This window comes from Vanellus vanellus, assembly GCF_965231255.1.
Source record: "Vanellus vanellus genome assembly, chromosome: 14".
NCBI classification, from domain to species: Eukaryota; Metazoa; Chordata; class Aves; order Charadriiformes; family Charadriidae; genus Vanellus; species Vanellus vanellus.
Genome location: NC_138919.1, coordinates 14,771,793 through 15,055,196, shown reverse-complemented (window position 1 = coordinate 15,055,196; position 283,404 = coordinate 14,771,793). Strand labels below are relative to the sequence as shown.

At 47.9% G+C, this 283,404-nt stretch overlaps 7 protein-coding genes across 9 annotated transcripts; 3 read left to right on the top strand and 4 right to left on the bottom strand.

Annotated features, from left to right (window-relative positions):
- The first annotated feature begins 10,151 nt into the window (after positions 1-10,151).
- On the top strand, positions 10,152-126,083 carry USP22 (ubiquitin specific peptidase 22). Of its 2 annotated transcripts, XM_082490291.1 has the most exons (14): positions 10,152-10,245; positions 52,781-52,913; positions 67,336-67,449; positions 68,003-68,047; positions 72,965-73,066; positions 97,649-97,818; positions 104,794-104,941; positions 112,180-112,285; positions 113,971-114,129; positions 116,350-116,476; positions 119,292-119,383; positions 120,859-120,921; positions 123,176-123,325; positions 125,182-126,083. In XM_082490291.1, exons 2-14 carry the CDS (start codon positions 52,802-52,804, stop codon positions 125,222-125,224), a joined length of 1,431 nt encoding a protein of 476 aa, XP_082346417.1. In that variant the 5' UTR covers positions 10,152-10,245; positions 52,781-52,801; the 3' UTR covers positions 125,225-126,083. The 2 variants fall into 2 exon arrangements, with proteins under 2 accessions (XP_082346417.1, XP_082346418.1); XM_082490292.1 differs by lacking the exons at positions 10,152-10,245; positions 52,781-52,913 and adding an exon at positions 66,135-66,296.
- A 6,421-nt stretch (positions 126,084-132,504) lies between these two features.
- On the bottom strand, positions 132,505-136,491 carry TNFRSF13B (TNF receptor superfamily member 13B; the record flags this gene model as incomplete). The annotated part of the gene is made up of 4 exons (XM_082490301.1): positions 132,505-132,779; positions 134,233-134,484; positions 135,085-135,201; positions 136,353-136,491. The coding sequence occupies 4 exons, from the start codon at positions 136,489-136,491 to the stop codon at positions 132,505-132,507; spliced, it is 783 nt and encodes a 260-aa protein (XP_082346427.1).
- A 12,524-nt stretch (positions 136,492-149,015) lies between these two features.
- Positions 149,016-231,514, top strand: MPRIP (myosin phosphatase Rho interacting protein; the record flags this gene model as incomplete). The annotated part of the gene is made up of 25 exons (XM_082490290.1): positions 149,016-149,135; positions 160,479-160,556; positions 162,719-162,784; positions 184,821-184,972; positions 188,020-188,104; positions 192,645-192,855; positions 193,882-194,398; positions 200,395-200,536; positions 201,053-201,169; positions 203,749-203,805; positions 205,189-205,257; positions 205,485-205,574; positions 206,008-206,117; positions 210,569-211,154; positions 212,076-212,192; positions 215,192-219,061; positions 222,117-222,264; positions 222,848-222,965; positions 223,704-223,863; positions 224,004-224,123; positions 224,623-224,709; positions 225,372-225,534; positions 225,998-226,083; positions 227,288-227,353; positions 230,109-231,514. 24 exons carry the CDS (start codon positions 149,016-149,018, stop codon positions 227,318-227,320), a joined length of 7,302 nt encoding a protein of 2,433 aa, XP_082346416.1. The 3' UTR covers positions 227,321-227,353; positions 230,109-231,514.
- Positions 231,515-239,613: 8,099 nt separating this feature from the next.
- Positions 239,614-240,411, bottom strand: PLD6 (phospholipase D family member 6; the record flags this gene model as incomplete). Its single annotated transcript, XM_082490784.1, has 2 exons — positions 239,614-239,855; positions 239,976-240,411. The coding sequence occupies 2 exons, from the start codon at positions 240,409-240,411 to the stop codon at positions 239,614-239,616; spliced, it is 678 nt and encodes a 225-aa protein (XP_082346910.1).
- A 1,716-nt stretch (positions 240,412-242,127) lies between these two features.
- Positions 242,128-253,456, bottom strand: FLCN (folliculin). Its single transcript, XM_082490630.1, has 12 exons — positions 253,405-253,456; positions 252,547-252,825; positions 251,660-251,806; positions 250,776-250,997; positions 250,124-250,284; positions 249,301-249,392; positions 248,359-248,549; positions 247,091-247,204; positions 246,585-246,708; positions 246,090-246,221; positions 244,393-244,498; positions 242,128-243,586 (listed from the first exon to the last, which is right to left on the bottom strand). Exons 2-12 carry the CDS (start codon positions 252,793-252,795, stop codon positions 243,385-243,387), a joined length of 1,740 nt encoding a protein of 579 aa, XP_082346756.1. The 5' UTR covers positions 252,796-252,825; positions 253,405-253,456; the 3' UTR covers positions 242,128-243,384.
- A 2,692-nt stretch (positions 253,457-256,148) lies between these two features.
- Positions 256,149-270,149, bottom strand: COPS3 (COP9 signalosome subunit 3). 2 transcript variants are annotated; one of them, XM_082490358.1, is made up of 12 exons: positions 269,998-270,149; positions 267,233-267,362; positions 265,414-265,526; positions 265,253-265,302; positions 264,304-264,396; positions 263,401-263,580; positions 262,023-262,163; positions 260,700-260,873; positions 259,735-259,821; positions 259,284-259,397; positions 258,609-258,689; positions 256,149-258,338 (listed from the first exon to the last, which is right to left on the bottom strand). In XM_082490358.1, exons 1-12 carry the CDS (start codon positions 270,050-270,052, stop codon positions 258,285-258,287), a joined length of 1,272 nt encoding a protein of 423 aa, XP_082346484.1. In that variant the 5' UTR covers positions 270,053-270,149; the 3' UTR covers positions 256,149-258,284. The 2 variants fall into 2 exon arrangements, with proteins under 2 accessions (XP_082346484.1, XP_082346485.1); XM_082490359.1 differs by lacking the exon at positions 263,401-263,580.
- A 1,921-nt stretch (positions 270,150-272,070) lies between these two features.
- On the top strand, positions 272,071-277,823 carry NT5M (5',3'-nucleotidase, mitochondrial; the record flags this gene model as incomplete). Its single annotated transcript, XM_082490687.1, has 5 exons — positions 272,071-272,334; positions 275,712-275,812; positions 276,278-276,338; positions 276,767-276,881; positions 277,088-277,823. 5 exons carry the CDS (start codon positions 272,071-272,073, stop codon positions 277,243-277,245), a joined length of 699 nt encoding a protein of 232 aa, XP_082346813.1. The 3' UTR covers positions 277,246-277,823.
- Positions 277,824-283,404: the final 5,581 nt, after the last annotated feature.

The following is a 283,404-nucleotide window of genomic DNA, read 5'->3' as shown; positions in this document are numbered from 1 at the left end:
ATGGTTGAAGAATCTAAGGAAATCAAGACCCCGGGGCCTTTCCATCTCCCCATTGTCTGAGAAGTCGCATGACTTTGCATTTGTTGAATAGCTGTAGTTAGATCTCAAAAGCTCTGATTTCCTAGTTATTCTGTGTTCCCTATTTGATGTACCACATAGAGAGGTTCAGTGTGGGCTTTTGGTTCTGCCTGTGTGAAAAAGTAGAATTTAGGGCAAGGCAGCAAAACAGTGATGCAGAGAGGGGAAGGGAACAGTCCTAATACTGTTGAGTTGTTCATGTAATATGGCCTAGGATGAAATCTCCCAGGACAGAGCAAAGCAGCCTTTGCAGTCTTTTGTGACATTTTCTCAGTCTCTTCTCCATGCAGTTAGGAAAAATGAAATCACCAGTCCTGTGCCTAGATATAAAAGAAAGAACAGAAGTTTGTTTTGAAGACTTTCTATGCCTGTACCCGCCAAGATGAGGCAAGAAAGAAACTGACTCTTTGCAACCAGTTTCCTATCAACTCATATGCCCAATGAACAGGGAGGACAGGTACGCTCCAGTACCACTGCAGCCTTCCAACCGTGAAAGACGTGGCACTACAGGTCTTTGCCATTCTCTGCTGCTGTAGCTGCAGAACCGGAGCAGAAGCTGCTGCACAGCTACCTAAGATTTAGGCTTCTGTGTGCGTTACGTTTCTGTTACCCTGCTTCAGAAACTGCCTTTGCCTGCTCTGTGATTAAAGCAAACTATCCACCCCTCAGCACGTCCCTGAGCTTTAGCCTTCTTTTGGGTTATATGGAATCTTCACAAACCCAGATAAGACTCAGCAGACACACAAACAAAACCAGCCCTCCCTCTGCATAAACCCACGAAGTGTTGCTAGGGTTTCCCCCGCTGCCTTCCACTTTAACCCTCCAGCATTGCTCTCCCTGTATTCTTGCTCTCCCAGGAGCCCACATCGCTCTGTGTTTAGTGGCAGGCGATGAAATCAAACCGTGCATTAGCAGCTCCATAATAGCTTTGCTCAGTGGAACCCAGCTTCCTTCATTAATCCAGAAAATGAGAGTTGTTTTCGTACATTTGAGAAGCTAATTATTTAAGTGCTGGGAATTAAGGCTCATCAGATACTGGAGACTGATTTTGGGTTTGCTTCCCAGGGGATGGAGCAAGATGGAAGGAAGCCGGTTTTGCACAGGTGTGCAGTACGGTAACTCACCAGTACTCGGAGCAGGGAACAACAGCGTGCAGATCTTTGTCTACCTTAAGCGTAAAAGCCCTTCTCTTTGTACGTCCCTTATCTTCCAGACATTGTCCGATGATTCTTCCCATTCAAATAGATTTTTTAAGTCACCACTGATCAAATAACTCTATAGCTTTATTCTTTTCTGCCATGAAAAGATGTACCCCACTTGGGGCTGACCTAGCCTGAATATTTTGCAATAAAACAATAATGCCTTGTCTCAGCTGGGTTTTTAGAGAAGGAGACCAGCTCACATCAGTCATCCTTCAGCCTTACCTTTGATCACCATACTCGGAGAGGGGTTTCGATAGAACAGCTGCCGTCTAACCTAGCGAGAGACCTTCCAGTGGCTTGGGAAACAGAAGATGAATTGGGTGAAAACCCCCCATGTCTGTGGGAAACCACAGACGAGGGCAGATCCGTTGTTACAAACAAAGTTTTTACAACAGAATGACTTTCAGCAGTAGATGGGTGCTTTTGACATTCTTCCCAGAAAATGACAGAGAATCCATTGATGCTATTGCCAATCACTATATGCTCAAGAACGAGGATTTGGTACCGATAGTGTCACTGGACGGATCCACTCTTTATTACAAGCAGCTTGCCAAGAACAAATTTTTCATTTTTATTGAGATAGCCAATGTCCTGTGTTGTCTTCAGAGACTGAGGGAGGGAACTTTTCTGTGTGTTCAGTTGAAGCCAGATGTTAAAGTATTGTCTGGATGTAATTGACTTGACAAATAGCAGGAGTGACATTTTAGTTCCATTTAAGTCAGTGGCAAAATTCCTGTTGAGTTCAACTGGGGCCAAGATTTCATCCTATGACTGCTGATGGGAGAGCTAACAAACGATCATCAGAAAAATAAGCACAGGCCTTCTGTTTTTCTAGGACTTTTCAACCTATGGGCCATGAATCCTTGGAATTCTGTGCACTACTTTGAAGAGGTCTGCAAAAGACCACAAAGACAAGGGAGCTTATTGTCAGTAAATTAGCTGTGCAAGGGTCCATGATTCCAAGGGAAAACTTCAGGAGTCGATTACAAAGTTCTAAGTCAGCTCGCTCCATTGAAATCCACCTATCTTTGTACTCCGTGGACTAACAAGCATCCTTCTGGCAGGACCCGTGCAGCTGAACTAACCCTTTGTCACTGAATATTGTGGATTCAAGCAGCCGCTCTGTCCCCTGTATGAGGACTGAGCCACGTGGAGACCTCTAATCTGGCACCTATTGGGTGCTCTTACCAATGGATTGGGCTGAAAATAAAACCTTTGTTTTAGAGAAGCTGGTGTAGCTGGGACTATACAACCAATTCAGTTTTGTAGCAAGGTCAGTACTTTGTCCCTTAGATAAATGAGCAGGTACACAGTGTTCTCCCTACAGGCTGAGAGATGTCTGAAGTATCTCAGATGAACTTTATTGGGAACTAAAGGCAATCAGCTTCAGGCAGAATCCTGCAACACATTCTGTCTATGATATCTCCAGAGGTTTAAGCTCTGTGGTCAGACATACAATCTAATGTGCTTTAAAGGCTTTGATTAAGTAACGGTAGTACTACTTGGATGGAAGTTCATAATGCTAAGATGAAAAAAAAATCTTGAGCTGGGGGGAAAAAAAACCCTAAAGATTTAAAAATAGAGTAATTTAAAAATGTTAAAAGTGTTCTGTTTAGGGTTTTAAAAATTTTTCCATGAGGTTTTTTGTAAGCAGAGTTGTTCTGTAAGGTCTTTCCTGTTAAGATTGTGGGAGAATTTGTCTTTTTTAGAGTGCCTGAAAAAATGCAGGAGAGCTACTGAAGAATTCTCATGTATTATGTATTGGGTTTTAGCATGGAGAGTCCTTATGCTTGCAGGAGCGAATAGAGTCTTTGTGACGAGAACAAGATGCCATAACTATGCATAACACATGCACACAGGCTGACTTCTCTCTGTCTCTTACTAGAAGATGAAATGAGGTTCATATCTGGAGACCTGGGTCCAGGGGAACCCAAAAAAGAGTGAGTCCAGCTAAAGTCCAGCATCTACCACAGAATACCCAAGCCGTGCTTCTCTCCTCTTGATATGGAGGAGTGCCTACTTAGGAGTCTGCTTTGATTGCTCTACCAGGAGCAGGATAACACTTAAGGAGTACTACTTTATGGGAAAATGTTCCTGAGTTCCTTTTTCAGTTCTACCAAACATGTGGAGAATTAAGAACTTTGCAAGCTATTCAGTCCTTGAGTTTCAAACCAGAAAGGAATGCAAGCTCCTGAAGAGCCCCCTTCAAAACCATTTTTGGAGCCAGGGTCTTCAGTCTAAGGGCAAGGTTCATCTTTACCTGAGAACTACATTGGACATGTTAACACATACTGTGTGGAAAAGCATTCCCAAGTGATAAAGTAACAGTTGATTCATGGCTATCCAGCAAAGTCTAGAAGTGCCGCCTTGGGATGACATGGATCGAGGACACAGTTACTTTGCTTTTCCATGTGAAGAACTCTGCTTCTTCCCAGCTGAGCTATCACGTAACAGAGATGACTCTCTGGAGGAAGCGTTTGCTGCACATTTGCAGTATGTTTTAGCTACTATCAACATTTATATTCCATTGTCATTTGGGGGTAAGCGCTAATTAGCCTAATCATCAATGCTTTAAAATTAAAAATTCCTCCAAGAGATACAGGAGGGACCGAAACTGTTTCCTGCCCCCAGAGGCAAATCCTTTCCCAAGCTATCTGCTGCACCGGAAGGTTTTATTCTAGAAACATTCCCAAGCTATGCCCAAGAGTAAATTAAACTACAGCAAACTTGTAAACTCTCGGAGGGGGGAAGATGGAGGGGGTGTGCGTGTGCAGCAAGCAGGCCCTGATTTGACAATTACTGCCTGACAAAATGTTGTCACTATTTTCCACTCCTATTTTGTTTTGACTGCTGCTCTGTGCTGCTGTGCCACCTTTACTGTGTGGGCTGGAACAATCACAAGTGTTTGTAGAGTCTGAAGTTTTTATACTTCACGGGAAAGATTCTGGTGTCTTCACAAGATGGAAAGCAAAGGGTTTAATGACAGAGCCCTCTTCTACAGCTCGCCTCAAGCTCCCCAAGTCAGGAGCTGGCCTCAAAAAATCTCAAGCGCCGTTCTTCTCTACACTATTTCAGAGTGGATTTTGACCCCAGTTCTAAAATGATTCATTGTCAAGAAGAACCTCAAATTGGATTTCTGGCTTAAAGTCACTCCTCTTTATAAATGCCAGGAAAACCTTGGGGAAACTTTGAAAGGTAACGTCCATACCTTGGAAATGTCCCCCAAGAGTCCATCTTTAAATTTCTACATTCCTGCCCTCGGGGGGTGGCAGTGGGCCTCAGCTCCTGTTGATAGCACGGGTGGTGAAGGATGGGTGTCCTGCACGTGGGGCCCTTGTGTCTCAACAAATGCTTCTCGCATCCTCGGCAGTGGATGGGCCAAGAAACCTCAGGGCCCTCAAGTGATGGGCCATGAAACATCAGGGAGCAGGAATAGTTAAATGTTGTAATTGTTCTTGAAATGGCCAGAAAGAAAAATTAGTATTTTTCCCAAAGAAGTATTTCTTTGAGAGGGAAACACTAACAAATATAGGTGTTTCTTAAAAGAAAGCAATTACGTTTATAAACTCACAATTCTTGTTTTTACTGGATAAAATAAACACCACCACACCCTGCCTGGAGTAAACATGGGGAGTCTGCAAGGAAGAGTGGCAGAGAAATCTCTGTGAAAATTTCAGAATCTACAGGGCATTGAACATATGTATTGTCTTTCTGGTATCCTATTTTTTCAGAGAGATGGACTGAAATTTAACTGGCAGAAATTCTCTCTTTTATCTTTATCTCCTGTTTTGATGTGGTAGCCATGGAGAAAAGCCCAAGATTAGTAACAGTAGGTTGTTGCAGAATAAGAATAACTCTCTACTTGGTTTTAGACCATAGTAATATTGGGGGGGGGGTGTTTAACTGGAAGATACTCAGAACACATAGAAAATACTAAGTGCTGTTAGGACATTAATCACCCATCTCATTGAGTTCCATCCACCTCAAACTAAATGCTGGTACGCTTTAACTTACATCTGTTCTGAGGGATGTTTAGGTGACTTTCGCAGGCTAGAGGGTGGCTCTCTGTGCCTACTGCTTTTGGAAACAGTGGTTAGTTCTCCTGAAGGTCAATGTGTTTATACTCTTGCCCTGCTACAGACATCAGCACAGCCAGACCCTTGGAACTTGACTCCGTTTGGCTAATAATGAATGAAGCAGGCCACGTTCTGAAGTTGAGATACCTCGAGCGCCACAAGAAAGCCAAATTCAAAAATACTACTTTTAACAGCAATGTCTAGCAATGAGTTTCCAGATTCCCTCTGGAAGACCGTAGTGAGAAACTTTAGGGAAAGGAAGGAGGCGGTGAATCTGTCCTCAGAGAACCTAAGAAGAGACTGACTGTCCTTGGCGGTGACATGGGCTAAGAAAGCGGGATGATGGTAGGAACAAAGACACCACACCTTGCTCTGGTTTGCTACTGGCAAAGCAGGCTATGGGTAGGATAAGTGAATGCTTGACCATAAAGTTTTAATTTCACAAATATAGCTGATATCCGTGCTCTCTGGTATATTACATGATTTGCCTCTCCTCAGGATCTCAGCACGTAGCCTCATGCACGTTTTGCAACTTTTCCTTAGAAAACTATTTTGCATCTTATAGGAACATACGAACCAGAGCTCTTGCAGCATATTTAGGAAGAAAGGAATTTAGACTGCTTTTGCTGGGATGACACTGTAGGATGGGAGAGACACATAGTGACACATAGAGATAACATCACGTATTGTTAAGTTCCACCAGTCAATGTGCTTTTACAACATACATCTTGTTTCCAAATGATCACAGCTAATGTCCTGTTTTGATTCATGGTGTTGGAAACTAGGCGTGGGTGACTAGCTAATTTTAAGGCTACAGAGAAAAGGCAGATTGTCAGAGACCAGGGTCTGCTTGGAGACTGGCTTCTGAGTTAAAACTAATCAGTAGCTTCCTTTGATGGCCCTTTTGTATCTGGATGAGAAAGATACTAAAGAACTCATTTTTATTACTTCTTCATTTTAGCAGAGGATGTCAGAACACAATCATGACTTATGTACGTTTCTTTTGAGAAGATAAAAGAGTTGTTTCATTAGTAAATGTAAAAGATCTATAGTTTCCTGCTGGTATTCCATTGCTAAAGATCTGATAGATGTTAAGATCCAGGTTATTAAAAATGTTTTATGACATTTCTGAGGTGAGACACTCTTGACTATGTCTGCTGTAGATTTGGTGTTAAAATCAGACTGATATTAAAGAGTATGGCTGATCATGGCACATAAGCAGTTTCTTTGTTATTGTCTTTGTGAAGATAGGACAAGCGAGCAGCATTTAAAGCACAACTCTGTTACAACTGAAGTCAATAAGGAATATTAATGTTGACTTAGTGGAAGTAGAAAAGGACCATTGCCAAACCCATGAGGCTGTTTTTTAACATTGGAAGAACCTTTACAGATCTATAAAGGTTTTACTTTAGCTCAGTTATTACCATTTATCATAATACCTAATAGCCCCCACCAATCCTCCCTGGACAAATAAAAAAAAAAATAAATAAAAAAAAAAGTCCCTGCTCCAAACAGCTGAGGAGCTAGGACAAAAAAAGAGGGAGATTTTGAGAGCAGCAGAGTTCGGGGAAACGACCTACTAATCATCAGGTAGACATTGGTACCGATATGTAAGCAGTTCAGTGAGCCCCAGCTTCTTTGTGTGCACTGCAAGCAAAGGGTTCTAATCAGGGGTTGAAAGGAAGGAAAGGGGAAGCTATGTGGGTTTCATCAGGGAGCTTGTCCCAAGCATGGGAGAAAATACAGCTTAATTGGTTCATACTGTTTCTTATGTTTATAAAAGAGCCATTCGGACTGTAGGCAATGACTGTCTTAGCAAGACATCCAGCTGCTCCTTGATGTGGGAAATGCTCAACACGGGGGTCATTAAAATGTACTTGTTAGCATCAGGAAGGTGTCACACAAGTGCAGGGATCTTCTCACACAGAAAGGACGAGGGCGTAGAAGTCCTGTTACGGCTCTGATGCATTAAGGTGAGTCAGTGATGTTGGAGCTGCAATGCTCGAGTGACTGTGGCTGGAGCATTATGCTGCAGAGTCATAGGTAAAGATGCCTGCGAGGGTGATAGGTTAACATGTGGGAAGTACATGCAGCACCAGTTCTTGTTAGCTTTTTAAGAAGTGTAGGTTGCACGCTTGCTATGATGACTTAATAGGTCTAATGATTATGTAGGGCCAAAGAGAGGGTATAAGCTCACTCCAGATTTCACACATAATGTGAGACTGCTCTTCTAGCAGTGCAGCTGGCAACCTCTACCAGTTTGTGTACACAGCGGGATAATCGGGACCTTTCCTGTTGAAGGCAAAGGTCTCTTGGCATCTTTTTTTTTTTTCTCCTGTGGGGCAATTCTAGTTTTATTGTTGGAGCCATGATCCCCAAACTACAGGGAAGAGGGATTTCGGAGGGAGGCTGACAAGCAGTATGAGCCAGGCAGACTGAATGACCCATGTTACCATTACAGGAGGTCACCCACATGGCACACAGCACCGCTGGCAGGACAGTGTGGCCTGCTGCTGCTTCACAGTCTGAGGGTATAAACTCAGGTCTTTTGCGAGCCCCATATTCCCTACTTGCTTTGCCACCAAACCTTATAGGAATACATGAATCATGAAAAAATGTCTCTCATACTACCAGATACCCTGCTTTCTTTTTAAAATGGCAGCATGTCTAAAGAAAACGGAAAGTGATTCTGTGCTCAGGTGATAGTTGCAGTTGTCTTTGAGCTTTGCAAGTTGCAGCAGCAAGCCAAGGAACTGGACAGGGCCTCATGAAAATCTGCCAGGTAAAGACATCAAGGTCCTGAGAAAGAATGTAAATAGCACGTACTGAAAAATGGATTGATAAAATAATGCAGAGGTAGTTAACCACTTTTCTTGTTGCAGTCCTTCCAGGGCTTGCGTAAGCACCTGGTGTCCGCAAAGCCTCCTGCCTCTCTTTTCACAAATCATGGCACAATCCCCGTCCTTTTCCTCCTGCCTCACTCCACCATTACGTGACCCTATAGTGTGCATGGCATACAGGCTAAGAACTATGAACAGATTCAATTTTTTTTCCGTCCTCTCATTTCCTTGTATAGCCATTTATAGGAAAAAGCTGAAATAATACCAGTTCTGGCTATACACGACTTTTGTTTCTTCCCTGTGGAGACACCAGGAGGGAAGGATGGCAGTATAGAGGCACCATATATGGTCCTCGGGGCAAACCGGAGCATGGCACTGATCCTCTTCCCGGACCCCAAAGGATCTCGGTGCTCGGCGAGGCCTGTTACACCCCGACCTGCCCCCACAAAGCCGCACTCGGTTTTTTGAACCTGCGAACGATAAGGAGGGGGAAGGGCCTCCCTCTCCTGTTGATTTTGTCCCGCAATACCAGCTGACCTAACCGGAGCCTGCTGTGGCGCTACCGGAGCCACCGCCGGGCCGGAGCCCTGAGCGGCGCGGAGGCCCAGGCAGGCAGGCAGGGCCTCTGCCAAGCACAGAGAGGCACAGGCAGGGAGGCGGCCCTGCCCCGGGGAGCGGGAGCCCTGCCCCGGGGAGCGGCCCGGCCGCCGCCGCCCCTCTCCCCTCAGGAAATCACTGAGGGAGCAGCGAAACAGCCGGGACCAGCGGATGTGACAGCAGAGCTGCCCCCACGGCGCGAACCGCCCCCTCAGCCATCGCCAATCCCCTCATGCCTTGGGGCGTGACTGACGGCCGTTCTGACCAATCCCGCCGCAATACTCGCCACGCAGGCCACGCCCCTTCTCTCCGTTGGCCGGATGTCCTGTCAATCGGCCGGCCCCTTCCCGCCCCTTTCCGGCAGGGGGAAATGCTAGGTAGGAAGAGTGGAGGGGGGGAGAAGAAAGGGAGAGAAACCAATGAGGCGCTAGAGAAGGACAGCTCAGCGGCGGAGTGACAGGCAGCGGGACCAATTGCCACGTTTCTTCCCCCCTCCGGCTCCCTCCCTCCAGGGTGGCGGGGCAGAGGGGGCGCACCTACCGCCCCTTCCCCGTTGGTCTGTCCCACTCCGGGCCTGGCGGGCTAGGTTGAGTTAGCGGCTCGGACCATTGCACACGGCGGGCGGAGGGGGGTGCGGGCGAGGAGGAGGAGGAGGAAGGAGACGACGAAGGAGGCGGGGGGGGCGGTTTAAAGAGACAAGAGCCGAGCGGGCGGCCGGCTGGGGGAGCAGGAGCGGCGGCGGGCGGAGACTCGCCCCCTTCCCCACACACGCTCGCTCACACCGCGGCCAGGGTCGCCGCCGCCAGCGCCCCCCCTCCTCCCCTTCCCCCTCCGCCCGCCGCTTCCACAGCGGCCTCTATGAGGTAGAAGGGAGCGGCGGCCACTCCGGGGGCGGCAGCGGCCGCTACAGCCGCCGCCTCCTCCTCCTCCTCGCCTCAGAGAGCCCCATCTTTGTGTGTGAGGGAGAAGGGCGGGCAAGAGGGAGTGCGCGCTGCCCGCCCGCCGCCGCCGCGCTTTGTTCGGAGCCGGGGGGCCGTGGCGGCGCGGAGCCCCGGCTCTATGTGCCAGCCGCTCCCCGCGCCCCCACAGCAGCCGGCGGGGGCGGCGGAGGCCGCGCGGCAGGCGGCGGCCTGAGGGGCCGGAGCCCCGGAGGGCGGGCGCCCGGCGGCGGCGGCGGCGGCGGGGGGGGGGCGGCGGCGGCGGCGGGGGGGGCGCGCGGCCGCCCCGGCCCGTGTCGGTGCGGTTGCTGCGGAGGGGGGGAAGGGGCCGGCTCGCTGCCCGCCGGCCCGGCCCGTTTGCGGGCGGATTGATGTGGGGGGGTCTGACATGAGTCCGCCGGCGGCCGGGTGCTGCCATGTGACCGGCTTCAAGGTGGAGAACTGGAAGCAGAACCTGCGGGCGATTTACCAGTGCTTCGTGTGGAGCGGCTCGGCCGAGACCAGGAAGCGCAAGGTACCGGGGGCGGCTCGCATCCACCCCCCTTCCCTTCCCTTCCCTTCCTTCCCTTCCCCTCGCTCCCTCCCTCCCTCCCCCGACCCACCCGCCCGCCCGCCGCTCACACGCACTCCGCCGCCTCGGCCTGCCCGCGGGCGCGGGGAGGGGACGGGTGTCTCCCCCCCGCCACCCCCGGCCTCCCCTCCCTCCTTCCCCGCGGGGCAGGTGGGCCCGAGCCTCCCCCAGCCCCGTCCCCGCCCCGCCGGCCGGGAAGGGGCCCGGGCTCCGGCACGCGGTCGTTATGGGAGGGGGGAGGAGGAAGCGGTCGGTGCCTCCCGGGCGGGGAGGTGGTGGTGCGTGTGGGGGTGTCACCGGGATGGAGGACCTCCCCAGGCCTCCCCTCTCCGCCACCTGCCCCGGCGGCGGGGACGGCTTTCCGCAGCGGGGCTGTTCCGCAGCGCCTCCTCCTCCTCCTCCCGGAGGTGCGGGAGGCAGTGAGGGCTTCCCGGAATACGGCGGTGGCGGCGGGGGAGGGGGGGGCGGGGGGGGAGGAGGAGAAGAAGGGGAGGCCCGGGGCAACGGGCAGGTCCGGCCCGGCCTGCGGCGGAGCTTTGCCCCGCTGGGGCGAGGCGAGGAGCCCCGGGGGGCTGCGGCGGGGCCGGCCGGCCGGAGAACGGCGGCGTGTGCGTGGGGAAGGCGGGCAGGCACAATGGCTGCGGGGGGGGGGGGGGGGATGGTGGTGGTGGTGGTGTGGTACTGCTTAATTTTTATTTTATTTTATTTTTCTCCTTAAAAACAAACAAACAAAAAACCCCCAAATCAAACCCAAGCTGCTCGTTCTAATAATCCGCTTGGAAAAGGGGATTCCTCCTGGGGCGGAGGGGGAAGGGGGGGGGAAGGAAATGATTGAGTGCGGAATACGCGGAAGGGGAGAGGGGAGTTCGGTCTCGGGGTGTGTTGGTGCTCGGGGCATGCCCTGCCCAGGCGAACACCGGGAACAATCCCTGTTAATGAGGCAAAACGCGAGGGGAAGAGCACTTTTTCCCACGTATTTTCCAAAATTACATCCCTGTTATCCACATGCAGATTTCTGGAGAGCTTCTCTCTTAGCTGTGCAACTAATTACTGTTTTCCTCTAGAATCAACTAGTTTTTACTTGGAAGTGACTTGGCAAATTTCGTTCAGTCATCGTGTTCGTGAGTGAGAAGGGGAGTGCAACAGCTACACGTAGCAAAACTTGTTTTTTGGGGGGGACGGCACAGATCGTGTTGAAGCAGCCCATTGAAAACTTCCTGATCCCAGTTGCTTTGCATTAAGCTGCTCAGTTTATTATTCATAATGGAACTCGAGTATGGAAGATGTACTTCAGGGATGAGGTGGCTAACCATTTTGCTGTGTTCAGTGTATGTTCTCAGGACAAGCCAATTTTCCATGTTTTTACCTAAAGCAGAAAAATAGGAATCTGAGAAGAAACATATTTTAAATGTATTAGTTACTTGATAGCCCTGAAAAATGTAGTCAAACTTGTTTTCAGTATTTGTAATCCCCTACAAGTCAATATTCTGAAGTATAGTAGTAAAAATCTGAGTTTATTTAGCCTTTAGTGTGTCAAAATACAAATTGGTATTTCATAGGTGGTACTTATAGCTTAAATGGAGGAAAACACTATATATGTGCTGTGGAAGAAAAAGATGATAAGTGGGGTAGAAAGCTGTCTCAGACAAATAGGAATCAAGTGTTACGTGGAAGAATGAAAATAAAATTTCATTAGCAAAATTAACACTTCACTCCCCCTCCCCTTCACCCCTCCGGACCATCCTTTGTAACCTATGTACCATTTGTATGCTGCAACAGTTTGAGGTTTTTCTTTTGAAATCTAATGGTAGTGATGTATTGTTCATCATTGCTTGAAAAACAGCTGGAAACAAATAATATTCCATTGTAATAAATTTGTTCTCACTTCCTCTTGGCTCAGCCAGGCCCATAAAGCAGAACAGGATTGTTTCAAAATTATTTATCATCTCATGGAAAACATCGGTTTTCCAAATACATGCTAAAAATGTTGGTGTTTTTTTTTTTTTTTTTTATTCCGTCCTTTTTTTTTTTTTTAAGCAGGTTACCAGTCTGAAAATAGTTGGACTCCTGAATTCAGCCAACCTGATCACATTTAGGGAGTACATGATCACATATAGGGAAACATTTTGGCTAGCTGAATTTGGGATTCAATTCCCAGTCTACATTCATAAAGACTGAAGAAAGTATATAGCCAACGGTTACGGTACTTACCTCTCCTGCATATGGACGTGAGACCTTCTTCCATGGAATTTTTCTTTCCTGAAATTCTCTGTCCGTATGTATGCCTTACAGTTTTACATGTAAAATTTGATAAAAGGTATTTTCTGTTTGGAGGCATATTTATAGGCTAATAACTAGAAAACAATCCTTTGTCCTTTAATACTTTATATATACATACATTATATATGCATATAATTTTAGGAGCGTAGGTCAGACTGCTTAAGAGTAGCTATTTATTGGCAAGGATTCTTGCTCTTAATCCTAATCAAAACAATGAGGTCAAATTAAAGGTTTGGTAAAAGGCGATATTCTTTTCAGTTGCAAAATCAAGGACAATCACATAATTCGTTTATCACAGAAAACATTCAACATATGTAGTTGATCGTTAATGGGAAGCGTTGGTCAATTTAACTGTTAGTCAGGTGAACCTAGCTGTTAAAAATGTCTTGGCTGTCTGGTGATAGCCGGATGTAAATTGTTAGGTTTCTAGAATGGTAACATACTACCCCTCCTAAGGCTGTCTTAAAAATCTAGATAGCAATGGAAACTGCAGGGGGCAGAAAGTGTCCATTCCTCCTGCTTTACTTACACTACCTACTGCATTATGCTTTGGAAGACCATTTTAATGCTGCTTGCTGTTTGCTGTTCGTTTTTAATACGTACCTTTTTTGCGAATAAGCTTTTATGAGCTTCAGTACTTGGTTCAGTATGCTTTACAGCCAGTGTTTTGAATAGAATAGCTGTAAAGCACAGTTTATAGTTGGAAAGCTGTTTCCTGAACATGTATTTGAATTCCCAGTCAGAAGCGCGAGGTAGTTATGTATGTATCTCTGTAGATACCGGAATTCTGGTGAAGGTTTTGGGAGTATGTTTTCTTCTGAAGCATTGTCTACACTGGGGTTTGAGCTGTCATCATGGTGCATTATTATATCTACGTGAAGGCTGTATGTAACTTGCCTCACCTCACTGCATCTTGGCCAAAATAGTAAAGCGCAGCAGTCGCAGCACATGCTGCTCTAGGTGAAGGCTTTGCCATGGTGTAAAGGCATTGCTGATGGTAAAACCCATGTGAAGACAAAATCTGGCTGTCACACTCTTTGATGAGTGGAATAGGAAAAGGGGTAGAGGAAGAAATCTGAAGAATGACTCTTGAAATTGTAATAATTGTGACTAAAAGTGGGAACTAGATTTCAGGGCTTAAGTTATATGTAAAGTGGCACAAAATTAGGGTTGACTGTCTTGGCTTTAGGACTTTGACCTGTAACTCTTGATTTTTAATTTGTGATAGTTAGAATCTGTTTAATAAGCTGATGGCAAAGCTCATGTTTCTGTAGGTCGTGGACTTTACCTTGAATATTTTGATGTGGAAATTACCTCACACTTAATTAAGTAGCACTGTATAAGAGGTCCTTAAATTTGACCCCACTACCTCCCATTCAGGAATTATGGAACAGACAGAGGATGCTAAAAAGACTTACTGCCCACCCTTTGTGTCAGCTTTTTCCATTTTTCTGTAGGGTCACACTTCAAATGCTTTGCTTATTCCTTTAGAATTACGGATGAGAAAAATCTGCTTTGCTGTGTTGAATGTAGTTTTTGGTCTCCATCAGTGAATAATTAGACACGTGGGTGCATCTTTGTGTCTAGGAGTTGGTAAGTAATGGTTTCAGTGCCTGGAGGGCAGCTGAATTTACAATTAAATTCTGTCTTACTGTACTATACACCTTAGAGGAAAACTGTCTTTCTTGTTCTGAATGGTTCTTATTATCACTGCTCTGAAACTGTTCTCGATGATAAAAGTAAACTGCTCATCATGACCACAGTCATGATACTCAGAAGGTCCTATCTCTGGAATTTCAGAATGTTTGTTCTGTGCTTCTGCCAATAGATCAAAGAATAATTGCCTGTCAGGGGTTGTACGCTCTCATTGACAGTGGGTGCATTCTAGCATATTTCTTCCTGTTTGAGAGCTTCTATTGTTTTTTTCCATTATTCTGTCTTTATGTGGACCCTCTAGACTGATTGATGCTTTCGGATATGAAGAAACATTTTCTTTTACAGGTGATGGCCTTTCCACAGATACCCTTCTCTCCGTGCACTTGTGACTTCAGTCCTTCGTTCCTTCTAATGTTTGACAGATAATTGATTCATCGGTACTTAAAACTGAAATGACTTTGGTTCATTTCCTGACTTTCAAAGTAGAAAAAGCTTAATAATATCTTAGCAAATACACGCCATGTCATGTTTCTAGTAGCAAGTATTGTGGTTCACAGTCTGAATCAATGTGTTAAGTTCTTGCTAAAATGACCTTGCGGTCTCAGGCTAAGGTAATGGTGGAACTTTTCATCGCGTGCCTGTTGAGGCATGCTTGCTCACTTGTGTTCTCCCTCACAGACTTGCCCCATATACCTGTCCAGGAACAGGGAAGTGTTGCTTAGGTGATTTGCTTTGTACCATAACAGAAGGGCAAGGAACCTTACCAGGCTGTGCCGCCTTCTCAGGCTCCGTGTTTTGATTGCTTAAATTAATAAGGAAGTCTTAGCTTGTTTTTCTTTAACGTTTTTAGCGTATGCACCCAACTTCTGGATTACAAATCCTGTGAAGAATTTGACAGAGGAGTCCAGGCTTCAAGAACCATGTCTCTTTTTCAGCTGCGTACTCCACTTTGGCTGCCTATGTGAACTGTTTGATTCACTCAGGAGGGATGTTCTTCTTTGCCATGTGTTGTGGGGACTACTTTCTCCCTGAAAGCCCATAAGAAGTGTCAAAATCAACTGCAAGCTTCATTGTTCAGGAGGTCTCCAGTTTCATAACTGAACAATCTTCCTTAGATCTTAACTTCTAAGGAGTAGAAAGGTCCTTAGACACGTTGAAGGTAATGTTCTCTTTCCTCTTGGTGTGAAGACACAATCTTTGGTGTGAGAGATCTAGACATGAGATTTTAGCTCCGTACACAGTGCAATCTTGCATATGTGGGAGAAGCCAGATTGAAAGTGCTCCACTGAGCTGATGTCTTTGGTGCCAAAGAAAAATATAATATAAGGCCTTCCTCTTCCTAGTGGTGTTAATCTCTATTTTGTATCCTCTGCCTTGTTTTTTGAAATAAGTGGTTGGTTTCTGGGTCAAAGGTTCGGAATTAGTCTTGTGCCATGAACTCTGTAGCAATGAATAGCCGTTCCTGAGTTGTGGGATCTGAACCATCAGGACTTACCCGAACAATTGCTTATATATCTCTCTCAGGGCAACACTTACAGTCTGATTTAAAGGTTACACAGATCTGTTGTTGAAGCTGACTCATGAGTAGTAGTTGTATTGGAATAATTTTTCTCTATTTTTTTAATATGGATGGAGAAACAAATGAGCACAGTAACTGCAGTTTTCCCCATACTTTTGTTTGTTCCCTGTTGCAGAGAATGGAAATGAATCTGCACAGGCTGACGAAGGAAGAAAATAAGGGATATGCTGGACAAGAAGGCTTCTTTTTTTCCTGTAGTTTTACCAGCAGTCAAGGTTTGCTAATAGCCAGGCTGTTTGTCGGCTGCAGTTGCAGCATGTCTTTAATTTTGTCTGCAGTCAACGATCTTATTTGCTTGACGTGTAAAATGTTGAAAGCTTTCAGACTAGAGTGAGAGCTAGCAGTGTGAAGGTGAGCAGAGTGGAATGGCTTTGTTTGATTTGTTGGACTATCTGTTGAGCTTTATTTTAAGCCATCAAAGCTTTAAACCCCAAACAAAGGTTAGCTGATATCCTCATTTTTGTTTCAGGCCTTAATCTGTAGTGTTAACATGAAACCAGAGCTGCAAATCAGTTCCAAACCTTCTACTCTTCTTCTTTCATTTGAGGATTTTCTGTCTTAGTAACTGGAGTAACAAATGAGGGGGTAAACACTGCTGGCCGATGGTGGAAGTTGCCTCCTTGTGAATTGCTGACTCCCCTTCCCTAACTTACTATTACTTGAGTCTGAGCAAAAAAAAAAGTTTGTTTTCCTTGGGGCAGACTCTGGGGATCCTACTTCATAACAAATGCTGCTGCAACTGTTTGGTTCCCAATGGCAGCTTTGGTGGCTGATTTGTTTTAAACCGGAGAAAGATTAATTTGGTTTAAAAGCTTGTGTTTCTCACATTAAACCTTGCACCCATATTTTTTCCCATTTATGTGCGATTGGCTTGGAACTATGGTTTCTTGATGTCTTTTTCTTGGTAGATGTAGGGCTTTATTGATCGGCTGTACCTTTCCATTTCACTTGGCTGATAGCTACTTGAAAAGGTTGTTTGTTTGTTTGTTTGTTTGTTTTAATTCTTGTGTTCCCATGGTTCTCCAAGTATTTATAATGTGTCTGCAGCATGTAGCAGCATCTAAGGTGAGGAGATATGTATGTACTCTTGTTCATATGTCAATTATAGTGCCATCACAAGAAAGGCAATTTGAAGGTGACCTGTATGCATTTTTCTGGATTTACTAGAACTATATTTTACATAAGTAATCTTTTTTTAAACCATGCAAAGAGCCATTGATATTGGAGCCTTTCTAGACTTGGACAGAAGGAGCTACCTAGAGCAGCTATCTCCAGTCTCTTGTTAACTTATGGGCAATGGACCTAAGTGAGTGAAATGCTATGATGACATTACAGTTCATTATGTTATCCTGGACTGTGTTGTCAGCAAGCAGTGCTGAAGCGTAGGGAGAGCCATATGTTATCCGAGAGGCCTGAATTTGGAACCTTTTCTTAGCAGAAGCAGTTCGAGGAGCTGATAGATCAGTTCTGACTGGATGAAAGCTCTGTCTTGGTAGTTGTATTCTTTTACATATTGATTTGTCAGTCCTTTATGTACACTCTGCTTAATTCAAGATAAGAACTTCGCTGCATTAGCTAGTGATATAATCAATGTTGTAAAGAGTTACTCATTGCAAAATTCACCTGCATTCTGTTTGGTTCAAAACACACTTTTTTCCAAGTGGTGGTACCACATTAGTCCAGCGTGCATAAACTCCAGAACAATCTTTGGTTTACTTTAGTGCCAGGACAGCTTCCGCCACCTTGATCTCATTTAAGGAAACGAATCATTTTATCTATTTTAAGACCTATTTGATGATCAGTAAAGTGAACTGTTACCAGACACCAGTTGACTCAAAGTAACCTGAGATTCACTTTATCAGTTGGTAACTGATTAGCAGTAAGGGTCTGTCTTGTCGCATTCTTTTGTTTCTTTTGTGTGTGAAATACAGCAAACACTTGACTTTTTTTCAGTCCTCTACTTGGAGTGTTACTCAAGTTTTGTTGATGTGTTTTTTTTTTTTTTTAATCTCTCATTTATATATAACACTATTTTAATTTTTTTTTTTCTGCCTTTGCTGGTTTTCCAAGTTGGTAAAGAGAACTTTTTTCCCCAAGTTGGTTAAGATAACTTGCCCCACTTTCTCCTCCTTCCTTTCCTGTGTTTAATGGCGCTTGAAATTAACATGGCTCTTTTGTCTACCTTTTGCATAGTATCACTGGTGAGGTCAGCATATCCCCGGGAAATATTTCTGTGAAGGTCTACAGTGTACTAAATTTATCATTGAATAAAAAAATGGCTGTTAGACAAGGTGAAACTCAAAAAGTGGACTTGGTAACAAAAGTTGTTTTCAACACACTTAAAATGTAGCATAAATATCAGCTCTAGTGCAAGTTCTCATGTCCCGTAACAAATTCAGACATTAAACATGACAAATATATTAAATATCCTCATTAAAAGTAGTAGTGAGAAGCAGCTCCCTAAATGTGCCTTAGTAGTAAGTCTGAAAGGAGAACCCAGGTTTATTGACGCTTACATGGTCTTGTTCTTATACCATGCTGGTTTTGCAGTGTGACAGTTGGTTTGCCCGCACAGCCAAGCTCTTCTGCACATATGTGTAAGATGTAAAAATATAACTATTCATAAATTCAATGAGTTGTATTTATGTAGAATTAAATTGTAGAGATGATTAATCTACATTTCAGTTAGGAGATTATTAGAATCTCTCTTCATTAGCACCTTAATCTGGAGTTCTGTGTTGCAACTTTTGCCCTAGTATATTAAACCAAGTTGTTTTCATCCATCTATATTTATGTTAAGCCAAATTTAAAAAGCAGTATGTATAAATCCAAAGAGTAAAAATTACAAAATTAGTAATAACTTTATTTTTGCCTAAGCATATGAAAGAGCCCCATAGTATGTGAGTATATTTAAGTCACGGGGATGATAGAGCATCAAACACCCATGTGGCACCAATGGCAGTGAGTTCCATTTGTGGTGATTGCCTCGCTTGTCACTCAGAACTTCATGTATCCAAGTAGCCTTTTTAAAACAGGATTTGGCTTTGGATTCATCTTACTGAATTTACTGCCAGGGCTTTTATATGTATGTTTTGCTTCTGTTTTTAAAGGGCTTTTGTTTTAAGTACAGACTTGAATTCTATTACTTCAGTGTGTGTTAGCACAAGGAGAGAAAGCAGCAGCTATAGCCTTTATCTTTGTCTTTTCTCACCCACCCTCCCAATAATTTCTGTTTAAAAAAAGAAAAGAAGATGAATCTTCCTCTCCTTGTGTCTTCAGACTACCTAGTTATTTCACAAAGTTTGTCTAATTGTAATTTGGGCTTCTGTCCTGTGCATTCAGACATGTTATTGCATGCAAGTCAGACTTTAAGGGACATTGTTTAGAATATAGTTGGTAAATAAAGGTAAGATTTATTGCACAACAGATGTATGACGACTTCATAAGTGAAGACAGCTGAGATAGCTGACTGATTTCAGTACCTCATTTATGTTAGGTGACATTTTGTGACCCTGTGCCCTCCAGTGACAAATGCAAAATTTGTCTTAAGGTTTTATGTTTTTCTTTGCTGTGCTTTATTATCTTCATATTACTGCCCAGTTTTGCTCTGAAACTGGATCATTGTCCTGCTTGGCAGCTAGTGACCAGGCTGAAATTCTCATATAATGTGTTTTTTCTGTACATTGCTAACTTCTGTCATGCTACCTTAGCAAGCATCCCCCCCAAAAAAAACCCCTTATTATTGGATATGTTTATCTGAATGATTACCACTTAGTTCTTTGGTCGTTCGTGACTACATTTTGTGGGTTTGGTTGTGGGATGATCTTGAGAGCGATGTGGAGAACAGAATGAGGAAAGCAGTGAAAATAGTTTCAAGAGTGCAGTTATGTGCATAAAGAGGAACAAAGCTCTCTCCTGTCATTATGAGGCTGTCCCCTCATAATTGACCTTACACTTTTTTGTCCGGTATCATTTAATATTGCTACCTTTAGCGATGCGTTTCCTTGTCGCATGGTCATTCTGCTTCTTATCACTTTTCTTGACGTGTAAGTTCTGGAGTTGCCCCAATGAATTCAATTTCCTTTCTTCATTTCTTTGGAATTTTTCTGCATTGATGCAGTTACCAGAATTGAATCAAACTTGCACATGCAGGAGAGTTGCTCTCAACCACTTGTTTTCTAATTGGAGGGGCCTAAATCACAAAGCGCAATTGAGTGGCACCAAAGTTCATAATTGTACGGGGTATATGACTGTGTATCTGTGAAATAGTGCCAAGTGTGAAAATGAAAAATATACATGGAGCAGAAGCTGCTTTATGATGTTACGTAAATCTTTCGTTCATCCATGCGGTTAAGTATTTTACAAGAGGAAACTTGAGGGGCAAGCGGTATGTTTGGGGTCACAGGGACATCTCATAAATGGAATGCAAGTTTTCAGGCCCGTATTGAAAAATTTCAGGCAGTAGGAAGTGGAGGGTTTTTTCTGTCTTAGGCTGTGTACTGCAAAAGTCTGGCTGTAGAAAAACAGAACTCTAGTTTAGCGGTAATCTGAAGAACTACTTTATTAGAGCAGTTCTTTATAAAGCAAGCAATTTAATTCTGTAAGCACATTGTAGCTGTAGGTTGAATCTCTTTTGCAGACAAGTTGTTTTAAACATTGGTAAAAACAACACAAGAAAATGACATTAAGGAGAAGACGGTGAGTTAGCAAATCTGACATTTTAAAAGCTTGAATTAAAGTTAAAATAATAGTTATACATGTGGGTACTAGTGAGACACAAGTATGTGATGGAATTGGCCAATGGTTTGGATACAGGACAGGGGGATATTTGGTTTACCAGAGGAGAGCAAGAAGTGCGAAATTTGGATCTTTCTGTGCATTATCACCGAAGATTAGTGAGCGGGGAACGTGAAATCCAGCTCTTTATCTGTGGGTGTATGTGTTGCATTCCTTAACAGTCCAAGGATTTACCAGCACGTTCTTGCTGTCGTACCATTCACTGCATTGTGTTGGTGCCATTGTGCTGCAAATCAGAAAGAACAGATAAGGATGAAAAATCTTTATTTTCTCCTCTTAATAATATTTCACCTGAATTTGCTATATGTTTTGTGTCAACAAAGGCTTGAACTAACAGCTGTAGCATTGGTAGCTCGAGGGGAGAAGTGCCTGGGTGATGGGAGAAGACCTGAGCGGTGAAGCTCGGAGGCTGCGTATGGCAGTTTGAGTAACAACTGCTGCCAGTGGGCAACGGCTCCTGTCCTCCGGACGTGGCCACTGACAGATTGACTGTGTTTGAGTGTTCTCCACGTACTAATGGTTTCTTATGTGAAGTGGGGCTAATACTAACTTTGTTTGAAATGTTCCGTGAAGTAACTTCTGCTACTGCTACAGGTGTGTGATTGTACCTGCTGTTGTAAGTGCTGCAGGCTCTCACAGATGTACCAGTGTGTGCTGAGCCTGATACGCGAGACTTGTCTTATGTTTGCAGTCATTAGAACTTATTCCTGTATGCAAATAATTTGCTTCCACTCCAGCTTCCTTGTGAAAAATAAATGAACCAGGGAGTGTAGAATGCCTGTAATCTGTGATCAGCTATTACAGAAAATCCACTTTTCATATTACATTTAATTTAATGAAATGAATAGTGTTTTTCTAAGTAATCAAGTTATGAGCCACTTGTTTCCCTCTTTAAACAGGCCTGTCTCTGAGTTAAGATTTCTGTCGTTTATAACCAGACTCTGTTAAGATGTTGTAACTTTTTGTTGTTGGTGGTGGTTTAAAGCATCTGGTCACGGGGCATGTGGATAGATCATGCTCGTGCTGCATATAGTTGAGGATGATGGGATAATGGGATTGTAAATTAGCTCTTTATGGTACTGGTTTTCCTCTGCCCTACTCCCTTGTGTAGTCTAGAGCAGCCCCAAGGCTGTTCTGCGCTGTGCCAGCTGGCTGGGGCCCGGCGGGACTGGTGTGCCAGATGGAGACAGCAGGAGAATAACAGCAGTCCAGTAAAACCCTAAAATGCTTCCTAGGGTCGAGGAGAGGTGCTAGCTCTGCAACCCTGTCAGGGCATCCCTGGGCATGTGGTTGAGCTGGTATTCAGTTACTTTTGTACTGGTGCAGCCATGGAAAGGACTGGACTATGGGGTATGTGGGGTCTTTTTTTTGTGAGGAGATACAGGATTCAGTTTTTGAAACCGTTTGAGTCTGTTAGCATGTCCTTTTTCCTAGTTTTACGCTTCCATACTGTGTCTGTGAAATGTTAAATTCCGTAGCTTGTACAGATAATCAGGTAAAAAAAATCTATCTTAATATTGAGCAAGCGTGGTGTTTTCCTGATATGTTATCTTGTTTTTTTTTTTTTTTCCTAACTACTGAAAAATGATGTTATCTGTAAGATATCCTGACAAGAAAAAGCTTGTAAATGCTGATTTTTTTTTTTTTTTTTTTTTTTAATTAAAACAAAGCAAAACCCCAAATCCTTCATTTTACTGCCTGAGAATGACCACTTTAAACATGCTCAAAATGAAAGGTGAGCTGACTTTATAGTTTTTACTGAAAGAAATTTATTTCTTAGAGTACCGGTGAAATCTGCTCTTGGTATTACTGCACTATGTTGAGGTAGGTCTGCTGGTCCACCTCAATGCTGTGTATTCAAGAACAAGCTCAGGGACAGAGTAGTCTTCCAGCAGTGCCAGAATAGCCTCATGGGCAGAAGGTGTTCCCTGAAAAACGTGCTTGAAAATATCCATCTTGTGGCCACAAGGGCAGTAAATGTGTGAAACTCCTTGAAAATTTGTATTAACGGATGGTTACTCAAACAGTAGACATCTTCTAGAGGAGCTGAGGTACACCAGTTTACCTGGTGTTTCATCACTCTCTTGCCACAGAAGACTTTGTTCTCGTTGCCCCATTAATGCAGCTAACGCTTCTAATCCAGAGGCCCAAAATAGCTGTCAAGCCTGGATTTTACTCTGGTGGCATTTGCTGCACAGATAGTTGATAGAACCCAACATGCTGGAATGCAGCTGGAAAAAAACCAAACCCAACTGAGGCGAATAGGCCTGTTTTGGTCAGATATTTCAAGTGTCTGATTTCAATAAGCTAATAAACTCAACATGATAGTATGTAAAAAGGCCCTTCTCAGAAGAATAATTTACTTTCTTTGAGACAAAATAAACCCCTGTCAAACTCCAGAACTCTATAGATACTGGTGGGAATACATTAGCAAGGAAGGATGTGCTCAGTAGCTTCCTTGCTCCAATGATTATCTGTGATGGAGGAGGGAACTAGAAGGAGAATGGACCACAGAAAGCGGTGGCTATCATGTTCCAACCTAAATGGTATCTATTTCTGCTCTTGAAGACAGAATGCTGGTATTTTTGTGATCCTGTAGCACATTACGTAGTTTTGGGAGTTACCATTTTGTCTTTGTTAGCAAAGATGAACAGTTACGGCTGTGTCTATCGTGAAAGATATACTAGCTTGAAGTAATGAAGTACTGGGAGGAGAAGGTGAGAAATAATTGACAAGTTGCTCTGGGGGAATTAAAACCAGAACTTTGTGCTTTAGCCCCTTTGTAATTTTGTGGGAGTTGGGGGATAATGTGTTTTTGTTAGGATTGACTTGTTTTGGTTTTTTGTTCTCCTGTCAGTCATAGATGGCAGCAGTAGTGTGATGTCTATGAATAGTATGAGTTAATTAGTCTTTCAGAGCAGCTGAGTGGAGCTTAAGTGGTGGGGCTTTGCCCCAGGAGACTGGAGTCTGGTCTACGGACACTTCACACTAAAGTCTGCCCCTTGGATGAAGGTTGGTCTTCCCAGCCAGTACAGCATTCGATTCATCGTTACAAGCCAGTATTAAAAAGCTTTAGATGCACCTCCCTGATTTCTTTCCAAAGTAGATTCTTCCACATTGACTTCAGTTGCAGGATCTGCATCCGCTCAGTGTTTGCTCCTCTTTGCTAGACAACGTTTGCCACCCTTTTACTTACAGAGAAGCTTCTGATCTCAGGGAACTGGAGCTAATTCCCTAGCAGGATAGTAGATGAATTGTAATCACTTCCTTACAAAATTCTCAACACATACTGTTCTTTTAATTCTCTCTCATGGTGTCATATTTGAGAGCTTGGAGCTATGTTGTATCTACTTACAGGTATGCATTTGAAATAAAGCTTTTCAAGGAAACTGTAACATTTTCCTTCTGTCATGCAGAAAGCTGTATTCTATGTAAACCCATGTGAATCGTGATGCACGTTAGACTGTTCCTGTCACTTTAAGCATACTTTTATATCCAGCTACTACTGATAGTTTGTGAATTAGATTTTTTTTTTTTTTTTTTTAAGAGATGAAATCCTTTTGTCCTGGTTTTCCTCAGTGCTGAATCTCTTAACCTCACCTATTCATATGCTTCAAGTCACACTGCTTAACTTGTTAAAGTATTTCCTTCAAGTTAAGATCTTGGAAGTAGAACACATAATCTGTGAAATCAATTCTATCAGCATTAATATTATACATTTCTTCTGGTTCATGAAGCAAAGTAAAGTGGCATTAGAGGTGATGCTGATGATTGGTGGAATCTCCTTACTGCCTTTATAGAAAAATTTCTAGCAAACCAGATAAGAGAGTAGAAGTTGTGCTTTATAGTCCTGTCAATTCTGCAAAGCAGAAGGTGGTTTAAGTATGGTGGGTGTTCAAGCAGGAAGGAGATTCTACCGTGTTTTCTTCAGCTTCATGGCTTTCTTCACTTCCCTCTGTAATTTTTGCGTTAAGAAGCTTGTGGTAAGGAGCTTTGTTTTGAGGTTTCTTCTCTTTGTGATTGGATAGCTGGAAAAGTGGAATGGAAGACCAATCTGCCAAACCAGGACTCCTTAGTAGAGTTGGTTCTGATGTCATCTCTGACCTTCCAGTGACACCAAAGCTGGTTTTGAATCTGTACTTAACTGACAGGTGATGGCATGTAGTGTTGGAAAACAAAAGATTTGACAAACACTGTAACTTGGTTTGAGTAATGTCCTAAGTGGGACTCGGTGATTGCTTTTTTTCTACCTTTTGCCCATAGTTTTCAGAGTGGCTTCTTTTATGTAAGGTTGATTTGACTGGATACTTTAATGTTTTTGTATTAAGCAGGAGAAATCTGATGGGCTGTTTTCTAATTTTTGTTCTGTTCTATAACTTTTCTGGAGCACATCCTCCGTCATGGGCAGTACCTTGTTTTCAATGGCGGCTTTTTCTTTTTTCTTCCATACCTTGAGTTTCCCTTGGTGTTCCTACTTCTTTGGCTGTACACTGCCTTTTCCCGCAGAAATTATCTGTTTGTTTACAATTTAGGCAAATGTCTGCATTTTTATGCTCTTAATTTCTTAATGTGAGCCCACCCTTTCAAGTCTGATCGTGGAGCACTACTCCTGATGCGCTGTCTGAGCAGACTGCTCTTCATGCCAAGGTTGTAAGTGTTAATCTTGCTGCAGACTGGGGTGATAATTCATTGCTGTCACAGCAACACATGCTTAAAGTTCCTTCTTGCCAGATTTGTTGGCTATATGCTACACTAGAGAAAATTATTTCAAGAGTCTTATTGCATAGCCAGATGCTGTAGGACTAGTGCAATCAACCTCCCCTCCCCCTTTTTTACGACTGTTCTGACTTCAGGGAGGAAAAACTATTATATAGTGAAACACAATCCTGCGGAGCACTAGTAAAGAGGTGGGTGAACTTCAGATCGTGGCTGATTTTTCTGGTTTTACTTCTAGGGAAGTTCTACTTTGCATTCAGGTTAAAAAGGAAGGAGGGTTTTTAGGGGTAGGGTGAGGGTAATTAAAAAAGGAATTAAAGTGTCCCCCTTGCTGTTTTAGTTATGTTCTCTGCAATAGTTGGGTGTTGCAGAAGTTTTATGTTTTCTTTAAGATCATGTGCTAATGACTAGATTGGCTTGATTCTGAAGAACTGTAACTTCTGCCATCTGTGTCCTTAACGATCTTTCAAAAGAAAGAGAACCTTTGTGAACTGTTGTTTGATAATGGCTGGCATATCTAGGCACTGACCTGTAAGATGCTGTTTGGTTTAGTTGCAACTACTTTAGCTACGTTAGGTGGTTCTCATTTTACCTCGCTTGAAACTTTTATTCTATGCTGCTCTAAATGCCCAACAATACGTACTCTGTTCTGGGAATTTATGACTGTAATTTACAGACTCCTTGTTATTTGGGCTCACTGGAAGATGGTTCTGTAAGCCAGATCACAGAGTTCGGGGTCACCACTGTTGCTTGGTCACATCCCTCCCTTTGAAGGCTTCTGCAAGCCCCTACATCAGCAGCTGTTCTGTCTGTGAGATGTCAAGCTCTGAAGAGGAAATTTGGTGGCTGCTTGGTACAGGATCTGAGGTCCCCCATAGCAACTTCACATTTGCTGTCATATCCATGCTGTAGAAAAATGCAAGTTATTTAATGGATAGCTTTTGAAAAAACAAACAAACAAACAAACAACCAAAAACTACATTGTATATGGTGGTGTTTGATTACCAGGGAATTGAGATTTACTGGTTGTTTAGTCAGACATAAACTTGCTAATACACTTTTCCCAGTGTATTTCCAGCATAAATCTCGTAATATCCAGTGGCTAGGCGTTGTGTCACCGATAACTGTATCCCCTCTTATATTAAGAGGAGTTGCCATAGAAGTTACATTATTCTGAATGTGTTCCCATAGGTCAAGATCCAGGCAAAAATATAGCATAGGATAGTTTGCTTGAGTATCACCCACATTACGTGTGTCACGCAGCCTTCCCTACTTTGCATTCTTTGTGCCATAATTATTTGCACTACTAGATTACAGGGAATGCTATCTTCAAAATCAGGACTAGGAAGGATTTCTTTTAGACTTGAGTAAACCACCTATTTGCTTGGCAGGCATAGCTTTTAAGCAACTTGAGGTACTCTCAAAAAGGCCTGAGGCAGTACTCTCAAATTCTTCTTTAATCCTGCTGTAAAGTGTGAAGACCATGTATTTGTCCACAAATACATAGCCATAGAAACAAAACAAGAGATCAGAACTAAAAATCTGTGTGGGATCTCATGCAATACTTTTGCTCTACTCCCTGTGAGATTATCGGTGATTTGCAATTGTAATACTTTCCTCAAGAATCCCCTGGTTTTGCTTCAAGCTCTTAACTGGTTTTTCAAGTGAAGTATGCCAAGGCAGTGCTGATTTTTTGCTCAGGTAGAAGACTTAGTTAATTCACTTTCTCCCTCGCTCCCATGATTTCCCTTGTCACCCCCATCCCAGTGCTGTGGTTTGTGCATGTGTATTAGCCTTTTATTTTTCCATATACAGGGGCTTTAAGAGCCCAACTGTGGACAACTTTATCCAGCTGCTGGGGGAGCCTGCGCAGCTCTTCGGAGGTGATGAGAGAAGGGTTGAGTTCTCTGTTGTATTTCTGGCCTCCACTGACATGTCCGAGTGAATGATAAATTGAGGCTGAATCTCTCTTGCTATGCGTGTTATAGATGTTAAATTTATTACTGGTACCGTTTCTGTGAGTGCAGAACAGGGATTTGTTTAGAACAAATTGCCAGATGAGTTCTCTGTTCTTACCAAAATTCAGATTGCGCTATGGTTATTTTTAATAGCAAATACAATTTCTTTGTTTTAGCAGTGCCAAGCATGCACAAACTTGTGCTATTGTGTTAACTTTGGTAAGGGGTCTGGATCTTTAACGAGCTGTTAGCATACCAGCTGATGCCCTAACCAGCAAAAAGCATTGGTAAGTCTGTCTTAGTTTTGGAAACAGGCATGAGCTAGGTCAATGGAAGAGCATACTAAAAAGTATGCCTCATCTGCCAAAGAATATTTTTTAGTATTCTGGGAGCAATAAATAATTAAGAGTTTCTGAAAACTGTTTATGTTCCTGTAGTATGGGGAAGAACAAGGAAAGCAAATGATGATAAATACCCGAGTTCTCTCTTTCCCAGTGAGACTGCAGTTTCAGGGTTTCAAGTCCAAAGCAGCTGTTCCCCCATCCCAAATTCCATTGTTCAGCTGGGAGACAAGAAGCATTAAGCTTATCTGTTTGCTTGAACTGATTGATTTCAGACCTCAGTCACTTGCAGCTTTGGGGCAGAGCTTGTGGAGTCCTACCTTTTGATGATGTTTCCATGTTGGAATGCAATGTCATAACTTCTGAGATTGCATCAGATGGTTTCCCTACTTAAGGGGAAGCTGTGGATACCAGCAGACCAACCATGTTGGTTTGGGGAGAGAACTGAAATTCAGAAGGGAAGGCAGGACATGCAGAACCTGTGTCCTCTGTCCTTTGGCTTGTTCAGGCTTAGCTGCAATGCAGTCTTCCTCTTATATCCACTTGATACGAGTTGTTACCATCTGGAACAACAAAAAAAACTTTTCAGTTTCTGTATGGAAAGTAAGTAAACTGAAAATAATGAGAGATGGAAGCCCGTACAACACCTGATACAAAGTGAGGGAAGGTAGTAGAGTTGGAAGCAAAGCTCTTGTTTTGGGTGGGGAGATGATGGGGGAAGAAAGTGTCATAAATGGATGGTTCTGGAAGCAGTGAGGATACACCAGGGAAATAACTCTGGCGAGTCAAGCAGCATAGAACAAGCCAGAGTGCTGTCCAGCTGTAACTATCCCTCTGTATCTCCAAGGTGAAATAATGATTTTTGGCTTGATTCTGTCAGGGTGGTTTGTGGAGGTATAGCTGATTCCGTCCATCCCAGCAATGTGTTCTCTCATACGTGGTTGCTAACGTGAGGCCTTGGCGCAGACACTCTTGGCCAAGTTTCATTTCCCCAAAGGACATTATAATGTCAGCAGAAATTATTGTGTAGACTTAGCCTCCCTGTTTGCATGAGCACAGCTTTTTTCATATGGATGGACCTTCTTGCTTTTTTTTGGTCTTTCTTTTAAATGCTTAAATTCCGTGCAAAGTCAGTGTAGTCGCATGTTAAACATAACTTCCTCCGTTGGTGTGTGCATGTGTTGAAAATAAAATTTAAAACCACTTAACAAAAGAAAGTTTTTCTATCAGTCTGAAAACCAAGAACCTTTCTTTTGTGCTGTAGTAGCACGTAAGATTTCTTGATTCTACTACCATTAACTTGTTTTTAGAGAGAATCTTGAAGTAACATTATATTGGCTGATGGGAAACCAGTTGGAAATGATAACTTTCTTTTAAATTGGAAAACCAAATAAGAGTATACTCTTAAGTCACTGCGAGCAGTGCTTTTGAGGATCTGATGTCTGTTAATTATTTGGTAGGAGAAATTGTGGAAACACTACTCTATGCACTAATTTTCTACAGCTTTTCTAATTACTCCGTTGATTTTTTTGAAGCATAGATTTGTGCCAAGGTACACTGGGGTATATTTGAACAAAATACAGAGCAATAAAACTGTAATTGTAATTCATGTATGATTAACAAACAAAGCATTAATTTTATTAGTTTTGTTAGCAGTCTCTCTCTTTGAAGTGTGTGGTTGGTTCTTTCCTGGGCCTGTACTTCCCTAAACTTTTTGCACCATTCTGTCTCATCCATCAGGCAGTGTCTCACATTGAGTTGGTGTTTTATATGTAGATGTATGTGTATCTGTAGGCAATTAATTTTTAAAAAGTCCGAAAACATATGTAAAGGCTGGTTTAGTAGTTAGTTTTGGTAAAGCTTTCCCCTTCTCAGCAATACTATCTTAACCATAAAAGAAGAAAAATGTCACTTAGGTTGTTCCAGTCAGTCTACATTCAGTTATTAAGTAGTGGTACAGTGAACAGTCACTATTCTATTGTAGTAGTGTTAATCATACAGTGACTTTATCTATCTTGTTTTGCTAAAAATGAAAATAATTATTGTAGTTTTAAAATTAATTTCTCATTTCAATCCCAGTGTCTTGTTGAAGACTTCAGTTGAACTTTAGCTCGTCTCATGAGAGACCAGAACTGTGTGATGAGAAAATGTGTTTTGATATTCAGAAGCCTGTAACAACACTTATTTCTTTTTTTTTGATGTTGCTGTTGGGTAGAGCTCAGGTTGGTTTTGGTTTTGTTTGTGTTTGTTTTTTTTTTTTTTTTCCCAATATAAATGTGTTTCCAAATCTTAACTTTTTAAAGTCTCAGTTTGAATTTTCAGGTTTTAATACTTCATTTCATTGCACAGAATATTATTGCCATGGATTTTTTTACTTTAACTAGAGGGTTTTTTTATGTGTGTGTATATATTAAAAACCCACACATATATAGTCAGTGGTAATTTGCTTAACCTTGGGAAGGAGAGTGGAGAATGGTAATATGAGATATTTCAAGGTGTGGGGTATCCAGTATAGTACAGAATCTGTTTCGTCTCTGCCTTTTTAAGGATCAGGTTCGCTAATTTAACGATCGATTAAAGAGGATTCAAGGTCTGCTGTGTTTTGTCAGAGCAGCATGGCTAGACCACATGCATAACTCCCTGCCCCCCCCCCCCATCTTTTTTTTGGTAATTTCTTTGGATGTGTGTGGCTGTCAGTGTTCCTGTCTGCTCTTGTTTGATAAAAAGAGGAATTTAGTAGTTTAAATTATGTACAATATGGTTACTCTGATTCTTTTTTTCTACCTGTTTTCTATGAGACTACTCGGCAGAAAAAGAGCTGTATAAAACCTTTGGCATAAAGAACTGCTATCCCTTGAAATAGCTGCTGTTTCTGACTTTTTTTTCTCAGTAGAAGCAGAATTTGGCTGCCCAAGAAGAGAGTATCTTCTTTTGCTGTACAGATGAAAATGCTACAAAGAACAGGTGAATGGAGACGGTCGTGTTCTTGTAAATGCATACACCATTTCTCTGTTCCCTCCCAAGAGTCTCGTTGAAGAATGATGGCAGTAGTGGCCACTGTTGAAAGATTGTCACTACTGTAGAGCACTGCTCTTCAGTCTCTTCCAAAAACACATTAGGAAAAAAAACAAAGGAGGTGGGCGATCTTTCCAGGCCTGTTCTTGTAATATTTTAGTCAACTTCAAGTTTGCAAAATCTTCATTATTATGTTGACTGTTAAAGGTGAAGTCTGACCGATATGTACAATAAGTAATTTAGTTTTATTTTAGTTAATTTATGGCTAAAATAATGGAGAGTTTGTTGTAAATTCTCCAAAGCCCTGTTTTATACTGTATGTGTGGTGCAATGGCTGTGAGGATGGACTGTATTTGAATATTTATCAAACATAGCAAATCTGTATTTTAAGGTGTTGTAGCTGACCATCTTGCATTGCTTGCACATCCTGAGTGGTAATAATCCCTTCTCTGAAGAACTGCAGAATGATTTCTTATCTCTGAATGGACTTCTGGTTATTTCAACCCGTTATCTGCTTGCCAAGCAGTCTTAGGTAACTCAAATCCATCTGTATGGGACTGCTTTCTCCCTCTTTACCTAGTGCCCCCGACTCCCTTTCCTGCATAGAAACAGGATTTTGCTTACCTCTTTTGTTTACATATTGACTGGCAAGTTTGAACTTCTGGTGTTCAAAGAGCTACGCCTTAGGGAGATGTGTTGAGCTAGTCCAGGAATAATTTCTGGGTGAACTGTAAAAGCCCTTCTGTTTCAGATGGTGACCTTACATTCTGACCAAATAACAGAGCAACTTGTTTGCACAGTGGATTGTGAGACTTTACAACTACTGCTTTTTTTCCAGTAATGCCTTTTGGGTTTTTCTGAGAATTTAAAAGATCTGTTGATCTAGCTTCGTCTCTGGTTTTCAATTCAGTCTTTTAATAAAATCTCATTCTGCAGGCAGTTTTACATTGGTACACAGAACAGTTACACTGATGTTGGCGTAACTAACTCCACACGTGCTCAAGCCCCATATTTTAGGATTATCAAGATGTCAGTATTTTCTACCATAGACATGGCAGTAATACATTTTTCTAAGTACGTGAATGCGAGAGCCTTCTTTTCCCATCTGTTTTGGAGCATTGTTTCAAATCTGAAGCAGTACTTGGAAGGGTGCTTGGATATTGCTTTCCTGTGCTGTTTTCAGACTCAAGCAGGTATTTCCTTCACAGCTCCGAGTAAGCTCTGCTGTCCTCGAGCAAGTGTCCTGAGGAGCGGTGGGTTCTGCTGCATCATTAGACAGACTATAGGAGTTCAGCTGGCAAAGAGGAGACATCCTTTTCTTGTAGCTTGTTTGAATTGTGGCAGCCATGTTAAAGTGAGATTCCATTAAACAGAATTACGAGGTCACTGACTATGGCGCAGTCTGCCTTTATAGATGCCAGAGACACCCAACCTCTGTTGGGATGATCAAAAAAGATGAGTTGGTTTTGTTACAGTTGCTGTCTGCAAATAGCTCAATCGTGTTTACCGTAGGAGTTAAAAGGCAATTTTTTCTACCAATGTGTGTTCCAATTTTGAGTTGTCTTTTTTCAGTTGGGAGTCCTTAGATCTATCATTTTTGCTTTCTAAATAGATTATTTAAATCACATGATTATTATATTTATACAACTGAAGTTGTCTCTTCTGTGTTCTGCTTTACAGCAAAATGCATGCTGTACCAAGTGCCCTTACACCTTTCTGATAAGATAAACTGTAAATTATATGCGAGTAATTTTTTTTCTGAAAGCAGTCTGCAGCTTTACTGTACAGATGCACTTTTGGTAAACTGAGCACTACTTATCTTAATTATTAGTGTTAATGGACATGCTGCGGGCCCAGTATTTGCTAGCGTCAGGTAGAATCTAAGTTATGTCTTTTTATGTTTGACAAGTGTGACAGTAACTGTAGTTCGGATGATCTTGTCTGAATGAATCAGTGGTGTGTGCATGAGTAGTTGCTGGCAGTCACCTGTGATGCATAAGCAGACTATCTTCTTTTCTTTCAAGCATCTTCTGCAGGCACTGTTATTACTAAAATTCCACATGCTACTGATTTGTCAGGTGCATGTGCTCCAGAACGCGCTCTAACTGATGAATGTCTTGGAGTTTCTCCTTGTGCCTTAATCTCTTTTTTGAGGTCTCTGTGCTCTTACAGAAACTGATAGGCTTCTGTCCAAGTGTGTGATGCTAACGACTGGATGTCCATGGCATTAATGTAAGTAGACATAAATAGAGCAAGGCCTCTACAAAAAAAACATAATCTTTTCCCATCATGCTAACTATACCTCTGTTCCAATACTATTTTTTAATTGAAAATTCGCAGTGGCTTCCTGGAGCTCAGTATGTACTCAATGTTCAGACTACATAAAGTACCTTCTGAAGCCATCTTTATAGGACGTTGAGATTCAAATTCCCTTTTCTTCTAACTGGATTGGTTATACTTCTTTTAACATATACGTGTGTGTATGTGTACATAAGTTGTATTTTCATTTGACAGGGAAGAGTCATATATGGGACAGTTCTTTTCAAAAGCCAAAGTTTCCTAAGAGCCAGTGGAGGAAAAGGGAGACATGGATGAAATGGCCTGAAACAGTTTTAATCTTACTTGCCATATTCCTGTTTTGCAAGATAGAGAGAGGAAAATCATACTTTTTTTTTTCTTGAAACATAAAAAATGAGCTGGTTTACAGAATCTGAAGGGGTATGTACAAATAGCTATCCCTGCTTACTTGTTCAACTATTTCACAAAAACAGACATCCACGATAACGTTTGGAGGACAAGCTGTACATCTTAGAAGATTAATCTTTACATGAATGGTGAAATGAACTTTTAGCTACACTACATGCTTGCATATTTACATGTTCTAGTAGTTGGACACTGCACAGAACAGCATTTATATATTCTTTGTGTTTCTTGTACCAAGTGCTAAAGGAGTTGCTGCAATAGTGATACCTAAGGAGGTGTCACATTCACTAGAGCTCTGTTTTCCCCCTCTCTTCATAGCATTCCTGACCCATCCGCTGTGTGAATTTTTTCTCCCGTCTCTTTTTAGTGTCATCGTTCAACTTTTCTCTAGCAAAACTTTAGTGATGAGTTTGCTGTGGAAACACAGTTCTCCAAAGGGTCATGTGGAGTATTTGATAAATCTTTTCTTCATTTTTCTTAGGAGATAAGTTTTACCTGGGATTGGTGGACTCGGGAGTCCTAATGCAGATCTTGGGCTAAATGCATGTAGCCCCATTTCCCTCATCAGTTACCGCTGCCATCACTTGATTATCAGAAATGGGATGTCAGGAAATCCTGCTCTCATTAAGTCTTTTGGCACTTTAATTCCATGTATTATTTCATTACTGAGAAAGAAATGCCCAGGCACGGATTCACAGCACTGATGAGAAACACTTGAACTTGCCTGCAAACTTTCTGAAAAATTTCGGCTCTTTTAGAGAACCTGTTCTCTGCGTTGTTAATTTCTGTGTGATTAATCAAAGAATAATTGGAGTAATTTATTAACTTTGACAGGCAAATTGTCTTCTACATCAAAGTACTGTTCTTCTAGCTCTCTGGCAGTGGACAAAATTAAATCTTTAATAGAAATCTTAATGTCTTCACCAAAAAAAGAAGTGGAAAATGTTATGCATTATGTAGCATGTTACTTTTTCTTGCTTACGGGGCACAGACATAACAGCTAGTAGAGCAGCTGAAAGGTGAGAGTATTGTGTGTGAATACTTCCACTGATCTGACGTGTAATGGCAGTAGTTAAAACTGCTGAAGGTGAATCCATTTGCATTACTTTTTAAAATCAGGTCTTTTTCTTTTGCTGGGATTTATAAGCATTTTTTGTTTTGGTTATAATTTTAAGATGTTCTTCAGCACCTGTAATTTTTTTTTCTGTCTTGTAACTTAAGTTGTAGTATTTTAATTTAAAGAGCATTCTGTTGTGAGACTGTAAAGCAGTGTGCATATTATGAGTTCTGAAGTACTGTCAAAAAGATGCATTGTGGAATGAAACAATGGCATTGTGTCGAAAGCATTCTGTCTTGACAGTTTCTGTTCTGTAGAACTCTGAATAGTTTCAAGAACTGTGTAGTTTTAGGATTTTTTTTTAAAGTTGTTAACCTCAGCTTTTCAATTATTTAAGTAAATACTGTGCTCCTTTCAAAAGGTCACTACAGTTGTTTGGAGCTGGCTACTAGAAATGGTTCTCAGAACTCCCCAATTGTGTTGTAATACAAATCTTTACCCCATTAAAGTGTTGAGTTGTTATGTTTTTTGGTTTGTTTGGTTCTGTTTGGTTTTTGTACTTTTCACACTCTTCTGAAGGTACTTAAAAGGAGGCTCAGCATTTGCTGTATTTGGTAGCATGAAGTTGGATGGGTTTTTATCTCATGAGGATTGGGTAGCACTTCAACTGAAATGTCCTTTTCCTTTTCCATCTTTCATATTTTAATAAAGGCATTAGAATTTTATGAAACCTAATTAATTCAGAAAGAAACTGGTGTTTGCACAGGCAGACTGTGTAATGCTTACAGTTCTGGGTATGCTTTCGTGCTTGGTATCAAGGAAGGAGGGGATGTTTTAGGTCCTGAAAATAATGTTAACTGCACTTAATTGTATTTTCACCCTTTCTTCTGCAGCCCTTCCAACATCTTCCTTTGAGACAGTAGAGGGTAGGTGAAGCTTTTCTAGAGACAGGCTCCTCTAAAAACTGCGACACGTGGCTAGTAAAATGGCAAAAGTGGAGGTGCCTTGTTTTGGTTTTATTTTGTCAAGCAAGGAAAATAGGAAGAAAGATCTGTTGTTGATATTATGAAATAGGCCTTCACTGTAATTAACAGCCTGGGAATTTTTCTGCTTGCTTTTCTTATCCCGTGTTGCGAAAGCTTGCTGTCCTGCTGGGATTTCTTTTTGGAATGCAGAGGTGTGTTCTAGCTAAAAAGCATGTGCTTTGCCTAATAAGCTTTCCTAGCCATTGAGCCCAGCTGGCTGCTGCAGTCTCTATTTGTTTTGTCTTAACTAATTTTTATATCCATGCTTTAAACTAAACTAACACTTTCTGCATTAAATGACAAACCAAGCACAATGTCCATAAATGAAACCGAACACTATAATCTACTAATTTTTGTTTTCAATGTGCAACATTATGTAATCAAGCAGCCTACTAAAAAGGAAGATGTGGAAATAATACTGGTGGCATTTAAATGGTGCTAAACTAAAGGGATCAGCCTTTGTTGAAGGGAATGTTTATGTTGAGGGTTTAGCACTTCCTCTCTCGGAAATACAGAAGACAGACGAAGAGAGCAAGGGTCTGGCTGGTCAGCACAAAACGTTCTCGTCAGATCTTCCTGTCTCTTGCTGTAGGAGATCATGCATGCCATCAACGTGTGGCACTTCGCTGGAGTCTGCTAATGGGTTAATTTTCAGGGTTGCTGTAGTCTTGAAGTTGGTAGAAGTTCCAAGTACTCGAACTCTCTGAAATTCAGCCACGTGTCTTTCAAGTTTGGTCCAAATTATGAATGAAGAGAGTAAATGTTAGAAGATGAAGCATGTAATAGAAAATCTATTTCCAAATAATCATGAATGAGTATTTACAAGTAAGTGTACAGCAGTGACACTGGAATTGTTGCTGTAAGACTGTGCATGTATTTGTGAAACATTAATTTCTTTTTTTGTTCTTGTGTCTCAATTGTTGGATTAACGGTTGGATGCATGTCCTTAGCTGTGGACAAAGACAGACTTAACTGTGCTTGATACCCATAATAGCTGCATTATTGTAACGTGGGCTTCAGTCTCAAAAGCCATGCAGAGCCTTGGCTACGTGGCTAGCGCTGCATCATCTGCAGAGCTCTTTTAGGTAGTGCTGCTTCTCTACTTCTGCAGTGCTGGCCTTGTGGTTGAGAGCAAGAGTTTGGGTTCTGGCACAGTTCCCTTCACCTCCCCAGCTCCTTTCGCTGTCCATTTGGGATGTGCACCTTTCCTTTTTCTCTCCCCCAGACTGTGCCTGGCCCTGATTTACAGCTGTGGTTGCTACGCTCAGTGCACCCACGAGGATGGGCAAGAGATGTAGGCTTGCCTCTTCTCTGGCTTTATTGCCGAATACGAAAGTTTTCCAAACCAGTCAAATACACAAAGCTCTGCCCCCTTCCCACTCTGCTGTTGGGTGCCAGAGGAGATTTTTTTTTTTTTTTTTAATAAGATGCAGCAGCTGCTTTGGCGGTAAATAAAAAACCACCACAACAACAATAATTAAAAAAAACAAACAACAACAACAAATCTACCTATGTCTTACCCCATTCATATGTTTATTCTCACTGTAGTAAGGACAGACATTTTTCTTCTAATGAATTAATGTATTTTAAAACTGCTATGAGTAGAAGCTTCTCCCTTTGCTGCTGGGGTGAGTGGTATCTGACCTGCGCATAAACATTCTCCTGTTCGCCTATTCATTGTAGGCAAGTACTCTGAGCTGAGCTGGGTTGAGATGAAGATTTGAATGTATTTGAAGGTTTTCCGTGTTGCTGTTCAAAGAATTAGATTGCAGTGAGGCTCTAGAGATATTTTTTTTCTTTACACAAATGTCAGTGGACAGATTTAGGGCCTAGATGTCAGCTCCATTCACTTACAGGTTTGCCTCGTGTTTATTAAACTGTGCCTGATCAGAATCAAAATAAATTTCCTTAAGTCAAAACTACTCATGATGAGACCTCAAAAAGATACAAATAATTGCATTTGTAATTACACGATTAAAAAAGGGCAAACTTTTGCATGTGATTAAATAAAAAAAAAGGCAAAACAACAAAGCCACCTTTTTTCCTAATAGCACTCCTTTTAGTAACGTACAAAATAGACTACTGAAAATATCAGGATGAATTTCTCTGCACTCAATTTAAAAATCTCAATTTAGAAATCTGTCTGTTTAGGTCTTCTGAACAAAGCAATGACACTAATACATGAAATGTAATCTGTTAATGGCTTACAGGCATCTGTGAGAAGGGAATATATGGATTTTTACTTAATGCTATTGTTTGGTACATTTAAAAAACCCAACAAAGTATTGTTGAGTGGTTGGATATTGCTGGAAAAAAATCAGAGTATGAGAAGGAGATCTCTTTAGCTGTAGTCAACTAACTAAGACAAGGAAAGAAATAAGAATTTCTCCTGCGAAGTTGTCATCCTGTACTTCTGAGGGGAGGGTTTCAGCATTATAACTGAAACTTCATTTAAAAAAAAATAATAAAAAGGTAGCATCTTTAACAGTCTTGACATTGGTCATGGAAATTCAGAAAATGCATTGCAACCACTATGACCTTTACAGTATTAAGCCTGTCTAAGGATTGCTATCCCAGCTTCTCAGTAGCACTCTGAAACCATCAAGAAACGGTGTCCTTGCTTGTTGGAATTTGCTGCCAGTGTATATTTGAAGTTCTATAGTATTGGCGGATTAGAGATTTCAATCACAAAATACAAAGATTGTATATTGTACTAGTTGTTCAGTTTAAACACGACTAAGTAAGATTAGAGATACTTTAAATGTAACAAACTTAGAATTCTCTTTCCTGTCTTAATGGAAGTTTGGCTTTGAGATAATTAACAAAGTGCTTGGTGTGTCTTGGAGGTGGGGGGAAAAGCAGACAGCTGAAACTCTATAGTTCCATGTTTCTACAAAAACAGGCAAGTATTTTTATGTTATTTTTTTGTTCCTTACCATGTGTACAGGATGGTCTAAACTCAGCTGCAAAAACTGACTCTGATTAGTGAGGTGCCAATTTGAGAATGTATTGTGATGTGGGTTTTTTTGTGTTAGGTTTTGGGGCTGTTCTTTGTTTCTTGAGGAATGGAGGGCAGGTTGGAGGGGTTTTTTGTTTGCTTCTTGATTCCATTTAGGCAATTACAAATTTCTCTACTTGGAACCCACCCCTTCCCCACCCTCTCCTGATCAACAGCAGCTAGAGTTTCGTGTGCCTTCATCTTAAGGGGAAATAACAATTTAACTTCACCTCTCCTCCCAATTCATTCCTTTGAGAGGCAGGTAAAATGAACTTATTTTGCAAAACAAGTTAATGTTCCAAATGCAGCATAAAGTGTTTAAAATATAATAATTGGCTGTACATCGTATGTAAAAAGACAGAAGCTCTTTGCTAGTTCTCTTCACTAACTCACTCTTCACTCTATCACCCTCTGTCCCATATGTCATGATTATTTTGTGGGATTGCAGCAATTTACAAACTTTAAATTGATAAAGAAATACACTTTTGTCATGAGAATGCTCGTTTCCCAGATTTTTTTTTTTTTTTTCTGAAGATGCTTTCATTCATCTTATCAGTTTTAGTGTGGGAAATCAAAACTCCGTTCTCTTCCAAAAGGTATTTTTATGTTCACATTGCTTTGATAACAGTTTTTCTTAGTTGACTTGCATGTCTATAGAGTTCAGAATATCCATCTTTCTTAATACTAGATCTTCTAACGGGTGAATTACAGTTCTGACCAGCTCTGTCTTATCTCCATAACTTCAGGTTTGTGAATTTGCATCACAGTTTTCCAGTGAATAAAGGACCTCTTATTTTGCTCTAGTAAAGTGAATTATTAATTTGTTTTGTACTGAGGAATGAGGAAATAATACAGTAAGCTTCAGCTTACTGGATATCCATGCACGTTCTGTGCAAGCATGTTGAGAATTTGCTTTCAATCTCTGGATGTTCTAGGCAGTAATATGCTAGTTGGCTTAGAGTGTTCCTGTACATATACAGCAGATGAACATAAATATGTCCTCAGAAGCTGATGTCTTAATATCCTAAGTGGAACTACACAAGCAAAATTCCTAGTTTGTCCACTGTAGTTCATTTTATGCTTCATGCTAATGAAAGCACTGTTGTTTGTGATCCTGGGAATGTTCTGTCTTATCTTCTCTGACAAACTCGCTGTGTAATTTTAGAGGATGCACTTGTTCTGTGAAGGCTATCTAGTGTGTATGGGTTAGCGGTCAGCTCGTTTTTCTGGCATGTTTCTAAGGGAGAATGTAATTCCTGGGAATGGTTTCTGGTGCTTTCGGCAAATTGGTCTTTGGAAGGAGAATCAGCAAATGTTCTGTAAAGCCCTTGCAAAACCAAAAGGGGAGCTTATTTTATTGTTTTGTAGTGGTTTTTCTTGTAGGCACTGTGAGGGGCCTAAACTTGTCTTCAGCTCCTATTAGACAAAGAGGAAGTTTATTCTTATAGCAAGAAGTGAGTTTGGCTTGTACGCTTTACTTTGTTATATGTATCATCATTGAAACCCACAATTGTCAGAAAAGTTGCAGGCAATGGGGTTAATGTCTGTACTACCACTTGGCTTGCTTTGCTACAATAAATATAAAAATGTCATGTATAACTCTTAAAGTCTTGGCGGAATGGTGCATAACTCGTAGGAAGCTTTTAAAAACGGAAATGTTTTCTACCAGACTAATGCTTTTTGGTTAGGCTTAACAATGGATCTACCCTATTTAGTGCAGCATCGGTGTGGTTTTTTTAAAAAAAAAAAAAAAAAAGACAAATAGTTGCTAATAGATGCACTCTGTCACTCTATTGCTGCTCATTTTCTACTAGTCTCCTTTTTTGCTGAGAGTATTTGTCTCATAAATAAGTCATGCCACAGAGAATCTGTGCTGTAGCATCATCTCTTCCATCTTTCCTACTAGCAGAATTGCTTTGACTTTGATGTGGACTAATTAAGTTCACATATTTTTGTGGACATCTTAGAGTAGTTAAAGAAAAGATAGCTGAAAAATCTGTGCTTTTCTAAATGAGGCTGTAGGACTTGTTAGGACTTTTTGATCCAATGTATCCTGAAGTTTCTTTTTTTTTGTTTTTTTTTCTTCCCCCTCCTTTCTGGAAGGATGCTATCTGGACTATTTCCATCATAGTAGTATGGCAAACATCCCAAGAGCATACCTGTTTTCATATGAAGAATCAGATTTCTTAGTTTTATGCAGGGCAAAGTACGATCTCTGCAGCATGGGCAGGGTTTAATAAGACTCTGCACAGCATCAGGCAGGTTTGTTTAGCTTGCTCCTTGAATTGCTTCCCAAGTCACGTGCTCACAGATTAGATCAATACATTACCTAATAGGACGTTTAAAAACATTTCCACGATTTGCTGACATGGGGGAATGGTGAGGTAAAGTAATAGATTTTGTACTAGATCTTAGAATACAGTACTGCGGTATTGGCAAGCCCCTTGTTCTCATGTGAAATTTGCTACTGCAGTGGTGCATTGCAGGAAATAGATAAAAATCAACACACACAACGTATCCACGCATCATATATATTCGGGGGAAGAGACGCGTTTGAACTTAAGTAGCTTATGTGTTTTTACAAGGCAAATACACTTTCCACTTTTAAAAGAATCTTACTATAGAAGGACATGTGATTTAATTTGAACAAGATCCATTATTTAAATGGTTCAAAAACACAATAGGCTCTTAAATGCATCTTTTATAGAGTACTTGAGAAATCATTTAGATTTGTAAACGCTAGTGGTGGGGATGAGTACCTACCAAAGGAGAAGCAAATAAGCAATTTCAGCATAGTCATTTCAATTCAGGAGAATTGCTTTGTTCTTGTTGAAATACAGCTTTTTTTACTTCTGTGACTATATATGGGAAAACCAAAATTACATCTTTAGAGCATGCTCCTGTTTTCTCACCGAGTTTGTGCTGTCTTTTAAATTGTGCAACTTTTTTTTTCCTCCCAAGTTTCATTTCAGCCTTGTACCTGCTGTGGAATTTTGTGTGGAACAAAAATTGGAAAAAAGTTGGTTGTGTGTTGGTAGTTTTAGTATCTGGTTTAATGTCCAGCTCTTGGCATAAATATCATCCAGAGTAAGAACTGCAGGAAAAAAAATCTGTATGTACAGGTTAAATGATAACTAGTCAAATATCTGATTCACCCCCAAACACAATTCTTAATTTCATCAAAGCTCTCTAGTTTGGTTCGACTCTCACTGCTCTCTCCGGAAGAGCCCTTGAACCAAAGCTGAGTTTTTGGAGCTTGGATAGACTTCGGCTACAACATTGTTCTCATTTAAGAATATGTCTTTGTTGCAGAGTTGATTCGGAAAAATGTGTTGTCTCTTTTGTGAGTATTGTCCGTACATATAATCCCTTAACTTTAGTGTGTTGGAGCTTTAACTGTAATTCCCTTCAGGGTATGTGCACTCCAAGCTTATTAAGATAGCACAGATTGTCAATAGAAGTAACTCTCCAGCTGCATAGTCTAATTGTTTTAGAGCAGGAAGGCATGGTTACTGCACAAGCAGCTGCAATTGCTCTAAATATGTGTCACTGCCCCTCATTTGGAGATGGCAGCACCAACAGTTGAGCCAGTGGAACGAATAACGTGAGTGCCTCTCAACCTGTCTTAGTTTGTCTTTAGGTAGGTGCAAATTGTATGAGATAAAGCAGAACAGTTCAAACCAACCCCTTCCAGTAGGAAGGGGACAAATATGATTTGTTTACTGGTGTTTTCCATCCTGCCGTTTGGTGCAGAGCCTCATTTTATTGAGGCCTTTGATTTTATTGACTGAAAGACCACACTAAAAGCAAATAATCATTCTTGTTCTGAATCCTTGGGAAAAAATTACTTGCTTGAAGTAGCTCGCTTAAGAATGGGAAAGGTCGCTTTAGGATGGGGTGATGCTTGTGTATAATGGCATGTAATGTTAGCAACTAGCACATCAAGTTTAGTAGATGGGAACTAACGTATCTGTCATCAAGGGGTCTGGTACCTTCTGGAAGAAGGGCTCCAGGAAGGCTTTTCTGACTCCTATAGATCATAGAATCACAGAATGGTTTAGGTTGGAAAGGACCTTGAAGATCATCGAGTTCCAACCCCCCTGCCATAGGCAGGGACACCTCCCACTAGACCAGGTTGCCCAAGGCCACGTCCAGCCTGGCCTTGAACACCTCCAGGGATGGGCATCGACAACCTCTCTGGGCAACCTGGGCCAGTGCCTCACCACCCTCAAAGTGAAAAACTTCTTCCTAATGTTCAATCTGAACCTGCCCTCTTCCAGTTTAAAGCCATTCCCCCTCATCCTATTGATACATGCCCCAGTAAAAAGTCCCTCCCCAGCTCTCCTGTAGGCCCCCTTTAGGGACTGGAAGGCTGCAATAAGATCTCCCCGGAGCCTTCTCTTCTCCAGGCTGAACAGCCCCAACTCTTTCAGCCTCTCCTCATAGGAGAGGTGCCCCAGCCCTCGGATCATCCTTGTGGCTCTCCTCTGGACACGCTCCAGCAAGTCCATGTCCTTCTTATGCTGGGGACTCCAGAGCTGGATGCAGTACTCCAGGTGAGGTCTCATGAGAGTGGAGTAGAGGGGCAGAATCACCTCCTTTGACCTGCTGGCCACACTTCTCTGATGCAGCCCAGGATACGGTTGGCCTTCTGGGCTGCCATCGCACATTGCTGGCTCATGTTGAGCTTCTCGTCAATCAGCACCCCCGGGTCCTTCTCCTCAGGGCTGCTCTCCAGCCATTCCCCACCAAGCCTGTATTTGTGCTTGGGATTGCCCTGACCCATGTGTAGGACCTTGCACTTGGCCTTGTTGAACTGCATGAGGTTGGCTTGGGCCCACCTCTGCAGCCTGTCCAGGTCCCCCTGGGTGGCATCCCTCCCCTCCAGTGTGTCTACCTCACCAAACAGCTTGGTGTCATTGGCAAACTTGCTGAGGGTGCACTCGACCCCACTGTCCATGTCACTGACAAAGATGTTGAACAGTACAGGTCCCAGTGCCTACCCCTGAGGAACGCCACTTGTCACTGCTCTCCACTTGGACATCGAGCCGTTGACCACAACACTGAGTGCGACCATCCAGCCAGTTCTTTATGCACCGAGTGGTCCATTTGTCGGATCCATGTCTCTTCAATTTAGAGACCAGGATATCGTGTGGGATGGTGTCGAATGCTTTGCTCAAGTCCAAGTAGATGACATCAGTTGGTCTTCCCTTGTCCACTGCCGCTGTAACCCCTTTGTAGAAGGCCACCAAATTTGTCAGGCATGACTTGCCCTTGGTGAAGCCGTGCTGGCTGTCACCAATCACTTGTTTTCTACGTGCCTCAGCAGAGTTTCCAGGAGGATCTGCTCCGTGATGTTGCCAGGCACAGAGGTGAGACTGACTGGCCTGTAGTTCCCTGGGTCTTCCTTGTTTCCCTTTTTGAAAATAGGGGTTATGTTTCCACTTTTCCAGTTGGCAGGAACCTCGCCAGACCGCCACGGCTTCTCAAATATGACGGCTAGTGGCTAATAGATCAATCTTTGTATGTATTAATCCAGAGTTTGTGGATAAGGAAGGTGGGGAAAGGAGGTTGTCTCTTTTGAAATAAGATTCAGTGATTTTTTTTTTTTTTTTTTTTTGTTCCTTTTCTCTCTCTCCCTTGACTGGTCTCAGAGCAGCTGTAGTATATTTGGGCACAGTGGAAAATGGTCTTTAACACTATTCTCTAAAGTAATGCGTTCAAGACTTCAGAAAAGCATGTGGAGTCATAAAAAACCCTACTATATTATCTGGCACTTAGTACGTATAGAAGCATTTTTAAAGCTTTTTGTGTGGAACCTGTTCGCAGTCTCTTTTTTTTTTTTTTTTTTTTTTAATAGACTCAAAAGTTGTTTCAAACTTGCTTCTTTCAGTTCAGATCAATGAGTCTCCTTATTTTATACTGGACCTTTTTCCAACTGCTGCGTAGTGAAGTTACCCATATTTTCCTTAACAGTGATAGAGAATGAACCCCTGCCAATTTAGGACTGGAACAGTACTGCTATGTGAATTGAGTTATTAAGGTAACTAGTCATTTTGCTCTAGAACTGCTCAGTAATCTCCATTCCTATTTTGTGGTACAGTTCGGAGAAGGAAAGTGAACACTGACTATTGATTTGTAAGTCAGTGAATGCTGGGATATTACCTGCTTTGTGAAAGTTTTTCTAGGATAACTTTATCCAGATTTTTCATCCCTAAGCAGAACAGGTACTGTTATTTCAAATGATGTTGGTGGTCCTTTCAGGCTCATTCTGAATGTTGTTGCTTCCAGCTGGCGTGTCTAGAAGATGCTTTTATAGATGGCCTCTTTTCTTTCATGTTACGAAACAGTCCCTCTGTGTTGCTTTTCCCCTGTGAACTTGAAGGGTTTACCTGTGTGTTCCTCCCGTGTCTTCTCTTTGGATCAGTGTTCTTTGTTGCCAACAGTTCACTTTTGTATAGAGCATTTTTCTGGTGTTCGGTTAACTCTTGAAAGTGTGGTACCTCTCTTGTCATCTTCCCACCCTTTGAGCAGAGAATAGACACAGTTTTTTACTACCTCCAAAGGCACAAGACAAAGTACTGTCAGGCTTCCACAGTCACTTTTGTGGTTAATTTTACATGTGAGAAGACCTGTTCAGGACCTGGAAACAATCCTAATTGGTTTCTTTTTTTTTTTTCTTTTTTTTCTTAAACTCAATTCCACCATTATTATTTCTCTGGATGGGGATCCTGGTGCAATCAAAATATTTGGCCAACTGTGCTTTGGTTCCTGGTGAGTTAGCCACACTGCTGTTGTGGCAAGCCGTCACTCCTGCAGAAGGTAGCTCAGGCTCTTCTGATAATTAGGATTAACTCCCATTCTCTCCAGCCTCCAGAGAATTTGTCAGCCTGGCATCAGAGCACCGCAGAACATTTAGCAGAGGCTTGTCATTGCCAGATGAGGAAATTGAGATAATTTGTCAAGACCAAAAAATACAACTGAAAAAGGAATAGGATTACTGTGCTTTTAAAACTTTTAGACCAAAAAGTACTAATTAAGCAGATAATTCAAAATATTCTGATACTGGCCTCAAAAACTGCAATTCTCGTTTCTCTTGTGTAGTTGCTAATGCGTCTTCTATGAAGATTGGGGGGGAACCCTGAAAAAACAAAAGAAGGTGGAAAATTGTGTTCAGAATTTGAATTGCAGAAAACAATTAATCATTCTCTGGCAGTAGGTACTGTGCAATGATCTTTTTTCAAAATCAGGGTTAAATTAAGATAAAATCCTGAGATTGGAACAGGCGAGTTGAATGTACTTTGCTGTATCGAAAGACAGGTAGTTTGTGCCCTTGCTGGGATGCAGCATCTTGAATAAGGTGCAATGGAAAAGTTTTATCAGTTTGGGAGGAAAAAGTTTTCTCAGGTTGCTTTCTAGCAACTTGCATACTCAGTGCTTTAATTTTCCCTCTCTTACATTTTTTTTTCACTTATAGGCAGAAGTAGAATTCACTGGAATTAGCTGTGGGTTAAGCTAATCTACAGAAGGACTGCAAGCTGCTCAGGTGGTCGTAATGGTATATTTTGTTTACGTTCTGTTTGAGAACTGTGACATTATTTAACAACTTAGGCTATTTCATCTTCAATTATAAACTGTGATATTATTGTCTTCAAACTTGTGCTCAGATGGTCAGAGCCAAAGGTCCTGGTCACAGACTAGGGAGGTCGTGTGGGCATTTTCTGTGGCACCCGATGGTGATATGGGAGCCAGCACATACACCAGTGCAAGCAAGCGCCTTTGGTTTAATGTTTGCCATTGAATAAAGCTGAAATACTTAACTCTTTCTTTCTGCTGCTCTCTTCTTAAACTTGGTTATTCTAAATGTTTAAGTTACCTGTACTTGGCTTTTTTTTTTTTTAAGGTGACTTCCTGAACCCTTACCAAACCACAAAAATCTGTAACTAGCACACAGTCTTGCTAGCTAGTGCTAATAAAACCTTTTCTAGTACCCCAACCTTAGTGGGGCTGGAAGCAAAATTCACAGTATTGATGGAATATTATTAAAAAAAAAAAAAAACCAAACAATTGACATTTCTAATCAGACAATATCATAATTAAGGCTTGGTGGCAGGAAGTGAGTGAACAATACTTAAGTTGATTTTTTTTTTTTTTTTTTAAGCTGATGTGTCAGAAATGTGCGCTGACTCAGAGTAACTGAATCATCCTATCAGCATGTGGAGGAGTGATTTATATGCCATACTATGGAGAACTGTGGCATCAATTCCCTCTTTTTTGTTTCTTGTAACCTAAGAACGTGCCTTTGAAGTTTTTTAGTATTTAAATTTATGAAATATCCCAGCCGCTCTGCTAATGGATGATGGGTCTGTGGCATACCTGCCTTAGGAAGGCAGTACAAGTGAATCGTGAAGTAAATGTAGACTAAGAAGTGATAGAAATGTCGTAAGGCAGATTTGACCTAAATTTGTTACTCTTGAGGTGCAGAGAGTACTCGAGAGGAATAAATCTTGTCAGCTGTGGTTTAATATTGGCTTTCTCCTCCCACAAGGCAGAAAAAACGCTGCTGTTAGAATAGCCGTGGGGTCTCCAGCTTCAGCGAAGAAAGAAGCAGTGGTCGGTTATATGACCTTTTGTGGTTGTGTCCTTTATTTCTTTCAAAAAATAGGCTATGGGAAGCATGCTGTTCGTCACTCAACAAGCGCTGCTGTATCTGTATTACACTTGGACAAGAATTGGTTGCAACACAGATGGATAAGAATAAAATAAAAGTCTGTGCCTAGGTTATGGTCTAGATGTGGCATGGTGAATAGGAGAGGCAATAATTGACAAAGAGTCTGTACCTAAAATGTGCATATTAAGACCGGAAACTCTGAATATGTGAGGAAATGTTTAAAAAAACCTTTCCTTTACAGGTCTTGATCTGTGGCCTGGTGAGGGCATTTGCCCTTCATATCTGAAAAGTTTTATTCAAAAGTCTGACTTTTCTGTTTTGAGGGTGTGTTTTTTTTTTTTCTTTCCCCTATTCTGCTGTTAAATTAATGAACACTGGAAACTTTAAATCGGTCTCTTCACTTTTGTTCACGTGTCTGTGAGGGATTAAGGATTCAAGAGAGCAGAGTGTTATTGCGGGAGCTGTCGCAGGTTCCTAAGGCTCTGGGGAAGTGGACACTCATTTACTGCTTCCTCCTGCTCTCCTCTCCCAGCAGCGTGTGGAAGCATCACCGGGAAAAGATGGACGGGACTTGAAAGGATGGATTTGTTTATCTCATAATATCTAGTTCTAACTCAAAGCAAGCTTAAACATAGAAACATAAAATCCTAACGGGAGAGAAAGTATTGAGAATTACAGATACTCTGTTTCCAGGCATCTCGTAGCATTGCTAGATTTTGCCTCTTGGCTTCAGGGCTAGCAGCTCCTCCTGCCTAAATACCTGCTGGGGCGGTTGTGCCAAGGTTAACTTTGGAATAGGTTTCTCAGTTTCTCACAGAAATTCTAATTCAAAATTCAACAGCCACAAATGGGTGGCACTCCTCAGCGTCACCCTGTGCCTGGAGTTCACCTTCTTTCGGGTCCTCTTAAGTACTACCTTGTGAGGAATGGTTTGTCTGAGCTGAAGTAACGCTTCCGGAGCACAAATCCTTCTCCTTGGAAATAAAGCAGTTTATGGTGACAAACTTAAGCATGGAGGGAGAATTTCGCACATACGTCTGTATTCTGTAGGTAGGCATATTTAGAGCTGCACAACCACCACCTTAATTTGTGTAGACTGAGATTAAAGCTCTTTCTGAAGAGTTAGACTTGGTTTTGGGCTGGGAAGTGAAGTGTACTCCTCCAAAGACTTTCAGTAATGATGGTAATGTATTAGAAAATGAAATACTTTCTCCTCTTGCTTCTTAAGTGTCTAAATGTTATGTCTGTTTTACACAAAAACTTACTTTAAAATGTGGGGAAACTGAAGTAGATATGTATTGGGAAATTTTTACTTTCCTAATGCGAAGGATTGGTACAGGGATCCACAGCCAGTCTATTTGCTTTAAGAATACCTTAAGAATCTACTTCTTTGAGTTACTTGTGAACATGTACAGTGTGGCAACAGCTTCTTTATGATCTCTTAACCTCCCAAGCCTCCCACTGTCTTGTTAGTGTTACCTAGTTCATCTTTGCCCGTGAACCTGTGTGGTGAATGTGGTTTGCAGACTGGGGAAGGTAGGAGGTCTTTGGCGTATAAGCTTGTAACTGACAACAGCTCTGTTCTGAAAGTGCTTTGATATATTTAGTGTGAGCATAAGAGGCAAGACTCCTTAAGTACCCTAGTGGAAAAGTTCTCTACAAAGATGTTTTCCTCTCATGTACAGTTAAATAAAAATCGAGTTTCTAAAGCTACTTCTGAAATAGGTGGAAATGCGGAAGGATGGTTTGCGGTAGCGAAGGTCTGTCGTATGCCTCTTGCTTTTTCTGCACAGTTTGCTTTGCAGGGATAGTGTATTGCCACTTGAAATTGCTGTTCATTGATTTGAGGAGCCAATATTATAGGAAGTTGAAACAGGTTTGTAGGTTCTTGGATCAGTGGATGCTACATGTCCAACGTGACTGTCTTGCTTTAGGTGGAGGAAAGGAGAGCAGGAATGCTCTCTGCTGTCGGACAGAGGACTGCTAGGGTAGAACCAACGCCAGCTGGATGCATTAAGTTTCTCCACCGCTGTTTTGATGGTAGGATGGTAAACTAATAATAAGCTATTTTGACAATTTGGGAAGTCTTAAAGTGCCAGCAGTCTAGTTTTTGGTCTACTGATGCCTGCTGCTTTCTTTTTAACTCATTTCATATCATAGCTATTAACAGCATTAAGAGCAGGTAGCCTTTTTGGAGATGGTCTCTATTGACCTGTGTTAGAGGTGATTTCAACCTTTCGTGTGTTGTGGGTCTGGGTGTGCGAGTTACCACTGTCTTAGTAGCAATGGAAGAGATCAGTAGAGGAAAAAATACTGACAAGAGAATTGTGTGCATACACAGTTTATATTGTGCAGAACCATTCCTTCCAGTTTTCTATCTTTTAAAAAACTGATTATAATCTTCCAGAAAGAAAATGCTCAGGACCTCTTCTGGTTTCTGTGTGCAATTTGTTAGATTATCAAAGCAATATTAAGACAGACACAGGTTTGATATGGACTGAAGGAAGACTGGCTGGGGACATAAGGCGAGGGACTGAGTGTGTGGGGAGAGAGAATAGGGTTAAAGATGGAGAGTGGAATACTTGAGAGTGAGGAGAATAAAGGAGAGAAGCAAATAGGGAACAGAATAAAATGATGGGAGGAGCAGAATAATAATGGGAGAGGGTATGGAGGAAGGGGAAGACTCTACATATATATCTTAGGATAGGGAAAGGGTGTTCTTGTATTTGGGAGGACATACCAGAGAAAAAGAGAAGTGACAGGTTGATTCTGCAGCCGAAGTGCTGGCTGACTTCCCTAAAGCGTCTGGACTGTAAGCAAGTTAGGTCTTGCTTTTTAAAAAAGTTGAGTTGTGTTTTAAAGGTAGCGTGTGATTTTATGGATCCGACTGATTTTGATTACTGATTTGCAGCATTCTGTTTTGTCTTAGACTGTAGCCTGTAGAGATGCGAGCAGGGGTGGGAGTATTATGAAACAAATTTGATTATTTGGGGTGGAGTGGAAGGGTGGCAGCTTTGTTTTAACTTAGCAAATTGTTTAAAAGCAGGCAGATGAAAAGGAGACAGCTAATCTAGTTAAGAGTAGCCACTATGTTTCTTGATATTGATTTCTTTACTCTTTGTTTTCTTACAATTTTAGAAAAAACATCTTGATCTATACTGAACAAATAGAGGATATGGATAAAATAGCTTCCTTTAAATGAGTGATTGAACTTCTCTTTTAACTTACCACTGTTTTTTTACATTCTTCGATTTCTCTTAATTTTCATTGAAATAAAAACTCTTAGGGTATGAATTTTCTGCCTTTTAGCCTAAAAGGATTGTTTTTTACATGCTTGTTATGTCATCTGTTTACAATACATTTAATGTTGAAAGATTTATTTTTAGCTGGCTAAGTAAAATAGCTAGTTGCTAGAGTTGTCATAGCAGCAATCTTAACAGATAGGCTGATCCTATTTAGCTTTTGCAGCCAAAGAGCGACCATTAGGCAACAGTTTGACAGTTCTGCAGTATTTTTCTAAAGATGGAAATTGTGCTGGTGGTGGTGAATTTTTTTGGTCCTACTTTAAAATATTTCTTTTTGTAGGTGTGTGGAGTTTGATTCAACCAATCTATTTTCATCTAACAGAAATTAGAACTTTGAATATACAGTATGTGAGATTCAGGATTTAAGTCTTAATTTGTAGAAGCTTGAAAATAAATTACACAGTGCAGCATACTGCAGGCTTCTTCGTTGTTTTTTTTTTTTTTTTTTAACAGCCATAAGTATTCTGAAAGAAAAAATGCCAGACTAGAGAACAGGATCATGCATCAGTTATTCAGCACTAATTTTAAGTTGTGGCAGACTGGGCAAACGTTGCTGAAGAACTTTGGGAGTTATTTTTGATGAAATACATTGCCTGTGTTAGATGATAGCTTAGTATTTCAGTAATGATGATTCTTGGGGTTTTCTAATATGAAGAAAAAAGGTATATCTATATTGACAAGTGAAAGAATAGTATTTTCAGTTTACTCTGCAAAATAAAGGTGTACCTCCGTAAGTGATCTCTGTAGCTCTGAGCTGTTACAGAGGTTCAGTTACTCTTAAGCATGTCTGAATGCAGTTGCTGTTGTCTGAGATGAAAAGTAAATTTACTGTGAGGAATTTGTCCTTTCTGTATCTTCCAGTCAGATGGTATTGGACCCGAACTGGTTTTAGTGTTGTTGAGCAAAGGACTAACCACCTCAAACTCTCTTAAGTCTCTTAGTAGACAGGGTAATTTTTCAAAAGATTTGTTGAACTACCTGAGTTTAATGCTAAAAGAAAGTTTTGGGCTTAAATAGTGCTTCAAATATGATTGAGAGTCAAAAAGTCTACTTAACCTTCTAATTGACTTTTTTTTTCCTCCAGGCCTGCTTGTTAAAATGTATTCTTATTATAGGAATGTAAACCATCGTCAGGCTTACATGCTTATTAATTTCTAATGAATCATGGTAACTTTCGTTACATACCTCCCTGTTCTGGGTCGCTGTGGGTAACAGTCAGCACATCACTTTCCAAACTTGATTCAAAGCCAGTCTGAGAATGGCAAAAGTGACTTATGTAACTCTTTGACTGGTATGGATTTGATGTTGCGCCGCTATTTTGTGGGCTGTTGCAGAGAAATCTAATGAATGAATCTGGCAGAATCTCCCAGCAGAGGAATGAAATGCCGTATACCCACAAACATTTTAATGTTGAAGTTATGTTACAGCTTTTGAGTGGACCAAGGAGCTCAGTGCTGTGAAAAAGCAGAGTTTGTGCTGTGGTCCCACCCCTCAAAAACCTCCTACCTCTTCACCCCTTTCACCTCCCTGCTGGCAATCTGCATTCCCTGAGCTCCGGTGTTCATCCGAGTCTACTCCCATCTCCCCTCATCTCCCTAAACTTACTAACCTGACAAAAGATTAATTTTAGTCTAGCTTCAGTTTCCAGGTTAGCAAGCTGAACCAGCTTAGCAAAGGGGCTGTTGAGCAGCACAGCCCATTACTTCAAGGTAGGGACTGTGGGTGGGAGGTAATTCTGAAGAACCAAGCAAGGACAGACGCATCGAGACCTCTCTCCCCTGGTAATCGGCATCTGCACTGCTGTAGTGTTAAGCCCATGCTATATTAGCCATAACGCCCAAAGGTTTTGCACCAGCAATGGATGTTTGCGTGGCTCATAGTGAGATGGGTGGAGGAATTGATACAGGTTAATCTGGGGGGGTGGCAGGTTCATTTCAAACACATCTGTCTCCCAGCCTGAGCACATGGCTGTGCTGTCATCCTGCTGGTACCTGCTTGGTACGGGAATAGAAATGCACAGGTGGAGGGAGGGAATAGCAGGACTGTGTATTCTGGCAGCAGTCCCTGCTTACCCTGGCTTGAAATGTTCGTTAAACTACAGGCTGAGAGTTGGCTTGATTATCATCTGTCCTTAGACAAGACATGCTCCCTATCAAGACTTGGAAGTGTATTGGACGGATGGAAGAGTTTTCTCTGTTAATATGTCTAATTGGTGGTTTTGTCACATGGGGGCAGACCTGTTTCCCCTGCTGGTCTGCAGCGTTGAAAAGGCACCAAGTAAAAGGGAAAGGTGAAAGGTAGCAGATCTATGCTCATTCAGCTGTACTGGGAGATGTGTTTCTGTCACTCATAGTCTGTGTCTGTTTCTCTATTTCAGGCAAAGTCGTGCATTTGTCATATGTGTGGTGCCCACCTGAACAGACTCCACTCTTGCCTCTACTGTGTCTTCTTTGGCTGTTTTACAAAGAAACATATTCACGAGCACGCAAAGACAAAGCGACACAATTTAGGTAAGATGTCATCATGCTGTACTCACTGGTGCTTTTTAACTCGCTCTATTATCCGTGTCAATTCCAGGCCAGTAAGGTGGTATGTTCTTGTAGCTACCTCATTAGACAGGGAGATCAATTTTATTTGTGTTTTGGGTAGATTAGTGGCATTGTTTGAAACTTGGTGCTTAAGCTTCCACTGCATCACAGATAAGATTTTGTTCATAACTTAAAATTTGAATTATTACTGTTTAGTATCTTAGTATTTATGAATTAATGTCATATATAGGGGAAAAATAATGAAAATGTGTGTAAACAGATTTTTTTCTTTTTTTGCGAAGTATGAAGAATAAACTAGAACATTTATTTCAGTGAACTTTTTTTCAGGAGGTCATGTTTGCTTTTTTGTTCTTGCTAAGGAAAAAAGCATCATTTCTATCACAAAGAAGACTAATCAAGTAACAATCAGAATTATTTAAACTTCTAAAGTTTTACTTTTTTTTTTCCTGTCTTGGCTTCTTGTTTCCAGTGGTGTCAATAACCGAAGTAATAAGAAAACAGTTTAACTGATACAGAATCATAGAATGGTGTAGGTTGGAAGTGACCTTAAAGTTCATCTAGTTCCAACCCCCCTGCCATGGGCAGGGCCACCTCCCGCCAGCCCAGGTTGCTCAAAGCCCCGTCCAGCCTGGCCTTGAACACCTCCAGGGATGGGGCAGCCACACCTTCTCTGGGCAACCCAGGCTAGTGTCTCACCACCCTCAGAGTGAAAAATTTCTTCCTGATATCTAATATAAATCTCTTCCAGTTTAAAGCCATCACCCCTTGTTCTATCACTACATGCCATTTTAAAAGTCCCTCTCCAGCTTTCTCGTAGTCCCCCTTCAGATACTGAAAGACCGCTATAAAGTTTCCCTGGAGCCTTCTCTTCTCCAGGCTGAACAACCCCAACTCTCTCAGCCTGTCTTCATAGCAGAGCTGCTGCAGCCCTCTGATCATCCTCATGGCCTTCTCTGGACCCACTCCAACAAGTCCATGCCCTTCTTGTGCTGAGGACTCCAAAGCTGGATGCAGTACTCTAGGTGGGGTCTCACCTTAGTGGAGTAGAGGGGCAGAATCACTTCCCTCCACCTGCTGGCCACGCATCTTTTGATGCAGCCCGGGATACAGTTGGCCTTCTGGGCTGCAAGTGCACATTGTTGGCTCATGTTGAGCTTTTCATCAACCGACACCCCCAAGCCCTTATCCTCAGGGCTGGTCTCAATCCATTCTCTGCCCAGCCTGTATTTGTGCTTGGGATTGCTCCAGCCCACGTGCAGGACCTTGCATTTGTCCTTTTTGTACTTCATGAGGTTTACACAGGCCCACCTCTCAAGTCTGTCCAGGTCCCTCTGGATAGCATCCCTTCCCTCCAGTGTATTGACAGCTCCACACAGCTTGGTGTCGTTGGCAAACATGTTGAGGGTGAACTTGGTCCCACTGTCCATGTTGCTGACAAAGATGTTAAAGATGTAGATGTGGAGTACATTTCCCTCAACTACCTCAAAAACACTGGCAAAGTACCAACATGTTCTTCTGTCACTTTGGTGCCACATAATGTTCAAAACCAAAAGCATTCAGTTTTGTTTTAAATTACTTATTGCTTGTAGTTTAGAACACTTTAGAGTTATAAAATGATAGGGATTTTGCATTATATTGCATTATATTAAATTCTGGTTGTGTCAAAATGGATGTATATAATTTTGCTTGGTGTACAGAACAATTTTTCTTCAAATGAAAACACATTCTTGGTGGACTGATACAACAAACAGGAAAAAAGGCATTATTTCATGGAATAAATTTTCTCGTGACCAGTGTGGCCACCATTCTCATGTAATTTATCCTAAGTGCTTATGGAACAAACTGTCTTTATTTTCCATGAAGACAAGGATGCTCCAGAAGGCCAACGGTGCTGTATACTCCTGTGCTTAAGAAACTAGTGTGTAAGTTCACTATTTCTGAAAAAAATTATTCAAACCAGCAAATTGTTATAGTTTCTTCCTCCATATGTGTGAAGAAAGAAAAAAATTAGGCCTCTGTAGTGGTATAGCTTAAGTTTGTAAATGCCTTGAAAAACAGAATACTGGAAAACAGTACTGAATGTCCATAATGTTTCTGAAGTTGCTATCATAATTCTTGATGTCAAGGTGGGCAGCAATATTCAGTATAAACTGAAGCACAGATAGCTGTACTTTAAATGATAAGTTCAGGAGAAAAGAATGACATGTACTAGTATGAAAAGACATCTGCAATCGGTAGGCGCTGGTAAGGCCACATCTGGAATCCTGTGTCTAGTTCTGGGCTACCCAGTAAGAGAGAAACTGGAGCTACTGGAGGGAGTCTAGCAAAGGGCCACAAAGATGGTGGAGGTACTGGAACACCTCTTATGAGAAAAGACTGAGAGCACTGCGCCTGTTGAGCTTACAGGAGAGGTGGCTCAGGGGAATCGGTGTGTACAAATACCTGAAAGGATGGTTAAAAACCATGGAGCCAGTGGTGTCCAGTGACTGTACAAGAGGCAGTGAGCACAAAATGAAACACAGGAGGTTCTGTCTGATCACCGGGGAACGCGTTTTTACTGCTAGGGTGACTGAGAACTGGAACAGGTTGCCCTGAGAGATTGTGGAGTGTCTGTCCTTGGAGATATTCAGAAACTGTCTGGACATGGTCCTGGGCAACCTGCTCGAGCAGGAGGGTTGGACAAGGTGAACTCCAGAGGTCCCTGGCAACCTCAACATTTTTTTGAAAATTGAAAAAAAAGAAATCAACCCTGTATGACGTTTTGTGTGTGGTTCTTTCTTTTTTTTTTTTTTTTATTGCTTTTTACAGGGTGTAATCTCAAAGAGCTCTTGAAGTCAATTCATTAGGTGAAATTATTTGGGAATCTTTACCAATGCAGAAGTACAAATTACTCTAAACTCTCTCTAAGGATTTCTGGTAAAGTGTATGTGTGTATAAAAAAAGCTTTTGTGCCAATATAAGTTTATGGCCAGGTTTAAGGTTTTAAAAAGAAAAAATACAGTGCTAAATTGAGATAGTAGACAGTATTTGCCTGTTTATCTGCGGATGCTGTGTAAACACTGTAATATTTTTTACCTAGTGGTAAAACTTAAGGGATTTATGGAGAACCTATTAAAAGAGCTTTGTAATTGTACATGTTGGGAGCTGCTGTTTATGTACGTATTTGGGAACGCCTAAATTATTTAAGTTATTTTTTGTGCAAGGTAGAATTTGCCATTTTCTGCTGTAGTGAAACATCACTTTTTTCTTTTAAAGAAAAAACACAACTAGACAGAGGAGGGAGGTTCTTTGAAGATGCAGTCTTGCTTGAAGACTGTTGCAGTTATTGTCATGGTACTAGACAATTAAGAACATGTCAGATAAGGTACTTCCCAAAAGGAATAGCCTTTAGATAAAAAGGGCAAGAGTTAATTATACAAGCTAAAGTACAGAATACAGTATCATCCCAAAAAGGATTCTTTTGCAGCTAAATATAATGTACTCAGTGCACAAATACACGTAATATGAAGATTGTACAACTGACTACTTGATTTCTAGTTTTGGAAATTCCTTTTCTCTCTTTTCTTTTTTTTAATGTATGTTTTGATGTTTAATTTCCAGCTGCACGTGAACTGAGCTGTAAAAATATTTTTGTGGTTTTGCCTAGTGCTTTTGGTTGCTTTTACTGCTGCAATTTTCATTGGGGAAATAATATCTGATAGGCAAAAACGAGTTAAGTGCTTTGAAATTTCAAAATGAACAGGAATTATTTTAAAACACTTGGTGACTTTTTGCTGAGCCAACATCAGTCTCCATGGAGACTAGCAGGAACTGCACACTTAATCACAGTTCTAAGAAATATCATAGATTTCAGCTGTAACAGCTGTCTGAGCACTGTTTTTGCAGCTAACCGCTATGTTTCAGGAGGCTTCAGCATTGTAGTCCAGAGTGTTCTTAAAATATATCCCTTATCTCTGCTTCCCTGAGCAATATAAATTAGACACTCACACTCTGACCTTAAAATGATACCTGTGCTCTTGCATCTGCTTGCCTATTCAGTGTATATTAATAATACTGTACTTATTTTAATATATTCCTTGAGTTGTGGATGTGGGTGATGGGTAAGTGAAGTAAGATCAGCTATATGAGCTTCTTGATTTTCACTCAGCATCGCACAGTCTCTGTTAGCCGATCACTGTGGTAGGCTGGTATTTCCACTGGGTTGGGAATCGTTAATGCAATGTAAAATTCTTATAAATCTGTGAAAACCTTTAGAAAGAGGTAAGGAATGACCTTTCCAGAACTTTGAAGACTTGGGACAATTCAAACTAGCCTTTTCCTGTTCTGTTTCAGTGCTGGTTTTGCACTGTGAAGGCATCCCTCATACCCCCCAAATACCCATTAGTGTTTATAACTGACCCCATTTTCGTGCATGTCTTAGGACTGCTCGGAGATGGTCTGTGTCAAAATATGTAGTATGTGAAGGAGTTGCGGGAGCCAGTAAGGCAGGGCTGTCTGTCCATACCCTCCTCGAGAATTGTGAGATGCTTAATCAAAGTCACTGTAACAGACATCTGATTCGAGATGCTACAGATCTGAAATCCATCAGCCTAAGTAAAGGGATATCTTAGTCTGTGGATGTTGTTACTTCAGGAAATAGTTTCTGCTGTTGCTATTTTAATAACACAGAATCCTTAATTTTTCATTTTTTTTCATCTTCTCCCAATTTCATAAAACACGTTTTGCTTCTTTGAAGTGGTTGTACGGGCTGAAGCTGTATTATAAATGCCCAGCCTTGTGCCTGGAAGTGGTCAACAGAGGTAGCTTAGAGAACAGGCAACAGTGTAGTTATAGTTATGAAGCATTTTCCCCCCCTTGTTCTACTCTCCTTTTGTCTACTACTCAGCTCTTCAAAAACTTTGCAAACAGCAGACTGCTTCTGGGTGCTTGTGTTCCAGTAGCTGTTCGGTGTTGAAGCCCAGTTCCTTTCTGGCACCCGCAACACGCAGAACCAACGAGTTCCACGGTTTTCTGAGCTGTATGAAAAATGTACGTGTCTTTCTGGTTTGCTTTATAATGGATCTTATAACTTTGCTTTTTATTTCTTTTGTGAGCAATTGAGAAGTGGTGAGTAAAAAAAAATCCATATCGATCTCTTCTGGGGTCCTTGATCTCTTTTATACTGTCAGATGTTTCCTTTTCCCAACCTGTAGGATCCTGAACTACTTTTAGCTTTTTGTATTGTAACTGTTGCATGATTCTCAACATCCTCATCATTTTTTTTTTTTTTTTTTTTTTTTGGTTCTAATGTGTCCATCTGTGGTGACAAGTCTTTGGATTACTACAGTTTACTATACTAATGACTTGTATTCTTAGTTTATATATCCATGACTTCTATTTTGTGTTTCTTAATGTGCTGCTCAACACTGAGCTGATGTTATTTGGGAGTTCTAATCAGTGACTCCAAAACTCTTCTGATTAGTAATTGTTACTTGTCTGCTACCTTATTGGCACTGATCAGAGTTTTCACCATTGGTGGTATTGCCTGTTTGCTCAGTATCATGAAATCCTCCTGGAGCTTTTTGCAAGTTTCAGATTTGGTTATTTTAAATTAATGTGTGCCATCAGCATACATCAGTCATCTTCCTATATAATCTTTCCAAATCAGGTTCCAGCACCTGGGGAATCTACTGGTGGCTTCTGTCCTTGTAAAACCTGATGATCCCTTCCTTATCTCTTTCACAGTTGCTCAATGAAGGAATATACATAGTGGCGTAGTCCCAGAGCAGCAGGAAGGTGTTAGTGAACTGTAGCTCTAGAAGAGAAGAGAGGTTGGTGCTGTACAGAGAGTTCATTTTGAAACTGTAGTAGTGATTCTTTCTTCAGTTTCCTCTGGGACTGAAAATCCTAGGCAGATACCAAATGAAGTTTCAGTATTCTCTAAGTGAATATTTTCTGTTTCTATTATATAATGATTAAAATTTTGTAGGGAGGTTTGTCATATGAGAAAACAAAAATTTTAAGAATGGAATGTTTATGTAACTCTTCTTGGGAGTTTTCTCCCCATGTGCTTTTACATATATATTTATAAATATACGTATACACACGCACACAGAGTGTCTTTACTTAGCTGCAAGAAGAATCATTGTTATGAGGCTTAGGAAATTCTGCTACAGATAACCATTCTGAGTTAGATTAGTTCAATTATGGCATCAAAGCTCTGTGTAGACCTATTTAAACTCCTTGGTAAGGAGCCAACTCATGCATTTCCATGCTATGCATGCTTCTCTCTGTTAGAGATGCACTCTTAACATGAGCTATATCTTTGAAACGGCACATAATACAGTTTGTGGTTGAAGTCTTGGTCTGCTCCAAGGCCCTGTTCTGGAGTTAAAGAGTAGAGGTAGGTGAAATAGCAGGGCTGAGGTTCAGTAGCTAAAAGACCGAACAAGAAACAGATGGAAGGCTGAAGCACCATTCAGTTTCTAAGCAGACTGGCAAACAGTTGATTTCAGAATTAGTCCTGTTAGACAACATTCATTATTTATTATATCACAAAATGTTTGTTGAGGAACTGTTGTTTTTTTTTTTTTAAGTATATGCTCATGTAAGGTTCAGTCAATAAATTCATTTGTGGTGAAAGGAACTGGGTGGGTGAGCATGATAATAATGCTCATAAATTAAGTTGAGGATTTTTTGGTAGAATTTAAAAAGCTTCTACTTCCCCTAGAAAACAAATAACTACATTTTTTCATCTGATTCAGAGAAAACATGGCAAAAAGCTGGTTTCTATGTTTGAAGTTGGTCAAAGGAAAAAATCTGGTTAGTGCTATTAATACATAGCTCTCTGAAATTTAATATGTAGAAACAGAGGACTTATGTAAAGGAATGGCAGTAAAAGTTATTTAAATTTCATTTGAGTTGGAAGGTATTAACTGTAGTGTTAATTCTGTATGATGGCAGTGAAGTAGAGTTCTCATGTAAACAGCTAAGACTTTCGTTATGCCCTATGTGGACGGGGCAATTAAAGCAATTGCCAGCACAGTGTATTGCAGTGTTAGAGTAGCGTTTTTTTCCTTTTTTGTTTAGGCTCAGAGAGGGGTAGAAAAGGTCATCTGGGCATTTTAGCAGCCTCTTAATTTGAATTCTATTCTAATGTTTTGCTTGGTGTGGGTGTTGAGAAAAGTCTGTTAAGGAGATGAAGGCAAATGGAAAACAGGATACAGTGTGTTATAGTTCTGTCAGAGATGGATTGTGTCAGACTAATATGTCTTTTTGATAATATAACTGATTTTCTTAGAAAAAGGAAATACACTGGACCTAATTTGTCTAGATCAAGTGAAGAATTTGACATTTTGTCCCTTGGAAATTATTATTTGTGGTAGAAGTGACAGGGATTAATTTAAGAATTGTGGTGTATTTGAGGCGGGATAAAGGGAGACTGATGATGAATAAACTGAAAGCGGAGCATGTAGGATGCCTGGACTTTATTAGCAGAACCAGTCCTGGTTTACTGCTATTTTCTAGCAACTGAAGAGAAGGAATTCTGTCTGTGTATGAAATTCATGATGGTCACAGCGTTCAGAGGTATTGTTTATACTGAGGAGCGCTAGGTAGGTCTGTGATAAGAATTAAATAGCCTCATTGACTACAGTAATAAAAGTGAGATGAAATTTAATAGTAAAAAGTACAAACTCTTTGTATTCCTGAGATGTCAACCAGAGGGTCATTAATTGGAAGCAGAGGAGGAGGAAAGCATTTTGGATATCAGTGTCAACCATAGGGTATGGCTTTGAACCTCCAATGCTCCTTATAGCCTTTAAAAATACCCGCTCTTCTGGGATACGTTGTGCAAAGTACTGCAGGCAAATTCTCATTTGCTTATGTAGTGCCCATTGCAGCATGGCATTCCTGTAGCTTAGCTCAAACTTTGAGCCAGGCTGAACTGCTAAGAAGGCAGCAGGCATTTGTTCATTCCCACTGTCTTCTGCTTGGAGCTGCTCTGGCAAGTGCAGGTAATTGCGAGCTCCTGCAGGCCATCTCCCAAAAGCTTCTATCAGAAATGAGTCCCGAAGAGTTCTCTGTACACCTGGAATATTCATAGCCCTCAGACAGCCAACCTCCTGAATATTCACCTGCATATTGCCCGCTCTGTGAGTGCGTCTGCTGCTTCAGGCCCAGCTACTAACTTCTATGCATCTACTTATTACTGCTTTTATTAAAAATAGTGCTTTGAGGTAACTGTCCGTTGTTGATCAAATGAGAATATGCAGATGAGTATAAGCAGTTTGCATCATGTCATACGGAACAACACAAAATGTGGTGGCTGTGATTTTTGGAATTCTGCCTCCAAATTTCTGAAGAAAACAGCAAGGTTAAGTAGGGAGTGTTAAACAATTTCTCTCCTTTAAAACCTGAATAATATTTTGTGGGATCAAGAGAAGTTGCTTTAGCCAGGAAGTTTTAACACTTTTCACTCTTCAAAGGTTTGCTACAAACATGGGAACTGTTAAAGTTTGTAGAGTCAGAGAAGGGCAGGGAAAAGACTGACAAAAGGCAAAACATCTTTTATAATAGGAAGCGCGTGGAAACTTAAGCGTAGGCATGCTGCGTACTCCTCTGTAGTGTACTGGGTGCGTGCACACGTATGTAACCAGTGTGGGTGTATGATACGTGTATTTCTTAATGAGGTCAAGGAGCTGCTCATAATAAATTAACGTTAAATGTTTTGACAGATTGGTTCCTCTAAATTAACAGTTAAAAACATTTTTGGTATCTAGATTCCATGGGGATACTAGCATGTTTTTCCTTCGTGTGAACATCTTGTCCTTCCTGGCTTGAATTGGCATGCTGCTGTAGGATGATACTCTAAACTATCCCAGAGGCAAGTGTACAGCATAGAGGTTGGACACCTGGCTCCTAGTTTTGAGTGGTTTGCATAGTATTTGGGTACTGGCCATGTTTGGACTGCAGGCAGATCAGTCCCTTTAAACGTTAAAATTTGAGATCCCTGTGGACCAACTGGCATCTTGGGAGATTTTAGAGCACAGCCCACAAAAACGCTTGCCTATTGGCTGCTGGTTTAAAAGAAAAAAAAAAAAAAAGTACTTAAAACCATTCTATTCTTTATCTCAAGTGTTAGGAGAAGAAAATGCCATTTCTCTTGAACGTGGGAGGGAAGGAAGGGAAGGATAACGCCTAACTGTTTTTAATAGTTTTTAATTTGTGTTAAAAGATTGGCTCTGACACTACAAAAGGAAGTTTGGGGTTACACTCCCTCCCCCCACACACCTCAAGTAAGTACCTGCGATTCTCAGTGACTTCAGCGGAAGCCAGCTTGGACCACCATTTAGCAGGACTAGCTTTTTGTTTTTTTTTTAATTATAGAAATAAATAAAAACTAAGTATACTTGTTTTGTGACTTGTAGAGTTGATAAGGCTATGATAGCCTTGATAGAGACTGGAAGGAAGAGAGAAAGCATGAATATCTCTTAATGTGTCTGCTCACTAGTTTCTGGCAAAAACTCAAATATTTAAGTCAATCGATGCCTCAGATGAGTCTGCTAAGCCTGTTTTGGCATTTTTTAAAATTTATTTTTATTTCCTTATTGAGATTAGTAAGATTTTCTTACTCATATCAGTAAAATCTTATCAGTTCAGAAATTCTGATGTGTGATGCAGTTTCCAGGTGCTAGGAAAACAGGAAGAATGCAATCAAAGTTGTTTTGTGCTACTGTATCAGATAGAAGAACAAGCGGAGAGCTGGCTTGAAGTTTAGAAAATCACTTCTTGTGAACTTGAGACTATTATCTGGAACTGGTTTAATGATTAACACTTGATGCGAGAAATTAGGCAGTATGAATTAGCTTAGGATGTTGACTTAGAATACTGTCTAAAAGAATTACCAATTTAGTCTCCTTTGCTACAGAAGGTGAACATAATGTAGGTGACTTGCATAGAATATGAGTGTGTGTTGATTTTGCGTTGATAACATGCCAAGATCGAGTCACAGAAATTCACAGAGGAATTAATTTCAATAGAGGTAAAAATTGACCTGAATTCTGTGTTGCTGTTTATTTTGTTGCGCTTTAATGTGGCCACTGCTCCAAGGAAGGTGATACCAAAACATGATTCACAAATACGTCATATCTGATAGAAGGCCGTTGTATAATACGGCAAAGTGTCCCATTTTCAGCTGAGCAACGTTAGGTCTGTTCACCTCGGTCTTTTGAAAACTGAACACTCAAGTTTCTTAACTAGATGAGACGTACGGACCCGCGCACTCTGGCTGTGGCCCTCTTCCTTGCTTTTTTACATATTGTTGTTATGTTCCCATCATCTCTGGTCTCTTAACATTTTCACAAGGACGTCAGTGGATATATTTGGCAAAGTAAAGCACTCAGGCTCAAACAAAACACTTTACTTGGCTCCCAGATGGAGAGTTTGAAGATCTCTTGCTGCCTAAATTTAAACTTTCACCCCTGAGCTGTTGTCTTTTGAAACTTACTGTCACTTGCACCAGTAGATAAAGTTGCTCTCATTCCCGCATGATCTTTTGTAATGCCTCATTGTTTGCTGATAGCCTTGTTTTTAAATGAAAAATGAGATAACTTTTGACTTTCTCCCTCTTGTGTTACAGCCGTTTAGAATTTTGAATATGAAGGGGAACGAGATCTGACTTGAAAATAATGGTAGCCTGTTGTCAGCATAGAACGTATAAAAGCAAAGAAAAATGTTACATTCCAAGAGGCCTTTTTATTCTTAAATTACTTTGCCTGTGATCCACAAATAGGTGTTTTGAGTTCCTGAAAGAAACTAGATTGATCAAATTTAATAAAGTGACACGATTTTTTAAAATTTCTTTGCCTATGAAAGAAGAAAGTATATTTCTACTGAATGTATATTTTATTTCTTTCAGTGTAATCGGTTCTGTATGTGTATTAAGAGAAAACTGCCTTAAAATACACTGATTTCACCCTCCACCCCCTGCCAAGGTGGGTAGTGGTAGTGTTAGGAAAACCAGAGACGGGAAGGTAGGAGTAGCAGCCATTCAGCTGAAAGAGCTGTTTGTCGTGAGGAATGTGGAGCATCATGGCAGAGTTGGCAGTGGATTAATCTGAAACACCTAGTTTTCATTTCGAGGTTAGTAGTTCCCAAACTGTTTATGAATTTGAGGCCTGTTTCTGTTAGTTTTGTGACCCCAAATACTAATGCAAATGATGAAATTTGTTGCATGCACATTCTCATACTTTACTCTCATAATGTTTTTGTTTTAAATTTAATTTTCTGGTCAAGTGGCTCAGTTTGGGGTAAAGCTTCACAGCAATTTAGTTTAAAAAAAAAAAAAAAAAAAAAAAGAAAAAAGTTTTAGCTTGTTGCTAACCATGAGGCAAAATTTGTGTTGTTCCTCCCCAAATCCTTTGAGGGAGAAAGTTTTGTGTGGACTTTGTCCTTTTGTTGTGGTGTAACTTCAGTTAGTGCTAACGAATTGCTTGCTTTGGAAGAATTTCTGTCAGTACGACAGTCCCTTCGGGGGTTCCTCCCTTGGGGACCCCAGCCCCACAGAGCAGCTCCGCTGGCGCGGTGGCTCACCAGAGCGACTCGATAGTGGATATTTTGCACTTTGCCCTAAAGAAAACTTTTTCACCTCAAGACGACCAGAATAAGAAGGTTAAAGTACATTTCAAGGGAAAAATTAAAATTATACTAATGTGAAACAATTAACTTAGGAACTTTACTAGTGGGCTCTTTCCCTAGGATCCTGAATCTGAGCAGCCAGCCGTGTTTTGGCTTTCATGAGAAACTCCTGCCCTTCCTTTGTGCTGTAATCAGGCCCGTGTGGCCACCTCGTCACTGGCGCTTGAGGTAATTTGTCCAAAACCTATTGCAGTCTTTTTAATGCCATTAAAAGTGTTGGCATATATACAACTGTATTGTTCAGATAAGTATGCTGGAGAGAGGACGTTTTCTCAAGAGTCCTTAATCAGGCGCTGGACAATTATGGCTCTTACTCCGTCAGTGTTTCTGTTTAACTTTCTGATTCTTTACACCAGAAATTCATTCTGCTCTGAACGAGTGGTTTGTGTAAGGTGGTCTCTTGTTGGTGTGGATCTTGACATCTATACTTCATCACTCATGCATGTAAATCCAGAAAGCTGGGAAAAGTAAGGAATCCTCTGAGCACAACGTATGCCGACCCATTCTGATGGGAGAGTGAAAGTATTAGTGCTCACAGAGGGGCCTCTTGATTTAACATTCTGCCAGCCCTGTTCTAGTATTTGGGGGCAGGGGGAGCCATTTGTGGGATCTTTACGAAAAATATATGGAGAATAATATTTGATTTTGTGTTTTTGAGATCAGTACTTTGGATTTTCAGCCATTCTTTGCCGAAAACTCTGCATGGTGCAGTAGATAGTGGAGTAAATATTATACAACTCTAATACTCTGTAGCTTAATTGTAATCTGCCCCCCATGGCATAGTGTTTTGTTACTGATCTCCACCGCAGCTAAGACTCTTAACCCCTTTTTTTTGTGGTATTTCGCTAAAGGAGTTTATTAATCCTCTGGGCACCAGGGTGAAAATTCTGCTGTTTGGATGTTGCCCAAGGTAACGCAAGCAGCCCTTGCCCTCTTCCGCAAACTGATGGTGGGCCAAATAGACAAAACAAAAGAGTGAAATACTGAAGCATATAAGCAAGATGATGGCCAATAGATGTTATGCAAACTGGTTTAGACTAATTGTTCTCTTTATTACATAATAGGAGAAAAACCAAACAATTCGACATAATCATTGAAAAAGGGGTTTTGAAAGGGAAGGAAGAGGAAAAAAAAGACATACAGGACTAAAGGGGGCCTACAGGAGAGCTGGGGAAGGACTTTTTACTGGGGCATGTAGCGATAGGACGAGGGGGAATGGCTTTAAACTGGAAGAGGGCAGGTTCAGATTGAACATTAGGAAGAAGTTTTTCACTCTGAGGGTGGTGAGGGACTGGCCCAGGTTGCCCAGAGAGGTTGTTGAGGCCCCATCCCTGGAGGTGTTCAAGGCCAGGCTGGACATGTCCTTGGGCAACCTGGTCTAGTGGGAGGTGTCCCTGCCCATGGCAGGGGGGTTGGAACTCGATGATCTTCGAGGTCCTTTCCAACCTAAACCATCCTGTGATTCTGTGACTAAAGGCGAGGGGTAGAGGCTGTGAAGGATGGATGAGATGTGATTGGAATGAAACCTTTCCAAGCTTACCGACCTTACCCAGGCCACCGGCCCGTGGACAGGGCAGAGCACAAAGGCTTCACCTTTGTTTGCCTGATAAGACCAATGGCGGAATTCCTGCTGCATGGCATGCGCTTTGGCCGATTTATGGCTTCAGAGTAATTCAGTTCTGTTTCTTGCAGGCCACCTAACGTGGTAATGGTTTCCTTTGTTTAAAATAAATTTCTACTGTACTGAGATTTCTTTACTAATGCTATTTATCTGGCAATAACAGGAATTTGGAAATAAAATAAATGGAGGATATACACTCTTGAGGGAGGATGGTGATGTGTTTCTCAGCTGTCTGTTAGGTGCAGATTGTATTTTAGTAGGTGGCTAATAATTTGTTAGTGCCCACTGATTTTTTTTTTAATTTTTTTTAAATTTTTTTAACTCTGGATTTTTTTCCATATCTATATACTGAAAAATCAGCAATTTGCTATGATTAGTTTGCACTTACTTCTTCCTTGGTATATGTTAAAGCAAAATGTCATTTCTGCATTTGCTGATTTTTTTCATTTCTTGGCTTGCTTTTGTTTAGGCTTGTGTAAGAAAAATATTTTTAACGTTGTTCATATGTCCATTCTAAAAGGTCATATGAAACAAGAGAAATTGTGAGACATGTAACCTGTGGAATAAACTAGTCCAGAAGACCATTCCCCTGCACAAGTATCTTTGAGCTTTCAGTGCTGTCTTCTGTTTGAGCCTTCATGTGGATAGGTGCTTTCTAGTTATTGTAATGGCTTTGAGAAGAAATTGCTGAAGTCTTAGAAAAAGACAATTCAAATTTACATATCAAATCTTATAGTACAAGTTCTGCACGTATTTTCGTCAGTCACTGTAATTATGCCTTTTGGTTACTTATGTCTTTGAAAGGTATATTGTGAATTACAAACAACTTGAAGGCAGCTAATGCTTTGTTGTCTTGCACAGTTCTCTTGCTGTGCCAGAAGTGATTGAGTAACTCACACTGTAAAGGGAAAAATTTCCCTGTTTTTTTTCTCTTTTTTTATCCTCCAGATTCTAAGGTACAGATTTTACTTTTTGTGGACTTCTGAGAAGAGAGAGTGCCTGACTTGGAAGCCTGCTTTAAAATGTCTTCTAGTTTACGAACTCACGTCTTTTTTCCTCCTCCCCAACTTCCCTTCTGTTTTGCAGCCATAGACCTTTTGTATGGGGGTATATACTGCTTTATGTGTCAAGATTACATATACGACAAAGACATGGAACAAATTGCCAAAGAAGAACAACGAAAAGCTTGGAAATTACAAGGTTTGGTTTTCCTGCCTGAATTTCTTGTTTCTGTTTTTAATCATTCCTGTCCCTCCCATTTGTCAATGGCAAAAAACAGTAAGGGGAAGAAAGAGCTCTCTAGCCATAGTAGTGCAGGCCTTGGGAGAGAGAGATGTCTAGCTATTACTTTCCAGGAGTTAGACTGTTAGTTTAACATGTGCGCCACACTTAATTGTAGCAGAAATATTTTATTTTTAATTGAAAAAAAAAAAAAAGAAATATCTAACATTAATCCTGCAAAACTTGCATAATATCAGAGTCAGATCTGTACGAGGTAGAAAATGTAACAGTCTGCTCCTTTAGGCTAATTTAGGTGATATAGGTGATAAATCTGTTCCCCTCACATGAAATGCCACCCTTGTGTGTGATATTTTTTTATTTTTTTATTTTTTTTAATAGAACGTGCCAGCTTACTTACACACCTGTGCTTTCATGGTACACACGCAGTATCTATGTAGAAATATTTACACACAAATATATGTACACACATTTGTTTTATTCAGTTTGCTTTCCCTAATTTTTTCTTTTTTAGCCTTCACCCCAACAGTGGTTTCTCACTACCAGTGTACAATGACAGGTAAGAGGCGTGGGCTGGCGACGCACTTCACTAACAAGCGTCCCTTTGCTGATTATCCTGCCATTTTAGACATGAATCACAGTTAAGAATGCCAGTTTTATCGTGCAAATTGTTTTCCTCTTGCTTGGATATGTTCCAATGATTGAATAACTACAGCAGACTTGATTTCATATGCCCTTTCCTTGATAGAACTACTCTAAAACGAACCTTTTCTCCTTTTTTTGGAAAGGAAAGGAAGTAGCATTTACCTTTAACTGAGTAGTTTTAAGCATCAGTTATAAAAGCTTGTCATCGTCCATTTCCAGTGGCCTCTAGGGGGTATGTTTTCTTAAAGTGGGAAAGTCTGTATTTGAAGACAGATGACTTCTGTCTAGTAATGTCTCTTACTGAATCCACGGCATCCTGTTTCAATGTGACAGCCTTAGTCAGGGCTGATATGACTTCAAACCATTCTTAACCTCATTTCCAATTTTAAAAATAGCAGCTAACGTCGTATTAACTAGAGCTTTTCTCATGGTGTTTCAAAATTATAGCCGCTTTTACTTAGTTCCTACTACAGAACCCATTCTACTTTCTGCTTATTCCCCATTTGGAGGGAATTGAGTCAGAGGAAAGGAGGATAGTGAGATTGCCAGTGAGTCCTAGAACAAGAAAATACAGCTTAAAACGCTTTAGCTCAAAGCACTGGTTTTCAAAGCAAGGCAAAATGGAAACGTGTTTTTAAACCTCTCATTTAGCCTATGCACCTCTTCTGAAAACTCTTTCAGACCTTTCTAAACTGTGTTGTTTTGGGCACCAAATTAATCAACTTCAACAACATAACCCTTCTTCATGATGCTGTCGAGGAGGAAGGCCCCCCAATTCCTTATCTTTGAACGTGTAAACTCCAAGAGCAACTTCTTAAATATGTTGCTTCTTAAAATGATATTTGTGCCTTCTGGACCAAGATGCAGCCAGTTTTTCCTCCTTGGATGTCCGGCTGCTATAGCTTATATTCTAGGGTAATTACAGCTACGAGATTGTTCATCTTCTTGTCTTGGACCACAAAGTTGTGCAGTGAAGGGAAGAATCACTTGAGAGTAACTGCTGGGCAGGAAAACCCTCTCTGTACTGGTTATCTGACTAATGAGCAACATATTAAATCGTGTAAACATGCATTCGTATATATTTAACATGAACATTGCATCTCCTGTCCCTGGAGAACAAATCTGTAATGACCAATGAAGATATAAAATGAAGGAATAGACAACAATACACTTTAAATTACTGGAGTACACAGTATAGATGTTCTTTTTCTTTAAAGTCATGGCATAGAATCTTTTGTTTTATGGCTTTTCATTGTGAAGCGATGTGTGTTTCCCTGAAAATTTATCTAAGGAATGAGAAAGGGAGATACATGGGAGAAATAATGAAGAATTATGTCGTCTTTTTTCCTTCTTTTTCCATTGCTTCAATCTGCCCCCCCCCCTTCCCATAGTGACTCATGTTATCTGGAAGATTATAAAGTAAAAAGGGGAAGAAACCCGTCTTCCTCCAAACTGAATGTCAAGATTAGTACAAAGCCCAACTCAGTGTCTTGGTTTTGTATTTCTACCAGAGAGTGAGTTTACCTCAGATAGTATGGCCAACTTAAAGAACTTAAGAAGTGAATCCAGATTGCAAAAACTGAGATTGGCTTAAAAATTGAAGTGTCAAAGTTGTATATTTTGAAGCTTCTATCCACAGTACTTTAAGGGTATTAGTATATACTCTACTAGATGCTCACATAACAACATGATGCCTGGAAAAAAAACTTTAAGAAAAACCCCAAATATAATGAGATTCATTTCATACTTTTGTAATATTAACTCTTAGTTCCCATGTTCAGCTGTAGTTCAGGGTTATGTGATATAACTCTGAACAAGTTGCAACTCTACCATATTTTTTTTTTTTTCTATGGTATTGAATATTCTTTAATAACGAAGGAGGTGAGAATACACGGAGCCCTTCATTCTAATTAATGTTTGGATTTTTGGGAGGGGAAAAAGGGGGATTTGCTGAAGTATAGCAAAGTAAACAATCTATATTAATTATTACCTGCAAAATTGTGACTTTTATAAACTAGAGCCTTCATTGCCTTTTCCTTCACTTGTCCGTGTGTCCTTGATAAAGTCTCTGAAAAATGACAATTTGTGTACTTTACATAATAAAATTAATTCTTGGATGGAGTTTTCACATGCTGACTTGAATCTCTGGCTACTTTATTGCATCATTTTTAAAATGATGAATTTTCACTCCTATAACGCTACTTTCCTTTAATTGTAAATGGTAACCTGTGCATGTTTTGCAAATCTTTGTTTAAGGTAGTTTATACTGGAGTTTTTGGCATGTTTGTGGGTGTTATTAAACCTTTTATTAAATCTTTTTCCTTCTTTGTGTGTTTTGTTGTTGTTGGGTTTTGGGTTTTGTTTATAGGGGTTTTTTTTGTTTGTGTGTTTTTTTTTTTTTTTTTTTTTAAACACCAAACTATTCCTAATAAATGGTTCTATCTTTTTTTTTTTCCAAATTTTCAAGAGTAATAAAACCTCGATATTCTTGTTAAATTCTGTAGCTGGAACAGAACACTCTTTAATTTCTGTCCTTCACTTAACTTGTGCTCTTTCTAATGAAAGGCTTCTTTAAGAAAGTTTTCTGTCTGTTTTGCTCTGTGTTTGTTGTGGCATTAACTGTACATGGTTTTCTGTTTGGTTTGATTTCTTTTTAATTAAAGAATATTTGATTCACCCAGAATCCTGCAAAGTAATCCAGCCTGTCATGTTTAACTTTACTTGAAGAGTTACTCTTGTGAAATGCTTTGGTCCGCATCCTCTATGAGCATTTAAGCTATATAATTATATATAGATATATATAAATATATATGAATAGTCCCACTGACATACGTGGCACTATTGCATGCCTAAAGTTGAGCGCACATGTGTTTCCAGGTGTGAATTTTGTTACATCTCATTTAAACCAGGATTTAAACATATCCGAGGTTGGGGCTTTTTTATTTTATTATGAGATTTCATCCCATTGTCAGATTATACGAAGTGTATTTGGCCATGTTTAAACTACAGTGAACTCAAGTGCAAGACTTCAAGTCTACAGCTGGCCAGTGCAATAGCTGGTTCTAACACGGTGTTGAAAATTATTTTGAGCTTTTTCACAAATCAATTTATATAAATTCCTAAGGGAGTATTACAAATATGAGAAGGGTTGCTGAAGACATCCAATATAAAACTTGTTGCAAGCCAATGTTCTGTCATATGTGAACTGTCCATATGTGCGTCTCTAAAGTTGCTTCATTCATTTGCCTATGCATACTGTATAGTGTATTCAAAGCATTGCAGCTGTTTTATCTCATCAATCTGTTACCCAGTAATTAGTTTCCTTTTCTGTTTTCCTGGGTGTGTAGCTTGATGCTGAACCTTGGATAAAGGAAAGGGACTATATGATTCTGGTATTCTTTCTTATGCTTCTTGCATAATCTGTTGAATCAAATAAAGTGAGTGATGGTTGCATCCATGTAAATAAGAATTTTCTAGTCCTCCAAAATCTGAAAATGAGACCTTTTATTACTAGAACCTGGAGGGTCAGTAGTAACTATAAATTGAACATTTTTGGGTGGGTAGCTTCTGACAAGCATAGCTATTTCTGAAAATGAAGATCAAAGAGCTATTAAAATTTAATGTATATTATGCAGAATGTGTAAGCCTGTAGCTATATTTTCTACTCTCCTTTTCATATGTATGATTTATAATTTATTTTCTGTAGCACAGCACTGTTTCTGCTCCATGCATTCTGAAAAATAACTCTTAATTGACTTTAATCCTCAGTTTTAGAATACGTTGCTTGTCATCTTATTATTCTTTAGTTTTAATACCAAGATGCTTTTGTGACTTGCTATAATTGAACTTGCATAGTAATTTCTCTGTGCTGCGTAGAATGCTGCAGCAGTACTTGGCTGATCAGCACACGAGTCTTCACTGTTGTGTTTTTCTTGTATCAGATTTACACGGAACACAACTCTGTACTTACTTCAGCTCTATTCTCTGTGCTGCTTACTTGACTCTTTTCTACTGGGCTTTCCTGTGAACAAAAGAAATGTATTGGAAATAGTGTTGATGTTTAAAGAAATAATGACAGATTTTAGCTGCAGCTCATGAGAAAGGGTAGTTAAGTATTTGCACAGTTTGGGTTGGTTGGTGGGGGGAGGGTTATGTTTAAACCTACTGCTAATTGCATTTTTAGGAAATATTAAATATGTCAGTAAAGTGAATGTTTAGAACTTGCTAATACCCGGTCCTACATCAGTGGTTATAAGGAGAGGTCACTCTGTAATAGTATATCCTAAGACATGTAGTAACTGTGTTTAGTATATGGGATTACTTAATTTTTCTGTTTATCTGTAAAGATTAAGCCTGTATCTGTCCATTAAGTTGGGTCAGTTTTGATTTATTTAATAACTCGTCAAAGTTAGGTGATGAGGTTTCTTGGTTATCCTGTATCTTCTCCTAAAATCATATGGTGGTTCTGTCATTTGAGCGCACCTCCTCTGAGCACAAAGAAATGCATTTCTGAGTAATAGTGGATTTAATCTTGTGCTGGAATTTCTTTTTAACTAAAGGGGGATTATAATTCAATAATGGAAAATTTATTTGGGCTAGATACTCTTTTTAAGTGAAGAAGTTCTTTCTTTAGTTCTTATTTGTTGGAAGATTGGTTGATATTTTTCTAAACAATATTTTGGGGGGGGAAGGGTAAAAAGAAATCAGTCTCTTGTAGTTGTACTTAGACTAAATCTAACTTAATGGACAGTACGATGAAAGTTTTTACTTGAACAAAGTTTTTAATTGTTTTACTAAACAACTTCCTGAAACTTTCTTTTCGTCTGCTTAGGCATTGGAGAGAAGTATTCAACATGGGAGCCAACCAAACGAGAGTTAGAATTGCTACGACACAACCCCAAGCGGAGAAAAATAACCACAAACTGCACCATAGGTAAGTTCTAGAGATCCTTTCCAAAGCTGTTTCTCAGCCACTTGTATGATCAAAATTTTGTGATGGTTTTCCATAAACATTTGCACCCTGAGGTAATTGTAATCAATTTCCTTAACCCTTAGGATAACAAAATAAACTTATTTTGCACTACCTTTTTCTCCCTGTAGAAGGATATCTACTTTGTCCCTTCAGGTACTAATGATGATTCATCTGTGTAACAGCTACAAAACAGAACTTTTTGTTTTGACAATATGCATTTAAAGACTTTAGCAGAAACCAGTGATGTTATCTCAACTCTGTCTTCATCGGAGATCCCATGCAGGTGTTTGAAGGGAAATCCTGTAGTTCAGATGTATCCTTAACTATGGCAGCCTATTGGTAAAGCTGTTTTTAGCAGACAGAATAAGCACAGTGATGTCTTTCTGCTTCATGTTCTAAACTCTAAATAGGGTCTCTTAATTTCATATTGACTCTGAAAAGATGTAATTTATTCTCCAGTGTGTGTCAAATAGCAGTTTTGAAATGCATATCAAATGTTTAATGTTTAGAGTTCAGTAGTCTGGAGCAAAGAACTCTGAAATGTGGGCGTATCTGCTTACGGCTGGAGAGTATTTGGGTAAGGGTGATGAAAATGAACAATGCTTTCCAATTTTTTTCTGCTGTCTTTAGGTTGGCAGAGTAGGGCGTTTATAACCAGCTTCCTGAAAAGCTCTAATGAAGATTATTGGGCATTTTCCTATACTTCTAAATGCACAGTAACACTTTAACGGTGACGGTACAAGATTAGTGATGTAGCTATAGACATTGGAAGTAGGAAACGGTTTAAAAAGTTTTTTCCTAATTTTTAAGCTACTTACTGTTTTATGAGAATGCGTCACACTTTCAGCACATATTTGCTTTTATCAAAATACACTGAACGTAATTGCTAAAACTTTCTAATGTTGTGTTTCTAATCCAAAATACATGTATATTTATTTGAAAGAATGGACTGAGAAGCACAGAGTAAGTTGTAGTAAGTTGAAATGTACCAGGACAAGAACGTAAGGATGTATATAATGGTAATTCTAAAGAAGGGACCTATGCATTTGCAATAGTGGAACAGGAAAGACTGTTGGAAAAACATCTGGACTTTAGAAACTTCAAGCAGCCTAGGAAAAAATAACTAGGCAAAGATTGCTTGCATCATGTTCACACTGGCCTTTTGTGTTTTATGAAATCCAGTATATTTTGTAAAGACTTCCAAATTCCTTCACAGAACTGTGCAGGGGGGAAAAAGTTTGATAGAATTTTGAAGGTGAATGTGACCTTTCTGAAGAATTGAAGCATGTTTCTGTGTTTCCCTTTCCAATTTGAAGGAATGCTATGCCTACTCTTAAAGGATTTTAAATTTTTCAGTCTGTTTAAAAAAGGACATGTCTGGTTGCATGAAATCTCGTACAACGCTGCATGGGCGGGGGAGCGCTCATGAAACACAGGGGATAAGGGAAATGACTGATCTCTTTACTTCTGCAGGCATGCTTTTAATAATTTCTCCTACTGAGCCCTGGAGCTGTCTATGTGCTGAGATTTAGAAAGAGAAAAAAATCAAAGCACCCAGGAGACATAATGCAGTTTTGGGCTACAGTTAAAAGCAGAAGACTAGCTTTCTTTCACAAAAATACATTGGGGGTTTAGCTGAAGGAAGAAAAGACCTGCCATTGTCCTTGAGCCTTTTCTCTCCATCTAACCTGCTGCTAAATATATATCTGCTTCAGAGGCTTTTTCCCTTCACTTTCCTCACATTGACTTGTCTGTTTGCAGTTTCAGATCAGTGAAGAGCCTATATGCAGACTGAAATGCTGCAATTATCTGGACATTCCCATTTCTCTCTTTTTCTAATACTCAATTCTTTTGACATGAAGTTTTTATCAATCCCATAGCAGATATAGTGAATCCAGTTTCTCTTCTGAGGTAGGTAAATGGCTCAGAGAATAGGCGTAATGTCCAGTTTTATTGATTCTGAAAATGGAGATGATGTTGGTAACCATCTACAATAAGCACTGCACATCTGTTGATCAGTTCTGTTTACAAAAGAGTCTGTTAAAGCATAACCAGCTGCCTTTTAGGTATAAAATGCTTTCTGCAAAGCTGTTTTAAGAGGAAGGCACTGGGTGTTCGCTGCTTTCTGTCTTACCTCCAGAGATACACCGATGTCAGTTGGGAGACAGCGTGTTTAACTGCTCTGCAGTGACCTTCTCGAGTGGTTACTGTGCCCGTGCCTGTTTCAGCATTTGTGCGAGACAAGCGTACTAGTATTATAACTAAAGTAGGTGGGACAATACTCTGAAACCTGGACAGGCATGGCCTTGAAATGATAAATTTAATTTGTATGGGAAGGCCTTGCATGTGATTTTGAGCTCTAATAATAAAATACATTAAACTTGATGTTCATATCTAGAACACATTTAAGTGGTAAAATATATTTTGTTGTCGTTTCCTCTTACATCTATATTATTTGCATGACACTCATCTAGGTGAATGTTTTACTCTATGGCAGAACCTTCTTGTACCTAAAGGGATTTTTTTTATTCCAGATTTTTAGCAGTCGCATGATGCTTCTGAAACAGCTGGATGTGTCTGGTACTTTTTGAGCTCTTTGAACTTTTATACAGCTGCAGGATCATTTGTCTTTCATTGACACCATGAATTAAATCTGAAGAATACTCAGTCATGAAATGAATGTGTTATAATGGAGGATTGAACTGGTAGTTTTTAGAAGAAATACTGTGCAAAACTAGCTTCTGATTTAGCGAAGTGAAATGATGTTTTTACTTACATGACAATTTGAAACCCATTGAAGAAGGAACTTCCTGTTCACATCCTTTAAAAAAAAAAAAAAAAAAGCAACACCCCCCACACACACCTCCCCCAAGAAATAATAACCAAATCCCAAAACCCAACAAAACAAAAAAACCTCAACTAAACCCCATAAATTTTGCTTGGCTCTCTTATTAAAAGGTGTGTTTCCATCTCATAGATCCTTTTCCAGCTAGTAAGAAGATAGGTTAGGTAACTTTGCTTGAAGCACTATTTTGCCATTGAGCAAATTGCTCTTCAAGTGAAAAGTTGCATCAGGCACTGCTACAGGGTATAGAACCTGTGCCGATTCCTGCCTTTCTGGGATATAAACAAAGGGCTGTTCCCAATGTTGCACATAAACACCTTCAGAGTGACTTGGAACACACTGTGAACCAGGTGGAAACGTTGAGCTGTCTACGTGCAAGAAGCCATGATGAAAAATCCTCGTGTAGTGTGGCTTTCATGTGGGACATTTCATATTCTGATGTCCTAACAGACTTGAAATGTTGATGGTGTTTCTGTATTTCAAGACATTCAAGAAAAGCGTATGGTCTACTCGGAGCAAAACCATCTGCTCTTTGATAGCAGTATCAGCTCAAAACATTCTCAGACCTCGTGCCCCAGATGCTGCCCTTTTCATTGTGCTGGTACAGCTGTTTTCAGATCTAGATCAGGCTGAAGGGTTGGCGTATTGCGGGAATGCAGAGGGTGAGTGGAAAGTAGACATTTCCTAAGTTATTGTTACGTTGTTCTCAGCAGCAGTACGGAATCATGGCCTAAACTATTCAATTCATAGAATATTTCTGTTGATAGAAGTGCTCGTCTTGATTTTGGGTTGATGCTGGTGTTTCAAGCATTCTATACACACCAAAACTTGTCTATGGAAAATTAGACAAGATTTAGCAATTACTAAAATAGATTCTAACAGCGTAAAAGGAAAATCTAATTTTTTCAGTCTCTTCTGGCCTGTGAGGAGGCGGCCCTCAGCAAGAGGGTGGTGACCAAGCACCAAGTTCACAAGCGGTTTTTTTTATCATGGGGTTGCACTAAAAGTGAAAGTAATACAGTACCTTTGGGGAACTATTTTCCAAACCTCGTCTTGCTCTGCTGTCATTGATACCCCCAGCAGATCAGCTCTCCCGGGAACATGGAGTATTAGCTTGGGATCAGCTGGTCTCTGATTAGCATATGAAGTGACTTTGTGGCTAAAGATTGGTATATTAACAATGGGAGGAATTAGACTCCCAAGGCACAGGGGTAATTAGCGGGAGCCACCTGGGATTCCCATTCGCAGCCTTCAAAAAGGCAGAGGGGGTAGCCTTTATCGGGGAATGAGCAAATCCTTTTCAGAGAGAATGATGAGGTGTGGGGGAGGTGGCAAAAAACAAGAGCTACATGGGAGTAGCAGGTGGTTTTTGCAGCTGTGCGAGGCTAAGCGGTGTGATGTGACGGAGAGCAGCATGAGCGGAATAAATATTGCGGCAGAGCTCCCACGTAAAGGTGGCAAGGGAAGAGGAACGGTGGCCTGGAAATACTTCTGGTTCTCTAGACAAGCTACCAGGGGCACGTCTGCTTCTGGTTAGAAGTAGCAGTAACTTGAAGGTGTTGAAGACTGCATTAGTGCTTGGAAGTTTTTTGGGAATGCCCCAGCTTTCTGGTGTACTTTTTCTAGTTGAATGCTACTTAAGGTAGTGCAAATGGAAAAGCAGAATGAAAAACGTGGTTTGGTACAGCACCACATTTCTAGCTGTAACTTACATTTAAAAGTTATTGATTTGTAAGCAGTAATACTTTTATATTTGAAATCGTGACCACACAAAGTGCACCTAGAATAGAAGTCTTTTTGATTCTTCAATTTTTTTCAGACTTCTGTGTGATGAAGGAAAGGAAAACCACCTTTAAGATTACTCAGGTGACTGTTTCCTCTGTGACTTCATAATTAGAATTCTTCCTCTAACTTCATAATTAGAATTTCTGGTTGGAAATCTGTTTCCTAAAAAGTTGGATTAGTAAAATAAAAAAAACGCTACCCTTCTATCAGAGAGATCCTTCTATTCCTGTTTTACCTTGTCGTGAGCTCTGACCGTTGGACTGAGTTGGGTAATATTTTTCCTAGGTCTAAAATTGATAAACCTGATAGTAAAAATAAATTAAAAAACCCTTTCCTCTCAAAGCTCCCAGGGAATTTCAAGGAAAACTTGAGGGGCCTGAATCTTTTCAGAATTGTAGATTCTTCTGTGATTTACTTGCTGAGGTTTGTAGAGATTTGCTTTCAGAAAGTCTTGCTAGGCTTTCGAAGTTTACCTCTTTAGCAATATAAAATATAAAACTTTCATCTGCAAAAGACATGGCAAAAAGAAATCCCAGATTTGATATTTCAGTAGTCTTTTTGTCTATTGATTGTTGTCTTAAGAGCACGTCACCTAGTTTTCCAAAGCTAATGCCAGAAAGCAGTATACATCACTGCTGTACGTCACTCGGTATGGTTTATCGTCACAGCAGTCATTGAGCTATCTATGATTTAATTGCTCCTGGGTCAGCTTAGGGATGACCACAGTATCACTGAAGTCCCTGCAGTGTTTACTTGCTTGGAGTGAGCAAACTTTTGTTGCAGAACCTTTGTAATAGAAAAGTCAGTCATCTAACCTTCACATTTTGAAGAGTTTACTAATTTACAGTACTTCTTCAGAATGCTTATTTGATCCCAGGCTAGCTTCACTGAGGAATGGGGGGGGTGTCTGCTCTTACTACCTCAATATTTGATTGAATTTTAGGTCCTCTTTCAGAAAGAACATAAGTTGATGTCTTTCAGTATGAGTTGCCCTGTTTGTTTTCACTTCGTGTCATGGTTTTATAGGGTCGTACTCTAATGAGCATTACGAGAACCAAACTCTCTCCTGGGCATTCACCCTTGTGCTGTCAGGCTGGCTGCAGAGTCTGCTCAGTTCATTAACCTGGCACAAAACATCGTCCTTTTTGGTGGGTGGTGGTGGTGGTTTTGCAAGAGCCATGTTCTCCTGTGTCACCACACCCAACAGTTTGGCAAAGGCTCTGACACAGGTACAAAGCTGGCATGAGGAGGGGACGGCACAGGAACGGGGTGCGTGGCTGGGAGAAAAGGGGAACCTCCTTTTGCCGACAGCAAGCCACGCTGCATCTGAGCTGTCATTTCGTTTGTCTACAGTAAAGCCAGCAAAGATTAACTGCTCTTGGGTTGTCTCCTTAGTAAGGCTTGAAATTAGAGTAAGCCAGGAAGTCAATTTTAAACGGAAAACTAACTTTTCAAGCTTTTTAGGTTCTCATGTGAAGAAGACAAATTCTTTAAGAAGCTGGCATCAGTGATAGTGTGGCCTATATTGTTGCATATTTAGCTTAATATTTTTTTAGTAAATACTACATAATTATGTGAATTCCATCTTGTCTTTGAGGATTCTAAAATCATGGAATCACAGAATGGTATAGGTTGGAAGGGATCTTGAAGATCATAGAGTTCCAACCCCCCTGCCATGGGCAGGGACACCTCCCACCAGCCCAGGTTGCTCCAAGCCCTGTCCAACCTGGCCTTGAACACCTCCAGGGATGGGGCCTCAACAACCTCTCTGGGCAACCTGGGCCAGTGCCTTACCACCCTTAAAGTGAAAAATTTCTTCCTAATATTTAACTTAGATCTACCCTCTTCCAGTTTAAAACTGTTACCCCTCATTCTAACACTACATTCCCTTGTAAAATGTCTCTCCCCAGCTCTCCTGTAGGCCCTTTAGGTACTGGAAGGCCGCAATAAGGTGGCCCCAAAGTCTTCTCTTCTCCAGACAGAACAGCCCCAACTCTCTCAGCCTGTCCTCATAGGAGAGGTATCTTATATTTATGTATTTACTTCTTTTTTTGAAATCAATTGGTAGTAAGCCTGAAATCTAAATGACCTTTTTGGCTTATGCCATTTACTGTTCCTGCTGTAGCGCATATGGAGAACCTCAAAGTTCACGGCTCTTCCTTTTCAGCCTTTACACACAGTCCCCCTCCCCAAGAGGAAAAAAAAGCTCTTTGGAAGTAACTGATTCACAATGTTTGCCTGTCTTTTGCTCGATGATTGAGGAATAGTTGAAACTTGCAGGGCATGGTTTTCAGCTTGTAAAGATTGATGAATGAAGGATTCAGATTCCCTTCTCAAAGAACTTTTTTCCCCGAAGGGTTTAGTCCTGCTTTTAAGTCCATGCTGTAACAAGCTGAAGTATAAACCAGTTAACATCTTTTCTCCAGGGAGTATCAGGCAGTAGTAGTGGGATAGCTGGGAAAATCAAATTATATATTCAAGGAAATCCATGGGTAGTTCTGGCCCTTGTTAGGCCTCCTGGTATTTTTGGTTGATCTTCTTGCAGTAATGTATGGATTGTTGAGGAAACCACCAGACCTAACCTTTGTAGATCAGGAGTATTCTTATCAGCTCTTAAAAATATGACACTTTGAGGTTGCTTTTTGCAATATCTGTGTACAGAATAAATCCCATGCCTTTGCTTCATTTCCAGTAAAAATTAACAAAATGTCAAAAACAATTTTGAGAAGTTACCTTGAAGCTTGCGCTTGGTGGTAGGTTGGCATTGGAAACAGCTTTTGCAGTGATGCGCTAAATGTGTTCTGGAGGAGATTCTTCGGTTCAGGGGTCTGCTTGAAGGTTTTAATTTGCATGGCTTTATGTGGGAGCAGTTTAGTTTAAAACAGAATAGCAAGCTGCGTAGAAGATTTGGATATATTTGCTCTGAGCGAGTAGTGGGTTTTCATGCAGGTTTTAGAATTCTTTAAAAAGCTATAAAAATTTTTGAATGGTTTGACTTCTTTTCCTTCCCTGCAAAGCTTGTTTTGAGTGTTTTATTAGTGGGAAAATAAAAGCAGAGAGAGACACCAATGTATAGGCACATGTGTAGCTGCAATAATATAAAACACTGCAGATGAAGAAATGTTGACATAAGCATCAAAGTTCGTGAAGCCTGAATTCTAATCTCCAGGGATCTTTACCTCAAATACAACCCCGGCAGACTGTAGGATGTTACAACCACTTGTATGTGAAATAAGCAGATTGCAGTCGGGGTTGAATACTTCTGTTACCCTGTCTTGGAAAATTGCCATTCATATTACTTGTCTAGAGAAGACTTTAATTTTGTAACTCTAGGTGGCTCCTGGGATTTGAGACAAAGGAAGATACACTGTGTGTGTTCACAATGTGAAATTCCTTGGAAGACAGGGTTCCTAGCCCAGGGCTTGGATCATGTTCCAAACTTCTAACTCAAACCTGATTTTCCTCCTCTGGACTTTTTAAAGTGGATCCATGGTTGTTACTGATCCATACATGTAATTTTGAGTTTACAGACAGTGTTTCAAATTGACTTTTCTAAGATTGCGTTCTGCACTTCTTCAGGTGAAACTTCATCATTTGGATCCAGCTAGGTAGCAGCACAAAAAAGCACCTTTTTTTCCTCTCCTAGATGCTGATTCAGCTTTCAAGTGTAAAATGTTTGCTGACTCAATTATTTGTCCTACCTGTCTCTCTCTAATGGTAGCTAATTTTTTTTTTTCCCTGTGCTGTACATTCTTCACTAAGTCATTATATAACTTCAATATGCAGTCAAAACAGTAGGCTTTCAACATGAAAAATGCAGTAAATGCAGTAAATCATCTGCTTGAACAGGTTTTTGTGGGAATGAGAGGTTTCTTATCAAGAAAAACCCAACAGCAATATACAGCCAGAACTTGATTGTGGCCCTCTGAGCAAGATACCTTTATTTAGAGAAAGTATTTTTCGGTTGGTTGTTTAAAATTGAAGAAAATTTATCAGGGCATTTCTTTAAAGTAGTGTTTAACTGGCTTAAAAAACCAACCAAACAAAACCCGACAGTGGATGCTTACAGAAAAACCGATGTGCTAAAAGCGCTTGGCTTTCTGTGTCAGCACAGGCAGCGGACCTTACCCTTCTTCGACAGCAAACCCTGAGGTCAGCAGGTTTGTCTCTTGGTTTTTTGACCACACTACGTGAAGCTACAGACTGTTGCCCTTTTTGTCAATATTATGCAACGATCCTCTGAAAACCAAAGCCGTTCTTGAAATGGAGGGTGTATTTTTGCCATACGGTGGTGCAGTCAATGCAAAGATACTTTCATAGTCTCTAAATTAAGAGCCAGATAAGGAAGTTCAGAATTAGCCTGTGTAGCTACGCTGATTAGTCTTAACATGTGTCTGTCGTCTTGTCATGGGTAGAGACGCACCCTCAGCATGAAGAAGGTTCTTTTTCTTCCTATTAAGAAAATCCAACCCAAACCAAAGAAACAAAGTTTGATTTGCCACTGTATTTTAACCTGATGAACTCTGTTTCGTTACAGAGAGCGTGGCATTTTCAACAAGGCCAGTAATCTCCGTCTCAGTTTTGTTCTTTTGTGGATCACTTTTGGATTATATTTACTATGACCTTCCATTCTGCTCTTTCATATCTGCTTCTCGAATTGGGCTTTGTGTGGACAGAAGGTAGATACAGTATATACTGAAACTAGGAATATGCATAAACAGCATGTGGCATGGTTTGTGTGTTGTGGATTGTTGGAATAGCTCTGTGCCAATTCATCAACAATAATTTGTGCATATTAATATATTTGGATGCATTTAATTTCACTGGCGGTTAGCCTGCTCCTTAAGTTATTAATTTGTGAAATCTGTTTTGAGGAAGGGTAAAAACTTGTAGGCAGCATATGGTGTGATATTGGGGGGAAAGGACGGCTGCGGGTGTGAATTTTATTTTGTCAGTTTAGTGGGAGTACCTCTTGTTCTCTAAAGATGCCATCTGCACAGGATTCTCACTGTAAGTCGTATGCTTCTGTGCAGATCGTGCAAGATCTCACTGAGCTTTTAAGTTTGGCTGCTTTGGGGGAGGGCAAAGAGAATATTTTATTCTGTGCCACCTTTTGAAGTATTTTATTTTGTATAAAGGCTTTTTTCTTTGCCATCAAGTTGCCATATAAAAATACCTTGAAGGGTCTATAACTTAACTAGCTTTTAAAGGCTAGTTGTCATGATGTTCCGTATCCATCCTGCAGTTGTTTTGACAAACGCGGTTCCTGTTCTTTGCCTACTGCTGTTCTTTTTTGATGTTGGGTGTCTTCTATCTGTTCTCCCTGACCTTCCAGCAATTATCGGATTAATCTTTATTTTCATGCTCAGATTCATAAGAACTTTAATGTCTTGAACTTTGCTTTTTAGGGTATGAGACAGGGCGGCTCTTACTTCAGTTATGTGGTTGCTTTAGGAGTTTCTCCATACCCTTATACAACTTCTTTAAATTCATTCAGCTCTGTATGTCTGAGTGTACAACGAGCACCACAGTTGTAAGGGGTCTGGATTCCCTGTTAAACTAAGGCATTTTGCACAGTACCTATATGTGACGTTTCATGTTGTATTTTCTGCTGTGCAGAAATGGCACCTTTTTGTTTCTCTGGCTCTGGATGTGCCATGTGCTCGGAGTGCATCGCGGTCCATCTTTCTGCTCCGGCCGATTGATCTTCATGCGTTACAGGCATCAGATAATCAAGTCTATTACTGAGTACCAAAGCACTATGTGACTATTTCCAGTGCCGTATATGAAAGATGTTTTCTACTATTGCATGTTCTGAAAATTGGAGGTGCAGACTGTATGTGTGCGTTCCCCAGTGTGTTTGCTCACTGCTGAGAGATCCTGAGAGAGACTGGATTGGGTTGAGGCACAAGAGGCAAAATTTGTTCAGTGGGTCTTGGTATGCCAAGATAGGAATTCAGAGAAGTTTGGTACAAGTTCTGCTGCAGAACTTTATCTTTTTCAGTCTTACTCATTTCAGCTGAGAGAATCGGAGAGCAGTCATTGCCGTGGATGATTACAGGCTGTATGGCTTTCTGGTTTTGAGAACATGATGCATTGGTTTCTTCGTGAGACACCTGAGAGAGAAGCACAGTTTTGCAATGTAGATGGTCAGTAAAAATGCCGAAGATAAGCAAGTATGGATATAAAACCTGACATTTTCCATATTCTTGGAGGGGTGAAGGGGGGAAATAAAAAATCAGAACAACTTCATTTGCAGAGTGCTTATGGGTCCTCTTCCTGCTGTGTGACTTACCGAAAGGTTCAAAACTAATCTTGCATATTGCAGAGTTCCTTGGCTTTAGCTCCCATTTTTCCCCTCCCACCCCATGTTTATTTTAAACTTAAACTCGGCTATGGGAGACCGTAAATTCGTATGGATGCCTATTACATTTATAAATATTTTAAAATCAGTTTTTCAGTGTGGATTTAACTATGTCACCTTAGTTTATGAAAGGTCCTTTCTCTGGCTTTTTTTTTTTTTTTTTTAAATCGGGTTATTCTTTACACTTAATAATACAAGGCAGCCATTGCTTTAACAGGAAGAACAATTCAACTTCACATCCTGGCCAGGATAAATTGCTTCTGGAATACTTTTTTTTTAATCCTACCTAGGGGGAAACCCAGCCCTTGTGGACTTGCCATGTGAAACTTTGTGTGGTCATGTCAGGATTGTTGTCATGCTCGGCAGCTACAATACAGCAAAATATTTAGTCTAAAAGGAAGTGTTTTTACTTGTATTCTGACCTGTTCCTTTTTACAATAACTGTGATTGATCTGGGGACACATTAGCTAGATTTGGCCCGCAGAAGGCTTCTGTCTGGCTGTTATCTTTTCTTCCTTGTGGGGAAGCACATGGGGAAATAAAACGTCTTGGGCCATACTCACTCAGGTGCACAGAAATTTCTAGTGGAGAAGACCAGTGATACCGCAATATCTTGGACAAGTTGTCTTCCACCTCATTTTAGAACCTTTTGTAAAGCTATTGCTATTTGAAGTATTAAAAAAAAATGTTTTAATTCAGAAGCTCTAATACTACCAGCATAGCGTATGTTTATCTTCCATATAAATGTTGTTGCAGTTCTTAAACTCTGCATTAATTTATTTACCGAGATGACACTGGAACACTTCAGAATACAAACGTATCAGAGGATACTGCAGGATCTCATCACTGGAGAGTTTTAAGAACAATTCGGAGAAACATTTGTCAGGAATAATATAGATAGCGTTAATTCTGCTTTGAGGTAGAGGGATGGACTAGGTGACTTCTCAAGATCTTCTACAGCTGTTTCCTGTGATTTTAGTGGTTCAATGCACTTTCCAGTGGTTTGGTCAAAACCACTCACTTTGTTTTGTTTTGGAAGCATGTTTCTTACTATAAATTCACAGGGAAGAAATTCTTGCAGTCCCTGTCTTGCTTGAAACAGCTTCTCTATTTACATGGGGGATATGAAAAATTAACCTTAAGAGGTTTGTTTGTTTGTATTGCCGGATATTTTAGGAATGCTGACTCATTTTACCAGGCTGAGGGTGTGCACACATGAGCCAATTACCATCAAATCAGAAGGATGAGAACTTAAAAAGACGTCAAGTGCTCCTACCTCGTCTGTGTGCTTGGTCTTAACCCAAGCATACAGTTACTGCAAAATAAATGACAGGCTGTAACCTCACACCCTGCCTTACCCTGCCCACACCGTTAGAAGAGATCACTTGCCTTGTTTGAAGTGCTTTAAGCCCGGAGAAACAGAAATAAAAGTAAGAGTAACGGGTCGGTACTGTTCTGGAGGGTCAGGGGCACACGGTGCTTGCACACCACTGAACTCACAAAGTATCTACGGACAGATGAAACGATAGGGAGTGCGCCCCACGGCACAGGATGGGGACTCCTCTGGGCTGTGAAATGGATCCTGTTTTGGCGTCCTTAGTTTGTGAATTGGTTCAAAGATGTACACGTTGTTCGTATAGCACAGAGAGTACTTTGTGTGTGTTGGCACACTGTGTACACTCAGGAATCGTTGTCTGGCTTGGGGGGTTTGTTTCATCTGTGCAATAATATAAAGTGCTATGCTTTTTGTGTTTGATCCTACTCTTGGTAACTCGCTTGATCTGTTTGCTCTAAGGTTGTCACTTGTCCTTAGGTTCTTCCAACAATACATGTCTGAGCAGCATGTGTGGAAAGGCCGATCTGTTGCTCTGAGGAGGAATCCATAGTAAAGCTGCCTTTGGTCGTCATTGCTTAGAGATGTGCGTTTTTCTCCCAAATCTGGCAAAGTTAAGGGTAACCATACTTAAATCTCATTTCCATCTATTGCTGATTTATTTCCATATCATTACTAGAAATTCTTTTTTAAAATAAGTTATAAATATGTATCTCCTATGCTGAGCCTTAAGTGCAATGTTGTTTAAATGTTATGCAGTTGCTTTTAATTGAAGGTACAGCACGATACAGGGATGCTGCAGAGCTCCTCCAGAATTGATTTATAGCACTGCTGATAGCTGCAAACTTAAACTTTTCTTGACACACAGGAGATAAGCTGAAATACCAGATCCAGGTGATCGCTTTGCGTTGTCCTGTGACTCTTTTTTGCTTTACTAAAGTGAATGAATGATGCATTGAGCCACAAACGGAAAAGCTCATATGCAGAATACCTGTGTAGTCTAAAAATGACACTGAGGATAGTTAGCAGCCCTGATTCCAACAGCAGCTATTACCTCTTCTCCATCCCTTCCTGACTGGCAGCAGGGCAGTTAATTTTGGTTTCCAGAACCACGTGGTAGGAACAGGGAGAGCAGCATTAGGGCTATGGCTATTTTGCTCCCCAGCCTGTGGCTTTTAGACAACTGCCTGCACTGGAAGTTTGTTACAGCGGAGGGGGTAGGAGGGCTGGCTCTCTCGGAAAGAGAGCGACAGTTCCTGCATCCCTCCCTCATTCTGGCACTGGCCCTTCTGTCCCGACCTGCAGTGAGCCGTGTGAACCTGCTCACGTGGGTCAAAGACTCATTACTGTTTGCAAGTGATGAGTTCACCCCCTCAAGGTGAGACTGCTTTCTTCTGACAGACGGGCAAGGTGAACCGTTTGGCCGCGGAGTCGAGCAGACGCCTACCCCGTGCGAGAGGAACATCCCTTTTGGCGTCGGTGAGCTGTTAGATGGGCTTAGCTGTTGTGTGAAAACGCCCTCACCTTCCCCCTCCCCGTCAAGGCCGGTTGCTGTGTTTTGTATCGCGCTGTAATATTAATCTGGATCTGTGAGCAGTCATGGGATGAAAAAGCGGAGGGGGCGTTACACACCTCTTCTGAGTCAGGGTCGATGTACTGATGGCTGGCAGAGCTGCTTTTGGAACCGCTCCAACAACTGGGAGTCCCAAACTCCCTTGTTGCAATGTTTTCTAACTGTGAGACAATTATTTTTAATATCTAATTAAGTTTCACTTCTTGTGAGCTCAGTCTTTTTTTTTATTATTATAGCTTTGGTAGGCCACAAGAGTTAATTACAGTCCTCTTTGCAGTGGCCTGTAACATACTTGAAAATTGTCAGCCTGGCTGTTCCTCCATCAGCACTATCTTTTTTAATTAATTAACTCAACCAGTGGGTTCTTCAGTTGTTTCTCCAGTCTCAAATATTAATTTCATGCAAATTTTCACTCATATTCTTGACTTCTCCCCAGTTTGCATAGGTCGCTTTTAAAATGGGTGGTCAGTTCCAGACATCATCCGGCTGAGGTTTTCCTGTCACCAGGGTGGAATAATTAATTACCTCCCAGGCCTTCTCATATTCCTCTTAAGTTTCAAAATCCTGTTTGTCTCAGAACTACAGCACGGTATTAAGTCATTTAGGTTGAGTTGCTGCAGCCATCGCTCCTTGTTTTGTTCGTCCACTTAATTTTTCTTGTGTCTTACTTCGCAATTGTTTTTATTGAGTTTAATTTATTTCAGATAGTTTCCCATTTAACAGGTTGCTTTTGAATTATTGTTCTGTCTTCCAATTACATTGGCATTATCTTGATGTAGTTTGTCCCTTCTGTAAGTGTGTATTAGGTGATGTCACTGCTGCTATTGAATAAAAATAGTGAATGCAATCAATTCCCTGTTAACTGAGAGGGGTGGGGACAAACTAAACGCTGGAAAAACATTATTGGTGTCTGGAGCCACACTGAGTCAATGCAAATTCAGCTGAAGCTCAGAGCAGCATGAATGTGTGCAGTGTCAGCGTGGGTCTGTAAACAGTACGAACATGTTCGCGTGGCGCTGTGCCCGAGGTAATGAGCCTTCCAAGAAGGACTGGGGAATGCAGTGCACAGGCACTAAATCTGGTTGCATAAAGAATGCAACCACAGTTACTTGGTCCGGACTACTTAATCTTGCCTGTACAGAACCAGCACTTTTTTCTTTTTTTTTTTAACGTTGTGGTGTGTGTGGATGAACTATATTGTCCTCATAGACATGCTAGAAAATATGTTTGTCTCTACTGCTGAGCAGATGCTACAAATGTCGTCCTGCATGTATCCTGAGAATTCAGTGTCGGTAGGTTGTTACCTACTGTAACCTTTCGTGGTTTTTTTGCATATTTTAAGGGAGAAAAAGAGTAAAACCAATGAGTTTTGAATGGCAATCCTAACACAACGTAAAAAAGGATAAATCTGGAAAGTCTCTTCTGAACGTTGAGGTCACTGCAGAACTGCACACTTGCACACAAATATGCCAGAAATTACCGAAAAAAAGACTTTGAGTTGTCATGTGAACCCGAATGAAGTACTTGAGCATGCCTTTAAGTCTTGCATTTAAGTCGTAACACTTACCATGAGATTTTTTTTTTCTTACAGCAAAGCTGGGAAATATGAGCTTACGTGGTGTTTTGATTTTTTTTTTTTTTTTTTTTTTTCTTTTAACCACTTGGTAATCTGAAAGGTGGGAAACTGACTCTTTTCTAAAAGCAAAACCACCCTCGGCAAGAAAAATGAGTAAATGGCAGAGCATCTAGTTAAGGTCACAACTTGCATTCAGTGCACGGGATATATTTCCCGGGTTTTTTGATTTGTCAGTTACTCAGGTATAGAGCAAACTGTGTCTGGTTAATTTGTTTAAATGGCCTCACCAACACATCTTACCTCGGGGTAAAGTTGTGTAAGTAGGTAAACAGATCAGTAATGAGGAGGAATTCCACTTACTCTGTACAGCAGTGACATACCAAAACTGAGAACTTTCTGGGTTTGGGCGATTTACCTGTCTAAATAGTCATTGTCTTATGGTCATGGTGATACGTACAAGGACGAATATTTTCTGTTTCTTTCAACAGTTAATGATTTTACTATACATGTACTATTCATGGCATATATTTCTTTTACCCAGTGTACCATCTTTTATAGCTGGACTCCAGGATTTTCAACTGGAAACAAACTCAAGGAGTTTCCTTTTGTACATACAAGCAAACTTTTTTTTTTTAATTGAGCAATCTGTTATTTCAGTAGTAATGGAAAAAATACAGGGATTCAGAATCCTTTTGCCTGAAATTGGAAGGTTAAAGATGAGTTTTCATTTAGAATGCAAATATTTCTTTTTCCTAAGATACGTGGGTTTTTTTGGTGTTTTTTTCCTTCCAGAAGGCCTTTTCTGATGTAATTGCCTTTCTGTTTGCATAGGGGTGGGTAAACTTGTAGTTTATGGCGCAATGCATAATGTAGTGTATCTAAAATAGTCCTATAACTTATTTTCGTTCTATTAACAGTTGTTGTTCTTCATAGTCTTTTACTGACTGATTTTATTTTCAGGTCTTCCGTGTTTTAAATTAGTTTCCTTATGCACCTTGGTTCTTGTGTTAGTTTCCCAGAAGCGATGGTGGTGGGGGGAAACATGCCAACATTTAGGTCAGTATGGGTAAGGAAAAAAACCCACCTCATTCTTGTGTGTTTGGATAGGGTAAGCAGTGCAATAAATACAGATAAATTTACTTTCTGGTCTAATCCCAGTAGTCTACTGAACAGACTTAACTTATGGTTCCCCCAAATGATGTGTGTGCAGGTCAGATATTTAAACTAAAGAATGTGTCTTCCAGCTGCACAGGAATGCATGTGTGTGTCTGTTAGGGCTTCTGGATGGAATGGGCGTTTTATTGGACTTTTGTCAGTGCCAAAGGAAAATATTTTGTTTGTAATTGAAACAGGAAGAAGAGATCCAAATTTGTTTAACAATATCATCTAAATAAAATGTAGTCTGTCATCCTCCCAACCTCCCAGAACTGCAGGATTCAACACACACACGTATATATATGAGATATTTAATAGGCAGTTTTAGATATTGGAATAATATAGAAAAATATTAATATTGAATATAACATATCTAGAAAATTTGAAAACGTGTATCCCAAATCTCTTTTTATAAGAAACACTGCTCTAGAACTCTCTTCTGACTTGAGATTTAAAAGGCTTAGCTTAAGTCCGGTAAAAGCAAAACAGTGATTGAAGTTCTCTGGGTTGTGCCTCTCGGTAATTGAACAGCTTGAGGGGGCAGGGAGGGTGGGGGTGGTGGTGGTATAGCTCCAAGAAAGGTGGTTTGTTTCAGAAGAGATTTACAAGGATTCAAAACGAGCTATGACTAACTTGGCACCCTTGACTTACTGGAGAAAAGGAGCCAAGTCAGAAAAACAAGCACAGGGGAACTTAAGCACATTTTCACCTGGTTCAGCAGTAACCAAAAGAGGAAAGATTATTGCCATGAGTGTTCATCTTAATTTCTTTGATATGTCATGTAATCAATTGCCAACTGTTCCCATGAAAAATACTCTCCTTAAAAAAAGACTTAGTGATTACTGATTAACCAGTCTGAATCAGTGAAGCAGTTTGGAGAGCTCTTATTCAAACAGTTGCTCCAACTTATCTGCTGGGGATCCCTGAATACTGAGGAAGAGGGTAGTAATAAGCAGTCTCGTTTGCAACCTGCTTGTGCAGATCGGCTGCAGGACAGGGTGGGATGCGTCTGGTGAGAGGAGCCCACGAGGACTGGGGAAGGCGGTTTCAGTGGGCATTCGAGGGGATGATGAGCCGGGTGAGAGAGGGTCAGGGCCAAAGGAGGAGATGCAGTGGTGAGAACCCGGGTGCTGCAGCCTTAGTGTCCCTGATGCTGCTGCTCAGCACCGCTCGGAGGGGGTGGTCTCATCACTGTTGTGACGTTGCTGGGTTTGCTCCCGTTATAAGGTCTCCTGGAACACGTTTGTGGTTTGTTCATTATTTTTATGTATCTGGGTCTCGCCACATCTTTTTCATTGATTTAACCGAGTTGTTATAGTCTAGTCTTCCAAAGCCACGTATCCATTTTCCCTTCCTGCTACCTTCTGTTTAGCGAGGGGTCTTTTTGTAGCCTGGTGGTTATATAAAACTGAGAAAGGTTCAGTGTGGGGATGCGCAGTGTTTTCAAGCTTAGCCTCTTGCAAATGTCTCTTGTCTTGCTTGTAGCTCGGCAGTTTATAACTTCTCAGCATCTTGAGTGGTTCGTATTATTTTAGCATTTGCTTTATCGAGTTAGTTCTGCCTCTCGTATCCCCTAAATCTTTACCCTTTTTGGCAATACTTTGGGATTGACAGCATAGTTTTGCCATTGGTCCGGACTTTTTCTTGAACATAAGCTACGTTAACCAGCACTGCAGTAGCTTACTCCTATTGTAGGTATTTCACAGGTCCACTATTAAATGGCTTTGGGGGGTCCAGCAGTCAAAAGTATATCACAGGTCCACTATTAAATGGCTTTGGGGGGTCCAGCAGTCAAAAGTGTATCATAAAAAAACCCAACCTTTAACATCTCACAAAGATGATTATTGACTTATTAAAGGAACTCTGTTCGGTGTCTGTTGAAGAGTCCTCTCACCAGCAGTAAAACTGCAAGTCCACCTATGAGTGCCTAAGAGGCTCGCTGCAAAGCTGAAAGTTCTCCCGCGAGGCTGTTGCTGACTGTATGGTCTCAGACCTGGGGACGTGAGAGACCACCTTCATTCCACTTGAACAGCAAATTGTGTGCAAGTATGTAATTTGCCGTGAAATCATTGCTCTGCGGGTATAGCCTTTAACTTGCTTCTAGGCAGAGCGTATTCCAGGGTTGGTTTTAGTAGCTTTTGACCATACTCTGAATTTTATAGATGTTTCAAAGTTTGTACTTGCAGAACTTTTTTGCTTAAATTCTTTTCTTAAACTTACAACATCTTCCTGAAGTGGTACTGCTGATGTGGCCTGAAAACCAACAGAATATTGTGTGGGCATTATTATTAACTCTTGAAATATATGTGAAAGGGGGTGGGGAAATCCCCAAACATTTCATACACTTCTATTCTGTGTTTGTTCCTCTCACGGGCAGTGGAACCAAAGCCCGTAGCGAAGCCCTCCTGGTTGCTGTGGGCATCCTCCTAGCAAAGCATCACAGCGTAGTCGCTGACTGGTATTGCAGTTCAGCCGCGTACCAGCTCGCATAAATGTTTTCCATCCTTCTGTGGTTTTCATCACAGCTGTTTGGGGTCTACGATATTTTTGAATGTTATTTTTGCAGTGTTTAAAAATCAGCCAAACAAAACCTCCAGTTTCTGTCCCGATACCTTTCTGCAATATAAAGAAGGCGTAATACATAAATATGGTGGCTTATTACTGAAGGAGTAAATTCATGCTTTTGCCTCGTATCTTAGAAGTGGTGGGAAGAGTACAAATATGGTTGGCAGAACTCGGGTGAATTTCAAGATAACTTTTGAGAATTTTATGTCAAAATTTTCCTATTAAAATGCGAACTTAATGTGGTCAAACAGTTTGCTTGTACCTTTTAGGAATAAACAAAGGAAAAGAAATTAATTCTTTACAAATTTTAAAGCAAAGCTCTAAAACTGTTTGAATTTAAAGAATACAACTTGTGCATTTTTGAAAACTCAGATTGTGCTCAACGCTTTCTTTTTTTTCCTCCCCGTTGCCCTGATTATTTTTTCTTTTATGGCAGATTGCATGCTGTGTGTTTGCTGGTGGTAGAGACGTTGAATTGTTAAGTTAGTTTTCAAGATGATGTCGTTGAAATTTTTTCATTTAACTTGGCCGCGGCAAAAATTTATGTAGCTTTTTCTTAAACTGTTGTCAAAATAATTTAATACCCGAGTGTGTTATTGGTAATTTTGTAAAAAATGTTCTGTAAAAACCTCTGAAAAAAACTTTTCTAATACATTCGACTCGGTATTTCTGCTTCTGCGGTTACATGTCGGTTTCATGCCACCACTGAGAAAGAATGCTTCAAGTGAAGCAATGTGGAATAAATTCACTAAAACTGCATGGCTCTTTTTTCTTTTGGTAACTCCCAGCACCACTAGTGTCACAGGACGTCGTGCTTTTTCCTGTGTAGACCTGTCATTTCGTATATCTGCGTGCTGTTGCTTTCAGCAATTAGTATTTTTTCTTTCTTTCAAAAGGGATTATCTTTTGATAAAAATTGCTGCCGCTAACCCCATTGGCAGAACTATGCTGCTTCTGGCGTGCGAGTGGGACAGGAGTGTGTCGGCCTGGCTGGGGCCGGTGTTTGTAACAGCTGCATTATGGAAATGTATGGTATGGTCTGCACCTGAGACTTGAGAGCTGAGAGAATTTGGGTTTAGTTTTAGGTGCTGAGAAGTAGGGCTGTTCTCCCTTGGCATCCATATTCAGAAAGATGGTCTCAAACGATGTTGCAATTCCTGTTGATGAACAGAGGATGAAAACTCAAAATTGTTCTAGAAGTCTTCCTTGCCACGCTACACTGCTTGTTTCCAAGGGTTATGGTGAACTCTCTAAATATTTCAGTGAGCACTTCCTCAGCTTGCACTGACTTCTGATACTGTCTGATGGAGCTTCAGGGGAGCATCAACACCAGATGGGGAACTGGGAGGGCTGGGGCTAGGGGACAAAAAACTGATCTAAGGTGTTGCTGACCTGTGTTTAATGTAAAAAGGATCTGAAGCCGGCTGTGCTTTAGTGCATCTGAATGATATTCTGATTGTCTCACAAAGTTGCATTGTATGGTGACCTGTGTTCTTGCTTCCAGAACCTTCGTTGAAATAAATCGCAGTTTCTGTGTGGTAATATTTGTTCAGACTGGTTTGTCTGCTGTCTTTCCTATCCCAGCGCGAAGCCTAGTTTGAGACAAACAGAACCTCTTCCAGGAGAGCGAGATAGGCACCCGATTGGTTTTCCTGTATTATGTATTCATGTGTGGTCCTCTCGTTTCCCCCCTTCCCCACCTTTAATAGCTGTACAGTTGCATTTCACAGAGAAGTGGAATTTCCTTATCTTCTTTTGGTTTTTTCATCTCGCCTGCGTGGGTGGACTTGCAGAACCAGTGTTCTGGATCTCCCTGCATCACAACAAGCGTTGTTGCCCAGTATTGCAGATCTATTACTTAGAGCGTTTGAAAAAAACAAAGGCTGTTACTGGAAGAAGATGGAAGAACTGAAGCTGACAAAGGTAAGCCAGCTGCTTAGAACCTAGTTTTGAGACCAAATGTAAAAAGAATTTCCCAGATGGGTTTACCTGTGCTCAGACCACTGCAGAAGTAGATTTCTTGCTGCTTTGCTTACGCCCTGCCTGTCCAGCATGTGACAGAAGGCAAGTAGTGGCTGTGGACCATGCGTGATGATTAAAGGGTATTTTCTTTTTTATGATTATACCATATATGACAATTTTGTCATGACAGCAATATTAACTTATTCCAATATTTACATCAGCAAGGTTCAGAAGTAAAACAGTGCTTTTCTGCAATTCAACAGTAAAACAGTGCTTTTTTGCTAACTGCACTTGCCACAAGAGCACGTATCTGTATATAGACCATACTAAGTATCTCGCTGGTTGCTCTTGCTTATTTCAGAAACAGTTCATAAGAAACAGAGGTAAAGATAACACTGTGAAGCAGAGCAGAAGTTTGCAGAGTACCACAGCTTTATGACTAGCGGTTGGATCCTGTTGGCAATCCCTAGACAGTTCGCCCACTCCTCTGGACAAATCGGGTCCACTGATTAGATGCTAGGGGAGACGACTGTTGATGCGAGCAAAAGTGGACTTGCTGCATTTGGGGGTTTTGGCACATTATTTGTCTGTTAATTTATGACCTGTGTGTTGCAATGCTGACTATTCCAGATAAATATTGCCAGGCTTTATTAATGGGGAGGGAATAGGTGTGGCAGACACAAGTCTTTTACATTCTTAATGTTTTATTGACCAGAATGCTGTGTAGGCTTTAATTTTTAGCTACTTTTCTTTCCAACAAAAGTCAGTTTTTTTCCATGTAAGTTAAGCGAAGAGGACATGTTGTTCTGAGTTCATTCGGCTTTTTAGTTTACATACATCAAATTTTGATGTTTTCCGAGGTGCTGCAATTAGTTACGCAGTATCTCAGCTGTAGTGCAGTGCGTCATACCTGTTTCATTTCAAACGTCAGTTCAAGAGACAGCATAGCAGCTGCAGTTACTGCTCCCTCAAGGATAAGGTTGATGTATACTCCTTTACGTTTTTCCCTTTCCAGCCAAGTAAGTTCTCGTGTTTTGCTACATTCACCATTTTCTTATTTTTATTAGGGTTTGGAGTATTCACGTTGCAGCCTTGTCTGTTTTGCAGGTTACTTTGTCTGGGTTCGTTCAAGTGAAGTCATAGCGTATGAAGCACTCCATTTAGACCCGTGAAAAACTGACACCAAAAGACCAAGCGAGTAGAGTAAACCAAGAGAGCCTTCTGAGTTTGACGCCTGTAACTAGTCTTCTGGTGGCAACTTTGAGGAAGATTTGATTCTTGTGGTCACAGGGAAAGAAGGTCCAGCCACAGGCATGTAACAAATGATGCTTAATAAATGATTCCAAAAAGCTGCCTTTATGTGTTTGCTTTTACTCGTGATTGCTCAATTAGATATCGAGAAGAAAAGTGATAGGGTGAGTCTCTAGATGAGATGTACTTCTGGTTTTCCAGTGGTCTTCTGCGCTGCGCAGGCTGACTTTGAATTCTGGCGATAACCAGAGGGGACCGAGTTTTCCAGGGAGAAATAGAGAGACACCATTCTGCTTCTCAAAATAACCCTGGTGCATCTCAGGCACGTTACAGGCTTCTGATTGCACAGTCTGTGGTTTAAATAAAACCAGTAAGTTTTAAATGGAAAATACAGGGGAGAGGTAGGCAAGAGGTACCGACCAAAAATTTCTCCACTTGCACAGCACGAACACATTTCTGTCGTGACATTGTTTGCAGAGACGTGTAGACTGGGGACGGAAATAGGATTGCGTACAAACTTGAAGCATCACACTGTATTTCAAGCTGCTACAAACGAATTAACTATTTAACACTTTGCTAATGTTGTGCGTACACTTGTTGCCTCCCAGCATGAAAATAAAGCAAATAATTGCAGTAAGCTTTCTGCCCAGTAGAAGTTACTGTAATATAATGAGAAACTTTGTCCTGCACTTTGAGTAAACAGAAGCAACAGGAAGCTGTTGGAAGGGGGACGGTGTTGCATTAGATACAGGGGAAAAAAAAATTCAGAGGGCTCTGTATCCATCGCCTACAGCTCAGTATGCAGCTCAAGCTGATGCAGTGCCTTTTCTCTCTGGTAACATAGCAACTGGACCACACCTCCTCCTGCTGAAAGATGCTAAAGAGCCCTTTGAGCACTATCTGGTGTACTGCAAGGGAACTGCACCAGTTTTAATTACCACAGCATTGCCAGCCGATACACTTATTCCCCCCTCCCCCCCCCCGATGGAATGGCAAGGAAATTCTTCATTCTCTGTCAAGTAATCCTGTTGTTTTCATTCACCGTTTGCACAGTAATCCCATTTCTATTGTGGAAGAGGGCTATGTTAATTTTAAATTAATACCAGAATTGTATCTATCAGTGAATTTTATCTTGTTTTGAAGTAAGTTTTTGATTAAAAAAATCAGCATTCTTGCCCACCTGATGCTTTTCTTGTTTAGCACTCCTGTATGGTGGTATTATGTTAACATTTTGGAAGAATACTCGAGGATTTGAGCATGTTTTTCTTCTCGCTTAGACTTTGCAAATGACTGAAAAGCTTTCCCCACTCCTAACCTCTCTTCTGTTGTGCAACAAAAGAGCTTTACTTTAAGCATCTTGGTTTCCAAGCACAAGAAAATCGTCTCTGGGCATTATTGAACGTTTGACTTAAGGTGTGATGAATCTTCTTATGCCACGTTGAATTTTTTTGATGTGTACTGTAGATTGATGTTTAACTTAGTTAAAACAAGTGTGGAACTAGTATTGTTCAGAGTTTCTCTTTAAGGTTGTTTTGTTCAGATCTCGGGTTTTGTACAAAAAAAAGAATATGCAAAGTCTGCATTGGATGTCACAGCCTGACTTTGTTTTGTCGAGGCTGTTTCCTTTGCTGCCTGTCTTAGAAAAATGATGGTTGTGTTATAATAGTACAAAAACCTTATTCTGGCTTCATGACCTGCATGAGGGGAAAGCCTTTTAAACTATCTGAAAACTTACTGATTTATTTCAACGTATTGGTTTGGTTCTATAGTGACTTAACCAGTTGTTGTCATCGCACTTTGGTATCAGCTTGGGGAGGGGGCACATTCTGGTGGTGTACGGTAAAACAGCCGTTGCAAAATAATGCTATTGGTGTTGCTGTACTTCGAGGTATACTTTCTTCGGAGAAAGTTAAAACAAATCCTAGCGTAGTTCAGAAAGCTTGTGTCAGCTTGTGACTTGAGTACATCAAAATCAATAGCCTACCTAAAAAAAATCTAAAACTCTGGACTTGGAGCTGTGCATAGACAGTAAATCTGTGGCGATGTTGTGAAAACTGTATAAAAATACAAATAAATATACCATTTTGTTAACTCGATAATGCTTATGCGTCCCCTCCCCCTTCTGTCTTTATAGGTCTACGAGGGCTAATCAATCTTGGGAACACATGTTTTATGAACTGTATTGTCCAGGCACTTACCCACACTCCACTGCTGCGAGATTTCTTCCTCTCCGACAGGCACAAATGTGAAATGCAAAGCCCCAGCTCATGTCTGGTCTGTGAAATGTCTACGCTTTTTCAGGAGGTGAGTGCTGTTGCCCACAATAGCGTCGCCTTTCCACAGATGCTGGCTGTTTCTTACCCCAAAAGGCATTGTGTACTCTTTGCAAATCTAAAGGGGTTGCAAATTATGTTTCACTTGAAGGTGTTGCAAAACAGAGCAGTGAAGGTTGATTGAGACCCTCCTGTCAAAAATGGGACCCATCCGCCGAAAAGGAAACTACTGGCCTTTTAAGTCCTATTCTTAAGTCACCCTTGTTTAGTCAAAGCTGGTATTGGAAATAATTACAGTGCTGCCTGCTCTTCAGAGACTGATCTGCGAGTCTTTAGTCTTAAAGCTGAATGTGTGCTTTAATTAAAGGTGCAAGTTGTAACTGGAAAATATGTCACAGGCTCTTGGGTGATAATGGGAGTGAGAATAAAGCAATAGTATACAGCCTTGTGGTTTAAGGCATTGGATTATGTAGGTCTGTATAAATATTTTAAAGACCTCATTTTAGGGTTTTCTAACAGGCAGAAACATCTTTGCCATCATCTCTTCTGTGGAAATCCATTAATGGTCAGGAGGATGTAGAACAGTGAAGGCGTTGGCACAGTTTGTACCTTCCGTGTAGGAGCTCCTCCTCTTTCCCTTTCTCGCTCGGGTGGGGGGCTTTGCAGTGTGCCTTTCTCATAGGTCTAATCTGTGCTGTTTGAGACAGGCACGGTCTTTGCCTTAATAAATAGTCAAAGAGCTTTATTAACTAAGTTCCACGTCAGGGACTATGGCTAGGCATGGGCTTCTAGTTTTAAGGTGAGTCTTTAAAAACAAATAAACAAATCCAGTTCTGTGGCTTTCCCTCAGTGATTTCCCAGTCCTTTCTTGGCAAGTTTAAAAAAAAAACAAAACCCCAACCAAACAACAAACAAACAAAACAACTAACCCCCCCCCCCCAAAACCTACAGTATATGCCGTCACGGAGCTTTTGAGATAGCTGGAGATGTGTGCATGCAGAGCATGTCTTGTGTATATGCTGTCATGGAAGTTGGTTCAAACTGAGACCAACCTAAAATAGCTTTACCTTTATCTTGTGATTTTCAATTTGATTTTACTTCTGTGCCTTTCTCACCAGAGATGATTCTTTTTGACTCATTGCAGGTGAGTTAAACATACGTGGAAGGTAAAGTCCCCCTTAGCCATTCAAGTACAAAGTTGTTTTCTGCTCATACTTACGCGATTTAGCAACTTCCCATGCAGCTGATCAGTCACTGGTTGTATGTTATACTTCTTATTTTTTGATTTATTTTTCAATTATTCCTGAATCTATCAGGGAAGGAGGTAAAAAGAAAAGGCAGGCATAGCAATAGGTAGCAGCTGCAGGATTATTGAAACCAGATGTGCAGTTAAATGGGGAAATACCACTCTGCCTAGATGAAAAAAATCAGTCATGGTATAGAAATACCAGTTTCTGTACACTGTTAATATAGAAACCTATTTGTTTATTTTAAAAAAAAGGTACTATTATAATCCTGATAGCCTTTCATCAATTTGTGGCATAAAGTCTCATTCTGATGAATATCACAGCTTTCTGTTTACAAACATGCATTTTTAAAAAAAATCCTTTGGGAAAGGGGAAATGAGTGTTAAATTACAGATTGAGGGGCTGGAAGAAAGATCAGGATTGTCTAGGTAATGGGTCCTATTTCCATTTTTGTATGCGGAGCCCTGTTGTTGGCCTAGGATGCCTTTTGTTAGACTACATATGAGCATGTAACAAAGAACGGGCTGTTGTCCAAAATGGGGCTTAACTGCAGCATTCACATTAGTTTCAATGGTAATCAAGTTTAATTTCACACACAACTTTGGGAATCTCAGCCTTCATTTTCCCCAATCAAAATTCATGCCTACGCTTGCATTAGTTCTAATAATTAATGTTCTGCAACATGGGGGTATATGAGGGAAGAGCCGTATCTGTGAGATCAGACTGTGAAGACAGCGGTACAGTAGTTTCTGTCCTTATTTCACGTTGAAGTATTGCAGCTATGTGCTGTGGGAGGACAACAAAAAGTGACTCAACCATCTTGAAGTAAAACTAGAGCTTAGTCCTCCACAGGCAAAACTGGAGTGTCTGTAACCAACTCAGTATATTTTAACTTGCAGGCAATAAATACCGTGTTGTGTTTATAGCTCTGTCAGCACTCATTATAAAATTCTCTTTCCCAGTGACTTTGAATTTCTCTACATTCGGAATTAAACCCAAAATCTTGCATTTTTGGAGCAGGCTGGTTATCTTTCATGTCCCAACTATGTGCAGTGGTTATGATGAAGATTCCTACGCTGTCTTTGCAGAGATGAGGTCTGAACGAAGGAAAGCTAACTAACCAGTGGAGATTTCAGTGCTATGGTTAAGAATTCCTTTGTAATTGAATTACCGGGGAAACTTTGGTTCAGGTTTTGTCTTGTTTTTACATAGCTTTCCCACCGGGATTAACTGGTGTAGGTATTCCAAGGCATCTTACCCACCGACAAACGATCAGGGCAAGAGTTAACTTCATCTCCCCTCCACCCTCCTTTTCTGAAGGTGTGATCTTAGGCAAATGGAATGCCAGGGGATCTGGTGAATGCGTGCCAGGAAGAACTCTCCAGGCGAAAGAGACTGGTTTGAACATTAAATGAAACTTGCTCTACCTAAATAAGCAAGTTTTGCTGTTTAGCTTCTTAAACAGAAAACACTGGTCCCTTTTTTTTTTGTTGTTGTTGTTTAAGATCATTTAGTTATATAGGTTGTGTGATTTCTCTGTGATAAATAGGAAGCTACAAAGGTCTTCTACCTTGAAGTAGGTTGATGGTGAGTAATGAGTGTCAGATGGTTCTCAGAGTTGAGTTTTTTTTTCCTGGTAGCTTTTCTTGCGAATATGCCAAGCATTGAATCTGTTTGTTTTAAAAATATCTGACTGCATCAATTAACATTCTCATTTGTGCTACTTGAAACCTATTTCTCAATAGAATCATGGCATGAATTACACTGTGTAAGAAAAGGAATGAAAAGGATTTGGGAATAACAGATAGTGGTGAAACTGGATGGAGGGAAGATAAAACACACACAATGCGTTCATTGAGCCTTTAGGCTGAAAGGGTTTGTGCACTACTTTTTACTTACTGGTATTTGTGTTTTGTTGGTGAAGCAAAACTAAAAGTTAATTTCAAGATGGTCCACACCCTGAGGTTTATCTAAATAATTTACAGAGTGACCATTCAGGATGGTAGGATTAGCGCATCCGTATCCTGGTGTACTCTGATTGGAATGGCGAGAATACCTGGGAATATGGCAGAACGCAGTGCATCCTCTCAGAGATGTAAAAAATAAAGCCTTCTTTATTCCCATCATTACTCATCCTCGTGAGCCTATCAAAGTGCACAGCACAACTATGTGGAGAGTTGAGAAGTGAGGACAGAAAGGGAAAAGAACACGATGATTTATGGCTTTGATATCTTAAGATGGTACACTGTTGAAATGGCTTATGTATAAAATAAGTTACAACAAAGGTACAAGGGAGAAAAAGTAGTTAAGCTCTTTACATAGACAGAGGCTTTGCATTTTGTAATGGAAAATACAGTTTTGCCGATTTAGTAGAATCTCTTCTCTGAAATAAGCATAGAACATACAGAGTGCGTGCAAGCGAAATGGTTTTTCTGACTCCTTGAACCACTGCTCTTTGTTGGGAAACCTCCAGTAGGTGTTCTTTTCTTCTGGTTACCCACTCCCTTTGTCCACTGTAAATTTTCAGAACGTTTAAAGTCTTCATTGAGAACCAATTTCTAAGAGGAGGTTTTAGCTTCTCGGATTGGACTGGAGCCTGGTATAGGATTATGCCTATAAATTCTTGATTACAAAGCTCAGAGACTTTTTAGTTGATACATATGCAGGACAGATCAAATGTATGTTCGCTCACGTAATTGGGAAACTTCCATGCATATGTTTTTGGCAGGAGGAATAGAAAAATACAGATGTGTGTGGTGGAGTTTTGTTGGTGTGGGCTTTTTTTTTTTTTTTTTTAACCTGACTGGTATCTGTATATTTTTGGTAACAATAATGCAAAATACAAAGCCTAGAATCCTCCAATTCTCTGTGGATTCTTCCTTTTAGAATCCAAGAGCAAAGGTTTTAAGTGCACAAAAAGCAAGTTAATGTTAGCTGGGTTGTGTGTAAGAATGGAGACTTTGAATCCTGGTTTGGTTTTTTGGTTTTTCCTTTTTTTTTTTTTTTTTTTTTTTTTTTTTCCCCCCCCCGCAACAGCAATTGAACAGCATATTACCAAGCATTTTCAAATTGCTTGAACTAGTTCTCTCCAACATCAACAACTGATACTACTGAATTGAAAAAATATAAACACAAAGTGTTTTAAATTATGTTTGGAAGAATTGTGCTATTGAAGTGTTTTAAAGGTGACTTGCAAATACATCCTTATTCATATTTCCACACTTTAATGGAAAGGTCTGTATAATAGTGATGGAGTAAGAGTTTACATGGACTTTTTTCCTTTTTGTGGATTGGAACAGCTCCGATAAGCTGTTCTTCCCAGCAACAAGGAAATGACAGAGATGGGATGGATGTTTTACACATTCCAGTTAAAGTATTGCTACTGAATGTGCTCATATTCTTTTGTTTCGTTTTTGATTTATTAGAACAGTGAAGCCTCCCCCCCGCCCCCCATGTATATTCAACAGCGTTCTTACTAGGTGTGTTTCTAGTTTCTGTGTGATAATAGCTAATAATTTGATAAAGCTTCTTGTTAGATTCTTCTAATCCTAATGAAGCACTAGAGAATGTAAAATCTGCTGGCAGGTCTAGCGTCTGCAGTGGAGTAATTACGGAGAGTGCTGTTGGTTAAAATGACCAGAGAGCTCTGGGACTAATTGTAAGGAGTGACAGAACAGAGAAGTTTTATTGCTGCAGTTCCCTGAATTATATCGAGCAGCAGCTGCGTCAGCAGATTTCAATTACCATACTACTGCTCCAGTCCCTTGGTGTCATTCTTGTTGGCATCAGAGTTAACTATTGATCTTTTTATTTATAGAAGCATTTTGTGTTGTTTGGCTGCAGAGGTATATCTTCTTGTTTGGAAAAAGCGGAGCTTGCAATAAAGAAATTTCTTTGCAAGGAAATACACTAAAACCATTTAGAAGACCCTACAGATAGGAGCACTAGATGAGATGATGGTCCTACCTTTTGCTTACCTGTGCCTTACAGTACAGTATGTTTTATCTCGGCAGGTTTGTGGCACTATGCCTGTGCTTGCACTGGTATAAAAAGCTCAGAGGGTGTGCAGGGACAAATTATATACTGCTGGCATTTTCAGTCTCTTTTTTTTTTTTTTCTTTTATCTGTACGACTTCTTGTCTTCTGTTTGGGAAGAGTAACTGAAAATAAAGTGCCATCAGTTTGATAGGATCTTGGCAAAACGTAATTGTGGTGTTGCAGTCACCCTTTACTGGCAAATACCTTTTCCAAAGGTTAGGGAAGGCAGAATAACTTAGAAATTTTTCACTTACTAAAAAAAAAAAATGTTACCTCGTTAAATACCACCTGAAGCCCAAGTGCATAAACTCCTCTGGACCTTTTCTGGCTCCCCTCAGGGACGCCACGAGCATCGCTGCTGCACTTTTGGAGCTGGTGTCACGGGGCGGGGGGGCATGAACAGGTACAGAAGGCAGCTTGTGCGAGAGGGGACTGTGAGCTTTAGTCTGAGACTGGATGCCAGAATTGGGAGCAGGAGCGAGGACCCGGGAAGAGGAAAGTAGAAGAGTCGCAGCAGTAGCACTTAGATGGAAATGGAGAGGGTAAAGGAAGGAGCTGAACCTACCCAGGGAAGCACAGACCCTTACTGTGGGGGGGGAGGATGGGCGGTTGGTGTTCTATTTTGTGTTTTGGTTTTGTTTGTGGTTTGGTTTTGTTGTTTTTTTAATGGGACCTGGCTGGTTTTTATTTAAAACAGAAAAAAAAAAAAACAAACCAACCAACAAACCACAAAACAATGTGCATTTCTGTAGGGAGTTATCTGTCCTCCTCTTCTGTGCTGCTTTACCTCCCCAGCTGTGTCACCGCTCCGCAGCGGTGTTTCACATCACGGATTTGCTGACTGAATAATTTGTCTGTGCGCTCTCTAATACGCTTCTGGCAAAATCACCTGGGGCAATTTCAGCCGCTCTGGTAGCCAGCTCATCAGATTTGTGACTGAAGCAGATTAAGAAGCAGATGCGGGAGCTGGTCCAGGACCAGGACTCCGGCAGTGTCACCCTGCAGGAGCGGTAACGGGCAGCTGACGTTGGGGATAGGTGAATGAAGTGGTGTCTTCAGCTCTGCAAACAGCTGTGCTGAATAAAGCTGTTCCTAAAGCCTTGTGCTGCTGTAGCTATACAGTGAAAGGCTCGTGCTGGCACAAGGCTGCTGTATGCCAGTGAATTTTTTGGGAAGATAGGGCTGTGGACAGCCACTGGATGCAGAGAGTTGCTGTGGCTTGGTTCAGGGGCTGGATGGTGGTTGGCATCTGATATCCTCATCTTTACTGTTTGTCCTGATTTTTGGGCGGCACGTAATTTTTGGGGGGCATGTAATTTGTGGATGAAATTGCTGATCTCTTGCAAATGTAGGAATTCACCCCCAACCCCCCCCCCCCCGGTATTGTAATAAAAACCAGTGCTATCGGTAAGGAATTTGAGTGTTGTTTGTGCCCCCCCCCCCCCCCCCCCCCCTTTTAAAATGTATTTTAGAGTAATCCATCACAGAATGAAGGAATTTCAAGGGAGAAAATTGAGGTGCTCTGTTCTGAGATCTCTGTTCTGAGATCACTACTTCAGTAGTCTGTGATAAAAAGCTGTCTCTATTTTATTATTAAGACCATCAGAGTTAAATGGTTTACATTTATTTGACTAATTGCACTCATTCAAGTTTTTAATAATGAAATGCGCTGAGGCTGTGTAACTTGTTAACAGTCATGTCCTTTTCTTTGCTTTGAGCAGTTTTACTCTGGGCACCGATCTCCTCACATTCCATATAGGTTATTGCACCTGGTATGGACTCATGCACGGCATTTAGCAGGGTACGAGCAACAAGATGCACACGAGTTCCTCATTGCTGCGTTAGATGTGCTACACAGACACTGCAAAGGTAAGGCTTGTCCTGAGTCTTCAATCAACAAGGAATATTGGATCAAAAGGAGGTAGAAAAATCTCTTTTTAAATCAAGTGTAGTGTCTTCCAGTACAGCAGTCTTAGTAAATCCCTTTTAAAATGTTTGGTAGACTTAAAGGAAAAGACTTATAAATAAATAAATAAACAAACCATTCCCACAGTCAGAAATTACCTGGAGTTAGAAGCAGACAAGTCTGTACATTGATTTGAATCACCATCGTGTTCTTCTCTTATTGGTTGTGAGTCACGGTCTTTTCTTTTAAATTGCCATTTTAATTCTATTTATACTTGAGGTAGTTAGAACTCTTACTCAGTGTGTCATGGGACTGATGAAAATAACATAGGGGAGGCTATGGCTGTTCTGCTTAAATATTATTCTGCTGTATTTAAGATGCCAAATTGCTTACAGCAATGTGAATAAGAAAAATTAGTATTTGGGTTTGGTATCTTTTATTAGTCTGTGTATAAAAATACATAATTCTACAAAAATACAATTCTATAAAAATATTCAGTGATGTGCTTCTAGAGATGATGTATCTAAGTCCTGAATTGATTTGGTAATATGATACGAAATTATGTATTAGTTAACTGAACTAAATCTGAACTGAGAATTGCCCAATCTCCCAATGTTTGATCTAGCTTGATTCACTTAAGCACAGAAATTTTTCCTGTTCTCGTAAGGGAAAAATAGTAGGGTTAATACTAGCAAAACAAACAAACAAAAATCCTTGGTCACTAAAAATAAGCTTTAAAGCACTCAACTTTCCTCTAGCGCTCTTAGAAAAAGCACTTAGAGGTTAGTTGTTTGGCTTATCAGAGGACTATCAAAGGGAAGGCTGCTTTGAAACATTTTGAAGTCTTGCTTTTATCTTTGAGATAGTCTCACATGGTAGCAGATGTGCTTGTTCAGATTCGTAATAGGTGTCCTCCAAAAGAGCCTTCTCCAAAAGGGGTGCTTCTAAGGAAAGGGGAACAGTTCTTTTGTAATTATTAATCTGTTGTTTGACGATCACTAACTGAAATTCAATAAGCCTAATGAAACTAGTATTGAAGTACTGTAAGGAATAGTCTACCCAAATATCGACATCTCACTTCTTAACACTGAATAAACTTGGCTGCAAACAGAAGTACTTCATGGTTCCTGTAAAGTTTCTGAACCTCTGATCTAACAAATCTTGAAGCTTTTTTCATAATCCATCTTTGATATAAAACGATGTTCGTATTTCTTCTCTACTTCCTGATTAGTTCATGAAGGAGTAGTATTTTCTTCTCAGTATTCTAAAGAAAAAACTTGCACCAGTGAAGGTCCCTGCACTCTTTTCAACCTGATAAAGAATCCGCAAAGATGTTTTTGGTTTGTTTTTGTTAAAGTGCAGTTTGACTTTAAGTGAAGAATCTGTCTTGAGTATTGTCTGGAATTACCAACAAAATGAAGCTTTCTCAACAGTTTCTTTATTCTTGGTTCTGTTTGGCCACTCTGGCCTGAACAAAAATGAAACTGGGATCTGTCCTAAAATTTTGAAAAAATTACATGTTGGACGTTCTTTGGAAAGAGCGTGTGCATACGTGTGGTTTCTCTTACTACCGGTTGGATATCACAGATCTTAAGCACAGACTTATGAATTGGTATCAAGTTTCATAGTGGTTTCAGCCAGCTTGAATGGAATTAAGGTTTTTTGCACTTTTAGTACTGAGCCGTTTTGGGTTATGGCAAAAGTACCATTGACATTCAATACAAGGACTGAAATTCAGGTGTTTAATGGATACCCATAAGTTTGAGCTACTTGCGTGGACATAACTGAGCTGCTGCAGTGCTACTCGTGGGAAGGCATTAGCACCAGATCCTTGACATCTCTCCACCCGGGTTTTTAAATGTCTGTTTCTGAAGAAGTGAACTTTTATTAAGCTACGGTAAATAATCTATTCCACATCAAGGTAATTTAAAAGAACGGGTTGAGCAGTTGTGTGGGAACCAAACCAGTTCATCTAAACCAGAATTTCAAGTATGGTCATGATAAACCGCTTTTGGAATGAACTAGTTTGCTATGTAATGAGGAAGTTTTTCCACTTACATACTTACGTGTGTACACAAGACACATGTGAAATATACATATGTAAAAACATTATTACTACTAGTGAGAAAATGTCCTATAGCTACAGTAAGCAAATAATGCCTCCCCTGCCAATATTAAATACTTATTTTACTGAATCAAAAAGGCATTTAAAGCTTCTAGTCAATAGTAATCAAGTTCTACAATCAACACACAGTGAAGTAAAATAAAGTATGGGGAAAATTTGTCATAAAGCCCTAGCTTTTGGATGTTAGTCATGATCACTAAGGCTTCAGGCACCAAACTAAACAAAAGTGTTCCTTTATGTTAAGAATTGTATAAATATCCAGTGATATTTGTTTGGCTGACATTGGTCATTTATCCCCTTTCCATTCCATTTACTCTGCTTTCTAGGAAGTGTCGTAATGCCAGTCAGAGCAGGCTGTGAATGCTCATTATTGATGACCTGCCTAAATTAGGAAAAGTATATTATTTTGCGTGTTTAAAGATAAGTTTTGTAATACTCCATCCTATGAAAAGGAAAATTAACTACCCTGACATTCGTATATGGGCTGGCCCAGGTAGTTGTTTGGGGTTTTTTTGGTTTGTTTGTTTTTTTTTTTTTTTTTTTTTTTTTAATGCTGGCTGAATATATACTTTGTTTTAGTAGCATCTGTGAAGTTTTGGAAGCCCAGGATACCTGTATGATGACCATGTCTCAGGGGTGACCACGTCTCTCCTTGTGCTGGCACTGTTGTGTTGAGCTGTGGCATCTGTGCAGGGTATATTCTGGATGCTTAACAGGGCTCCTCTGTGCTGCTGGAGTAATATAAAATGCTTCTGAATAAAAAGGAATCTAGCCTGTCATGCCTATGCATCACTGTTTTTCATCCCAACAGCTGGGGAAGGATGGATTAACTGGAAAGCAGCATTTGGGGGGGGGGAAGCTAAGCTATTAATTACTCCTCTTTCTCTACCATTCACCCGAAGTGTGCACAAGGGCACAAGGCTTGTCCTTAAATGCATACTCCAGCAAAAAAGGCAAGAGCTTTCTTGAATCTGAATTCTTTTTCCAACGTTGCCGCTGTAAATGACATTTAAAGCTGTACCTGCATTTAGTGCTATTTTGGTCTCTTGCTGTGGTTTGATACTGCTCAGAGTTCTGCAGTGTCATTCTACATTGGCATTTGTGGTCCTTCTCACCACAGAAGCTTCCAAATGACATTCACGGCTTACTCTACATCAGATATTAGCTTCTGCACCAGAGTAATGCCACCAACAGCCTTGCTGTGTCTGTAATGACCACCTCTTTATTAAAGTCTAACCGTTCACCTGGACTTTGGCATGTATTGCCGTTCATCTTCAAAATGCATGGGTTTTGGTCCGTGAATGCTTTGGATTATAGAAGATGCTGAAATGATCAGACATTGGCTTCTTGCATGTTTTCTTAGGCTCCTCTGTGAAGAGCAAATACAAAGTGTACCCCGCTCTCCTGTGGGATCCTTCAGGAGTTCCAGGGCTCTTCATTTGTAAATAATGGGTATTTCTGCCCAGTCTGTAAAGCATTAGGTCAGCCCTTAGTCAACATGACAGATATATCTTAATTATCAGTGCTCTGGAAGAAATTCAGGGTTCTAATTCTGCAGACTTTCATGTGAGCGAAACACTGTAGTTTACTAACTTTGTTCCAGACATATTCAAACGTGGAGAAACTTAGAGCAGAATCGTTATTTTCTTGGGTGGTGCAAGACTGCAATTCAAAAGTTAATGTTCAGCCCAGGGAAATCACTGGCTGTATTTGTTTTTTTTTTTTTTAATTTTATTTTATTGCAAGAGCAACAACAATCAAGCAGCAGAGAGTGGCAGAGCTGTGTGTCTGTACACAAAGGTTCAAAAAGCAAGATAGAAAAATTGAAGTAATCCTGTATTTTTATCCCAAACTTTATTCAGCCAATGTTATTCAGTTGTCTGACAAAAAAAAGCATAGTACTTGAAAGCTGATTATTCCTCATTGATCTGGTTTTCATGAAGCATTTTGCATTCGTCTTTAACAAGGACGACTACAAAGCAAATTTGAAGCCTGGCGCTAGGTATCATGACAGAAAAAGAATGCTGTGCTGAGATTTGGGAGTGAAACACTATCCTGCTCTGTGAATTCTGCATGATATTCTTAGGAACTGATAAAGCATATGCTTGCGAAACATGTCATCTGCTGTGATCCATAGAAATTAGTGTACACTGCTTTGTCATAAAGAATAACAAGCACGTGTTTGGAACACTGGGGGCCAAAGTAAAGCAGAAAAGTCAACTTTATTGTCTTGTTTTGATAAATGCCCCTTTTAAAATCTGCCAATTTTTAAATTCCTTTTTCTCATTTAAAATACATAATGGTAGTTGAAGGCAAAACTTCTTTATTTCAAAATCAAAAGGGATGTTAAAAAGTAATCTATAGCTGTTCTTACAGTTGTTACTTACAATTTACCTTTAGTAGTGTATTAAATGCGTATGTATTTGAGCACAAGTTAATATGCTTAGTTATTGCACAGATGCCGTAGTATCTTCTGTGCTGTTTTTTTTTTTTTTAAAGAGTTGTATTTAATTTGAATCCAAGCTTCCTGCCACTCTTATAATTGCATTAGCGTATACATTGATGTATTTTCAAGTTTGATTTTAGTCTTGTGCTGACCAATCTCTTACAAGAAGCTGCTGGTTTCCCTTATAGGAATTATGTCCAGCTTTGAAAACAAAATGTATGAAACTAAAACCTGCTTCATAAGACAGAAATGTTGAAGGGAACCTTAACTTGAGCACAACAATCTAGCAGCTTCTAGTTCTCAGCTGCATAATATACCTCCTCTCAGCATCTGTTACATATTGACAAGTGTGAGTAGGTGGTAATCTTACTTTTTTTTTTTTTTCCTCCTCTCCAACCAAATGTCATGGGAAATAATGTTGAGTGGGTAATGCCCTTCTGTTTTGCTGGGAACAAGCTCGCGGGATATTCTTTTGAGGCCCTCTCGTCACTGATCCTAATTGACTTGTATAATTGAAAAGGGAGTATTCGTTCTCTCCCGTAGGTGGAAATGGCTGTCTGTTAAAGGTGTCCAACAGGGATGCTACCTGTGGTCCAGGCAAAATCTCTAGGCACTATTTCTCTGCTTCTGCCCCCTCGAAACGAAAGGGAGGGAGATGATGTTTCAAATGGTGAGATTACAGGGATGTGGCAGTTGCATGTTTTTTCTTTAAAAAGTAAAAGTGAAGTTTTAAAAACACGGATGAAAACCATTAAATTCTTTCTTGAAAATCCACATGTAATCTTTAAATCTGATAAGTGATCTTTTTCCAAAGGTGAAGAATGTCTTGTACAGTCTCTATACTGTATGCTCTATTCGTTAGCTTAGCATAATTGAGACCTTAGAAAGATCTTAAGTTCAGTAAGATTTAGCCAAAATTCCCATCAGGAAATGCCTGAGACTGGGTCTGATAACCCCCAACTCCAACCTCGTACATTTGAAGTCTAATTTTAGAGCGTTTTGTTCAAGAGCCTTTTTAAGGGAACAATATGCTTTTCTTGACAATTGAAACAGGAGTTTCTAAAGTGGGCAGCTGGGGGAGAGCTCTTCTGAGGCATTTAGGATCTAATTAACTGAAGAGGCCTGTTGCAGCTTAGTAGGTATCACCTACTATCATGTCTGCTTTTCCACATTTAGCATCAGATGGAACCTTTGTCAGTTTACATAATATTTTCCAAAAAACTTCTAAAGCTTCACTGGAGAGAGAAAAAAAAAAAAAGTAAAAATCTCCTCCCTTTCTGCTGGAAGACGACTCCAGCTCAAGCACCTTAGACACAAGGAAAGTGGTGGGGTTTTGCCTTGTGCTTTTAATTTCTTTAGTTTTGGGGGTTTTTTTTGACATGCTTGACTAGAAATTAATTATTTTTGAGTAGTAGCTCTGATTTGAGGACTCAGCATCTTGGTATTTAATTTCTGAAACTGAAACACTTCCTAGTAAGTTAAAGATACTAGGAAATCTGGCAAAACTTGATCCTATCCTAGCAGTTTCTGTTGTAGGAGATTGGAAGACATCTTAAGATGTACTTTACAAAATAACTAGCTGGTGCTGTGAAACAGTTTGCGTGTGCATCTCTGTTTACAAAGCAAAACCAATTGCATCTATCCTGCCCAAGGAAAATAAGCAGTGCAGTCTTGGGAATCAAAGAAAAAGTGTATTGCTCCTAATTCACCTATGGGGAATGGAAGGAGTATGCTTTAAAGCTGAGAACCGTGCCAAGAATTTTTTGGTTATTTAATGCTCTGGTTAGTCTAAGAAAGCTGAATTGGCCTAATCTCAGCACTCAAATCATAAAAACGAATTGCTGCGCTCCTGAGACCCACAATGACAGTTTATAGTGCCTAAAAGATGGGTATGCGTTCACTGCGCCCCTAGGGAACTTTGAGGATTGCCGTGTCTCTGAAGAAGCTGGAGGAAGACACAGCACTTATCTTCCCACTTCAGATAAGGACATCTTTAATTTTTTCACTGGTGAAAACTTGAGCGGAAAGTCGGCGTTGATGTTGAAAGGACGGATGCAGACAGCAGGCTGGAGCTTAATGGGTCTTACCAAACCTCCTCCCCTCACTGCTCTGAGAAGTTGACTTGGGATAGAATTAAAAAGTAACGTCTGCTGATGCTTTCTCCTCTGTGTTCATTTAGGAAAGTAATGTGCGATTAAATACTCTGCCTAAGCAGAAATTAGTGCTTCTGTGGTTAAGAGCTGGCCGTTTGTTTAGATACAAACGTGTCATGGTGGCCCTCTAAGTGAAGTTGAAATGGTCTTTTTCATGAATCACCTTGGCAACTGCTTCATCTCAGGAGCTGGTCTTTACACCAAATAGTGCAAAGCAAATCTCTGTAAAGGGAGATAGGGCTATACCCTGAAAAAGGGGTTGCCTGAGAGCTGGTAGGGCTTAAAGCTTCACCTCTACAGGAGGTTTTCTTGTTTTTCTTTAATGTGCAACGTTTTCAGGGTTCCATATTGTCTGTATGAACTTGCAGTATGTTTATAAACTTGTGTTATAAAGAGCTACTGGAGACACAGTCCAAGACAAACCGTTGTTCCCTAGGAGGATTTTTGACTTCTGAGTCTGTGTTTGCATTCCTCCAGGTGATGACAATGGGAAGAAGGCCAACAACCCCAACCACTGTAACTGCATCATAGACCAAATCTTCACAGGCGGACTGCAGTCTGATGTTACCTGTCAAGTCTGCCAGTAAGTAATATTTTTTTTTTTTTAAATTCTGCTACTTTCTGTTAGTTCCTAACTGATTTGAAGCTGTACACCCTCTAGCACAACAGTGAATCTTTTCTTTCTTGAATACCAGTAAAATACCAGCAAAATTCCAGCAAGAGAACTGTTTAACTACATCATCAGCTAAATGCGATCAATTACAAGTTAACTGTCATATCTTAAGATATACCCAAAAAGCTACCTTAAAAACTACCACAGGCTTATGGACATAAAATCCATTACATTTTTTTTAAAGTCCATAGAAATTTTTACTAGTCTGTAAAAGACTGTTCTTTTCCAAGTTCACAAGGAAAAGACTTCCAAGATCTCTTTGGTTTTGAAAGTATGTAATTGTCACTACATTTGAAGAAGATTCTGATATACAATCGTATTTTCCTTCAGTTAGGAGCCTCATGTATCACCAGGAAAGGTTTCAAAGAGGCTGATAATAATATAATCTCAGATACCATCAAGAGAATGTTTTACAAGAGTAAGGAAAAATGTACTTGTTCTACTCTGTGTACTGGAGCAAGTTGACTTCTCTTTCAAGATGTTTGGTGTTGCCATAGTGCAGAAGTCAGAGTTCTTGTTTTTTGTTCTGTCTTGCATTCTTTATAATTACGCACGCAGTCCTGCAGATGGACTGTTGTGCTCTGCTTGTTTGAATCTGCTTTTATTCTCAGTTTCCTGGAGAGATTTGCAGAAGACTTACTGTACGGAAAACATGAAATTTTGTTCTTTGCTTCGTAGAGCCACAGAATCCTTATATGATAATAAAAAGCTTCATGTGTTACAACACAATATTAGCATTGATGAAACTGTAACAAAAGAAGTTTCCTTTTGAAAACTGACAACTCCTGCACAAATGAAGCTGGAGAAAAGGCAGAATATTGTAGGCTTAATGAGATCACAGAGTGAAAGACACTAGTTTTAGAGGAAGAGAGAACTCAAAAATAAGTATAACAAGTACATACAGAAAATGCTTCTAAACCAGGAGCTTTGAGATTTGAGTCAATACAAGTTGAGAAGCTTTTTCCACAGTCTAGCTGTTGGCTTGTCTTCAGCTGTCTTCTAGAGAAATCTGATGGAGAACATACACTACTTCCTTGATGCGGTTATTCTTTGGCCTCTCAAATTTCAAATGCCATAAGAGACGCTAATATGAACAGCAAAGCTTAATTCATTGCACTGCTGTATAGCAAAAGTATTGGGCACTCTCTTTATTGCAGTAGCCTTAAACACCTTCTTCCGTGTTTTGACCAAAGAACCGTGCTTCCGAACTAGTTGGATTGCACGTAGATGTCTTCATTTCTGGTTTATGTTGGTCAGGAGTATAACCACTACCTCTATCTCTGAGTAACCCTGCTTGTTCACTTTGAGTCACAGGGATCCAGTGAGTGGGAGAATATATTAAATGCATATATTTTGCATTTAGTACATCACACACATTTCCTAAAACATATGGCTTTTAAATATTCGGAAAAACAATCATTTGTGGGGAAAACACTGTGGAGCAACTCTATTTTCTGTCATCTTTGAGTGCCCTCTAGGGGTGATGTAGATCCCATAGTTCTTAAAAGTAAGTATCTGGTGTGCACCCTAAAGTGGGAGAGACTGTTGATTTTACTTCCTCTAAACGTGTATTAAACTGCTTTCTTTTTTCTCAGTGGCGTTTCCACAACGATAGACCCATTTTGGGACATCAGTTTGGATTTGCCAGGCTCTTCCACCCCGTTCTGGCCACTGAGTCCAGGGAGTGATGGCAGTGTTGTAAATGGGGAAAGCCATGTATCAGGCACCACCACTCTCACAGACTGCTTGCGAAGGTATGAAATCAGACAAACGCAATTTTGGTGGGGTAAAAAGCATTTGGCTTTGTTCTCTTCTCCAGGTGTCACTGAACAACGGCAGTAAGTGATGCTTTGTCATGGCGTTAGCCCCAAACAGCATTTTTATACACGTTTTAGGTTTTTGCATAAGAGAAAGTGAGAAGGCAAAGAAGGCTCAGAGCAACAGGAGGCCTAACAATAAGCAATCAAAACCAGTTGCCATGCGATGCAGAAAGAAAACAAATTTTACATTGGCTGCTGCCAGGCAATGTGGTTTTAAATGACCAAAACCACTAGTGTCTGTCTCCGTGTTCTTGGTTCTGTCAACTAAGCAAGCGCATAAAAGAGTTCACAATGCATGTAATATTTATCTAAATTGTAACACCAAGCATGAATCTGATTTTGCTCTAAGCAGAGCCGAGGGTCAGCTACTGCCAGCTCGGTTGCGGGGATGGCATTAAGAGTTAAAGGAGTAGAGCTTTCATAAAGAAAAGATAAATCTGTACAGGAAACATAGGCATTGTGGAAACAGGTAACTGGAGAGAATGTCATGCCTTTGTGTACAGTTATCTTGGATCTTTTAGCAGACCTGAAAGTCATTCTCTTGTGGCAAATGAAGATGCTTGACTGAGGAAGAGGTTGCCTGTAGCCTGGGGCAAAGCTAATCCTCCTGAAATAAAAATTTATAGCCTCTGACATCTGATTTCTAACCTTCTTGATACTTTTAAGGTCAATAATTTTAAGAAAACAAGGAAATTGGTACAAATGAGAAATTATTGATGCAGGAATGCATCAAGAGGCAAAACCGGTTGAATTTTGGTGATTTTCTTCAACGTGGGACTTAGTAGAAGTAGAGAGAGAGAGATGATAGGGAAGGAAAAACATCCAGGTTCAAAGATACCCTCAAAGAGTATGGATGTGGGAAGGAAGTTGGACTGTAATGGATAAAGAGGATGGGTCTAGGTTTTTACCCCAAAACTAGCAAGCAGGTTGAATATTAGATTCAAGCAAGGAAGGCATCTAACTTCGTGTCAGCCAGTGTGGCTGTGTAACTTGAAGCTGGCTTGAAGAAGGAAGGATTGAGCAGGAATATGACAAAACCCAGAAAGATGTAGGCATTCCTAACAACAAATTTATAAGCCTTTTTACAGACTTCGGCGGGGGGGGGGTGGGGTGGTGTTAAAATCAAAACAACAAAACCAAAACCAGAGAATGGTAGTACATAGATTAGGTAAAGGGAATCTTAATCAAACAGGAGGGGACACCAGGAGGCTGTGATAATCAATCATTTAATGCTGGAGGCAGCGTTGGCCATAAATAGAGGTAGGCAAGGTAGGGTTAGCGACGAGCTGATACCATGTTGCCCTCACGTGCTTAGTGCGTGCATTAATGTAAAATGTTAAATTACATTTCAAAATATTTCATCTCAAAAATCCTAGTCGTAAAGCAGCCTCTTGGAGATGATTTATTTGCCTTGTAGAAGTCTAAACTTGGAGGAAAAGACTTAGCAGTCCATCCTGCTAGCCTTTTCTGTGCTGACAGTTTCTGAAAAAATGAGAGATATTTTGCTTTAGTGTGTTGTGAGAACATAGAGGTAGTTTATTTTCTCTAAGCAGTTCCCTGTTCTTAATGGTCTCTTCCTATAGCTCCCTTGAGCATTTCTGTCTGAAAATTTTGAAAGACATTTTTCCAGTTGTCAACACTTAAGTTTTCTTGGAAGATATCTATATTTTGAAAGGAACTTTGTGTTTACAGCCCTTTCCATCTCAGAGCTTTGATCCTAGCCCTGGAGGGCTACAAGCTAGAAGTGTCCTGCAGACTAGCGTGCAGCTGAGCGCAGAAGTCATGTCATCTCGCTTCAGAACTTCATATCAATGTTTTTGTTTTTGAAAACAAAAGATCTTTGCTCTCTGTATGAAAATTAGCTGTTCTGTTGCAGGAGATGAACTAACATTTAGCTCCTTTCCCAGGCACTGGTGCGTTTCAGTGCAGTGTTCCCAAGCAGAGCAATGATGAATGTCAGATTTGGATATCTGAACCAGACCACTTTACGTTATTATAGGTGGTGGGGTTTTTTTCAAAATGACACTTAAAAGCCATGAACTCTCTCTTGTAGTGCCAGTGACCCACAAGTAAAGGTAAAATAAGTGTTTTCAGCATGTGTGGAAAATCATCTGATTGTTTTGTGCATCCCTTTGCTTTTTAATATTTTTTCAGGTTTACAAGGCCAGAACATCTAGGAAGCAGTGCCAAAATCAAATGTAGTGGTTGCCATAGCTACCAGGAATCTACCAAACAACTCACTATGAAGAAGTTACCCATTGTGGCCTGTTTTCATCTCAAAGTAAGTTCACAGGGAGCAGACAGCGCAGAGGACGTGTATTCCTCTCCAAGAGGATGAGCTAAATCCCTGGACTTCTGGCTTTTTCTGACTAATGTTTCACGATATAAATTAGTAGAAGGAACAGCTTGCACGCCCAGCTAGATTTTTCTATTAAGGTAGTATTATATTATCTATAATGTAGCTTTGCAGTATATCTGTGGGAACTTAACTACTCAGAATCTAGAAACAAAATGGAAGGCTAGTGCTATACCTGAACCAGCATAGAACCCAATCTCCAATAACATTTACTCATCCCGCGTGGTAAAAAATTTTACCCCACACTTCTACTGGAAGAAAGCCACAGAGGAACTCTGTGTTGAAAGAAAAGCATGAAAAAGTTGTCAGTTGCAATGGAAAAGGCTTCTTGTGTCTTCCCAACTGCGATGTAGTTTTCAACATTTCCAATCCAGGTTATGTCAGATGCAGTGATGGGAGATAATATCATAGTCAGTGCACTCAGACAGCTTAGTCCTGTACAATTTATGTCTTAAATATAAAGAGTGTGGCTGTGGTGCAAAGTAGGCAGCTGTCGCAGAAGGTGGAGGTCATTCTGTGTCAAGAGGCAAAGGGTCCTTGAGAAGTGATGCCCCGGGCCTTTGTAGAAGCAGCCACCATAGTAATTTATCTGCATCTTTGATCTGCTTGAGCTTTTCAGATGCAGAGCTGTAAGGTCTTGAGTGTCTCCTGGGACAGGATGGCAAAGTCCTCTCATTGCTAGGCAGTAACTGTGATCACTGGCCTCAGCCCTTACTATGACCAGTGTTTCAAGAAACTGCTTATCTGACGATGATGATAATGTCACATAAGCTACATAAAGAAAAACAGCATTTTACCTATGACCATGATGACTAGAAACACATTTTAAAACAGCAGCCTATATGCTGTGTACAAGTGAGGGCTTGTATTGCTTTCTCTTTCCGATTGGGGATTGGTGACTTGAAAGAACACACGATCCAGCCTTTTGCTCCAGAGACTTCATTCAGTTGTTCAATTCTTACATGGTTTCTAGGTTCTGAACTTTGGTAAAACGCCTGGGTAACATTAATAGTGTTGGAATTAGACCTTTATCTTGTAGCTGTCATTGCAAAGTGTGTGCTGAACTTTGCTGTAGCATGCAGGCAGTTTTTCTGGTTTACTTTCCAGTAGCGCTCTAAGGTGGGTCAGTACACTCATACGGGAAAATCTAATAATCTGTGTGACTATAGTGTCATGGTCTCACTGAGCAAGTCACGGACTGTATTCAAGAAATTGTTGTAGTTTGGAATTGTTAAATTACATAGCAACTCCGTATCCAGCGTAGCAGCGATTTAAAATTTGTTTTCAAAATCTGGCTTGTACGGAAGCTTGTTAATGAAATGCAGAGTTCTTGACATGAAAACAGAATGCCATAGGAAGGCATGTATTCGTGAGAAAAGATTGATTCTGCTTTCTACTGGAAAAAAGTTGTTACAGGTGGAATGAATTCACTCTTCTGTAATTTACAGACCATTTGGGACAATCATGCCTTCAGATGTTCACCCCCATATACCAGCAGTTCTTCAGTTGCATCTTGAATATTAACCAAGATGACAGGCAATGTTATACGCCAAAGATATTAGCCTGGCTGGAATAGATAGTAGCAAAGTTCCTTTTTAATTCTTTGGCTGTTTGTGGTCTTCCTGAAGACCATTTTTACATGACTGCCTTGAGGTTTCAGGAGTGCTTGGCTGGCTGCTTGGCTTTTGGGGGGAATTTTAGGGGTGTTGGGCTCTTGGTTTTGTTTTATTTTTATTTTTATTAGCAGAGTAGTTGGCAAGATATAGCTAGGTGATTCTGCTCTCAAGGCAGTGTGAATGTGCTCAACCCCTTTTCTAAGCTCAGTTCAGTATTTGTGTTACTCAGAATGACTGAAGATTTTTTTGAAAATAAATTACTTTTCCTAAGTGATTGTGTTGTCCTGTCCATGCAAAATGCAAATTTCATTTCATGTGTTAAAGCAAAAAAGAAACACAAAAGATAAGAATTACAGAAGTACAGAAGTCTCAGCTTTTCACGTCTGGGTCTGTTGCTAGGGAATTGTTGTGGCACCACAATTGGAAAATAATTAACTTGAAGTGTAAATAGAGCAGAATTTCTGAGAAATTGGGAGAGAAGCTGCCTTTAAATAGAAACTCATTCATCTCTTTCTGGTATTTGTTCCTGTTTCCATTTAATGTTCAATTGAGAAGATGAGGAGAGGATGGTGGGTATTGCAGGCTCCATTTGGTGGAGGGACATGTTCCATTTTTTGCCTTAATTTGAATTGGTATTCCTGTGTAGGCTTGACTCCCGTTACTTGAGATGATTGGATGGGTGGATTAAGTGTGTGAATCTGATGGCAAGCCCTCATTGTCCCCAGTTTTGTGTGCTAGTGTAGGCAGCAGGCACATATTTGAATAGTGCGTAGTACAAATGAACACTGGTTTGGGTAAAGGCTGTGTGTGCTCTCTGTTTAATACATTTTTTTTTCTTAATGTCAGTTGGGAATAAGTTTGTATGTATAGATATTAAGGGAAACAATCTAATGCTGTATTTTCTCCCCCCACAAATTGTGGTTTATTGTCCTGGTAGACATGTGTTAGCATTTACACGGGGGTTCCCAGCCCAGACAGTTGGTAGATAAAAATCTGGGTATGTCTCTGGATACTGACTGCTAATATGCTTTCATGTTATTGTTCCTAAGCTTAGGACGTTTATAAAAGACTTAAAACTTAGCCTTTCTCTAAAGAAAAAACCAACTCTTCCACTTTGTCTCCAGCGGTTTGAACACTCAGCCAAACTGAGGCGAAAGATCACTACGTATGTCTCATTTCCGCTGGAGCTGGACATGACACCATTCATGGCTTCCAGGTGTGTACCAAGTTCAAAATCCCCCAAAGACCTGGACAGAACTGTTTACCAGTTCATACATGTGCATCATGAAACATGGAACATCCTTGAATCAAGGTTATAGAACAGTATGTATAATGATACTTCTGCTGTAAGCTTCTCCTTGAAATGTGCATCTTTTTCTGAACTAGTTTTTAGATAAACTATTGAGTTTTGTTGCCGGAAAAGACTTTCTATTTAAACTTTTTTTTATTAATGTGTGTTATGTTTCTGGTTGCATGTTAAATTTATACCCTCGGATCCATCATGCTTTCAAATCTCCGCTTTGGTCCCATCACCTGAGTGCCCACCCACCACTCATCTTGTGTAGTTAGGCAGACTAGACATACCCTAACGCCTAACCTAGTATTTCTGAAGTTATAAAAATCCTTCCTCGTTATTCCTGTACGCATGCAAATCGGGGGGTTTTGTTTTGTGCCTTCAACATCTGTTTGGAGAATGCTGCGAGAAGAAAAAACATAGTCCAGATTAAAATAGGTATTTCTAATTGGTATTTAAACAGAAACAGTAAGACTTCTCCCACCTCCCAGGTTTGCAAAAGACATGACATTTATATAAACATACCTTTATGAAAGCCGTTAACGAGTGTTTGTCAGGTATTCCATTCAAATATACAAGAGGATATTCAGATTTAATTTATATCTGAAGCAATGCAGAAAGCCCCCAAACGTGGTATCTCTTAACACAGGGGCTCTATTTGATGCATAAATTTTACTAGTAATTTCAAGCTTTGCCCAACCCCCTGCCCCCCCCACCCCCCCAAAAAAAGAAAAGTAGATGCTTTTGCCAGCAGAGAAAGGAGAGCCTTAAAGGTCTGTTATAGTGTTATATTAAGAATATATGGTTTATTCCAGTATATTCTGGAGATTTTGAGACTTCCCCATTCCTCTGTGGTGAATTCTCCCTGGATAGAACAGGCTCTGCTGATGAAAGGTATCAAGCATAATGGAATATAGATGGGATAATCAGCAGGCATAACTCGGTAATCTAAATTTCATCGGCTATGAAATCAACAGCATAATCCTATTGCTGCTGTCAAAACACAAAATGAATTTACAAGTCAGAGCCAGGATGATTGACCCATCACAGGATAAAGGATTGAAGTAATTAGATATTTTTCCAGGTTTAAAATACAAATCTTTTCTTAACCCGTTTTTAAGCTTTTTGGTTAGGACATTTGATGTAAACAGATGTGTATTTGCAGCACTGAAGCCTTGACCAGGAGGAGAAATGGTGTTTCTTATGTAGCAGTGCTGTGAGAACAAATAAAGCATCTTTAGCATCCTAATCAGCAGCCCTTCTCCGCTGCTAAGCAGCGTTGTGCTTTTGAATAAGGACCTGGATTCGGCAAACGGGCTGTGTCATGTAAAACCTATTTCCTCGGTTTGGGAAGCCACTGCTGTAAGTGACTGGATTTTTGTGTGTGTGTGTTGCAGTAAAGAGAGCAGAATGAACGGGCAATACCAGCAGCCGACGGATAGTCTAAACAATGATAATAAGTAAGTGGTACATTCCGTGACTCCTATTGTGAAAGGTAGTTGGTTTCTAGAAGGAGATATACTGTCTGCTGTATGTCCTGCAGTGTGAAATGCGTTACCATATTTAACAGCGCTGTAAGTCTGAACTGTTGCAAAATAAGGCTTCTTTCACTACAGTTGCCTACCCTTTCGTGGTTTGGGGGCAGCTGACTTTCAGATCTGAAGGTGGTAACCCCAACAATCGTTCTGTGAGCAAAATTAAAAGCTAAGGTTACAGAATTAAAAGGGATGGGTGTTTCCTTTAAATAATCTGATTTCTCTTGCAATAGGAAAGGGAGTTCCAGAGGACCAAAAGAAAGTTTATAGAACACTGACACCTGAAGTCCCAAGTAGATGACCCCAGTAATTCTGGGGTCTCTTAATCCCAGTATTGATTTCAGCCAAAATAAATGATGGGCTGATATGGGACTTGCTCCGGAATGTAAAGGGGGTTGAGTCCAATATCCATAGCTTTATGGGAATAGAGGTGGTCACACAAACCTTATCTTTTTTTTTTTTTTTTTTTTTTTTTAAAATATGGTTACAACTTTGGATGCTACAGTCACGTGCTGATGTTTATATTTAAATTCTTCAAGGCACTTCATTTGGCACGAAAAGTTTAATGAAGAAACTGGAATCACACAATAGGTAGATTTAAAAACTAGCTAACCAGGTCTTAGTGCAGTTGTCATACAGGCAGATAGCAGGCGGGTGCTATGTGTCGTCCTTCAGTGATTGATTCATAGAATGGTTTAGGGTGGAAGGGACCTTGAAGATCATCTAGTTCCAACCCCTCTGCCATGGACAGGAACACCTCCCACCAGACCACATTGCTCCAAACCCCATCCAACCTGGCCTTGAACACCTCCAGGGATCGGGCAGCCACAGCTTCTCTGGGTAACCCGGGCTAGTGTCTCACCACCCTCAGAGTGAAAAATTTCTTCCTGATATCTAATCTAAATCTCCCCTCTTCCGGTTTGAAGCCATTCCCCCTCATCCTATCATTACATGCCCTTGTAAAAAGTCCCTCCCCCCATTAATTAGATGGATGGTGTTCAACAGTGTTAGCAAAGATCTAAAAGAAAACACAACTGATCACTGTTGAGGTTTGCACATGACTTAAGTTGGAGAAGTTGTTAACAATGAAGAGGATTAGGTAATGAGAGCAGAAGCATCTGAGCTGCTTAATAAACTGGGTGCCGGTAAACAGCTGGGGCAATCCCAGAACCCTCCATCTGGGACTAGAGAGTGGTGCCCATCCCAGTTGGGTTGAAGGACTCCATTAGGAAGAGGGTGACTATATAAATCAGTGGCTCTGTAGACAGTCAACTGAATAGGTGCCTTGTTGCGGCCCCACTGTGCCAAAAGAGCTCTGTGAATTTTGAACGTAAGAAGGGCAATATCAAGTGAGATTAGACAGATTATTTTACCATTGTGCAGCTGTGTTGTGTCCCGGTTTGAGGATACCATTTTAAGAAAGAATTAAAGATTGGAGAACATTTGAAAAAGAGCTGCAAGTATATTTCAGACTAGAAATAAAGTCTTACCTTAGACAAAACAGCCAAGGACTTCAGTCTTCTCCCTTTTTAAGGAGGGGTGGGGCTGGGTTAAGAACAACTTGATTAGTCTATCAGTATCTTTTTTTGGAACAGAGATGTGTTTGCTAGTTCTCAGGCTAGCAGGCAAATGCACAGCAACACCTGAAAGCTGGAAGTTCAGACTGAATATATATTCGGTATTTCAAAATAGGTACAGACTTTCCAGATTAAGGACAATTCATCACTACAGCAATTTATCACTACAAATATTTAAGATTAGCTATATTTAAGATTACCTCCTGCCCCATCCCCATATCTCAAATGCATTTTTCTGGTTCACTAGAGGTAACTATTTCAGGGAAACAGAAGGTCAAACTAGATAACGAGTGGTCCTCTTCAGGAATGCATCAATATTGATCTGTTTGAGAAGAAGAATCTTTGGTAGCCAGTATTGGTAGAGCTGCTGGCTGCAATCAGACTGGAGTGTTGCAGTAATAGCAAGACAGAAAAAGAAAAATGTGGTTCTTTTCCCTGGGCAAGGATGTCCTCCTCCCAGTTAACGTTAAGAGATGCTCAATTGATGGATCAGGTCCTTTACTAGTGCTATATGTGTTTGTGAACACAAGCTTCTGTCTGTCTAAAATGTCATTTTTTTTCCCCTTTTGATCCACATAGTCATTAACTCTTCTCTGTACCAGGTATTCCTTGTTTGCAGTAGTTAATCACCAGGGAACCTTGGAGAGTGGGCACTATACCAGCTTCATCCGGCAGCACAAGGACCAGTGGTTCAAGTGTGATGATGCCATTATCACCAAGGCTAGCATTAAGGATGTGCTAGACAGTGAAGGGTAAGTTGTGAACTGGAAAGGGGAAAGGAAGGGAAACTTTGACCTTTGTTGGGTTTTCCTTACTTTCAGTTGAAAGATCCTTTCATCATAGAGAAAGACTTAATTTCTCTCTTTGAATATTGGATATCTCTCTCTGTATGTATCAGTGCTTCAGAATGTGGCTTTATAATCCTGGATTTGTTGAAGGAAGAGGGGAAGGATGAGGGACATCAGCTGACTCTGCTGTGTCTGTAACTGGTGCTCACGTCCAAACTCTTGCTTGCTAATGGAAGGGACTCTGAAAGCCAAAGTGATACATGATCATCCAGCGTAGGAGCAGTATTTCCCTCCATGGCACAATCCAGTCTTTGCAGAACCTTTGGACTGCTATGACTGTAAAAGATGGGGAAGAAAAGTCGTTAAGAAAATACTGTGAAGCAGAGCAGCAAGGCTGTATGGGAGGCAGGTGTAGAACCTGAGCTGTTTCTTAGCTCATGGCTTTACAGTGTTGTCAGATATTTGCATTAGACGAGCACTGGGGGCGCAGAGCAGTGGTTTGCCAGGGAAGCATCTTGGTGTTGCTCAAATGAGGGAAGCACTGGGGACTGGTATGTGTTTCAAGAATAAGTTCACTTAAAATCTGAAAATCTTGCATGTTCAACTATGGACTTGGTAAGGCAAAGAATAAGCCTTTATTGTCCCTGTTTTAATTATTTGCTGCACATGTTCAGTTTGTAATTTTTTTTAACAAATTTTCCCATTTTTTTCATTTTTTGAACTTCAACCAGGAAGTAAAAAAAAAAAAAAAAAATCTATCCTGTAATATCTGAACTCTAGGGTTAAATGATTTGACAAAGTACCTTCTGCTTTGAGGTCAGCAGCAAAAATGAGTTTGTTCTTCAGTAACAAGTGGCTACCTCCGGCCCTCAGCTGGGGTGTGTCTGTGGGGGAAACTGCCGTAGGCAAGGAGCGGCGGTACGCGACGCAACTGCCCGTCCGCCTCACTAAAGGCTGGGGTGAGCTCTGATCCATTTTCCCTGCTTCAGATAAAGGCTGACACTAAGTAGATCTGCATCCTTTTTTATAAGGGAAGCTCCACGGGGCGTGGGATGGAACAATAATAACTGGATAATAATTGGAAAGTCCCAAAAGTGCTTTGAAGCATTTCAACTTTGAAGCACACTGACAGTGACCCCATCGGTGTGTGGCATGTAAAGAGTATGTAGAGATGAGTCTGCTTCCCTCTGACGTGTAACTGCTGGAGGGCTGGGCTCCGTCACGGAGCAGCACACATAAAGTAATTAAGGACGGGAAGAATTTCATCCTATTGAAACACCAGATTTGAGTACAGATTGAGACATTAGATATTTGAGTTGGATTTGATTGGGACGCGTGAGTTTTCACCCACATGCCTGGTTCTTCCTTTTGCTTCTGTGACAGCAAATGGCAGAGAGTTTGCAATAATCCCGAGTGTCTGATGCTTTGGTAATGTGACTCTGAAGGAACAGTTGCATCTTAAAGCACCTCTGTTGTATTTTTTTGTCATGGTAGTGTTAAATGGATGCTGCCTTGTCTGGGCACCAACCCGGTCCAGTCTTCCGGAGCTTTCAGGTTCTAAGTAGATTGTACAACAAGAAGGTTCGACTGTTTGATGTACAACTGTTCAGTTTCCTGAGTTGCTGGTAAAATTATTTCAGCTGGCTTCCCTCCTCCTCATCCCCAGTTACTGCAGGGAACTGGCATGTCCCTGGAATCGCTTCAAATTGAAAAGAAAAGCAAAATTAGTAGTCCTCATTTTTTACGATCGCATCAATGGAAATACTAATCTGCTGCGACTCATAGCAGAAAGCTGAAACTGTACCTCTGCTTTCTTGCAGATATTTGCTGTTCTATCACAAACAGTTCCTGGAGTATGAATAGCCTTATCCAGCAGCTTGTCAGATATAAACAAGGAAGAAAATAAGCAAGCCTTCTGAATCGACACACAAACCTACCTGAAATGAAAAGACCCATTAAAAAACAACTAGCACTGAGCTGTAACAGGACCTACTTGACACTGACTCAAAGCCTGGCGGAGTAAGAAATGAACAATGTCCAACGCGTATGCGGTCCCGCAAGGACAAAGGGGGAAAAAAACGAGGCTACAGTCAGTCACTTAACAGAGGAAATATAAAATGAAAGGAATGCTCTGGGTGGGGGAAATGGGAGCAGAGGAGTCCGGGCGCTGGTACATCTCCTATGTTCCTCCAACATGTGTGTGGGAAGGCAAGGGTTATACCCTCATCTCCATAAAGCATCTTCTCCATTTGGTGCTTCAGCTCCAACGACCAATCATATAACAGTTAAAATTAAAAATCCAAGCCCATTTTTTTATGCATATGGGTCTGAAAGCAGTAGAGTGGAGGAGGAGGGGATGACACAACTAAAGGACTTTGCAAGTATCTTTTTATTTGTGAATTTTAGTTATTAAATAAATACAGTATGAAACTATTAGGCTCTTTTTTTTCCAACAACCGTAAAAGAAATCCTGGATTGTGGAACTGAAGCTACAGTACTGAGACAGGTTTTCAAGCATGCCTGCTTGCACAGGTAATGTTTAACGCCATCGGACTGCTCATCAAAAGCATCAGCACAGAGTCTTTTCTGTTTGAGCCCTTTTTTGTTTTGTTTTCTATAAATAGCTATTTTCTTAATTTTTTTCCTTTTATTCCCTTTTTTCACGAGAATGAAATTCATAAATGCAACCATCAGTAAAAATGAATGAATTGGCGTGTTTATACTGTAAGAGTGGTCTTGGTTCTTTTTTTAAACCTTGTGAATAAGTTTGAATTTCTCAAAATTGCTTGTTTTGTTGTTGCTGGGTTGGGTTGGGTTTGGTTTTTTTCCCCCTGCTGCCTTCCAAAGGCATATATGTGACACTTGAAAGAACCTCAGTAGTGAAAAATGTACCATCTGTTAGAAACGGTTGCTGCTGGGGGCAGCATCGAGCGATAGATCTGCTGCTATTGAGCACTTCTGCAGTGCACTCGGGTTTTAAGTAAACAACACATTTTCCTGGTATGTGCTAGGCTGGTACTGGGTCCTTGTATCCTCCCACATGTATTAACTCCTCACGTACTCTTCTCCTCCTTGCGGAATCACAGCCTCCGTATCGGTGTCCTTAGCTTGCAGCACTTTGGTGCACCAGCTTGCTCTTGCTTTGTCGCAAACCGCAGGGTGGGTTTTTTTGGTTGTTTTTGGTTGTTTTTTTTTTTTTTTCTTCTCCTTTTCTCCCCCTCCACTGCTGGGGTTTTTAAAGCAGGTCCTGGGCTTGCGGAGATGCCAGCAGTAAGCGCTGGTGTGCTGAGGCTCGCTCTCGGGAGGCTGCGCTGCGGATTGAATTGCAGCCTGGGAGAGAAACCATTCGGAACACGGAGCTGAAACGAGCGAAAATAGCTTTGTTCTCCCTTCCTTATGGAACGTGTGGGGAGCTATGTGTAAGAGTTAGGCACTGTATACACTGCTGTAAGAGCCACACCATTAAACTCTGTCTGTATCCAGACAGCCAGGCTTCGACTTCACCAGTGTGGTTAAAAACATGGCTGAGTCTTACTATTTCAGGTTCTGTGCTCTAGAAATGAGTTACAGGTGTCTAACCTGCCTGAGACAGGTGAAAGCCATCTGATGAACAGAAGAAATAGGAGGAAAATAAGGGAAGTGGGTTGGTTTGTTTTTTAAATGAACGTCTTACACAAGAGCAGCCGAACAAAAGGACGGTGGAATTGCATTTGATTTGTACACAAACTGGAGGAGTATGAGGCAGTTCTGTACATCAAGAGATTCCTGCGACAGCTCGCAAAGGGGGAAGGAAGAAGGAACAACTAACTGGAGCACTTCGAATACCAAACCAGACATAGAAAACGCGCGGTACGGTGCGGGAGGTACCCAGGCAGCCCGCCTTCCGCACAACGGATAGCATACTCCGGTTTCCTAACCTGTCTCTCCCTATCGTCACGCTTGAAATAATTTTCAATTGTAATTGGGTGCTGCAAGACTTAACCTGAGCGTTCTTGTCGCAAATGAGAAATGGCTGGAGAAATGCAGATGAATGGCGCAGGGAAAGGGGGAGGAGGGGGTCCCCCCCTCCCTCCCTCCCTCCCCGGACTGGGCACGGTGTCGTGCAGATGCTCAGCGCGACGCTTTCTGCTACCTTTTAATAATGCAGCAAGCTTGCGGAGGAAGACAAGAAATCAGCCTTTCATTATTCCCAGGGCTGCTGCAGTTGGTCCCCACCTTGTCCCGTTGCTGGAGGAGGAGTGCCACCGCGCGGCGGCTGGGCTGGGAGCGGGGACGCTTTGTGATGCTCAGGGCTGAGCCTTTGGCTGCCGCTTTTTTTCGATGCCGGAACCCAAACAAATGAATTCTGTTTTTTCCACTAGCACGCGCTTGGCCACCGGAGCTAATGCAGTCAGTTTTGTTAATCCTTTAGAAACAAATTGTTTAGGGATGAGGCCAGCCATATAAATCAGCCTTAATGGGTTCCCCCACCCTCTGAGGCTGGTGAAGAGGGCTGTGCTCTGTACCACTGCACCGGCGCAGATGGTTTTCGGTGGGAGATCTCAGTGCTCTCTTTCTGGTTTCAAAAGCAGAATTCCTGGTGTATTAAAAGCTCCTCTTCTTTTCTTCCCCCCTGCCATCCCACCCCCTCCTGTCTCTCCCTCAGTCGTACCAGGCACGTTTCTATTTCCAGCACCAGTAAATCAGCGCAGGCTGCGAGAGGAGAGAGCATTTTCCCCTCTTTCTATAAAAATGGAAGAGCAGCCGCTGTCACGCGAGCAGCGCTGCCCCTCGTGATGCTTTTCCTCAAACACAGCCTTCTCTCACCCGTCAGCTCTTCAGAAACAGCCACGCAGCTCATCCGCTGGGTTTATCCCCCCCCTGCAGAACCGGGAGGTTTCTCTCTGCAGAGCTCTCTCTTAATGTCACCTTTAGGAAAACGCCGACCGCAAAACGCTTTGCTGCGCAGCGAGACGCTAACGACGGGCTGATGAAGTTATGCCTCCCTAATGTGCTGGCGGACCCGCTGCCTCCTCCGGGAGCGGTGATGGCGCAGCCTCGGCTGCTGTGCCCCTCTTCATTTCGGGGAGCAGTTTGGGGTCGAATGGTTAGTTTTGAGGTGCGGTTTTGTGTCAGCACAGTGAGGAAGCATCTGCAGAAAGGACTGGGAACAACGGCCGGGGTGGTGGCGCAGGCTCACGGCGGAGTGTATAGTCTGTGACCTACCAGCAATGAACACTGCTCTACACCGAGCACAAAAATAGCCAGAAAGTGGCTTTCAGTATAATATTTTCTGACTTGACTGGAGATAAAGCTTTACTTGATGCTGGAGCCCAACGAAAACCTGAGCAAAAGTAGAAATGTGAGAATAATGATTAAACCCCCAGGTTGGATGCTCTTGCTCAGAATCAGTGCCCGTAATTCCACCTGGTTTAACTCTTCCCAGCTGTAACCGTGTGTGTCCCATACTTACAGTGTCCCTCTAATATTCCGAGTGATGTCTCCAGGTGTGCTCCATCAGGGCTGTTGCCCAGTGGCTGCAAACATGATACCAAATCCATTGATTCCTCTTGGTTCTCCAGCAGCTAAGGGATGTATCTGGGAGTCTGTGTCTTACTCTCACTGCTGATTTCTTCAGGTTGCTCCATGTTGACTTTTCTATCCTGATAACAGCAGTTACATCCCTGGAGGAGGGTGAGGAATGCTTCCCTCTTGCCTATCGGGGCTGGAGGGAAGGACTTGGCTTCCGATGAGTGTTTTTCCCCGTTCCTGGGGCTGTGTGGTGACGGGAGGGACAGTCCCAGCCTAACGTGGGCTTTACCTGGGTGTGAGAAGGCGAGTGGCCTCCTGGGGCAGCTGGAGCAGGAGCTGCTGCTTGCCAGCGCCATGCAGGGTGAGTCCCTGTGCTAGCGGGCACAGACGCTCTCCTAAAAGCTTTCTTGTTTGAATAATTGATGCCTCTTGATCCTCAAGAGATGCCCTAATTGCAAAACTGGTGGCACATGTTCAGTTATTTCTGTCCTATTTTTAAATAAGGCTCTGAATCTCCTGCCACAAGTAGGGTGGCCAGGGGTTCCCACCCACATGGGCAGCGAGTGGCTGTCCCTGGAGGTGACACTCGAATGTCCGCAGGGCACCGGAGTCGGGGTGAAGCCGCATGTCCTCAGCGGTGCCTGTGGGAGCGCCGTGCTGGGAAGGGGCAGTGTGACAAGGTGCCATGTCTGTTTAGAAAGGTTTTCCTTCTCCTGTAGCCCCCATCCTAGCTGGAAAGTGCTTGGGCAGAGGGGGACAGGGGGCTGGGGGCTCTCCCAGCACTGGTGCCAGGGGGACATGCTGGTGCTGCCCCCGGGTAAGTGCAAGACCCCTTTGCCCTGTAGAGGCGGGGAGGGGGAACCAAGAAGAGGAGGAGAGGCAGCATTTTTGGTGCTGGTGAGGGCAGGAGGTCGAGTGGGAGGTCAAGGTGGTGGGGAGGCCAGGCAGGAGTGGGAGGCCCAGTGAGAGTGGAGGACACTGAGCAGCAGCGGAGGGTGAGGACCAAGAAGCTTTGGGAGGGTGAACACAAATGGGAGCCTGATGGAGAACAGGGGCAGAGCAAAAGGCTGAGGGAGGTGGAAGAGGAGTATGAGGATGAGCAGGATGGGAGGCTGAGCAGGAATGCAAGGGAGACTCAAGGGTGTAGGCAGAGCAAGAGCAGGTGCCAAAAGATGGTGGGAGGGCAAGAAAGAGTAAGGCCAAGCTGGAACAGAAACTGAGAGACCAGGGAAAGCTGTTGTAGAGATTAGTCTACACAAAGAGGCAGGCTGGAGAGAAGTTGAGGCTGAGCAGGGGTGGGAGGCCCAAAGGGGTCGGGAGTCTTAAGGAAGAGTTGAGTCTTTGCAAGGGTGGGGGCCAAAAGTGGGTGGGACTCAGAGGAACAGTTGAGGTTGAGCAAGGGTTGAAGTCAAAAGTGGGTAGGAGTCTTAAGAAAGAGTTGAGGCTGAGCATGCCTGTGGCCCATGGCGGCTTCTGGGGCCGAAAGACTTTTGGATGTTTAGAGGAATTGGTATGCCAATGATGCCATGGTATTCGGGGCCATGGTGTTGGAGACTATGGGAGCTGAGGCCATGGGGGAGGAGGCCACAGGACCGGAGACCCCGGGAACTGACACCAAGAGACCAGGGGTGATTGGAGCAGATTCCACAGGAGGGAAACGACAGGAGCTAAGGCCATAGAAGATGGCCTGTGGAGTTGGAGGTCCCCAGGGGGATGACTATGTGAGAGGACATGCCAAGAGTGTGTAGAAGGCTGAGCTGGGGTGGAGGCCAAGATGGAGTGTGAGGCCAAGAGGGTCTTCAGGTTGAGAGAGTAGGGGGTAGATGAGGTATGGAGGGTGAGAGGGCCAAGGGAGGGTGGGAGGTCCCTAGACTGTGGATGTTAAGAGAAGGTGGGAGGTGACAAGAGTGCAAGAGGCCCAGCGGGTGGAGGCTGCCACTGTCACTGTACCCTGCCAGCAGCTTGCTCGTGGCCTGTGTTTGTGTTCTGTTCTCTGCACACGTAGGTAAGCCCTCGCTCTCTCCATCGCGCGTGGGGTGGTGGACTTCAGGGCTCACCCATCGTGTTTAGGAGACCCATCTGAGTAAAACAAGATTTCAGTTTCACAAAGGGTTATTTTCTCCCTCGGATGTAAATGCAGCACAATACAAAACTCCCTCGTGCTACTGTGCGAGAAGGACTTTGCTAAACTGAGGGAAGAGATGAAAGGCAACACGCAAGGATAACGAGATGGAGAACTGTCAGGTTGGTTCCTGGAACAATGCCTGGAACTTTGCCCCACGTACCAGCTGGTGAACCAACGTGTGGGCTCTTAGTCCTCACCTTAAACCATCTCTTGCACTTTCTAGTTCGGATGGGTTTCGTGTGGTCCTAACGTCTTTCTGCTTTGTGACTGGACATCACTCATGGCACGGGCATTGTTGTGGTCACCACCAGGGTGGTGCCGTCTTTAGTGATAAGAAAACATTGACATTTAAAGACATACATAATATGGAGGGGACATCTGCTCATGCTTTCTTCACCTGTCTACTTTCCCAGCAGCGCTTTGTGCATATATTCACTCATATTCTTCCAAGTTTGAGGCTCCAGTTTGAGAAAGTGGAGGGGATGAGCTCCTACCAGGAGTGATTTCTCACCAAGTAAAACACTCCTGCATTCTCCTTTAGTGAAAATGAGAACTTCAAGTTACATGTGAAACTCATGTTTGTCCATGGTAGCTTGCAGAGCTGGGTCAGGTAAAAATCTTCCCTCAAAGCAGCTGTATCTCTAGCTGGTTCCTCACTTTTACCAGCCATTTTGAGTAACCCAGACCAGATGTACCTAAATCCAGTCTTTTAGAAAGTTCTCAGTCTTGGATGAGTCTTCACATTTAAACCCAATTCCATCAGGGATTTTGGTGCCTGTCCCAGCTCCTCCCGTGCCACATCGTGTCCTGTAAGGAGGTAAAGCATCGCCATCACCCATGACCTGTCCTCCCCTCCCAAGCAGTGTTGAAAGCTGGCAGTGGAGCTTCCCACATTATGTCCTACCAAATTTTCTGTCCTGTAAAGAAACTTAAAAACCACACCACTCTTGAGAGCATGGCAGTGGCGTTCAGTGGACATTATAACTTCCACGAGTAACTTCTTGGACCTGAGTCCATGATGAGGTGCTCACAGCTCTGCTTGTAAATCGCTTGTGTTACACGGTGGAGTTTTCAAGCAGGGGAAGGTGTGCTCTCCATGGGGACCGGTGGACACCGCAGCCTGAGCCCGACTCTCCATCAACACCCTTTGCAGAGACAAAGCGATGCTGCTGGTGGAACCAGGATGAAAAGCCCCAATGAGACATCGCTCCCAATGACTGGGCCGCACGGAGGAGTCTGCAGAGGTCAAGTCAGAGGGGGAAGACGCTGTTGAATGGGAAGCCACTTCTGTCACTGGGAGTGCACGAGAATAATGAGAATTTCGTTTCCTGAGTGGAAGAAAACAGCGCTGTCCATAACCTACAGCCCTTGGGCAAGGACTGTGCCAGGTCCGCCCGTCCTGGTAGGAGCCGTTACAGTCATGGGGAACGGAGGGGGAAGCAGCTGTGTTTTGGGGGTAGAGGGAGCATCCCTCCTTTCAGGTCCTGTGCAGGAACGTTCACTGCGGTCACGCCATGGGCGTCTTCTCTTGTGAAGGGGAACATATGATTTTGAAGTGGCCATCATCAGGGCTGGGAATGGCCCCGGCGCTTCCCGTGCTGCATATCCCGGCGTGGGAGGGAGCAGCTCTCTCCCCGGTGGGACAGGCGGTGCTGTGGCACGATTTGGTCTCTTGTACGGCGGAGCCGTGTCCAGGGAAGCAGAAGCCACAGGTTTCCACCGGCTCTGGGACCCTGCTGCCGGGGGATCCATCACCGACGCTGCCCGCTTCCACCAGGCGATCTGCAAATAAACCACGTGTGTTAGCTTAAGGCTTTTTAGGGGCACCTTCTACTGAAGAAATGCTTTGCGGTGCTGCGGTAGAGTCTGTAAAAGAGCGGGTCCTGGAACTGGAGAGGACATCCACCTCCCACCGCTTTAATAAAGCCCGGGGCGCCGCGTGTTGTGTGCAGTGCATCGCCTGCATGCTCACGCCTCGTCCCGCCACCCCGGGAGGTGACATCCGAGGAGGAAATCGGGAAGTGCCTTCAGCAGGAAATCTGGAGGTTTAGCACTAAAGCAATTGTAATATTTACGACGTTACTTGTAAACTTTCTTTTCATTAAATGCTGCTTTTGTAGCGTATGCAAATGCAACGGTGCAGCACTGCGCGCGGTGCCGGAGCTCCGGCGAGTGCGGCGTGGCCGGTTCAAGGGACCCGCGGCGCGCTGCGGGCTGGTCGCTACCTGTCGAAGGGCTCTGCGCCGTCATCCGAGACCTGATGAGAGCAGGGTTAGGCGAAGGGTGTGAACACGCGCGCGCTAAATCTCGCTGAACCTGGCGGCTTCCCGTAAAAGTTGAACGTTCAATGCCACCGTGTCCTTCGACCAAAGCGGACAGGAGTGGTTTGAGGTACAGTCCTGCCGGAGAGTGACTCTGAGCCACACACCGGCTCGCGGGCTTTGTCTGTGATTTTTGACATCCAGCATGACTGGCTCTGAACTGTACGCGTGTAGACATGTATGTGTATACCTAAATAGGTAAACAGACCTTTATATTTTTAAAATCGGGGGAGGAGAGGAGGAGGGAGAATAAAAACATCTTTTTTTTTCTATGTTGACCCACTGCACATTATCCTTTCCCTATCTTTTCTCCCTAAAGCAAAGGTTTGTGAAGCCCCTCTGCTTCCAGGGCTAAAACTTCAGCATTTGATGCCGCAAGATAATTCGGCGCACCGACTGCATCGTTAGCCTGTTTGAAGGAGCGAGTAGCCTGTGTTACCACGGTTCTTGCCAGGCAGTAGTTTGCCCCAAAGCAGTCCCAGCACAGCCCCAAGTGAAGGAACACAGAGCTGCAGTTGCCACGAAAGCCCGGGGTCCTCCTTGGGCAGGTGGTCCGTTTTTTTGGAAGAGGGTTGGCTTTTTGCAACTCCTCCTTGACCCCACAGCTCAGCCTCTGGCCGGAGACCCGAGAGCTGCGGGTTGAGGGTGCAGCTCCAGCAGTGGGAAGCTGCGCCGGTGACTTTGCAAGAGTGGCCGAGAAGGGGGATACGGTGGAGATTCGGGGCACAGGGCTCCACTCCTGCTGCTCTTCCAGGCTCGGGCTGAACCGTGTTGCGCATCGTTGGCTTTGCTTTTCCCCCCAACCCCTCTTAGGAACCGGCTCCGCGCTCTGTCCCTCCCAGCGGTACCTGGGAGCCCGTCCACCACAAGCTCCCCATCCTCTCCCAGTCCCCCCCAGTGCAGCCAGCACTCACCTTTGGAGGAGTCCTCCCTGCGGTGGCAGGTCCCAGGGCTGGCTTGGCAGGAGACCACCTCGCCTTTTCTCCGCAGGTGGGTCCAGCCCAGGAGCAGGGAGCAGAGGAGGGCGCAGAGGCAGAGCCCCAGCAGCAGGTACACCACCAGCCACGGCTCCTGCTCCACGCACGCCTTCTGCTCCAGCACAGCCGCCGGCGGCAGGGCCGTGGCCAGGGCGGCTGGCGGAGGGGGGGTGGCCACCAGGGCACCCGCTGTGGGGCAGGCAGAGATGGGTGTGCTTAGAGACCCCTGGAGGACACGCTTCACGCTATTGACTTTTTGATAGGGAAAGGGCACTGCTAACAGCACTCGCGCGCTCCGCTTGGAAAGAATTTGAAAGCAGCCACCATGCACCGCCCCCGATACTTGCATTTCTCTCCCATGGAGAGGTAGAGGAGATCCCTTCCCACCCCCTATTCCCACCTTTCCCCCTTCTCCAGTGCTTGTGCCTCAACCCCGGTGTGGGACTTGGAGATCTCAGGGGAAATATCCCATCCCCTCCCCGAGGGCTGGAGGCAGCTCAGCAAGGTGGGAAACGCCACTGTGCCCGCTCTGTCCCTGGCCGGGAGGGGTGAAGGACAGGTCCGTAAAACGCCGATGCGCAAAAGGGAAAAGGCACTGTATGATGGAGAAAACGGGAGACACGTGCCCTGGATTTCTTTTCCCCAGTCCCGGTGAAATGGCAGGATGTACGCAGCCCCCCGGGACCGAGAGAGGGGGTGTTGCTGCCCCTTTCCCAGCTTCGGTCCCGTAACCCACGTCCCCTCCCTGCCCCGCGTCCCCGCGCCCCCTCCCCTCCCGCGCAGCCTTACCTTCGCAGGACGGGGCGCATTGCTTCGGGTGCTGCCCGCACACCGTGGTGCAGTTGATGCATTTTTTCAGGAGCTCGTCGTAGTAGAAGCCGGCTTTCCTGTTGCAGTCCATGGACTCTGCGGGAGAGGAGGGAGACAAACGCGGTGTCCCAAGCATGTCCTCCTCCCCTGCCGTTTGAGCTCGAACCTCCCAAACCGCTGCCCTCCCACCGCCCCCGGCACCTGGGTTCACACGACAACGAGCCCTCGGCCGCCCCGAACAAGCCCACGGCTGACGGGCGCAGGGCGAGACCTGCGTGCTGCCATCAGTGTTGACAGCCTCTCCAGGGCTGGCAGGGTGACAGATCCACGGGATTTGAAGTGGCGTTTGGCCATAGGATGAATACTGGGGAAAGGCATTAGAGCTGGCAGCACCGCGGGGGGGGGAAGGGATGAGATGGGATGGGACGGGAGGGGGTGGGAGGGGACGGGAGGGGACGGGATGCAGCCAGAGGTGCGCAGCCGTACCCACCTGCAGCAGTGGCCACAGGCTCCTGGTTGCTGCTCTTAGAGCTGCTGCCACCCTGGGGCTTACAGGGCTTTTTTGGGACACAGCAAAACGTGCCTGAGCACCGTCTCAGGACCCCGGGGGTGGCATCCCCTGTCCCCATCGGGGAGATGTGACTTGTCGCTGTGTGCAGCCCTGTGCCTGAGGACAGGGCGCAGCAGTCCCCTCGCCGGGGAGGGAAGGGGCCACACACGGGGTTTGGGTGCAAAGTGCATCTGCCTCCCTCTTCCCCACCCGCTGTCACTGCACCTCGGGGCCGGCCCCAGCACAGGGCTCGCGGTACAGCCTTGAGTTTATAATTAGCCACATCAAAAGAACCTGATGTGTCTCCAGGCTCTGCCATCTCCAGGCCCACCGTATCCTCCATCGGTGTCACCGGTGAGGGATAGAAGTATTGACGCAGCCCTGGGAGGGCTGCCTGTGGCCCCAGAAAGGAGAGGTACAGAGATGTGGACCCTGTGACCCCAGAAAGGAGAGGTACAGAGATGTGGACAACTCAATCCTGGTCCATGCCGAGCTGTTGCCAGACGCAGCCCATCGCTGGGGAGCTGCCACGTTCCCCAGCGGTTTTGGCTTGAAGCTCTGTTAAGCTGAGCTGGCTCGGAGCCCACCCCGTGGGTCATCCCAGCGCCCTGATCTTCCCCTCCCGGCTTTGCCCCATGGCATTGTCCCTGCAGGCAACGGCCCCGCGGTGCCCGCGACGGGGCGCCCCGGCACTCACCGCACAGGGCAGCGCACCTCCTCGCTGTGGGCCAGCCGCACACGGCGCTGCAGGGGATGCACTGGTAAACCAGGGTGTCCCAGTACTGCTCATCGGTGCAGTTGTTCATGGCATCCCACCCGGCGTGCGTCCCATCCATGGCTGCGGAACAGGACGTGAGTAGGTATGGGGTGGCCACCGCGGGGCTGCCCTGCGGCCACCTCGTCCCTTTGCTGGGGCTGGGACCCCTGGCAGGGGGACGCACGGCTGTGCCCTCAGCCCTCCCTTGTCCTAGGCTTGGGCAAGAGCGTACAGCAAAATCTGCTTCAGGCTTAGCAAACTCTTCAAATTTTAACCCTACACGAGCACGGTCTGTGCCGGTCCCTGGGGACATGCAGGGCCACCACCCTGGCTTATAGGTGGCCCTGAGCTGTGCCCTGGGGGTCAGGGGATGCACGCAACTGCCTGCGGGAGTAAGAGCGGTGGGAACCGCTCCTGTCTCTATACGTTTTTCTGAAAATAAAAGAAATACGACCAGAATAACCACTGGCAACCTCTTCTGAAACGATTTTTAATTCTGGAAACTTCTGAATTCCTCTGTGGCGTCGGGGCGGTTCGTGCCGTCCTGTGTGTAATTTCTGACATCTCCCTTCGGTGTTCTGGCATCATAATGAAACCCGATTTTGATGTGTAAAACTCCTCTAAGCGGCAGCAGGAGGGAGGTCTCTCTGGGAGAGCTTTAAGCACGGGTTTAAGCGGCGCCAGCTGGGACGCCTGGAGGTGGACGCGCTCTTGTCCCCGCGAGAATCCCTTCGTCCCACGTTCCTCTGCCGCGGTGCGCCCTGTGCCGGCGTGGGCTGGATGTGATGCCAAAGGCACAGGAGCGAGGCACCGGCACCAGCCCACAGCAGCACAAAAATCCAGCCGACAACTCACCTTTTTAAGAATTAGCTCGCTAATGAGCGTTTACTTATTAGCAGCTGAAATATGGCTGCACGTCCCCACCTTTGAGCGCCGCATATCTCTCTCTCTCTGCAGCCTCACCTGTGCCACCGCAGGGTTTTGCCTTGGTGGCAACCCAAGTGATGGTCTCAGTCCCTGGCCGTGCTGTGCCGCACCGCGCCGCACCGCGCCGCACCGCACCGCACCGCACGCGGGGGTCTGCGGCGAGCGCAGCCGAGCAACTGTAGGAAGCTCCAACCCAGCACGAGGGCGGCCGCAGTGGAAATGCGCCGTTTGCTGCCCGAGGGAGCCCGTGGGCAACCGCATCCCGCTGCGGAGCCGTGCCGGGGAGCCGCAGCTGTTTCCTGCCGGTGCTGACAGCACGCGAAAGGTTTCAAACTCCCCGATGCCGTAGCGCAGCGCTGGCCTCCGCGTGCCCGACGGCTGCGCCTTGCCTCGGCCGCAGGCTCTGCGCCCCGGCTGTTTGCAGAGCCAAACTTGGATTCTTATACAGAAAGCCCCATTTTTTTTAAAAAAAACCTTCTTATATAGAAACCCCCCTTTTCATATAGAAACCCTATAGTTTTCTATAGAAACCGTATAGTACTCTCCAGTACTTGGGAGCGTGCAGCTGTTGGGCACTTTGCACGTCTGTCTGTCCTGCCGTCGCCTGCACAGCTCCTTCCCTGGAGAGGGGTTGGGGATGGGCTTCCTCCGCTGCCTGCTGTGGGCTGGCTCCTACCTGGGGCAGCACACGTAAAACCTCCCCTGTTCTCAGGGATAAATCCACTCCGCACGGGGATGCTGCCCTTATAGTCCCAGTTGTTCAATTAACATCGCTATAAAATTAAATAATTACTTTCTGTGGCGCTGACTGAAGACATTCCCCGGGGCAGAGGGAGGCTCAGGCTGCCGCTCTTCTCAGACGCTCCTTGAAGATATTTTGTGCCCCAAAAAGAAGAGAAGACCCCGTGGATGGCGCTGAGCCCTGGGGCTGGTGGAGAGCCTGGCCGTGCCTGAGCTACGGTGGGGTTTCACATGGGACAACCGCATGGGAAACGGAGATTTTGGGCTGAGTCTAAGCCGGGGGGGGGAGGCAGTTCCTTCCCCAGTGTTGCTCTGCTGCGAGGGCAGGTCCAAGCCGGGTATTTGGCCCCATCTAGGACAAATCCTGCCCGGTGGCTCAGTTCCCCTCCCCGGGGAGCCTCAAGGCGCGCGTGGTGCTCCCGGCACGGTGCAGCCGGGCTTTGCCGCCCGGCGTTTTCCAGCAGAGCCGGGTGCGTCTCCCCCTCTGCCTCTGCACCCGCCAGGGCCCAGCACCCCGAACTCCCCTACGGACCCCTTGTCCAAAGCATTAAGTGACCCCTTCACCTCCAGCCCTGTGGCACTGACCGTCTTCAGCAGGGTGGAAGCTCTTTGTGGTGGCTCTGCTTCTCCAGCGGGAGCCTCGGGGAGACCCTCCGCCCTCTGCCAGCGCTCCGGAAACGTTGCCGTGGCCCCGAGCCCCGGCACGGACGAGCCCCTCAACCCCATTGCCCCGCGCAGCCCCTCCGTGGCGTCACTCACGTTTGACAGCATCTAGTCCCCTTCGGCTCCTGCCATTGCACTGCGAGCTCCGGCCCCGAGCCCGCGCGGTGCTCGGGAGGTTTATTATTAGAGATAGATTTGATTAATGCCTGGGCTATGCGTTTCCTGGGGTTTCCCCTTATCCCTTCGATGCAAATCTGCCGCGTGCACCGCGCGTTGCATTGGCTCGCCGGGCGTCCCTGGGCTCGGGGAGGGCTGTCCCGGGCCAGGCGGCCACGTTGCAGGGGAATTGCAGGGGTGGGGGCTCTGCGGCACCGGCCCTCGCATGGCCTGGCCGCAGTGGGAGGTTTTCTTCTGCGGAGAAGGATGTTTTGCTCCATAAAGAGCTATCCTGGGTCAGGAGAACTGGTGGGCGACCCTGTGGGTTACTGGTTTCCCAGGCTTTGCCGAGAAGGAGCAGCTATGTCAGAGCAAGAGGCCATGCGTAGAAAAGGGGATGCTGCAGGTGGAGAGGAGCAAGTCCCCCTCGCCGGGGCTCTGTGTCACAGCCGGCAGAGCCCCGTGGGTAACGTCCTGCTGATGCCACATGGCACTTACCCTGACTCTGGCCAGGACCGCGCATCACTCTGCGCACCCATCCTTTCCGTGTCCACAGGATGGTCAGCCCACCCCACTGGCCTGTCCTCCTGCTCATGGCACATCGAGCATCTCGAGGGCCCCAATAAGATGCTTTACGCACCGCATTTCTCTAGTGCACCCATGCCTCGGAGGCAGGAGGGTTGCCGGAGGGCTGCGCTGTCCTGTGCTGCCCTTCGTGGGCAACGGAGGTCCCGGCTGGGCTCGGAGCCCGGCACTGCCCTCACTGCTGGCAGCGGAGGTGCACGGAGCGTTAATAGCCCGGCTTGGTTTTCACACGAGGGAGAGAGCTACCTCTGCGCTGCTGGCAGCCCCCAAGAGTACAGCTGTACGTTTATTTTTGGATCTCACCTCACCCTGCGAGCAGAGTGGGCTTGATCAGCAAACCCGCCACGGAGCGGCCGGGCGGCCCCCCGGGGTGGGGGGTCCCTCAGAGGTGAGATTGTGACCGCCCCGTGGTGCTGAGAGCGTCTGCCCTCGCTCAGCCGGCGCAGGAGGGAGCGGGCTGCGACCGCCGCCGCGGCTGCCCTGGTGGCCCCGACCAGAAAATTACACCGGGTAGATCCGGCCGGTGGCACGACGCTCCGTAGGGGACGTCTAGTGAAAGCAAAGCCAGACTGCCCGGTTAGTGGTTTCCCCCTTTTCCGCTAGCAGGGCGCTCAGTTCTGGAGGTTTCTGCCCCTTTCCCGCAGAGGTGCTGGGCAGGGCTGTGCCGTGGCCGTGCCGTGGCCGTGCTGCCGGGAAGGGGCGAGGGGCGCTGGGAGCACGGCAGGACGGTGACTCAGCTCAGCCCGGCGGGACCTTTCTGCAGAAGCAGCCGAAGGGGGAAGGAAGAAGCAATACCTGTTACTTCCTATAAACATCAGCGAGGCAGCGTCAAGGTTTTTTCCGTTTGGTTCAAAAACTCCTACTTAGTTGCAGATCACCATGGTGAGCACGGAGAGAGACCAAAAGGCCGCTCGCAGGGTGCAACGCTCCGTGTCCGTCGCAGGGACGTTGGAGGTTGAACCTGCCCACAGGGAACAAAGCCCAAAGCGCAGAGACCCAGCACCTTGTGGCGCTGCTTGGCCCCACAGTGGCTGGATGGGTCCCATCATGTCACAGTGCCTGCAGGAGGGAGGGGACCAGCCACGGGACCAGCCGATGGACCACAGGGCTCGGAGCGAGGATGGGGAGAGGAGGCACACCACGGCCAGAGGGACGCGGCAGCACCAACGCTGGGCTACACGGCATGGCTCTGCACATGCATCTGATGCCAAGGATGGGATCATTGCTGGGCTCGAGTCTCCCGCTGGGAAAACATAGGGAGGGCCCTGGGATGGAGCAGGAAGGCAGAGGCATGGCTGGGGGCGGGGGGTTGCATGGTGCAAGGGTTTGGGGGGGATAAATGCACCTTTGCGCGTAGCTGGTGGCCGTCCATGCACAGACTCGTCCCACCAGCGCTGTGCCCCGGGCAGAGGGCAGAGCCCACGGCCCATTCGCCTGCAGAGCCAAAGCCGACGGCACAGGAAATCATGATTTCGGCACTGCCTGCGCTGCTTGAGCGTGGCAGAGCACGGCCCCGGAGCCATGCCCCAGCCCTGCCCGCCGGCTCTCGGGGTTTTGCAGGGGAAACCTGCCTCTGTAAATAGCAGCGGGAGACTTGCAGTTTCCACCCCGGTGTGCCCTCAAGAGGGAAGTGAGAAGCACTTTGTCCCTCCTCGCTGAGCAGAGATCAGGCAACGTGATTTTGCCTTTTAAAATTCTCGGTGTACGCTGTGACCGGAGCCCCATCTCCTCGGCCGTATGCTCCAACAGCCCGACCCTCTGTTCCCCGAGCGGCGTCACCCCCTCCCACAGCCTCCGAGGACGATGTGTGGCTCTTAAGCGCCTCCAAACATGGTCCCACACAAGCTGCCATCTCCCAGCTGAGGCGCTGGCTGCCGGCCTGCCCTGCCTGCAGTCGTCCCTGTGCTCTGCGACGCAGGCAGGGATCGGGCAGCAGCTGCCAACACCTTGTTCTGGGTTCTGGGGTTAAACCCTTCCTTTGCCGTGTGCCAGTGGTGTGACAGCATCGGTCGGCAGTTCCCCATGCAGCCTCCCAGCACGGTGCGTCCCCCTGCATCCCTCTGCGTGGCTTTGCATCCCCCTGCATCCCTCTGCGTGGCTTTGCGTCCCACCTGCACCCCCCCTCCACATCGTTTCACATCCTTCGGCACCCATCTGCCTATGGCTCCAGAGGTGCCACGGTCTATTTGGGGTGATAGAACCCAATTTGGTCCGGACAATAAAACCTTTTATTTCTTTTGGGCTCTTGCTCCAGTGGCATCGCTGCGAGGAGAGCTGCAGGTAGCAGGCGGGTAGGGTGGATAAAGTTTGGCTCTGAAAATTTCGGGGGGATGCCTCGCCTTCTCTTTGGGCAGCTTTGCTGGGATATTTTCCTCCCGGCCTCTCCTCAGCCCATCTGCCTTTTGCAGCCCCTGTGCTTGGGCAGGGCTGGGCCTCGGCCAAGGCATTTGCTCACACACGTGCTCCCTTTGGGACCCGAAAAAAGAGGCCGTGGGGGTAGGAAGGGGAAGAGGAGTCATTTTGGGTCGAAACTGGCAACTGCGAGGCTGGGCTGAGCACAGATGGCTCTGAGCGCGGCTGCCGAAGACTCATTTCTTTCACCCTAATTCCCCACGGACGCGTGCTCTCGAGTGCGCTGACGTCAGGATGCGCCCATCCCCTGGGCACTGCCCGGCCGCCCTCCGTGACCCACCACCACCACCGATTCCTCGTGGCAAAGCGCAGAGCTGCTCCGTGACCGAAACCACGAGGTTGTCGCTGCACGACAGCCACCGTCGCTGTCTGGTTTTTCGGTGCGGGCAGGTGACCAGTCGGGTCCGTGGCGGCACGCCGGGTGCCTGCACAGGACCTGCACCCTACGCACGGTTGCTGGGGCCACAGCCGTGCCATGGCCATCCCCTTCGTGAAGAACCATCCCCAGCCAAGGGCAGTGAGGATGCTGCACCCCGGGGTGCCGGTCCAGCTCCCCACTCCTGCAGCCCAGGGGGACCCATCCTGCGCCTGGATGCGATGCTGTGCTCCCGGCTGTTTGGGTCTCTCCCCAGGAGATGGCACCCTTGGATAGCCCAGCCCGGCTCCCCGTTGGGTGCTGGGTGCTCTGGATGCCTTTGCATCCTCCAACCGGCCGCTCCGGCCCTGCCTTTGCCCAGCCTCTGTGCCAAGGAGGGTGCTGTCCCAGGGCAGCCGGGCTGGCCTCTGCCCGCTCCGTTTGCACCAGCCCCTCGGGCAAGGTGGGGTTCAGGTGCCCCCCACAGACCCTGTGCTGCTCCGTTCCTCCCTTTGCACCGCCGTCTCATCCCGCTGCCGCCCCACGGGGCTGCAGCAGGGCATCGTCCCAAGGATGCTCAGCACCCACCGGTGTCCGGGCACCGCGGCAGCCCCCGTGCCATGGGGTGTGCCCCCTCGCAACGGCTGTGCCGGGGGGGCTGCGGGCGATCCCCGGGGCGAGCCAGGCTCCAGGGGTGCCCGTGTGCATCATCGGGGGTGATGCTGCAAGGGCCACCTTGCCAAAATGTAGCACAGATGAGGAGAGGGAAGTATTACTGAAAACCAGGCTGTGTTCAGGGCCGGCTCCCCAAACCCAGTAGCCAGCTGGCGAGCAAGGACAGCCGGGTGGGAAAAGACCCAGCTTGGGCGAGGGATGGCACGGAAGCGAGGGTAAAACCCTGTAAATGCATAGCGAAGGGGCAGGGAAAGGAGGCTGCAGCGCCGGGGCTGCGTGCTGAGGTGCAGAGCGTGGGTGGCAGATACGGGAGATGAGTCCAAGAACAATCTTTGGCCAGAGCAGCCGATGGGATAACGCAGCGTTTATAACCCAGCAGGAACGACTCCCCGTCCCCACCTCCGACATCACTGGATTTTCTCAGGACGAGAGGCGTTTCTGGCAGGACCCTCGCGGGAAGGGGCTCACGGGCTGCCGAGGAGCTCTGGTGTTAATTTTTGACACTAAAAACCCTGGGGAAATTCCAGAGGGCTGGAGGGCGGCCAGTGGGAGTCTAGTATTTAAAAGGGATAAAAGGGCTGACCCTGGGAATTACAGACCAGGTAGGCTGATCGCAGTCTCTGGGCAAATTATGGGCTGGGTAATTGGGGATACTCTCAGCCAAAAATTAGAAGCTAAAAATATAATTAAGGTCGTTAGCTTGGTTTCATGGATGGCAGCTCCTGTCAAGTGAGTCGGCTTTGGTTTTTGGCATGACTCTGGGGTGGCTGATAAAGCTAATTGTGGTGCTGCATTATAATGGGTTTCTCCAAAGTATTTAATTTACGGCCATGTGACGTTTGCATTTGTAAAACTTGCATTATATGGAGTCAGCAGAGCAGACATCCGAGGGCTGTGGCTGGCAGCTCAGGGGTGGTGGCCAAGGGGGCTAGTGACGGAGGGAGGTGGGGGGAGCCAGCTTTGGATGGGACAATATTTTTAGCAGGGATGCTGAGGCTCACGGCAAGAGGGGAGGCGGCAGCACAGGCAGCCCTTCCCCTCTCAGGGGGGATCCGCTCTGCCCGGCCAAACAGGCAGAGCCCAGCCAAAAGGCAGGGAAAGGGGGAGCGGGGGGGGGCACGTGTGGGAACAAAAGAGCCGGATTTTCCCTGCTAGAGGAGGTCCAATGGCAGGAAGCGGCCATGGGACCCGGTCACCGATAACCCGACCGGGAGCGTAATTAACCATTGGCCCAATTTTAGGAGGAGGGTATGAACTCGCAGGCGTTTGGCGTCTCTGCACAAGAGGAAATCTCTTCTTGGTGGGACATGATTTAATGCGGCTTCTGGGACCAGCTCAAGCCTCTGTGTGCGTGTGTGTGCGTCCAGCAAAGCAGAGGGCTGCGCTGAACCATCCCCGTGGTCTTTTCCAGCCCCGTGGAAGCTGCATCCTCCTCTCCGGGCTGCGTCAGCTGCAGTCGAGCCCTGTGGATTTCCTCCAGTGGATAATCTGGGTCCTTTTATTTTTCCCACTGGGAAAATTGGGCACAGGTCAGGCAGGGCACAGAGACAGTACCTGGGACAGCCCGGGGGACACCCTCCGTCCGTGAGGGTGGTTTTGTTCCCCATTTCTAACCTGTGGGTTTCACCCCTATTAGATGCAGGGTGGCTTGAGGGGCATCCAAGCCTCCTGCAGGGCGGGAGGAGGGGAGCCCTCGCAGGCGCCACTTGGTCCCAGCCTGGATCCAGTGGGGATCCCAGGGCTTGCCGGCTTTAAACCATGAATCCTGCCCTCTCCCCTGGGCGTCCATCCGTCTGGCTCCACCGTAATGACGGCGAGGTGGCGGCGCAGAGAGATTAAATGACTTGCCCAAGGTCCCGCAGGGAAGAGATGGCCACCCAGGAGGAGCACCCGGCCATCCTGCTCTTGCCCCGGCGGCGCCCGGTCCCGCAGGAAAATGTGCTGCATCGCACCTTCTCCTGCAAAATGACACACGGCCACACATCCCACGTCCCCATCCCAGTGATGTCCTTGTGGACAGAGGCGGTGGATGCTCCTTGGTGGGACCTCCACGCCACGGCGGGGAGCAGGTGCTGCTCTCCTCTTGCCGGTGGGGTTTGGTGCTGCCGAACCCTTTCCCAGAGCAGGAGGGTTTCGCCGATGCCCTTCCCAGGCTGGGGCTGGCGCAGCCAGAGCCGGTGACTAACACCTTCTGGTTTGCAGCTTGTTTACCTGGCGCTGGGGCTTCGGTTTGGATGGCTGACTCACCGCAGCGCCTTCCCCCTCTGCCACTGCAGCTCCCTGACGAATACTTTCCATTTTCCTACTACTTTAATTGCCCTCGTTTGGGAGAAAACTGCTCCAGACTGGCTCTGGGCTGAAGAGACCTGTTACACACGGCTGCCCCAACCGGGCATCCCCGTGGTGGGGGGGGGTGGGGTGGGACACCCGCCTCCACGGCACATGTCGGGGGACCTCCGTGCCACGGCCGTGCCGGGGCCTGGGGCATGCGGGGAGAGTCATCGGGAGCGAGTTTTTGGTGGCCCCACCGGCTGCACACGTCGAACGCGGCACACGGGCAGCCAGCGGTGTGCGGACGCTGGCTCCGGCGCGGCTGAATGCGGCTCGACAGGTTTGCGGAGAGGCCCGTCCCGTTCAGCTGGATTTTTGGAGAGGCTGGAGCCAGCACCGGCACCAGCTGCTTCCCGCGAGGTGCTGCCGGCTCCGGCGGGGCCGTGCGTGGCGCCAGGTCATGGCCCCGAGCCACGGTGCAGCTCGGCCATATCAGCCCGCGGCGTGGGAGACACCAGCCCCGGCCCCCGCTCCGTGCTCTGTGCAATGCTGTGCCCGTTTTTTTTTGGGAGGGGGACACGACAGTGCCCCATAGCGCTGGGGAAAGAGCAGCCGCTTTGCTCCCGGAGGGTCCCCCCAGCCTGTTGGGGTCCCTCGCCCCCTCTCTGTGCTCATCAATGGGGGGACACACGCTGGTCACCCCCATCCTCCTCTCCCCCAGCTCCCCACCCAAAACCCTTTGGAGTCGCCCCCCTCCTCCCGGCTGTACCCGGGGAGCACGGGAGGATGCTCTGTGCAGGGGACCTCATGTTGGCCACGGGTGCTGTGCCTCTGCCGGCTCACATGGAGCCCCGAGGAGGTGGCAAAGAGCTGGGGACCGTGGGGACAACACGTAGAGGTGCCTGGCGAACTGTAGAGCAGCTTTTTGATGGAAAAAAAAAATCTGTGCATCTCTGGGACCTGCGGGATGTAGGGCATGGCAGGTCCTCAGCAAGGGATGTGGCGGGGAATAATCCAACGACATCAGGGATGGAGGGAGGGAGGGAGGGAAGGAGGAAAGGGGGATCGGGGCAGGAGAAGAGCTGGTTGGGAAAATTGTCCGGCCTTCTCTGAAGAGCAGGAGTTGGGCAGTCATGTGCCAGGTGGACCCTGGACCCACGGCGAGGGCGTCGGGGTCTGTAAATCCCGGAGGGGAAAATCCTCCCTCCCCGGAGAAGAGCCACGCTGCTCTTACAACATTAGGGTCAAGGGAAAGGTGAGAAAATCCACCCAAACCAGTGATGGGGTGGTCGGGGCAGAAATGGTGGCCACCCCTCAGCATGCACATCCCTCCTGGGGACATCATGTGGGCTTGGGCCACCCGAGCAGCCGGTGGGGGGCTGGGTGAGGGTGCAGTCCCTTTTTTTAATTCTATTTATTGGGTTTTTGGTTGCGGTGCCACTGGTGCGGGAGCGGGGTCACCCTGCAGCTCCGCTGTCCCGTCCCTAACCCGTGGCACGCCGGCACTGTGGGTGCTGCGGGTGGCGATGGCAGGAGGGAGAGAGATGATTAAAGCAGCCTTTGATGAAGCAAAAAATTAATAAACAAGCAGGCAATTGTGCTGGCCTTTATTTACTCCAGGATGACAGCGCGGAGCCGGCGTGGCGAGGCCGCCGAGGCCGGGCCCCACATCAAACGATGGGGCAGCGCTGGGTGCGAGGGGACCGCGCCGCCGCCTCTTCTCCAACGGGTTTTTCCTGGTCCCAACAAACCCGGGACGGTCCGCGTGGCTGTCCCTAATAGCAGGGCCCCATCCCACGCCGGTGGGGGATATCGGGGTGAGCGGGAAGACACCGTGTGCCACCGCGGCGTCCGAGCGTGGTGGGACGTGCCGCAACTGGGGTGCGTTTTGGAGGTGCCGATCGGCACACTCGCGGTGCCGCCGTGCTCCGGGGCTGGCGTTGCCACATCTCTCCCGCCGCGGTGATGCTCCACAGGCGCTGAGGTCCCTTCTCTGGCTCTTCTCGGGCTGATGTGCGGAATTAGGGCCGGGAGAGTAAAACCAGACGCGGTGTGTGCCCGCAGGTGGGTGCCTCGGCCACCCCCAGGGACAGAGCCAAACCTGCGCCCTCGTGCCAGGTCCTTATCGCCGGGTCGGGCATATTTACCTGCCGGTGCCGCCGGTTTCCACCGGATAAAAACGCACTGGACAAATAGAGGAGTTCCCTGCTGGCCCCGGGGCGGTGGCACCCCCCGTCCCCGCTTCATGCCGGTGGGTCCCCAACACCGCAAGTTGCACAGCTGCGGGAGGGGCACGAGGCTGCATTTCTCCGCCCCCTCCCCCCGCAAAATTTGGGTGTCTAAGTGGGTGATGACCCCCCCCCTGCCATGTGCCAACCCAGAGCATGGTGGGGGCTGTGTCCGAGGTCGGGGTTAATGGGGGGGGCTGTGTCACCCTTGGGGCCATGGCACCGTGCGCTGCCGGGGCAGCAGGGTGGGCTGGCCCTCTGGGGGGGGGATAGAGGGGGGGGGCACCCCTATGCTGGGGGGTGGCTGTGGGGGTGCAAACCCCACATGTTGCACCCTGTGTGACCCTGATGGGTGGTTGGGGGGCTGGGCTGTGCAGGGGGTTGTATGGGGGGCTGTGCATGGTGCAGGGGGTGTGGGGGGGCTCATGCATGGCGGGGGGGGTGGTGCATGGCACAGGGGTCCCCCCACGCTGGGTCAGTGCATGAAGGGGCCCGTGCGAGACAAGGAGTTTGGGGCACAACGTGGGGGGGCCGTGTGTAGGGAGGGGGTCAGTGCAAGGGGCAGGCGTGCATGGGGGAGGGCTGTGCACGGGGGGGGTGGTCTGTGCATGGGGGAGGGGGTCAGTACTCATTGGGGGGGTCAGTACTCGGTGTGAGGGGTCAGTACATGGGGAGGGGGTCAGTAGATGGTGGGGGTGTCTGTGCACGGTGAAGGGGGGTCTGTGCATGGTGGGGGGCGCAGTACGCATTGGGGGTTTCTGTGCATGTTGGGGGGGTCAGTACTCAGTGTAAGGGGGGTCAGTACACGGTGGGAGAGGGTCTGTGCATAGTGGGGGGGGGTCAGTACTCGGTGTGACGGGGGATCAGTACACGGGGGGGCGGTTCTGTCCGTGGTGTGGGGGGGTCAGTACTCGGTGTGAGGGGGGTCCGTACCCGGGCCGGGCCGAGCCGGCCCCGCCCCCAGCTGTCAGCGCGCCGCCCCTCCCCCACGGCCGAAGGGGGCCGAGGCGGCCCCGCCGCGCCCTCCCCTCTCCTTGCATCCCATTGGCCAGGCCGCCCTTTTGTTAGCGGCGCGTGCCCGCTTCTATTGGCAGGCGGGGGCGTCCGTCCGGCGCCGCGGCCCCCCCCCCCTCTCCGCCCCGCCCCCTTTTCCGCCTGGCTCCGCGGGCGCTGGAAACTTTGCGGGCGGCGCAGTCGGCGGCAGCGGTGGCCGCAGCGCCGAGCACCCACCGCCGCACCGGAGCCCCCGCACCGCGCCCACTCCACTCCACTCCACCCCACCTCACTTCGGCCCAGCCCAGCCCCGCAGGGCGAGGACACCGCGGTCCTCCGCGCCGCCCGGCCATGCGCGCCCGCTGAGCCGCAGCGGAGGCGGCCGCCTTCTTGCAGGATTTTTTTTTTTTTTAATTTTTCCTTTTTTATTTTTGGGGTTTTTTTGTTTTTGTTTGTTTGTTTGACGATCTTCCCCCCACCCCCACCCCCCCGCGCTCCGCAGGCGGCAGGCGGAGGCCGCGGGGCGGCGATGGGCGCGGCGGCGGGCGGGCGCTCCGCGGGGCGCTGAGCGGGCGCGCAGCGGGCGCGGGGCGCGCCATGGCCGCCAAGGACAACCCCTGCAGGAAGTTCCAGGCCAACATCTTCAACAAGAGCAAGTGCCAGAACTGCTTCAAGCCCCGCGAGTCCCACCTGCTCAACGACGAGGACCTCAACCAGGTGGGACCTTCCCTCAAAAACCCACTGTTTTCCCCCTAAAATCCGCCCCGGAGCCCCGCCCCCTGCCCGCCCCCACGCGTCCGGCCCCAGGGCGCCCTGGGTCCCCGTGGGGTGTCTGCTGGCCCCGTGGGTAGCCCGGGGTCCCGTGGGTGGTGTGGAGCCCCGTGGGTGCCTGATGGCCCCGTGGGTATCTCGGGGTCCATGGGGTAGCTTAGGGTCCCAGGGGTGGCCCCATGGATTGCTCAGGATCCTATGGATAGTACAGGGTCCCATGGATGTCTTAGGGTCCCACAGACAGCACAAGGTCCCATGGGTGCCTGGTGGCCCCATGGTTAGCACGGGTTCCCATGGGATCTCCAGGAGTCCTGTGGGATGGCTGCTGGTGGTCACATAGATGTCATAGAGCCGTGTGGGTGTGTGCTACTCCGTAGGTAGTGTGGGCTGTCAAGGGTGGTGTGGGGTCCCATAGGGTGCTTGCTGACTCCACAGAGGTCCCAGGTATTCATGAATCCCATGGGGTGTTTAGGAGCTCCATGGGTGCTCTGTGGTACCCAGAAGGTGTCCAGGGGTCCCATGGGTGGTGTGTGGTCCCATGGGGTGCCTGCTGACCCCATGGGTAGCGCAGGGACCCACAGGTATCTGTGAGCCCCATGGGGTGTTCAGGAGCCCCATGGGTGCTCTCTGCTCCCGTAGGTTGTCCAGGGGTCCTTTGGGGTGCCTGCTGACCCCACGGATAACACAGGGACCCACAGGTATCTGTGAATCCTATGGGGTGTTAAGGAGCCCCATGGGTGCTCTCTGGTCCCAGAGAGTGTCCAGCGATCCCATGGCGTGCCTGCTGACCCCACGGATACCCAGGTGTCCCATGGGGCACCCAGCAGCCCCACAGGTGCCCCTGGTCCCTTAGGCCATGCCCTCCTGGGGTCTTAACCCTTTCCTGAGGCCGTCTGGGGACCAGTGCCTGTGCTGGGGGTGACCCCATCCCCTCTTGAGGTGCAGGGCAGCAGGTGGGGGGGTATCCTGTGGGCTCCATAGGAAGATCCTGAAAGTCCTGGGAGGGGGGAAACTTGGCTGCAAACAAAACGTCGTCTCCTGGAGGTGCCAGACATGGGCCCCCTCCTCTACAGCCCCCCTCGCTTTCTTGGGGGGACGGGAAGGCGACCTCTGCCCCTTCCCACTGGGGGGCTGCCATGGCTGGGCCTTCCTCCTCCTCCTCTTCCTCCCAGGCCTGAGGCAGGCCCTGAGGCCTGTGCAAGCCATGGCGGGGGGGTGTTTGGGGTGTTGGGGTGCAGGGAGCAGGGCCGCCCTCCCTCCTCCTCCCACACCTTTCTGGGCCGGAGCTGACATCCCTGTTCCCGATCCTATTATGGCAATGAGATCGGACATATTGCTGCGCTCGCTTGGGGAGGGGAAAGGGGGGGGCCAGGAGAAGAGAAGCTGGGGGGGGGGGGGGGAGCATAATGAAGTCTGAGGGCTAATATGGAAAAAATGTAACTGGAAAAAATGCCGTGGTGTGTGCGGGAAGGGGCGGGCGGCGGGGAGCGTCACGGCCGTGCCCAGACAAAGGAGCCATCCCGGAGGGGGCTCAGGAAGAGCCCCCCGCTCCTGGCCGGCCCTTTCCCCCTGTCCCGACCAGGGTTTCGCCGCCTCCTGGGTGAAAGGCTTTTTTATTTTTATTGGGGGGGAGGGGGTTCAAAGCGTTGCATGTGGCCCCCCACAGTGCCTGCCTGCTCTGCCATGGGGGGGGCCTGCCGCCCTCCCCGGGGACCCAGGGCCCAGAGCCGCGTTTCGGGCAGCCCTTCGCTCGCTTTGTTCCCGTCGGGGTGGCGGGTGGCCTTGGGGGGCTGCCACCGTGGCTGTCTCTCGTGGGGACAGATCCAGGCCCCGCACTGGGGGGCTCCGGTTGGGGAAAACGGCGCGATCCTGCTTCGGCTTCTCCCGTTGCAGCCGGGGTGAAGTAATCCCGCTTCCCAGATAAGATGGTGGCTCTGGTAGCGTGTGATGCAGGCACGCACCCTCCAGCCCCCCCCTCCCCGTGCCGAGGAGACCCGCTTCCCCCCCACCCTGCTCACCTCCCCCCCAAATTCGTCCCCCTTGTTGGAGGAGGCTCTGCGTCGCAGCGAGGAGCCTGGCTGGATGTGGGGGTGTGCGCCTCCGAAGCACACCCAGGAATAACGGTTCATTTAACAGCTCTGAATTTTTTTTTTTTTTTTTGCCTTTTAAACTTTTTTTTTTTTTCTAAGCTTGGTTTGGGTAAGGGGGATCCCAAACAGCGGTGTGGGGGCTCTGTGCTCAGCGTGTCCCTCTTACCCCACGGACAAGGACCATGTTGGTGATTACCTAGAGTCAGGCTAGAAAAGTCTTTTTGAGTCATCTGACCTTTCTACTTGGCTTGCAGGAAAGGTGAAGGTACTTCACACTTACGTACTCGTGTCTTTTTTGGATTTTTATTATATAAAAATACCTGTGTGGGTGTTAGGAGCCACCCCTCCTGCTTCCCGGGGTGCTCCGGGGTGCTGGAGCTGCTCGGGGCAGAGACTGGTGTGTGTTTGCGAAGCGTCACAAATATTTACTGGTTGTACTGGATTCCCTGTTTTACTCGGGGAACCGAATTAGGAACGGGGCTAGGAGGGGGGAATCTGGCCCCAAACATCAGGATTAATGAGCTGGAGCTCTCTAATAATAATCAGACTTAGCGCTTCCAACTTCAAAGGGCTGCGCGGACGCTAAGTCCCTAATCCCGGGAGCGCTGCGTTCACGAGTTGTTTTTGTGCGTGGCTGTGCTGCCGGCTGGGGGTCGGTGTGACTTGGGGTGGGTGACGTGTGGACCCACCACCCGTTGGAGCCTTGAGCACCCCCTCAGGGCTGCAGGTGGGAGGTGATGTGCCCTTGACTCCCTCCCAGCCTGTGTTTGACCTTCTGGGGTGCCTGCATGGCATGGGAAAAACTGGGTCAGTCCCTTCGTCTGCTCCCCCCTAGGGAAAAATCTGTTGCTGTGGGTCTGCCCCAATGACCACGAGCCTTGGTGTGGGTGCTCAGAGCCCTGCGATCCTCTGCGGCGGCAGGATCAGGCTTATGGTCCTTGGCAGACACGGTGCTGTTGGTGGCTCTGTCCTGGCTGCTCCACCCACCCCTTGCCACCTTCCCTGGTGCTGCCCTGTTCCTGGCAAGGGAGAAATTCCCTTTTTGTGGGAATTCCCTCTTTCCTGGCAAGGCGTGCCTGCACCGGCACCGTATGGTCCCCTTCTAACCTCCTGCATACCTCGTGTGGAGGTCAGCTTCCCAGAGCCTGCCCCGGGCGGGTGGACGGTTCCCAGGGACCCTCTTCCATCTCCAGGAGACAGCCGGCCTGGCCAGCGGGACCCTCTACCCGAGGAAGCCACCCAGGGCTCTGCAGGGCCGTGGGGGTGTCCCCGTGGGGTCCCTGCTCTCCACGCCGGCTGGCCTGGACTGAGCCATGCCTGCCTGCATGCACACGCCTCTGGTTGGTAAGAGAGATGAAGCCCCCACGATAAGGAATGGGCTGGGAATTAACCTCAAAATCATGCTTGGCCTGAATTGGAAGAAGAGCGGAGTGTAAAGCAGTTGCTTTTAATTTTCTCCATGAGTGTGCTCTCTCGGGGCATGGGGACTGGCACAGATAGAGGAATTTCAGGACATCTTTCCAGCTACCAGTGTGTCTTTTTCTTTTTTTCCTTTTTTCTTTTTTTGAGGCTGTGGCATGAATGCCCAGAGGACCACCCAGTTAGAAAATGGAGCTTGCAAACTTTTCCCACTGCCTCCTCCTGGACAGCCTGTGACACCCCTGCCCAGCAGCAGGGCGGGGGGTGGTGGTGGTGGTTATTTCCATCTCTCCTCCTTTGGACTTTATCACTTTCTAGCTGTTCTGGATGCCAAACAGCCGGCTACCAGCAGCCCTGAGGCCAGAGAGTTTCAGCGTTGGGTCGCAGGCTTGATTTTGCTCAGGGGCATTACATTGATGGGGCTGCCATGCCCTGGACTGGGGTCTTGTCCTGGCTCTGTGCATTGTCCGAAGGGCGGCAGGGTGAGGGATCATGTCCCGGGCACGCTTTCGCCTCCGCCTCCTGCTCCTCGGGGAAGGAAAAGCCCCCTCTTTCCTGGAAAGCAGCCCCTGCACTTGCATTCCCTGCTCCCGGCTGCTTGTATCATGCTGCAAAAATCTGCCTGTACTTGACTAATTATTAGGACTGAACAGAGCGGGGAGATTCTCTGCAAATGTCAAAGCCGCCTCCATCAGCGGCTGGAGCGGGCAGGGACTTGGGGGCCATGGCCAGAGGAGCTGGGACAGGCAGGGTCACGGTGGCCATCGCATCCCACGGGCTGCATCCACCCCTGGAAAGTGGCATGAGGGCAGTTGGTGCTCAGGAGAGATGTGAGGTTGTGTGCCGGGGTCGGCTTTGGGTTCACTTGACCCTCTATGTGGCCCAAGGGAAGGGGCATGGCGGGTGCTGGAGAACTGTCCCCTTGGCACACTTATTTGCTGTGGGTTTTGCCTTTTTTTTTTTTTTTTTTTTTGTATGGCGCCACACCTTATCTGCTCTGGCACCCGAGGAAGTGATAAATCCCCTCTCCACCACTCTGGAGAGTTGTTGTGGCTTCTCCCGGGTGCTGAGGAAGCCCCGATGTGGGAGGTGGTTAGATACGCCTGCTCGCCGTGGGGCACGCCGGCCTTTGGGGCTGCTCAAGGAGGGGGAGCAGAGATCATGAAGCTCGTTTCTTCCCAATTCCATTTTGCTGCTGCTTGACAAATTGCCCGTGCAAACTGCAGCTGGCCTCTTCCAGCTCTTACTCCGACTGCCGGAGCCGGTGGCAGCTGATGGACCTGAGCGCAGCCCTGGGGCCGGGGACAGGGTATTTGCAGAAGGAGACGGGCTGTTTGCGCGAAGGGTGAATTCAACCTTTCCCCTTCCTGTTCCTCCGGTTGGTCGGTCACTCTCGCTGCCCACGCAGCAAACTGCCTGGGCAGCTCCTTTCTTGGAGGTTTGCCGGTGGCTGGGTCAGGGCTGCCGGCGTGCCGGGAGGGCTGTGCCGCACCGCCGCCGCCTGTGGTGCCCGCCAGCCGCCCCACGGCAGAGCCACCTCATGTTCCTCGCACCCCAGGTCTGGTCTGTCCGGTCTGGTTTGGCCTCTACCTGCAAGGGGAGAGTGTTGGTGGTGAAAACCTGGCCTGGGCGATTTGTAGCTTCGGCAGCAGCCGGCTCACGGCCACACCTGTGCCGTGCAAATGTGTTTTTGCGGGAGAGTGGGGTGTCCCCGTGCGTCCAGGGCTGCCCCCAGGAGCTGCCCAGGTCTCCGGCTGGAGAAAGCTGAGCTTGGGCTGAACCCGGGGGCAGCGAGCGAGCGGCCGGCCTGGATGCAGAGCTGGGGGATGGAGAGCGATTTCATGCCGGGAGTGGTTGCGGGCGCCCACTGGCAGCACAGCAGCCTCCCGCGCTGGGGTTTGGCCCCGCTCCGCTGCCCATCGCCAAGTGACATACAGCAGAGGGGAAATACTGTACGGGCAGGGAAGCCGAGATGTAAGCAGCTTAACCACCGAGGCTGGGCTATATCCCCGGCCCTTGGGGTTGCCGCCAGAGTGCGGGTTTGCACAGTGGTGTTTGCAGAGCCTCCCGCTGGCTTGGGGTCGTGGGTCTGCAGCCGTCCGTGTGGCATCCCGCTGGGAGCATGCAAAATGTTAAGCGATGCCTGTCTCTCAAGTTCCGAGAAGCCACGCTGTGGGCAGGAAAGCCTGCTTGGGTATCACATCCCATTCCTGCCCCAAACACCATGTCACCTTCCCCGTTCCTGCCAGGTGACAGCCGCTCCGACTCACCCATCCGCAGTGTTCTCTCAGACTCCAAGGTGTGCAAAACCGAGAGCAGAGCGGGGCTGAAACCGCCCAGGTTTCCTCTTTTGAGGTTGCAACTACAGCGTTTGTGCTGATTTTCCCCTTGAGCTATGCCAAAAACTGGTCCTTCCCTCCAGGGAGCCCTGAGGGAGTCGGTGCACAGGGGATGGTGACCTTGCTGCCTCTGCTCTGGAGCCATGGTCTCTGGTGGGTCTCGATGAGAGCTGTAACCCTGTTACTAAGTACCCAGAGATGCATGCATGCATGTAGTGGCAGGCGCTGCTTTTGGAGAAGCCCCTTTGGTGAATACTGGGACTAAGACCATAAAGGTGGTGGGATGGAAGTTACCGTGGGTTCACCCACAGCCCGGGTCAGGCTAGGGCTGTTGTTTTCTAGCAGGGCTGCTGGAGGCTCGGACACAGCTTCCCCACTGCACAGGGCTCTCTGCATTCAGCGGTAGAGGCAGAGGCTAAAGCTCTGCTGCAATGGTCCATTTTTCCCCCCCCCGCCCCCCCTTCCCTCTCAGCTGCCAAGCCTGAACAAAACAAGCCCTGCCTCCACCCGAGACAGGCTGATGACGTCTGCCGGCAGCCTAAACAGATTATCCCTCCCGCCATGCGCTCAGAGCCAGGAGTGTCTCCCAGCAATGGATTCGGACTTCCCTCGGAGCACGTTGGGGTGGATGGGGAGCAGCTGCAGGGGCATCCTCAGCCCGCCTGGGTGTCCCGGCACCCCAGCGGGGATGTGGGTGCTCTGCCACGGGGCAGAGTCCCGACCCTAAGAGGAGATGTGGATGTCGGCAAAGCACTCTTGTTCTGCCTCGTGCAATGAGCTCCTGCGGGGCACCGCATGGCCGGCACGGTGCGGCTCTGCTTGGTGCTGCCGACCAGCCTGCTCCACTGGCTCGTTTGCATGGGGAAGGGAAGAGGTGAAAGTACCACCAACAAACTCTGCAGGCATGAAAGCCTATCCAACAGGCATGCTGGTTGGTGTCACAGCGCACCTCCATCCCTGTGACCTGATGCTCCGTGGGCTGTCGGGTTCCTGTGACCTGTCCTGCCTGCTGGAAGCAGGAGGCTGTGCCCTCTTCTGCCCTTCATCCCTGGGGATGTGCAGGGGTTCCTGCATCGCCCACTGCTTTGGAAAGTGCTGAGTGGCTCTGCATGTCCTTCAATCTCTGTCTCCTGGCTGCTGGGAGTCACGTTCCCAGTGTTGGTGGAGCTGCTTGGGGTGGGGTGGTTTGTCCGTGCCTGGGCAGCATCAGCGCGGTAGCTTGACAGCTTCATGTAAACCGAGCTGGGGCCGCTTCCTTCTCCGCTTCCTCCCACCCGCTGTGCTGCCAGTGCCGGCCCTGGGCTGGAGGCAGCGTCTTCCCCCTGGACGCAATGCAGGGCCGCTGGCCAAGGGGATGGATGCAGTGGCCCGGGCAGTGGCCCGAGCGGCAGGTGAGGGGCTGCGGAGGACCCGCAGCACAGCTCCAGTGGTGGGCCCTGAAGCTAAGCAGGGCCAGGCGGGATCGGAGGCGGGTTGGGATACTTGGGCGTTCCCAGAGGTGCGACAGGAAGCGGAGTGGTGACGTTTCTGTCTGAGTCAGCCTCCACCGGTCCCACGGGACGGGACCGGGCACTGTGGGGCTCCAACCCGGCCGCACCCCACTCACGGTGGTGCCCCTGAAAGGCACTGTGGCTATATCGCTTTTTTTTTGGGCGGCGAGGCTACAGCTTCTGCACCTCCCTGCCGAGGTCGTGGCGGGTGGTTGGCTTCGTCATTGCGAACCGTGCCGGAGGAACCGGCTCTTCTCTTCCTGCCCACCCTGGGAGCGTCGCCTTACCCCACCCCGGACGTGGATGCATCGCACTGCCAGCAGCTGCCCTCTGCTCTGCTCTCCATGTCGTTTTGTGGCTCACCTTTTGGCCAGGTACTGTCTGGATAAAAGCAAAGCCGCTCAGCGCCCGAGCATCCTTTGTGGCTGCTGCCTGCATGTAAACTGCCTGGAGCTGCCTTTCGGACATCACTGGAGTCCATGGGAGGTGGTCTGGGCTCTGTGTGATCAAGGCATCTTGGGAACCCTGGCATTGCTCTAACGCCATCCCTTAATGTGGGGTTGGACAGATCTGCTTGGACAGGGGATGTTTTTGCTCTGAACTCTTGCTCAGTGCTGGGTATTGCGTTTTCCTCCTCTTGCTGAGCTCTCTGGAGGAAGCCGAGCTGGTGCAAAGCAACGCACGGTTCCAGCTCCATCCCGGTGTGGTGACGCTCCCCTGGACCTGCCTCCCGCAGCTGCATCGAGCGGGTTTATTTTAAACCTCGCGTCAGCAGGGCCATTCCAATGCAGGTGTGATGGGTTTATTTCAGACACTTTGTGCGCTAATTCATATCCTTTTTATTTAGGCTTGTACCTCTCTGGGCATTTGCTTGGTTTTAGCAGTAGCTTGTTTTGGTTTGGCTTTAAAAAGCACTCTGAGCGTTCATCTGTTGGCGGGTGGAACCAGGCTGCCCACGCTGGCTGGCTCTAACTCATACCTTTCAGCTATTTTGGTTTCAATGTCTGAAATTGGACGCTTCTGCCAAAATAAGTATAGCCCACTGGTGTTTTTTTCTGATGCCGGTAAAGAAATGACCATGCTCTGTGTTAAGGGCATATATTTCAGGTGCTCAGTGCTTTATATATGGTCAGTTGAGCCAAAATTGGAGTGGCTGAGGGCAAAATAATGTCTGCTGAGGGGTGTGAACCAGGCTGAGGTGGGGCAGGGCTTCACGCCTGTAATACCGGGTTAAGGCTGTGCGCTGCTGACCCTGGTGATGGTGTCCCCTGTTTGGGTTTCATGGTTACTTCATCCCCGGTATGGCACTCGGACTTGCCCGCTGTGCGTCGCACCGGGGGCTGTGTGAGGCTGGATGCTGCTGGGGTGCAGTGGGATGCTCAGGGCGGCATGGGACGGTCCAGCCGGGAGGGCTGCAGTGCTGTGGGAGAGATTTTGCTCATAGGGCTTCACTGAGTTGAGCGCTTGGCCGTGGCCAGGGCCGTGCTGGGGCACAGAGGGGAAATTTGGGGGATGGAGGAGGGTTGAGCCCAGCAAGCGGCTTGGCTGCCTGTGGCATCACCACCGAGGGCTCCTCAGGGTGCTGCCTTGGCATGGTGGTGCCAAGCACTGGGGATGCCACGTCCTGCCTTCACTGTCATCCTCTTCCTCCTTCCCGGGTGGTGAAGGCCACTTACAGTATGTTCTCAAGCACCGGAGGTGGTTGCTCAGGGCTTGCCGTGAATGCCTCTCATGGAAGTTTGTGGACCCCCCTTCCCTGCTGCAGTGACACATTGACGGCGCTTCCTGGCTCTCTGCTGGGTCATCTTTAGTTATTTATTTGCAATTTCGCTTTTCCCCCTGCAAAACAGCAGAGAAATTTGGGGAAAATCCATTGGAAGCCACCCTGCCCGGGGCACATGGGTGGCCGTGGCCACCTCCCGGCGCGATGGGAGCCCCCGCTCCAAAGTCCTCCCCTCGCGTGGGCACGGATGCGTCACGGGCGCCTTTGGGTGGGGGCGCGGGGCGGGCTGGCGGCGGGGTGCGCCGGGGGAGTGGCGGAGCACGGCTCACCCCGCAGCGTGGGCGGCACGGGGCCGGGCGCAGAGCGGGTGCCGCCGGGGCTGGGGGGCAGCATGGGGGCCACGGGCGAGCAGGGCGCCAGCACCCAGGTGAGAGTGGGCCGGTGGGGGTGAGGGGCTCCTGGCCAAACCCAGGGAGGGCTGGGGGCTGCGGTGCCAGCGGGGTGCTCTTCGGTGCCAGCAGGCCCCCCCCACCCCACCCTGGTGTGGGTGAGGCTGGTCCTGGTTGTGGGAACAGGAGGGTACAGGGGTGTCCCGGGCCCCCAGGAGGGAGGGAAGCAGCTCCCCAAAATTGGATCGCGCTCCCAGCATTGCATTTTCATTGTTTTTAATCCCCTTTAAGGAGAGGGGGAAGCAAGGAAAGAAGGTCTTCTCAAATCATGTTTTCCCAGTTGCTGGGAGAGCAACACCTAGAACTGATACGTCACGTTGTTGGGGGGGGATAAGATATTTTGTTATTTCTTTTTGCTTTATAAACAGTAAAAGGGCTCCTCCGGCTTGTTTCCAGTTTGCTTACTCAGTGTTTCATGCATTTGACAGTTTTTGGTGCATAGGCAGTTTCTTCTATTGTTTGCAGGGATTTTTCCAGAGGGGAAACTTTTTTTTTTTTTTAACATTACAAAACCACAGAAACTGGCAGGAGGAATCCAGGGGAGGTACCGAATTGGAAACAGTTTTAAGCTTTAAAGGAAAAAAAAAAAAAAAAGAGAGAGGGAAAAAAAGAAAAGAAAGTTACAAGATTAACCAACTAATTTCAAGAGGAGCTGGGAATGTGTGTCCTTGTCACTGTGTGGCCAGGCTGGGGCTGGGCGTGCATGGATATTTCATGGTGGAAAGCGGCGTCCCTGGACTCGAGGGCTCCGGAAGCTGGATCTGCCCTGGGTTTCCTCCCTCCTGGCCTGTCCTGGTATCTCCATGCAGCCGCCTCACCGGTGTGGCAATGCCTCACCACTCTTGCACCAGGATTTGGCCCCAGCCCTTGCCAGGAATGGGGTTGGCTAATAGTTTGCAGCTTGACAGGCAGCAGGAGCGGTGCCCGCAGGACTTTGCGGGGGAAGGACATGCCCGGTGCCCATCCCCATCCCACCGCTCGCCGTGGGGTGGGTCTGCTTCGCGCCGGCCAGTTTTGCGCCCAAACCATCGGTGGAAAGAGCCGGGATATTTTTTTTTTTTTTCCACTGATAAAAGGCAGTGCTGTAAGGCATTTCTTTCCGGGTATTCTTTCCCTTTCTCTTCCCGGCTGGCTGAATGAGCTGTTTTCCCTCTGCCTGGCTCTGACCTTCCTGTGTGCACGGCCGTGGGCTGCTGGAAGCCGCTGGCGGGGAGGAGCGGGCTGGCAGGGGCCGGCCCTGCGGGGAGACGGGTGCTGGATGTGCACGGCACGGGAAGTGGCTGCGAGCTGGAGAACTGCCAGCACTGGGTAGTTTTTCCTCTCTTAATTAACAAAAGGAAAACATCGAGCTCTCCTTTGGAGTATGGGTTTTTTTTTTTTTTTTTTTTGCTTTGGAGTAGAGGCACGCTGCCGGTGGCGAGGGGAAGAGCTGTCAGTGAGGACGGGCTCTGCAGCCGGGCAGTACCCGGGAGGTTGATGCTCTCGGCACGATGCCATGCAGAAGCGGCTGAGTTAGGTGTTTGTGGCTGGGGTTTTACCTCCTCCCGAGTCCTCATCTCAGTTCCGTTTGCCCACAGTGTATGTAATGCTACAGGCTGCCATCGAGCATCGTGTTCCCCGCACTGGCAGGGCTGAGTTTGCCTGTGTACAGGAGCCTGAACTGGTGCAGGGGGCTGGGGCAGTTTCCCATAGTCCCCTACCATTGATTCCCTGCAGTGCTGGTCCATGATGAGGTGGTTTCTTCTCCACCTGATGTGTTTCTCTGCTGTTTCTTTGCAGGCCAAACCCATTTATGGTGGCTGGCTGCTGCTGGCCCCGGAAGGAACAGATTTTGACAACCCTGTCCATCGCTCCCGGGTAAGCAAAGCTGAGATGCCTTCTCCGTCTGCCGTGGGTGGGGGTGGCAGGAGGAGCAGCGAGGGCCTGTCCCTGCCCATGGGGATGGCTGCAGCCCTGGGAGTGCCGTAGGCACCTCCGTGCACTCATCCCCTTGTGCAAACCAGGAAGCCAGGAGATGTTTCCTGCAGCAGGGCTCGAATGCCTTCTCCGGGATGTGAGGGCTCCCATGCTGGGCAGCAGCCTGGGGTACTGCAGGTGCTGCTCAGGCTCAGTCCATGCAGTTTTATTGCCTGTTGCTTTTTGATGCCTCGATGCTGATCTGGTTGGGATCTGGTTGGCCTGACACATGCCATGCTGATAGGAAGGCTCTCAGGCCAGTAGGGTGTGGGCTGTGCAGCTCTGGTCCATGCTGAGACCATCAGCAAGGCTCCCAGTTTCCCTTTGGTGCTTGGAAACAACTATTTTATTTTCTGCAGCTCATCTTGGGCATGCCTTAAGCCTTGGAGGGAGGCTGCATTCCATCCCCTAACGTGGATACCTTTGTGTCACGCAGGTCCTGTGGCATGAAAGGGGCTGCGGGGTGATTCCCATTTGCTGTAACCCTGCGGAGCTCTGAAACCAGCAGCAGAGACCCGCAGACAGAGCGGGGCACACTCAGCTCCTGCCCAAAGGGGTTTGTTTGTGCCTTGCATAAACAGCAGCATCGTGAGGGGTTGGAGCATCACCCGCTTTCCTGCCCTGGGGGGTCTAAGGTCCAGAAGGACGTGGCTGGGCTGACATCCTTTCACCGTGAAGACTCCCAGCCTGTCCCCAGGCTGTTCTTCCAGGGAACTTGCTGCTGAGGCCGCCAGGACAGGGCTGTCTTGTGCGTGGGAGGGATGGCAGTGGTCCGTGAACCCTCTGTCACGCAGCCAAAATGCTCACAGAGCTGCTAGGAATAAAAAAAAATAAAAATCTCTTCCTGAGTGAACAAGAATTGGGTTCTGAGTTCAGCCTGGGGTATGTGGGTCATTATTTGGAGTCGCAGCTAGTTGCAGGCTTGCTGGCCCAATGCTGTGGGGACATGGGACTCATGTCCCCCCTGGAGTGGAGGCTGCCCGCTAAGCTGGGGCATGTGGAGGTCCATGGGGTCCTCAGTAGTTCTGCTTGTCCCTGAGCACCTTGGACTTTGCCCGAAGGGCTGAGAAAAGTGAGATAAGAATTGCTGCACTGGGGCTATGAATCTAGGACCTTTTTTATTTCAGCCTGCTCAACCAGTTTTTGCTCTTGGCTGAAAACAACCTGGCACACACAAAAAAAGGCAGTTTTCCAGCCAGATCAGTTCTCCAATCTGGTTTGCTGTGCAGCTGCAGAAGCAGCGGTGCCAGCACGGTGCCGGGGGGAGGCAGGACCGCCTAGGCAGTGCCACCCCTGGAGATGCAGCCATCATCCCAGTCCAGCGGATGCACTGCTGGGGGGCATCTAGCATGACACCCTGTCACCCTGCAGCACCAGGTGCTGGCATAGACCACACAGGATGAAGCTGAGGGCTGGGAGCACTTGGCTGGGGGATCCTTCTGGTGTCCTGCAGGACTTGGGTCTCTTGGAAAGCAGTGATGAGGCTTGTGGGCATCCTGCTGGTGGGGAGGAGGAAAGTCCTGCTTCCAGCCTATAGCTGGAGTCTTTTTGTTGTCTGATTATTTTTGTCACCTATATGGTTAAATCAGGCCAGTTTGGGGTCTGTCTGAATGCAGAGAGGAGTGGGGTGGGGAAGCAACCCCAGAAGATCCTCATATTGGGTGCTAACAGAGCCAGGCAGTAAATCAGCGTGGAGCGATGTGGGCTGGTGCAAGCAGACCCCTGGCAGAGCTCTGCCAGACAGCCTGGCAGGACCTTGCTTTGCAAAGCCCACGGCACCCTGAACGGCTGGGTTTGGGGCGTGAGGGGCTGAGCAGAAGTACTTCTGCAACATTCATCAACCTCTAGGAACGGTCCCTGCAGTGTCAGGCAGGTCCCCCTGCTTTTTTGGCAGCTGTGGTCCAATGCTCGATGAGACCCGGGCATGTGCTCTGTTGTCACGAGTCCCCTGCCACGAAGGGGTTTCAGTGCCTTTTCTCTGCCCCAGCTTTGTGGGTTCTGGTGCCCCAAGCGGGGGGCCGGTGGGCGCTGCTGTGACCCTGCTTTGCTGTCTTCTCTTGCAGAAATGGCAGCGTCGGTTCTTCATCCTCTACGAGCACGGGCTGCTGCGCTACGCCCTCGACGAGATGGTAAGTGCTGCCCGATGGAGGCGTGTGGCCGGGTTCAGGCTGTGAGGGTCAGCCAGGGCCACCTCTGCTGCCCTTGGAGGAGCCTCTGGTGATGCTCCGGGTATGGTGTGAGGAGGTCTCTGCTGAACTGGTGAAGAGTTTTGCTCGCTGGGTTTGACTTACTGCCAGGCTGGGTTTGCGTGGGAGCTTGGTGGATGGTCAATGGAGGATGGCGGGTGTTCAGGAGGGTCCCACCTGCTTTGGGGTTGATCAGTTGCTGACAGACCCCATGCTGGTGGGGTTCCCAGGGTCCCCCTACTCCTTTCTGCCCTGCCCTGTGCCGGCTGGGGTTTGGTGGTGATGAATCGCACGGTGAATTGCCTCGACAGTGCCGGGGAAGGAGGCCCTCCCTAGTGATGCTGTGGAAAGTAGGTCAGCTGGAACGCCTTCCCACGGCTTCCACGCTGCCGGCGCTGCTCCCCTCGGTGAAACAGAGCCAAGAGAGGAAAGGAAGGGAAACCCTCTCATCCTCTGCGAGCTGCGAAGTGGGGCTGATGAGCCCAACCGGGTCAGCCCTGCCCGTGACCGCCTGGGGCTGCTGATTTATCCCCCCGGCTACAGCAAACCCATGGGAGGGTGCCCAAGGTGGAGCATGCCAGCACGGCAGGGCGGGTGCCCGTCCGCTGGGATCTGCCTTCGTGGGCAGAAGCCTGGCGCAGCAGGATGCAGAGCATCGTGTGTGCACACACGTGGAGCCGGGACATGCGGGGACCTGCGTCTGGCAGGGAGGCTCCCTGCGAGGGCGGCATGCCTCTGTCCTCCTGCGAGGGCACTGCGGGATGGGGAGGCGCAGCAGCACAGAGAGCGTTGCTCGAGTTTCATGCCTTGTTTGTTTGTGTTTTTTTTTTTTTTCTTGGGATTGATCCAAGTGCCCTAAATAATTTAAATGTCTTGGGTAGGAGCGGTGGAGGCTTTCAGTACGTTTCTAGTGTCTCTGCAACCTGGCTCCGCACTGGGCTGGTGTTTCACGTCCTACAGCGACAGGAGAGTAGTGTGTGGCTGGCTGGGGTGGGGAGATGCCCTGATCTGAGGAGAGGTGGAAGGATCTTGCAAAACTCAATTTTTAGTGGTTTTCTTGCTGTTTTGCATCCCTGGGAGGGTTGACCAGCCCCAGGTGCTGCTGCATCTGGGCAGGAGTCAACGGGCAGTGCCCCAGCCTGGTGGCCTGCCCTCAGGACCTCATGGCACCACAGGTCACCATTGCTGGAGAGTGTGCAGAGGATGGGGGAGCATCCTGCAGTTCTCTAGGTACTTCTTGGGCTTTTTCCCCCTTAAGAAAGGGGAAAGAGTGTGTGTGGGGAGGGGAACAAACCAAAGGGAGTGTGCAGATGTGCAGCGTGGGTTGGTGTCGTGGGTGGTGGATGTACCATTGTGCTGGCACCTCTCTGTGCTGAACCACCCTTCTCAGCTGCTGCTGGGTTCCTGCACCCCTCCAGCCCTGCGTGCCTGGTGGGACAGCTCTGACCCAGCAGAGCACCGCCGGGACAAGGCACTGGGACTTTCTGCCCCCATGACCATTTGTGGTACTATGGGTCCCACTGGAGGAGGGCTCAGTCCGACCTCACCATGGCCATAGATTGAGGAGATGGTTTTGACTCCCTTCTCCTTGTCGGGGTCTGACACATGGTATAAAAATACCCTCCTGACCTTTCTGCAGAGCACATCGCTGTGTGGGATCCACACTGCTGTTTGCACTGGCTCTGCTAAAGGTGTCACCTGGCCATAGTTGGGCACAGCCTCCCCTGGCTCCTTACAGCCTGCGGCACCGGAGCATCCCCTGCTGCTATGGGGCAGGAGGACCCCCCCCCCCCCCCCAGGCAGGAGGAAACAGTTTTTTTTGTTGTTGCTCAGCCCGTGCAGGAGCAGGGCCAGGGGCTGAGGAAGGACAGGCAGGGACCATCTTCTTCCACACGTGGGAATGTGTCCTGTGGCATGTCCTCCACGTGACCTTGGGGGAAGTTGTTTCTCTGCCAAACCGCCAGTTCCTGACCCCTCTGCTGGCCGGACCAGGGCCCCCCTCCATCAGCCCACCATGCCCCCACATGGTCCTGCCCTCGCCCTGTTCCCTGCAGCAGGGACAGGTTCACCCCCTGCGTGCCAGGAGGCTGCGTTCATGGGGGGTCGGGTAACTTCAGCACAGGTTTGCTGGTGGTCCCCGGGGGTAACCCGTGCCCATTGCAGTGTGGGTTTCTGCTCCAGCAAGACGCTGATCCCAGTACCCCCAAGCTCACAGCTCCCTATGTCAGAGTCAAGTGCCAGCGTGGGTGTTAGCCCTTGGCTGGTCCGCACGAGGAGGGGGGGACCCATGGGGAGCAGCCGGGTGCAGTGTGTTGAGCACATCGGGGCTCAGCTGCGGTGCAGCTTTCCCACCCGGGCAGGGCTAGAGCATGGCTCAGAGGGTTTGGGACCCCCCTGCCACCATCCCACGGTGTCAGGCTGTGGTGGCTGGATGTTGGGGGTCACTGGAGGGGACTGGGTGGCACTCGGGTCAAGCTGTCAGCAGGCAGGTCCCTGTGGGGGATGTGAGGACCCAGCCCCATGCCCACCACACCTTGGGCACTGCTGGCTGGGGTTGCTGGGGGACACTGGTTTCTCCCCAGAGGTGCTTGCCTGTTCCCTGCCTGTGGCTCCCCACCCCTCCGGCTGTGCCGGCTCCTTGCTGTGTCCCCACCGCCACCACGGGCCAGGGAGGAGTAACGGGGCCAGGGCCTTGTCCAGGAGGTGCCTCTCCCACATGCAGCGGGGACACTGTTTTTTGCATGGAGCATCCACTTTGCAGCCCATACAGGGATGATCTACCCCCAGTGTGCCCCAGTTGCTCCCCTCCCAAGGGAGCTGGGCAGGGGTCCCGTGGGGGCCGTGGCGCAGGGGCAGCCTCTGCAGCGTGCCGGGAGCCGGGCGGCAGCTGGCTGGAGACCTCCCAGGCTGCTGCGAGTGGGGATTGAATTGCTCTGCCTTGAACCTGTTATACATTAATTTTGTGGGTTTGGCAATTTATGCTCTTATTAAAAGTGGGAGGGAGGGGTGGGTTCAGGAGGGGAGCCCTGGGCTGGCGATGGCAGCAGAGACGCTGCTGTGCCTGGCCAGGGGGACTCCGCTCCTCGCTCCCGGTGGGCTGGAGTGCGGAGGGCTGGCTCGAAGCCCGGCTATGAGCTGGGGAGACCTCAGGGGGTCCCCAAAGACGTTGGTGCCGTGGTACCCAGAGCCCGTGGGACACGGCAGCCTCGAGTGCAGGAGACTTCTGCCATGGGACGGGTCAAGTTTGGTGTTGGATCAGAGCATTTGGGGCATGGAAAGCCCTTAGAAGAAGGTGGGACAAGTAGGCACCAGCCACCCTGATGGCATCAGACCCCTCCTGAGACCTGCCCATGGGTGTCCTGGAGCTGATCCCAAGTCTGCTTCTGGTCGGCTGCCTTCTTTCTGTATGTCCATCCTTCCATCTCTCCATCCTTTCTCTGCCATATTTTCGCTCTGAAAACCCAAACCAGTTCTGTGTGTTGTCTGCAGTGGGGAGGACAAGCGTGGGTGATGGACCTCCGTCCCCTCAAACCCAGGCTGAGCTGCCAGACTCGCTCCCTGGGGTCTCCCTCTTTCACGCTGTATGCCGTTCCTGCCAGCACCCACAGCCCGCCTGGCTTCTAGCAACACCAAGCGGAGCACATCCCCTTCCCCTCTGCAGGGAGTGTGCCAGCGGCTGTTCCCGGCTCTGCCGAGCCCCGGCTAAGCCCAACCTGCTCAGACGTGCAGGAATTCCTCCCTCCCAGCCGCGGGTGGATGCGGAAGATGTGTGATCACTCGGGGTTGCCTTCCCATGCTGAACCACCGATTACGCCTCGGTGCTGGCTCGCTCCTGCTGTTTGATAAACCTCCGTACTGGGCCAGATGATGTACAGGGGCTGATGTTTCTCAGCAGCAGCTGGGGATGGTGAAAACGCTCTTGAGTTGAAGGAAGGCAGGAAAGAGTGTGACAGGGAGCCGGGGACGGACCTGGGGACAAGCTGCTGCGTTGTGGGTGTCCGAGGATGCTTGCCCCCATGTGCTCCCCAGTCTTATGGTACTTCCTTGGTTTTCCCAAGAGATAACATTCCCTGATTCCCTATGGCATGAAGTGTGAGTCTAAAGCTTGTCAAAGGACCTAAGCCAAGGCAAATGCATCCAAAGACTTGTTTTGGAGGTGGAAGAGTCACCCAAGCAGCTTAGACCTTTGGTACTTAAGGATATTTGAAACTAGAGAGGATAAAGTCCTCGGCCCGTGGGGAAACAGCCCTGCCTGGGCTGGGAGGGATTGTGATCAGTCACTCGAGGGGACAAGGGGGCACCTGTGCCAGGACGATGAGTGACACCTCCCCTAACTGCTGCCTGCCCGGCGGCTGCATCCTGGCACGCTTTGCCTGGGGGGTGATACCCAAACTGGTGCTGGCAGCTGCATCCTCTGATGTTGCCTCACGCTGTGCGAGGTCTCAGTCCTCCTGGTAAAACACCCTGCGGTCCCCAGCGAAACCACTGCTGCTGCTGCAGCAGGACAGCATCCCAGCACCACGGTACTAGGGTGGTTTGGGAGATTTCGGTTGAGGTATGGGAGCTGCCACAAAAATTGTGCCGGGGTAAGGGGATCAAGCTGGAGAGTGGCAAGTGCAGAGCATTTGCCTCCTTTTGTTTTGATTGCTATGATCTATAATTAGTGGCCAAGGCTTCTATAAATAGAACCTTGCTGTGTGGGAACATAGTGGAGAGGCAGTGGGTGCTCAAGAAGGGGTTTTGCAGGGATGGAGAGTGCTGTCCCATCCCTCCCCAGACCTGCAGGCCTCAGCACCGCCTGGGAAAGATCCAGCCCTGTGGCTGGAGCAGGTCAGAGAAGAGGGCCTGGATCTCCAGCCTGGCTTCTTAATTGCTCATTATGTGTCCATGGGCCAGGCCTAGTCTCTGTGCCTCAGTTTACCCCTCTGCCACTTCCCTTGGGCTGGGGTTTATACTAGGTTGGCATTTGTGCCAGTGCTTTGCCCCCAGCAAGAGCTGCATCCTCCCTGGAGGTGTTCTCCCATCGCACCAGGCCTCCTTTTGGTGGCTGCCTGAGACTATTCATTTTGCTTTATTTTTTTTTGTGGATACACTGGTTTGAAAGCAGGACAAGATTCAGGCTCACCTGGGAGCATCTCAAACTTGGTGGTGTTGTGGATAACTCCATCTTCTGGATGGGCTTTCCCAGCTTCCCTGTGGGCGGCCGTTCCTGGGCATGATGTGTCCTTCTCCCAGCAAACTGGCCTCGCATCATGTCTGGCACCTTCCAGTGTGGCGGGGCAAAGTGTGAGGATGGGGTGGGAGCCCTGCCTCTACCCTACCCCTTATTTGCTGGAGTCAAGTTGCTCTCTAAAACTGGGGAGGGGGCATTAAGACCACTGTTTGGGTAGGGTCTAAAAGAATGCTTAAACCAGTAGTCAGCTGCCTCCGTGCCAGGGTTTGCTTGTACGTATGGGGTTGAGTGGTTGCATCCTCTGTGACGGTATCGCAGACCTTTCCCGGGCTCGCAGCATGATAGTCCTGCTCCGAAGTCAGGAACTCGGGTGGATCGTAATAGCTTTAACCTCAGTACGGTGGAGTGGACATCTCTGCTCCAGTCCGCGATGGCTGGGAGGGAGGTCAGGAGGGATCCGGGAACTGATGGGGTCGGGGCAGGATGAAGAGCAAGGCCAGACCGTCATCTGGCAATGGTTAGGGGAGCACGGAGACCCCTGGACCGGGTGTATAAATAGGAGAAGAGAGGCCAGCTCAGAGGTGGGAGGTCTGGCACCGCGCAGGGGGCTGCTGGGTCACATCTGGAGCCCTGCACGGCCCCCGGCCCCGCTCCCGGCTGTGGAAGCCTAAGGAATGGATAAATGGGTAAAAAAGGAGAACGGTGTAAGCATCGGTGGCTGCTGGGGGGGGATCGGAGCAAGGGAGCGATGCATACCTGCCGATGCTGTGATGCGTAGATGCATGTAATTGTTATTTCCTAATCAATCCTCCCCCCAAATTCTCTTTATTTGAAAGAAAGGGGCATTTTAAAACGTCACCGTCAGCAAAGCTGCGCCGTGCTAATTTTCATCGTAGTTCCCTCCTTTGTCATTTATATTGTTTTAAGAAGCCAAGAATCTGTGCATGTGTTTTTTTCCTCCTTTTCAGATCAAAGCAGTTTACTTCAGTCTTGGCACAGAATGGAAATTCATTGGCAGGGATTAAAAACAAACCTTAAACATCCTGGCCTCTCTGTCCTTACTTTTTCCACACGTTTCACCATTTAAGCATTTCCAAGCTCTCCCTGCGTCCTCCTCCACAGGAGCACCAGGCTTTACAAACTCCTGTTCCCCTCGTCCCCGGCGTTTTCCCCCCACGGACACAATTTTGCCGGTGCCTCTGTGTGCCAGATCTTCAAGACTTTCAGTTTCTGTTTACCATAAAAAGCTTTTGGCTTGAATCAAAGTGTGTTTCAAATTTAAAATAAGCTGAAACAGAAAGGGCTGGAGGGGAGCGGCTGTGTGAGGCTGGGATGGTGGCAGGGACCCTGTCCCCACCCCAGATTTTTTCCAGGGCATTGGTCTGACTTGGGTCTTGCAGTGGGAGGAATTTCTTCCTGGTTCCTCTGGTTTTTTTGTTTGACCCTAATGGAGGGGAAAAGCAACCCCTTGCACGGCCACATCCTGCGATGGTCTGGAGGTGGTGTGTCACCTTGGTGAATGCTGGTGATAGTGCCCTGCCAGTCTCACCAGTTTATGCAATGGAGATGGGGAAACAGCTCCATCCAGGAGCTCCTGGATTCCTGGTCATGGTGCGGATGGGAAATCATGCAGGATGTGAGCCAGCTAGGGTGGGAGTGATGGGCAGTGGTGGGCAGCAGACCCAGGGAAATAACTGGTTTGGTGGAAAGTGGGGTGGAAGACAATCTGTGGGGAGCTTTCACCTGGGATGTTTAGTGCATATCTCAAAGATGATGCAGTAGAAATAAGGAAATCTTGGGAATAATTGGGGAGCAGCAATCCTTTCTCCTCCAGGAGAGGGACACCTGAAGTCAGGATGCAAGGGAGAGGGGACAAAGCATATCCTTGTGATGCCTCTACAGGAGATGTAGAGACGGCACAAGCGCTGGTGGTTCTGGACAGAGGTTGGAGATCTTTGATGGATTTGTTGTGTTTAATTTTCAGTACTGCTTTTGGGGAAAAATAATCCATGAACGTGCAGGGAGCCCTGGGAACTTGTTCCCCAGGACACTGCTGAAGCTGGGACCAAGCAGCCTTGAAGGGGTTGGGAAGATACGCAAATCTTCATTCGTGGTCCTTCTAATAATGATGGCTTGCTTAATGCCGATCCAGTGTCATTTTGTTTACTGGGATTGGGTGTGAGGATCCTATAACAGTGGCTTCAGGGGGGTTCATGTCTTCCCTTGTCTGTCTGCTTGAAGTGTCTGGTCCCAGTTGCTGCTGGAGGTGGGTCATGCTGTCAAGGCACCTGTGGGCACATCCATGAATGGTTCTCTACCCTACCCTCTTCTATTTTACCTCTTTTAGTTTGGTTTAGTGTAGTGTTTCGGAAAGTAAAACTGCTGATCTGCAGAAGGGTGGTTTGCGGGGGCTGAGAGAACAGGGAAGGAATCCTCCGGGGATGGCTCCAACACCGGTCCTGGCACCTGGGTCCATGGCCAGGGACCATGGCTGGGGCCTCAAAAGTGCCTGGGTTTACTGTGGGCTTAGGTGGATCAAGTTGGCTGTTTCTGTTCATGTCTTGTCAAGCATGGGTGGAGGATGCTGATGTCTGTGTCCAGGCGCCCTGAGAAGGGCATTCAGTGCCTGCAGGACCTGCTCGGGAGAGGCCCTGGTGTGAAGCAATCCGTGGTGGGAGGTTTGGGAGTTAACAAGAAGGCAAGAGGATGAAAGCAGAGTTGGGAGAGCTCTATACAGCCAGTGACCTCCTAATGAACAAGCAGCTTTGATGACCTGGCCCAGGTGCTTCCTTCCTGGAAACAACACAGCCCCTATTGTCTTCTGCTGGGCGAGCTGCAAAGCTGGAATTGCTCTTACGCTGAGCAACAAGAACAGGTTCAAGTGGCTCTGTCCTTTCTGCTTTTTCCGTACTCCTCCATCTCTTGAGACCTAGAGAAGATGTTTGCGTAGAAGACGTGTGCAAGAGCAGCGAGGGAAATGAGCTGGTTTGTAAATTGCATTTGTCTAGTTTATGGGAGGCAGAGTGATACAGGCACTTGGCAGCAGCTGGAGTTTCTTCTTCGTGACTTCTGGAAATCTGGGCTCCGTACCCATGGCCTCCAGCCTGGCTGCAAGCTCTCGGTGAAAGAAAAATCGTGATCCGCTGTAAAACGTTAATGCAGAAATCAAACCTGCCTCTAACAGCATTTAGCAGTGAAGATGTAGTGAAACGACACAGCTAATTGCCGAGCGCACAATTACCTTCACGTGAGCCCTTTGGGCCCCGGCTGGCATTCCCACCCTCTGCCTCGGACTTGCCTTTCCTCTGCATCCCACCACGCCGTAAACATCTAACAAAACACAGCACTCCAGCAACGGCCCTGAATACCGCAGTGGCGAGTGACAGATGGTACCACTGGTATTTACTACGGGCAGTTGCTCCAGTTGCTTTTTCCTTTTTTACCGTTTGTTTTTTTTTTTTTTTCTCCCCATTTTTCTTTCTGGTAGAGCAGTTGAAATGTCGGCAGTGGGAGCTCTGCTGTAGTCCCCACAGGCAGCTGAGGAAGGGGCTGCAGCGGTGGGTGCCTTCGGTGGGTGCCCGATTCCAGCTCTCTGCAAGCTGAGACAGTGCTGGGCTCCCGTGTATTCCCCGGTAGGGATGAGGTTGGTTTTAATTCTTTCCAGCCCTCTCACGGGCCACCAGCTGAGGTCGGTGAGGTCCACCAGTGGGCTGCGGGTTGGGTAAGGTTGGGCAATAGCACCGCTTTTCCTGTTGCGTAAAGGAATCCCTGCAAGAAATGGCATCCCGGTGGCTGGCACATCCCTGCTCCCACCAAGGGTCCCATCTCTGCTGGGTGGTGTGGGGTATCCTGGCCTCGCCTGGTGGGATTCGGTGCTGCAAAACCCTCGGTGGCAGCTCGGAGAGGAGGACGAGGACACAAATCGAACAAGGCAACAAAGCTGCTCCAAAAATCAAAGCGCGTTCCTCCTTTTTTTCCCCCGGCAGAGATCCTGTATTCATTGATTGTTGACATGACATATGTGGGTTGGAGAAAGGCAGCGGCGGCTTCTGGCAGGGAAGGAAGGGGCTGGGGGGGCCGGAGGGAGGGGGGGGCTCTGCAAGCCGAGATGCTGATTACCGGGGGCAGCAAAATAGCTTGCAGCTGCCTCCGCTCAACACGCTCTTTGTGGTGCTTGCAGCCACTCTTTGGATGCAGCTATTTTTAATTTCCCCAAGCGCGCGCACAAAGCAAAGGGGGTGGGCAATGCCGCTGGCATCCCCTCTTCCTGCCCCCCTCTCCCAGCCCCTTCCCGGCTGGCCCCGCACTTCCCGGCTCCCTCTGGGGGAATGGGGGAAGATGCACCCCTCCGGGGTAGTTTGTTGGTTTTTTGTTTTTTTTTTTTTTTTTGTGTCTGCCTTGGGGAGTTGGCCTCGGCTTCCCCCCCCTCTGCATCCTGCGCCAGTGTGTGCGGGGAGCTGGGAAAATGCAGAAATAAATAAATACGCAATTAGGCAGGAGTCCAGCCATGGCGGGGGGGGGGTGGGGTGGGTGGTAGTGCTGCAAAAAGAGGCTCTGGCCAAATTTTGGAATGCCTGAGAAAGCGGCCAGAGCGGCGGGCGAGCGCGGGGTTGTGGGCTTCCCACCGCTGCGCTCCTCCCGGCGGAGAAGGGGCGGCTGCGGCCCCCGAGGAGGAGGAGGAGGAAGGAGGGTGGCAGCTCCCAGGCTTGCTCTCAGGGGTTTAGGGGTTTTTCCCCCCGCCAGCATCTCCCAGAGTCCAGGACAAGGCATGTTTGTGCTGGAGGCGCAATGAGAGCGGGGGGTCTCAGCCAGCCCTCGGCATGCTCTTGCCACGGCTCGAGAGCAAACTTTCCACCGGTGTTTTTGGGGCCAAAAGCCGAGGTGTGCACTCTGTTCAAGCAGCAACACGGTTTGGGGTTAATAAATTACTTATTTGCAGTCCTTGTTTCTCTGTTATGGTAAGCATTAGCGAATATTATATTTCTGGTTTATCCTGGACATGCATTATTCATCAGGTTTGGAGCCTGTAAAAGGGACATTGTCAGGTTAAAACTTGCGTGGAGTCAAGCTGAGGTCTTCAGTGAGGTTTTGTAAATGGCTTTTCTCAGGGTTACTGAATGCAGGGGTTTTTCAGAAGCCTTCCACCTTTTGTCTATGCTGTTTTGAGGTATTTCTGGTGAAAAATGAGAATTCCCAGGCAGGTTTTGTTATTGGTGTTGCTCACTGAGTTATTATGGGCTGCAAAATATATAAGGCAGGAAAAAAAAAATGCCAGCACAGGTAACAGCATGGGTATTTTTTAAGACCTTTTTATTTTGCCCTGTCTCTTCAAAGCTGCCGAAGAAACCCTTCCCTGCAGTCGCTGAAGTCTGACTGCGAGCAGGCAACAAGATAAAACAGCCAGTCAGTCTTGCTGAAAGTTAAAGTTACTGTCGGTAAATCACGTGCGCAGCAACTTAAGGTTACCCTTCACCTCCTTCCCGTGGGATGCAGGAGCCGATTTGTCTGTGTATATTAACGTGGTTTGCACCCTGCCACCCGCCGCGGGCAGCACGGCTCCTCTGCCACCTCTTCTGCTTTTAAGGGAGAGCAGATCCCTGGGGGCAGAGGTGCTGCGTGGGGAGGTCGGGGTGCTCTGGGGGCCGGGGGAAGGTGGGGAAGGCTCTCACTTAACCAGGGAGTGTTTTTTCCCCATGTTTTCCCGGCATGCGCCCCAGAGCCATGCCACGACTCCGCTGCTGTTGCACCCCTTGCTGCGGGGCTGCACTCCCGGGGGTCCCCACTCTTGCATGCCCCGTGCCATGGGTGCTGTGGCTCTCCGTGATTTTGTGGCCAAACAGTGCCCTGGGGACCCACAGCGAGGCCGTGGGCTGCTCTCTTGCTGCAGCCCACGGTTGTCACCGCTCTCCTCTCAGTCCCCACACAGGATGCTTGTAGTGTTTCTTTTGCAGTGGGTGACAGGGTCCCCGGGGAGAGGAGGCGGAGAGGACGGGAGCACAGGTTGGTTTTAGACATGCCCCGGCAGCACCCTGCGCTTGCACAGGATTTCCACCCGTTGTGATGCTGCGGCTGGGGAGAAAGGGTGGGTTTTTGGAGCGCTCCCAGCCTTGACCCTTTTCTCCTCGTTTCATCAGTCCTACTGCAACCGCATGGAAAAAGTCACAGCGGATCACCGGGGCGCTGGAGAGCTACTGGGATATAATTAGGGTTTTGGTTCGCTTTTCTGGCTGCTTTCCCATTAGGGGAGAGACAGCGAGGATTATGGACGGAGCAGATGTGCAGAGGAAGGGGATGTTTGGCTTGCATGAGCAGTTAATGCCATGCACAGGCCGATGCTGGGGGGTGAAGTCTGTTGTCCCAGGTATGGGGGATGGAGAAACATCCTCAGGTGCATCAGCCCCAGATTGCTCCTCTCTGCTGGGGCTGAACGGCAGCTCCCGAAGGAGAGGTTGCAGGGAGTCCTCCCAGGAGCAGCTCACGGCCGTGAACTTGCTCCTTTCCCTGAACTCCTCTGTAAGTGCAGGAGCCAGATGGGAGCAGCAGGTTTAGGGAGAAAATGCTGCTCCCCCAGGACACGGGGATGGTTCCGGCAACCTGGTGCATTATTCCCAGCCTTTGTCCCTGGCTGTGGCAGGCGCTCAAAGTGCTTTTCCCACCAGGTGCTGCTTGCCTTTGAACCTGGCAGTGCCTGCCTGGCCAGGACTGCTCTTGGCTGTCTGCATCAGCACCTCCACCGCACCTTGCGTGTGGCCGCAAAGCCCCGCTCAAGTTGTTGCCGGGTGGTCTCCTTGCCCCTCAACAGCCGTGTGTACCTGTTGGGAGCTTTTCTCCTTAGAATTGCCTTTCTTGGCCAAAAAGTCTCCCATTTTGTGCCATTCAGTGGCATGGCCAATGGTCAAAGGTTGAAGAACACTCTCCAGCCACAGCCTTGGCTTTTGGGAAGGTCTTCAGAGTCCAAACTTGTCTGGAAGCTGCTGGGAGTGATGCAGAGCAGAACAGGTACGGGGTTTTTTATAGGGGAGAGGTGTGGGGTGCAGGAGGTAGCTGCTGCTTGGTTGGCCAACCCAACCCATCCTCTTCTGCTTGGGTTGCCCCTCGCACCCCCAGCTGCAGACCCCTGAGCGCCCTGGGAGCCCATCCGTGTGGTATTCCCAGCCCTGCAGGAAGCTCTGGAAAGCTCGTAAGAGTAGTGCTGGGGAGTAATGAGATTTCCAGGCTAATTTGGCCGGATTCAAGAACTTCCACTGAAGCATCTGCGCCTGTGGGAGTTGCCTGAGCCTCCAGCGGATCTGGTGCTGCCGATCCCCAGGGTTGTCCCCACCTCGTTTGCAGTCATTGAGCGCTGGTGCAAGATGCTGTATTGACAGTCCTTGGGGGAGAAAGTGGGGGTTTGGGGGAAACCCCACGTCCACGGCAGCAGCGCTACAGTGCATGGCTCCCACAGGAGATACGTAGTGTGGGACGCAACCGGGGTCTGCTTTGCTGCAGCTGGACCAGAGCCTGCTGTTTCCCCGCAGAAGGGAGACCAGGCGGGCGTGGGGTGGGAAAAGTGTTGACCGCAAATAAATTGCCTTTATGCACTATAAAGCAAAATCTGCTGAGCAACTTTTCAGTTCAGCTGAGCCCAAAAGAAGCCAAAACGGGGAGAAACCACAGCTGTGGCCCTGCGGTACAGCATTGGGTCTGCTGGTCGGATGGAGTTGGCTTGAGTGGGTCTAACCCTATGTCTTGTGAGAGTTTGTAGCAGAGCTTTGCTGAGAGGCTTCTACTGAGTTTGTCCATTGTGAAGTGGTGCTTTCCTTCCTTTATTTTTGTGTTTTAGTGGAAAAAAAAAAGAAAATTCCTAGTTTATATGGAACTGAAAGTTTTTTCTTTTCTTTTTCTTTCTACTGAGACACCAAGAAACATCTGGCCATTTTATTTACTCTTACTGTGCCTTTTTCACCTTGGCATTTTTCACCTTGCTCTGTGTGTGGTTCACTGTGCTTCCTGAGCCGGCGTAATGCAGCACCTTAAATTACCCAGAGCTCAAGACGACGGCTGTCGAAGGCGGCTTCTCATGGCTGTGACGGTATTGATGGCTCAGTCTGTTGCTGTGTATTTGCTCTGATTCCTCTGCTTGGGTGCACTTGCAGGAGATGTTATGGGATGGCTGGAGACCAGGAGACCCATCCCTCCTTCCCCTCTAGGCTGGAGAGGAGATGGATTCGCTTAAGGAGGTACAGGGCTTTGATGGATTTAGTTTGCTGCTTTCCTTGGATGACTCTTACCTTGGTTGTGCCCATCCTTGATGGTTTAGAGAAGACAGAAGCAGCAGCTGCCCCCACAGCCCCTTCTCTCCTCACAGATTTCTAGTCTGGATCATCCTGAGTTTCTCCACACAGTCCTATTTTGGGTGCCACGTGCAGTGGGGTGGCCTCGTACATCTCAGCCAGTGCCCGGTTTCTGTGCACTCTGCAGCACGCCTCCGTGCTGTGAGGGTGGTGGCACCTCGGGTGGCCCTTGGCCGTGGTGGGAGTTGCCCCTAGGTCGGAGCGGTGCTGAACAGAAGACCTTGGGAGTCATTCCAGCAGCATTTGGTGCTGTAAGTAACATTGAAGCCCACATCAACTGCAGTTATTTTCCCACTTTGCAAGAAGACTGGCTCCAAAATCAAGCAGCAAGGGAGTTTTCGCCCGGGTTAATTTCCTCCGTCTTTTCCCAAGGTGCGAAGCCCTTTTCACTTAAATGTCTTTTGCACCTTTTCGTAGCTGCCATAAGGATCCGGAGCAAGGCCATTGTCCTTCTTACCAGTTTTTTTACCAAACTCTAGGCTCAACAGCGAAAGGTCTCTGGAGAGTCAGTGCAGCAGCATCAGCCCTGGTGTGACTGGTTAGGGAACCAGCCTGGGGCACTGGGCAGAGCCTGTCCTGGTTCAGCCTCGGCTCTGCAGCACAGCCGATACCGAGGCAGTGCTGGAGCTGTTTCCCTCACCCCCATGAAGAAGAAATCCCAGTCCAGCTGTGGTTGAACAGGCCTTGGCCAACATGGGTGGAGATCATCCTAAGGGGACTCAAGCTTTCCACCTCCTGAGCTGTCTCCAAAATTGGTATCACCGTATCTATCACCATCTCCACGTGTGAGTGACCTTACGAGTCCTGCTATGGGGACATGGTTTCTGATGTTTCGGTGAAGCCCTTTGCTCCTGGGGTGGGACGTGCAAGCCGGCGTGCGCGGCGGTGGTGGTGAGCGCCTGCCACGTGTGTGCCTGGCAGCGCGCGGTGCGGGGACCACCTGGGACTTGTCTCCTACACTGAGGGGGTGGAGAATAAAGTTGACAAGGCCAATTTGGAACAGTGCAATTTAAAATTAAAATATCAAGATGCAAATGCAGCCCGCCTTTCCTTCCCACCCCCAAACAACTGCATTTCCCTCTCCAGGCAACTCGCCCGCCATGGTCCCTGCACCGAGCTCTGGTCCCTCGCCACGTGTACTGTCCCGCCGCGTGGTCTTGCCAGGCTTTTGCCATCAGGCTGATTACCATGACAACTCGCTTGAACGCTGGAGATATTTGCTTCCCCTTTGGCTGGGTAGCTGTTGTGCCTGTCCGTCGGGGAGCGGGGAGGGTGCCATGCTGGCAGCTGCGAGCAGATGGGGTCGGATCCGTTATCGTGTATTCTTCCCACCCCCCTCTTAGGAGGGGAGGAGGACATTTTGCATTTTAAGTGCATTTAAATCCCAGAGAGCAAGAGGGAAGAATAACTCTGGGGTTTGCAGGGCTGCAAGGTTGTGCCTTCAGCACAGCAGGGCCGGCAAGTGCCCGTACAGTGTTGGGCGTTTGCTTTGGTCCCCAAAGAGCTGGGATATGGGTTGAGCGGCTGCTCCAAGCTCTTTGTGCAATGCAGGCCTTTTGCTTTGGTCCCCAAAGAGCCGGGATGGTGGCTCGGAGTCACCTCTCAACCCCCATCCCGGTGGGACCTGGCTCTTGTTCCCGTCATGGTGCTGATGTTCTTTGCATCTTCTGTCCCTCTTCCATCAGCGTTGGATGTGGAGCGCGTGTGTGCATGGGTGCAAGCTCCCCCAAAGTGCTTTCTGGATTTGGGGATGCTGCCAAGGACCCAGAGGGTCGGACCCCAGCATCGAGGGAGGTTGCACCCACTTGGTGACCACCACCAGGTTTGCTGACCCCCCTTGCCCGGTGCGGGCAGTTGTGTCAGGACAGGATACGGCCATCCCCATAGTGTACGGACCCCTCGGAGGCCGTCCAGCAGGAAAGAGGTTAACAGGAAGGAGGCAGACTAGGCGCTGGCTGCCAGCTCCCGACCCCGCTTTGGGGTGGGGAGCAGCTGGGAGCTGCAAGAGCGGCGCGAAAATCGCCATATAAGGCCAAGACGAGCCGGCTCCATCCTCCCGCACAGCCCCGGCCGAGCTCGCTCCTCTCGAGCGCACGCTCCCCAAATGGGTTCCTGTTGGGACGTGGCTGTGGATGCCATGCGTGGCCCCAAACTTGCTGCCTGGGGACCCCCGGGATGGGTGCTGCCCGTGCCTGGCTGGGGTGGCACTGGGTGGGAGAGGAGCCCGAGGGTGCTCATGGCCAGTTCGCAGGCAGCTCGCGGCCAGTTCGCCAGGCAGCTCATGGCCTCGCTCAGTGTTTAGACTTGCTGTCTGTGGACATAAACACCAGCTCCACTTAAAAGCGGCCCCTGGCTGAACTCTCCTGCCCAACCTCTGCGCTTTGCCCCCTCCCCAAACTGCTCCTGGGGAAGAAAATTCCTTCCCTCTGGCAAAAGTGGAGCTGATGATGGTTTATCTCCTGGTAGAGGCTCGGGAGGGCTCTACAAGGGCCCGGCGTGCAGGGACAGGCGTGCATGGGGCTTGCTAACCCATCCTGCAAGCCCACCTCCCTAAGCTGGTTCCCTGGGGTGGGTGTCCTGGGGCTGCGGGGAGCTCCTACGGCAAAACAAATTTCAGGAGCCGGCTGTCAGTTCCCGTGATGAAGAGGCAGGGGCCGACGGTGGGGAAACGTGTGATGGGTCCGGGGAAGTGTTGTGGCGTTTATCCAACCGAGGGGTTGTTTCTGCATCACTGGCTGCACACCGGAGGCGGGTGTCCTGTCCCCTCCTTGCGCTGGCACAGGGCGGCTGCTGGTGGCACCACAAGCGAGGTTTGCTGCCGGTGCAGAGCCACCCCGCTTGTGCCTCCATCTGTGAAAGGAGGTGATGGCTTCTGGCTGGATGGAGAGTCCAAAGCACAGTGGGATTCGGGGGCATCTTCCCTTGTTTCTTGCACGGGGGCACAAGGTGTGCATGCAGAGGTGCAGGGGGATGCGTGTTGCTTGATATCTCCGTTGCAATTCGTTGCTCATGGTAAAAACCTACTTTTCTATTGCGTGGTGTGCTGCCTGAGCATGGTGGAGGTTTCTCAGTGGCTTCATTGAGCAGTAGCTCCTGATATGGGAAGGCTGCAGGTGGGAAAGGTGTGCTCAGGTGGCCAAGAAAAGATACCTGCCTCCTTCCTGGATGGCACAGGGTGAGCAGAGAGCTGCCATGGGGATGGCGAGGATGGGGAAGCGCTCCTGCTCGCAGGGAGGTGTGTTATGGAGCAGCACAACCTTCTGCCCCCTTTGATGGGTGACTGCTCCAGTCCATCCTTCTGCAGAGCCCGCAGAGGTTGTTTTCAAGGACCTTTGTCTAATTTAATAAATCCAGGATGCTCAGCCTGTTAGACAATCTATAAGTGTAATAAAATCTGCTCGCCGCAGAGCCCCGGTCGCGTTGTGGCTGTATCGATAGCCTCGTGCCTAGTGGCAGGAAACCTAAAATGCTCATTAAAGCCCTGCTGCTGTGCCAGCCCCGCTCACCCGGCGCCTGGGCAGCTCGGGGCACACCGCGGCTGCCCTGCCGGCACCGGCAGGCTGAGCGCCCCAGCAGCAGCACCCAGCCGAGCTCGCCGGCAGAACCAGCCCCAGTGCGTGCACAGTGCATCCCCAGCTGGGATTTAGGGAGGCCGTGCATAGCCCCGCACGGCTGAAAAGGGAGCTCCATGTGACTTTTTAAGGAGTTGGTGTTTTTTTGCCAATGGCCTCGGGATGGGAATGGTGGAGGCGGTGCTGGTGTGGGTTCCCTGTGCCGCCGTGCTGGTGCCGGGAGCTGCCTGTCCAAGCTGCGTTGCTGCCCTTGCCTAAGGCATGGTTGCCTCCACATTGCTCTGATGCGCCCGTGGCAATGGGGCAGCGGAGTCTTCCTCCCTCCCACGCCACAGCCCAGCCAAGATCCCACTTGCATCCCGCTTCGAGCACCGCGACCAGCCGAACCCGGTCACTGGGGATGGGCGAAGCTTTTAGCAAACGCGGCAGCAGCCTTTGCAGAGTACTCAGGAGTGCTGCAGATGAGCAGCGCACTCGTCGGCAGCCACCCTCATGAATATTTTAGCTCAGAGAATTAACATTTGTCAAGAAGCATTTATGGAGGCAGCGTGGATGTGTCTTCCCCAGGCGCCGCAGGCTCGCTGCTGCTATGGGGTGGCGCTGGGAGCCAGGGCAGAGCCAGCTGGAGCCCGAGCCCTTCCCCTGCAGCGTGGCGGTGGAGCGGGACGGCAGAGCCACGATCTCCCCCCCGGGACAGCCGGGCCCCGGTGCCAAGGCAACCAGCCCGCCATGCGAGATAGACAAATGGTTGTGGGTTTTTTTTTTTTTTTTTTCTTCCTCTCCTGGTTCTTGGCAGAAAGTAAAATGTCCCTTTTGTTTGGCTTCCTCCTCCCCCTGCCCCATTGCCTTTCTTTAAAGGTTGTGTTCCAGATTTCATCAACCCACGTTGTGTAATAGCCCCGGAGAACGGCATGGGCATTGGCCGTGTCCCACCGAGGCCATGGCAGAGCTGCTCCTCGGGAGCTTGACTGCGGGGTTACCTGCTCAGGAAACATTTTGTGTGCCGTTGCTGAGCGAAGCTCCATTGTATTTTGGATCGAGCCCCTACGATTCACACGTTAGAAATGATGGGGAATGTACTTGGAGAAAATCAGGGAATTTTTGAGTCTAAATAATGCTGTATTTCTACCTCAGCCCTGCAAAACTGTATGGAAATGAGGGTCTCATGCAGATAAACTGTTGACTTACAGCATCAGTCCCTGCGCCTGGGAGTTCATCGCCCACAGAGCATCCTCCTGCCACAGCACCTGGGTATCCCCAGTAATGCCCCGTGTGGGATTTCTTCCTTTGAACTTGTAAGAGGTCCCCATTCTTTCTTTCCCTCCTTTCCACTGTCCGAGGTGGGGGATGCTGCAGTTGCTGGGCTCTGCATCCTAATAGCATCCATCCGAAGGTCCCTACATCTTGTCCAGAGGCTGCTGGTGGTGTGGATGTGGAGAGCACGGTGTCACTCGTGTCCTGGGCACCCGGGAAGGCAGAGGAGGAGTAGGAGGAGACCGTACTATGGGCTTTGTGTAGTATGGAAGGGGAATGCTGCAAGCATGTGTGTGCGTAAATATGGATCTGTCATACCAGAGGGAAACAGCAATGTGATTGTTTCTTGGCTCCAGTTCCTCTGCTCGTACTGGCAGCGTGGAGAGCTGTAGTTGCTCATATCGTGCGGGTGCTGCCTTCCCCGTGCTGGCGAGCGGCAGGGGGCTGCTCCGCTTGCCGGGCTGGAGACGGCTGGTGGCACCGAGGAGAGCTGCTGCTCGTGGTGGTGCCCATAATGGTGTCTCCTCTGCGGGTGCACCCTCTTGTGCTTCCAACACCCAGGCACCAGATCCCGTCGCGGGGTAGCTGCAGGCTCCATCCCACTGACAGCAGCATGGGAAGTGGCGAAGGCAGGGCCAGCACCTGGGGACGGGGCTGTCCCCGAGGCGGGGACCGGCAGAATCCGGCAGCTGGAGCCAGAGCTGAGCCTGAGCATCTCCTGCCTCACCTGGAGGCAAAGCCTCCCCAGGGTCCGACGCTGAGTTCGACCTTGTATCAAAGCATCTGCTTTTCAAAGGGCTGGTTGAAATCCCAGCCTTGTTATTGTTTTGGTGTCTCTGCTGTATAACATCTCCCTGCTGTTGCATTTATATATTCCCTTCCACTTGCCAGAGCCACGCAGTCCTCACCTGCCCTGGCACCAGCCTGGGGACCAGCTCTGCCCGTCCTTCCCCGGGGATCCCCAGCCCTGAGAACCTCCCCCCAGTGCAGAAGTGGGCGCTCAGAGGTGGTGAAGGGGTCCGTGTGTCCTCATTCCCTCCTACAGAGCTTCTCCCATCTCCCTGCTCCCACACCCCCACAGCTTCGGCACACGAGGGCTGTCCCTGTTCTCCGGGTTCCACGGGGACAGCAGCCCTGTGCCATCGCCAGCTCCTTCACCGGGGACCCCTGGCTGGTTTCGAGGCGCTCCCGGGATGCAGTGCTTCCCGAGTCCCGTCCTTTTCCTCGATGGAGTTTGCGTGTGCGCGCGTGCGTTTCCACTTGGCACCATTTGCATTTCGCTTTGCTTCAAAGTGGCTGCGCTGCCTCCGAGGAAGGAAATAAAGGGTGTAAAGGAATTTACATCCCGAGTGAGCGCGGCTGCTGGTCCGTCGGGTTTCATCTGCTGCCGAGAAGTATGGGGGTGCAGGGGGGCTGCCCTGGGGTGGAGGGTTCATCCCTGGTGCCCATCCTGTCCCTGGCCGCAGGGGTAAGGGGGACAGTCCCAACTTTGCTCGCAGCCCCTTTTCCTGGCGTCCTGGCTTGAAGGCACAATGGTGGATGGAGACCCGTGTGTCGGGCTGTGCGAGATGCCAACGTTCACCCTCGCAAGGAGGGTTGTGTGGCAAAACCACTTCACAGGGCCAGCCTGGTTGGGGGGGGGGCAAACCGGCTCCTCCGCTCCGGGTACGCTTGGGTCGGGGCTGGGTGTGAGCAGCGGGGGAAGCCGCCCTGAACACTGCCGTGGGGTTGAAGAGAGAGGAGAGCGGGCGGGTTTTGCAGGGAGCCGTCTGTCTCCTCCTCTTCTCCTGTGCCAACTCCCTGCCAAATCCCTGCGGGGCCTCCTGGGGAGTCCAGGGGTGCCTGTGACAAGAGGGACTGAGTGGCCAGAGTCCCCGTGAGGGACTGGGGCTCCCTCCTGGAGGTGCCCTCATCCCCTTTTTTCCCCGCGTTCTGGTTGCATTCCCTGGTGCAAAAATGCTCTGAGTGGGGAAGGGGGTCGGTCCCAGACCTTACAGTCCTGGAGACCTTGGCTGTGCTGAAGGCCAGTGAGACAAAAATGTTTCTAAGACTCCACTTGGAGCAGGAGAAAGTTTTTCCGTTGGGTTTTTATAGCTTCCGGAAAACAGGGTTTTATTTTTGTTGTCTAAGACAAAAAATCCTCTTAGGAGCCGACTACCCGCGGCTGTGCAGGGCAGGCGGCTGTGCAAGCGATGTACTGAGGGGTCTGGGATCGGCTTTGCTTTCCCTCCCTCCATCCCGTGGGGTCTGTGGATGCTGATGCTGGTTTCCACAAAGGAAAAGAGGAGGTGTTGGTGTCCCTGATGTACGACCGGTCCCGTTTGTGTGCTCGTGCTGGGCACAGCTGCTGCAGTACCTATGGTGGCTCCGTGCCACCCTTGGGCTGGCACCCAAGGGGACACAGCTGCAGGAAAAGCCCTTTTCCTGGGGAAGGCGGGCTATTTTCCATGGCCCACAGATGGGTAAACTGGAGGCCTCGGGGGGGCTGATCTGAATTTCCTGTGGTCACAGGCTGGGGCCATCAAGCTCTCCCCAGTTGCCCCTTCTTTGCATGGCACAGGCTGCTTTCAGAGGGGTTTTACTGGCAGGGGAGCCAGTTTCCATGGTAAAAACCCTAACAGCATCTGCCAAAAATCCGTCTCCCTGTTGTCCCGGCCATCTGGATGGTGCAGGGAGGCTTTGGCAGGGTGAGGAGGTGGCCGCAGGCTGCTTTGAGTGCTCCTTTGGTGCTGTTGGCATCTTGGAGGGGTCCCTCCACCCAGTCGTTTATGCCCTGGGTGCAGATTCACACTGGGGGTGCATGGGGGACCCCAGTGTCACCAAGCCTGGAGGGGCACAGGCAGGCTGGGGATGGGGGAGACATGGCATCACTGCTTGGCAAGGGAGGGCTGTGGGCGCCGTGCACCGGGAGCGGGTGGCCGTGCTCTAATCGGATGAGCCGGCGCCGCTCCAGATGGACCTGTCAGCTCTCGTCAGTGCTGACACCCCTCTGGGTCCCTCCATGTCCCCTCGGGCCAGGGGAGTCACTGCCTGTCCCACTCCGCTGTGTCTGCTTGGAGCAAGGGGGCCGAGAGGTGACACTGTGTTTGCAAAGCCCATCAGATGAAGAAGGTCCCTTCCATGATGCGGTCCCTCCCTGGCAAACTCCATGTTTTGTTAACTTTAATAGGAGAAATCTGGCATGTGTGTCTGTCTGTCTGTCTATAGTGCTGGAGCCGTCCTGTGCTGAGGTCAGTGGGGCATTTGCCATCCCCTGTCCCCAGGTGCCACCCCACCACCCTAGATGGTTTGCAGCTGTGAACCCGAAGCTGGCCACTGGGTGCCTTGCCTTGGTGTCCCCGTGCTGCAGCGGGGCAGCCGTCCTTCCCTGGGTCTTCGACATAGGAGAAGCGTCTTCCTCGCAGCAGTGGACTGGGGTGGGCTGGACCAGGCTGGCAGGAGTCGTACCTGCTGGTCTGTGTCCCCAGATGTGCAGCACCGGGCTTTGCTGTGTGCCGGCACGGTGCACGGATCTGTCTGGGTACTGGTGGGCAGAGCATCTCGGTGTGTAGGGTCCTGGTGTCCACCAGGTGAGGTTTTAGGGCTCGACTCTGCACTTATCTGCTCTTCTCTCCTAAAACATTACTCTTTTCTCCTTCCCCTCACAGCCGACAACCCTCCCGCAGGGCACCATCAACATGAACCAGTGCACAGATGTGGTGGATGGGGAGAGCCGGACAGGGCAGAAATTCTCCTTGTGCATCCTGACGCCGGAGAAGGAGCACTTCATCCGGGCCGAGAACAAGGAGATCATCAGTGGGTGAGTGCAGGTCTGGGGCTGAGCCACCATGAGGCTCTTCCCTATGCTGGGAGGAAGAGGAAGGTGGGTGGGACCTTGCCCACTGGCCCACTGCCCTTGACTACTTGCCTGCTGCAGGGACAGTCCTGGGGGCCGGGTGTAGCTGCTATCTCACGGTCAACTCCACTCTTTCCACCTTTTTGACAAGGACGGGGTTTCTTTCCCCTTCCCCACTCCCTGGTTGGCGGACCCCTGCCATCGCCTGGTGCTGTGCAGCAGAGTGGGGTCCTCAGCACCCCCCGAGCCACCAGATTTATGGTGTGAGCATGAGCACTGACTTCAGTGGAGAGTGGTGTGGCGGGGGATGATTTAAGTCCTTCCTCTGCATCTAGCGCGTGTGCTCGGCTGTGCCATGCTGGAGCCTGCGGCTTCCCAACATGTCGGCTACCTTCCAGAGCCAGTGCTCAAGGAAGCTCAGCCTCTGCCAGGAGCCTTGGCCAGGCCCTGGAGCTGAGATGCTTCTGAGTCACTCGTTACTTCTGAAGGCCACCGTTTTCAAGTCAGTTTTGTTGTCTGCTGTTGGGCAATATCCTGCTCCCAGCAGCGTTTACCCCCAGGAGCGAGCTGAGCTATGCCGGTGCATTTGTGGGATGCTCAGAGGGCGCATCTGATGCCGAGGTGCTCCTGGGCTGGCCATGGCAGCTTCAGCCCCTGCAGAAAGCAGCTATTTACTGGCCAGGGGAAGAAACTTGGCCGCAGGGTGAACACCAGGATGAGATTGAAGCCGATGGGTGCTGGAGTGACCCCACGGTGCTTTTAGGACAGCATCCGCACAGCCCACTGGGGCAGGTCCTGTCCCCACAGCAGCGGTAGGTCCCATAGTCCCAGGACTGGCGCATCTGACCCTGAGTGCCATACGCCCTCTGGTCCTTGTCCATCCCTGGGCAGACGTGGCCCCCTGGGACTGCCTGCTCTGCATTTACCCTATCCCCATTCAGACTCACCTTCGCAGCACCCACCTTACCCCGCTCGCTCCCTGCGGGCAGCCTGGCAGAGGGTGCGGATGCAGCCCACCCTCCCTGGTCCCAGTGGAGCATCTGACCTCCGAGGATGATTAAAATACCATTGCTTGTAGGAGTGTGTGCCACTGGGTTGCAGTTGCTCAGCAACGCTGAAGATGAGGCCACTAAAGTGAGCAAATCACGGTAGATTTCCCAACTCCAGGTGTTGGATGGTGACCTAGAAACATCCTTGTCTATCGTTCACATGCTGGCTTGGGTTGAAGCTGCCGCTGGTGGGGGTGCGGAGCTGTGCGAGAGCCGAGCCACCGGTGTGCAGCGACGGACTGCCACGGTGCTGTTGCTCACCTGCAAGCATTTCCTGTGTGAGATGTCTGGAGCTTGGTGCCTCGCTCCAAGAATTTGTTGACAATTGAAACTAGAGCAGAAAGTTGAAGGGATGAAGCGCTCGCTCTTTCCCACGCTTCCCGAGGCACAGCGTCTCCTGCTTGCCCAAGCTCTGGCAGCAGCAGAGTCAGTGCTTTTGAGATGGTTTCTGTTTCCGAGCATTTTCTTTGATTGTTACTCCCCCCGTTCTGGTAAATACTGGTTGAAATAGGCATTTTTCTACCAAGAGCTTAGGATTTTGATCAGACACATATTTTCATGCACTGAAACTTCCCTGCTTTACTGAGACACGTCAGCGTGGGTGATTCCCCCTCTGTGCACCACCTTGGGCCAGCAGACCAGTCCTGCGGCAGCACAGCCGCCCTTCTGGCCCCGTTTGCAGTGGTGGGGTTGAAGCGGTGGCGGAGCCGGGGTGTAGAGGCACAGGGGAATCGTGGCATGGGGGAGCCGGCTCCTCTCCTTCAGCCAAGACAGGAGCGATGGCTATGCCCCAAAACATGGCCAGCCCCCATGCCCTGCTCTCTTCTCCCTCTCCCCGGTTCGCAGCTCAGCCTTTTATTGCTGGTCCTGCCCGCCACTCAGGAGAGAGAGGCATTGCAGAGCAAGGTGGGGCTGATTTATTGTTCATTGGCCCGGCACTGGATTTTGAAGCAGTGCATTTGCTCCTGACTGCAGGCATTAATCATCCCAAAACAGTCCCACTCTGGGTCCGAGCCAGGCGGGTTTCATTTGCAGTTGCAGCACGACAGGAAGATTTCCCCAGCCGGGGGAGAATTTGTTTTACGTTCGTTGCATGCTTCTGGCATTTATTGCTTAACCAAACCCTACTTGATGTGGTCATCTCAAAAGGCTTTACAGCAGCAGCGTGTGAAGTGGGGGGAACAGGAGAGGGAAGCAGGGACATCTGAAGCAGGAATGTTGCCCAGCGATCTGTGGAGCCCCGTGGAGATCATGGAGATGCAGGGGCAGGTCGTCAGGCCGCGGTGGGAGGGCACAGGAGGGTCCCCCAAACAAGAGACTCGTGCAGGGGCTGGACTTCTCGATGCCAAGTTCACGCTGCTCTTTCTTGGACAAAAGTGCTTTGTGTGCAGTGTGCGGGTGTTGGCATAGCTGAAGGGGGAAAGTCCTGCCGGAGGCTCTGTCCCTCTCGGCTGTCTTTCAGGATCTTTCAGGATCCTTGAATCCTTGGCCGTGGCCTCGCTCTTGCAGTGAGTGGGCTTCGAGCCAAAGCACCCTGGGGTCATCCCTCCTCCCCTCCTGTGTTCTGCCTCATTTTTCCCCCAGGAGCTGGTTGGGATGATTTCTGGGTACTGTTTACCATGTTGACCCTGACCAGGTTGGAGAAGCTGAGCTCCTCTGTTGTGCCCAGCTCCAGCTCAGGATTGTGCTTACGGCCAAGTGACAAACCCTGGAAGTCTGGGGTTAGGGGTGAAATTCGGATACTCCATCTCTGGAGCTCGCGGGCAGCCTGCCCCGGGTATGGGATGGGGCAGCGTCTCCCTGGGCAGCGTGGTCAGAGCCACCCCGGTGGGGGGAAACAGCTTTGGGGTTCCCAGCCTGTGGGAAGCTGCCTTACAGCCTGTGGTTGAGTGCGAGTGTTGCTCCTGTCCCTGCATGCTGCTCTTCGGCACAGACCTCATCTTTTGCTTTCTCTGCCGGCAGGTGGCTGGAGATGCTGATAGTCTACCCGAGGACAAACAAGCAGAATCAGAAGAAGAAGAGGAAGGTAGAGCCCCCAACTCCCCAGGTAATCCTAGGGGGACACACAATGTTTCTCGGTCCCTTGCCTCCTTCTCAGGGTCATGGCATTGCTCTGCTCCCGGGGAATATCCCTCCAAACCATCCGGAGTGGCAGACTGCCGGCCCTCTGATGCTGCCTGCGCGGAGGGCGAGAGCTGGGGCGAGCCAGAGCAGCGGGACAGTGTGAACTAATTTCCTGGTCATCACTTCCCAGGGTCACACGCTGCTGCTGCTCCTTTCCTGGCTCCTTTGGGGCCACGTTTTGTCCCCCAGGCACTGTCTTGTGGCACCGACCCTGCACGCCCTGTCCCCAGAGCAGCCGCAAAGCCACGTGGTCCCCGAGGGGGACCGGGAAGAGGTGCTGGCCGTTCACGGGCCATTTCGGCAGAAACAGGATGAAATTCCATCGGGCTCCGGTTACCCCCTTTGAGATGACCCCAGAGATAATGGGAATGAAAGGAAAATACTAAAGGCCAGGGCCAGGCTGGGAGCTCCGGGGGCCGGAGCCGGGCTCTCCAGGGACCCAGCGGTGGCTTCGTGCTCACTTTGACTATAAATGGTAAAAAGCGGGGCCGGCCGTGACTCACTCGTTCCTTCTGGGCTCCCACGTGGCCAGAGTGGGGGAGAATCCCACAGATGGGGAACGTGACCCCGAGGCCACCCTTGTCCCTCGCTGGGGCTGAGAACAGCCGTGTCCCTGAGGCAGCCTGACCTCCAGGCGCGCGTCCCACTGCCGCGGGGGATCGGCCGGGAGGGCTCCTCCAGCCGAGCCAGGCTGCGGCACTGGGGGACTGAAAACAACATTGGTGCTCCCCTGAGCCCTGGTTTTCAGGTCCCCTTCAATGAAGTCCACAGGATGATCCTCGTGCAAACTGGGCCATGGGTGGGTTTTGTACGGCATTTGTTTGAATCAAGTTTCCACCACTGCACCGGATAAAGAGCTTCTGGGCAATGGGAAAAAAAATTAGGGGGAAGATGATCCTTTTTTGCACACCAGGCTGGAGGTCTGAGCCACCCCCTTCCAAGGGCTGGGGTCGTCACAGCCCCTCGAGTGCTGGTTCTGGTGATGCTCCAGGGAAGCTGCCTCTTTCCTCCATGGCCAAGAGCTGGCGTGTTATGAATTTCCAGTCCTCAAGCCCCAGGGAGGGGGCTGCCGCATTCGGGGCGCCCCAGCAAGCTGATGCAGCAGGGCAGGGATGCTCACCCCATCCCTGTCGCAACGCTAAATACAGGCTGGGTTCAGGAGGGGGACGGAGCGGAGAGGAGAAGGGGCGCAGAGCCAGGAAAACATCATTCTGGGTTACATTTCATCACCATGGCAACTTCTTGGAAACCGTACAGGATTCGAGCTCCTGAGTACCAAATAAGGGAAGCTGCTGCGGGAAGGATGCTGGCTCCCCACGGGTGGACGGGCTCCCCAGGTGCTTGGGGATGGGGTGAGCACGGAGCCTGGTGGCACTTTTCCCCATCCCATTTGCCACCCTCCTTCCACCCTTGCCACCCTGTCGCTCCTGGTCCCGTGGCACCAGAAAAAGACTCAAATTCACTTTTGCAAAACCATCCTCCATGTGGGACCTGCTGCCGGACGGAGGCTGCACTGTGTCAGGCACTCAGGAGCAACCTGCAAAGGCAGAAGCATCTTTCCTCTGTCTCTCAAGTCGTGCCGATGCCGGTGGCTGGTCTGGGGAGGGAGAGAGGATGCTGGGGAGAAAATCAGCACCAAATCCCCCTCTGTGAAATGGCTTCTCCTAAAGTTGGCTGCCGTTCAGCTTGCTCTCCCTGTGCCGGTGGAGAAAGCCTGATTTCTTTTTAAAGACGGCTGCCCGCTAATCTGGCAGCAGATCATGTCTGAGAGCCGCTCAGGGAGGGCCGGACACCTCTGTGATCTAAAAAAAAAATAAATTTAAAACAATGGATATTTCTGCTTTTTCTCAATCCCACATAGTTTTTCCTTGTCTGTGCTACAGCAGAGCTTGGCTGCAGCCAGGCACTCCTGGGGCATCCGGGCCATTTTCAGCTCCCCGCATCGTTTTGCATCTTCCCCCTGCAAAATCACCGGGGTGGGAGCAATGCAGGCGAAGCTGGGAAGATCACTCCAACTGCAAATTTTTGGACAGGAGTTGTTAGGTGCAGTCCTATTCAACTTTGCTTTGCAAGGAGGTTGCAGTCTTAGGGGAAAAGGGCAGGTTGCTCTTGAAGCTTTTGCCATGCTCTGGCAGTGGGAGAGACCGGGCTCGCTGCCTTTGCCTTCCTGCTGTCCCTGGGAAATTGAGACAGGATTTGAGGCTGAAATCTGGGATTTGAGGCACTGCCCTCTGTTGCAGGACGGGTTTGCACGGGGGTGCGGCAGGCTCGGGTAAGCAGAGCGTGCCCAGACATACTTAACACAACTGGAGGCCGTTTTTGCCGATTTTGGTACACGCTCCTTTTTGGAGCTGTTCATACCGCTGAGCAGCAAAGAGTTAATTTCTCTGCTTGCTTATAGACCGCTTTTTGGCCCTCATAGCTCTGTCTAATTAAATACACATCTACAAATAATTATATGGGGGCGTGTGTAAGGAATATATAAAAATCTATATCCTGAGCTGGCGATTAGCTTTGGGCTTTCGGATCAATGAATGAGGGAGAGGTTGAGGCTGGAAGGGCCCTGGGAGATCGTGTGGTCCGACCGCCTGCTCAAGCAGCATCCCCTTGAGCAGGATGCCTGTGAACTCTGGATCGTTTACCTCCAACACTGCATTCCTTTAGAGTGAAATTTCCAAGGGGATTTTTTTTTTTTTTTTTTAAATTGAGGTCATTTGCTGCTTGTTGTGGCTGTGCACGGAGCCAGGACCTGCTCCCTGGGAGATCCCCTGGCGGCTCCGGCACAGCCCGGCGAATGCCGATTTGGAGGTGCAGGGCTAAAACCCACCGTCAGCTCTGTTGACCCATGACGGGGGATGGAGGGGACGCTCTTCGCAGCCCGTGTCCCCAGCCCGTGGCTGTTGGCTCGGCTGCTCCTGGATTCCCCCTGCTCCAGGGAAAGGGAACAAGCAGCTGGGAAGCTTCCCACAATCCAGAGACTTTGGAGAGGGGTTAATTGTCATTGATTTATTGGTGGCTTTAAGGAAAATAATCTGCTAAGGCAGAAGCTTAATACAACAACAGCGAAGCATCTGCTACGAGCAAAGCCAAACCCTAAACGAGTTGTGAAAGCTGCTGCCTCTTTTGGGGCGTGCGCCGAACCTGGGCAGCCCGGGCTGCGGCCACCAAAATGGCATTCATCATCTGATGGACTCCAGAGCCCCTCGTTAGCTAGAGAAGCATTTAAGGTGATGGGTATGGTTTTAAAATAGCGTAAAGCTCGATGCAATGGTGTATTTCCTTTTTAAAACAAGCAGCCTGTTAGGTAGCCAAAGCACCCGGGAGGAATACAGCACTGGTTGGGTTTTATTCTTTTTATCAGTGGCCCAAAGCAAACCAGCTGTGACAAACAACGCAGCTGCTGGTGGCAAGGAATTAGCTTTCTCCTCCATCCCATGTCATTTATCTTGGTTTCTTTTTTTTTTTTTTTTTTTTTTTTTTTATTGTTAGCTGTAACACTAGGAAAATTCAGTCCTGGCAAGTGGGACCCGGGAGAGAAGCCTGGTGTTGGTCTGTAGTCGTGAAAGGCAGCGGCTGCCCATGAGCCAGCCCACAGAGGGACCGGGGATGTGCAGAAGGACCGGGGCGTGCAGAGGGAAATGGGGGATGCTGTCTTTATGTGCATGAATTACAAAGGATGCGCTGTCACCCCAAACTGGGTTTTGGTGGAGGCGAGGGGAGCGTTTCCAGGTTCCCTGTGAGTCAGGACCCAACAGACCCATTTCTCTGCGGGTCTGCAGCGTTGCACATTAATTCGGGTGCAGAGCCCTACGGGTGCACCAGGTGGCTTTTGGGAGGAGCTGCTGTGCTAGAGCGAAAGCAGAGCCACACAGGACCCTGAACACCGGGAAAAGGCCAGGGCTTTGCTCCGCTCGGGACTGGGCTGTGCGAGCACAAAATGAACTTTTCCCAAGGAGTTATGTGTCAGTGGCCGCAGCGTCCTGTGTGCCACGCCGGGAGGGGCAGTTCCTATCCGAAAACAAAGCCAGCGAGCCCCTCCGCTGCTGCAGCGCCCGGCTGAAGGTCTCCTTCGTTTGTCGGCTCACCAATGCTCTGGATCTTTTCCCAGCTGGATGTGTGGGGAGGTGCGGCCGGTTTCTGGAGCCCTCCCCAGGGAGGGACAGTGAGGGATGTTTCCTCTCTCACTGCAAGAGTGGTGATGGTCCCTTTTGGGTGAGGAAGTCCTGACCCATTCCCACCCCCGTGCTACCCTGGGGCAGGGTTTCCACCTGCGAGCTTGTCCCCTTGGGAATGTGGGGGTGGCGCATGGCTGAGCAGCCCTGTCCCTGTCCCGTCACGGCACGTGTCGTGGCCAGCACCTGAGCCATGTGGGACCCACGCCTCTGGGGACAGCCTGATGGACACCCTGGGTGCGGAGCTGGGACAAACCCCTCTAACCCTTCTCTCTTCCCTGTTCTCTTTAGGAGCCCGGTCCTGCTAAGATGGCTGTGACCAGCAGCAACATCCCCAGCGCGGAGAAGGTTCCTGCCACCAAGTCCACGCTTTGGCAGGAAGAAATGAGGGGCAAAGACCAAGCAGATGGGGGCAGCAGCATCAGCCCAACACAGAGCCCCGTGCAAGGCCAGGCTGGGGCTGCCAGCTCCCTGAAGGATCCTGCGCTGGACAGCAAGGAAGGTGAGGGACGGGGGTGCTAGAGCTGGTGTGATGCTGTGGTGACCCAGTTCAGGCAGCTGAGCCAGCAAAAAAACACCGTACAGGGAAAAGTTTTCTGCAGGTTCAGTTCCCGGAGCATCCCAGCAAGGAGTGGGAGGGCAGACCTGGTCCCTGCTGTGCAGGGACTGGAGTGAGGCATTACTGGCTGAAAGTTCAGGAAGGAAAAAATTTTCATCACATGCTGGAAAATCACAGTGTGGGGCTCAATCCTGCCCCGGCAGGGAGATGAAGCTGCCTGCTCTTGCAAGCGACGTTGCCCTCATGCTGGGGCCAAAATGAGGGGGAAAATGACTTTTCTAGCCCCTCTGCATCCCTGCCTGGGGCACCTAGAGGGCGCGGGGCCACGCTGCGCTCAGCCCGGCTGTCGGGGCTGCCAAACCCTGAGCGCCGCTTCCTTCTCCGGCCCCTGCGTCAGGGCCCTGTTTACATTTGGTCTCCCCGATGCGTCCCTGGAAGGCGCCGGGGCCGCAGCATTGTTCTCCCTGGAACAATAGGGGCTGGGGACTGTTCCTGCCGCGGCCGCAGACAGGTCCCACTCGCTGTGGCCAGTTCCTTTATCTGCCCGCTCGGATGGGGGATGCTTCCCACCTGCTCCCGGCTGCCAGGAGTGAGGTGTCCATCGCCTTGCACCTATGGAGCTGTGGTGGATGCTAAGCTGGGAAGGACAGGGATGAAAACGGGTGCAGAGCAGTGACTGCAGCCATCCATTTCTTGGTTTGAAGGTTTAGGTCTTTCATCCATGCAAGCCTGACCCAAGGGTAGGACCAATATCCCCAGTTCCCTGCAGACTGTCCCACTATCCCCATTGGCCTGAAGGGTGGTCAGGGTGGAAAAGCCAAGGGTGCGAGAGGTGGCACAGCGTGGGGATGGGGCCCAGGACATCTCTGCTCTCGTTTCCTGCCCCTGTCCTGGGTGGAATTAGGGTGTGTTTTGTTAAAAGCAGAACTTGGACTTGAAACCAAACACGGTGACTTCTCTGTCCTTTAGACGAGAGCTCCATGAACGGAGACCGGATAGACTGTGGGCGGAAGACGCGTGTCGAGAGTGGGTACTTTTCCTTGGAGAAGACCAAGCAAGACTCGAAGCTGGAAGAACAGCAGCTGCCGCCCCCGCCGAGCCCGCCCAGCCCCAGCACCCCGAACAACAGGTACAGTTATCCCAAATCGCCCTCGCAGGAGCATGCCCAGCCCTTTCCTTCCCCAGGTACTCGATCAGGCGACCGAATGATTCACAGCTTCTCTCTGAACTCCTTGGACTCGAAGAGCAGTTGCCCCATGCACAAGGACTCCAGCAACAGAGATGTAGGAAGGGGAGCTGAAAAATCGGGGCGTCCCCTTTCTTTTAAAGCCAGCCGGCAGTACACCACCCTGGCCGACGTTCCCAAGGCCATTAGGATCAGTAATCGTGAGGCCTTCCAGGTGGAGAGGAAGCGGCTAGAGCGGAGAACCCGGGCCCGTAGCCCTGGGAGAGAAGAAGTGGCCCGGCTCTTTGGCAATGAGAGAAGGTAAGGGATGAGTGGCTAATCTCCTCCTTGCATGCTTGCAACGGCAGCGAGGCTGGGTCCCTGCCGCAGCCCCGCACGGAGCAGGCGAGACTTGCCGGGTGAAGCCCCTTTGTATTCCAGTGCTCCTAGGTTTAAGAACACCCATCCACACCGCCCAGGCGGTGGGATGTCCTTAGTAGTGCCAGCGGGCAGGTGTCACCCTGCCTGGCTGCTTTGGGAACGGCTAGCCGAGGTGGGTGATGTCCAGTGGCCGCATTGGCAAGCAAGCCCACCCTCCCGGTCCCATCCCCGGCGCGGCACACGCTGGCAGCTGGCACCATTAATTAGGTTAGCTCTCTAAATGGTGTTAGTGCCGGCTGCGTTACGCAACTGCCTAATGAGCTGAGAGAGGTTTCAAAATGTCACGGCGTTAATCTGGGAGAGGAGAGGCGGGTGCAGCGCCGAGGCAGGGCGCAGCGGGCTGCAAAACAGCTTAGCGCGGAGGAGGACGGGGAGGGTGTCTGCACGCACGCCCGCACCGCGCACCGGCGGGCTTGGCGCTCTCCGGGTGAGGCGAAGGATGGGCTCGACCTGCCCTGGGAGAGACGCCTTTGTGGGGTGAGGGCAGCGGAGCAAACGGGGAGACAGGCCCTGGGCGAGAGGGCCGCCTGCCAGTCTGATTTTCTTGCCCTGGTTTTCCTCCGGGCATGTTCTCTCTCGCACGGTTTCAGCAAGCGCTTCTCATCCGTTTCTTCCCAGCCCCTAAAGGACTGTTTTCCAGCCTGGCTTCCGAGAGCTGGGAGCGGGTCTGGGAAGCACGCTGCAACTCTGTGCCTGTGCTGCCGGTTGGCAGGAGGATCCCAAACCCAGCCCAGCTCCGGCAGCGAGTGCTGGACTGGGAATAAAGGTGAAGAGTTTGGCTTTCTCTGCCGTGGGAATGGGGTCTTCCCTGGAATGGAGGAGAGGGATGCCACATGGGTCCCTTGGCCACCCCGGCTGGGGACGGGGCTGAGGAAAGGCAGGTAACTGCTGGTTTGCAGGCTGAGCTGGTGCAGCGTTGTGGGCTCAGGTGTGGTTGAGATCGTGTCCCCAGTGCGAGAGGACAGCGTGTTCCTCCGGTGCCAACAGTCCCTCGCTCCAGCCCCGGGGGTATGGTGCAGCACTGGGATCCTGCACGGAGCTGGGCTGTGCCAGCCGAGGACAGGGAGGAGCAGATTTACAGGCAGATAACAGGGCCCGGGAGAGGACGCTGCTGCCAGAGACTGTCCTTTTTTAATGTCAGCCCCACTCACTGCCTGCTGGCGGGTGCCTTTTCCCAGGGAAAATCTGTTTTTCCCAGCCCAGCTGGGCTTCTGGGGCTGTTAACAGGTTTTTATTGCTTTATCAGTATTGGCAAAAATTTCCCTGTGTCAGCTCGGGGCTTTTGTCAGAGCAGGAGGGGTGTAGGGAGAGGAGCGAGCGCTGCACCAGGCGCCGGGGTTTTGCTGCCCGCAGGGCTGAGCCTGGTCCGGCGTTTGGGAGGGAGATGGTGGCAGAGAGTAGGGAGAGGGGTCCCCATCTGCCGGAAGGTTTGGCTGGGTTTGGTGGGAGATGGTGGCCCGTGGCGCCAGGAGAGTGTGCTGTGAGCAGGGGCAGCTCGACGGCGGGTGTTTTGGGACAGGCATGTTTGATTTCTCCTCCGGTAACCTGGGAATTGGCCCCTGCGGGTGGCGTGGGTGGAGAGGCTGTGCGTCCCGGAGCTTGGGTGGACTTGGGAGGGCACGGAGAGGCAGTCCGGCATCGTACCAGGGAATTAACATTCGCCAGCACCCTGCTCAGCTTGGCTTGGCTGCTTTTTAAATTTGAGTTTACCCAGTCCACATATCCCTCTCATTTTTCTCCTCCAATCTCAGGCTTTGCTGTTTGAGGTTGAGCAAATACAATAACTCACTTCTGTGCTGTGGGGTCAGCTTTTTCCCCCAGGTTTAACACCATTTCTAATAATCCTTCTCGGTAACCCACTAACATGCCCGGGAACGCTTGCCTGAAATCGCTTGCCTACATGCCAACCCCATAGGCGCCAGCCGGGCATCGTTTGGATCAGCCTTTCATCTCTCAGTGCAGCCAGATGAACTTGCTCTGATTCTGTTGGTATTTTCGGCTCTTCCTCCCGTTTTCCGTTTACCCACTGTAAATCAGCGTGAGGGTCGGAGCGATGGATGAAAAAGAATTATTTTAGGTACCCAGTGCTGCATCCTGAGTGACACACCTGTAGGCTTAGCTCCAGATAAAGCTGTTTTTCAGGCTTCTTGTCCTGTTTCCTTATAGTAAGAGATATTACATGACTTATGTCCAGGACCATGCTGGAAATTTTCCGTGTTGACCATTTATACCTGACGCTGACTCCACGCCCCATGCCGATGGCTGAGCTCACAGCTGCTCAGAAACATGAATCAGAAAAAAAAAAAAAAAAAAAAAAAAAAAAAAGAGATAATCTCCATGATTTTGGCAGAGCGGCGGAGTGCGAGTTCCCTCTGCTGGCACGCGGCAGGCCGGGGCTGGCGGCACCGCGCTGCCGTCACCTTGCGGGGGGGCCCGAACGGGCTGGGGCAGAGGGTCTGCGTCCAGAGAGGTCGAGCCGTGCCTCCGGTCTCCCACCTCAGACCCATCCCTAAGGCGAAAGGGCTGGAGCAGCTCTTTGGGAACCCCGTGGATAAATCTCGAAGCCTGTTTTGCACACAAAATCACAGCGGAGAGGGCTGCAGGCACAACCTTGGATGCTGCTCCCCATATCCCAGCGAGGCTCTGCAGCTGCGGGGATAAATCCTGGCACATCTCAGGAAGGTGTCAGCAGCTTTGGGAAGGAGACCACCGTCGGGGTGGGGAGTCCTTGGGGTGCAGAGACTCGGAGCCCCTTCCTCCGGGTATGCGGCTGCAGGCTCACCTGTCTCCTGCACCTCCCTGGGGAGCGCTGGGAATTCTGGTTGGCAAACTTGGCTTTTCTTGCACAATTCCAGGGATGCAGTGTCTAAAACCACGGCTTTCCTGGTTGACCCCACGTTCTGCTCACGCTGGCAAGAGCGCACTGTGGTATCTGCCAGATCTCCTGTAGGAGCATGGTCAGGGGGCTGAGGAATATTTCTGGCCTCAATAAATAGCAGAACTGCCTGAAATCGCTTAAAAGACGTTTCTTTCACAAATTCCTTCTCTGGAGCTTCTTGAGATGTAAGGCTCTGCTCTGAATGCTGCTTCTACCCCTAGAGAGGAGTGCCTGCTCTCCCAAGTATAGGGCTTTTTTTCTTGTATTACTATCCTCTTCATTTTTGCGGACCTTTTGGGGAAATTCCTCTCCCTTTTCCTGACGCTCGCTGTCTTTCTTGCTGCTAAATAATGAATGAATCCAATAAAAACAAGCCCTTTCTTCCAATCAAAAAAATCACTTTACCGATAGCTCGTGCTGGTCTTTATAGCTTTCCTTCCCACCGCACGCACCCCTGCACCTAACAGCCGAGATCTGCAGCTCGGGTTTAGTGGCCTGGAAAAGATTAACAGTCTGCATGGCCGAGGAACTCCTTGGGACGAGCTTTGTAGTTGAGAAAGCACTAAATGGCACCGCAGCTTTTAAAACGCTTCTTCCTACCTGTCTGCAGCCTTGTTTTGTCAACACAGAGCTGCTGTTCAGAGGGAGCAGCTCCTCCGCGCAGTGGGGAGGAGAGGAGAGCCCTTCCCCTCCCCGTCCCCCCAGGATCTCTAGCAGTAACCTCTCTGAAATGTTGAGCTAATGGGAAAAAAAAACACGATTCTTTCCTGTAATCCAGATGATATTAACCCTTGGGGCTGTGATTTGGTTGCAGTGATTTATTTTTCTCCTCCCTTTTTCAATGACGAATTACTGGAATGATTTTGATTTTGTTTTGTATGTAGATGCAGATATATAATTTCCTCTTCTGTTCATTCATTTTCCAGCCTTGTTTTCTTCCAGGTCTTGTTGCTCTCCACCTTCTCCTGCTGTGTTGCTGTGTGACGTGTCCGCCTTTACTTCGCCTGCTTCGCTACCATCTCATCTCAATCTCAAGCCGTAGAACAACCTGGTGGTGCAGCCCCTTTCATGAGAAATCAACCTGCTTTTGATTTTGTTTTATGTTTTTTGGTTGGGTTTTTTTTTTATTTTTCTCCTGATTTGTTTTTCTTCAGGCCTTCACCTAATAGGGCACAGACAATGTTAATTCACAGACCTCTTACTCCCTCCTAAACTGAGACTCAGAGAAGGCCGGGCCAGTGTAAAAAGGGTTAAAAAATTGTGACTCCCAAACAGTTCCCCGTCTGTTGGTGGACAGAGGATGTGGATTTAGGCTCCGCAGGCTGGCTTCTGTGAACGGACATCTCGTGAGCAGAACATCCCAGGGGGATTGGGAGCTCTGCGCGAGCCCGGGATCTGCCCGCTCCCAGTCTGCAAACTGGGAAGGCAGCAGGGGCTGAGCAGATGTCCCGTAAAAACATTGGAGAGATTTGAATTTACAAAGCAAAGTCTTCCCCACCGATTTTGTCCCTTCCAGTTTGGTTTTGGGCTTCAGCACCCGGTCCTGGCAGCCTGGCTCTGAGCAGCAGTGGGGGGGCCCCCAGCCCGCCGGGGAATGCGATGTGCTCAGACTGTTCGTCTCATTTATGGAATTTGGTGCAAATGTTGGTTGAAAATTGAACATCTCATGTGTTTTGAGTCCTTAACCTGCTGTTCCTTTTTGTGGAAAGTGTTAAAAATGGGGGTTTTTTTGGATAACCTGTTTCCCCTCATGTGGTTGCCATTGTGATTTTCATGCACATCAGAGGTTCGCACAGAACAAGCAGCCCCGAGTTTAGATGCGGCACGCGTGGGTCCAAATTTTGTGTCAAGAACCCACCCCGACTGAGCTTTTTGGGGAGGTTCGAAATTGAGCTTTAAACCTCACAGGTTGGAGCTTAGCTGGCGTGTGTGTTGGTAGTGGGTTATTGCTTCACGTTCCCAGGTTGTGATTAAAGACCTGAGGTTGATACTTGGCCGAACCCCCAGGCGTGCAAACTTAGACACCAGCAGGTCCTTTGAAAATTCCAGTATTTCCTCTCCTGTGGGTCAGTGAGGAGCTTTTCATGCTGAAATGGCACTTTTGATTCCACCTGCAAAGGCCTGTTGTTTGCTCGTTCTTAGGAACATCCCATTTGGGTTTGGTCCAGAGTTGGCTCCTGCTCCATCCACATTTCATCATAGTTCTCCTCCGTCCTCGCAGACACGTGTGCCACGGTGTGATGGGCCACCCAGGCGGTGTCTGAGAGCCCAAGTTGTGCTCCCTGCTGTCCATACCAGATTTGCAGACCAGTTTGAGAGGAGGGTGGAGCCCCGGGGTTTCGCTGGGGACGCCCCGCAGTGCCTGCACAGGGTGCTCCTCATCTCCTCATGCCTCTTCAGCTAGAGCACCCTGCGAGCCAGACCCATTGTCTGGAGGCACCTACAGACACTCCAGTACAATCCTGGGGACGTTACCGTGTGGGACTGAGTTTTTATAGGGTATCTGTTGTAGTGAACACGCAGGGTGACCCGTACGTACCCGTTACCTCTGCACCCCGGCGTGGTCTGATGTGCCTCTGCTCTGTGGCCTGGGGGACCACTGATAGCTGCAGTGCAGGAGAGTAAAGCCAAAGCTTAAGCCAAAGCTGCTCAATAATCCCCGCTTCTCAAAGGGCTGTCAAATTTACAAGTAAAAAGTTATTGCTGGTTTTGCGAGGTTTTTCTAGATGTTTAAGAAGATAATATTTGCGGAGATGAGTAGCGTGAGGTTTTTCCCCACTTTGGCTGCAGGTAAAACGGTGCACGTCAGATCGGGGCGTTTTGCCCTGGATTTGTGCACGCTAGAGCTTGCAGAGAAACAGGGACCAAAAGCCAGGTGTGCATGAACACTGGGTCGAGCAATTCTGCAGCCTGAAATTTGTGGGATTGTACAACTCAGCGCAGTTGCTGTTCTTGTGTTTAAACCGGCTCTGGTTTCCCCTTTCTCTCTGTTTTCCAGACGATCCCAGGTAATTGAAAAATTTGAGGCATTAGATATTGAGAACGCGGAGCACATGGAAACGAATGTGTCAGCTGGTGCTGCCCTTTCCAGTGAGACGCGGCAGGGCAGGAGCGAGAAGAGGGTTTTCCCACGGAAACGGGTAAGCTGAGGTTTCGGGATGGGGTTTGGAGGATGGCAGCTGGGATCTGGCAGCCCAGGATAGAGGGTTTAGCTATAGGGTTTCTCCCTGGGTGGAGCAGAGGATCTGGAGTCACTCATGCAGGAGCCAAATGGCTGTGTGTGCTCAGTTCGTGCAGGTTTGCTGCTTGCTGCTCTGCTCCCTTGGCCCAGCTGCAGATCAGAGTAGGAAATGAGGCTGTCTTTTCTCCTGCCTCCCAAATAGAAAGAGGGAAACTTCAGATCTGGCATGGCAGGACGCATCAGGATGGGGTGAAGTTACAAAAGAAACACGCAGTCTTGAGAGTCCCAGATACGCTTAGATATATTGGGAACAGATTAATGCCTGAGAGGACCAAAAAATGTATTGCCAATGAAATGACACTTGTTCGGAGGCTGAGATGCCCCTTAAATATGCGGATTTTTATGCCACGAGCCAAGAGAGTGGGACTTGCTGTCCTAGTTCCTGCGCTGATCTGGGCTAACGTTGTTTACACAGGACTTCACTTGCGAAGGTGCAGCTGTGGGCTCCATCCTGGATGTGTCCGCATCTCCTCTGTCCCCGCATCGCCGGGCAAAGTCGCTGGACAGAAGGTCCACAGAGTCCTCTATGACGGTGAGCGAGCAGGGCCGTGTCCTCTGCCTTGGGGGAGGACGTGAGAGGCCCTTCCCAGGCAGGTCCAGTGAAAACCGGACTGTCTGCTGCTTTCCCCGTAGCCAGCATGTAGGACACAGGATACGCTTGGATTTGGAGCAGGTTTCGGTGACTTGGCTTCACACTTAGCATGTTAAGGAGAGCTAACACGTGGCCTAGTTTTCTAATGCTGCTTCCTTGATGTTTATGCAGTTGCGGGTGGGTGTGAGCGGGATGAAGGCTACGAGGAAGGGCTGAACCTGCCCTCCTGAGCTTTCCTCCCTTTGCATATTTCAAATGCTCACCAGACCTGGAGGCAAACAGTACAGAACAAACACAAAAATGCTCTCTTCTCACTCACCACCCTTCTGTAGGAACAAAATAAATATACTTGCTAATCTCACAAAAAGATTACACGGCCATTGTAAATACGAGCTGCATTTTTCGGGGATAGACAGCTTCTATTCAAGGACTTCTCAGAAAAATGCAGTAGCTTACCGTTTCTGTAGTAGCTTTTCATGTAGACTTGTACAGCCACAAGAGTGATTTTTAAATTCTTGGTGGTAATAAAAAGGTGCGAGAAGTGCACATCAAGTGGCGATGCACATCGTCTAATGAAGGCGAGAAAACCATGCAGCCAGTGGGGAGAAAACCTTTTCCTTGCATTAAATACACCTTTATTGTGCCACTCCTGCCATAAAAGTAGCAACATAAGAACAAACCTGCGTGCCTGCTGTTTTGCAGCCATGGTTGCAAGACTCTCCCCTGCCCATTGGGTTCACTGTGCCAGATCAGATCGGTTATCCGTCAGGATCAAAGCCGAGGAGAGTTCATCCCTTGTTGGGCTGGGTGGGTTACAGCAGAGCTGTGGCTTGCACTGCCTGGGTATCTCTTCCATCAAGTGCTTCACCTGGTTTTGGTTTCTAATACGTACTCCCTTCAGTAGCAGCTGGTCCCAAACTTTTCAAGCTTCAGCAGCTCTGCAGCTTTGGGCAAAGGCTGCGCTCTCCTTCCTGCCTGGGCGCTCGGAGGAAAGCGGAGGGGTTTCCATGGAGGAGCGGGACCTGCAGGAGAAACCTTCCCGCTCTGGGTGCTTCTGTAGTGTCTCGCTGCAGCCCAGTCTGAAACCTGCGTATACTGCTTAGCAGCATCTTTCCTTTCTGGCTGCTTCTACACCTTTGCTTAAATTTTAAGGAAACTAAGAGATACAGTAAAGCAGTATGAATGCTGCTAAAGAGGGTTTTATCTGCTTTTGGAGAAGATTCTTGCCCTGTGCTTTGTCCCAGATGATAAATAATAAGCCCGTGAACAACTGTAACTCTTGCAGTCCTTCTGTTTTCCCTCTCTGCAAAGTTCATGGCTGGGAGCTGGTTATTTTTGATCCAAAATGTAGATTCTTTGCTTTATGTAGTACAAGAGAGGGATTTAATAGTATCCAGACCCCGAGCACACGATCCCACCTGCACTTTGGCAGAGAAGAAGCAGGTGGGTGGTGGTATGGCTGTCTCAGGGTAAATCAGGGCTGGGGTTAGGATGCCCGACTCTCATAGCCTACTTCAGAGATGGATGTAGCCATTGCAAATGCAGTTTGCTGTATAGTTTGTCCATGGCTTATCGCTGTCTTGTCAGCAGGTCCTGGTGGGGCTCGGTGGGTTTATTGCCTGCAGCCACGTCACAGCCAGGGCTGCCCAGGCTGGCATCTGTCCGCACCCTCCTCTGATTCTCTAGGGCTTTGGGAAGGACAAGGTGGCATTTACTTGCCCCTGTGTTTTTGTGGAGTGGGACTGGGTTCCTGCCACCGTGGGAGCACTCAAATGTGGGATGTGCTGCCCCACAGCATAAGTTGGATGGAATAGGCTTCCAGACCCCAATTTTCCGTTGCTCCCCTTGCAATAGCCCATTTCAGATGCTACAGCTGCATTTCACACTCTGCTCTCCTTTCCTTCTCTGCTCTGCAGCACATGGAGCAGCTGGAGGAGCTCAGCCTCGAGGGAGCGAAAGCATTTCCACCACATCCTTCCCCGCACGCGGGCAGGGCTGGGAGGAAGGGCTGGCGGGAGTTATCCCACGCTGTCTTGGTTGCTTTTCTCCGAGCTTCAACACCCTGATGCACCCGCTTTGGAGGAAAGAGCAGGTGTCGTTTGGGTGGCACAGTGCTGGGATTCCCTGTATTTCCAGCCTCGGGAGCTCAGTCTTGTTTTGAACCCTGCAGCCTTGTATCAATAGCACACAGTTTTTCTTTCGTAATATATAATAGAGGGACAAAACTGCCTGCAGTCTTGCTAATTCCTTGCTTCTCCTTCTTCTGAATTGCTGGTGTAGCAGTAGGAAATTACAAGAGAAATGCTAGGAAAGGGACAGCCTGAATAAACCGTAGAGCAGGTCTGTGTTCCTCCTGGGAGCAAACGTTTAGCTCCGCGCAGTATAATGATCCAATTTAACTGTTGCTGGTCTCTTTTATTTCCGCGCTGTGTTTTATCAAGCCACTGCTGTTGCCTCCTCCCTGGCTGGGTGCAGACACTTCCACCCTCCCTTCTGACCGCCTCTCTCCTTTCTTGCAGCCCGACCTGCTGAACTTCAAGAAGGGCTGGTTGACAAAGCAGTACGAGGATGGGCAGGTGAGTCCAGGGGAAGCTCTGCCCTTCGCGTCAGTCTTAGGTGCCGTGGTTGATGCCAGTTTCTGGCAGCCGACGCTCACTCCGACATCCCGGCTGTGCATGGGGCTGCTCTCAGCGGGGAACGAAGCCCCGATGCCCTTGAAGGGTAGATCAGTATTGGGGTGTACTCCAGATGGGAGAAACCAGATGTAGGCACTGGGGCGGAGCAGCGACAGGGAGTTGGTGCAGCTCTGGAGCCAGGCAGCAGCGGTTGTGCGCGAGCCCCGTGCAAACGGTGTTTGTCTTGGAGCGGGAATAGCTGATGGTCTGTCCTGGGGAGGTTTCAAAGCCCCACAGCTGGATATCATGTCGTGGGTTTCTAGGGAGCCGGGGCAGCTTGGATAGCAGCACTGGTTTCGTGTTCCCGTTCTCTATTAGTCTCGTCTCCCTTGTGACCCAGCAACCTCTTTGGCGTCAGTAATGAGCCTCAGATAAAGTCTCCTGAGCGCCGGGGAAATGGCAAGGCCAAAAAATAAATAAGTGCCTCTGAGTTCGCACTGAGGGAAGCAGCCGCTGCCGCTTTCCTCCTGTCCGTTCCCGGAGGGATGCGGGATGTGCTGCTCTATCAGACCCTTAGAGATGAGCTGCTGATGCTCTGTGGGTGCCTGTGGCTGTCTGCAGATGCCCCTTCCCCGGATTTCCTTCCCTCCTGCTCAGCCTGTCGAGGGAGAATGAGGGCGACTCGCCCGTGGCTGTGAGCGCCGTGGCCTGGGCTCTGCTGCGGGGACCCTGGGGCACGGCTGTAGGTAGCCAGTGGGGGAATCAGCTGCTGGAGCGAGTGCTTTGTTAACTGAAAGCTGCCTTGGGTAAGCCTGTGCCTCGCTGGGAGCGTGGAGAAGGCGTATTTGTAGAGAGCAAGGGCCAGGAATAGGCTGCAATTCAATTTCTAGGTACTGCAGATAAAACATGAATGTTTTACTGTTTGTTTTTTTTTTCACTAAAAATTGTCCCTCCAAGGCTTTAAGTGCAGCCGCTAAAAGCATCGTCTTGCCAGTGGAGCTAATGGGAAGGCTCCGACTGCCCCCGTGGCTCTCGCAGTATTTCACCATTGCATGCAGGGTTGGTGCCGCTGAGGGTCTGGCGCACTGGCGGTGCAGCAGCACTGGGGAAATTGGGGTCCTGGCGGTGCAAACCATCACGGTGTCCCTTGCATTGCTGCCTGTTCGGGTCTCTCCTTTCCCCTGGAGGGCCTCTCGGCGAAGCCGGGTGCGGATCTGGGAGGGGAAAGGCTGCGAGCTGCCTCCCTGCGGGGCATCTCTGCCGGGTGACCTGCGACGAGCTGCCCAGGCTCCACTGGAGAGGAAGGAGCAGAATTGTAACTGCCCTGTCTTTGTTGTTTCCTAGTGGAAGAAGCACTGGTTTGTGCTGACCGACCAGAGCCTCAGATACTACCGGGATTCTGTGGCAGAGGAGGTAAGTGTCTTCCCCATCAGCGTTCAACCCATCGCTCTGCAGCCAGGGGAGCCCCAGGTGCTCCCAAACTGAACCCGGGCAGGTTGTCTTCCCAGATGCCAAAGTCCTGGAGCATTGCTCTTCAGGGCTTTATACTTCTCGAGGACCTGCTGCATGCCCACCCTGCGAGCGCACCGCGCTTTGGGATTGCAAAGCATTATGACTTATTTTACTTCTTCCCTCTCCAGGCAGCTGACCTGGATGGAGAAATCGATTTATCCACATGCTATGATGTTACTGAGTACCCAGTTCAGCGAAACTACGGCTTCCAGATCCACGTAAGTAAAACGTGGGGAGGAGGAAGAGTCCGGCTGCCAGCCAACGGGGCTGCTCATCCTTTGCTGCTGCTTGGGGATGCTCGTCCGTGGCAAGGGAGACACCTAAGAGAGGTCACTCTTGCATCCTCTGCCGAGCTCTGGAAACATGTCACCTTGGGTTTGAGAGGCAGTTTTTTGGTTCACAAAAAATCGAGGGGAAGGGGAAGGTTTTGTCGGTCTCAGCTATGGCAACATCAGCCTGATGGCTGAGAACTGTTAATTCCCACCGTGAGCGTGGTGGGGGATGGAGGGGCTGGGTGCGACCTCTGCACGGCCGGCAAGCAGTGCCCCAGCACTGGGTGCTCGGGGCTGGGTGCGGGGTGCTATTGAGGTGGGTGGGAAGGTGCTGGTGGGTACGATCAGCTGCTCTGAGCCGGTCCTTCTCTCTCCCTAGACAAAGGAAGGGGAATTCACCCTCTCCGCCATGACGTCGGGCATTCGCCGCAACTGGATCCAGACCATCATGAAGCACGTTCGCCCCACCACTGCTCCCGACGTAACAAGGTAAAGGGGGGAGTTCAGCAGCCCCTGCAGTTGTCTGGTTTGCTGTGTAGGAGTACCTCTTCCCTTGTCCCCTTTTTTTCCTCCTTCTGAGCCTGTCCGTTCCTGGAAGCTGCAGCTCTTTCTCACATCCCTCTCTCTGGGCTTAATTTGGATACGCTTTGTGGGGATGCTGGTATGCTGAGTTACTCTTACGTGTACAGATTTCAAAGAGGGTTGAAAATGTGGCTTTAATTTGTGCATAGGAGTATGAAATACTGTTGCTATATCAAGGCTCCTCTGGATTCCCACCAGGTATTGTGAAACCACTTGGATTCAGTTGTGCTGGGTTCCCCCTTTCCTCTGGCTACTGTTCAGCATGAGCTGCCCATCCCCTCCGCGGGTCACGGCAGCATGAGCCCAGGGTTCAATTTAGAAGCTGTTTGGCTCTGATATATTTTAAACTCCAGCCAGCAAATCATCTTCCCTCCTCTTTTGATCTTCCAGATAGCTGCCGCAGCTCATTCCCCTTACACGTTAGCAATGCTCGCGTCTCCTTCTGCCATCAGTGCCAGAGGAAGGGACCCCCCCCGGCTTCACAGAGTACCTTCTGTGAGCGCTTGTGGCTGCGGGTAAAGGGTGTTTGACCTCCTCACAGCTAACCGCGCCAGCCACACTCGTACGGGCCACCTCTTACAGGCTTCGTGGACACGGCCGCACCATTAACTCCGTCTCCTGTCCTTACCGTAGCTGCAACAAGCAGGTTTTTGCCAGGTTTGTCCCCGCATTGATGGAATGGCTCTTCTCACCCGGTGCTGTTGACCTGGAGATGCTCCAGCCTCTCCTTCCCCATCCCGCTTGGCACTCGGCCACCATTTCCCAGCCCTGCCCGAGCTCTGGTGGATCTCGCGGGGGTCTCGGGGAAGCCACCTCTCTCCTCACTCCTGTGTATGTTTGATTTCCATGCAATCCCAGGAAAAACTTCTCTTTGAAACTATCCGTGCTGAAGCCCAGGTTGGAAAACTGTGTTCTCTCCTGTATTAACGTTTTGTGGTTTGTATATCTTGTGATTCACTGCATGCTCCTCCTTTTCTGCACCTCGGATGGGAAGTCCTGCGGTTTCCATTTATTTTTCTTTCTTTTCTTTTCTTTTTTTTTCCCTCCCTTTTTTTTGTTTAAATAAAAGCCAGAAAGAAGGGAAGAAGCAACCTGGTCTTGACACGTGGTTTCCCCTCACTGGTATCTTCCGATGTGACTAGATATGAAGATGAAGACCAAGGAAATTTGAGGAGACCTTTCAGCCTTTAAAGAGCCAGATATATTTATAGCCTAACAGGTTACTGCGGTACGGTAGTCCCGTGCTCTGCATCTGCGCTGAGCCCACGCAAAGTGGTTTGACTTGGCTTACCCCAGTGAGAGGGTCCAAGCCCAGGTACCAGTTGGGCAGTAACTTGTTACGCTACATAAATAGACCGGGAATCCCGATATTGAGCTGGAGAAAAGGGAATTATAGGTGCACTTCTGTCGGCTTTCCACCGAGCTGGTTTCGGATGGGGTAGGCTCTGGCGTGGGTTAGTCACGTTGCTGAGAAGTTGTAGCTGTGGGCTGAAAGGCTGTGCCGTGCGTGAAGCGGGGCTGTGTTCACCCAGTGCCTTGCTCGCAAGCCCTTTGCCACCGCACGTGGGTGCCGCGGGCTATCCCAGCCCGTCCCGCCTGGCTTTGGGCACATTGTTAATATCCACACCCAGGGAGCAGCTTGCGGACGGGGCTGCTGGAAAGCCCAAGGACAGACTGCCAAAGGCTCGTGATGGAGAGGTGGCAAATGCCTGCGCAGCGCAGTCGGGGTGCGAGAGGGATGTTAGTCTGGAGGCTCTGCTGTGCCAGGAGGGCAGCGGTGTTCGCCCCGTCCCCAGGGCCAGTCTGACCCCACATGCTCCTGCAGCCGTCCGCTGCGTCTCCTTAACCCGCTGCCAAGTCTCCACTGAGCTAAACACACGTTCTCTGGGTTACTCAAGTCCTAATTGCTGTTTATATTGCCGCGTGTGTCAGCACTCGGGGTGGGGGGCAGGTGCTGCACTGCTCCCTGCCCTCAGCAGTGCCCTGCAGTCTGCAGAGGCACTAATTACACTCTGCTAACGATGGCCATGCAGATATAAAATAACCAGAAGGAAGAAGGTGGCCGCTTCAGCACTGGGTCCTTGTTCAGCTCCCAGCCCTGGTGGGGTTGAGTTCCCCTATGCCCCCCAAATTCCCTGCAGCCCTCGTGTGCTTCTTGCAGCAGCGTGCTCAGCTCGCAGCTTGCACCGCTCCCACAGCCACCCATATTTAAAAAAAAAACTTTTTCTTTTGACCTATAAATACCATTGTGAGGCAAAGACTCCCCCTCCCATGTGATGTGAATTAATTTTGTCTGGGATGGAGGAGATGTGAAATGCTTGAGCAGAATTAATAGCCATGGGGCACTTGCAGGAGATGAAATGAGAAACTTCAGGTCAGTCTTTTGAGTCTCTTAACTCAGTTCCCAGCAGCCGTCCCTCCTCTCCCTGACACACATCTCATGCCCTTTGGAAAGCAGCAGAGGAGAGATGAGCTTGTGAGAGATGTCACCTCTAGAAACGCCGAGATCCTTTCCCGTCGTATTTAGAGCAGCATAATTTCTGTCTCCTAACAATGTCCGAGGGGCCCCAGGACCCCATTTTTCCTACCGCTCTTTTCCATTCTAAGACTCCATCTCATCCCCGCTTTACTTATTTAAAATGCAGCTGTAATCACTAACTGACTCCAGATTGAGCGCCTGGCTTTGGAGTCATGCAGTATCTTCTAATGGTTGAGGAGCGAAGAGGTTTCATCATGATGCCTTTTAGGTTTACTTTATTAGCTGCAAGTGACAGAGCTGAAGAAGGAATTACCTCCGAGCTGGTTTCAGCCTGTAACTGCCAGAGTTTCTTGAAACCCAGCTCTACTGAGCCCGTGGTTTGACCGTGGATGAAAGTGCATCGGAAGATACTAGCCTGGACCCATGCAGAGTCACCTCTTCTGCTCCATTCTTTGTTTTGAGCACATGCACATACATGAGGTTGTTGGCTGTGGGAGCTGGGGGGTGTTACCAAGGTGGGAGGAGAAGCCGCGCTGCTGCTGCTGCTCCCTCCCGGTCCCGGCAGTCTCGGTGCATGTTGTCCCGTGGGTCCCTGTTAGCGGTGATTTGCCTGCAGCGAAGGGCCCGGGGAGCTGCTTTCCAGCTCTTCCCACTGCGCCTTTCTAGAAAGCTTATGGAGGCTGTGCTGGAGGCTGGAGCCTGGGGAGGATGCTGTGGTTGTACTGGAAGGGGGGAGAGGCAGGATTCAGCCCAAGCAGCAGTGCTGCGCCTCAGGAGGCATCTCGGGGGCTTCTGATAGCAGAGAGGGTTCAGCAAATGTCTGCCATTCCCTGGTCACGGGCTTCCTCTGCAAACTTAGCATACTGCTATTTTCTTTTTTAATTTCGATCTGCATGTTACAAGGCTGGCATGTCTACGTTTAATAAGCTAATACGGCCTTATGGATTAGTAGGTTGGAAACGGTATTGCCTTCCCCTGTTAACTTTCCCTGCTTGACGAGTATGTCTCCCCCCTCAACCCACCACCCTCTAACTCAGCACTAAAACTCATTCCTTGCTTGAGAAATGGACATTTTCAGTGACTTCCATGGTATGTTGAATAACTCTTGCTCTCCTTGCTGCACTGACAACCGCGCATACGGCGTGCAGCCCCCGTGCCAGGGCGGCTGCCCATGCTGCCCGCAAGGCTCGTTTCCCCGGGGGAGATCTGTGCCTTCAGTGCAGATAGTGGCACGGAGAAGTTTTCGACCCATTAATACCCCGACTTCGCCAAGCAGGAGGAAAACCTTCCCCCTGTTACCCAAGACCTCTGGGAGCTGCTCTGTGCACTTCTCCTCCCCGCAGCTCTGAAGCCAGACTGACTTTGGTGGGACTGGTGGCATCCTCCCCGCAAGCACGTGACTATGGCCGCGGGGGACCAGCGTGTGTGCATGGAGCCCTGCAGCTGGGGAGGCGGGCAGCGAGCCAGCCTGCGGGCGCCGGAGGAGCTTTTGAAGCCTCTTCCCTGCCCCGGCAGGACGGTTCAGGGTCGCTGCCTTGGCCACGGGCTGCTGCTGGGTCGTGGTCACCGGCCCTTGGGGTGGCTGCCGAGGAGGAGCGAGGTCAGGATCGGCTGCTCTCCAGGGGCTGGGGGTTGCCCAGGAGCAGCCGGGGCTGCTTGCACCAAGGCTTTGCACACCAGCGCGACCCCGGGGAAGGGCAGCGGTGGCTCCTGCGCCCAAGAGGCAACGGGAGACGGAGGGGCAGGGGGGCACCCACATGGCATTTGCTTGGGCTTCCAGCAGCCCCTTTCCACCCAGCTCTTCAAGGCATGCGTGGGAGCGCCTGGCCATCTCGAGCACCCGCTGACACTTTCCTTCACCCTCTCTCTGTCCTCACAGCTCCCTGCCGGAAGAGAAAAGCAAAACAAGCTCTTCCTTCGAGACTGGTCCAAAGCCGAGCGAGAAGCCGGATGCAGAGCAAGCTGAGCTGGACCCGGAGCAGAAGCGGAGCCGTGCCCGGGAGCGCCGGCGAGAAGGACGGTCCAAGACCTTTGACTGGGCTGAATTTCGCCCCATCCAGCAAGCCCTGGCGCAGGAGCGTGCAAACGCTGCAGACTCCTCCAAGAGCAGCTCTGCCGCCTTCCCCAGGGATGCCGGTGCTACCGACACCGACCCGGGAGAGCTGGAGCGGGAGCGGGCCCGGCGGCGGGAGGAGCGTCGCAAGCGCTTTGAGATGATCGATGCTGTGGATGGGGCAGGGTCGGAAGAGGCGCTAAGGATGGAGGTGGATCGGATCCTGCCTGTCCCGGCGGACATCAAACCGCAGAACGTCCACGTGGAGATCGAGCAGCGCTGGCACCAGGTGGAGACCACCCCGCTGCGGGAGGAGAAGCAGATCCCCATCGCACCCCTGCACCTTGCCCATGGCGAGGACCGGGACGAGGGCCTGACGAAGCAGCACTTGACCACGCTGCTGGAGAAGGAGGTAAAGCGGGGTGTGTGGGGTGCAGGCTGCCAGCCGAAATGGCCTTCAGGCCACTGCAGGAACTGTAGGAAGCCTGAGCAAGGCTTAAAAAAGCTGCATTTATTCCAACTTTGTAATAGCAATAAGTGAGGATGCTGTAGGGTCCCCTGGGGAGCTGACAGGGCACAGATCCGTGTCCGTTCCCGTATGGCTCTGCCAGCAGCTTTCACGTTCCCACAGCTGCAGAAAGGGCTGTTCTTGGAAGGGTGGTACTTCGTTACCCTCTCCCAGCCAACACAGCCCACACTTCCGTGGGTCGTTAGCCAGTCTGCCTCTGATGAGATGGGTACAATTGTTCTGTATCAACCAGACTAAATTCAAGCTCATAGTTCTGTGTGCCTCTGCAGCTGTAGAGATCTGTGTCTGCAGTTATGCCTACAAAACTCTAAATTGGCTTGAGTTGTAGCCCACACCACAAAGGTTCCCTTTTTGTGGAGCCTACATAAAACAGTCTTACAATTTTAGGAAAAGAAAGGAGGAAACTCGGCTCACTTGGAAGAGGTCCATGCCTGGGATAACAAAGGTTGTTGTTAGTTGGGATTAAGGTGTCTTAGCAGGAATGAAAGGGGTGCAGGCGTGGAGTAACCAGGAGTATCGCCGATCTGAACCGGGCTGGGATTTGCCTGAGTCATGCCTGGCACGAGCTGGTGCCGTTCATCCTTCGCTGCAGTGAGCTTTACGAATTAAACTAATGCGTAACTTAGTTCTTTCAGGGGGAGGGATTTTGCTTGGCAAAATGAAATCCAGATCCCAGAGCAGAGCAAGGCAGCGGTGCCATCAAAAGCCTGTTCGTTCTGCTCTACGTCCCCTCTGAGCCGCTTGCTCCTTATGGCCAACCCCCTGACCACTCCCTGGACGCTGTCTCTGTTCGTGTCCCTCCAGCTGGAGCAGAAGCAGAAGGAGGCCCTGGAGCTCCTGGAGCAGAACCGGCACCTGCAGGACCAGCTGAAAGTGGCACTGGGGCGGGAGCAGAGCGCCCGGGAGGGCTACGTGTTGCAGGTAGGAGAGCGGGGAGGAGAGAGAAATCCATCTTCCTCTGCGCCCGAGGGGGACCCTGGTGGCCTTCAGTCCAGGGTGTTTGTGGGGGTATCCTGGTTGACGCAGAGGTGTGCACCACCGGGTGGGCTCCAAGAGATTTGACCTTCTTGCAAATACTGCTAATTCTGTAGCCTTACCAGGATCATCTGCTTAACAAAACCTCTGATCTGGGATGCTGTAGACAGAAGATAGTGTTACCTACTGGCATCCCCGAGGGAAAACAAAACACAGCCGTGGTAGACAGATGGGACCTCAGAAAAGTCCACCTCTGATCCATCCCATACTGTGTTTGCCTATGCAACAGCTGTTTCCCCCTTTCTGTGCCCCAGATATTTCCCTCGGGCAGTGGGGTGCACATAAGACTTTCTAAGCATCTTGTAGCCCAGCAGTTGCTCCTGGCCGGGGAGTTTGTGTGGTGGTTACATGGGCAAACACAGCACATGCAGGCTTATCTCCCGCGCCCATTCCCCGCAGCCAGAGAGGGATTTGCACTGGAACAACCTGTTGTCTTGGATCACTTTGGTGGTTTCTTCTGTTATGAGATGCCTTTCCTCGGCAAAGCCTGGATGCGTGTTTTGGAGGTTCTGGCACAAGAGACGGGAGAGTCTCTTGGGAAGCCTTTCCTCCCCTCCTCCAAACAAAGCGGACTTTTCCCAGCCCTTCCTCTGAGAGCCTCCATGCCCAAAGGAGCCGTGACGCCTGCAGGGCAGCTTCTGGCTGCTCTCATGGGTCCATAGTCCTATTTTGTGCCGGGGCAGCATTTTGTCCTGTTCAAATCCACCTGGCCAATCTGGCTCTGGATCGAAGTGGCCTTGTGTGGCCTCACGCTGTGCTCCTGTGGCAGCAAACCCAGTGTTGACACTGAATCTTGTGTACTTATTTCTCTCATGGGAGAAAGTTTCCCTGAAGAAGTTGCACAGGCAGTGGAGCCAGCCCAGGTAGGGGGGCATCTTGCCTTCCTTGCCCGTGATCTCAGTGGAGTTAATAATGCATTTATTTCTGGAGTCCCCGAGCTGACAGTGCTTGCTTGGAGGAGTTCCATTTTCTCTTGGCGGTGTTGGAAGAGTAACTAACTCCCACTTCCCTGGGGCAAAGGCATCTGATCTCCCTTTGCCTGGAGCCCAGAAAAATCAGGGAATGGGGCTAAAAAGTGGATGCTGCATCCATGCCATGTTGAAGTTGGCCATAGCGCCTCGATACAAGGAGAAGGGACAAGAGGGGAAGTCTGCAGAAGGGCTGAGCAAATCATCGCTGCAGCAAGAAGTGACCCAAACTTTGACCTAGAAGTGGGAGAGGGTTTTTTGGAAGGGTTGGAGGCTTTTGCTTACTCCAGTCTGACTGTTCTGGGGATTGCCCTCATGCTTCCCTGGGAGCAGAGGGATTAAAGTCCTGTTGCAGAAGGGAGTAATGCCACCAAACCCTGCTAGGGTGGAGGGAGTGGAATCACTGGGGGAGTTCTGATGGGCAATCATCATGGCATTTTTTTGATGGACCCTTTGAATTTCATGTGCCCCCCACCTTCATCGTGCCTAATTTTTTGAGAGTTTCCCACATTGGCTATGGGGAGGGACGATGGGGCAGCCTGACTGCTGCCAGCCCATCCCTCCTGAGCTGTCCGGGAGGCACCAGCCCCTCCTTGGGAGCATGACCAGCCCCGTGCAGACCCCCAGGCACTGCCCCGACATCAAAGACTCTGAGATACCCACTCTGATGCATGTGCCATGCACCAAAGCCTCTCCGGCCTCGTGTAATCCCTCTCTCGCTCTGAGCTTCCTCGGGACGGGGCATCCCAACTTTGAACCCTACCGGGAGAAACAGCAGGAGCTCCTGCTCCTCACAAACCCACTGGAGATGTCCCCCATCTCCGGTCATGGCGGGCGGGAGGGGTCACGTACTAACCTGTCCCGGGCGGATGTTCTTGCATGTTTTTGGTGTAAAGCATGAAATTTAACTTAACATAACTGAGTGTCACATCTGTGGGCTTTCCTTATCAGCAACCAAAGTACAGCAAGGCAGGCCAAATTCCTAGGCTTAACGCTGTGCTTCTCTCGCCTCTTCCTGTCTGTGTATTTTTTTAAAGATACATAATATCTGTCGCCTTTTGCATGACTCTCTCTGTGAGTTTTCTCTTTGCATGCTACATTGCTTTGGTTTGAATCTCACAAAGGTTGGTTTCTTTTGTTTTACATTCTCATCACACCTTTTCCCTCCCTTCACTTGTCGGGCTTTTTATTTTGTCCTGTGTTGGTTTTTTGGGTTTTTATTTTTTTTTTTTGCAGGTAGAGAAATTAGATCCTCCCTAGTCTTAAACTTTACCATAACAACATCTCTTTAATGCGATGAGCAACCACTAAGTCCTGTTTGGCAGTCACAGAAATGACATCGCCACGCCGGCTGTGCTGTCTCCCTGCATTTGGGTGGGATGTGATGTCATTTGCTGTCACCTCACTTTCTGTTGTTGCTTTTGGTCGGTAGGACTGTGTTACGTGAACTGTGCACTTTTTGTTTCACAAAAGAAAAAAAAGAACAGACACGCTAAAAAAGCAGTTGTTTTCTTCTCAACCTGTTCTCATCCCCTCCTCCTTCTCACCCTTCCCGTTTTTCTCTGGTCTGTCCGTCTCTGTTTTACTGCTGGTGTTTCTTTTTCATTGTGTTTTGGTTCTATTTGATTTTGGTTATTTTTTTTCCTTTTAGCCTGTTACTGTACAGCTGTTTTGATGTTGTGGTCCGTGTTTTCTGTTACTGGAAGGCAGTTGTCGCTCATTAAAAAAAAAAAAAAAAAAGTTGGTTAAAACAAACCAAAAAAATTGTGCCAAGAACAAATCATCCCAATTGGAGCATGTGGGTAGCAGCCAAATCGCTGCGAGGAGCTTTTCCATGGCCTGCCTGGCCAGAGGTGTGACACTCAGAAGGGAGAGCCAAGAGTGTTACTAATCTAGTATTTAATCAATTTTTTTAAGACCGAGGTGGCCGCCTCGCCATCAGGTGCCTGGCAGAGGCTCCACAAAGTCAACCAAGATCTCCAAAGCGAGCTGGAAGCCCAATGCCAGCGTCAAGAGCTGATCAATCAGCAGATTCAGTCGCTGAAGCGCAGCTACGCCGAGGCCAAGGACGTGATCCGGCACCACGAAGCCGAGATTCAGAGCCTGCAGGCGAGGCTCAGTAACGCGGCGGCCGAGCTCTCCATCAAGGAGCAGACCCTGGCCAAGCTCAAGAGCGACCTGAGGAGCGAAAAAGAGAAAGCCAAAGAGCAGCTGGAGGAGTGGCAGCACGGCGAGGCCGCGCTCAGCTCCCAGCTGAAGGCCAGCGAGCAGAAGCTGAAGAGTGCGGAGGCTCTGCTCCTGGAGAAGACCCAGGAGCTGCGGGACCTGGAGATGCAGCAGGCTTTACAGAGGGATCATCAGAAGGAGGTGCAGCGGCTCCAAGACAGGATCGCGGACCTGAGCAGGCAGCTGAATGCTAGCGAGCAAGCGCGGATCCTCATGGAGGAGAAGCTGCAGAAGAATTACGAGGCTTTGCTGGAGAGCTGCGAGAGGGAAAAGCAGGTTTTAATACGGAGTCTGAAGGAAGTGGAGGATAAGGCAAACGAGTACGAGAACCAGCTGCAAAATAACGAGCAGCAAATGGAGATTCTGCAGAAGGAGAAGCTGAGTGCAAAGTTCGAAGGCAGCGAGCTTGTCCACCAGCTGGAGGAGCAGCTGGTGATGAAGGAGGCCAGCATCCAGAAACTCGCAGAGCACATCAAGGAGCTCGAAAGAGAGAGAGATCAGATCAAATGCCGGTTCCACGAGCTCATGAATCAGGTTGCCGAGTCGGATAACGAAGTTGCCAAGCTCCAAGCCAAGTTGAAAATGGAAGAGACCAACTACCACAATCTGGAACAATCTTTTGAGGAGGTGTCGGATCAGTTCCAGGGTGTGCAGAAGGTGCTGAAAGAAAAAGAGGAAGAGCTGAGACACGTTAAGGAAATGCACTTGAGAATTGTAGAGAAGAAAGATCAAGATCTTAGTGAGGCTTTGGTTAAAATGGTTGCTTTAGATAACAGTTTAGAGGAGACTAAAGTAAAGCTAAAGGCCAAGGAGGAGGCTTTAAAGAAATTAGCTAGTGTAGTCACAGGTCCATGTGCTGAGGAGGTGGAAGACCTTGGCCCCAGTCTCGAGGCTGACGAAACTCATCCTTCCCAACTGGGGCAGCCTCTGCAAACTCAGGATGTCCTCCCAGCTCTGACTTACGCATTGAAGGAAGAGGAAGAGGATGAGGTTCTTGAGACCAGCCAGAGGCAAGCAGAAGAATTCGGCTCCCCGTCGAAAGCTGTAGAGCTCCAGGACCAAGAATTAGTTCAGAAAGCCTTAGCAAAGCCTGATGTAGGAATCATGGGGGCCAAGAGGCAAAGAATCCGTTTCTCGAGCATCCAGTGCCAAAAATACATTCATCCAGATGGATCAGAGAAAAACTGGACAAGCAGTACCTCTTCAGACACGAGCCAAGACAGATCGCTGTCTGAAGAAAGCATGTCATCAGAGCCAGCTCTTGGTTACCCATCATCAGGGACAAGCGACTCTGAGACCTATCTCTCGATCATCCATTCCCTGGAAACCAAACTTTATATTACAGAGGAAAAACTCAAAGATGTAACGATGAAACTTGAAAGCCAGCACGGCCATAATCAGGAGACGCTCATCGCCCTCCACCATCAGTGGGCCAGCACAGAGTCTCAGCTGCGGGAACAACTTCAGACCAGCTTATCCCAAGTCAGTGCTTTGATCTCACAGCTGGAAAGTGAGAGGCAGGAAAAGTTCAAGCTCATAGAAAATCACGTTAGCGAGCTGGGAAGTTTCCAAATGAAAAATGATCAAGCGCTGACTTGCTTAGAGAAGTGCAGGGAGCAACTAAGATCTTTGCCCAAGTCAGACAAGGAAAAAGAGGGTGATTTGTTCCTTGTTACTCTGTCCAGCATGGAAACAACCTTATCAAACGCAATCCAAGCCTTGAGAGGGGCGCCAGTCCCATCGGAGTATCAGCAGAGCGACAGCCTTATCACAGAAAGCCCCACTCCAGAAGGAGGTTTTTTGGGAGAAGAGGAGCATGTCTCCAAGGAGCAGCGAGCGGAAATGTTTGACGCCGGCCAGCTGAGATGGCTTTCTGAGAGAGTGGCATTTGAGGCCTCTCTCATCAACCAAATAGCGGAGTCTTTGAAAAATGCAAGCTCTGAGATATCTCAGCTTCTGAGAGAGATCCAGGGAACGGCTGAGGTGGTTTTGTTGGAGCCGGCAAATGTTTCTCATACAGCAGTCAACTTGGCCAGCGTCCTATCTAAGAAGCTGCTGCTGGAAGGGGAGTTCTGGAGCCAGGTGGAGGAGCTGAGAGTGCACTTGAGCACCAGAGAAGGAGAAGCCGAAGGCAAAACAGAAACAACAGGTTTGGGCTTTTCTTCATGTTTTCTCAGTGCTGTAGCAGATGCTACGTTGATCAAGGCAGAACTTGGGTTTGTTGCACAGAAAATGAGAGAATCTTTTCATCAGAGATTAAAAACAATTGAAGAAGACCTCCATAATACCAAAACAGCTCTCCAGCAGCATAAATGCATGTTGGAGGAGATCATCAAAGCATACAGGACTCCTGATTTTGACAGAGTTATGCACCAGATTTCTGAAGCACTTGAAATTCAAAAAGATGCTTCAGAAAGAACCCAAATTTCCTGGGATGGGAGCCGTCTCCAAATGGTGCCGTGTCAGGAATTAGCCAAGGCAGAGGACACTGGCAGCCTGCTGGACCGTAGTAGTGAAGCTCTTGTTTCCATTCAGGAAGATCTTGCCCAACAACTAAAGGACAAATCAAATGTTCTGAGAGAAATATCTGTTGCCTTACTCTCTCTGCCTCCTGAGGAGGCGATGAGAGACTGTCAGAAGCTCCTGAAGATATCTCAGAGTCTTTCCTATCATTCATGCATGGGAGACCTTGAACGTTATTCCTCTTTGTTAGTCCAAGATGCAATTGTTCAGGCTCAGGTTTGTTATGCTGCTTGCAAAGTCCGACTGGAGTATGAGAGAGAGCTGAAGTCCTACAAGGAGTCCTTGCAGAGCATGGACGCGCTCTGCCAAGAGCGCGTGAAGACAGTCTCTCTCCTTCGGGACGAATACGAAGATTTGCTTAGAAAGCAGCAGGGTGAGTACGGCGAGGTGATCGCCATGCTCGAACGGGAGAACGCTGATCTCAAAGCAAAGGTGTCCCAGCTTGACAGTCAGCGAAGGCTCTTGGAGGAAGAAGAGCATAAACACAGCAAGAGCTTGACTGAATTGCAGGGACGGTATGAGGAGGAGATTCGAAACGTGATAGAGCAGCTAAACAGGACAGAGGATGCTCTGAAGGCCGAGAGGACAGAGGGCCTCAACCAGCTGGATGCCATCGTCCGTGACAAGCAGAACATGGAGCGGTATCACCTGGAGCAGATGCAAATGCTGGAGGAGAAGTTCCAGGCCAAGATCAAGGAGCTGCAGGTCATCCATGGCGAGGAGCTGCAGGCGTTGCAGGAGCACTACAGTCAGAACCTGCAACGTCTGCAGGAGACCCTGGATGAATACCAGAGGCAGCACCCAGAGGCGCCCCCCGCGGTGGGCCCAGGTGGCGGGGACACCTGGGTGGCCAGTGAGGCGGGTGACACTGGGCAGGGCCCCGGCGGTGACCTGGACTCCATGCACGGCCTGAGGGAGCGCATCCAGGAGCTGGAGGCCCAGATGAACGTCATGAGGGATGAGCTGGAGAACAAGCATCTGGAGGGCAACGCTTCCACCTTGAGGGAAAAATACCAGAAAGACTTTGAAAACTTAAAGGTCTTGATACATTTAACATTTTATGCTTTCCACTGGCTGAGTGTACAGGAGGGTGCGTTTGGTCCTGGGGTTCGCTTGCCGAACCGAGGGTGTCCCCCAAAAGAGCCAGCACGCTGGAGCAAGCCCCAAAGTGTTAGAAAGGCTGCTGTAAAGCATGGCGTTTCCCTTTTCTCCATGCTGGGGTATTCTAAATGCATTGCTGAGGGCTTGGTCTCAGTGGGAGGGTTGATTATCGGAGGCCATCTCTGCATGGAGAGGGAGGGAGGGTTTCAAAGTAGCTTCATAACTTCTTGTTATCCTTCAATACGAAGACCGTAGTGTTTCTCCTCGTACCTGAGGCGTATGTTTTGTTCGTGACTTCCCTTTAAAAGCATTCCTCGACTCTCTCTTTCCCAGTCTGATCAAATCTCCAGTCTGTCTCTGCTGCCTTCAAAAATGTAAGATGAAATGGAAATGTCACGCTCTCAAAATGTCTGTATCTGGGCAAAATAGCTGCAAACGGATGCCAAATTCTGTAGCAAAGCTCCTCTGCACCAGGCTGCAAGGAGAACCACCCTGGTGTTGCACACCAGCGATTCTTTACACAACAAACAGTGCACAGTTACGGGGAACCCCGGCCAGGCGCAGAAAAACCCAGTGGCAATGAAGTGCCTGCGTTCACATTGCTCCACCAGTCAGGACTGGCTGTAAAACTAGCCTGAGATGGTACAGCATCCAAAAAACCCTCCTCGGTTTGGTGTTTTGCTTTTGATCTGAGAACATTTCCAGTTAGGCAGTGGGTTTAGGGCAGTAGAGGACTCCCGGCAGCACGCGGGGAGGCTTCCAGGTTGATCGGGCAGCCGAGAGGGCAGCGATGCAGGCTGCACGCAGAGGCTGCACCAGCGAGGCTTTCATGGAGCAGTCGTTCTTCAGACGCGGCAAAAATGTGGGAGAGCTTGCTTCCAGCTGCGAGATCTTCAGCACGCATTTGGGCTGGGGGTAAAGCATGACTCATGTCTAGCCAAAAGCTGGTTTTAGCCTGGGGAGAGCAGTATAGAATCATAGAATGGTTAGAGTTGGAAGGGACCTAAAGACCATCTAGTTCCAACCTCCTGCCATGGGCAGGGACAGCTTTCGCTGGACTGGGTTGCTCAAAGCCCCATCCAACCTGGCCTTGAACAGCAGTTCTGCTGCGTCCCATCAGGGGTGAATGAGGTGTCCAGGGAAGATGGGGGGGGAAGCAGTGGTGTTCACTGAATGCTCTCTCCTCCATCTTAACCCTTAGGAAGGCAAAACCTTTCTTGACCCCAGGCTCAGCTCAGCGGGACACACAGGTAACGCCTTGTCCTGCCAGCCAGGCACCAAACAGGGTCGCTTGTACCGGGGGATGTTCTTCCTCTGGAAGAAGCAAAAAGACCAAGACCAAAGTAGAGGCTGCAAAATAAGAGGAAGTGATGAACCTGACCTCCCACCTCTGTTTTCAGCTTTGTTCTGCCAGAGTTGCAGTTTGCCTGGTGGGAAGGCAAGCAGCATCTTCTGAGCAGAGTGGTCCAGGAGGAGAGCAGAGCGAACCGGCCTCTCTCTGCGCCTCTATGGGATGCAGAGGGCCAGACAGCAAAATAGAAGCTTCCCTGGGTTAGAAAGCTAACCAGGCGATTGCAAACCTCTCCGATTTACAGGTTAAAATGCGCTCGATTCCTCCCTTCTGAAGCTGATGGAGAATTTAACATCAGTAACACGAGGTACTGGTTTGTACGTGTTCAAATGTCCTGGATTTATAGCAATGCATTTACAATACATTAAATACTGAATCGACAGCCAGAGCTATGGAGGAGCATTGACCATTTTCCTCCAGCATCAGAGGTGCGATGAAGAATTCTGCAAGGCTGCTTCGTGCCTCTCCATAGTCAGCCAAGTCCAGGCAGGTTCTGGCACTGTTATGCGTTTCAAAAAAAAAAAAAAAAAAAAAAAAAAGAAAAGGCTGAGAAAATGAAGAATGCCTCAAGATTCAAACTTAAAGGGGAGGAATAAAAGCACCAGAGCTGAAAATTGGGAATGAAGGTGCCACAGATTACAGAGCATTAGACAGTGAAGTGATGCTGATGTATGTTAGTGTAGGTCAGTGGGTGTTAGACTGTCATGAGCACTTTTATCACTGGGGGAGTGAATTTATCCCCCTTAAATTTCCCGTGAAGGCGATAGTTCTCGCATCCCATGGAAAACGTGAGTCTGAATCAAGAAGAAATCCATTGAAATCAGGAAATAAAGCCAGTCTGTAACATTAAGAGGGAGAAAAGCCTGGTGCAGCGCTTGGCATCAGGGTTGTCCCCAGATGTCTGACGGGGCTCCTGCACTGCATCCCCCGTGTGTGTCCCTTCCCACCTCGTGGCTGGAGCCTGCCTGAGGCTGTGCTGTCCTGTCCTGCAGCCGTGTGTCTGTCCAGGATCCCGATGCGCTTGGCGGAGTAGCCGGGCTGAACTGGAAAGGGGCTTTTGCATTTGTCCCACTGCAGAGGCAGGAGTGGGGTCTGCGCCTGGGGCAGAACCCGGCTGGAATTCAGGATCTCAGAGCTGGTGACTCCTGAATCCCCAGAGCGCTGCTCCCATGGCCTGGCCTAAGTTCACTCCTAGTAATTCCATTAGCAAATAATTGCCCGTGCAGCATGTGAAGCGATACTCAGTTGGGAATTAAGGTCCTGTTGCTGTCACAAGTCACTTGTTTTCCACCCTGGAGGTGGCCCCATAAAATCAGGTGTTGCAAAAGAGAGCAGAAGGGGCACAGTAGGCTTTTTTGTGGTCTTTTTAACATATAAATACATGTTAAATTCTGCTTCCCCAGTCGGGTCTGAACTCAGACCTACCTTGTCCTTCCCTTTCACTGGAGCTGTCAGGTGTTGAGCTGACAGGACAGGCTCGGACCTCGCCAGGTCCATCCTCAGCTGGCTCCTCCATGCTTGGGGAGGGAGAAGATCCCCATCGTGGAACTTGGGTGCCAACCTACCCACTGGTGTGCGGCTACTGGTGGGCTCAGCACCACTGTGACACCGGCCAACCCCTTCCCCTTGTCCCTTTTGCAGGCAACATGTGAAAGGGGCTTTGCAGCCATGGAGGAGACACACCAGAAGAAGATTGAGGACCTGCAGCGGCAGCACCAGCGGGAGCTGGAGAAGCTGCGGGAGGAGAAAGATCGCCTGCTGGCAGAAGAAACGGCTGCCACCATTTCAGGTATGGGGACACACCAGGGAGTCCCCCGCAGCGGGGCATCTCCGTGTTGATGGGGTCATGGGGATGGCATCTGCTCTGGTGTGGAGGAGCAGAGCACGGGGTGGGATGAGGGATGGGTGGGGATCACAGGGAGATGGGGAGAGGCTGGTGGGACATACATTTTGGATGAAGACCCATCTTCTGGTCCTCTCCAGGCTTAGTATCCCTCTCCTTGGCTGTAACATGGTCTGATCCATTTTCCATTCCATCTCAGGAAGGCATTAGTCATTCCTGTGGTTAATTTATTGCGGATTCCACAGTGGATTAATTCTTCAGCATCCCAGGGAGTTTTAAAGTGCTGGAGCCCAGGGTCTCTGCATTAGGAGTCCCACAATCCTGGAAACAACATGTGAATTGGACAATCGTTTGGACTTCATTAAAAAGTGGGGGTTGCAGCGAAAGGCACAGACTGGAGGGGCCACAAAGCAGTGGGAGGTTCGCTGGGATGACTCGGGTTTGTTCCTTTAAAAAACATACAAAACCTCAAAAACCCTATCCTTGAGTGGAGCGGTGCTGGGTGCTAACGCTGTGCTGTGCCATGCAGCCATCGAAGCCATGAAGAACGCGCACCGGGAGGAGCTGGAGCGAGAGCTGGAGAAGTCCCAGCGCTCCCAGATCAGCAGCGTCAACGCCGACATCGAGGCCCTCCGAAGGCAATACCTGTAAGACCGTCGTTGTCCTCCATCTGTCGCTGTGTCTCGCAGGGAAATCACACGTGCGGGAGACCCCTTTCTCCCTTTTGATGTCAGCAGTGAGTTAGGGGCAGACCTGTCGTCACAGGGACCTTTTCCCTTGGTCCTGACCCAGCTGCGCCCATCAGAGGCTTCCGGTTGCCTGTAATCTTTTGGGCTCCAGGTCAATGTCCCCACACTACCCAAACTCAGCACCTTTATGGTTACCAGAGGTAGCAAATGTGCAGACACGGTGCTGCATTTCACGCAGCTGCAGCAGGAGGGTTGCTCAACCAAATCTAACTGGGCGAGGAGAAAGCACTTAGCTTTTCATGGCAAGGCTGTCTTCACGTGGGAGCCGAGCAGAACAGCCAAGCAGCTTTGTTGACCTTGATGCATCTACGCAAGGTGCGTAGCTGTGCAAATACCCCCGGTCCCAAGTGCCCAGAGCAAACTTCATAGATCTCAGCTTAGTTTTTGGAAACCTGAAGAAGTCCTGCCATTTAACCTCCTAGAGAAAGACCTCCTGTCCCCGTTGGTGCCCAAGCGCCGCTGTGCCAGGAGAGGGAAGGGCTGGCTCGCTCTGGGCTTCAGGTTTTTCCCAAAAGGAGTATGCAAGTCCTCCTCCTCCTCAGTGCTTACATCCCTGTTGGGTTGTCCCGGGGCGCTGGAGGAAGGGTGGGCACGGGTGTGTGCGGGGAGGGCACTACCTGACATGCGTTTCACCAGGGAGGAGCTGCAGTCGGTGCAGCGGGAGCTGGAGGTGCTTTCGGAGCAGTATTCGCAGAAGTGTTTGGAGAACGCCCACCTGGCGCAGGCGCTGGAGGCTGAGAGGCAGGCCCTCCGCCAGTGCCAGCGGGAGAACCAGGAGCTCAACGCCCACAACCAGGTGAGGGTCTCTGCCGTGCCCAGGGCAGCCAGCGCAGGCAGGGGGTGACGGGCGAACCGCCCGACAGGCAGCACGGAGGGCTCTGTACTGAGCCGTGGCCGCCCTCCCCCTTCCCACACCGGCTCTCCTCCTCTTCCCAGGAGCTGAATAACCGCCTGGCTGCGGAGATCACGCGATTGCGGACCCTGCTGACCGGGGAGGGCGGGGGAGAGGCTGCTGGATCGCCTCTCACGCAGGGCAAGGACGCCTACGAGCTGGAGGTGAGCTCTGCTGCTCCGATGGGGCAGCGCTGGTGGACACAAGTGACCGCGGACCCCCGGGAACATGCCACAGCCATCCATCCATCCCTCCACGCATTGGGTCTCCCTGGCTGTGAGCACTGTGCGTCAGGGGGGGAGATGGGGCCAGGAGCTTTTGGGAGCCCTTATATTCCCATCTCACCCCGTCAAGCCACACACCCGCTCTTCCTTCTCCATCCCCTTCTTGTCCCCTGGGATCCAGCCCACACAAAGTAGTGGGGACTAACAGAAACTGAGGGGTGCGCAGGGAGCATATCAGTGGTGCGAGCTTGGGCAAGGTCCCACAAGACCCAGGAGTGATTTTCTTGCATGAACCAGCAGTTTTGCGGTGCTGGTGTGGTGCCAGCATGGGGCTGAGCCTCCAGCCCTGGCTCAGTTGTCACCGGGCGCAGTGGATGAGCATCTCGGGATCGCACTGCATCTGCTCGGGTGTGAACACGTGCTGCTTTTGTTCCCACAGGTCCTGCTGCGGGTCAAAGAATCAGAAATCCAGTACCTGAAGCAGGAGATCAGCTCCCTCAAAGATGAGCTGCAGACGGCACTGAGGGTAAAGCCCGGGGACAGTTCTGCAAATCCTCTTACAGGCTGTGGTCTGCTCCTGTGTCTGTGCGCGTGCGCGCTTAGATTTCAGTTCAGTTATCCCCACGTTTGAAAAAACATTTAATTTTCCCCTTGAATGGAATTGAATGCCCATTTTGGTGTCATCAGTAAAGCACTCCACGACTGTATCAGCTCAGGATTTACCCCTTTTCCCTTCCTGTGGGACAAATCCCCTTCAGTGCTTTTTCCCTTATTTCATGTCCCATCAGATCAGATTTGAAATGGCAAAAGTAATCAGTGTTAGAGATCTGCCCAGCCTCCCAGCATCAGATCTGGTTTGCTCCAGACGCCCTCTTTGCCAAGGCCATTTCTGGGAATCCTGCTTGAATTCCATGTCTTTGCTAAAGTTGAAACCCACAAACAAGTAATCCTGTAACGAAGGGGCTGCATGCACAGGCAGCGCTGTGTGCTCGCCGCTGGGCTCACAGCTTTTTGCCTATCTCAAGTCCCGTACTGCTGAAATGTGTGTGTTGGCCCGACCGAGCGTTTCTCCCCACTGCCGGCTCTTCTTCCGCCGGCGTTTGCCAAGCTGCTCTTCAGTGCAATCACAACCCTCTCGGCTCCAGCTTTATGTCTGACTCCATCGGGTTGTTCTTGTTCCTTTGCCAGGATAAGAAATACGCCAGCGACAAGTACAAAGACATCTACACGGAGCTGAGCATCGTGAAGGCCAAGGCAGACTGCGATATCAGCAGGTTGAAAGAGCAGCTGAAAGCAGCCACAGAAGCTCAGGGAGAGAAATCCCCTGTGAACACCACTGTATCGGGATATGGTCAGTCCTCCTCCAGCAGCTCTAAGTGATCGTGGGTTTCCCGAGCTAACACGTGTATCCTGGCATATGAGCCCTTGCACAGTAACTGGTCCGAGTGGTGCTTTTTTGCCATTTCATGCTGCTTCCCACCTCTACTCCTTGCGGACACTCTCACCCGGAGATGGCAGGGACCAGGGAGACCTGAATGGCCCTCCCATGGCAGTTCCTCCTTCCAGCCCCGTGGATGGGAAGCTGGTGGGCTTTGAAAGCCTTCTGGCATTTTGCGTTGGGGAAAACCTCACGCTACATGCGGTGCAGGGGAGCGGAGATGCCCGAGAGTCCCCTCTGCCCTTCCGGCAGCGCTGCTTGAGTCGGGCTCATGGGGGCACTTGCCTGGGCTGGGAGGGCAGAAGAGCCCCAGCCCTGCTCCTTGCAGGAAGCCCACAGGCACCACGCTAACGTTGTTCCTTTTCCTTCTCTCCAGATATTATGAAATCAAAAAGCAACCCTGATTTCTTGAAGAAAGACAGATCCAGTGTTAGCCGGCAACTAAGGAATATCAGGTCAAAGGTGAGCTCAGATCTCCTTCCCCATGTGATGAAAATGCCCAGCGTTACTCGCCGGTGGGGTCCCAGGTGGGAAGAAATTGGTAGGAGAAGAAAACTGAGAATTTCCTGGTCACTAGTGCTGGCCTGGATGGCACTGGGGAGAAAAGTGAGCTTTGGACTGCGAAACGGGTGTCTGTGTAGCCAGGCAGGGCCCTCTCCCCGTGCCGTGCCCAGCAGGGCACACGCGCTCCTGACCCTGCTGAGATCGAGGCGTGAAGCTGCTCCCCACTTAAAAACGGACGAAGTTCACCCTGTTCTTTGGTCTTTCACAGGAGGACTCTCCCAGTTTTTGCTCCCCGTTTTCAGTTGAAATTTAGGTGGTGTCAGTAGGTGGAAATGCGCACATCATTCTGGGTTTTACAGTGTTCATCACTGCAAGATTTTTGGTCTTTGTAGGGAACAACGATGCCTTGGTCCTGGGCATATTTAACACACGCTTTGCTTGTGTGTTAACGCGGTGCAGATGGCCCTGTGTTTCTCCGGCTGTTCTGTACTTGCCGTTGGTCCCAAAGCCCAGCGATGCTGTGCCAAGCGCGCCTGCTTGGCTTGCTGACTGCCAGAGTTACATCCCGTTACACACTGGCTGTTCCTGTGGGACCACAGGGATAAAAAGGGCAAATAAAGTCGCTGAGAAGTCATCGTTAAACATAGGTCAGTCAGAAGGAAGATCAGCATGGGCAAAAACCTGCTTTGCCTCTCACCACTGGATACCTGGTGTCTCATGCTGATGTGTGAAGCGGTTGGGACCTTGGGCAGAGCGAGAAGCCGGGCAGGCAAAAGGCTTCTAGCTTGGTGCCCATGGTGGGGAAACGGTCACCACCCGAGCTCTGCGAGCGGCAGGTCATCAGCTTGGGGTGTCTGCGCTGCACCCAGTAAATACAGAGAGCATCTCTGCGCATTTCAGGGGCAGCCCAGACCTGCCGGGTCTCATGTTGGGTTTCCCTTCACCGCTTCAACTCGGACCGTTTCTGGTGTGGTCCCCCGTGTGCGTTGCTTGGTGGGGGAAGGAGGAGAGGAGAGCAAGCATGGGCTCTGCCTGGGCGCGCTGCCTGCTCGCCTCGCTGCCGGGGCCGGGGAGGGCTGGGGCTGCGCGAATGCCAAATGCATTCAGGATTGATGAGCTTCTTGTTTTGTTTTTTTCTTTATTTTGCTTTTTCCTTCAACAGTCCGTTATTGAGCAGGTCTCATGGGATAACTGAAATGAACCCGAGTCCAGGTTCCCTGCCACATAGGTAAACAAACCGGCACCCACCAAGCGACGCAGCTGCCCACTGGAGCGGCCCACTTTTGCATGCACTGCTCACACCTCCATGGCAAACGAGAGCCCTTCTTCTCTTAATGACTGACTGGTTTATTTACGGCTAAATTATTTTACTGGGGGAGGGGGAAGGGGAGGGGAGAAGTCAGCGTACCCAAGGTCCGTATGAAATGCAGTCTCTCTGGCTCTTCCCTGGGGAATATGGCTTTCTTTTCTTCCCGCTCCTCCCACCCTCGCCAACACAGCTAACCATCACGGAGAGGATTTGGACACGGTGGGCCATGTTTTCCTGTTCGCTGTGTTGGGAGCGCGGGACACTGAGTGTGCATGCTTGAATGACTCTGCATGCCTCAGACTAAACTTCAGCAACATCCAGGTTTTGTAGGGAAAACAGCCGTTTTGCTGTTAGCCAGGCGGAGGAGTGGGTCAGTGATGCCTATAAGTGCATTTCCCACAAAGCCCTGTAGCGTGTAAAATGGTGGCCCCCGTCTCAGCTGCAGAGGGGATGGTCCTGGGCTGCCGTAAATTTCCTTTACCCGTAATTGCTGCTTCTTTAGGTTGATCTGTGCCTGAGCAAAAGAGTCCTCCCTGCCCAGTAACCTCCTCCTCCTGCTCTCCAGGCTTCCTCCAGCTCCCCGGTGTCTACCCCGCTGCTCCATCCCTTGGCACTGCGCCTGCATCCCACACGCTGGCCTGAGGCTTCCGAGCTCATCCAGCAAAAGGAGGGAGCTGATGAGAAATGAGGCTGATCCTAATGACCCAAATATCTCGAGTAACTGGAGCAATAGCTAATTTTCTGGCCCGTGGTGAAGACTGAGGTTAGAGCACCTGCAGAGGGAGGTTAGAGGAAGGAGGGGAGCTCCCAGCACGGTGGCTGGTGAGCCCCAGGAGGCCTGATGGAGGATCCCTTTATCACAGATTTCATCCTGCATTAGTCTCCCTTCATCAGGCTCCCGTCATCAGCAACTCAAATGGGTTGTGAGCCCGCCTAAGGGGTGAATTTACTGGAATTTGTACCATCAGGCAGAATAGTCTAATGGTTGTCTCCTTCCATCTAACGAGAAATCAGATGTACCAACTGGAATGCACGGGTTGCTGCCTATTTAAAGAGGCCCAAAGTAAACTTCCTTTAGGAAGTGTGTGCTCAGAGACTCGCATCCCAAGAGACTCTGCTGCCCGTCGAAAAGAAAGCACACGGCATTTGCAAATTCAAACCGATCCATTTTAGTGCTTTCATTTCCGTGCTGCTTCCCAAAGCTGTTCTGTATTTGTGGGCCTGTGGGAGGAGAAACATTTAAAGAAATACAGTAACCATGGCAATCTGCACAGCCTCGGGGCAAGTTTATCATGGAACCCTGCCCTGATAAACACACCTTAAACAAAACCCGACCCCACGCTCCCAACCTGCTGCGATGACTGTACAGTCAGTCCTCTGGCACCGTGGTCAGGGAAGTACGAGGAAAAGGGGAGATGGCAGCCTGTTAATAGAAGGGGCTTTGTGTGGGGGTCTGTAAATAACGTTCCAGCTGCGGAGTGAATTCCTTGCAGCTTGCAAGGCATGGGCTGGCAGTCAGCGGTTACCTGTGGGGCACCCGCAGGCGGTGTGTCCGTCCCAGAGCAGCTGCAGCCCAGCAATGGGGGCTTTTACAGCGCACAGGGGGCAGAGCCATTGCTCCGGGGGCCTGGCTGTCATTTGGGGAGAATCCTGTGCCTCCTCAGCAGCAGCAAGTAGGGAAAACTCACTAGGGCTCTGCTCCCCTCAAGCTCTTATGCCCCAGTTTCGGGGCTGCAGGAGAGAGGGAAGGCTGGCTTTAGGCTTGTGCATCTCCTTGGGGTAGTTTCAGGTTAAAGCTGTCTTACAGGGGGCAAGCAATTCGGTTCTGGGTTTCTGCCCCTCACGTCGATGTTTTCCTGGGTCCCCACAGGTAGGCAAGAGGAGAATTCACAAAGCCCAATGCCGAGGGCTGGTGGGGCGGGCTTTTCTGTTGGCTAGCTGAGTGTCGTGCGCTGAAATCTGGATGCTGCATCTGAACCGGATCAGCCATCAGATCCTGCTAGACCTGAAGCAAGCGTTTGGCCCGTCCTCTGTCTAACCCCGTGCAGTAGAGGCAGCTTTGGCTTGGGAGAGCCCCCGGGCTGGGGTTAGAGAAAGGGTGGGATTGTCACTGGCCCCAAAAACGCAGCTTCCAGGGCTGCTTGAGCAAAGCCTGTACATTGACCAGAGCCAGGACCGTCCCAGACGCTCCCACCTTGAGTCGGTGCTGCAGTGGCGCGGGGAGGACCGGCCTGCAGGTCCTGCTCAGCAGCGTAGCCGATCCGAGCCGGCCTGCCCGGGGCTCCCGCAGTGCCGGGGCTCCGCTGAAATTGCCCCAACCACCGCTGCACCGCAGGCTCTGGCGGGGGGGGAGGGGGGTGTGTGTGTCATTTTCCAAGTCGAGCTAATCCCGCTTGCAGCATGGTGTGCCTCTCTCATTTGCTTCTGGTACGTCACCTGGTTCGTTTGCAATCTCACCCTCTCTCTAGGCACCATTCACCAGTAACCGCCCTCCATAACCGTGTGTTTTCTCTTAGCATGTCCCACTAATCTCTCCGCCAAGGAGGCCATTCTCCCGCTGCCCACGTCTCCTTTGCCTGAGCATCGCACCCTCTCTGTGTGCCAGATGCCGCCGCTGCCGCCGCCGCCTCCCGCCCGCCCGTGTCCGACGCTGTCTGTCTTTTGTCTCTCCCAGAGTCTGAAGGAAGGCCTGACTGTGCAAGAACGCCTGAAGCTTTTTGAATCCAGGGACTTGAAGAAAGACTAGTTCTCCCCGCTCCGCTTGACCACGCGCACCTCCCAGCTTGAGGCAGCACAGCACCAGCACCGTTTGTCTCTCGTTCCTTAACGACTGTCCTTGCTGTCGTTCGTCTTGACGCCCCCCCTGACGGGACCCGGCGCCGCGGTGGCGGTGCCCCCCCCCCGCCGCCCCCTCCCCTCCCCAGCACCTTTCCCTGCTTGTGAGACGCTCCAGAGACTCTGAGAGGGAGAGGAAGGGATCAGGGTGGGTTTTTTTTTTCCCCTCTCTTCGGCGCTTTGTAGGAGAATCCTTCCTTTACTGTAAACCATTACACTAAGTGTCAGTATTAAGGCTCAGTAGCCTGTTAATAAGCTAGCTCTGTCGTACCAACCGCTTTGGTATGCAAGCAGGGCCTGGGTGGTATCGGCCATACCTAGCTCTTACTGCTGTCAGGAGACCCAGTGCTCGGAGCACGCCAGGAGCCTAATCTAACCGTTATCTCGATTGCATTACTTGCACCTACAAGGGGGGCGGGAGGGGGGAATGCCTGGGGGAAGCTGTCGAGGAGCGCAAAGTCCGTGCCGGCGTACGCAGCCCGGAGGTACAACACTGACATCTCGCTGGAGAAGGACGCAAGAAATGATTCTCCTGCCCCTTGACTGTGCCGTATCCTGAATGTAGGCGATACCGAAGCCCGTGGAGCTTTGGTGGCTGCCCGGGTGGTTATGGATAGGGAACTGCAGATACTCACCGGCACCGTCGAGTCTGCCCCATCGGCGTGTCTTTGCCTCCTGTCTTGCTGGTGGTCGGAGTCGATGTTTCGGGGGCCGAGCTGTAAGATCACTTTCTTGCCTCTGTTAGATCAAGCCCAGCACTCTTTTTTTTTTTTTTTTTTATTGCTGTTACTCCCTTCCTCTCATGGAGTCCCGTGTATCCCAGGGTCTGTGCGCATGTGAAACTCCCTTTTCCTAGTCAAAGGAAAGTAGAGTAGAAAGTAGAGCCAATATTGACTGAAAATGCACAGTGCTCAATGCATATAATGCTCCTTTTTTATCAGCTTCTTGAATTCAACTCTTCTTGTCAGCAGGGCAGCTCCTATTTTAATTCTTTTATCTTTTTCCCGAAATAAAAATCTCAAAACCAGTATGTGCTTCAGACCTTCTCAGTCCTAATAGCTTTTGTATTTAAAGCGTACAATTCAGCACCGTGAGGCCGATAAACGGATACAAACTACAAGTGCGGAGAGGGAGCTGGTGGCGCCGGCTGCAGCAGACGGCCGCGCAGAGGCCGTCTTCCCAGAAGAAGCCTACGCCGCTTTGCAGCAGCATGGCTGCCCCGGCGCGGTGGCTTCATCCCGGGCTAACGACAACGTTTTGAGATGCCACCTTGTAAAGACTCCGGGTCTTGCCTCGCCGATGGTCCTGGCTGGGAGCGGGGCTGAAGCGGCGTTCCGGCACGTTGGCTGTTCAGCTGCCAAGCGACCCGCAGCACGTCGGGCTGGGCGGTGAAAGAGACGCCCTGGCCTTCGCGGGGAGCAAAGCTTCCTCTTGTCTTTTGGGAGCTCAACCCGTGGTTGAAGTAGGCAGCTCCTGTGTGCTTTCATGGCTGATTTTGGGTCCATTTACGCAGGCGGTACTAAGCGCAGTCCTCAGAGCAAACTCTCGCTGGAGTGGTGAGCGCTGCAGGGCCGGGGACGGCCATTTCCAGTGCTGCCAGGCTGGACCACAGCGGGTGCCGGAGAGCTCACCCTCATCCTCCCGTTCGGAGCAGCAAGTCTCTGTTTCAGCCACCAGACCCTCAGCAGGAGACGGCATCATCTCACTGCGGCGTGAAGCAGGCTTTCGTCCAACTTGTGTGGCCTTGCCATGGCCGGGCACTTGGCTTGACACCTCCTGGGGCACTCGCGGCAGCGCACAGCAGCCGTCCGGTCCTCCCTATAGGATCCCCAGTTGTCCCCAGCCAAGATGCCAGCACCGCGCATGGGCAGAGCACGTCCGGGGATGCTCTCCTGCTGCGATGCTCTGTAATCTGTGTCTGGGTGTACATGGAAGTCCTGGAGATAGGAGCAGGGTAGGAAGGATGCTCAACCACTCGGATACAAAGGCTTTTCCCTCATCAGCAGGCACGTGCCCTCTAAGATGTCTTGATGTGCAGCCACTCACCCTAATCCGAGCTCACCATAGCACTTTCTGTAATCTGAGCGTTGGAGGACCCGGGAGCCTTCCCAGCCATGACCCACCTGGACTGCCTCTCCGATCAGCCATCAGCCGCTCCCAGGAGTCTCGGTGCTGCTCCACGCGTTGTGTTTGCTTTCACCCATCAGTCAGCAGCCGCCTTAGTCCTCCTCCCATCCCACCGTGGAGGAACGTGGCCTGTGCACCCAAAGCTGCTTGTCTTCAGCTTCTCACCTGCATGATGGGAGTCTGAACTGGGGAGCTCCAAAGTGGAAATGGTCACCGTAGTGCTGTCCTGGGGCTGTGGAAATAACTGCTCTCACCACGCTGAGCTCGCTGATGGCAGCTAAAGCACAGACTGTTGGTGATAAACCCGTGTATGTTGGTCATGCTTAGCAGTGGCTTTTTATAGCCGTGGCGTGGGGTCCTGCTTCCTGCTTCCAGCCGAGGACATCCAGATGCAGTTCTCCCTGGTTGTAGCCCTTCCCGAATTCAGCCTTCTCCAGGTCAAGTGCGCATATGTTGTGCTTAGAAGTCCACTTCTGGAAGAAGGGGGTCTTTCTGTTGCTAGTCATGTGCGGGCTTTCTCTCTCTCTCTCTCCCTGCCGGCATCTTACATTTGACTGAAGTGAGAGGGCTGAGTCTCTGGTGTAACCTCACGGTTGGGTGAAGGATGTGTGTTGAGGTCCCCATGCTCACGGCAGATGGGAACATGACACTTCAGTGACATCCACGAGCAGTTAAAGGCAGTCTTTGAGTTAAAGCAGGGACACCAAGGCCTGCCAAGCGGAGTAGGTTGCAGGACCAGCAGAGATGTCAGTGCTGTGGCCCAGGTTCATCTAAATTTGTGCCGTTACTTGGGTGGGAAGGTGACTCCATCCACTATGTTTTGTATACTGTATACACCTGATTGTGTCAGGAGATGGTCACCCGGCCCAGGCCCCTGGCTTGGTCCCATACAAAGTCATCTGTCCAACTCTCAGCAGGGATAACCTTTGCACTTCATCCCTGGCTGCTCTGGGTCCGTGGTGAGCTCTGCTCTCTGGCAGCTGTGATCTCCTGGCAGAGGCCTTGGGACACAGCGTTAGGATGGCACGTAGGCCTTGTCATCGTCACTGCTCTTCCCTTACAAGATGTCACTGGCTCCAGAAGGACACCCTCCTCCTCCTTCTCTCAAGAAGTATGGTGGGACTTTGTCCTTTTTAGCCAACTGAGCAGAACGTGTGCTGGTCTCCTTCTCACCATGTGGACCCTGACCTCTCTTATGTCCCCAAGCAAATCCTGCTTTTTCTTTGCATTCTGTATTTGCTCAGGAGCACTTATTTTAAGCGTGAGGACTAGATGTTACGTACCTTGCTGTTTGCATTGGCATGTTGGTGGTGTGGAGGACACGAGATGGGACCCTTTCTGATACAGGCTCATGCCACTGGGCATCGTGAGGCTCCCCATGGAGGGATGTTTTCTGCTCTACTCTTGCTCATACCAAGAAATCCTCTCTTGGGGCTTAGTGTCCTGCCTGGGACTCGGCATTGGGCCTTGTGAGTAAAAGTACGTGATTTCTTTGCCAGTGCTCCTGCTTCGAGCCTTATTTCTTAACGTCGAGAAGGGCTGGGTAAGCGGAGGGCACACGCAGAGCGATCGGGTGGGGAATCATCCCCCGCCTTTGACTCAGCATGTGTAAACACATTAATATATTATTTTAAAAACAAAAAGGGGGTGACGACGGGCAGGAAGGCACTGCAGTGTGTTGGCAAAGGCGGCAGCGCTTCGGTGGTGGCTGGTGCAGGAAGGCATAAAGGAGGTGTGATGAAGATGCAGTGGCCCAGGGAGCTGGGCAAAGCTCAGCTGAGGACAGGGGGGGTCCAGGGACGCACTTTCTGCTTGTGCTTACGCCTTAAATTGCCCTCTGAAGGGAGGCTATGGGAGAATATTCTTATTTATACACACAGGAAAACATAGCAGGGGGAAAGTCACCCAGGAACGCTTGTACAGCTCTTGCTCCTTTCCCGTAGACGTGCCCATACGCTAAGCGAGGGGTCGTACATAACTTCTGGGCCACTTGTGTCAATTCTTCGCCCGAGGCAACGCACACGGTGCTTTGCTTCTCTCCATGGGGGCACCATCAGGGGACCCGGCATCGGCAGGAATGAAAGTGGATTTTCTTCTCCTCTCTTTCCTCTAGTTTGTTTTTACCTTATTGTTCATAAAGTGTCAGTCCTTGTATCACCTCCCCGTTTTTATGGGCTCCCTGAACCACCTGTAAAAGGATTTGAATTGAGGTTTGCTAACAGGGTCAGACCCTGGGGACCAGCTCAGAGGTTCTCTGTCAGTGAACTTCTGTTTAATACATCTCGGCCAGCTTCTCTGGATCTTCAAATAGCTGAGAAAAGCAAAACAGGCAGGTTTGCTGGGAAAAAAAAAAAAAAAAACAACAAAAAAAACCACAAAAAACAAAACACCCTGGCACTAATTACAGGTATAGCTGAAATAAAATGTGTAGGGTGGCAGGAGGACAGCTGTAGGGACCACAGCGTGCGGAGGGACAGGTGGGACCGGCCACCATTGTCATGGTTTTAGCAATGCTTAATAAGCCAAACTGATTCATCTTAGTGCCGAACTTCATGGGTTTAAAATATTTATCGCAAAGCAAAGGGGTCTTTGGTGGTCCTACACGCTGTAGCTTGTTGGGGCAGACACCGTCCAGCGGGGAGTCAGGCTCTTTTGGAGATTAAAAGAGAGAACCGGGGACTGCTGTCCCGAAGGCGCCGCAGGGGCTGAGAAGGGACCTCTTGGCATCACCACGATCAACCTCACCCGCTGGGGAAGCACGTCACCAGGTGGGAAGGCTGTATACGGTGTCTTACAGCGGTAACTATGAGTTCTGGGGGGGTCCCAAAGAAAAGGAGGAGGAGGAGGGAAGATGCTGTGGCGTGCCGATGGCTGTTCTGAACTGCTGCTCCGCGCTTCAGGCTCTGCTCCGTCTGCAGGGTGGCAACTACCTAAGCATCGCGCCAAAGCAAGAGGCAGTACGTTAAAGGCAAGAGGCCTTTACATTAAAGAAAGAGAACCTGCAGCACCAATAAATGGCCGAAACCTGAAATATTTCTGCAGAGAGCAGTGCTTAAAAAAAAAGGAAGGAAAGAAAAACAAAAAGCCATCCGGAAAGCTCTTCACGGATGGCAGCGGTCCTTAGTTATCCCATTGCTTCTTCCTGCTCCAGCCGCGTCAGACCGTATTCACGGCGTCACACGGGAATTGCACGCTGCTGTGTGTTACACAATTCTACACTATTGACAGTGAGGTCTAGGAAAAGCCAAGTGCAACGAAGGTGCAGGCACAGGCGGCTCCAAAGATTATTTTTTTTCCTGCGTAAATTTTTTTTACCATTTCCACCATCTCCCCCGAAACAGCCTGTGACCTTTTCTTTGCCCGCATATAAAAAAAAAAAAAAAGAAGCAAATTGCGTTCAAAACTAGAGCTGTGTGCTCACTTGCCAACCAGAAAAGTCTCTTTTTTCTTTCCTGTAACAGAGCTGGACTGCATTAATAGCGCTGCCCCAGCATTGTAAAATGTGTCACTTCTTTTGTACCACCTCTGTACCTGATCGCACTTCCATTAGACCTTTGCGTTTTTTCGTGGTTCGGATACACTACTCGGTGCGTTGGGAACACTTAAGCACACGCACACTTGGTGTAGCTTGCCTTTCCTCTGTCATTTTTTCCAGTTTTTTAGAAAAAAAAGCTTTGTTATTCTTCCCTTTTAAAAAAGTAATTTAAAACCTGTATAGTATTCAAAGCCTGCAATGTAAATATTTATTCCTCAGAAATTAGTGCAGGGTTCTCTTTTGTGACCAAGTTGTGGTTTTCATTTTTAAATCTTGTTCTAACACAGATGTCCCACGCGGGGGCTGGGAGAGGAGCGCTGAGTGTGTCCAACCCACCCCATCTGCCCTGATAAACTGTTTTGTTTGGGTTTGATGACTGTTATATCTTTTCCAACCTCTTCTGCCGACCTATACCTTTAGTTTGGAAGATACCTGTCCAAAGATTGCGTACAGTCTGTTTGAGAACTGTAACCTCACTGCGCTATAAACTTGTTCGGGTTTTTTTTTTTTTTTTTCCGTTCAGAGAACTCGGTAATCTTGTATTTGATAGTGGCATTAACACCGTACGCGTGCAAATCTATCGTCACGCAGAGCAGCGGCGGCTGCTCGGTGACTGAGCCCACGCAGCTGTCCTGGCGCAGGAGCCGGGGGCTGTTGCAGCAAGCGCAGCGAGCCCCCGGGTGCGGGAGGCAGCGGTGCAATGCTGTAACTCGCTTGTGCAGCACGTTCGAGATGCTCTTGGACTTCACAAGGGAACGACAGACGCCGCTGTACGGACACACATCCTGCAGCGCGCTGCCACTTATAGTATGTAACTTCAAACTTTCAGTACAACCTCGTCGCTCCCGCGTTGAGGTTACGTGTGTAGTATGAACCGCTCTCGCAAGAGGCTCCCAGCAGGAGCGGGGAGCACCAGGCTGGAAACGACGCAGGTGTCTGTTCACCCCGTGTCCGTCTGAGACTACTACAAGAAACCGAAGGGGTGGGAATTACCAGCAGAAACCTGATGAGCCAGACGAGTTGGTACCAACTGAACCAAGCCAGCTGGCCGTGAACTCATAAATAACAAGCGCAAATACAATTATTTTCTTCATGCTTTCTTCACACACTGCCTATGTGCAGGATTGTCAAGAACATTCACTCTTTGTTCTAAACTAGAGACAGCAAAGTGTGCTGTAAAACGCTAAAGACAACAGTTAGTAGGAAGCAGACAGGAATGCACTGTCTTTGACCCGTGTCCACCCTCCTGGGACCTGGAGCACTGGATGAATTGAGATTTTAAAGAAGCCTTTATTTGAAAGGAGGAAGTTTTGGGGAGAGAGGAGGAAGCTCAGCAAGGCTGTGGGTGGTATCTGAAGTGGCACCGGCCATTTGGGTACTAATGGTCAGTCTTCCTCCATCATCCCAACGAGAAAAGGCGGTTTTGCCTTAGTTCCGTCTGAGCACAGCTTTAACTGACGACTGACCCGTAACCAAAGGGGACTCGTTCTGCATTAAAACCACGCACGCGCCACACTCTACCGCTTGTACTCTGGAAACGACCCAAAGGAATTGTGAGTAACGAGGATGCAGGAGTCATTTCCCAGTTTCTGCGACGATGGGATGCGACAGCCAACCCTCCGCCTCCACCCTGCAATGTGGCCGAGTGGCAAAGTGGCAGCGGAGCAGGGACGGAGGTACCCGGGCAGCACCGGGATGCTGCAGCCTCACAGCTATGGGAAATCCCTGTGGCTCAAACCCAAGAACAATCACAGCGGGGTGGTGGGGAGAGGAGGCAACGCAGTTGTCTTCGAATCCTGTCCATCTGTAGGGTGGAACAGCCCCTTCCAAGAGGCATTTTCCACACAGTCTGGGAAATAACATCTCACACGTAGTATTTTCCCTCTGCAAAGAGGAATGGGTGTTGGAGGTTCCTGTTTCTCAGTGTGTGCGAGTTCCTCTCTCCTTCCCTTCTCCCTTCCACTCCAGTTTATTTCAGTGCTTTTTTAAGAGCCGCTGTTCCCAATCAACTGCTCACTGTAATAGAAACGTCACTTTTTCTCACAGTATTTATTCCTTACAAACTCTTGTGTGACACGCTAGGTTCCCATGGATGTAGCTGATCATTTTTATTTTGTAAATATAATTACCTAACTTTACATTAACTATATCGTAATAAACTATTTTTGCACCACCCTTTGCATGCTGTGTAGTGAGGTGTTTCTTTCAAAAAGGACACTACTCCAGAAAGAACGGTGCAGAGGCCAGAGCCTGAAAATGAGTGAGTCATTTGCTTTTATAGTCACACTTCACAAAGAAAATGCAACAGGTACCATTTAAATAGCAATAACATGTTTAAATTGGTGTAAATCTAATGCTGCTGAACAGGATTTACTAGAGAATTACCTTCCTCAGCACCTTCCATAGCTGCTATGCCAGAGATCGCAGTAATGCTTTTTCCCCCCAGACCCACGCCAGCTTTCTCAAACAGAACAGAACAAAGCTGCAATCTGTTGCTGTTACTCCATGTGTCCTAAATAACACCTAAGGATCTACAGGAATTTGTAATGATTTGGATCTTTGCAACAACAAACCCACAAAGACTGCCTGGCATGCAAAAACCAGAAGATAATGTTGAGCTTTTCTGTGAAAATGCCAATCACAGTGGCATTTATTAGTGCTGATCACTACTGTATCAAGCAAAACTGGTAACAAAATGTTAAGACCTCTTCTAATTTTGAGAGATTTTGAGGCACTTTATATTCAGTATAAAGTAATTCTTACACAGTTGCTATTTAGAGTTTTGAAATTCCTCAGTTTACACCCATCTTTGTTCTACCCTGAACCGCAGGGACGAAGATCTCGCCTCCCTCTTGCTGTTCACTCGCTGTCCCCCACCCCGCTGCTGCCAACACAGGCAGTCAAAGCCACCCCACCAGACCAGGACATGGTGCCCCCACCTGAATGGACTGGGGTTTCCTTCCACCGTTCCAGCCATATCTGCTCTCAAAACCGACGTCCCAAAGAACAGTTTCATTTCTTTCCAGACTTCCCTACACCTGCTTGCTGGAAGAGGAGCTGTCATTAGTATTCTCACGCTTTTACACTGGAACTCTGCCTAATCTTAAACCAAAGGAAACGTGTACACAATCAAAACATACATTTCTGCCTTCATATTTCCCACAAATTTCCTTTCACAAACTTTCAACAGTTAATGCCAACAAGAAATGTAACTAAGGTGCTTAATCTCTCTATTCAAACTCGAGCTTTGCTGTAGCCCTCTTAACTCTATTCTTCAGAGTTACTGATGTAGAGGAGCCATTGGGCTACAGTTCCATTCTGCAGTATCCCAAGTTGGAAAATGTCCATTTCACCATTGAAAACACCTACCCAGCACTGTACGAACACACCTTGTCTGCACCAGGGGACAGCAACCAACCTGCCCGTAGTTTTAAGCCCTGTGAATGCAGTACTATCGCAGCTATCCTCACAAACAACTCGCTAAACAGCTGGTCATTCCCTCTAGCACAGGAATGACTCACAGCAAGGGACCTGTGGCACTTTAGGGTAGAGGGCACTTTGCTTCTCTGGAGGAGCTTACCTAAATTACACCCAGATGGATAATACAATTATGTCTATACGTAATAATAAAGTCCATGAATGCTATCTTTAAGCACTCCACCAGCCCCGTGAGGCAGCTCGATCATTTACTGGTTTTGGAAAAAAATCTGTAGTTGACGGGATTGTACTCTTCCCAAATCCTTTCAAACTCATCCAGAAAAGGCTTCACATACTCAGCATCCTCCATGACCACCACGTTCTCCCGGTTGCTCTGAATCGCTTGGGTGGTCCAGTTGAGGGAGCCCGCGATGAGCGTCCTCCTGTCCACGATAGCGAACTTGTGGTGCATGTAACCACTCTCCTGGTCATGGCGCACCTGGATCCCTACAAAGACACAACCGTCTCTTCAGTGCTAACCGACACTGTCACCCGGGCCACAGCCACCCCAGCGCCCGGCCGTGGCCGGCCCCACAGCAGCCCCTCTCCGTGAGGGGACCGCCTCACCGGCGTGCCGGAGGAGGCCGATCTGGGAGCCCTGCAGCCCCATGTACTGAGCGTCAGTGACAATGCGGACGCGGACGCCGCGGCGGTGGAGGAGGCGGACGGCGTGGCCCAGCTGCGGGCTGGAGAAGGCGAAGAGGCAGATTTCGAGGGAGCGGCGGGCGGAGAGGAGGCGCCTCAGGAGGCGGCTGAGGGAGCAGTCACCGTGCGGCAGCGGGCAGGGGCAGGGGCAGGGCCGCGCCGCCGCCCCGGGCCCCGCCGCCTCGGCCAGCAGCGCCGCGGTGCAGCTGGGCCGCGAGGGGAAGAAGAGCACCTCGCGTCGGGGCCGGGGCCGCCGCCATACCGCCAAGGCCAGGCCCAGGGCCAGGCCCAGGCCCAGCGCCGCCACGGCCGCCGCCAGCGCCAGCCCGGCCCGCCGCTGCCCCCCCGCCGCCCACATGCCCCCGCCGCCGCCGGCCCGGCGCATGCGCGGTGGCTCCGAGCGCGGCGATGGCGGGAAGTTCCCGCTGGGGGTGTCGAGCGACCACCGGCCTCAGCCGCCTCCCGGAGCCCCGGGGACGGGGAAAAGACGGGTTGCGGGCGCCCCTGGAGGCACTGAAGAGCTGCTGCCGGCCCTCCTCAGCCCGGCGCCATCTGACTGAGCCGTCCCCGAACGCCAGCGGGTGGCGCGGCACACGGTCACCAGCTGCTGGCTGAGGGGACAAGGGCGGCAGAACCACGGCGGAGAGGGGTCACCAGCTGCGGGCTGAGGGGACAAGGGCGGCAGAACCGGGGCAGAAAGGCTGAGGCTGTTACTGCCGGGCAGTGGTGGGTCCCTCCCTCCCCTCCCTCCCCTGTCCAGGCTGCTCGGCCAGGCAGAAAGGGCAATGGCGCTGGAATAAAGATAGATCCTGCTTTAATCAGTTTGTCTTTAAGGCATATAGTTCAGAGGGAAGGAAGGTGGTGAAAGATGGCTGCAGACGTGCTTTTTTTTGTTGTTGTTAATTAAGTTGTGCACATTCCAGCTATCGCTGCCGGCAAAAGGAGCGCCCGCGGCCTAATCTGCGAGCTGCGGGAACTTGCCCAGACAATTATTTGGTAATCCCACCTATAGATGTGTTCTGGCAGGCGAGCACAGCTGCTTTTATGCTCCGCAGGAGCACTGGGTTCACAGGCTTTAGCAATTCTTCCCCCCTTCTTTCCTGTGGGTATTTTGTACGTGTTAAATTAGTGGTTTCCTTGACCTGGCTCAGAAATGACACGTTATCCAGAGTGGCTGTCTGTGACACAGCCCTGTTTCAGATGAGGATGGAGACAGATCAACACTGTGTACAAGTCACCGCTTACACAAGCACAGGGAGGAAGATGAAGCCTCAAGGTTGACCTGGTGATCACCATTTTGCCGTCTTGGAAGAAGCCACACCACATTCAGAAACACAGGCTTTGCTAACGGGCGCTCACGCACCAACTGTGGGTTAGAGAGATGTGGGATTGCTTGGGAGAACCCTTCTTTAAAAGATAAAAACAGTTCAGCCATCGAGAAGGTCTAAATGCCAAATAATGTCTTACCTGTTGTGTTACGCAGCTCTGAATTGGACCAGAATAGCTTTCAAGTAGACAAAAAAGAGTAGTAGATCACATAAAAGGTAGCCAAGAGGGCTAGAAATTCTGCCTCACTAGTCCACGCTTCCATAATGACTCCTGGAACTTTCACCCCACAATCAGTGGGCTTTGGTTCTCCCCCAGGAGTAGCGCCTAGCACACAAGACGCATGGACTATTCAAAGCTTCCTTTGCTGGGGACAGAGCCTGAGCACCTCTTTTGGCTCCTGTTTCCCTATTGACAATTGGGAAATGCAAGCCTTTTTGCAAACCCTGAAATTCAATAAGAGGTCAGTTTTTGAAGTGACAGAGTAATGCCTTTTTCCAAGCATCTGTCTGCTGTTTGAATATTTGGATGTTTTATGTCCAGTTAAGCATTTTCAATTAATATATGGAGGAAAAGATGCTCAGATATGTACAAGAAACTAATACATACAAAGTTAAGAGGAAAAGACCTGTTGAATTCTGTAAACTAGATCAAGGCTGAGATGCAGGAATTAGCTTGTGGATCAACTGCCGCTTCCCCCACCCCAACACACACGTACGTTAAAATCAACACAAAACTAGACTTTGTCCATTTTACAAAAATAGCTCTTAATGAGATTTAATGCCTGTCTCAATTTTACAGATGTTCCAGACAAAAATCAACCTGCATATTTTATACATAAGAACAGAACTCGCGACAAGTTGGAACATCCCCTCTGAGCTTGAGTCTTGTTTGAATGAGTGTAGAAGGTCACCTGGGTAAAACCTGCCTCTAACTTGTTAAAAATGTCTATGGTAACATCAAGTTATCCCAACAATGATCCAGGAAAAAAAAAAAAAAAAAAAGACTTCACAACAGAAACAGTAATTCCTTACAATACAGATAAGGAATATCTGTTTAGGTAATTAAAAAATGCACCAATGTTTCCATAAACTATTAAGCATTCAAAACGGCTACTATAGAGTTATAGAAGAAGGGAGCACCTACAGGTTGGATCTTTCCTGCTTAACTTAATTAGGAAGCTAGAAAACTATTTCTGAAGACAAAACACCACCAGCAACCTTACCCTGGCGAGGTTATCTTCATTACCTGGAAGTCTCTCAACCACAGGCAAAACAAGGCGAGTATTTTACCCCCCAGAGAGGCAAGCAGGCTGCATTTTGAGACTGCGTATATTACAATTCTCCCTCCTAGACAAGGTTTCCAAAGCAAATGCTGAACCTGTCTCAAGTTAAGATATAAATAAATAAAGTGGAGTAACAAGACTCCAACAGGATATCCCGACTTATGCTACAGCAGAAAATAGTCTCTTCTTAAATCTGAGCATAAAGTGGTTTGAAATAATTTACACACGATCCATACCCTGTGACGCGTCACTTATTTTTGGTTCTTGTTCTCTCAGGCATTTAGGATATTTACGTGGGATTCGGAGAGATTAGCTATATCCATTCCCAGGAGTTCCACATGTTGTCACAGATACCCAAGTCTTGCCAATGAACTCTAAAACTGAGGTCTACTGCCACACCATAATGCTTAATGAGGACAGTACAGGATTTTAATTAATTCACGCTGATTCTTTGAGTGTTGCTGTATTTTAGTCTTGAGTGTGGAGGTCTAGATTTAGAGTTGAGTTTCAGGACAGACAGCAGCACTATTTATTAGCACTTATTAGTCCAGTCTCACAGCAATTAGAAAAGACTCAAGTCACTCTTCAAATTAGTTTGAGGACCAGAAGAATAGTGATGAAGTTTCACTATCCGCCTAATGCACGTGCTGCAGGCTCAGCAGAGGTAACTCAGGGTTCCCTGCGATTATCTGAAGGCAGCAAGTGAGGTTTGGGCACCTTTTAGTTCCGGGACTCTGAGGACGTCGGGCTGCGAACCGTTGACATCAGGTGGGACTTGTACGTCTTGCTCAGGCCGGTCATCCAGAACTTGAGAAGCTTTACATTGTCCTCCTCTGCAGCTCCCAGAATGCTCAGCAGTTTTTGGGTATCCTCCTTGGGTCTGCTGTCCACTTTAGTGAATTTAAAGAGGACCTTCACTTTACTGCAGAAACAAGAAACTCCTGTCACTATTACAGTGGACTTGCAAGCATCAAACAGGCAATGAGCAGTAACTGTAGCTTCTCTCAGTACCTACTGCAACTAAATATTAATAAAAGCTTCAAACAATATGCCATGGAAACTATTCTCAGGCTTTGAATGAAGAAGGCCCGGGGGGGGGGGGGGGAGAAGAGTACAAGAAAAAGGGGGATTAGTTAGGGCAATTACTCATTTTCAGTAGTAATATGCATAATTCTAGTCTGTTTTTTCATTCTAGCGAAAAGTAGAACAATTAATTGTCACAGCTAGGAATCTCCCTGGGAAACACATCTATTGCCCATCTGGCCTTCAGGTAATTCACAAAATCATGATGTTCCATGAATTATTTCACATGACTGTCTGGTTGTCCTTTATAACTACTTGCACCTTTGAAATGTAGCACCTGAAGGCACAATCATGACATCTGTTTGGCATGTTATCTGCACTGGAATATAGCGCACATTGACAGGCATATATGTGTATTTGCATACTTAATCCCCATAATATATATAAGGCAGACAAGTATTGTCATGTAGGTAACCTACAGATGCGTGAACTGAAGCATAAAAGGTTAAGAACTGCTGAAAGCGAAAAAGAGAGTTAGGACCAGAGTAGAGGACCTCCGATATTCTTAGCTCCCAGCAGTAAAGCCAATTACTCTCAGGACTAAAGCAGAAGTTACCTGACTACAAGTGTGCCATATACTCTGCTGTAATGGTTCCAGGATTAGTGTCAAAGCTGTTCCTCCGAAAGAAATGTAGTCATACTTACTTCATCCATTCCTCCTTCAGGCAAACAAGGCACTGATCCACAACATCTACGGAAAGGTTCTGGTTGGTCAGGGCAGCTTCGATCTTGTTCAAGATTGTAGGGCCAACTACAGGATCAGAAAGAGGGTAAAAAAGGGTGAGAAAGAGGACACACAAGCTATAGGTTACCTGCTTATACCATTACTAGTAATTGTTAGCAAGGACTAGTCCATTTATTCTATGGCCTGTGCCTGAACACTTGCTGGAATTACAAACAAGAATACACCTTTATTCCACCTCTTATTCTGTTCAAGAGCACCAGCCCCCACTCATTTTTCACCAGTACTTTGGTCTGGTGCATTAATGCGGCTTCCTCTATACACAGAAAACTACACTATTAATAACAGCACAGCCAATTTCAACATAGAATTTGGCTTGATTAGTTCATGGATAATAGTCCTTCTCAAGTCAGGAAGAAACCTACCTGTTCTACAAGGTGGAAAAATATACCCCCCAGTGGCCTGCCTTCATTTCATTTCCATGAAAGAGGAGCTAAAGATCATCCCACTAGAAAAAAAACATTTGATCCAAGAAGCAACATGGAATTTTGTGATGGATCCTGCGACATGCACACAGGTTCAGGGGCCTTCATTTTCTTCAGACCCACTTTTAAACTGTAGTTGTTTAGATTTCATTGTTTCTAGTCCTGTATCAAAAGCTCGTTAAAAAATGCAGTTATGAAAAAATCTTCATGCTTTGTACAATATACATAACATATAAAACCAGAAATCATCAATTTTAAAGTCTCCCCTTACTCTTGATTTAATGTTCCTCTTGTTAGGGGAAGTTCCAGCATACTTAGTAAAAAAACAAACTGACAACCAACCCAAGGCACTCCTTTCCTGGACCACTTTTTGGAATTCCCTAGGAGGCTATTTTCCCAGCCGTCTGTGGCCTAATAAGTTTGATGCTGTGGTGGAGAAAAGACCTTTCCGCAACCATTTTTGTCCCGAATCTTCTGGACGTGCCACTGGTTGGATGCAATGTAGACTACTGTAATTATACGTGTGGGACCTACAATAGCTGCCAGAGCACAGAAGAACACCACAGAGGGAGTAAGGCTCTGCTTTGCATTGCACCTGTATCTTCAAAGGACAGAGCAGGAAGGATTTGCCATCTGTCAAGTCTTTTCAGAATCAATGAGGCCGATTCACCTAAATTAAGATTTCCTAGAAAACACGAGACTGATGGACCTGACTCAAATCACACTTGGGTGCCAGTATTCAAGTCCTTAAACAAAGTAGGCAAAAAAATTAAAGTATCAGTCATACTTGTCTATCAAGTGGAACACAGGGGATGAGTAATGTCATGGTCCTTATAAGACAGACTTACTTAAAATAAACACACAAGTATTCCAGGATAGAAAACGTGAATTGTGGGTTACAGATTCATTTCCCTACAACTGCTACTGTACCCCTGTTATAGAATTTGTTTCTCATTTCTGAAAATTAATAAGCAAAATGCTGATCAGGTGAAGCAAACCCTTTATAATTACATAGACTGTGGTAAACCTCACCTCAAATAACAGTACCCCAGTTGTATACTGCTCTGGCTTCTACTCTGACTTCCTTAATGGCCAGTACTCTAACAGCATAAAGATCAAGATGCTCTTTTAAAAATCTCAGTGACACTAGTTTGTTCTGCTTTCAAATCACCCACCTCGATCTGCTGCAACAGGGCTACCACTGGTGACAACAAACTCGTACTTGTTGAGGGACTGCTCATCATCAAACACAGTCGGGTAGAGACTGGAGCGAGTAGCAGTGCGAACTTCCACAAGGACCGCAAACTCTACAGCAACAAGAGCCCAAAAGAGCATTAACTGTACTAGCCCAGATTCTAAAACCCAGCTACATACCCTGCTCCAAGAATGCACAGCTCTGTCAGCTTACAATATTTGGCCCAGCATTAACCTTTCCTCGGTATGAAACCAGGACTGTCAGCTATAGCATGATCAGTGCTTAAAGCAGGTGTCACATCATTCAACTACTCATCAGGCAGGGGTATAGGGGAAAAAATAATGAAGTGGTATGGGTTTTAGTTCGCGCAGCATTGTTAGGCTATCTGCCAATACTTAATGAAAAACAATAATAATCTTGTGTCCTTTAACATAAGATAATAAGGAAAGGAGAGAGTTCTGCAACAGGTTCTTACCGGATGATAATATGTGCGATGGGATTTGGACCTGTGGGCTAAGCCCTAGGAAGTTACACCGATACGCCTCTTCATACTGGTCACTGTAGGGGATGATCCGCACACAACCAACAGGCAGCATGGTCTAAAGAAGGAAGGAAACATGGCAAGAGAAACACTGGAGATAAACTAGTAAAGTACAACTTTCCCCTGACTTCCAGGGCCAGCCAAGACTTGGAGCACTGCTCATGCAGATACTACTGATTTGGGGAATCAGAAGTATCTTACTCAGCTTGAAAGACTATGCAGTTGCTGATGACAACCAAGACATCCAAAGGCTGAGGTCTTTTTGTTTGGCAAGTTTATTTTTGTTTGGTTGGATTGGGTTGTTTTTTTTTCAAAACCACATAATTTAGAACACATTCTCCACAAGACTACATGTCAGAGACAGGTCATTATGAAGGCTGGACTACTACAGAAATATATGCAAAAATATGCAGCTAGGAAACAAAGGAAAAAGTTTCTACCCGTAGCACGTCAAAAGCAGACTGGACAAGATCCATATCTCGAGCTTTCCAGATGACCTGATTCCCCATCAGAACGTGCCAAGCCAGCATGCGGAATGCTGATGCCCCAAGAACCTGAAAAAACAAACCAAAAAACATTCTGTATTGGTTATGAAAATTAGTGAAATGTTTAGATTGCCCTGTCAAAAACGTGACTCTTACTTAAGAAAATGGCTAGAACTGAACAGCAGAAATTACATAAAAATTTAGCAGGTCTCGTACATAGAGTAATAGCTCTAAACCACAGCACCAAGATCAAGTATTTCTTTGACAGGTGCGAAAGGTGTTGGACTGTCATGCAAAACAATATTTGACCCCATTTATGGTTTCAAGAACAAACAGCAGCAAAGCACCACTTTGCCAACATGCCTAATCAATGATCCACTTCAGTATCAAGCACATTAAGAAAACTACAGTTTCATTTCTCAGTTGCTCCAAATTCTTCAGCGCTCTGGCTAGCCAGCACCAATCAGCCCACTTGCCCAAATCAGCAGTTTTGTTAAGAGGGACACAGGCCCGTTTGGAATGGGACTGAACAACTTCTCTTAGATGATAACAACTTTCAGGCATTTCTCTGATCTTGGTTATGTTCACAACAGCAATTCAGGCATGAAAGGTGAAACATTCTTAGACAAGCCTCCAATAGTTCAATAGCTTCAAGCATTCTAAATTAGGAGACAGTAGAAGAAAAGGAGGCTAAAGACATAAAGCAGGTATTTGTCAGGAGTGTCCAGAAAAACAAGCTGCTGTGAAAGAGATGGTGGGTCAAATACACCGAACCTTCCCCCTCAGCCAGGTAACTGGAAGCACTGGAGAAAAGCTAGAGCTGTCCAGAACCATTTGTTTTGTTTGTAAATTATGTTTTCCCCTCTGAAACACTTTTGTTTTAAGCAAATAACATTTGGCTTTGATGGTGAGACAACCTCTGTATTAAATTACTGTCACTCCTCTTGGGAAGAAGTAAAGTGCAGAATTTGAGAGAAATCATATGATCCCATCCCACATGACTGATGATGACTAGAGGCCCATGTGATCGCAAAGGAAGGGCGAGTCCTCAGAGATGCAGTTAACACCATGTTACTGGCTGTTTAGGCACTGCGTTGAACACAGAACCAGGAAACAAGTGCAGACTGCAGGAGAGAAATATACCTTTTCAAAAAACATTATCAGGAGAAAAGAGGTTATTAGCTTGAGAATTCAGCATCAGAGTAACTGTGCTCCTCTCTTACCTGTCTCATGTGCCTGAGAGAGCGAAAGACAGACAACCTTCTGTGAGCTACATTCCAGCTGTTGCAATCTGGCATCAGAGATGTTTCAGGTGAGCATTTAGATAGCTCCTGTCCTTCTACAACATCTGGCTGGGGAGAAGGCTTCTCTTCTTCCTCAGAACCATCCCAGCCTTCCGACTCTTCTTTCAGGTCTAGCAAAAAACAGTAGAGTGGTCATAAAAGCTGCTGCTCTCGAGGCATGGGAACTGCCTCAGAAGTGCCTACACACACTGCAACCAACTGATCTGGGCTATGTGTGGGGAGAGGGAGTTCAGAACGCAGGAACTGAAAGTACTAGTGTCACAGCCCCCCCGAGCTGTTAATGAAGCTGCATAGTTCAGACATACAATAACCACTGAAGGGTCAAGAAGGAATTTTCATCTTCTACAGGACAAAGTCACATCTTTTGACCAGCTACGTATTCTCTATTCGTGCCTTAAAGGTTATGGCCAAAGCTTTGAGGCAGGTTTTGTAGATTCTAGTCTAAATGGATTAATAGAAATAATTCAGTGCAATAAAAAAAAGATGATCCATTAATTTTAGAAATTTTATAGAAAAAGAAGCAAGAATTCCATATATTGTGACCGCAAATTCTTCTGGCTGTAGAGATTCATTAGGAGGGCCAACCCAGCCAGAGAGACCAATAATCATGATGATGCAACACTCCTACGCCAGTAACAAACACCATATGTGCATGCAGAGAGCCTACAACGCCAAGGGCCTTGGTTTCACATTCCTGTCAGTCATCTTCATATGGGAGAGCACATCAGCTACTGCAGAGACTAACACTAAGGTAACGTTGATGAGAGATGGCTGCACTTATGATGCTGATGAAAGGATTTAGTCCTTTACCATCCAAAGCATTCTCAGAGGGTCTTCCAGCTCCGGAAACTTCTGTCTCACCTGCAAGTTTCTCCATCTGAACTAGGGTGTCTTCCGTTGGTGCTCCTTCCAGAAGCTTCTCTGTAAGTCTGCTGCCACAAGCTTTCAAAAGCCTGGAGACAAGCGAGAGAAACAGAAAGTGTTCATTAAGCCTGCTTGCTAGGTGCACAAATCCAGTAAGAAACTTGGTGCCACGAGCTTAACAAAAAATCCAACCACTAACCAATTTGCATTTCCTCGATGTGGTAACTATCAATGCATCTTACAACCACCGCCACTCAAAGTCACCGAAAGGCCTACCATTTTGCAATTACTTTGTGCAACATACCTATCCCCCATCCAAGTCACATGTCAGTGTTGCAACCCTCTCTGTGGCATCTTTCCAGGGAAGTTGGATGAGCAAGTCAGGCACTGGAGCAACTAGACTCCCACAGACATACAACTGTGCCAAATGCCTACACCTCCCACGCTGCCTATCACAATACATGGGCACTTCCAGGTGAACGACCACCGTACTTCACATGTAAATCCCAAGTACAACAAGCTGGGGGTAGGAGCGCCTTTTCTTGCTTTCTCCTACTTTTACACTGCAAAGCCTTTCCACCTTGATAGACATGGTTTCCATTAGCAGCCACGTTAGTAGGCTTACTTCACAGCAACAAGAATTTTTTCTGTCCCAAAGGCATCAGCAGGCTGCTGCTTTTCTATGCTGAGCTCCTTCCAATAAAGAGACTTCTTACCAAAGTCCAACTTACTACCTCAAGAAAAAATACCCAAACACTCAAATATGGCAATATTCTCTTCTCAAAGGAGATGTAGAAGCTAGAAACACAAGTAGCATTACCAAGCAAACGAAGTGTGCAAACATGCCCAAAGGTTTTCATCGTTGGTCAGGGACGTTAAGGAGCGGGCTGCATTGCCGTTCCGCTGGTGCAGGAAGGGAGTGAAGGCTGTGTTCATCCGCTGGGCACGCTGAGGGCACCCATACTGCTCTGCTTCAAACACCTACACCACAGAAGAAGGGCAGTATAAGAGACTGAAAAAAGATAAAATGCTCACATACAGTTGAGCCAATGAAACCTCAAGGAAAATATGAAGTGAAAAGGGTGCGTCACACACGATCATCCAAATACATTGTAAATTATGGGAAAAGAGAAGGAAGGGACATCTTATTCTTAGAATGACTAAAATTATCATTAAGTAACACTTGTGCTCAAAACCATTGTCCTTCATAACGGTAGTTACTTAAATTTCTAACAAAGCTATCGTTTAGCAGTTAGGTCTGTGAGAAGCGTTCTGACTGGCTTAAAATGAGAGAGGCACTCTGTTCCTTCTCTCCTACACCCCCAGATATGCACTGTCCTCTCGTCCCTTGCGCCAACCTTAATGACCACCCTGGCTGCAGTGAGCTGTATCAGCTTTTTGACTCAGCTGTAAATCAGCTATCATAATGTTTTACTAACGTTGAGTCAAATGGACTCTGTGCACTGATGTACCTTAAGTGCTTTGCCCTGAAGCTCATCAATTATGCCTCTGATTTTTCCCAACAAGAAAGGCCAGGAGTTGATGAGGTAAATCCGGTCCATCATGATAGTGATGATACTGTACCAGCGCTGGAAACCTCGAGCCAGGCTGTCTTTGATAAAGAAGGTGTGGCTGAACACAAAACCATGCTGTTCATCTCCGAAAAAAATAGGTCCTTCACGTCCTGGGCAGACCTGAAGAGAAGGGACACATACACCAAAGTAGTTAAGCGCATCACACAGCTGAAATGGCAACAAACTGAACAAAGCTTCCTGCTCTTTGATGCACACTTGGTGAATAAAATAAGCGGTTTTTAGGTTACTATCCAAAACGTGTGGTCAAACAGACCTCCAGAGTTACAGCCTACAAACCTTCAATTTAACTGCATTTTATGGATTCAGCTCTATTCAGCTGTGATAGTGTTGACAATCCATGTGGGATTTTGCTGATCCTGACACATAAGTGCTCATTACTCTGTAAGGGTCTCCCTTCACTTCTATGAAATGCTGAATGTTAATGGTCTACAAAATATTTCTTGGGACTAAACAACAGATTCCAGTGTTTTTACAAAACAGTTTATCTTACAAAGAAAAATAAACACATAGAAGCAAAAACAAGAAAAGGAAAATTTTGGTCTCACAAGGTGAGAGGAAGGAACCCTCGAGGTTATCAAAGATCAACCTTAAAAATTCCGACCAAACCTGGAATGAACAGATTTATGTCTGTATTTCCACCTCCATCCCCTCCTTTTTTTCAGGCTGCACAGAGCAGACAGGATCAGCAAAGCACTATCTTGGATTTGAAAAAAAGCATAAGGCCATAAACAGGTTTTCACCCTGTACTCCAAGACAATTACCTCACAGCTCAGACTCCGAACACAGGCCTGGCGCACAATGCTGAACAGCTGAGGGTGGTTTGGGTGTTGGTGACTGACATACTTGATCGAAGTTTCTTTGTCGTGGCTGACATATCCAGGATGTCCTCCTGCAAGAGAGCGGCAACCCTGAAGACAGAAGAGCAAATCCAGCCATAAATGAGCGTGCAGTTACCTAAGGTTTACAAAGGCCTCTGCATTGTCCTTTCAAAACATAAGGACGTATTATTTATACACAAAGATAAGAACACAAATACTTCGAAGACAAGAAATATGAGTCAGGGACAGGATTTTAATCCAGCTCCTCAGCTAGAACTCTGTGCAATATACTTCCTCTGTTCTTACGCTCATTTTCTACTGTTTAATTTGATTGTGAACTTGGTGCTGGCTCTACAACTGGTAAAATTCAGTTAACAGCAGCTGTGAAACCAACTGGCCTTACAAAACTGGCCATAACCTAAAGGACAGTAAATAACAAAAACCTCAGAACAAGTACTAATAGTAGACAAGCATGAGAACACACGTTTTCCCTACTATTGACCTGATCTAATAAAGTAAATGCTCTTCAAGGATGAGGAAAGCATTTCTCAGTCACAAAACAACCACAGATCACAGGACTTAAAGAGAGCTCAAGACACCACCTTGTCAAGGTCTATATGCTCAACAACAGTTCTTTCATCCTCTTGTCATGGGTCATTACAGTTTACGAAGACTTGGAGACCTTCCAGTACTGGCAGTCGCATACAAAATGAGCATAGTTCACATTTTTTACCTCTCTTGAACTATACAATTTGCATTAGAGAATCCAAGGGCCCTTTAGTTAAGCCAAGGGTCACTGATATCCGCACACAGATATTCACAACACTTGCCTCACACATGTCTGACTTCTTTGGCCCTGGGCTGCTGGAGTCGGCACTGGCACCTTCTGCTGGGCTGTGTGAGCGGATGCGACTGCTCATCTGAATGCCACCTTCTTCCTCTTCTGCCTGCTCATTCTGACCAGAGATATCCCCACTGCTTGCACCTTGGGGAAGCGGTGAATGTAGAACCTCTGTACAAAAGAGGGTGCGAGGACCGTGGAGCTCACAAAAATGACAGAGGGCAACAATAGCATTCATAGTGAGAGCTCAGCACATGCGTCAGGCCTCCTGCAGGCAAGGGAGAAAGCACACAATATCAGCACAGCAGACGTTAAACCACCTTGTAGGCCTGACTGGTACAAATCCCGCTCTATATCCCTCCAGGAGCAACTGGCCTTAAGCTCAGTCTAAGGTACCGGCACAACTCCACCACGGGGTAACCTGAACAAGACCAACCCTTTGTGCCCTGATGGGACGGGACTAGAGCAGACCGACATCCCCCCCACCCCCCCCCCCCGTGTCCAGGTCCCCAGCTATGAGCTGGGACACCTCAGGCTCCACAGGGGTGGAATGGGAGTGGACCGGAGCCCCCCCCCCCCCCGTGCCCAGACACCTCCGGTCTTACAGGGACAAGCTGGGGTCTGACAGACCAGATCTCCGCGCCCGGATACCTCCAGCTCTGCCGGGCCCAGCGCAGCCTCCGCGCGCCCGGAGGCCTCAGGCCGTAACGGGTCGGGACCGGCCCTGCTCAGCGCCCCCGGACCCAAACGCCTCAGGCCCAGCCGCACCCGGGCCAGCCTACCCCTCCGGGCCCCGGGCTCCCCGCCCCGAGACCGGCCCAGCCCAGGTTCCCCGGCCCCCGCTCACCGCGGCTCCGGGCTCCCCCGCCCCGGCCCGTCCCGTGTCAGCGGGCGCCTGACACAGTCTGACCCACCGGCCTGTACCATCCCTACCGACAGCTGGGGGGGGGGGAGGGAGGAAGAGGGGCAGGCAGCTTCCCAGCTGCACACCCGCCGCCGCCAGAGAGCGACGAGGATAGGGAGAGGGGTGAGGGCAAGAGGGAGGAGGAGGCCGTTCGTACCGCGGTACCGACCCGGTCCTTCCCGCCGCTCCCCCGAGGATCCGCCAACCCCCGGGTACGGCAGTGACCCGGCCCACGGCCGCCCTGTCCACAGGGGCTGGGCAGAACCATTACCTCAGGACGAGAGGGGGGATATGAGACGGTCCGGACGACGCCTCCTTCTTTCCTTCGCTATCCTCTGCCCCGCTGTCGCGCCGCAGAGAGTGAGCAATTGTGTTCGAACCCCGACAGCTGAGATGGGGCGAACCAGTGCCTACGAGCCTGCAGCCGCTGCAGCAGGAGCGGGCTCCGCTCCCCCCGCGGGATGGTACGGGCCGCATGGCGGCCACCCCGGCAGGGGACCGGGGCGGCCCCTGCGCAGGCGCTGTGCGCGGGCGGGGCCCTGTGAGGGGAACCGGGGCCCAGCGCCCGGCCCGGGCCGGGGGGGGTGGCGTTGGCGGCTACCGGGAGGCAGGACGAGCTTCGCCACGGGCTCCTGCAGCGCCCCCTGTCCCCTCCGCAGGCTGGGCCCGACGCGTCCCGTGAAGACGCTCAATACAAGCACTGGCAGCACCCATCGCGTGTTCTGACTCTTTTAAGTAGAATGCAAGAAGGCTTCCATGAAGTATTGTCTTTTCCCACTCCATTTACAAAGCAGTTATATCAAGATGCTTAACACAGGTAAATCCCAAGTTAGAACGCTGAAGTACTTGCACAGCCTGGAACAGGCTCGTTTAGTTCAATACAGATCCTCTCTCCATTAAGCTACTCCAGTTTCACTTTGGGGTATCAAGTTTTATTAGAGGATCCCTAGAAAACTATGATGCAAAGAAACGAAATTCCACATGAACTAGTAACCCTTTCACACTTAAAAATAATAGAGCACTGGATTACCCCACTCCCCCCCCTTTTACATTGGAGCTGACCCCTACAGAGTTTTAAATACCCGAGCCCGAACAAAAGTAGTAAAGTCTTCCACAAAATAACAACATAGATCATTCAGCTGAGTAAAACTTGCATTTAAATCCCAACAAAGAGCAGCTGCCACTGATACCACTACAATATATGCCTCTGGATCCAAGCAGCCACGCACAGACTAAGAATTCTGCCTCTGAAGAAAACGATAGATGGTCAGTGAGACGGATGATTATTATAAGACAAAGACCATATATAAATAGAAATGCTTGATCCGAAGTCCATCTAATCCTGGAGCCCATCTCAGACAAGGGCCAGTAGCAGCACTTTCCAAGGGAGACGCGCTGTTTGCACAAAAAGAACTACTATTTCTACTCGAGAAAGAGTTCAGGAGAGCTCTGAGAAGCCACCGGCAGAGCATGAACGGCTCCTGAGCAGCAGACAACTAGCAGCCTCCCTTCAGTCAGCCAGAATCGCATGTCCTGAGAAGCGACAAGAACAAAAGACCCCCCACCCAAAAAAAAAACTAAGGAAAAGCCAAATACAAAAGCCCTACTATCTCATTTAAGACAAACTAAGAAGAACAACTCGTTTGTTATCTTTATTTTCCAATAGTACATTTAAACAACTTCTCAGGACTAACCTCCTCAGCCAGTTTGGCCATGCGGAAAACATTTCCTAGGTTATACAGAACGCCTATGACAACACACACAACGGGTCGTGGTTGTACTGTAGAACAGGGAAGTTGTATAGGAGGCAGCTGGAGTTACGCGAAAGCATGTGGCGCAACAGTAGTGTCTGCAGAGATGGCTAACTAGGGCTCCTCGGTGGCACAAAACCAGGAGGGGTGGTTGTACACAAACGGCTTCTAACCAATTCTTCTTCGAAACATTTAATTTCCTGCTAAACATAACTGAACTAGAGACCCCTCCTGTGGCTAAGAAGTGTAGTTGCAAGTCTAGTGCTACCTTCAGAACATTATTTTATATCTTGGCTAATTCAGATGCATGAAAATATGAGTTAGATATCAAAGCATGCACTCAGTACTTCGTGAACACATCTTGTGGCCATGCTTGATGGGAAAAACTAGCCACAGGACCTCTGAGACTAAGTTCAGAGAAGCATAGCACACAGTGTTCTTAAACTTGATCAAAAGTCCTTCCCTGCAATAAATTACAAATTAAAACCAGAAAGCTCAAGTGTTCTCAAAGCGTCTCAGCTGACCACAGCCCATGCAATTAGTTCCAAGACTTGAAGGAGTTACTTCATTAAAAATCTGACTTAATTTCAACAGTATCTCAAGACATGCAGACGCCAGACCGTATGTGTTTATCAAACTACCACTTAAAAGCCCTCCCCTGAAGCACTTTTGGTGAATGCTTTATCTCTACTGATTCTACAGGTGGGATCTGACTTTGAATTTTCAACAGCAATTGGAGTTTAACAGCACAACTATCCACGTCAGAAAAGGAACCTTAGCAGTTCCCTAACCTTAAAAGCATTTGCCCTCTTCAAAATCAGATTAAGAAAAAGCATAATATATCATTTGAAACTATTACATAGCTATTTCTACCATTATTTTGATGTGAGCATGGATTCATTTAATCTACTTTAGGCAAAAAAAGAAGAGATAACGTGGCTGCTATTTGCCAGCTGCATATATTAGTTTGCTTCCAATTCCACATAGAAAGCCATCCTGCAGCTCTCAGCAGGGAAGGCCACGCTCACTAAGAGGAACTAGTGGTATAAAAGCTCAGCCGCTGCGAAGTGGACATCTCTGGTTCTTCTCCAACTTCATGAAAGCATCCTGCATACATTCTCCCCTCCCCGCAAATGAGCCCTTGGCAAGGAGAGGCAAGCCATCACCATTTTTGGATAGGTGGCAGTCTGGGGTTAGTCATTTGCCGTCCTTTCTATGACTACCACACAGGGCTGCAAACATTTCGACCACCCAGCTTTGTGCTTGACCCCACCACATTACTAATATACTAATTTAACGCTTCCACAGTATCAGAGAATAAAAATGCATAAGCATGTTTGGCATTGAAATCACTGCAGGATTAACTTGGAAAAAAAAAAAACTTTAAAAATCATAAATATCTTTAATTGCAAGACTGGTAAGGCAAGTTATGAAAAAAGCCTAAGATTTTACTTTAAGATCAGGTGTAAAAGTTGCCTTCAAATATGGAAGTCTCTATGGTAGGAAGCACAAGGACTCAAATGGTGAGCTACTAACACTATAGACCTATGCTGTGTTCAATGCTAAACTGCTACTTTTATACTTTTAGAAACGTCATTCACCACCTAGAGAACAATCTGGGGACATTTCTCTTCTACTAGAAAGCATACCGCTGCCACAAGAGGCTCTGCTAGAATTAAGATGCCAGTTTTAAATGAAAACCCCAACAGTTCTGTATCGGCACTGGAAGCACAAACGGAGTATTTTCAACTATGGGTAACCTCGATACATACAAGCTTCACACGGCAAGAGCCAGAAAGGCTTAGCTCCCACTTAGGCTCCTGAACAAAAGCTGGCAGGTTAGCAGCAGCAAGCAGCTCCCCGTCAGGCGTTTAAGTAGGAAGCACTGGATGCTGAGTTTCTCGCATTCGGACTCGGCGACAGGTTTATTTATGCTCGATAGTAGGAGTTGCTCTGACATGAAGTGTTTCAAAGGTGTTTTAACAGTGGGAATCTTCAGATACATGAGAGCTACAGAACATTAAAGACCCTATTGATTTAAGGAGTGAAGCACTTAAAGAATCGAACAACAAAGTTTTTATGTTTAAAATAGTGAATTAAAAACCAGATAGTATTCCAGCATGTTATCTCCAAATAAAATCCTAAAATGCATTTTGAGACCTGTATAGAATTCTATGTTCCATGTAAAATTATTTTCTCTGGAAACAAAGATCTATACCATGGCCCTCACTTATTTCCACCACAGAAAAGCATTAGCCTGTTGAATACCTTCATGCCAATTGTATAGGAACTATTTCTTTCAGTGTGAACGACTTAATATCCAGAATACCAAGATCTTTCAAATATCCTTTTGTTTAGGTCTAATAAGTTTGATCTAAGAGCAAATGTTATTAGGAGATATTTTGTACCAGAAACTTAAAATCATAAATAGCTGTCACATATGGATTCCCTATAGTGATATCTGCTTTTCAGCAAGACTACCTTACAAGGACTCGTTAATATGCTCATCCTTTTGGAAAGAACACAGTTCTTATTTCATTTAATAGACAGCGGCCAGCTACACTGGGCATATGCAAATTATAATGTAGAGAATTTCCTTAAACTCCACCCCTCTACCCCCACCATACATATGATAAATCTGCACTTTGAGCCAACTTTAAATACAGATTAATGAACCAGGAATTATCTTGTAACTGAACCAACACTAGTTTGTATTCTTCCCTGAATAACAATTTTTTTCAGAAGAGAAAAAAGGACTGCTACAGAAACACAGCAACATTCAAACCCTTTAAAACAAAAGGTAGATTATTTAATGCATTAACGATGTTAATCTGAAGATAAATAAATCCACAACAGACTTTTAAGTTTCTTTTGAGATTTCCTTTTTCTTTGCAGAGAGTATTTCTGATATTATACAGTACTGAGAGGGTGTTCTTTTATTTTCTTAATGTCCAGGTGAAAAGCAAAGCTCAGTTCTCTCTGCTCTCTTCGTGGAACTCCTCAATGCCCTATTCCAGGCGTGACTCTTTCATAAGCTTTTACTTGAAAGCGGAGTGGTGAGCAACATGAATTTCAGGAATAACTGGATGGTTTGGTCCCTGAGTCATCTTCTTGAGAGCCCATACTCTGGAAGGGAGAGAGTAACTTGTTTTCAAAAACAGGTCTGAAGGTTTACCTTTGAGACTCGCAGTTCTTTGAAGTTTACATGTAGGAAAATAAAGTGCACATGAAACAACATGCACTTCCTTTTTGGTTTAAAGCATGATGTTTATGCACATATTATTATTATTATTGTTAATATGTAGTTATTAGCACTGTAAGTACTGCCATTCAGTGCAACACATCCTCACTGCGCTGAATGTCTTACACACTCTTATAAGACACTAAATCAATTACCTTCTGCACAAACTGAGGGTTCACAGTGATCTCTTGATCCATGGCTTTCAGTCGTTCATCAAGCTCTATACATTTCAGCATCTTAAAAATATAAGTTGATTACTTTGTCCAGCTTGTATATGATCTTCAAGGTATTTCATGGCTATGCTACGCAGAACCAGTAACTTCTGCCACCACAAAAGCTCTATGTGAAAATATTCTCATCCCTCATCTCCCAAACAAAAGTGTCAGACCCCTCTTTTATTCCCTTATTTTGATCTGTGTCTTCCTAACAATCCTTTTTAAGGCCACTGATACAGTACCATGTGGGTCAACCACCTCAACCTACAGGCAGGTTATCGACAGCTGGTGAAAGTGATCCTTGAAGGCTAAGACTCCAAAACCAATCTTTCTAATCCTTTCAATTCAAGGAACTTCCCATCACCAACATTAAGCAGTCAGCCTACTGAAACATCTCAAGCTGTACGGAAGATACAACAGGGAATGCATTGACAGTAATAAACTATCAATCTAAAACCTTTAAATATTGGTACTGTGAAATAGTCCAACAATGACTTACAGTCCTCAATCTCTATATGCAAGTTACCTACACTGGCTTCTCCCAGCAACGTTCCGATTACAGACTAAGGTTCTTCACTAGGACTTCCAAAAGCAGTTAATATCTTAAACATTTACCTCCTGATCGATGTTATGAAGCATAGCTGGATTGTTATATTTTTCAGGATTATCATGGAAACAGACCATACCATCTTTCTGATTAATACTTGCAAAGATTTCACCATCTTCTATCTGAAATGAGAGAGGATTTAACATAAGGTATCACTAGGAACAGAATTTCAGGTAACTGCAACACATGAACTCCTTGTGGAATCATCTTGTTTGCTTTTTATTTCCTAACAGCTTCCCAAAGACAAATTGTGCATGCCTTATCTTAGGCAGAGAATATATTTTAAGATATTTTTGAGAACAGTCTAAACACCACAGCAGACTGACAGTACTTCCTTCACCCTGAAAAAGAACCATTCTTCAGCCATTCAGAACTTGCACTGCCAATCCAAACACTTAGAGAGTCTTAAATTGGACCAGTTTTTAATTTAGGCTAGTATAGCCAAGTCACAAGTCTTACCATGTGGAGGACGTATTTTTCTGCTTCTTGGGGCCCCGACAACTGCACTCGACTTGCCATGTCTTGTAATGACAACGTTAAAAATGTCTGAAATTTAGAAAGTATTAAGAGGTTAAAACTAGATGCTAAAAACTTCCCCTATCAATCCTTCACAGCCTACACAATCCTATTTTGAAGTCTGATGGGAAGAAAGAAGCCTGATGGGAAGTTATTGCTTATAAAAGCACCATGAGAGTAGAGTCAGTTCTTCCTCCAAAGATACCGATTTGGTGCACTGTGCACATCTGCAGAACTAATGGAGCCGGTACTCCATTTCTGCAATTCCTTTTTACCCCAGACACAGTCCTGACGTTGCCCTACCTCTTCCCTACGTGAATAAGGTGACTGTTCATCCCTTGAATTTCCTCCAACAGATGCATATTTCACATCACTTATCAGCTTAGTTCTACCACAACAAACATATCTGAGCTTGCAAAAAATAGACCTTTCCCCCGATCATCTTTAAGGATTAGTCTGATCTCTCAGCTAAAGGAGCACATCACTCCACTGCTGCTGTTTTTCCTTTAACTTCAGACACTTCCAAAATCTGTCCTGCTCACTTACTCCTCTCTAATGAAGTGGCCTGTAAAGTTCAGGTTTCCTATTTTTTGAATAAAGATGAACGTTATTTCGTAGCAGAGCTCATAACTTTTTTGATTATGTATGAAAGTCTCATGGGCAAACCCCTCTGATAGACAGACATATTGAACCACCTTTTAAATAATGCATAAGAAGTCAAGAGAACTGGTTTTCTATATAGAGCATTTTAGTCTCATTTGTTTCAGAGACACAAATCTCAGTTGTCATAATTTCACCGTGACATTACTACATTACCATTTTGCTCTGAATCAAATATATTTCAGAGATACACTCTTTGAGAAAAACTAATCACAATTTCTCCACAAAACAAAACCCCTACCTCTTACCTTGGTTAGCCTCTGAATATTCTTTTTGTAGAGAGATGACAAGCATTGCTTAACCAGCCCCATATTGTTATCCCTTGTGAATGTTTCACTGTGTTTGTTCACCAGATTTCGAAGCTCCGAGGGTTTATTGGTTGAATAAACTTGCGCTAATTCATGGTAAGCGTTGCTAAGGGGCTGCAATTAGAAAAATGAGAACCCTTCATAAAAAACACGGTTTTCAACCAGCCTCACAAAATCTATTCACTACTTCAACATTAGAAGCCATGCAGGCATAAAAGGAAATTTAAATAGCTCAAGCATCTCTCATAAAAATTATGTGACGTCCATACATGGCTTTACAGCAATGATAGATCCTCATACACTCAACCTCTATTACTGCAATGTAAGATTTAGTAAACATCATTCAAGGACCTCTGGATGACAGTTCTAGTTATGGAAGAGCCAAAAAAAGTCCATTAGCTGACCAGCATATGAAGTAAACTGAATTCCAGGTAAGCAGCAAATTGACTAATCACTGCCCATCCATTATATTTGTTCTACCCTCTAAAACACTCATTCTAGACCACAATGAATCACAGCATAGACAATACAGAATCAGAGAGTGAAGACTAGTTCAACGAAATTATTTTAAAATGGCATTGTTCGAGCTTGCTTATTAGTATCTGACATTAGAAGAATAATTTTGGAACTCTAAAATTTTGGTCACAAATCAGCAAATTCAGTGTTTAATACGAACTAACTAACTTTTAAGGTGTGTTATTTACCTAGGATCAGAAATTTCTTGCTAGCAGTTTTGTTTTCTACCCTACACCTCCTCATCAGAATGCTTACAGACTCCAAACTTGCAGCTTTTTTCAGAAGCTTTTATTCTTTATAAAGCTGGAGTTTTGGAATAAGCATTTAGCATTTTGTACTTCAATTAGGTGAAGCTACGGGTTGGATGTTTTTACAAAGACGCTGCATATTAAAAGCCAAGTGAAATCTGAGTCTTGTTTGAGTTCTAACGTAAAATCAAGAGATGTGTAGTATCAGTGAAGACAATATTGGTAAGTACTACTCAACCCTAAAGTTTTTTCAAATTTAAGTATAAAATCCTGTATCACCAATATGAACAATACAGTTTGTTTGTAACACATTGAAGTTGCCAGACAATCTTTAGCTATTGTACACTAGAAAGTCAGCGAGAGGTTGTACTCCAGCACACTGTGCATTATTTCCCATGATCTGCAATGTTAAACAGTACCATCAAATGAGGGAAGAAAAAAAATCATTTACAACTTGAGATTTGTTGTTCTGTTATTTAGCTGTAATCGCAAGACTTACCTTAATGAATCTACCCACTATCTGGGAAGTGTATTTTGGTAGCTGCTGAACTTTGCCAAGTAGTATCAAAGAAACTAGAATATACTTTTTATATGATTCCAACATAATATGACTCACTGCCATGGCTGGAGTAGTTATTGCCTAAGCAGGAAAGAAAGAAATGCAATCGAGATTTAGTATACTTACTGGTAGATCGTGGTAGCTACTGCTTTAACAAAAATCTCAGTTTAAAGCTGCATGCAGAAAGGATACAATGACAGACGAAATTCACCTTTGAGCATTAAAGCTTAACTAACTTCTGTCAAAATTAATTATCCAAAAAAGTAAATTCTGTACAAGCTACTCAAAACATATGATGTTACAGTGATGCCTAACTTAAAACAACCCTCTTAAGATCAAATCACAACTACTTTCCTTGGTATGTATCTGAAGTTGTACTGCAAAGTTTACCAGGAATGATTATACAGTTCCTGTAGAACCTGGATTTACACAAATCCTTAAAGAGGTTTTATAAAGCTATTACATCATCAGATTTCATATTTAAGTACGCTGAAAGAGGTCTGCAGAATACGGAAAAGGAACTGTAGTTTACTATGATACTGCTAGCTACGCAAGAGCTCACCTTTGTTTACAGAAAAGAAAAATGCTGCACCAATTTATTTTGCACATTTGACAGCATTTGCCCCCATGCACACATGAAATTTTCCAAGTTTTGCGATCTTCTCTTCTTTCACAGAGAAAGTAAAAGCAGCAAATATGGTAATAGCCTTGAAGAAGTGTAACTCCCATCATAAAATTAGCAAAGGTCTTAGCAAAACCACTAAACTATTTTTTCTTTACAAATATACAATTCTGAATGTCAGCCCGTGAGGTGTTTCTATGCAAGCAGTAATAAGCAGACATTTGAAAAAATATTTATAGTGAGATAAATTTAACATTAACCTTTGAGTTGCATAGTTTTGTGGTGCAATAGTTACTTGGCTGTAAGAGACCTTCTTAAAGGAAAACACCTCTAAAGACAGTTTGCTTGTTACTTCACTTAATACACTAAAGGGTACCATTCAGGCTGAACCGTTCATAAACAGTTAATAGTGAACACTAAGCCAAATCAGGCTTTATGTATTACTATGATGAACACACATGCTAAAGCAAAACGTATGTGAATGACGAACAGCAGTATACATCTATTAGTAGAATTATACCCCTAAGGTTAAATGAAAATAATTGGAGACTGCTTGTACTTTGTGTTAGGTTCACTGCTTTTACTGCTATCCTTGGGGGCAATTCAAAGATGGCATGTTCTCTCACCACTATGACACATACTACTTTTGCCTTTCAATTGATCACACTTTAGAATTACCATTTTATTTAAAGTTACCTGTTCATAAAAGTAGAGTGCTCTTTCAAAGTTCTTTAGCCCAGTGTATATCATCCCACCATAGTAGTAGTAACATAAAAAGTGCTTCGCATCATATGCCCCATTCTCTTTACAAATATCCATCATGTCCACATCTAGATACGGGAGGGCAGGTTTAAAGCATTTTGCTAACAAACAGAGCTACAAGAAAATAAATCAAGTTTTTATAAATTAGCCATCTTGATTCAAATTTCCATGAGGAAGAACTTGAAACTAAATTCATCTAGTACTACCTAATAAATCTCACTCCTATAAGAGTAAAAAAAAACAGTGCACATCAGTAGTGCTGTAACACAGATTATTCATTGTATCATGATATTTGGAACCCCTTATCACTGATTTTGAACTGTTATAAATTATCTGACTCCTAAGGAAATTAGACTCTGACAAAGCTGCTTGAAACTCCAGGCCTTCCAGACTACTGTGCTGGCAGGGCTAAATATTGCACTAAACATTCCTGTCCAGCCCTAAATCCCAGGAGCCAAGAATGAGACAGACGTGCAAATCCAGGCCAAAGACACCGAGACAAACATGCCTTTTGTCAAACTTGAGCAAACAGTATCTGGATATTAAACTTATACTGCCTAAGAGAAGCCGTGTGTGACTTTCAGCCCAGAGAGAAGGGATGTCAAAGGACTTTCGGAAGTCATCAACAAAAACAAAGATCTGAGGACACACAGAGAACATTTAAAATTAATAGAAGGGGATTTTATTACAGTATATCCTATTATATACTACTGGAAAAAAAAAAAAAACAGGTAAAAGTAATTTTTACATTGCAATATGTGGTCATGCATTTCCTCAAAGGGTTATAGGTATTTTATAAGCTTTTACACTCATGAAAAGCCCTTATGCTCCCCTTACCTGGCACAGATCTGCGTGTATTGAGGTCAGCTGGTTTGTGTTCATCTGCATCTTGTCTATGGCTTGTCTGAGAATGCTAATTCCTCGCAGGGGCTGTCAGAAATTACATCTCTTTCAGATAATTTCTCATAGATGGCAGCACATTGGATCTTATGTTGACACTTACAAATGAAAAATAACACTAATTGACAGGTTCCATTAAGTAATAGTTAACTTGAGGTTCCCTTTTTGTAGGATACTGCAGTCTCTCAGAAAATAAAATTAACCTTGGCTATACAACTTCTCCTGATAAACTAAATAAGGTAATAAATTCTGCTCCACAAAGCCAACCTCATCAGGAAAACAGGAGTTTGTATCAATAAGAAAACCTTTCTTGACTCCATGATGCCATCTAAACTCCCACCAAACAACAAAGGCAAGGCTCTTGCTTTACTCTACTTACACCAGACTTGATCTCTAGTTCTATTTCAGGCTAGATTTCACTAAAATGGCCTGAAAAAGTCAGTATTTTAGCAACAAAAACGTTGGTCAAATATTTCTTAATCAAGTTTCCTTCACATTTTAAGGCATTTCATGAAGAACATTACATAACACTGGTGAGAATAACACCAGAACTAGGATCACTGACACCTAGTAATTTTTGCAGCTCTCCTTCTCATTGTCTGAAGAACACTGCTGGTACTACAGATTTCCTAGTTTGTGTGCGAAAGCACATTTTTAGGTGACTCTCCCTCCTCAAATTTATCTTTCTTACATTTTGCTTAAAGTCTTAAAATCTTGGTTTAGGTTCATTACCTCTCTGTAAACTTAGTAAGTAAGGAGCTGTACAAAAATACTTAACCTGAAGTTAGTGGCAAATCTTTATGAAGTGAGTAAGAGACTGGTAACATCCCCTTTAAGAGCTTGGATATTGCAGGTAGCTTATTTGTACTAGATGATACTTGCTCACCTGTTTTCTCTCCACAAGGGCATTTGTTAACTGGTGGCACAGGCCAGCAACTAAATGCAGTAAAACACAAGCAAACAAAAAAACAAACACAGTGAAAAAAAAAAATCAGTAAAACCAAACTATCCGAAAATATTTAAAGTCTGAAAGTAAGCTTAACTTACAAGTGTCTGTTGCATATCTAATGTGTTCCCCATTACAAGTGCTGATAAAAAGCTGCACCTGTGAGAATAACGTTTCGAAGTCAGGGATGCTGGGCATAGAAAACTTCACAAACCTAAAGTAAAAACAACAACAAAAAAAGGTTTAACTCTTAATGTTTGGAGATTAATAAAAAAGCTTCATCTTCATCACTAAGTCTCTGCAGATGCATGTAGATGCCTACAAACAAATCCAAACTATTTATGAAAGATGGCATACGATTTCCCCAGGAGCTGCACAACGTTGGAAAACACGCTTTCCGTGCACACTCTCATTCTCAATCTCATGGAAACTACAGTTTACAACAAACTATGGCAAACAAAGATCATTTTATCTGATATAGCAGTTAAAATCACTGGCTAACGATGATAAATTATAATACTTGGCCACACAACTTCTCTGAACACCTTCGCCTATCCTGCAGCCATCTCCTGCTTGAATGTGCTCAAGATTTCTCAACTATTAAATTATTAGATGTGTATCTCGTTTGGAGCTCTTTATCTTCACTTCCAGTTTCTCTCCATCTCTGGTGGTTCCTTAGCACCCTGTAGGCTGCAGCCTTGCACATCACTTTGGCAAAACAAGCTATGATTATGCGCATCTGAGGGCAATGAGAACTCCAGCTATGCATCCTACAAACACCAGAAAAACTGTTTAATGCTGTTGAAAGGTACCCAACCCTGCCCATACTGCAGCTACTATACACTGTAATATGCAGTACAAACCTGCCTAGATCATGAACTGTCCTTCCCCACAAGGCTTCTGACCATCCAGGTTACGTGCTGCCACCCCCTTCCCCGCCTCCTCAGGGAGTCTTATTCTACCAGCACAGGAGTTTGCCATGCCACGGTTTCAGCTGGGAGAACTTTCCTATACATTACACTGATACCATCTCTTCAAATAATACATTTTACACATTGTTTCTTATAAACAGTTATCTTCCTTCCTCCACCCATTTTAATGACTATTTTCATGTACCCCATGATACAATTCTTCTGCTAATGCAGTACTGATTCCCTGCCTTTTGTAAATTCCATAATTCATTTTTATGAGATGAGAGTGAATACTAAGTGCATTACCTCTGTGTATTACAGTCATTTTGTTTCAAAAGGGTACTAGAAGAAGTACCAGAATTCTGATCTTTCATTTAAAAGAGACCTTTAAAATAATAGCGGAACCTGTAGATGCTTCACTTGTGGTCAGGTACAGCTAGAAACAGTAGTTTGAGCTTCAGGGCCAAATATCCTTTCCTTACCTCAGCATCACCAAGGCACTTCAGGTCTTATCTTAAACTACAGACAGCAGCAAGAGCCTCAATGCTGTCTACAAACAAATACCCAAGAACTATGATAAGAACCCATGCTTCACTAAAAAAAAAAAAAAAAAAAGTGTTGCTGCATGCTTACAGTTCAGCACACTAATGCCTTGCCAATCAAGTCTTAAAAGTTAGTTTTATACCTTTTTGCTGAACACATATGGAAAAATACTTATAAAGACATAAACAAAAGAAATAGATACAGCCTTAAGAAAAATAAACTCCCAGTATTACCATTTGACACTAACAGCATTTATAAACTCCAGAGGATTTTTTCTTTTAGAAATACAAATTTGCCTTGGTATTTTTATTAATAAAATGTGCATCACTGAAGAAAACTAAGCACCATTCTAAGACATGCAAATTGAAAAAAATTATGTCCAAAAGAAAAACATTTCGTTGACAATTCAGCATGTTGCTGAAGTTTTAATGCTAAAGATATTTAATTAAAAGAAAGCAATACTTACAAGACAGCAAGAACGCCTAACGAGTGTTCCTGCACATCCAGGGCACCAAGCACTGTATCCAGATGGGAAAGATTTTTCGCTAGCAGTTCTCCGCTTTTATTGATCAGTTCACAAAGCTGGGTCATTTGCCCTGAAATACAAAACATCGTTGTCAAACTCTAATTAGAGAACACTCACACATTCCCATATTTCATTATACCCCCCCATAACCTAAGGAAAAAGTAGTGTCACCAAGAGAATTTACTTTTCTTTAATGCAATAGGCATTAGTTTTCAATAAGTGAGGTACTGATCTTTTTTTTTTTTTTTTTTTTATAAGGTGACAGCTAAGCTTCTGGCCTTTGGCATTGCAAAGGAGGCCCTCAGAACACAAACACAACATGAAAACCAGCATCAGCTCACCTCATTAGAGGGGGGCTTCAGGGTCTCGTATCTATGCCAAGCTCCATTTAAGCCAAGTCTAGAAAACTTTGACCAGTGTACTGTGATGCAACATTTTGCCTCGTGGATAAATTTATCTACACTTGTGCCTTCTAGGTGTTATAAGGGGAAAAAAAAAAAAAAAAACACAACAAAAGAAAACCAAAACAGAACCAAAAATAGTTTCCTCCACTTCCTAAAAAATCCCAAAACCAGAGCTTGTTCTTTGCTGCTTCTCAAGTGCCCTATTGACTTTTAAGGTCTGCTTATAAGCATTTTTTTTTTTAATTAGACATTAAAATTACAACTAAGTATCTACAACAAAAAGATTTGAAAAACCCTGTACTTAATTTTACTTTGTACAATTAAAACAACAATGTTATTCTATTTGTTGTGAGCCACAAACACAGCATGAAAGCCAACTATTTTGAAACAGCAAGATACGGTAAGCCCCAAAAACCTTTCAAAGAAAGCAGACCATGAACCGCTTTCATTACCATGAACTGCTTTCAAACTCTTCCTCCCTCCCAATTACTTGAATTAAAACTATGCCTTTCTGAAGTAGAGTATTGTTTCAGTGTTCAATCCATGCAGATTAGAGAGAAAAAACAGAGGTTCTCTCACCCTTACAAAAATGTTCACAAGATGAGGAATAGTGCCTCCATTCATAGAGATTTACACTATCCTCAATTCTCTGGCCTTTTCCATTGAAAAAGAAAACCTGGGAAGCCCTAGCAATGAAACATTAGCTTTCAAGTAACAGAGAGATCAAAAGTTCCAAATGGGGGACCAGAGCCCAGGAACTCCAGAAACCCATCCCCAAAACTGCTCTCTCCATTCCCATTCGGAATTAAAACTCCAGGGATAAGCATCAAAAGATATAGGGCTTATAAAGCGCTCTGTGGTTTGATAACGGTATTCAAGCATTGCAAAACCTTAGTTCTGGTGTCCTCCCTAGTAGAGAAATCCCCCCATTCTACAGCTATCATCTAGCGTTCCCCTAAAAAACAAAGCAAAAACCCCTCAAAATAACCCTCTACCCACAAACACACACTGAACAACTTACAGCATAAGTAGAAATACCCACACCAGGCCCAACTAAATGTCCATTTATGTTACCTTCCATGCAGCCAAATGCTGATAAGCAGAAACCAACACCACCACGAGCACATGTACTTCTCCTGTGTGCTCTCATGACCTCCAGCAGCCCAGATTTACTTTCTCACAGAAAACATCTACCTGGCCCATTCCAAATGAGAGAACTTCCATAAGTTTCTCCTTGTACTTTTTGCATCCACAAAACCTTGTAATAAGTTCTCCAGTTAAATTACAGGTGTACAAAGTATCATCTTTATCTGGTTTGTTCCCACACCTCGGGGGTATAATTTGTTTCTTGTATCTGACATCCCCAGTAAAATACTCTATATTTAATATGTAAAACCAAAGTAAGAGAGAGTTGGAGCTCCACCCAAAAGTAACTACCAGAGATAAAGCCTGGGACTATAGAGGAAAGCATCAATTTCTGATCAGCCGCAGGGTGCAAACACCCCATGCAGGGAAACACTCAGAAAACGTTTTAGGGCGCATCAACACAGAAAGCTCAACAACTAGGAAACGCTGTGCCCACGCACAGGAAAATTAGGAGTTTGGCCATGAAACTAAGGAATTCTAACTATGCTTATTAAAACACTTTCTGAACACTTGCTTATGGCAACTCTGATGGACAGTCTCAGGCCTCCTACCACATGCTTCCGTGATAAGGCAGGACTCTTCTGCCCATGCTCTACTTTGTCCTCAGGAGCTAACACTTCCGAAGTGTATTTTAAAACACACATGCTGCAACTTGCACGCTCATCAGTTAAGCGACAGGCTGGGCTACAGAATCCCAGTTAAGGTCCCTGCCGATGCCTGCTCCTCCCCCTTGATTTTCAAGGCTCAGACTTTAGCACCGCCGCCGGTGCCGGCTTCACTCCACACACCCGGGACCTCCAGCTACCTAAACCCACCACCGTGCCGCTGCCCCGAGAGAGGAAGCGAGGAGCGCCGTGAAGGGCACTGCCGGCTCCTCGTACCCTGTCAAACCAGCGGCGGCTAAACCCCACCGGGATCCCTCCGAGACCGCCTCTGCGTGCGGCGAGGGAGCCCTGAATTACAGCCCGGCAAGGGCCTCGCCAGCCCCGCCGGGGCGGCAGGACCCACGCCTGAAGGAGAGCCGTGAGAGGGGGCAGGCCGCGGCCCGCCTTCCACAGCCGCGCGGGGCCTGGCGGGCTCCACCGGCGGCCGCCGCCCCCTCCTCAGGCCCCGCTGGCTCCCTCGCCGCACGCGGTTCCCCCCCCTCACGGTCACCTTGGGCCGAGAGCTGCCGGACGCTGTTGACGAACTGCTCCAGGGCCGACGCCATCTTGGCGGCTGGCGGCGCGGCCGGGAGCGGCGGGGGGAAGCGGGAAGGAGCCACCGCTACGGCCGCTGCCGCCGCCAGCCAATCAGCCGCCGCTTAGCTGGGGGGAGGGAAGGGGGGGGCGCGCGACGCCCGCCGGCCGTGCGTCACTTCCGCCGCTGCTCCAACTCTCGCGAGAACTCCCGTCGCTAAGGTAACCGCCGCCTTCCCTTCGCCCGGCCGGAAGTGCTTACCCCGCATCAAGCACAGGGGAGGCCCTGTCAGCGCGAGAAGCCGTGACTCAGCAGGGCTGGGCGGGGGGGGGCTTAGTGACGCCACGATGGCGTCATACTCTCACAAACACACATACCGCCCCCCCGTGTCGCGGTGTGAGGGGCGGCGGCCGCCGCCCCTCACACCGCGACACGGGGCTTTCAGCAGGTTCAGGCCCTCAGAATTTTAATTCTTTATTCAGGTTAATTTGGCCGATATAAATGGAATTGTATTTTCCACCCGCCCAGGAGCCGAGGTGGTGAAGTAACGCGGCCCTGCGCTGCTGCGGGCGGGGGGGAATTCCTCAGTCCCTCAACACACCAGGAATAAGGAGAAAACCTTTTCTGCCCGCGGTGGAGACGTGTGTGCATTCCCTCGCCGCTGCCTCGTCAGGAAACAGTCGTTTCTTGTGTTGAAATCCCGTTCTGTGCAATAAGCAAATGCCTCCGGTGTGAGTGAAAGCAGGACAGGGGCTTGAAACTTCACACATATTCCCTCCTAACCTCACTCTTATGTTTACCCTCCTGGCCCGGCTGCCAGTTCTGCCCCTTTTGTCATTCACGCTGTGACCTTCCTCAAATCACCTGATCTCCACAGCTCATTTGCCCTTTCCGTGAAACAAGGACAATATATGCTGCTGGAAAACACTCTGGAATCAAAAGATGAAATGTTTTGGAACCGTGAAAGTCGTATTATTGCCACTGAACAAAATCTTTTCTTTCCCAGCTCAGCATTTACCTAATCCTGTTAATCACGCTCGGAGGCCTCCCCCTTCTTTAGCAGCTTTAATCCGCCGCGGTGTTTTTTAACCGGTGATCTTTGGTCCCGTGTCAGAATATACAGACCTCCATGGCGTGGTGTTTCTATGTCAGCGCTTCTTCTGGGTCTGGGTATCGTCTTTTCAGGGTTCCCCGTGGGGACAAAGCTGTGTCACATTGAGTGAGACCCCAGACAGAGCCCAAGAACTGGCAGAAATGGGTATTATTTTATGTCAAGGCTTAGCTGCAAAAAAAAAATAATCGCCACGTCACGTCTGCCCCCAAACCACACACATGTGCCCCCAAAAAGGTACCCACCACCCGCTCCAGGCAGGGATGGGCATAGGGGAGAGAGAGGGTCCGCAGCAGGTGAGGGGAGATGGAACGTGGGGTTCCCCCGAGGCTGGGGGTTAGGGAAACTGAGGCAGGGGCTCGGTGCCCCCACCCGCCCCGCCGAGCCCCCGCTCCGGTGCCGGGGAGGGAGCGGGGCTGGGGAAGGCTTAACGCGGGGCGGGAGGCGCGCTGGAACCGCGCCGTCGCACGGCGTTTGTGCCGCTTTAAGGCGGTGCCGCCGCTCCGGGCTCGGTCAGGCACCGGGAAGAGGAACTGGGCTTTGCACTGCCGGGTCGGGGCGAGCGTACCGCCGTGTCCCGGGCGGCCCCGGCAGTCCCCGCCGCCGCCGCCGTTGCCGCCGCCGCCTCCTGCTCCGCGCTCGCTGCAAGGGAGGGATGGGGCGGGGAGGGGGAGGAGGCGCTGGGGGCGAGGAAGGGCCTTTGCATCCCCGCTGCACCCCCCCTGCAGCCCCTCTGCTCCCCGTTGCATCCCCCTTGCATCCCCCCCGCTCCTTCCTCCTGCAGCTGCAAGGGGACGCGCTTGCCGGGGCCGCCTGCTTGCAGGGTGCGTGCTTGAAATAAAGCCCCCCCCCATCCTCCTCCTCCTCCTCTGCCCGAAGATCCCCCCCCATCCCCATCCCCTGCCCCGAACCCCCCACCCGAACCCCCACCTTCCACCATGATTTTGCTGAACAGCTTCTTGCACCTTCGGCCTCGGCGCTGCGGCCCCTTTGCAGGGCTGAGCAGGGCAACCGGCCCCGCAGCGGGGTCCCGCAGGGCTCTGCGGGTGCTGGTGGACATGGACGGGGTGCTGGCCGACTTCGAGGGAGGCTTCCTCAAGAAGTTCAGGGCCAGGTACCCCGACAAGCCCTACATTGCCCTGGAGGACCGGAGGGGCTTCTGGGTGTCGGAGCAATACGGGCGCCTGGGACCTGAGCTGAGTGTGAGTCTATGCATCCCCTGGCTCTGCGCGTGGCTCTCGTTCGCTCTGCGCCGTGCAGCTGGGGCTCCGGCCCCGTGGGACCCACTGGCCCCCCAGCTCGTGGGTGCAGTGCTGGGGAGGGCTGTGGGTGCTGGACGGAGCTCCCACTGAAACACAGATACAGGTCTGCACGTAGGAGGGCTTCCAGCGGTGCCTTTTTTCCCCCAAATCCAGCTTTTTTCATGCATGCATGGGTGGAGGGAGATGCAAGGAAAGGAGATCTTGCAGAACATCTGTTTTAAAATACCCCGAATTGCATAGCTAGAGGTTTCTAGCTGTGATTTGGCCAGGCTGTGTGGATTGATACTGTTCCTAGATGAATTATTTAGTTTGTCAACAGCAATGGGAGGGGTGGGACGCAGCAGAGAAGTTGAGAGCAAACCATGCAATTGATGCTTCATGTGAGGGCTTACTTAATATTAAAACAACCCCAAGCCCTCCCATGCCTGAAAATTATTGTATTCATTTTAATAATTAAAGCCTAAAAGCAGAAGCTCTCTTTATGTTGTACTTATCATTCAACGAAGGGCTGAGTGCTGCAGAAAGTCGGTTTCTGCCTCTACGGATTTCCAAAAGATGGGATGTCTGTAGTCTCGTCTGCCGATTGCAGTTGCACTAGTTCAAAGGTGTTACAGCAAATAACTGGTTTTTACTGGTATGATGGCTACAAGGAAGGGAACATGCATAAGGTCCCGGGCTCTCCCACGGGCAAAGTCCTGAACAGCTTGATGAGCTGGAGGAATAACGTGTCCTCTCTAGCTGGGATTGGTGAAAGGGAAACGGAGGACATCAGTTATGCAGTAAGGCAGATACTAAAAGTTTGGCAGGGGTAATGCATGACAACTCATTTTTTTTTTCCTTGATCTTAACTACTTTGGATGTGTCAAATGAAGTGAGTTCATCTTGTGTCTGCTGTGATCCCATAAAATCACCACAACCTTGGGCTGAACAAGTAGCAAAACTTCCACAGACCGACCTGAGACCAGCCCTGACTTCACCCGTGGTTTCAGAGCTGGGATAAAGAGAGTAGGAGCCGCTCTGTGGCTACGGACACATGGGCCGTTCCAGTCCCCCCTTGTCAGAGAGCACCACTGACCTACTGTGGGAGACCAGAAAATAGGAGCCAAAGAGTCCCAACAAGCTGAAGGTCCCAGCTCTGAAAGGGAGAACAACACCTCAGCAATAGGCTGAGCACACAGACCCGGAGGGATGGGGAGCCCTGGACCGGCAGGGAGATAGCTCATGGGGAGAGCTAAGGAGAAAGAGAACAGGGGTCTGTCCTGCCTGGTACGTGGTGGGATTCCCAGCCTGGGGGATTTTTCCATCTGCTGGGCAGCATGCTGGCTGCGGTGCCGCAGGGAGTTATTCTGGCTCAGGGAGCCACGTGGGTCTTTTCTTCAAGATGAGCTTAGTTCTTTCCCCATCGAGCTTGATTGCAAAATGCTTTTTGACATAAGTGGAAGCAGAATAGCTACGGAAGTCCTTGCTGTAAGAAAACACTTCAGCGCAGTTTGAAAGTGCTTTGCCGCATTTCTCAGATGTGTCCTGTGCAACTACAGTCAGTATCTTAAAAATAAAACATCATTGCTCACCGGTTTAAAGCAGAGCAACTGGAGTTGGAACATTTGCCTGGCCCCATGGCAACCTGTTAGGGTAGCTGTTCTTGTCGTGGCACCAGGAGGCATTTCTGCTGGCTCCCTTGCACCGAATCAGCGTGTTTCATCTTGAACGTGCATGAAGAAGGCTTTTCTTCCTATCTCTGAACAACCAATGCTTTCTGCTGCTCAGGCAAAAGGGAAGAGTGTAACATTTGCCCGGGGCAGTCTCTCCTTTTAAGTTGGGTGTCTGGTCTTCTCAGGTTATTTGGGAATTTTTTCAGAAATACAGTGTTTGATTCTGGCACGTCATGTTAAATGGTCAGTGCGCAAATATGTAATGGTTTCATGCATGCATCTCCCTGAGAGCTGGCAAGGTGTGCAGCCAGCATCTCGGCGCAGGCAGCCAGCAGGATGAAGCAGGACATGACTCCCCAAGTGACCCCCGTGTTTGTTCTGGGGTGTTGCTGCCCTGAGCACGGAGTTCCCAGCAAAGCTCCAGTTGTTCATGGTTGGCTGCTTTCTTCCCCAAGTGTGGGTGTAGTAAAGGCAAAACATGGTGGATTCCCACTCATGAGGCAGGAGGGAGCTGTAAGTCCAGCTGGCGTGTCCAACCAGCCTCTTTGTTGCTATGACCTGTAAGAACCAGCACACAACCATCACTGAAGCTGCTCTCCCCTACCCTGATGCTCTGCCGGCTCCTCCATACTGTGCAATACAAGGAAGCCAGGATGGGCTTAAAATTCCTTTTGTCCCCATTTCCCTTCCTCAAATACAGAAACAGAGGTGCTCAAAATCCAGATCAATCCTTCAGGCCAGGGCTCCCTTCAAAACTTCTCCCAGCCGCAGCTGCAGCTGCTCAGCTGCGTTGCAACGCCAGGACGTGGCCGCTGCCTCTGCCCGCAGCCGCGTCGCAGCGCTCCCAGGCTCTCCTCCCCCGGGGACCCAGTGTCTGTGCAAAATAACTGCTTTGCTTGGTGGCTGACAAGCCGTTACCTGTTCGAGGGAGCGCAGGGGATGCTGTTCCTTACAGCTGTGCTGGACCCCTCGCAGGCAGCCCCTGGACTCTGCCCTCATCCCAAGGTTTTGCTCCCTGCGGTCTCCCTCTGCTCTGCTCTCCCTGTGTGCCGTACCAGCGCACCCCGGCTGCTCACCTGCATCTTAAGCGTTTCAAACCCTTCCCTGGAGATGCTCTCTTTGCCTGGTAGAAGTTGCTCGGGCATCCCTGAGGAAAAGCATCTGCATTCATCCTGACATGTAGTTCATCCGATAATATACTTCCTCCTATGAGAGCAACCCGGCTGCTATTTTAAGTGGTCTGATTGAGATAAATAGGCCGGACAGCATCTGTGGCTGAACAGCATCACGTTACAGCAGGGCTATGAGGCCACATCGGCCAGATCCACATGGAAGTGCCCCTCTGGATGCAGCCCCGGCGTTTGGTTTGGTTCTGGATAATCTCTTGTGTTTTGCCTTGAAGGAACGTGCTGCTCCCTCTGTGTGGGGGGCTGCACGGGCAAACCCAAGCTTGGTCCAGAGCATCTCTGATCTAAACTGTGTGGGACGGGTGCAGGTGGGGAACAGAGACACCCCCAGAGGCAAGGCAGGAGGGGACAGGAGCCGGGGCTCCCACCTTTCTTACTGTCACCATCCTCTGTCCCAGCAAAGGGTGGGGAAGATGCACATGCAAGGATAAGAGTAGCAAGAAGCCTTATGTAGTAACTGCTCTCTTTCCCCTCACAGGAGAAAGCCATTAGCATCTGGGAATCCAAGAACTTCTTCATCGAGTTGGACCCGCTCCCCGGGGCTGTGGAAGCTGTGAAGCAAATGGCAAATTTGGCAGAGTGAGTAGGAACCTGCCCACGGTATCGGGGAATGGACGGGGGAGCAGCAGTGGCTTTGCAGGCTCATCTTCTCGGCAGAAGCGCTGAATACATCATCACTGTTAAAAATGCCTTCCAGCCCACCAGGCATGGGAAGAAAGAGAGGGCTTTGACTCCTGGAGCAGTTGCCAAGAAAATCAGCCATGTGCAGCCCTTTCCCTTCAGCTCTCTGCTCCCAGCAAGGGCAGCAAAAAGGAGAACACGCTTATGCTGCAGGTGTGGGATCCTGTGAGATGGGGGATTAATGTCTTAAATCACCCCGGTTTGATCTGTGTGTGGTGGGGGATGTGCTTTGGGCACCTGCCCGCTCAGGCGCCGAGCAGGGTCTCACAGAGGCAGCCAGGTGCATCTCGAGGGGGAGCAGGGTCTGATCGGTGTGTTTGGCCATGGATTGACGTTCTGTCCCCATTTCTGTCCTCATGGCAGCACCGACGTGTTCATCTGCACAAGCCCGATCAAGAAGTACCGTTACTGCCCTTATGAGAAGGTGAGCAGGTCCGAATCCCAGCTCCCCTCCCCAGGACCGCGCTGCCCAGCGAGGGCCAGCTGACCCCTCCTGTGCCTCCGGCTCTCGGGATGTAAAACAGCAGCGATATTTCCCTGCTCTGCCAGTTTTGTTCCTAAGCATCTTCGCAGAGTGGCAGCTCTGCTGTCAGCCGAGCTCTGCCATTTGCATGCACTGAGGCGCTTGGTCTTAATATTTCATCGTGATGTCAAAAGCTGCTTGGCTTTAAATAAAGCTTGTGCTCCAGCAGCATCTGAATCCTTCTCACTGATGAACTTATTAAGCGAGATGTCCTCCCTGCATGGAGGCCAGGGCTCGTGCCGGGCTCTGTTGCCGCTCTGCCGAGCGCTCCCTGCCCTGTCCATCAGATTTCCCATGCCCGCGCTCACCGCTCGCCCCTCTCCTTCCAGTACGCCTGGGTGGAGAAGCACTTCGGCCCCGAGTTTCTCGAGCAGATCGTTTTGACGCGAGATAAGACGGTGGTTTCTGCTGACCTGCTTATAGACGACAGACCTGATATAACAGGTAAGGGAGGTGCGGGGTGGCAGGAGTGACCGGAGGCAGCCCCAAGGGGCAGACGGCATCGGGGGGTGACATGTGCTGCCCTCTGCCCAGCTGATTAGGCTCTCATTAGGGGCTGTGTCCACAGTCTCCTTGTGTTGGAGTAAGGTCAAACTCTGCATCTTGTGGAGGAGTTGTCCAGAGAGCCGACCTCTCTCCTTGCTTTGCAGGGGCCGAGCTGAACCCCAGCTGGGAGCACGTGCTCTTCACGGCCTGCCACAACAAGCACCTGCAGCTGAAGCCCCCCAGTCGCAGGCTGCAGTCCTGGACCGACGACTGGAAGGCCATTCTGGACAGCAAACGCCTGCCGCCTGGCCAGGCCACCTAAACCCTGGCCTCCTGTGGCCATCCAGGGCTGTGGCCACCCGCTTGTGTCCCTGCGGAGTCCTGCTGAAGGCTGAAACCACAGACGGACAGACAGACAGATGCTGTCCCTGCTGCGGAGAGGAAGAGGACTTGAAATGCCATGGCCACCTGGACCCAGGGAGTGGACCCCAGCCCGGCTGTGCCACAAAGAACCGGCAGCAGGATTGGCCCCGTGGCCCTGGCAGCCCAACTGGGGGGCATTTCCCACCAGCTCTGGGGGTCTCTGTGCTGCATCTGCGTCCCCACAAGGCCAGCCCGGCGATTCTGACAGACGAGGTCACCCTCAGCGTGTCACTGCCCTTGTCCGGTGGACCGCATGGCACACGCCAGCTCTCCATCCCCCTCTCTGTGTTGCAGTCGGGGATTGCTCGAGTGGTTCGTTGCATCCTCACAGGGCTTCATACCAAGGGGCTGCCTCGGGGGACATTTCCCCCCCGGCGGGCACCTGGGTGCAGGGAGAGGGGTGGCTGGAAGGGCAGGGGGAGCCGGCCGACGCTGCCCGGGCTCCCTGCACCGGCCCAGCTGTGCTGTTCCTTGCAGCCGATACGACGGGACGGCTACATGCTTCCCTGCAGGAAGAGTCCCTGCAGCGGGATACAGGAGCAGTACCACTCCTCCCATGGACCTGGCCATGGGGAGGGAGCCCCGAGGCACCGTCACAACTGAGATGCAGCCGTCCCCCAGCTGGCGGGAGGGATCCCTGCTCGCCGTTGTCCCTGAGGAGCTGCTACAGCTTTAGAGCTGGGGCTTTAAAGCTGATTTGGGATGAAGAGAGGGGCTCTTCTCACACCTGCGCTTTGCTTGTGGGCTGCTCGCCCGGGGCATCGCTGGGGCAGCGAGCAGGCAGCGGCAGTGCCAGCACCATCCCTTCCTGCGAGCCGGGCAGCTCCTGCAGGAGCTCGTGGCTCATCGGACAGTATCTCCTTGGATTTCAAAGCCAGGGACGTCTGCACATGCAGGCTGCATGATCAAAGCGCCCCATCTCCCTTCTCCTGGTAGTGTCCGACATCAGCCTGCCAGGAAACCTCTGGGTGTGCATCTGCCGGGCATCCTGCTTCCACGCAGAAGGTCCTGTGTGCTGCATCCCACCGGGATGGACTGGGACACTCGTTACTGCAGAGCATCCTGAATGATTTGCTGTGGAGCTGCCTGGGAGGACACTGCTGGGTGGAGAAGCAGGGCTGGCGGAGGAGCTACGGCATCGCTGAGAAGTGGGTAAAGCAGAGGCACCACGGGTGTCCGCAGGGCAGGTTGAGGGTCGCATTGATGGAGGATTGTCGTGGCCTCATCCATGGATGCTGTTTTCAGTACTTCACATACCAGGAGGGAAGAAGGTGGGGAGACGTTGCTGTTAAAGGCTGGGGAGCCCATCAGAGGTGCCCACAAGACTGCATCATAAGGTTACTGTGTTCTGCATCTGTCTGCGGCTCTGCTGCTGTCCTGGCTCTGCACATCTGGGGACAGAGCACGCTGCTGGCTCCGCTTACCTCGTGCCAGCACCCTTGCAGCAAGGTGCTCAGCTGTGAAGGGGCTGTGGCATACGCAGCTGTCCATGGCAGCCGCCACCGCCGCATGACCGTGCCGGGCCTGCTGAGCTCTGCGAGCGGCCAACGCTGCCGGGAAGCTTGAACTGCAGCGACCCAGCTGGCACCGGCAGCAGCACCCGAAAACAGCCGCTGCAGCTTCTCCTCCGCCCGGCACCGGAGAAGAGCTGTCCCAGCTGCTGGGGAGAGCCGGGCGTCTGCCTATGGTGGGAGCCGGTGCTGGGCTGCCCCAGGCAGAGCCCTGGGGACACGCCGGGTGCGTCAGGGCCGGCGTGCGTCACTGCTGACACCGCAGAGGCCCCGCGGCCCCCGCTCCTGCCTGCCCCCACGCCGGCCGGGATCCCACCACGTGCTCTTGATCTCCCGGCCCGAGGACTTGCTGGCTGCAGGAGTAAAATTCCCCACTGGGACGGACACATGGCCCCACGGGCGGGGGCGGTAGCCAGAGCTCGGCTGGGGTTAGCCACCCACGCTGCTTGCTCACGTCTCTGGCTCGCCTCTGCTCTCTCTTATGGGCCACATCAGCAAAATACTATGTGACCTCAAAGCTACATAGCTAACAAATAACCTATTTCGTCAGTGGCAGCCAGGCCCCCGCCATGTCTGGGACCTGGAGGGGGTAGTGAAGTCGGTGCTTCCGAGTCTGTGCCTTCCCCGGCTGCTGCGGGGCCAGGGACGAAGCCCACAGTGTCTCGGGTCTTTCTGAAAGCTGCCCCATCTCTTGGGATGGGGTGATTGCGTAAAGACAGCACAGTTTGGCCCATGGCGGTGGGAATTACATACCACAAGGATCTTTTTTTTTTCCTTTTTTTTTTTTTTTTTTTTTCTGTGTTTAAACCACTGTGTGCTTCTCCGGGTGGTGGGTTGGTGGGTTTGGTTTGGGGGCTGAATTTGGGAGGGGTGTTTGCAGTGTGCAGCCACCTGAGATGCAGCCCTCTGGCCAAGAGCCGCCTTGGCCGGAGGGTTTTGCAGGTGGGGAGCTGGGACAGTGGGTGAGCACCGTGGGCAGCCACTACGGCTGCTCAGCGTCACATACCCCCCCTGGCTCTGCTGGAGCCCTGCCATCCCCTTCATGCAGCTGGGATGGCCTCATGGGGTCCAAGCTATTTTTTTTTCCCAGCAGCACCATTTAAACATGAGTTGCCCAAGCTCTCCAAAGCCTTCTCACTGCCCATCCTCGAGCCAAAACTGGAGCCGGCATATCGTTACAGCAGCTGCCCAAACCAGCCATCTTCCCTCAAGGATGTGACGGACCCAAGGGATGTGGGTCTCCAGGCCAGCGGATCTTTCCCCCTTGGTGGGACATATGATGCAATAGAGACTACGTCGGTTCCAAATATACTTGAACGCAGAGCTGGAGTTTCTCATGCATGAGGCTCCCACTCGACGCACAGAAATCCCAAGGAGGTATCTGGCCTCTCTGCTCCTGCCCAGCTCCGGGTCAGGAGGTGTCTCTCCATCGCCCGGCAGATCGGCCCTTTCAACGTTCAAGCCTTTCTGTGGCCGGCTAAGATGCACAGAGCTTTTATTTTTAAATGCACATCTATAAAACTGGCCGGTGAGGAGCACTGCAATAAACACTGGGTTTTATTGGCATCCAGCTTCCCAGAAACAGAGTTTGGGTTTTGCAGTTTCCCACCTGTGGCTCTGCCCTCTGCGCAGGGATGGGGAGGATGGAGCAGGGGGGGATTGTCTGTGAGCTTGGGCAAGTCGCTGTGTCCAAAAAGCCTGAAACCAGCCCCCAGCAGTGCCATTGCCCCATTAGACAGAGTCCCTGTGGGCAGAAATAGAGGTGGGTTTAGGTAGCGATCAACTTCCTAAAGATCTTTTATAACAAATAAAACCATAAAGTGTGTCTCCCGTTGGGCCACAGAGCAGAAGCAATAAAAGGGGCTGGAGCTGTCATGGGCTGGCTCTCCACAGGATTTTGTACCTTGTCCTTCGCTGTGGGCTGGTCCACATCCATGCACGCTGGCCGCGAGGTGTCCACAAGCTTCCCCTGCCCACCGCGGGGCCATGCCATGGGTGACCCCTGTGCCTGACCGGCACTTGCCCGCTGTAAGCAATGCCATAGCCATGCCAGGCACGCAGGGTTGAAGGTGGGGAGGGACGACTGCAGGACCATCCAACAGGGCTGGGAAAATCCCCATTTCTGGATCAGGCTCCAGGGAGGGATGCTCCAGCCAGGCAGTAGCCCATCCCAGGCTCTCCTTGTCCTGGGCGCAGTAGCCGGGATCAGCATAGCACGGAGGAAATGAGCACTGATGCTGGAGCAAAGCACGGGACTTGTTTTTTTTTTTTTTTTTTCCCTGGTATTCAGTGCAGCACTAACTCACTACCACATGCAGCTTTAAAGACAGCTTGATTTTTCTCTTGCAGCTCAGAGTGCTGCATTGGATGGCTGCAAACACCCGGAGGTTAAATTAGCCTGTTCACTGGTGAGTCCAATCCTGCCACAGCTCAGCCCCTGCCTAGATGCTACAGAAAGGAAAAACATGGTCTGTGCCATAGCTCTTGCCCGAGATGTGCATTTCTGGGCCTGAGCTATGCTTGGCTGCGGCTGGAAAGCGCAAGGTCTGACTCTGTTCCCCCTTACGCCGGGGTCAGGAGTGTCCCGTGGGAAGCAGTGACCTGCCCCAACACACCGTGAGACAGCGGGGAGGACAGGGCATTTGCACTGGGGCTGGGATGCGTGGTCCTCGCGCTGGTTTGACTCCAGGACACAACACAGGGTGCGAGCAGGATCGCATCTGTGAGCTGGAGGTGCAGCCCCTGCTGGAGGTGGGACACCATGGGGCTCCTGGCCAACATGGGGGACAGGGCGATTTAGCTTCCAGCTCGAGCAGCACAGCCTGGACTGGGGGTGCGTGTCCCCCAGGCACTGCTGTGGGGCTCATAAAGCTCCCCCGGGGCTGGTTTGGGCAATAAGCGCCTCTCTGCCCCTGCAGCTGCTTTTTGGGGCTGCCTGCAAAGCCTGGCAGCCAGCGTTGCCCACTGGCTGCCTCTCTTTCCCTACCACCCTCACCCCACACTGGAGGTCCCACCTCCCCAGTGCAGAGGCTGTCCTTTCCCCGGCACAGGGACAGAGACAGTGGGTTTGACACCAGCCCTGTCCCAGGCTGGGGCTGCCACCGCAGTGGCACTCGGGGCAGGGCTCCGTGTTTCCCAGCAAAGGATGGAGCAAAGTGGAGGGACAGCATCCCCACCAGCCTGGCGAGGGCTGGCAAAGCATCGTGAACCGCCGGCACGCAGCTGACCTGCAGGTCTGTGTCTGCATCTGCTCTTCCACGACCTCCTGCATGCCTTTATTTTCCTTGAAAAGCCTCAGGCTGCAGATATCGCATACCTTCCAGGTGACAAGAACAGTTTCCAAGGCAGGTGGAGGTGGAGAGGATGGGGAAGGAGGTGGTGGTGACCCACACCTGGCCCTGAGCACAGGGGACCACTCAGGGCCGGCGACAGTGGAAGCCTTCACACCCTTCCCACAGCCAGGGGCTGCTGGGCAAAGGTGGTCCCGGCCAGAGCAGCGCTGCCGGACAGCAGAGGAAAGGGTGTCAAAAGCAAAGACACCGTCTCTAACGTGTAAGCACTGCCCTCAGCTGGGCACTGAATTTGGGCATTGTCAAAACTCACCGGAAAAGTTCTGGGAGGTTTGAGTTGCCCTCCTGGGAGCTGTCGCAGCCACCGTGTGAAACCCTTCAGCTGCCGGGAGAGGGAATTCGCCCCGAGAACAGCCCGCTTCACCCCGCTCCAAGCTGGACCAAGCTTGCAGGACCCAGCAGGGTGGGAGCAAGTGATGCTCGTGCCTGGATCCCTCGGAAGCTGTCGCCACGCGGAGTTCATTAGCTCTTTCTACATTGTCCAATGCCCAAATAACTCCGTGCTGGTGCGAAGGGGGTGCAGGGGCTGGCCGGGGCCAGCCCTGATGCAAGGGCGGCGGGTGGTGTGGGACAAAGCCAGGGCAGGGGACGGCAAGAGGATGAGTCACCCAAACACGCAGGAGGGGAAGGAGTGGACGCGGCGATGGCTCAGCCCATGGCGGCAGCAGCCGGACGGGGCTTTGCTTCTGCCCGGCCACTCTGCCCGATTTTGGGAGAGGAGCGGGATGGTGCCCCGGGGTGGCTGCTCGGGGCCAGAGCCCGGCACTGCCCACGTACCGTGGGCAGGACAGCCGTGTTGATGCAGGAGAAATATCCACTAGAGGGGACTGTGCGATCGCATGTGGGAGCGCGCAGCAGCCAGCGCAGCCGGCTGTAGAGCAGGATTCGGCTCCTCCGGCCGCAGGACCAGTACTCCCTCCAGCCCTCAGCCCTCCCGGTTATCCCAGCCCGGGCTCCCAACACCCTCCACATCGCTCCCGCCGAGCACCGCAGCCTGGGGGGCACCGCAGCCTGGGGGGCACAGCTCACCCGGGGCCAAGTGGGGCATTGAGGGTTACCGAGAAGGCGGTCGAAGCTGCAGGCGCTGGGGAAATATCTTGGGCTGGCCCCGGGCGGCAGCGAAGCCCCCTCACTCTCTGCCCCCCCAGAAGAATGGGGAGAGAATTAAGGGCAAAAGCATGAAGAAATTGTGGATTA

Excerpts from the sequence above, each read along its gene's own strand:
- COPS3 (XM_082490358.1), bottom strand. The coding sequence starts at position 270,052 with ATGGCGTCGGCCCTGGAGCAGTTCGTCAACAGCGTCCGGCAGCTCTCG. Across the intron at positions 260,874-262,022 it reads TAGTGGGTAGATTCATTAAG|CCCCTTAGCAACGCTTACCA; the intron begins GTAAGTCTTGCG and ends TTCTAATTGCAG. Across the intron at positions 259,822-260,699 it reads ATATTCAGAGGCTAACCAAG|ACATTTTTAACGTTGTCATT; the intron begins GTAAGAGGTAGG and ends TCTAAATTTCAG.
- USP22 (XM_082490291.1), top strand. The coding sequence starts at position 52,802 with ATGTGTGGTGCCCACCTGAACAGACTCCACTCTTGCCTCTACTGTGTC. Across the intron at positions 52,914-67,335 it reads GACAAAGCGACACAATTTAG|CCATAGACCTTTTGTATGGG; the intron begins GTAAGATGTCAT and ends TCTGTTTTGCAG. Across the intron at positions 119,384-120,858 it reads ACACCATTCATGGCTTCCAG|TAAAGAGAGCAGAATGAACG; the intron begins GTGTGTACCAAG and ends TGTGTGTTGCAG.
- FLCN (XM_082490630.1), bottom strand. The coding sequence starts at position 252,795 with ATGAATGCTATTGTTGCCCTCTGTCATTTTTGTGAGCTCCACGGTCCT. Across the intron at positions 251,807-252,546 it reads AGAAGTCAGACATGTGTGAG|GGTTGCCGCTCTCTTGCAGG; the intron begins GCAAGTGTTGTG and ends TTCTGTCTTCAG. Across the intron at positions 246,222-246,584 it reads ATCGCACATATTATCATCCG|AGTTTGCGGTCCTTGTGGAA; the intron begins GTAAGAACCTGT and ends TTGTTGCTGTAG.